Genomic DNA, 288,358 nt, shown 5'->3' with positions numbered 1-288,358 from the left:
AGCATGGAGCATCGGGAAGTTTTAGTGTATGCAGAACTAGCCCAGGAGCTTTGGACCAACAGAAGACAGAGGTTTTCAGGCTCGGAGTGCGTAATGGCGGCGGGAAGAGGTGGTGGAATGGAAACGTGAAAAGTTAAACGTTGACGGAGCAAGAAGTAAGAGGAGGAAGTAAATCTTGGACTGACATTTAGTTTTTGCCAAGAGCTTCGCTAAATGTAAGGCTGTAAGACAGACTCTCCTGCGGCCGGACTTGTTAAGCAATGTTAGCTGGTTGGCTATGTCTTGTGTTGCAGCACTTGATGTTAAGCTGTGTTAGCAGAGTTATCGACTGGCTATATTAACAAATGTGCATGCACAGCTGTCCATATTTACAACAATGTTTGAAAAGTGTATGGGTACCAAATTGCCCGAAAAACATAATGAATGTTGCCTTTATTTCTGTGCTGGAAGAACTTAACCATTTTTTTTAATTTTTACCTCAAAATCTAAAACCATTCAAAACGATCTCTGAAATTAATATGACTGAAAATGTGTCTCTTGAGGAACAGGGGGAAAAAATGTAGGCATGCAAAGAAGGCACATAGCGAAAAGGAAAACCTAAGAGATAGATGTTGGGGGCAGGGGGGGGTTGGGAGGAAAGAAGCTCATGTGGGGCGAGGATGCAGCCTCTCTGTGTGTGCGGGGGAGAGGAAGAGGAGGAGGGAGGAAGTGGTGTTCCCCCTGCAGCAGTCTGTCGGCTCGGCGTTCACGGTGGCTGAGCAGAGTGGAAGGCACAGCCGGCCCGCAGGGAGCACTTGGCACGCCATCAGCTCTGCACCGGGCACGCTCGCCGCCCAGCCAGCACAGCCCAAACACACAAGCATTGGCGATCAAAACAACGCCAAACAAACACACGCCGAACACACTGACAACATGTGGGGGGTGGGAGTGGAGGGAGAGGGGCAAAGACACAGCAGTGCAGCAGGGTAGTGTGTCTGCTGCTGGTGCCTCGTCCTGCTCCGCCATATTTACAGACGGAGGTGATAGGACCACTGAACTATACTGCTAAAGATTTACTCCGGTTTAAAGTGCATACATTACAATTCATACCAATTGCACCAATGCTGTACAGAATTTTAAATTAGTTTCCTAAAACATAAATTTATGTATGAAGCAATTAGAGCCCTGTATCGGAGGGAAACAAGATACAATCACATAGGAGGTATGCAGATATCTGTTGAGTGATATAAGTTAAATAAAGATAGAGAGTTAAACAAAAAAACATTAAGACACTAAGGATGTAACGGTATGAAAATTTCACACCGCGGTAATCGTGACCAAAATTATAACAGTTATCGGTATACCACGGTATTTTTTAAAATGTCTTCAAAATGTTGAAAAAACACTGATAAATTGAAATAATTTAATCAAGATTTATTTTTAAATATATTTATTATATATTAACATTGTCCAAATCCAAAACCTTAACAAAACACTGCAAAATCAACATTAAATGATTATAAAAGAATGTATCAAAACTGTGCAAAATAGGTCATTGGCTTTTTGTGATGAGGCAGCCTGTTTTTGAAACGTGTCCTTTAATGTCTGCGTTAGAGAGGTAGAATGAGATGTAGTGGCAATAGCACTCGATTGGCCAGCAGACCCTCTCTGTGAAAAAAATTAATGAAAATATCATTATTAATTATTACTGTCACTGTTACTTAATATTAAGGGTGCAACCAACAGATCACAAAACTCACAATTTAGATCATATCACTTTTGTGAGGAACAGGTTGGATGATTTTTTTTTAGATCAAAACAAAAAGGATTATTGTTGTTAAATGAATTATGAATACTCTATTTTGACTCTTATCTCTATCTAGACACTTGTTATATTCACTATTTTATATTATTCTTTATATACAGTCTATTCTACAAATAATCCACAAGTATTATATATTTCTGATATTACTTATATATATATTGGCTGTCTGCCTGCTCGTCTGTTGTCAATGGACTCTGTCAATCTGATTGGTCAAATGGCTGCTGAGCCACAGGTAGACGCTGCTCCAGTGAACGAAGCTGAGATGAAAGTCAGTCATCTCAGTCAGTTTGTGTTCACTAACTCAGTCCACCCAGTACGTGTTTGTGTCAAATCCTCCTCACTGCAGCTCTGCATCAATATTTGGGGAATTATCAGGTCGACTTTAAAAAGTGAAATCTACAGTTAATAAGCGGTTCAGATAACGAGCCAAATCACGGATCAACTTCGTTCCGTTATACCACTATCTGGTCAGTTTACATTAGTGACAACAGCAAATTAGACAGAGAAAACTCGACATGCACATACATCACGCAACCGAGCTTAAGGTTAGCTTACCTTGAATTCGCTGAACAGTTGCGGGTGATGGTCGTAAAGTGAAAGTAAGTATATTGGATGTGTTGCCGCCCCTCGCAACAACTTTGTTCTCGAAACTCCTGCAGACAGGGCTGCCATCCTCGACCAGCTGTCCCTGAGCATTCTTACAATAACCAAAATACGCCCAGACTGCAGATTTGGTTCTCTTTGAAAGGCGGAAAAATGCCGTGAGGGCCGCTACTATCATGTCCTCCCTCCGCCATGTCTTCTTCACTACATAACAAGCGCACGTTGCACGCTGCGCATGCGCCTCGAGTTTTCCACACCGTGGTTACCGACAGTGGCGGTTACCATGGTAATTAAAACTTAAACAGTAACCTTCACCGTCGGGAATTTTACCATGGTTTACCGTGACACCGGTAACCGTTACATCCCTAGACACTATACATTTAAGCTCTGGTCATGTAGTTGTGCCAAACTAGTTCACAAGCAAGAGTCTGGCACCAAAACATTTAGCCATAAGCTATTAGCAACGCGTGTTGATCTACAGCACAACCAGCTGATTGGCGTGTAAGCTAAATGTGATCTCACAGGATGGAAAAATAAATAGCTTGCCATTTAGTGTGTCTACGCATTTTAATCTCTTCACATGTCTTTTATCACCATACACACTTCATGCATCTTGGATGTGCAAGACAGGTGACCTCATTCGGGTGAACTTTGTTTCCATGGTAACAATAGTCAGGTGCCCCTTCAACACGATGGTAGCAATAATAAGTGTGTGGTTAACGTTATGAAACAGTCGCAGTGCGGTTAGATTAATGAAAAGTCCAGGGTTTGGGTTAAAATAAGTATATGATGTAAGCTCATTGTTATTTGATTCAGCTACTTTTATTCTATTAAATTTTCTGAGACTTGGTGGGCACAAATGAAATGCAACGGCATCAAGACCCGCCTGCCTCCTTTAGATAGGTTGTTTGAGGAAAATTTGAGTTCCAGGTCAGCTACCAGCAACAAAGAGAGAGTCGTGGATATGACCATTGTGGTGTGTCAGAGATTCTACACTGTTGCATGGTATGTGAATGGAAACACATTGAACATGCTAACTTTAGCGCAATATATGATTGTTTGGGTGTGACCCCTAAAATGGGGTATGAACCCAACCATGACTGTTTACTGTTACACCCCGATAATATAAATTGAACAATGTGAGCAAAGAGTTAAATATGAGAACTTTACCGCCACTACTTGAATCTACAAAAAAATATATATTTTAGGGGGAATTTATTGTTTATCATATAGACCAGGGGCGGACATAATGTCAGAATAACGTTTCAAATAACTTGCTACACAATTCAATAGTATTATATATAGGCTGCAGAAAAGTCACAAAGGGAACCAAAAACTGGACACTTAAAGCTTCCGAGAGGTCAAATTTATTTCAGATCTTTGGTATTGAATGTATTTTTTGCCAAGTGTACCTCATAAACAGTCAAATCATCATATACGGTTTTACTGATTTTAAGTTTCTTTATTTGCAGGGATCTTAAATGTCTACTTTTGTAATTTCTATATTGACTTTGAAGATATAACTAAGTAACTTTCTTTTGTGCATTTCATATCATATAACATTGTATTTCATTAACAGCAAAATCATAGAAATGAAATGGAAGTTTCACCAGACAAGAACCTTGATATTGGGAGATGGTGTTGATCGCGGGCTTTGTTTAATGACGATGTTTATTCTTAATGTCTGATGCAAATATTTATTTTTTACTTTGCTTTGTATGACATGGAAACTATGATATTGAAACAGTTAGGGAACATCCATGTTTACAGCAAAGAACATATAGTGAAGGTTTGGTTAGGTTTTGGCAGCTCAAACCCGAACAGGTATTGAAAGTTGTTCTGCCTCACTCTATACAGGAAGCACTTCTTCCTGCATTGGCACCATCTCTTGGCATTGGACGCAGACTGTAAAATGTTCAAATATAATTGCTCAGGATACTCTCCTGACATGTTTTATGTATTAATTTGAGGGCTCCTGCAGAGATAATACATGCATCTACCAGAGGTCTATATTTCTAAACATTACATCAGTTTCACATCCTGGAGAATATTTTCACATCCAGCGGTGAAGGATAAAGTATCTTTCTCCTTCCTGGCCGCCTCATAAAGAAAAGGGCGCAGCGTCCCTCCTTTCCCCTCGTTCTTTCTACTCGTTGCCAGTTGTCTATGTGCCAGTAAAGCCAAATAAAAAGAGACGCAAATGGCAGCACCATCTGGAGTGTGCCCTGCTGAAGAGTGAAGAGAGAGGTAGAGAGGGTTGATTTCCAGTTGATTTCAATCAGCCCCTTCACAGCACAGGAGCCACTCTATCAGAAGCCCCAAGGCAGCGGCTCTTAGAGATGCCGAAACATGCCAACACAAGTGCCAATGGGAATCAAGTCCCAGGTTTAAGGTTCCTCCCGGACCGCACTGACGATGGACAAAGCAGGGCTGTTTATTGCCCATGCTGCCTTGGGTCTGAGAACTGAAAAGAGCAGTTATTTTGAGCTCACTTTGCAGCCTGGAGTCGGAGGCACCTCAGCATGGGATGGGGATGACTCAAGTGGAGGAAAAAATGTGTGATGTAATGCAATTAGCAGCTTGGGTTTCTTTTAATTAGAAGTTTGAAAAAGACTGTTAGTGGCACTGGTTTGGAATCCAAGTGGTCACAGTTTCCAGCTTCCCGACTCAGTAACACATTCTGCCCGCTGAACGTGACACTCTGACTGCGAGTCTCAGTGCTCGGTTGTGCCCATTACATCGTGATGGCAGAACATAAAAAAGCGGTCAGTCATAATGCATTAGGTTGAAAGAGTTGTTGGTGTTGCCGGTTGCTAAGGGTTCCTTTTGTAACATATGCACTGTGAAAGAAAGAGTCCATTTTCAAAAGTCCTCATACCTGATTGCCTCCACTAGTCAGAAACCATTAAACGTCTGCAGAAGAATATAGAGCTTTTTTGCAGACCACGACTGAAAGAAACCCACTTTATCTACTTGAATGCTGACTATCAACTGTGGCTGAACTTGAACTAGAATGTGTTTTCACACAAAACATGACCTGTGAATTTGTCCCTCCAATCTTTCCAAAGCCTCCAAAGCCTTCAGCGCCAGCATGGAACGCAGCAGTCATTGCAGCGGCCGCTAGCTTTTTTTTTATCGGACATACAGGCAATCGCATTTGATTCTTCCTCAGATCTACTTTTTGAGAGTCATCAGGACAACATAAACGCCCTTGGAAGAGTCTCAGCACTCCTGAAGAAGGTTTTTTTCTACCTCAGGTCTTCACACAGCACCCACCAGCTCCGACCATGACGCATCCAAATCCCGGTCAACCATGATACACTAATTAATTAACAACTTCCCATTTAATCCCAATTAAACAGGTTGTCAGCACAGGAGTCCTACCCAGAGACTTTTCATCATTCACCTTTTCTTGGATCAACCCCCGCACAGTTTGACTTGTATATAATTAGACAGGTGTAGCCGTTTTGATTGCTTTTTCTCCACATTAATTAGCGGTGGATAATTAGTTAAGACGAACACTAATCCGGGTGCTACGGCTCTTTATCCTCGGGAGCTGAGAGAAGTCACGTAGTTGTGTGAGAAGTTCAAATGCTAGAGGTTTTTCATGGGTGTCAGCAGCACGGCCACCTTCTTTTGGATTAAACACTTTTGAATGTCAGTTTAGACCAAATCATTTGTGTCACCCAAGCAGATTGGATCATGGATTCTTTTTTTTTATATTTAAACGCATAATGCGATAAATGAAACACTGACAACTGTTAGTCTGCTCTCCAACTTTCCCATCAAATAGATTTGCAGTGCAATGGCAATAACATCGTGCACTATTTCAGCAGAGGTTCAAATACGGCCCCTACATATTCTGCTACTTTCATGCATTATGTCTCAAGTGTGTAATTGATGGAATTGCATCACACTGTGATGAGAATTTCCCGTGGGAGACGAGCTGACTCAGGTGGCGACGAGACCAGAGCAAATCAAATTTTACTTTCATTTTTCAAAGCAGCCAATTGATTTTGCAGTAGATATTAAAACTTGTTGAAGAAAAAACACATACACACACACACAAAAAAGGCACAGCGTGAAGAGACAGTTGCGCACAAAGTGTGTCTGACAGGCGGCATAAGTGATGAACTTCCTGATGAGCTTCTCCACCTTTACCCCTGGTTATATAATGGAGGAAAGTTAATTCGGGTGGGGGGGGGGGGGGGGGGGCAGTAGGGTGAGTGTGGAAGGAAAGATGAAGGGCACACCAAGGAGGAATAGAAAAGGGGGCTATACAGAGGACTTTAGTGGGTATAGAAAATATGAGGCAAAAGGACCTGTAAGAAAAGCAGTGATGCAGAGAGCAGGTAGGGAGGGAGGTTGGCTAGAGGACAAGATGAGAGGAGATGACGAAAGGGAGCAAAGTCAGGCTGGGAAACTGTGGAGGAGGAAGTGCGAGAGAGAGAAGGGAGGAGGAACAGAGGAGCTTTCCTGGCAAGTTTCACATGTTTCTCCAACATTAGCTAATGTCTCCACTTTCAAGAAGCCTTTCCAAGTCTATAACAGGTACTTGGAGAGTTTGACAGTTGCCCACACACCATTAACAACCTGAGATCCACAGTAATTGTAGCGGGCTAACTCTCACTCCTCCGGCAGCCGATCCCTCCTCTGAAAGACGAAAAAAACAAGGAAACTTTGTGTAGTAGCGGCATGTATTTCTTAAATGCTGGGTCATAATGAAGCATCATCAAGTCTGCATCACACAGCTGCTCTCGACAATGCAAAAAATGCCCACTGTATTAACTTATGAATTATATATTTCCTTGTTGGCTCTGGTGGAGAGTATTGGAGCAGTGAGGGCTGAATAGGAAAAGGCCTCTTCTCCTTCATTAATAAATCACTATCTGAACTTTCACACATGCACACACACAAGAACTGCACAATGATATCTACGCTGACTGGACAGCGCTACATGCCATAAGAACTTTTCAATTGGTGACCACATCCGGCCCAGAGGCGACCTCCACGTGGCCCAGTGCACATGTATATGACAAAATGTGGAATCCTAAATATATAGTATGAATGTCCACGTATGTCTAATACATATGCTCGTAGATGTGATCTATGTACATATAAGTTACCATATGCTGTACTCCTGTTGCTTTTGGTATTTACGTATTTGCATTTGTTTACGTCATTATCTGTTCACATGCACAAAACACAACATTTCTTGAGCTTCACGGCGAAACAGTGTTGCATCATTCTCCTATACAACTGAAGCAGACAGGGATTTATTTTAAAATGTCAAAAAAAACAACTGAAGAAAAACATAAAATCCAGCATAATCCAAGTTGCCAGAAGCCCGGAGATCCCAAATTAGATCCCAAAGTTGTTGCATGAGCTTCACCGTTAGTTGACGGTGTAAATATTGTCTGTTAAAATCGTTAAATGTATGACCTCAGGGCTTCCAGAGACTTGGCCAGACAAGCTCTGTGGTGCCATTGTATGGGTTTTTTTCTTTGTTTGTTTGTTTAGTTTAGTTTAGTTTATTAGTTTATTATATCGAAGACAATCCCAATTAATTAACTGCATCAACAACAGTAAAAAGGGCAGCTTTAGCCAACATGGCTAATATCCTGCTGTAGTCCCCGGCCAGATGACAATAGGCACCCTAAAAAACAAAACAAAAAAACAAAAAAAACAAAAACAATATATTACATCACACTGATTAAAAAGAGAGCATTAGGATAGCTAGGATACAAGATAAATCAATAATGATGATAAGATAAGATAAGATAAGAAAGGATAAGATAAGATAAGATAAGATAAGAGAAAACAGTGAAACATCAGTACAATCATGCAAAGACAACACATAATCAAAGCATACAGAAACAACACAAAATATAAGCACACATCAGCAAATACAATCACATTCAGGAGTGCAGACAGACATCACACACTGTAGACAGGCAGCATCCATGCTTGTTTGCTTGCTCCAGAAATGAACTGTGGACTTAGAAATTTCAACCAAATTTCCATCAGCACTAGGGTGAGTAGATAATGACAGGCTTTTCACTTTAGGTGAACTGTTCCTTTAGATATGCTGCTGAAAATGTCTGGCGCAGCTACATTTTGGTATTTTAAAATGCTGCCCACTTGAATTTGCAGTGACATACACCAGTTCTTGGCCACAGTCAGCCAAAAATGATTCATCAAAATGATTAATGTCAACTTTTTATGACATAAAATTAAGCTACTATATCAATTAGCCAGATATAATATGCAGCAGTTTTTCATAGTTTCTTGTGTAGCTGATGGTCACCTGCCATAGCCGAAGAGAATTTAATATTGTTTTATTGCCGTCAGCCTCCATTCCCCAGACCGCACTCTGCATGGAGTAAAAAATACGTCATATTTTTAGTGATGTATTGGATGCAGATATTTTATTATGTCTGAGTTTATGGTCAAATTTGAATCCAGTGAAGAATGGTGTCTAGATATACAACTTCGGAAATGTCAGTCTTTGTATCGGCCTTCAAACCCCACATCAATCAAATGGTATTTTCCAGCTCGGGCAGAAAATCCCAACATAGGGGAGGCTGTAATTAAATCAATTCATTGCCGCCTGCTCTGTGGAGGCACTGTAAATTGGACTGTCATTGGTAACCAATACGACATCAACTGAAATCTGCGTTTGTCACCCCAGTCAGACCCGGTCTGTCTGCATGGCAAAGAGCCTGGTTGCGGTGCGTGTTGTATATGGTGGAGGTTGTGCTGGGTGGCTGATGGGGGGAGGTGTGAGGGTTTCTGGCTGACACTTGAAACACATGTGAGACCTGGCAAACTATCCTCCAGTCTGGCATTCTTGCACTCCCTCTGTTGTGTTGGAATTGGTAAAATGATCACAGGGGAGATGACACACAGAGGTGGCTTATAAGTGATGATATTTCAGCGAATGCACGCCTTCCCCTTTGGTTTTTTTTCCACCCTTGAAAGTTTCCTGATTGAGTCCCGACCGTAGGAGTGTGATGGTTTCCATCTCCGGGCCTGCTGTCAGTGATCATGTGGACCGTAGTGAGCCATCAGTCAAAATTAACAGCCTCATCGAGCATTCAGGACGGGTATCAATTAAAACCAGTGGAGCTCAATATTGTTTTATGGTATATTTACATTTTAAAGCTTGATTTAATTATCCCGGGAGCAGAGAGCTTCCACAGTGGTCCTCCCTCGCTCGACGCCCACACACCACGTCCAGCCATTAAAATATAGATGGGACATAAAGGACGGAGTTAGTGCTGAGCCGGCCTTGCACGGGATGTGGAGCCCATGTAAAACCTTTAAGCAGCAAATTGGAAAAAGTATAATAATGCTGGGATTTTTTTTTCAGTTCTTTGTTTTGTTTCAGACCATATACTGACAAAAGTCCTGATGGATGAGGCTCAACACAGAGGAACAAAATGTGCAAACTCTGCCTGAGAGTTGCCTTCCAATACAATGGATAATCCTGCAACTGATAGAAAAAGGTTCTGATCTTAGTTTACTGTTATACATTATTGGATGCTGTTGCAATGATAAGCAGATCTTGAGTAAGAGTAGATTAGATTAGGGTTGGGTATCCTTGTAGATTGGGGGTAAAACAGCAACCCATTATCGGCAGAGGCTGAGATACAAGTCTGACCAGATCTCTCTGTTGTATCTTTCTTCCTCGTTTGGATCAGAAAAGAATATTAATGTTTTGCTTGTTTAGGCTTAACTTAATTAAAAAATATATTTTATTTGCAACTATGTCCTCAGTCATTGTAAAAATACATCAGATCAAAAAAGTTTTGAGAGAAAGAAGTAGCAGCAGCGCTACTGGTGTCTCTCAAACCAACGGAGATCATGGAAAGAAAAACTTTTGAAAGAAGTGAGGAATACTTATGACCCCCCCAAAAAAACATGGCATAAATGATCCAGGTCTATGATCATGATTAAATTTACTAATGATTATTAAAGACCATAGTGCATGGCTGCCTCTTGAATCACTGCTTCTCCTGATCAAATCAATTCAAAGGGGCTTTATTGAGATGGACATTTTAAGAACAATACTGTTGAAGCATGTACGAGAGACAACAAGTCAGTGGCATCCAAAATAATTATTAGCAAATGTAATCATAATGTTTAACTGACTGGTTTACAGCACTGTTGCCGTACCTAGCTGTTCAAGGCGGTGTACGCACTCACCGTGGTCCTCTTGTATGTAGTCTGCCATGTTGCTTCGCCATGTTTCGACAGTGGCCCAAAATAAAAACCCAAACACTGGCTCCAGAGGGTCTTCTGTGTTTTTAGTGGTCACATGATGGGAGGTAAGACAACGGGTATTTTGATTGTTGCAATGTACAACCTCACCAATAGATGCCACTAAAATCCTTTACACAGGGCATGGATGTTAAAGTACGTGATTTATTGTAATTGAGCCCACTGTGAGTCAATTTGTTTGAGAATGGTATTAAAAGTACCTTTATGGCCGAGTATGTGTGTATATCACCATGACTATTGCTGGACCTCAGGCTGATCCAGTGCCTGTTGTTCCTGTAGGAGGTGCTGACGGTGCTGCTTAATAAGCTTCCACCGGGCCCTGGCGCTGGCCGGTAGCTGTCCGTGGTGCTGAAGCAGCACTGCTGCATGTTTCCACAGTGCAGTGATTTTGTGCTGTTGGCTCACAGGTTTTCTTGTCCGGGTCATTAGATTGTTCTTTGTTCTCACTTAGGTAACTGGTGTTCCCTCTAAAGACCCAACCCTTGTTTAATGCTGCGTCAGGGTGTGACAGCAACATAGCAGTACTACCACGACACAGATGTTGCGATAACGCTATAAATGGATTATTGTAGTGAGATGGAAAGTTATTAGAAAGTCTCATGTAATCATCTCTTTGTCTTTAAACTGTTCCGCATCCTCTACAGTTTTCTATTTCCTGTTGAGATGATGCTTCTCAGCTTGTATGCGGTGAGTTTCTCCAGTGTTGAGTGGAATTTGAGAGATGTGGGAGTATCTCTCCAAAGGTCGACTCCTGACGCAATCCTGAGTCAACAGTGAAGAACGCCTCCCACTGTTCCCTGCGTCCTGTCCACATTCTAATGGAGGGATACACACTCTCTGAGTTCTCATGAGCACGAGCTGCATGTATGGGCTATCTAAAAGAGATATATAAGTGATATTACTAATCATTATCTTTTCAGCCCGTCACACTGTGTGTCTCAAAATGACAAGAAATGGCGCAACAAATCACAGACCTTATCCAGAAGATAATGCTGTCGGGAAAGTGTGATAGTGAGCATTTGTTTAAGGAGCTACTTAAAGTCTTGTCATGGTATCTTTTACTGGCACTACACACATCCCACTTTAAACAAGCTATAACTATAAGCCGCGGTTGCATCGCCCTGTGAATAAACTGGACGGCCCGCGAGAAGGCCGTCAATGAAAGCAAGGAGCTCAAAAAGCACATCCCTTCAGTTTTGTTCCTGTTCCATTCACACTAACCTCGCACTTTGTTGAGGCGTTAAAGTGACGAGAGGGTGTGTCATTCCATTTATTTTTTTTTCACATTTTTCAACGAGTGCTTTTTATACAAAATATAGAGCACCAAAAAAACAATATCGGGTCGTGTGTTGCTTGTGATAATCATCGTGCTGTCACCGTAGTGCAGCCCTTTTACAGCCTTTTACAGCCACCCATCAGAGGCTCATTTTATATCTATTTTCATGTCTTCTGTGTTCGCAGAGGTGTCTTTGTGCAACTGTGTCTGTTTGTACTTGCCTGCATGTTTTAATGGGCTTACATGTGCATGTACGTTTTTTAGAATTCGACTATAATGGGCCATCAGAGCTCCCCTCCAATGCAGACAAGTTCAAAAGCGACATTTAGGGAACCCTTTATATTTTTTTGGTTTTAGACGGAAATTAAGACTTGGAAGTGAAAGCGCCAGCTCTGGCAACGAAGTTCAAAATACTGAGGAACACTTAACTGAGTCTGGGATTTGTTTTTGTTTTTTTTTGTTTTAGAGCCATTAATCTGTCTCACGGTGGAAGAGGGAGGAGCTGGCACACACTGAAGGAACTACTGCGGGGAGAAAAACAAAGAAGGTGCGGGGGAAAAGAATGACAAAGGGGGGGAAGGATGATAGAAGAAGAGGCACTCAAAGTGGAGATGGATGGAGTGCATTAAAGGTGTGAGAACTGGGAGGATGGGGGGAGAAACGGCACAAAACTGAGAGGAAGGTATACGGAGAAAGGGATGAGGAGGTGGTTTTGAGATATGGGACGCTAAAGAACCATATAGGGAGGTATAGTAGGCTAAGCATACAGGAATCTACAGGTAGAAGTATACAGAGGTGAAGAGAAAGAAAGAGGGGGAGAGGCGGGTGTTGATGGACGAGGGAGGAAGGGTGAGGCAGAGGGGAAGCCATGTATTAAGTCAATGGGATAATGATGTGTCAAAGCGTGACCAAGCTGTGAAAATGGGAAAATGTCTTTCATCATCACTAAAGTGTCCTCTCTCTGACCCCTTCAGGTGAAAATTAAAATGGCGGGGACTCGATGGAAAAACTGTTTCAATTTACTTCTAAGTGGAGTAACATTGATTCTGGGTTGAAAGCGGGGCCCGGAGGCTTACAGACGCAGGAGGCCGGCCTCCCTCCCTCTCTATCTCTAACTCTCTCGCTCTCTCTGATAGAAATACAGATCATCACGACATCTATCCGTGTCTCCGTTTTGCCTAATTGATTTCCTGTATGTAATCACAAGAATTAACCTTAATTATTAAACCGTCCCTGATATGAAGTTTATTATAACATTCCTCTGTGAGTTCAGTTCCACAACTTTGTTTTTCCCGCATCTTTGCGATCGATATAAAAAAAAAGTGGGAACAATATGTAAAGGTTTAAAGCATCGTTGAAGAGAAGCAGTGTCTTGCATAGTCAGCTGCACTTTTTTTGCGCTTCACACTTCTGCAATTAATATGTCCCAGTTTTAACTAAACGAGCTTTAACCAGTCAATGCACACATTTACATTTCCTGTTCCGATCGCATATTTCCTCCGAGGAATGCTCCTCTTCAAAGGAAATTTCACATTTCCAGTTGGTTTGAAACACACACACACACACACAGGAAGTAAAAGACAAAACACACCAGTTACACCTATAGCCTGTTTATCCATAGGCGATCGGAGACAAAGAACGTCACAGCAGAGCTCCCCGTTTGTTTGAATAATGAATGATTCCTGGGAAGTGCCCTTCAGAAACACTGGCACCAAAAAAAAAATAAAAAATCAGACAGCATTCACAAAGATTACCATTTCATAGACTGAGAATCAATGATGAAAATAACAGGACTCACAAAGTCACACTCGCAGTTTTTTCTTTGGTTTTCCTCCTAATGACTTGGCGAGGCTCTATTTTATTTTCAAGTGCTGCCGGAGCCGTCAGTCACCGGTCTGTCATTAGTCTCCAAGTCTGAGCTCCGAACTAGAAAACAAAAGAAAAATTACAAAATCTCTTTGAAGAAAGTCTTCCATGCACAATCAAGCCTCATCTTTATCCATATTATATCAATTAGTATAAATGTGTTGTTTATGCAATGCTGGCTACCATCCTTTTAACACTCCCCATAGTTCGCCGATTGGTCTGACTAATATCTCGCCTGCTTTAATCACTTTTAAGTGGATGTTTTACGGACTAGAATCTAAAAATATAGGCTTTCCAGGCATAATGCACACTGGCTCTGAGGCTCTTGGGAGACTCACCTTGCTCCCAGAGCCCCATCGCGTCTTGTGTGTGCTGTAACCCAGCATGAAGGTCTAGCCTGTAGCCTGACCTGTGCCTTGAGAGCATGGTAGAAGAGGAGACAGCTCAGGGCACTCTCTCTCTTGCTCTCTCTTGCCCTCTCATGCACAGATTCACATGCCCACTCACATAACACACACAAGCTATGTATGACTGATACATAGTGATCAGCACATATATAAGTAAATGCATCAACACACAAGAGCTGTCCAGGAAAATACACCAATAAATGAAGACAGATATTTTTTTGTGAATAAAATATGCTTAATTCTGATGATAGACAGCATCTGCAGTGATGTGGAGAACAAAAACCAACAATGGTTTTCTTCTTCCGTGAAATAGGTCAAATTTATCAAGCAGGGTTCTTATGAATTATCAGTGAGAAGGCTACAGATTCAGCCCTGTCGCCAGAATAAAATGCTGGCAGTCAACGTGATACATTTGTACGCGTTATAGCCAATGACTGCAGCTCAAGACTGCGTTTCAAGGAAATGACTGGACTGCACTGTGAATTGAAAGATGAGTTTAAGTTTAAGTTAGTTAAAGCATTTACTTTGTGAAAATAGGTGGTGCGGTCAGGCTATTTGTAATCTCAGAGAAACAGAAAGCCTAAAATAACCTGGAAGGTATAAATATCTGGGAAGTCAAGAAACATTTCGTACTTCACGTGATGAAAATTGCCTGGTGGATGAATATCAAAGTATCGTTGATAACAGAAAGACATATTTGCGAAAATAGTATGTTAATCATCCATCTATATTAAATGTTACTGTTAATGCAGACTGATCAACCAAAGATTGTATATAGGCTAGGAACATTTTTGAGTAATGTTTTGACTCTCCTTTAATAACTTATCTTGTGCCGGGACTCTGTTTTGGTCCTATACTACTGTATTATGGTTTTGTTTGCATTTGTACTCCACTCCATGACGTAGTCAAGAGTAAATGAAAAAAAATTAATCTGACTCAAGTTTGTGGCCACCAAAATATATATTTTTAGCCAAAATATTATGTTTTCCTAAGACCTAAATAGATGTTTTTTTGTGCGTAAACCTAGCCAGAACAATGTGTTGTTACAAGAAATGTAACGTTTCAACATGTTTTGCAGAAACACACATTGCTAAGATTTATTCTGGTATTCTGAGTTGCCAGATTCCAACTAATAGCATTCTCTACAGTTGTCCTCATTCTATTATGCAATCAAAGTATAAGTTAAGTTTGAGCAGCTGAGTGTGCGACTAAATGAAAGGATGGGTTTTCTGCAGCTGAAGTATCGGTTTGAGTGGACAAATTGCATTCTTTATGGTCATTAAGTGTCTCAGAGCTTCAATGATACAGAATTCCATTGAAAAGTTAAACAGAACTGTAAAAATTCAGACTAATAATTTGCGGCCTTTTGAGATAAACACCAGCAAATTGGCCTCACTTTGGATGATTTTCCATCTATTCGCAAGAACAAGGCCTTTTTGATATTCTATTGGCTTCGGTTTGCTGCTGCTGGAAAGCATTCACACAGTCGCAGCCGCGCAACACATATGAATGCTTCCAGAGAAAAGGCACGGTGACACATATTGACTTATGCTGGGCTGGAGACAGTATTGATTTCCCAGTCAGAGATCCAGAGACAGAGGCACACAGCGGGGGAGAGAGAGGGAGAGAGAGAGGGCATATTAACTCACTGGCTGTGTTACAGGCCACATTACTGCCTCTACATACTTTCTAAAGCGGGTTAAACAACCATTCCTCCTGCAAAATAAAGATTTCAAACGTCAAGGAAACGACAAGGAGCTTTACATGATTCTGAAATGAATAGAAACATGTTTGTTTTTGTCTCGGCTGTGGTTTTACAAGCAGGAAAACACCTTTGTCCTTCGTGTGTGTGTTTGTGTGTGTGTGTGTGTGTGTGTGTGTGTGTCACTATAAAGGCACGCCTGAGTGGCGCTTGTGCGCATTGATGGCATGTTTGACATACGTTGCGCCGTGTAGTGTTCACCTTGGTCAAGCACAGCGAGGTTAATGGCGGCCGCATCAGCAGGTGACTTAAAAAGCGTTTAGCAGTCGTAATTGATGATGCAATTACCGTCTGGATAAAGCTGAAGTCTGTTTCCCCTCTAGCATTGCGCCCAAAGAGCTATACATCTTGGTGCGGGCCGGTGTCTCCTTCCTTGTTTTCTCCCATGTGCCATCTCCCCTTTTGGTGGGAATCATGTAATCACCAGAGGGGCTTTGGTTCAGATTGGTCCGTGTATGTCACTAACTTTTAGGTCATTATCGGTTAAAGGCTGAAGGAGTGGTGGACTGATAGCAACGAAGAGTATATACTTAATTACTACTACTTGTGCCCATTGCGCTTTTATCCGGCACCCAAAAAATGAAGACTTATGCAATTTCCTTACCTTGATGTCATATGAATATCTTGGCCCCAGTTTAATCTGATGCCTCAACATCCCATTCCATGTGGAGTGTAGATGTATGTGAAGTGTTGAACAAAGGGAGGAGGGTATGATTACAATCCCAATCTAAATTCCCAAAGTTTCTGACAGAAACAGGAATGTTTTGGCTAAAAATCATGATAAAATAAGAGTCTTATACGCAGTAATCTGTACCATTGTTGTATAATCTGTAATTCACGTTATATATTTAGATATTATTTATTTACACTAAGATTCAATATTCAGTCAAGTAAGTTATATATGGTCGAATGATGCACAGATTTTTGTTGTCACATTTTTCTTAATTTCTTTTTTGCTCTGTATTGTTACTTATTGTTAAGTTCATCATTTTTCTTGTATCCTTATTTTACGTTTTTTGCTCTGTTCTGTGTTAATATTTCGCCTTGTCATTTTTTCCTTTATGATGTTACTATTCTAGTCTTGGACGAGGCGATCGTCAAGTGACCCGACTTGCTCGTCGAGGATTAATGAATTGGCGAAAGTGATTTTAAGTTTGTGGAAGTGAAAATTATTAATTCACTTAATTCGACCTCAATGTCAGTGAACCAGTCATGAACATTAGCAAATGTATTTTTTCAGACATGGATGTATCAGTCATTTTATACCAGTCATGCTTACACTCACTCTATGGCTTTAACTCTCTAACTCTAACCCTGAAAATAGCATAATTGGTCTAAGAAACTGTTAACTAAATACCTTCCAAGGCTAACCAGTGTGGTACTGATCAATCAAAAAATCAACAAATAAATAAAATCCACATTAAAGCCAGGTCGTATTGACAGGTGAGCTCCTGACTTAGATTAAAGCTGATTTCCCTGTTTGACCTCACACTCTAGGTTAAATAATTACCATCGTCTCAGCTTCGCCCTCCAGCTGAACTAGTCCAATGATGGGTCAAGATGAAAACTCAAGTCAAGTCATCGGATGTGTTGATTTGGGTTTCGATTGCCCACCCTTCACCTAATTAGAGCCTTGTGAGACCCCCCGGGCGGCTGCTGGTGGTTACCCGCAATCTAAACACAGCCTGTCCGCGTGAGGAGTGTGTGTGAGTGGCACCGAGTTCATTTCGCACAGCAGGTGGGAACTTTTACTGTTATTACCTGAGGGCTGTTATGCAGACAGATGCCTTCTCAGCAGGAGACGTTCAAGCGAGCAACACACGCTTATAGATGCAAGGGATGCGCACTCACACCCACCGAGCTTCATTTGTATCTACTCACAAACACACGCATGGGAGGACCGATATTAGCTCTGGTGATACTGGCCTCGTTCTGCAGCTGTCATCAGGAGCTCAAAGGATGAACACTTTCAAGGTAATCAAGAATAAAAAACTAAGTTTGAGAGCCAAAATTGAGTACTCGGAATCAGTCGCAGTCCCATTTTATCTGCCGCAGCGTCCTAGGGTTTCAGAGAGCTCACGTCTGATGGAGTTGATGATACTCCCATCAGTCACAGCCAGATCCGGAGATGAAGAAGTGTGAGAAGTTGGGTGCTTGTTATTCCTGGCTGGCGCTGATTTGTGTTGGATTTGTTGATCAAACATGTTTGCAAAAAATGGATAGACAGTTGCTTCAATAACCCATCAATCACTGATGTCATTTTACAAGCATGAGCTCATTCATCTGCACTGACAACACAAATATTCTCAGATAAAGGCGCAGATGTTAATCTGAGACGTTTGGGTTTTTTGGACTGTTGACTGAGCTAAACTAGTGATTTGAGGACATTGACTTATAGCCATTTTTCACAATTTTCTGAAATGTTATAGACCAGACTATTCCGTTAATCTGGCTTGTCATTTGTCACAAACTCACTTTGCTCAAAACTTCTGCAGACTCTTGTGTTACACTGCAATTACAATAGCGAATCTAAATCTACTGTAAGTCACAGGTCGCAAAGTTTCCACTCACTTTTGTGTATTTCTCTGGGTGTATTTCAGTTCACACAGCTAGTAACTTGATCTCCATCTTCTCTTTGTTTGTCTTTTTTATTTCAGTTGGGGTTTAATTTTTATGTTAACAGCTACTACTGATACACACAATCTAATTGCGGAGGTTTTCAGTGAGGCTACCTGATATTTAACTTTGCTGTACACTGCAGGATAACTTTTTCCAGCACCAAACTGTAAAAGTGACATGCAACTTACCACAGGCTCCTGCAGAAGTGAAACACATCTTACTCCCCTTGCAGCTCTCTTCAGTTCATTAGCTCTCTGTATAAATGGCTCTCAGGGAATCAAAAATACCTGAAAACATAGGAGATGGGTGGTGATAATTAGTGTAGTACATTCTCTCCTTGTTACACACACTGTTTGTCAGGCTGTTCAAGTGGTCATTTTCCATCACAGTTTTTATTGCTGGTCCACTTGACAGTTTCTCTAGGGCTCCGTGTTTTTCAGACACACTGTAGGTAGTGGCAGGAAAGCAGACAGGGGCTTGTGCCTTAACAATTTACTAATTGGTACGCCTGTCAACCTGTGCCGCAGTGTCACTGACCTTGTCTTTGCTCTGGTATTTTTCTATGCAGAAAGTGCCAACATTATGGGCTTTGCATTCAACAGGAGCTTTTCACACTATGCTTTGGAATTGCCACTGTGCAAAACAATGTCACCAATGTCTTCATATGATAAATATAATAAAGCACTCCACTGGAGTCAGATCCAGTGTCAAAATGCCTGCTTTACAAATGTTGGAATGTTTCCCTTGCTTTGATTACCAATGGTGGCATAATATAGTATAGCATAGCATAGCATAGCATAGTAATGTATAGCATAGTATAGCATATTATAGTATAGCATAGCATAGTACAGCATATTATAGTATAGTATAGCATCACATAGCATAGCATAGTATAGTATAGCATAGCATAGCTGGGCATAATATAGCATTGTATAGCATAACATAACATAACATTGCATAGTATAGTATAGCATAGCATAGCATAGCACAGCATAGCATAGTGTAGCATAATATAGCATAGTATAGTATAGCATAGCATAGTATAGCAAAGCATAGCATAAAATAGTTAAGTATACTAAAGCATAACATAGCATGGCAAAGCATAGCATAGTGTACCCAATTTTACTGATATAGAGCAAAATCATAAATGCATTGTCTTAGTTGGCTTTAGTTTAATGCTGTATAGCATGGTATAGTAAAGTACAGTAGAGTATAGTGTAACATAGCATAGCATAGCATAGCACAGTATAGTATAGTATAGTATAGTGTTGTATAGTGTTGTATCTTAAAGTGCAGTACAGTGCAGTATGATAAGTAGTATAGCATAGCATAGCAATACAATTAATTTCAACATCACACACATTGTCTCAGTTGGCTTGCTATAGTATAATATATAGTACAGTATAGTTTAGTATAGTAGAGTATAGTTTAGTAGAGTACAGTATAGTTTAGAGCTGGGAAGTATAGTAAAGTGTAAAAGTTCTTGCTCTCTAGATATGTAATTCATCAACATATGTTGGTTTATTTTTAATCCTCATTTGAAACAACAAGCTGTTGTTCTCCACTGTAATGGCAGCGTCACTGCTCAGTCTGTGTGTTGAGCTGTGAAATCACCCCTGGCTGACAATATGTTTGTCTCTGAAACATCCTCATCTGTCAACAAGTGCCTGTAGAGCGTCGTCTGCTGCTCGGAGGGTTCAGCTATTCAGATGTATGTTGCATGTCTGTGTGTGCATTTACATCGTCGTGCGAGACAAACAAATGATGTAGAAAGGTGCAAATGAAGTGCAGGGTGGAGGCAGAGCCACTGCGACTTCATACTGTGAGTAAAGGGAGAAAGAGAGAGGGAGAGATGATTTCAGAACGGACTCATAAGACACATCTGAAAGCTGATTCTTGAACAGAGAAAAAGACTTTCTAAATACATGAGGAGGTCTCAAAACACTATTGATATGAAGAAACTGCAGCAATGTCATCCTTTCCCCCCAATCATTCACAGTGGATTAGGCTGCATTAACCTCAGTATGCATGTGAGACATCCCACTCTTTTATGCATCTCACTCACTCACTGAGGCCCAAGTAAATGCTATAGAACCAAGCTCACTACGTTACAATGTATTCTTATTTATCTTTATTACAATTTTTGTGCTAAGAGATCTCATAAGATTTCATGTTATTTTCCATAATTTAGATTGTTGTACCACCTTAACAACACTTATATCCAATAAATTGATAAATACATGCTGACATTGAAGGTAAACCAGGTTTTTTGCAGGACTGTTATAATATTCACGTACTTGAATAAATAAAAAGGTGCACAGACACACACAAAAAAAAAGAGGCAGTGATTTAACTGAAACAGACTGAATGGTGCCCTCTAGCAATGACATTCAAAACTTTTTGGTGCAATTATAGGAATCCTATGGCGTGAGCGGCGATGTCAAAGCCTGCTGCGAATGTTATGATGGATTCCCGCCTTCCGCGTGGCAAAAAAAATAATCAAGATGAAGCAAACGATTCCTCATATCAGAATGTCTGTCTTTTTTCTCCTGCCTCTCTCCCTCTCTCTTTCTCTCCGTCTTTATTTTTCGTCTTCCCTCTCTCATTACTCACATAATTCTGTTACCTAGCGCCAAGATGAGACATCAATTCCTCCGCCGCCGAGAATTGCAAATTAGCTCTGAGTTAGCTCTCGAGGAGATGGGAGGAGACAGGAGTGGGAGGCGGAGAAGAAGATAAGCTGATGAGTATGTTTGAATTAGCCCCCTCGCTCGCCGTGGGAAGAGAAACAATGCTCTTTTAGAAAAAAAATTTTAAAAAATGAGAGACTTTTTCTGTGACAAATTGTGGTGGTTTTTTTTTCCGTTTTTTTTTTCGTGTCACATGTGAGGATTTGCATGAGAGCGGCGTGCTGCTGCGCTGGCTCCCTTCCAGTGTGGTCGGGGGGTCGTACAGAGCAGGGAGAAATTAACATTGCCGCCGAGCTTCAGACTGGCATTTTTTGCAAGGTCAGTTGACCGGAAGATAATGAGGGAGGGAAATTAGACTACCCAGGTCGCTGAACTTACAGCAGAGATGTTATTATTGATCGCAAAAATGAGTGCCAGATTTTCAGCACATTAAAAAACACACACGCAAAAAAAAAACAAGAGCCACTCTCTGAAATCGAAATCCCTGCATTCTGTACATCAGACACTGAATGGGGAAACTCGCAAACGTGTTCAAACAAACGGAGCCTCGATTCAAAGCGCCCCGCGTCCCCTCTTGCATGTTTTCAGCCGAACGCCGCCTCCTTTTGATATTTTAGCGTTTCCCCCCTCGTTCTCTTCTACAAAGGCCAGACATGGGCAGATTAAATTTCAAGCATAAATAAATATTGTGAAAAGGTCACCTTTCCATCTGTTATTTGTGCAACCTCTAAAAGTAATTACATACAGAATGGTGTCGGCAAAGCTGTTTGTGTGCTCCCGTTGTCTAAACAGCGTATCTCCCCGAGCTCATTTCATATACACCTGAGGACGGTGCCGCGGTAAACACGTGAGGCCAACACAACTAGATAAATACTAGATCTGATTGCCTGCACGCCGATGCGTGGGCTCATTTGAAGGTATTAATTACTTACAATTTCGCTGACCTCTTGGGAATGCTTTCAAAAAATATGAGGCTGAGAGACTTTCTTTTTTCTCTCTTTCTTGAACCTGTATATAAAAATCACTTTCATTTCAGGCCGTCGTACAACCACGAAAAGCTTTAAGCACATATAGGTGCAGTATGTAAGAACGTGTGCCGTCTCAGCGCTGTAGAATTAGTCCTCATGAACTCATAGGCGATAACGCGATGCATTATGGATGACATAATAGGCCGCGCTCTTTCCCGCAGCACAGGATCGCGTGCTTGCCTCCTTTTAGGAGAGGCAACAGAAAGAGGTCAAACGTGACATCAGGGGAAGGCAAGTGATGGCACCGAAGCACCACACTGCACTTTAAGGAGAGGGAGCGAGCGAGCACGAGAAAGAGAGAGAGAGGGAGGGAGAGAGAGAGAAGGAGAGAGAGAACTTCCTCCTGGGACTGATTTTTAAAGGCCAGGTGGTTTGCTGTGTTGTCTAACTTTAGATTCAGGTTACATCGACTGTTCTCACCAGGAAAGTTTTCTTCTAGAATATAGAAATAGGAACCACTTCTGAATACAAATGAAAGCTGGCATTTGGTTACGTTACTGTACGAGCATACGTGATTCTATCCTACTTTATATCATTCAAATTGGGCCGGTCCTCTCCAGTACAGAGGATTCAGAACACCAGGTTTTTGCTCATACTTCTTGCTATTTGCTGGCGAAATCCCCAAAACTGAACCCTTTAATTTTTTTTTTTTTTTTTTTTTTTTTAAACATTCCTTCATGCATCCCTACTTCCTGCCCACTAAAATCAGCTGGATTTTAATACATGCTGTGTAAACTTGGCAAATGTGCGCAGTCATTTACGGAGTCCAGGTTGGGAGGGGGCGGGGTGCCCTTTTGCATTGTTTTGCCACTCAAATATCTCGTGTCCGCCACTGTTTGCAATGTATGTTGCTGCAAATGACAGATGTGTTGAAAATTAATCTCTTTATATCTTCAATTTTATGTTGTGACTACACGGTGCTGATGTTCGTGTAAGGTTTAGGCCAAAACCCATTAGTAAGGGTGAAGAATAGATTATGTTTTGTATTAAAATACCTGCTCTGGTTGCCAAAAACATGGCTGGGGATGTTCTGAGGGCTGGTTAAAAACACCTGCTTGAAATTGTCAGAAGGTTTCCTTAAAGATATCCAGAGGTGTCAGGATTACAAATGGTGAAACTAAATGTTTTTTGTTTACATATTTATACATTTATCAGATTATTTTTTTCTGAAGTCATTGAAATATTTCACTTAATCCAGATATTTTCAAGCCTCCTTTTTTTTCTTTTTTTTTTGTTACTGTTTATCCTGTACTTTCTTTGACCAAGGCTAAGCTGCTGCTTGTCCGAAAGCACTTTCTCAAATACCATTACTCTTTGCTTAAAGAAGGCTTCCCTTTTAAATGCTAAATTTGTTAGAGCTGATATCTGAAGATGTTAGCAACAACATCTGGCTGCCCAAATTGTGCCTCTCCTTACGTTGGGATAACTATTACGCTGACATTCAAAGCTGCTCAGACGGGTAAAGCCACTGAGGAGGACGTGAATAAAGTGGAGCGGCAGAAATGTCTGCTGCTCTCTCAAAGAATTCTGTTGGTCTCTGTACAGTCAGCCGCTTCAGGCTTTCTGTTTTCTGCTCCCACACAGTTCTCTCTGCTCACGCTCAGAGGAAACACGCATTCAGTTTGCTCCATCGCAAATGTGAAGAAAAAGCTGCCCCTTAACTACATTAAACAAGGCAAAGATAAAACCCAGATGTGAGCACGCCAGACGAAATGAACTGCAGTGAGGACACACTCGCCCCAGTCGCAAAAACATTTCAGCTCCAGCAATTGTTCTGCTTTTTATGGTTCCGACTGAATAATGTTAAAGATTGTTAGCTTCACCCTGTATCTAAAAAAGAAAAAAAATCACCAAAGTCAGTCCACACTCTAAGCAGAATCACATTTAACTCCCTCACCGCGCCGCCTACACATCTGGCTGAGGAGCCTTGCAACATTTAATTACACGTCACCCTGAAAAATGAATTCCTTATTAAAAAGGGCTGATAACTTTTAATGGTCTCCAGTGATCAAGAAATTACAGCAACTCTGACAGATCTGCCACCACTCCAGACTCTCTCCTTGTACTGTGTATACTCGTTTATCTGTGTATAAAGCAGCCTCAGGTGTCCGATTATATAAATATTTTTTCACGCTGGGCGAGAAAGCTTTCATCGGAGTGAATAAACACAATTTTGGAGCCTGCTATCTGGTCCCCTCACATTCATGATTTTCATTCATATTTGTTTCATTTCATGTCATTTTCATTCATGTATTCCCGCTTGCATCCTTAGGCCTGCAAGACATCGTCTTTATTCACAGCACTGTACAAGTTGACTTTTGTTTAAACAACTCAGGAAACATAGCCCCAGCAGACTACATGCATCGGTTTCCCTTTAAATGTTAGTAAAGTCACTTTTTTCGATTTTACTGCGTGCTAAACTTTCTGCAGGATTGCGTGGTAATGCCAGTTTATACCTTACATGTGTTAACGGAGCTCATCGTATTTGTACTTGCACCTTTGTTGTTCTTGAGTTTGATCCTTTCGAAAACATTCACTGTAAGTCATTTTGGAAGAATTCAATTAAAAAAAATGTCAGTTAAAAATGCTGTCTTAAACACATGAGTAAACTAAACTTTAATAGGTTCTGCAATATTCTTTAAAGTCTTATTTTTGTGGGAACCCAATTTTTTAGTCAACTGAACTTGAGCAAACCGGTTCAATAAACTTACGTTATCAAGTTGACTCAACAGCTGCTCCAGTATTTTTTAATTATATTTGTATTATCATTATTCATACAGTTACAGGGACAGGTACATTGCACGTTAATACAATCACAGTAAATGTGCCAGTTTAACCATCCTGGGTAATGTTCTCTGGGCAGGTGGAATAACAGTTACAATAGACGCATAAGATACATTAAAATGGAACAGCAACGCTTTAAAGCAAGGACAAGACAATAAACATACATCGAAACGGGACAAAAATACCAAATTCTCGAAAGCAAATAAAACAAAGCAAGGTGAAAAAATTGTACACACTGGATTGTCCTCCAGACGTGATTTTAAGTTGGTTTTAAATGAGCAATATGTGTCACAGTTTCATGATTTACATGATATTAACATGAGCTATCAATATTTCATTTTGTAATATCAAAATTATCTTCATTATTTGGTGTGTTGTAACAGCCACCATGATGTTTCTGTTTAAATGACTGATTGAACTCTACAGTAAATTAATTCAAGTCAACACACTTCAAGTTAGAACTCATGTTTCGGAAGTGGTCTGGAGCTAAAAACTTGACATTTTCAGTAGATTAACGTGAACTAAATTAAACTTGTATATTCATGTTAAGTTAACAAGAAAAGACTTGTTGATTAAGCCAAAGTCCTGTTTGATTTTTTACAGTGTGGAACACCTGTGATCATCTGAATGCAAAGACATTTATCTGCTTGTCAGAACACACACGATTGTCCGACAGAGAGCACATTACATTCTTATATTGATTAAATAAAATTATGGATATTGTGTTTCTTACAAAGACTGGCGTGCTGATTAACTGGCTTGTGTGCTTTCCATGTAGATAGAGAAAGTTCCGCTGCATTTTTAGCATGATAATAAGTATGAGGCGCAGTCCCGCCAGACGGAGATAATCACTCGGAGGAAGTTTTCAGTCTTGGATCTGTCGAAACTGGAGCCAGATTCTTTCACTGTTGAATTTAAATGGACCGTCTTGAAAGCGGTTGTTTCACAGTCATTTGCATGTGAGAAATGAGTCAGCGCTCCACTGAAATGACACAAAACACAAAGAGATCTCTCAATATTTGCTCGTGGTGTCGGTTCTACGAGATTGTCCTGAGACGATTAAGACATGAATAAAGCGTTTGGGTACACTCCCTGACAACTTTGAAATACCCACCGTGGGTTTGTGTGGAGGTGTTCTGACGCTGCACAATTGCAGTTTTAAAACCTGAGCCATCTGTGCCAAGGTCTAATGTGAAGCAGCTTGTCGTAAACTCTTTGTTGGCCTCACAGTCCAGGAACCGTGGGGCTAATAACATCACTGTTGTTAAAATTTACTGTGTTTCTACTCGCCAGAGTCAGATCCCCTCATTGATCAGAGTAAATCAACTCTCACCAAACCATAAAACATCACCTCGGAGTGATACTGCTAATGATCTGCCCCTAGCTGACAACACCCACTGTCTGAAGGGGAATGCTGGTGTATTAAAGCCATGCTGTCTGTCTCCTCTCCCCCCCATGGCCTCATCACACTTCATCTAATAATGAGAATTTACTGCACATTTTTTCCTTTTTTTTCTTTCTTGCTCGCTTGGTGAGATAAACAGGCGATTGATGAATCAGGCGTAATGCACAGGCTTACGGGCACAGACAGCACGCAGCCCACAGTAAATATGTGCAGACAGGATCGGATTTCGGCATTAGCTGCGGGTAGCTGCGGGGAGATGCATTTATTTGCCTCTCAGCCAGACTCATAACAGCACTGAGCTTCAATTACCACGTCTGAGAGGTGCAGATAATACATGCAAACGGCACCACTCGCAACCATTACCAGCACGCGTATACAGTTTTGCTTTTCACACTGTCTGTCTGAACTGCACTTCATTGAACCGTGTTTGTAATAATACAGTGGAGTGATTATCCTCTGAATGACGTGCGAGTGTCTTTGTGTGTGTGTGTGTGTGTGTGTGTGTGTGTGTGTGTGTGTTAAATGTGTTTGACCATGTGCACTCACATGTGCCAAGATGCCCAACAAAATCCTGGAGAAATACAAAGAACAGACGTCTCTTGCCTTCCGCTGGATAAATTCCTCTGATCACAGTTACATCGTTTATGATGAGTTTACTCCAGGCAGTAGTCAGTGTGTAATGAAGTAGCATGCTTGTTTCGTATTTGACTCATAGTGCGTTATATTGGCTAATAAGCTGCAGGCTAATACTGTAAGGAAGTAGGAGCTTTTAAAAAGATATACAATATTTTGGCCTAGACTTAGATTGTATTCTAAGATAATATGTTGAAATATTGACTCCCAATTTTTGAATGAAGACATGTGTTTCTACTCGAATTTTCTCTTAAACAATTTCGCTGAAGACTTGAGCATGACTCGAGATTAACTTGAGACCTGCTGTGACAGACGTGAGAAATGACTTGGACTTGTCATGAATGACTTGAAAGACCTCCTCTGAGAGACTTGACTTAGCTTGAGATGTGACCTAAGACCCGATCCGTCAGACTAAACACTTGACTCGTCCTTGGTGATGATGATTAGATGATGATTTCAGACTTCACTGATTGAGTCTTGGGATTTGACTCAGATTTGTTGCCGATGATTTCAAACTTGTCTCGAGACTTGCTTCAACACACCTTAGATTTCTTCGACTTGTCTGGAAGGATGTGATCGTAGACTTTAGACCTGACCTGGACTTGTCTCGATTGATTTGAGAGTTGACTTGACGCCTGATCTGAAAGACTTAGACTCATGAGTTGCCATGAAACTGTTAGAGGAGTGCTATTTGCTTTTTTAATGTCCTAGCCTATTTTTGAAAATAGTCGAGGTTACCAGTAACAAATGTGATAGCAGTTACATTTTCAAAATAAAGGCACCAAACGACTTGATCAGCAATCGGGTGCTGGACTTGCCAAGGGAGGGACGATCCAGTAGCAGGTAGTGCTAAATATGCATTACATTGCTTTAGTGACATGTAAAACTACCTGTCAAGAGTTGAGGCAGAGCAGCCGGCCGATATCAGAAAATACTTTCTCCATATTCTACAACTTAAAAAATCATGGCAGCCTGATAAAATTGGACAAAGTTGGATGCAGAAATGAGTGTACACCCACAAGTGCACGATGAGTCATCAAACTTTTTTTTATGTCTTTTTTTTATTTATTTTTTTAAACAGACTAAAACATTCAATGAAACTTCTTTTTTTTGTTGCCATTATTGCAAACAAAAACTGGACGGATTTATACATATGTCATAAAAACACATACATTGTGACACTGACTTCACTGGAACTTTAAATACAGCTCTGATTTTTTTTTGGTTTTTTTTTCACTTCTTGGACGCTCCTCGTCTTTCTGTGCTGAGCACCAGGAGAAAGGCCTCTACTAAGCCAGCAGCTTAGCCACAGCGCAGTGCCTGCAGCCTGGGTACGCTGTCAGCCCCCTCCTCTCTCCTCCGCCCAGTGGATGTCAGCCCTGAATTGTGTTTTGATGTTTCCTCAGACCTACAATTGAGCTCCATTCTCGGCAGCCAAAACAGACATTTGTCAATTCATATGCATCAGGGCACTTTTTTTTCCCCCCCTCTCCCTCCCATCCCGCCGCCACTTTCTCTCTCAGCCGTGCCTTACCCAGTTTTAACTCTACCGCTGCACTCAGTGGCGTCAATCCAGCATGAGGATACGAGTGGCCGCGAGCTCCCCTGCTGCGAGCGGTGTCACATGTGATTACCATTATTTATAAAACTCACTCAGGCTCGGTTGCGTAGTCGGCCTCTCCCGGCCCTTGGCCCCGCACACTACAGTCAATATTTGCACGCAATCCTGAACTGTTGAGAGTTTCCATGGTGGTGAGAGCCTCCATTACATGAAATATTCAGGGCGCGTGGAGACTCCTGTGAGGCCCAGCGCAGGGTTTTTACTCCGATTTGATTATACGACATGATTTTTTCATGAGCTATGACAGTCCTGTTGAATTAGAGTCAGCTCTGAATCCTTGTGATAGTCACGGAAGCTCAAGAGGAGGAGGAGCAGTCTGTCCTCTTCCCTTACTGTGTCTTTAACTCGCTCTGAGGGGAGAGCAAACCAGTAAGAAAGAGGGATCCCTTTTATGAAACACAAGTTATACATCACTCACGTGTCCATGCTGGGTACTATTACATCATATTATCATGCCATTGATAATAGACAATACCTGATGTCTTATCAATGTCTTTAGACTGACCAACAATTGGCTCTGATATCCATTTTTTCCCTCAGCATCACGTACTGTCTTAAAGAGCCTGTAGAGTGTGGCAGTAATACCAGTTGAGACTTTTGACATTTAAATCAATAATGACATTTCAGATTTTAAATTGTCATATTTTACATACTATATAAAACATGATCATTAATAGTTGTGTTATAACCAGTAGCTATGAATATTATGGGAAATTTAGGGTTTAAAGCGTCCCATTAGAAAGTCAGTCTAAACTACGATGGGTCTTATAGTAAATATGTTGTCAGACAAACTACGTCACATCCATTGATTATAGAAAATTGCTAAAATTTCACCATTTGTCAAAGCCAGCAAATTATTGTTAGATTTTCACATTTTCATCAGTTCTTGTATGAACCATGCTAACCACTAAAAACGCTTCCGAAAAGGAACAGATATAAGCTTACAATAGTGATATTAGATTTAAAAAATTACATCTCAAAGAAAGTCAAGTCATGATTTTCTTTTTGTCCTTCCATTTCCTATTTTTTTTTTTTCTTTTCTTTTTTTCCCACAATTTATGGCATTAGTACACAAGCCCTGAGGGGCAGGTGAAGATTTAGTTTATTTCTGGGGATTCATTTCTGATCTAAGCTCCTTATTTATTTATTTTTTTTCTACCATCTGTGAAAATGATTAATTGAAATTATTATTATTTTTCATGAATGAAACTAAGTAAAAACATTTTTCTTTTTAGATAAAGAAAAAAATAAGTGTAGAAAAAAACATTCTCCTGAAAAAAAGGTTTTTTTCACTTGGTTTCACATTTAATTTTTGTTTTGTTTTGTTTTTATTCATTTTTTTTTCTATTTAAAAAAAAAAAAAAAGTCTCACATATTAAAAGAATCACTCTGTTTCACGCATTAAATAAAAAAATTCTACTGAAAAAAATAGAAGATGAATTCCCAGATTTTTTTCTTCGAAATTATTATTCCATTTTGGAATCTTTTCAAGTCTTTAGGGATAAAAAAATGTAGGAGCATAAAAAGATTATCCTGACAAAATTATTTTTCTTATTTCTACTAGATCGCAATTCATAAACACAGGAGAAAATAATTTCAGATCAGACTTGAACATGGATCACCAGGAAAAAAAAAATCTCCCTTGCCCTTCAGGGCTTCTGTACAATATAATTGTCTCAAACTGCACACCAACAGCTTTGAGTTCTCGCCTGCTTCCTACATGATCATGCTGTTTCCATAGAATTGCAGGACGTTTATATCACCATGACAAACGAGTCCACAGTGACCAAAAATATAACCTAAGCAAAAAAATGCACAGAAACGTCCTGAAGTTGTGATTGTTCATTATCTGTAACTTTCTCATGACGTCTCACGGCTTTCATAAAGTCATCGAGCTCTAATTGACGTCAAACCATTTAAGACAACAGTAATTACAACTGAGCTGTGCAGGATATCAAGCACTAAGTGTTTGTTGAAATGGTCAGCCTTGAAAGCCTTGAGTACATGAATACATAAAGGAGTGTGAACGAGACAGCGAGAGAGAGAGAAGGAGAATAAAAGGGGGAATGCATAATGAAGTATTTGACGATAACAGTGGTGCCACGGACAGCTATGGTATTATGAGCGTAAAATGATCATTAGGGGCTTTCTAATGGCAAAATCAGTCATGCTACCACACACAGACACAGCCTGTGTTGAGGGAAGTAAACAATATCGTGTGCTGATTTTATGCCTCGTGGAAAATGTGATTTATTCTCTGTGATTGTTGGGAAGCAGAACCTGACAGGTTTTAACATCTGGCACTGGCTACTATGTCACAATAAATGTCATTAAACCTTTTTTTTCTGATGGGATTAAATATGTATTCACAGATGTATCAATAGAATTTTTCTAGTTACAGTTCACGCTGTACCATGTAGGATTCAAATCGTGCACCATGTGACAGGTTCGATACACACTGATTATACAGACCACACAAATCTTCGAAGAACCACATAATATAAAATATTGCCTGATTATTAAATGGTAAAAAGGAAAATCCTCTTTATAAGAACCACGCCTGGGATGGCTTTACCACTGAGGATTATAGATTTACAGCAAGATGCTGAATAACACAGTGCTGAATGAAGCTGAATCGATCAGCTGGATCACAGAAAACTTTCAGCTAATTTTAAACTCCATTAATTGTTGAAATAAGATTTCCACATAGCCAGTGGGAGAAAATCCATATTTTCATTGTTTATATCGTTTAAATTGAGCCATCTTTGGCTTTTGGACCGGTGCTCAACCAAACAGACCACATGAAGACATGGCCCCTAGTGTTTAAGAAATTGTTAGAAGTGTTTTTTGACTACTTTCTTGCATTTCATCAATGATACGTCTAATTGACAGATTTATTTATAGACGACAATTCGAAAGATGCATCCCTAACGACCAAAGTATGTCAATGTCAAGGTTTTGCCTCTCTTGATACAGAAAAGATGTTCAAAGAGAAGCATGGCATCACTTTGAAACCCGTTGGTTCCTCACAAAAGTGCATGAGATATCTTGAAGGACACATATTATGCTCGTTTTGAGATTCAGAATTGGATTTATTTATTATTTTATAGATTTGCATGCTTTAATGCTCAAAAAACACATCAGGCTACAGCACTGTATTCCCGCCTCTGTCTGAGATGCTCTGTTTTTACCCCCTTCCGAATACTCAGTCTCCTTTGATTGGTCGACACACGCATGCCTGACCCAGCGCTGCTAGCAACAACAGAGCAGCTGAGCCCAATCGATTATTACGTGCCAGCCATGAATTATTGCAAGTGTGTGACTCTGGGATGGAGTGTGATGTCACAACGTCACAGGATTAAAGGCGGGACTACTGACGGGGGAGTGTTTTCTGTAGGAGAGAAGAGCTTCTGCTGGTGTAGGCTTCCACCTTTTTAATTTTCGAGATCCTTTACATGCGCAAGAACTCACACAAAACACTGAAGGAAAGGAAAAACACTGTTAGTGGATCCTCTCACTAAGTGGCCTTCACTGAGCTGCCGTGCCACCGCTGCTGCCGCTGTTATCATCATGTCAGCGCTTGTTCGGAGAAGCTCCAGATGTGCCTGTCCCGTCCTTCAGCTACCACGTTCTTTCATTTGATTTCGGATAAAGGCGTGAAATGTGGTGAATGTTAGCAGGCAACAACAGCAAAAAAAAGACACTGTGTGAGTCTGCTCTTTACTAGGACAGCCAAGGTCATTCTCAACACCTGCCTTTGGTCCACTGCACCAGATGATTGTCAGCTGAGTCCAACACTGTCGATTTGGCCTTTTGATTCACACACACACACACACACACTCACGGACACACACACAGAGTGAGTGAGTGATTATTGGCTCGTGGCTCTCACAGTCTGAGAGTGCAGGCTTCTCCAAACACAGACCTGTTTATGTGTGCGTGACCTCCCTTGAAACAACATGATTGGTTCGCGGGCCCACCGACGTGTGCAGAATGACAGCAGTGAGAGCGCGTAGGTTTAAAACACACACACACATGCACACATACTGGACGGCAGTCAGATGGAAGGACGTCCATCTTTCATTTCCAGGCTAATTGCTTTCCTTTAGTTCCGTGCTACAGCGGAAAACAGCTTACAGTACTTTTCTAATGCAGCGTGCGTTAATGCAGGAGGGAGCTCAATTCTCCTCTCATGAAAGGAGGCCGTTAACTTGCGGCGATTGTGGTTTATTCTGCAGTCTGACTTTATTATGTGAAATGTCCTTTATTATCATAATTTTTGCATTACGAAAAAAAAAAAATAACAACGTTGCATTAAACAGCGTATAAGTGAGGTCATTTCCGACAGAAGTACTTCAGGCTGTTCTGAACTGAAGAGCCGGCTGACTTGTCGTAACCACGCTGTTATTTCCTTTCCTGATGTGTTTGGGTTCTCATGTGCTGCAGCCACTAAATATTTTTCAGAGAGATTGATGTTCATTCAGTTCAACCGCCTTTCTTTCTCTACCATGCATCGGGAATGTCAACACCCGTCACAATCCGGAGAGTCTTTGTTCAGTGATAGCTCACGTATATCTGTTTGACAAGAGCGCAGTTCTTCTAATTACCATCTTTACTGCAAGCATTTATAAGTGGAGTTTTTTCCTGCTGTAGTGGCCTACTATTAATGGTATTAATACAATTGCAGTGAGCTATAGCCTTTTTAGATATCGAATTATGTTTTGGCTAATTTCCTGTGTCAGATCATCAGCATTCACGTTAATTCCCAATCGTGGAAGAAAGATCTCTAATGAAGATTTAATATGACTCTCATATTTGTGAATTCTTTCTTTATTATATATTCATTTCAGTAAACATGTAATTGTTACGCCTTTATTAACCTGTGGCACCATCATTTTCATTGTTAATTTATTTATTAATTGTGTTTTCAATTCCGTTTGCTTTGTTTTTCAGCAGGACTGATTTTTCATGACACTTGGCAGAAGAGTGTAGCACAAGCCAGGGAATAAACTCTGAATTACAGGATGACACTTTGGAGCAGATCCAAATTGCGTAGCTGATACAAAAAATGTTTTTTCACTCTGGCTGAATAAGTGCCATACATCCAGTTGATGAAGATCAGTAGTGACGAACATTACTATTGTACAGATATGATGACTCCATATGATAATCCATGTTTACTTGTGCCAGTAATCTTTACGGGGAAGCCACATATATGCCGAAATTTAACATAGGAAACAGTGCTCGGGGGGCAGTGGTTTCATGGTAGAACTGGTGCAACTCTGACGCTTTTTCTGGTTTAGTTATGGAAAGATCAATACGCACATAACATTAAATTAATTGTGCTAATACAGTTGTTTTTATAATCAAATTGAAATTAGATCTGAGTAAAACTGTCTTCCTTGTGAACACATGTCGATACCAAGCTGCCATGTTCATTATGTTACTTCTGTCTATGCATCTGATAATTGTATGTAGATGATAATAATGTATTTATGGTTTCACAAATCTATGTCACATATAATAATTATTTCCAATTTCAAAGCACACAGCTGAGATGAAGAGGAGAAACAAACACATTCTGACATCAGGTCCAATAGAAGAGTGGAGTGTTGGCCTTGGCACTCTTTTGGTTATTCTTACAAATATTTTTTTATTTATGGTTCAAAATGTTCAAAAACACTTGTAAAACTGTATTCTGTTGTAGTAAAATATTGGTATTTTTTAATTGCAGACTCTTCATGAATGAATGTGCAAAAATGACACCGGGGTGCAGTGTGACTCATTGACATTGGCACCAGTTTTACTTGGGGGGACGAGTTTAGCAGCCAGACTGGAAAGTACATCAGCACACAGCTTCAGTCCATCAGGAGGCAAACTGTTTCCATCCAGGCTGCATTTATGGCTCAGCAAATTCAGATCTCCTCAAGAGGCCTGCGAAAAACCTGCAGACGGAGCAATTTAATAATCAGGTTAAGAAGTCTTCTTTACCCTAATCTTAACTACATCCATACTTTTACAAATGCAAACTCTTCATAGCAGCGACGATTCAAAACTGTAATTATTTTAATGTTATAAACCTCAGAATTGATCAGATATCATATGCCTGCAACAAAAGCAAATTTCCCCCATTAAATAGTAAATAAAAAGATAATTTTTCTTAATCACAGAAGTTGGATTATTTAAACTCACAATAATCTTATTTCGGATAGGTTTGAAATGTTTTATTGTGTGTCGTGTTGTTGCTGCCTGGAGCTGGGAAGACTAGCAATTTTTTTGGGGGGGGGGCCTATTTTTGCAGCATATTTTACGTAAATCTCCCATAAACACTTGCACACAGGATACACATTCTAATTAAATGTAGATTTTGACCAATTATTTATTTAAGAAAGAAAAAGAAAACGCCGGCCATCACAAATCTATGATTCTCCCTGGCTGCTCTCATCAAACCCATCCATGCAGACCTCCAATTAATCAATTGTGTCAGGCGCAAAGGTCAAGTTTGCATATTTGCTTTTCCGTAAGCAGCCGTTTATACCGTTTTATCTGGAGCTGAAGGGCTGAGAGGGGAAGCCTGCCGCTGTGGAACGAATCAAACCCCGGCTTTTCTGATAACTGCAGCGATCAGACTGAGAAACTGTGTCTGATTGTTTGACAACACTGTCGGTCCACGGTGTTCAGCGCCGCACAAGTGGAAGAATGACTTTCACAATGCCATTGTCTGCTCTCCCTTTCAGGACTTTACACATCCGGGAGTGGATAAATGCTACTCGAGAACCGAAACGATTGTAAAAAAAAAATAATAATAAAATTCCAGTTAAACCACTGAGAACTGTGCACGCAAAGCTGTGATAAAAGTGTGATAAAGTGTGAACATTTATAATGTTTTGAACCTCAGGAAATTCATGGCAAGAGCCACATTTCATAACATCCCGTGTAAATTATAAACAGTGGCCCGGAATGTGGTTTGAAAAGACTGCTTTTGTGTTATCACTGGTCTAATTGAAGTGGTAACAGCTTCATCACTGCAGCCGTGGGGTGTGAAGAAACGAAGACTACAGACCGTGGTTATCTATTATGCCACTAATTATAGGAATACGCCTCGGGCTCAGCAACTGTCCCTGGCACTACGCTATCTGTAATCTGTTCCAGAACTTGAGAGCGCTTCACAAGGTTAGAGATAGGGACGGGACAGACCGCACAGTTGGGTGGAGCTGATGTTTGTATCATCCGACCGAACAAAAACAACAAAATTAGCTTTGAAATTAAAAGAAAAAGTTTGATTGGGAGTATTGTTTGGTCGTACGCGCGATCGTGTGCGTATGTGTGTGTGTGTGCGAGCAGCTGGGCGAGGGTGATTATGGCGTGACAGCTGCTGACAGAGAGCTCGACTCGAGGCAAGTCAAGAGGTCTTAAATAAGGCAGTAGCTTTTTCGGAGTAGCTGCACTCGTCTCCGTACACTTTCCCCTGCCTCTCTGAAAGGCGGCAATTACCATGTCAGCTGCTATAATGCTAACATGAGGAAAATAGCTCCGGCTAATTATTCACTCTCTTGTTCAGTCAGTTTCGAAAGCGGGAGAAGCGAGAAGTATAGAAGCCGTGGAATGGACAAAGGCACGGTAATGAGTGAAAACTGATGACAGATTTAATATGCAATGTTGGTCCTCAGACGTTAACGTTCTGCCAGCTTTGGGAAAATACTATTATACCGCCGCCATCGACGGGAGAGAAACACCGGCTGCATTCAAGGGTCAGAACCTGATGCCCTCCCAGAACTCCTACTGCACCAGCTCACCGATTGGAGGACGCCACTGCTTGGAAAATTGAGTGGTTTGCAGTCATTTACCTGGTTGACCTGAAGCCAAATGTTCTTAGTCTGATAACAATTTCAAAACCACAGCAATAAATGGTATCAGTATCCTGCTCAAGGACACTTCAGCTAGGGGGAGCCGGGATTTAAACCAACAGCCTACTCTACCTCCCGAGCTATACCTGCCCCTGCTGAAGTGCGACAAAAGTACAAAACTCATATTGCACACATATTTACAGACAGAGGGTATATTCTGCCTATTAAACCTCTGTTCAAAAAAAAAAAAAATGTTTTATTGAAACTATGCATAAAAAAAAATAGAGTCCATAGTGTGTATGAGGTTACTGTGTAGTGTGACTATCATACATGTGTTGTGTTTATGTATATTGATCATCTGCCAGTGATGACCTCGACAAAGAGAGACCCATTGCTCCACTTCTCACATCGCAAATGTAATATTTTCTTCCAAAATAAAAAGTTTCGTCATCGGCCTCCACAGCTCAGGATCCCTTAGAAATAAACCCCGAGCTACCTTTGTCCTCGGCTGAGGCTGTTTTGTGAAGGGGCTAACTCTGCGGCGTCTTTGAAGTGTAAATAGTCTCCTCATAATAGAAAGTAGCCGTGCTGCGCGGGGTCCTACTTTTGTGGAGGAGCAGCTTTTTTGGTTGTGTTACCTCTGAACCCGTTCTTTCATAGTCTCTCCTGTATTTGCATTTTCTGCTGCGGAACTCGACTTACTTCCCCGCTCCTCAAAAAATCTAAGTGCATATAAATTTTCTTTTCTTTTCATGTTCCTTGTACAAAGTGAATAGATTATTTTCAAGTTTAGGACAAAACTTCAGAAATTCTGCCACTGCTCGCAATTACTGCCCCCCCCCCCCCCCGTGGTGAGGGGTGCGTTCGAGTGGCTTAAACGATTTCACGTGGTCTGATGTCCGTCTTCCTTCTCGAGGACTTTGTTTTCCTTGCGCGCGGTGCATTAGTCAGATGTGACGGCTCTTCGAGTGTGACTACTTCTCTCCATCCTCTGAAAATCAGCCCATCCATAAATTACCTCCACCGCGTGTGTGTGGCGCTTCGGTATCATGAACTGTGAGACGACTGTTCTCCGTGCAAAATGTGACAGCTTAAATAGCTTTATGGATGACAACAGTGTATTTTTAGATGCTAGGTTACGTTATCGCCCATGATTTTTCTGCCGAGCCCGGGGTGTGATTAGGTGATGACTTTATCTTTTTATCATAGTTGTTAGGGTTCGTGCTGTCCAGCGATGGAGGAAGAAGAGGAGGAGGTGGAGGAGGAGGCAGACACATTGATATTACATTATTTATCAGGCTGTAGCACTTAACATCAGCGAGGGCCTTTGACTTCACACACACACACACACACACACACACACACACACACCATGGGCACACACACAAACCTGCACCTGTCCATGGCTGACAGTGAATTTGCCTTGTCATTATTTATCTCCCTCGAAGCCATTGATTTAACTGGGTCGGATGGGTCTCTCTAATCCCTCCCGCTATTGGAATTCTGCTTTAAAAAAAAAAAGAAAAAAGGGAGGGGGGGGCTTATGGGAATGGAATGGGAAAGGAAACTCTCCCAGAATCCATCAGATGACGTGGAGGCGTTGATACCTGCCCCCCTCGTCTGGATGATTTTAATCCAACACGCAAAGACAAACCGATAGTATTTATCTGTCACACTTTACAGCAGCGTGACCGAGGTGTTTATTTACTCACTTCTATATTTTACTTGCCCAGAATCAAATCAGCTCCAGTGTGTCATTTTTCTAAATCGGGAGGTCACAGAGTGTTTACAAGAGGTGCTCCGATGATCGAGCGTGCAAATAGATTATGACAAACAAAGCTTTTCATTTGAACTAAATTATTTCATGATAGAGTCAACATTTAAACCTCTGGACACAAACTCATTTAATGGTCAGTATTCACTGTGTAAGCAACATTTCACCTTAACCCCAAAGTCGAACATCCTGTTTTTTTGTAAATATTGCTCAAACTTTCTTTCTGATCCCAACATCGGCGCCACAAACAATAACAAATTAAAGGTGGTACTTCAACTAATATGTTATTAATAAATGTGTATGGTTGATTTAACATTAGTTAGATAGTTATTTTACTGTTAAAGAATGAAATGCATTAAAAGCATAAAGGTTCATAAACATAAGTTGCAACTTAACAATAAACAATTGCTCTCAATTGACATGTTAGTACGTGTTTAATCGAAACACATACTATAATAGGCCCGTGGATCTTAAATGATTATAATTTAATAATTGTAGACAACTTCCTTCAGACTGTGGGTTTCAGTTTGTTTGTTTGTTTGTTTGTTTGTTTTAATCAAATTGTAATTTTCCAACATGCTATTTTTGGTGGAAGGAGCTTTTATTTTAGTTTATTTTTTATTTTTTTTATCTTTTTTCCCAGCCCTGCCTTGATATCTGGTGGGTTTTCCCACACACCCAAGAGATGTTGCCAAGCAGGGCAATAAAACCGGTCATATGTTTTATACCTGGACCCCGAGTCTGTCAATAAAGATAATATAATATAATATATATCTTGTGCTTGATTGTAGTCCAATTTCTGTCTGTGTCTATGAATTGACCAGCCACCGAGGCCCTCTGCGGGACTCCTGACATCAGTACTTCTAAAATCCTGGTTACAGCCGCGGTTTAGATGTTCAGCAAACTTCAGTTCTGTTCAGCATTGTTTGTAGCGGTTTTTCAATTAATTCACAGTCTCTGACATTTGAGAAAAGCGTCTTCTTTTAGCTGAATGAGTTCTTTCACGGCAGGAAAAAATAAAGACGAGCACTGCTGTATCCAGTTACACAGAGGTCATGGGAAGCAGCCTCTAAAAAGGCATGTCTGACAGAGTGCTGCTCTCTCACCCCATTTATCCCCTGTGATGGATGGCTCATTTTATACACCATTAATCCATCCATTTGTCAATTACTAATGGAAATTTTGGGGTTGAGGGCGGGATGGGTTCAGGGGCAGGAACTGTCAAGTCACTGTATGCCGTCTTGCATCGCTGCTGGCTGTAATTACAGAACCTGTCTGAAAAGTAACGGAAACACTCATCCTCCAAAAAAAAAAAAAAAAAAAGGTGCAGCGGGTGATAATGATGTTTATTGCACTTCGTGATCATTATCAACACCGTCATTTCCATTTTGGAATACATTTTGTGTTTGGACTGTGAGCATGATTGGCCGTGTACCATACATTGTTGTGTTGTATAATAAGCATTCACTGAGAGACAAGTGGCTTGCTGATGGCCCTCTGCTGAGTGAGCAAATTATACCTTGGTTTCTGTTATCTATTTATTTTTTTTTATTTTTTTTACCAGAGAACAACGCGTTTAGAAAGAAAGGAGAACCGACACGGATTTGTTCCCAGACACCTTTCAAAAACTCCTTTAATGAGAGAAAACATGTGGGAATTATGGAAGATTATGCAAATAAGGATTCGGTGATGTTCACGAGGGTTGGCTGTGTCGTTCCATCCCTTTTATCTGAAGTCGGGGAGTAGAGGAGTGCATTAAAAATGTCTTTTATTCTTTGCTTTAGAACGAACGCCATTCTACAGTTAGTTAGTTTAACACGGTAAAATATGTGTAAACATTAGACAAAGCATCTGTCATTCAGCGAAGTAATGTTGTTGATTACAATGAGGTGCTTGTACTTTACATAAGTCCTTTCTTTCCATGAAATATTGTATTTTATACTTCCTTATAATTATTGGAGAGTTTTATTAACTAGTTACTTTACAAATGAAGACTCAAAGATCTTATGAATTATCTTTTTTAAAGAATTTAAACTACTCAACAATAAAGACGAGTAAAGCTTAAACAATTCATCATTAATGCTTAAAATTAATTGAGTTGAAAATTGTTTTTCATGCAAAATAGAGATCCAACGTCAAGATTCCAACTTCACCAATGTACATATGGCTCGCTTCTTTCTTACTTTTTCAAATCATTTTTCAATCATTTTGATGGTTGGACCATACTGTAGGTGTCATTTACGCTGAGGACGCTGGGAACATGTTCCCGCCGCCGTTAAAGGTCCTATCTGTGCGAAAAGTTGATTTTTGAGTCTCATTCCAAGCTCGCCAAAAACTGACGCTTTGGTAGGTATAGCCCCTTTTAGAAATGTCCAATTTTGTCCCCATCACTTCAACAAAGCATAATTAGCCAAGAATGTACCATTTTGGAAGGTAAAAAAAAAAAAAAAAAAATCCCGCCACTTTTCAACACAAATAGACGACCTTGAGTATTGTGCTGGGTTACAACACCTATATGAATTATTGGCCCTCTATTTTTGCTCTTGAAAAATGCTTTATAAGTCCTTGAACAGCATCGTTTCAAAAGAGCACCGACCTTGCGTATATAAAAGCGTGACTTGCTGACATATTTTCTGTAGGTCGTCAATGACATCATCTGAGCTCTTATCTCCCCACTACTTCTCACACAAAGTGGCACCCTTGGCTTTGAATATACTTCAGTAATATATATCATATTATTATAATACTAGATTCAAAAATATACAAAATAATTGTTGCAAGTAAAATAATTATAGTTAAATGATATAATGAAAAAGATTATAACCATATGATTTAATCACCAAGATAGTCCTACACAGAATAGTGCAATCTTTGCAGCAACAACTAACTATAACAGTAAAATCCAGTAAAAAAAATAAATAAAATAGTACTTTTCATACATCAGGGACATATTTCTAATTCTATCTACATAGTTTTATTTAAGTAACAATTTCAATTTTCAATCCTTGTGTTGTAGTATTTTAGCGTGAAATACTTTGATTGATTCCTATCTAGTCAAATACTGATGGGTAGTAGGTCTGGCCAAAGCATCAGTATTTGACGAGGTGGGAACGAGACCCAAATATCACCTATCTCACAAATAAGACCTTTAAGTAAGGTATATTTACTTACAGTGTTGGGAAAGTTCACTTTCTACATGAACTAGTTCAAAGTTCAGTTCACAAATTTTAAAATGAACTAGTTCAGTTCATAGTTCATAATTCAAAATTTTGAACTAAGTTCACAGTTCCAAAAATGAACTAGTTCATAGTTCTTTTTTTTTTTCGATATGTTGATGCGAGCTATTATTTTTCAAAATGATTGCCACAGCCCATATAGAACCACAGACGGCTATTATTCTATCAGTTTTAAACACTGAAACTGCAGCTCTTCAACAATATTCTGCAAAACCAGGTTGTCTAGCTGCAGCTGGGAGATGAAGAGGATCTATTTTGGCTTGCCGTTGCCATGTCTTTTGATTTTTTATTCACTTGCACATACCTTGAAATGCTAGCCGGATGCTTAAGAGTTCAAATTAAAAATAAAATACATAAATAAGTAAATAAATAAATAATTTTTAAAAAAGAAGAAGAAAGGGAAAAATAAAATAATAAATAAATAGATAGTTCAGACAGTGGCTTCAGGGAAAAACTTTTCATGATGACTCAGTAAGGTATTGCTTTTTTTTAAATCAGAGATTTAAGCAAAGAGCTCAGTTCCAGGAGAAAAGGAGCCAATTTAGGTAGTGATTTTGCTAATTTTTGTTTGTGAATAAAACATTTTGCATAGGATAACAAAGTTCATCATGTGTTCAAGAGCATTATCTTCTGGGTTAACAGCAAATAACATGTTTAAGGGTAAGAGAATGGACAGAGAGCAGCATTAAAAAAATGAGATTCAACATCACTCCAAAACTTTTTAGATATATCACAATAAAAAAAACAGATGTGAAGCCTTCATTTGTTTTTGCCTCCATGCTTAGCACATTGATGACGCATGCGCGGTGCGACTCTGTGGTGGCTGGCGCTGCCAGTGTTCTGTCTGTTCAGGACGAATTCATCTGTGTTCGTTTGGTAATACCTCACTGCATGTTTGATATGCAGCTGTCTTTCTGTCTGAAATAGTTAAGTTTCGTTTTGATCGAAAGTAAAACGAGTTACACAAACCTCTCGTCCAGCGTCCTTTTTATACACAACAGCCAGATGGGGTGTTTTTCCGCTACATATTACTGTTCACAGTGTGTTTTAGCAGGTTTTCGCCTGGAAGGCTCGATGGAAATCTGGCACTGTCTTGAACGAAGTTAAACTGTAAGAATGCGCTGTTTACAAACGCCAGAATGAACGCGTTCACAATAACGTTCATCAGGCAGAAATACAGTACGTTCAGTTCACGTTCGCCCAAAACATGAACGAGTTCATGAACGATCGTTCATTGAACGCGTTCAGGCACAACACTGTTTACTTCCACCATCACAGCTATCACTTGAGGTACAAATGTATAACCACGATTACATATCTGGTTGTTCTATTCTCCCAAAAAATATTACAGTAAAGGGGAAATAAAAAAGTCATAAATCTAGTAAAAATAGGTTAAAATGGGAGATGGAGAAGACAAACAGAGCCTCTTGAATAGCTGAAGGAACATTTTTGAGGGTTGGAAATAAAATGTTTACGAGAACCTATCTGCTGTCAGTCCCTGGAAATTGTGCAGGCATCCCGTTTCCTTTGCCTCATCTCTGAACGATGGGCGGATGTCTCTTTAACAGCTGGGGTTACCGACACAGCGGCTCTCGGGCCTGATGAGCTGCTCTCTCTATTTGCTCTGCTCATTCTCCTGAGCACCGTGGCCATCCAGATTAGAGCCTATGGCCCATTAGGCAGCCAGGGAGGTGGGCAACCTCGGAGGTGTAGCAGCAAGTGTGTATGAGAGTATGCGTGTCTGTGTGCCCAGTAAGATAGACACTACAAGTCATTCTGGGGAGAAATTGGCCCGTAGGAGAGTTTGTGCGCTTGTACTTCTATTTTTTATGAGGACCAAATGTCCTAACAAGGACAGAAACCGGAGGAAAATAAACTTCACTGTGGACAGGAGATATTTTAACAAGTAGGACACGTATGGAAGTTCAATAAAGATCAGGCTGTGTGTTTACTCATTTCTGTGAGAGGACTAATTTGAGAAGAATGCACGATGGAAAATGTCATTGTGCCACATGAATTGAAGAAGTAACTTGTCAGTCGGGCTGCCCTTGACTGTGACATGCCGATTTTCTGTAAATTAAATTGGAGTTTCTGTAAGAAGGGCTCTTCTCTTTTCATCACTGCTCAAACTAACTGTACAGTTTATTGTCTTTTATTCAAAAGTGTTCCTGTTTTGTTGGTGTCATCTTCCCACTCAAGAAGTGAAAAATACAAAAACAGATTTCAATGGTTAATAGAAGTAAAACATTATAAAGGAGACACTTATTTTGCAAAATCGCATCAGTTTTCTCATAGTGTCCAGTGCGCTATGTTTTGGCTCCTGTCTCTTTAAGGTCCCCCTCCTCCTGAATACCCAATCTGCTCTGATTGGTCAGCTCACACACGCCTGAGTCACCATCGCTTACAACAACAGAGCAGCATTACTACATCGATTTTCTTGTGCCAAACAAAGGCGCTAGGCATAAATCATGCGAATGTGGTGGTGCAGTGTGATGTCATAAAATCACGGAATAGAAGGCGGGACTGCTGATGAGGCGTTTCAGGAGCAGTGTTTTCTTAGGGAGAGAGGAGCTTCTTCAAGTGCGAACATTGACCTTTCTAACTTTCAAGATCTTTTACATGCACAAGAACATATAAAGCACTCAAAGGAGAACTTCGGTCGATTTAAACATGAAGCTTCATTGCTCAAGCTACCCTTGACTTGCCAGTACCGAAGACGCGAACACATTTGGTCAAACCATTACAGAGCTCCGTGAACGCAGATTTAGCATTGAACGCTAACAGCATGGGGTCAGAACTTTACACTGTGTTTTAAGCGTCTTAACATGCTCCACATCTCACACCAAAAGTTATGCAACATCAGCAGACACCTTAGCACACAGCACTGTAGCGTGTATGACTCAAAATGAATAAAAAAGTAGTTAAAACAGTGTGTTTGTGCAAGCAGCTACTCACCTGTTTGTTGACATCCGCGTCTTCTGGTAGCTAGACCAAACTAGTCAATCCATTGAGCGTGCGCTTACTCCCTCACTGGCGGAGACGGAAACGTATTCCAGCATTTTCGTGTTTCTGTTCATAATGTACATGTCCATGTTACAGCCGGTCATGAGCCATGAGCCTTACAATAGCCTGTTAAGCCTGTTAAGTGCACACTCGGTGGATATGCTAGTTTGGTCTAGCTACCGGAAGACGCGGATGTCAACAAACAGGTAAGTAGCTGCTTGCACAGACACACTGTTTTAACTACTTTTTTATTCATTTTGAGTCATACACGCTACAGTGCTAAGTGCTAAGGTGTCTGCTGATGTTGCATAACTTTTGGTGTGAGATGTGGAGCATGTTAAGACGCTTAAAACACAGTGTAAAGTTCTGACCCCATGCTGTTAGCGTTCAATGCTAAGTCTCCGTTCACGGAGCTCTGTAATGGCTGGACCAAATGTTTTCGCGTCTTTGGTACTGGCAAGTCGAGGGTAGCTTGAGCAATGAAGCTGCATGTTTAAATCAACCAAAGTTCTCCTTTAAGGAAAGGAGAGAAAAATTAGAAAAACATAATAGGTTTCCTTTAATGTTTTTAAAGCCGACATGTCCTCAAGTTAGAATTTCCTTTATCCAAATGTGTATGTACATCTTGATCTCTGTATATAATAAAGCAAGTGTGAAAAATCACTTTGCATCACACTCTGTGTGCAGTGCTACTTTACAAAATCTACTGAACATCCCATTGGGAATGGTTAAAAAAAGCACAACATAAAGGCCTTCATGTTTAGTCTATCTGAAATGCTGCCATGATTTACAGACCTGGCTCAAGCTATAGATGAAATGAACTAGGACTGCTTCCAGCTTCGTGCTGCACGAAGACTCTCTGAAGGCATTTTTACCTTTTTTCACAAATTTTAACACACACACACATTGTTGCACCTAGACACAAGCTCATGAGTCAGAAATCACCGTCACACACACACGGTGGTGGGCACAGCAGGAGGCCGGGGTGCAACCAAAACATGCATATTTTAGTGCCTGTCACATTATGCTGGCATACAGTGCAGCGGGTCATCCCTCACCACTTGGAAATACATCTAACATATTCAAATATTCCAGGTTAGTGTTACGCTCAGGGTGTCATGTTAGCTTGAGTTAAGAAAAAGTTTATTTTATACAAAGTTGCACTGTTTGTAGAGGCTGGCCACCACCATCACACTGTCCTAACAGTTGCACATCCTACAAATTGTCTTTTTTCCAGGTTGGACCAAGATTCATGCTCACCGGTGAGACCACAGTTGACTACCTGACTGTGATTTCTCTCACTTTGTCCTTGTTGTCGAGGTGCACAGAGTCCACGCCAGACTCTCGGCGACCACAACAGCAAGTTTATATATTGAGCAAACTTTCTTTTTGTGAGCAGCTCCAGGTTGCAAGCCCTAACTTTCACCGTCCCTTCTGGAGTTTTTTTTTTTATCATGCGAGCTCCACTGTTAAAGTTCCCACAGAGGGCCTTCGGTTCTCTTAAAACTTTTGAAGACCAAGGAGCACGACAAATCTTAACACCAAGTAGTTAATGCTTTACTTGCACAGATCAGCTGCACAGAATATGTTATCATAGAGCCCTTGGCTGCAGCCTGCTGTTTGTATTTTGAAAGAGATTAATTTAAATCTCTTGCAATCAATACTTTTATACAATCTGACTTCATCAATCTGAATGCAAATAATTCTATACTCTCAAATGAGCAGATGGAAAAATAAATTATTACAGAAAGAGATTTAGTAAACAAATGTTTTGGTTAGCTTCAGGAAAAGTTGATGTTATGTAGCGTATTCATACTAAGTCATGTGTCTAAGTATAGACAAGCCATGGTTGACTTTTGGTCTAACGCAGGACATGAACACTGACCTCCCGGGTTGAAGTCCAGTGTCTTTTCAACCAATGCATCATCCCCGACCTCCAACCTACCTTGGCCAAGGCCAAGTCGTGATCAAAACTAGAGTGTATCAAGACTGAGACGAGACCAAGACCTTGAGGGGTTGAGACCAATTCAAGGAGAAGACCAAGTCAAGGCAAAGACTAGGGCAGGGCAAGAATGAGTCAAGACTATGACCAGTCCCACACTGCATGACACACTTGAGATAACATATTGAACATCCAAACCAGAGATACTCCATAAATTAATCTGAAAGATCCACATTTCACTAAAAACACCTACAGAAAACTAATGAATGTTATGTGTTATTCACCTCTTTTATTGTCATATACTGTATATTGTTTGTGCACACCTACAAATAAACCAAGTCTTTATAAAAATAGTCAGAAACAATGGCAAGAGTGGGATTTCATGTGTTGGAATTTCGTCAGTTTTCTGTGAAAAATCAAACACTGGGGAGCTGAAATCCACCTAACCATCTTCAATCAACACTCCTTTACCATGTTGTACAACAATCAGGTTTCGGGTGACTCTTGTCTTTTCTGCAGTTGCAGTCTTGATTGGTCTTGAAATAAAATCCTTTTTGTCTGAGGCCAAGACAAGCCAAGTAAAATTGCAGTTGATTCTAAGACGAGACCGAGGCCTTCGAAGAGTGGTCTTGAGACTGGCAGCAAGACCAAGACCGATCAGTTCTAGAGCACTACGTAAGTGTATCACGTCTTTTGAAAGTTTATGTAATCTACATGCAGAATGAAGTGACTGGGTTGTGTGAGAGTAACAAGGTATTACATTATAATGTGGAAACAATGAGACCATGTGAAAGGAATTATTGCCTGAATCTGCAGCCGCTCTCGTCTTTATAGAGCTTCATATTGAGTTTCAGCTGGTGCCATTTTTTGGTATCGGTTGGCAGCTGTGTTCAGTGGAAAGGCTCTAAATTCCCAGTGCACACCTGCTGAGTACCAAACTGCATACAGACACATTTTGCAACAAGCTGGTGAACAGAAGCATTTAGCAACTAATGAACCAGATATGTTTCCCCTCAGTTTTTGGTGGAGACCAAAATCTGGGCTAATAGAGCGATAATATTGGACTTCGTCAGGTCAGGTCTCCACAGACATGACTCCATACTGCTGATGTTATAAGCAACTGTTTGTTGACCCATTTGCCTTTTCAATATAAAGGTGCAGTATGTAGGAGTGTTCATTTAAAACATTGCAACATTAACAAAAATCACTAAAAGAATGTGGAGGAAACAGCAGTTTCGACATTATGTAAAAGAAATCTGATGAAGTTAGCGTGCTAACCAGCTAGCCCTCCCTCATCCTGTCATGTTATACCACCGGTATCTTTAAAGGGTAATGACATGTAGGCGTTTCCACCGCCCCCAAGAGGCAAATACAGCAAGTTAGTGCAGGTTTAAATAGGTTTACCCAAATGGCAGTGGAGCTATTGTCCATCTTGTTTGCTTAAATGCCCTTGTGACAGTAATAATTAAACCTCTGCTTTAGCTCTGTGTGCGGAAGAAGTCAATGACCAAGCCTGTACATGTCTAGGTTCGTGCTCTCCACTGTGCTCCCTCCCTCCGGGGCCTGTGTTTACAGAGCAGACAGCACCATGCAAACAGATGATGTAAATCAAAAAGCTGAGCTTGATTTTGGAAAAACAAATTGGTAGACAAGGCAGACTGTAAATTGCTGCATGCAATTTTGAAGCACTGTAATCACGGTCTGTTTTTGAAGAATTGTTTTTTTTCTCACTGTCAACGTTTTGCGTTATGCCGCTTGAGAATATTCAATGTCATCCTCGCCTTGGGCAACAAAATGAAGCTCTGCAAAGATAACCGAGTGTTCCTTCAGGGCCAATGCAACAATCAAGAGTATGGAAATTAGTTTACTGTTGCAGTGCAAACCCTCTGAGTCTGAAAAGTTTATTGAGGATGGATGAGACTGCAGTGTATCCATTACCACGGGAAGAAATATGCTAAAACTTCACTAAATCATTGCTGAGCGAGTGTCGAGTATATAATTCACACATCCAATCAGCAAAACTGACTCAATATTGTATTGTCTTTTTAAAAATGGTTACACTGGAGCAGCGAGTAACACAGAGATTCAGCTCAATCTTTAATTTGTCAACCCAGAACAACACTGTTTAACTGCTCCATAAGTCCTCTGACAGCGCAGCTTCACAGCCAGTTTAATTACTGTAACTTCATTTGGCTCGAACTCAACCAACAAGAGTTGGACTAAATTGAGCTTTAAAGGCTGGATACCAATACAGCTATTCAGCAAAGTTATTCACTCTTTTTGGATTTGACAATTTCTTTGACAGACTTGCATTCTTACCACAAGTAAGCAGCACTTAAAATGCTTAGACGCTTCGTTAAAAAAACATTGAATTCTTACGGTGCGTTGAGTATGACGCAGGTTTCATTGCAGATTTGAAGGACGCTGCTGAGATACATTTTCCCCTCACTTTATCCATTAGAGTTAAAGATGGATTTTTGTTTGGTTCTTTGCTTGACAACCAGGCCTTGTTTTGAAATTAATTTTGAAATTAAGACTCAAGTTAAATGTAATAAAACTTTTATGGATTTATATATGTATATATTTGTATAAGTATGATTGTGCCCTGAATGTAATAGACAGCTAGACAGCATCAACTTCAAACATGACGTTTCTCTTTAGCCTAGCTCTGGGATGTCCACTGTCTGCGGCTAAGAAGGCTCTAAGAATAGCCTTAGTCCTTGGTGCATAGCGAAAAGCCCTTTATAACCTTCTTAGCACAACACCGGGTCCTAGCTGCAAGCTTCAGCAGCACAATCAGCTTGGTTTCCTATTGGAGTGTCCTCGCTGGCCACGAGCGACACCTCACTGAAAGAAATAAGGTGCCAGCTGGATGGAGGAAAAAATGCCAGGGAGCTTAAAGTTTCTGATAAGAAAACACACCCTCTCTACCTGCTGTTGGCTATATCGTATGTCATTTTCTAGCCAAGGAATATCTCTCTTTATATCACAGTATATGTATGTTTTTTGATTATAAAGTACAAATAGAAAAAGAGGCTATTTTGAGCAAACTCAGCCATCTTTTAGTTGAGTGGTTAAGTCGTCAATCTGATCTCCAGCACATACCTCGCAGAATTCCTATTCAGAGACAGTGAGCCTCTTGGACACACGCGTGCAGTTTGGGCACGGTGTGAAGACAGCCCCGGGGTAAGAATATGCAGTGTAGGGTGGAAAGTATCGGGAGATAAGGAAAGGTTAGTGTCATAGGAACACATGTTCTGTAAGTCAGCGCCTTCAGGTTTTATTGATGCTAATGTATTCAAAGAAACTGTTTTTCTTCTTAATGTGTTGGATGAAAGTACAGTAGAATAAAAGGCACTGAAACATAGACTGTGACGTCATGCCATCAGTATTTTCATAGCATACAGAATCATAAGAGTCTACTTCGAGCTTCACGGCTCTGTTAGGCTGTGCTAAAGAACGCTGGTGCTTTGAGCCAAAACCAGAATGTTAACATGCTCACAGTCACAATGCTTAAAATGCAAATGTTGACATCTGAGGCTAATGGGAGTGTTATCGGTTTTACAGGCATTTGAACCGAAGTATTGGACGTGATGGACGGAGCTTAATGAAAAGTCAAGGGATCATCTGAGTTATTCATCCTGAGGAGAACATGGGTGTCCGCACTAAATGTCATGGCACAAGTTGTGAAATTGGTTTTGATTAAAACCGCAAACTTTCGACCACACGGCAGTGCTACAGGAAAAAGGCAGGGGGATTGCCGAAGCCATGAGGATTCATCGATTAGGAGCGTCGTAATAATGCCAATCCATCAAGTGGATGCTGAGATATTTCACTTGATAAGTGAAAACTTTTTACAACGGTGCACAACGAAAAGTCACGGGATCAGCATAGTCTTCTGAGCTCCGCTGATATCTGTACCACATTTCAAAGCAATCCATCCTATAAAAAACAAATGAAAAGGACAAGTGAACTTCATGGTAGCACTAGAGGAAAAGTCAGGGGTTTGCCAAAGTCATAGCATTCATCCTCCCGCTAACGTGAGTGTCAGTACTGACCAGCACTGACAAGTCCTAGTGTCATAAAAATACACCACCAAACAACACGCTCAAATGAGCCCAGACTAGATGGTGTAAAAGACATTTAGGATTACATTTTCCTGCAGGCCTGGGTTAACAGTTTGGATTCCCTCCACGTGTGGGGCAGTTCTGTATGAGCCGGTACTTGACTGTGAACAGGACATTAGCGAGGCCATTAGCACCATAAAGTCTCATTGTCTCTGTCAGTTGTGCTGATGCGGTCTCGTTCCAGCTCTTTGCTTGTGATGAGTTCAGATGGACGGAGCTTGTTCTCTCTGGACACGGGGAATCATAGCTCACAGTTAGGCCTCCTATACACTACAGTCACAGCTCATTGACCAACATTACAGCAAAGGAAACCAAATCATTGCGGGGGGGGGGGGGGGGGGGGGGCAGTAGAGGACCTCTTCTCAACACTTTGCCCTCTTTGATCATCCCTCTCAGTCAACACCCTCTCCGGGGATGGGAGATGATTTAAAGGGGAATTCTGGTCTTTTTTAACCTCAGTGACCCTGTGTTTACATACTTTGGTGGCTAATGAGTAGTAATAGGTACAGATAATGTTGGAATCTTAGTAGTGGATCGGAGTGACACGGGCTTTAATGGCGGCGATGTATAATCGATGTAGGAAACTTGGACCGTCAAAGGTTGTCCACTAAAAGTGCTTGTTTTTGACAAGCTCAGATGGTCATTCTAGGTGTCAGTAAAATCCCTTTTTGCTTAAACAGAAACTGCCACCATGTCACTCTTGCCCAGCCACCTTAAATTGCAAAAAAATTAATTTTATCTATAACTATCAATTAGTCAAACATTTTGGTTCATGTTTCCGCTGTGCCAAAATTAACTAACTCTGGCTAGGTCAAAATAAACCCTTAATTCACCCAAGGGCTCTTCCCTCACTTAACATAAAGGTCTGTCTCTGTTGGGATCCTTTCCATAATATTGTCAGACACTTAAAATGACAATCTCAGTCAGTGGCAAAACCAAAAACTTTCAATCTAACCATGTAGTTTTGGAGCCTAAACCTTACCAACTAGTTTTAGCGCAGACCCACGTCAGATTGAAAAGGTTCACATAACCAAAATCATAAAATGTTTTACTATGTGAACTGTTTGTTGGCAAGTTTGATTCTGAAAGTGTAACAGGACATACCGCGGAGACCTTCACATGCAAAACTCACACTAGAGGGGCAGGTAGCGCAACATAGTTTGGCTTTAAGGCCACTGACCAAGCTGCTGTAATTGATGGGTTGGTTGCTGTCGGTTGATAAAAATGTGTTGTCATCTCGTAACCATTGATGAAATCATGAAAATCAATATTAGCTGACTATTTCTCTTCAGGTAGAAAGGCATAAAGTAGTGGCAGGTGACATGAATATTTAATTCTGTGTCCCCATCAAGGACAAGTCTACCAAACACACACAGCTGCCAAAAGTCTAAAATTTCTGTAACCTCTACATTCTATGAAAAGCCGCAACATGTATCAATCTATTTATAGCTGTAATACATCTGCCCAGTGACGTTAATAGCTTGATCCATTTCTGTAGAGTACGCAGCCTCCCTCCACCGACAGGCAAACGTGGTCAAATATTCCGCTCTGCAGCCCTCCGTCCTCCAATGTGTTTGCACGTTGTGCCCGCACAAAGTCAGTAGTCAGTTGGCAGCTCGTCTGAATTGTTTGGTGATTGGCTGGGAGCTAAGTGGTGGTGACGGATTGTGATGTTGATGTATTTACCTCCTCGCTGCTGACAGGAAGCTGTTCCTGTGCCCTGATTGACTGGGCCTCATAACAGCAGCCGGCGTTGCTTTGTTTAACCCGGTCAGGATGGGGAGGGTTTTGCTTGCTCACTCGATGAGACGTCCATGAAGATGAGAGGAAGACCTTCCCTAATCTTGGCTGACATTGGCGGCTTGGCAAGCAGAGCAGCTCACTGTTGCACTGCAAATGGGTTGATATGAAGCCACACTTTCCTCTGAGAAGAAGTTTGTTGTACAGACGTGAGAAGAACATGAGATGGGTATCCCGCGCGTCTGGACAGTCGGCTGAATAGTTACTGTCTGTAGAATACAAATCTTTTTAAGGAACCAGTGTTGTTTTTAAAGTGTTGTAGGTTGTCAGATGTCAATACAATTATACTTGCTGGGGCTAATTACAACTTTCATTAGGCAATTCCAGCGATCGCAAAGTAAGTGTGATTAAATCTGTGTCCCTAAGCTATAAATCTGTTCATTATGACTTGATGTAAATCAAAAAATGTGCTCATATCCTCATAAATCACCAGGCTGTCTGTCTGTCTACTGATAAGTTTTACTGATTAATACTAAAGTGTATGGTGTGGTTTCCCTTTCAACTGCTGCTACAAGTGTTTGAAAGTACATTACTCAAAATATGTCAGAGATGTTAGGATATTTTAGGAGCTGAGCTGCATGTCGAAGTGTCCTTGAGCAAGATACTGAACCCCAAATTGCTCCTGATGTGCGGTTGACACCTTGCATGGTGGTCTCTGCCATCAGTGAGGGCCCTGCGATGAGCTGGCGACTTGTTGGGAGTACCCTGCTCTCACCCAGAGACAGCTGGGATTGGCTCCATCAAAAACCCCTGCGACCCCATAAAAGGGATAAAGCAATGTTGTAGACAATGGATGGATGGATATCCCTAACTCATTTTGAGTAGTGTATATTGCTGAAACGAGTTCAACCAAAAATGAAAATTCAGTCATCATCTGCTGACCCCCATGCCAATGGGAAGCTGAGTAAAGTTAGTTAGTTAACGAAACGTTTCCTGAGCTTCATGGGAGAACAGCGTTGCATCATTCTCCATGGCTCCATACAGCTCGTCGAGTTAGATCCAAGTTCACAAGAAGCCCTGAGACAGCAGTTTGATTTGAAAAGATGGTATTTATTCCCTCCGGGCACAGTCACGCTGATGCTTTCATTAAGGCTTTTAGCATAGCAGCTGCAGTAAAGATTTGGGCTTTAATGGGGCAATTTGTAAGAAAAGATTTTTGAGTCACATTCCCAACTAATCAAATAATGATGCCCCGGGTTCCCAAAATCTTCTAAAACTGAAATTTTCAGACGTAGGACGGGTCAGCCGCCGTCCCAAAGCATCAGTTTTTAACATGTTGGGAATGAGACAGTTTGAAAAAAAATCTAAATTTCGTACAAATAGCTCTTTAAAAAGGGTGTAATTATAATGTCTTTTCACATCAATTTGGGATCTCACATGTCATATGGAGCCATTTTCTGTTGACTGACTTTCCATCAGTGAGTATAGTGACTGAAATTAAATTTTGGGGTGAACTGTTCCTTTAAAGTTTCAACGTAGATCCAAATGCTGTTTGTCCTTCAGTGCAAAAAAGTGCATTTGAATATACACAGCAATGATTGCACATAAGGCATCAATTCAAATAGTCCAAAAAGACAGAATGCATCGTTTTGCTTTTTTTAAAAAAATACAAAAACTACGTTTTATTCTACATTGATTTCAAAGGGATCCAATTAGGATGAATAGATTTTTTTTTTTTTTTTTTTAAACTTGATCAGCTTCCTCTTTCTTACATGACGTAATGACAGATTAATATTCTGTTAGATGAGGCCAACCGGTTCAAAATGCTATCACGCAAGGCCACACGTCCATTTCCCCATTTCGGAGTCCTTGTGGGAAAAAAAATGGGAAGCCCTGCACTTGAACCAATTCAGATAACACACATACACACGCGCGCGCGCACGAACACACACACACACGCCATTGCCTTGTCAGCTAACCCCCTCTAGTGCCGAGCATCCTGCACAGATGCGCACAGTCCCTCACTGTAGCCGCCGCTTCACTTTCTCCTCCGCTGCATCCCAATCACTCCTCTGTTCGCCTTCCCCACCTCTCTGCTACTGCTGCTGCTGGTGGTGTTGCTGGTGCTGCAGCAGCGGACCGGGCTGGAGACAGCGGGCTGGTAGTCCGAGCCGAGCCGAACCGCGCACTGCTGTGCCAACACCGGGTCCGTCACGACTCCGTGCGCTACGGAGACGCACTAGGTTGAAAAGGACATTTTTTGTGTGTATTTAAAACAATGCAACACCGCCGACCGAAGTGCATGGGACGTCTTCAAAGTTGTTAGGAGCCAGATGTTTGATTCGGGTCAAACTGATTGTCTGGTTTCACTTTGAATATTTTGGCGACTTTTTTGTCCGAATCCTCTCCGTTCCGCGCCACCGCCGCCTCCGCTGCCCCCAGGTGAAGGGATGGATCTCCTCTTCCCCAGTCAGCCGGCATCTCTTTCCATCTGGGACCAAATGTAAGGACCAGGACCAGAACCAGGACCATTGGATCGGTTCTCGTTGGGGGATCCAGCCGCGCGTCTTTTTTTTTTTTTTTTTTCTTTACGCCTCTAACCACGTTACCTCAGATACAGCTCTAGATGTTTCCGCAGACATGAGTTTTGGACACAGATTTTTCCTCGTTGCACTCTTTCTTGGAATTGTCCCGAGTCGCTTCGGCCACTGCAACCAAGGTGAGTTTAATGAGGATTCCCGAATTTGACCATATATGTGCTGTTACAGTGCATTTTCTCAGCGGATCCATCGTTTCAAACGTTTTCACTTAATAACCGATAAAGTAGCAGGCATCGCATAAAGTAGTTACAGGGAACCGATAAAGTGATCAGAGCAGGTGATCTGCAAGAAAATAGTCCGACAGTCATGCAAAAACTGAGAAGTTTGATATCAGCCCTTTGCCCCCGTCTGTACCAATCCTCTTTGTTTTGGGGTGAAATTAAAGGTGACCCAGAGCATGGAGAAAACCTACTTCAATTAAAAAATATATATATATCAGAGCTGCATATTCTTGGGACTTAATATGTCCCTGACCTCACTCATTTTAGTCTCCATCATCTCGAATTAAGCTTTCTGTCTGCTTGGAAATGCACCCTGACAGAATCCACATTCAGATTGTTAAAGTTTACTATTTTACGAGTGGAGTTCAGTGGATGGCCTCATCTGATTTAGAATTTAAAAAAAAATGTTTTATCCAAACACTGAGTCAGATATTAAAATGAAATCAAGTTTTTATGGAAATCGGCTGCTGAAGCGACAACCCTGAGGCTGCTTTAATTACACATTTCTACATCACACACACACACACACAGCAGACAGTGGAGGAGCCACAGATTGAATCGTTAAGTGGGTGACAGTGTGAGAATGTGTACTGAGCGTCTGCTTGAGACTCGCATGTCTGCGTGCTGCAGGTGTTGCAGTCCATGTCAGACACACGCAGTAAAAGATTGCGGGCTGCTTTGTGTGAGTGTGAAAGGGCACACATCTGTTCTGTGTGTGTGTGTGTGTGTGTGTGTGTGTCCTGTGTGTGTGTGTGTGACACTGTTTACTCCTGCTTCCCTCTTTTGCATGAGCCTGCAGCCCACCTGTCTTTTCACATGATCCGTGAGCGTGCATGTGAGTGGGCACTGGCACTTTTGTGTGTGTTTCATGCACGCACACACACACGTACACACAAACACACACACAGCCGCAGCAGCAGCAGTGAGGTTTAAAATAGTCTTATTGATTGCGTGGGACACAGCTGGATCTGCCCCCCCAGGTTATATTTTATTGTTCTCTCAGTTCAATAAGAGCGATGCTACTCCCTGTTCTCCCAGACAGCTGCTACATAACTGCCTCACTCTGTGTTTTTCTCCGCCGCAGATTGAATGATTGAACTGATGTCTGCCTCCTATTGTACTTTAGTCTTTCATATTGACTGGTCTGGGACCTCAGCGGCACAATTGCAGTCGTCAGCCACCACAGCGCGGTGCAGCTCGGAATGGAGGGAACCGATAATGACTCGGACGGCAGTGAAAAGTGTCTCGTTAGGAGCCGAGGCGGGAATGTTTCTCACCTTGCCCACAATATGCTCATTTGTCAATGGATTACTTTCATATTTCCCCAAATTAATTTCCTGCTGTACACAATGGCCCCGGTGGCTTCACAGGCTTGATTGCCAGGGGACAATCCAGCGTAGGGTTTGCGTGACTATTGAGGAGACTCTAAATTGAATGCAAGGGTCCGTCTCGACCTTTTCCGCCGAATTCACGTTGAGGTCCAGCCAAAGGAAATCATTGTTTCCTGTCTCGCCGCTGTGTCCCGGGGACAAAAGCCAACATCATCGCACAGAGGTGTTGTTGTGTACTTCGACGCCTCTGACCGGTGGCAAACAGAACTCCCAAAACTGGGGATTTTGCGAACAAAATTGGCCGAGATGTCAGCTGTTAGGAGAACAATAAAAACCAATCACCTTTCGCGTCTCGCCTGCGTGCCTCCTCTCACAGCAACATATCACACAGTCCCTCGCATCAACCCAACTGGGAGTGCAGACAGTTATTAACAAAGCTCCACTCACTCACTGCCAGGTTTGAACAAGCCTGTTTCCTCCCCCATCAGTAGATCTCTTCCCATAATCTTTACTTTTCTTCTTTTTCTCTTTCCAATTTCCCTCCCCTGTGAAGTCGGCTGCGACGGCTGTATTTATCATAATGAACATTCACAAATCTCATTTGCTAACCTGATTTCTTGAGCCCTTGTAGAATATTCCACGAGCAAAAGACTGCTCGTACCCAGTAAATTGGGAAACGGTCTCTTTGTTCCACAGATTTATTTTTTTTTAATCTTACCTGACAGAGAGATTCAGGAATGAAAAATCACAAGCAAGCCCATCCCCGGGAAAGAAAACAAAAAAAACGGATTAGCACCACATGTGAAAGTTATTTTATGTTGGTCAGACGCCTCTCCATCTCTGAAAGTTCGAAGGCACAAGACTTAAAAGGATCCAGTTATGAAATCATAATCAAGATAACGCAACTCTTTGCATTTATTTATGTGGAGGGGCTGATTAAAGCTGTTGCCCTCGCTGCTGCCACCCGCGGAGTACCACTATCACCATCACCGCTGTAGACGAGGGAGATATTCACCAGCAGCGCGCTGTCAAGGAAAATCAATCAATCAGAGAGAGAGAGGGGGAGAGAGCGGCCGCAAAAAAAAAATGTTAAGTCTGCACCTTTGACTGGAAAAGCCACAGCGTGGGTTTTGTGTGCTGTGACCACGTGTGGATGTGAATTCTTAATACACGGGAGCAAGACATTGGGTTTATTCTGAAACACTTTGAAAACACTGTAGATGCATCTTATCCACAGTATAGAAAGTTGTATACATACTTTTAAGCTCTAGGTATGAAAAATGAATTTAAATCCATGTGAAAGCTCCCTCAATTTCTACCTTATTACTGTTAAGTGGAGCACACGCTGCTACATGTAATAAGAGGTCTCCCCACGAAGCTTCTCCCGCCCAGAGACACCGAGACGACTCCTCCAGGCTGGAGACTGTTAATTTACTAAGGGCTCGGCTTCCTCAAAGGCATTCCCGTATTAAGATAATGATTGTTGAGTTTTATTGTATGCGAGCTTTATGGCCACCTGGTGAACGAGATCCGCTTGGCACTCGAGGAAAAACAACTCCCGCCGAAGTCGTAAGCGGTCGAGCAAATGCGCCGCGGTGAATGCTGAGCAATATTTAAAATGTCAGTCATGTGAATTAGCTTTGGTATTAAATAAACCATGCTGCAAGTGTTGCATATCTCAGTCCATTAGCTGCCAGTTATACTTACACATGCGGCATGTTATCGGCGATGGTTGTGCAAAACCTACATCGGGTTCTCCGACCTTCGAGGCTGCAGAAACCTGAAGCTGGTTGGAGTTGAGCGTCTTCACACCCACACAGGTGTTTCCACTTGTTTCGTCTGATTAGACTCCATCTGAGTAGCTGTGGACATGAGCAGACTGAGCTTGAAGGACGTGGAGGGGTTTTTTGCCTTCCGTAGTCAGAAGAGCCAAAGATCCAGACTCGAAAGAAGGGAGAGAGAGGGAGAGGAAGCGACATGCAGCGAAGGATCACGGCATGGAATCAAAAAAAAAAAAAGGTTCAGTACATAGAGCACTTTTATGAGGCGGGCTTTGATTTTTAGCTTCGTGTCATTCTGTTTGTTGACTGCCGCCTACCTCCACACAACTTTGACCTGAGCCAGAGGTAGGAACTTCTGACAACTTTTGACTTTTACTCCCTACATTTAAACACACTTAAATGTACTTTCTACTCCTTACATTTTTTTTTTTTAAAACAGGCTTGTGACTTTAGTTTGAATGCATTTGAGGGGAAATTAATGATTATTTTCTTTATTTGCCGCCTTCACGAGACTGATTTCAAGACTCGAATGGGGAGGAAGGCGTGTAGTGATAAAGGCTCAGGCTCAGTTGGCTTTGCACAGAAATGGCCTGTAGAAAAAATGTCAGACAGATACCTTTTACTTTTATACCCTTTACTGTACGTGATTAGTATCTGTACGTAATTGAGTAAAGGATGAGTCTGCTCTCGCCACCTCTGACCGGAGCAGACGTCTAATTAGCCCAAATCATTGAAAATACCTGTGTAGGTGTGCAACACTAATGACACTGACATTTGGGGAAATTACCACCTGACACAGATATAACGACCCCCCCTCTACGTGTATTAAGGCATATACAGAAAAAGTGTAATGCAAGTCTTTACACAGTTTTAGCAGAACAAAGGATCACATTAGAGTGAGAACAGGCCTCTTGTGTCAAACGGAAGTTTTATTTGCTAAACTATAGCAAAGAAATACTCATTTTTTATTTTTGACTGAAAAGGCAGGATCTTGCTCACTCTTGTGCATTTATATTACTTTTTACATCCTTAGAGGCTAAGAGGCACCTTTAGACACGACAACGTGCTTGTACTCAGCATTAGCAGCCGTACTTGACCCCGTGCTGAATGGCTAAATCACATATTATTGGCAAGAATTCCCTTCACTAATCTCCCATTTAAAACACTTAGAGCCTATATCAGATCTAATCAAGCACATTTGGGGATTTGCTTTGCTGCCATTTATTCTGCGGCTGGATGTTTGATCTTGGTGTGAGTGTGGCGACGTGTCGAAAATCCTGTCATGCCTGTCAACTTGCCTCAGCTATGGATAGATTTCCATTTCACAGCATATCATCCCCTCATCTGTTGAGGGCCCTGTACCTTGTTTACGCCACTAAATAACAATGTGCAATCCTTAAAACCAAATTCTCACCAAAATCTTTTTTTTTTAAGTGTCTGTTCATCAAATGTCACTGTTTGGTGCCGTTTGTCAGAGTTGGAACGTACGAAGCTTGCAAATTGAAATTGTTTGGGTTTTTTTAGTTTGTAACTATGGCTTGCTTTGCTTTTTACACAATAGTTTGGGGAAAAACACTTCTACTGCATACAAAAAGATGTTTCATTAATCTTTTACAGCCAGTGTGTTGCCAGGAGCAACTTGGTCAGAAAGATTTACTGTTATAAGAAACTCAGATATCTCCAAATTGAACCATAGTAGCATGTTGTTGGCGTGCTATACTTGAATGAGGCACAGATGTACACAACTGTAGACAACCAGTAGCACATCCGTCTGAATACTCAAACTGCTCTCGATTCTCATTTACATTGAGTAACAGTGGAGGAGACTGCCTTTGGGTCTGTTGTTAGCGCCATAGTTATTTTGAGGTGTTTGTGTGGCCTACGAGGGTTGTAGGCCAGACAGGAGATGTCATCATTCTACTCGAGCTCCATATATTTATGAGCTGGCCGGCTCATGTTCTATTTATATCCGAGCAGCGGAAATCCCAAAGGACCCTCAGCTCCAGGCAGGGTCTGTGGGTGCCTCGCTAAAAGATAACTCTATAGAGGGGTAAAGAGAGAAACAGAGAGAGAGAGAGAGAGAGAGAGAGAGGGGGGGAGAGGATGGATGGATATGTACAAGCAGGCAGTAGTGTACACTGGCAGTTAGTGCACACCCTCACACCTAAACGACTGAACTGATGGTCACTGTTCCCAAAGCGACATGACTGTTGCAGCGTAACAGTGACATACGTACTCAAGTCTGTCACAGTTTGGCTGGGTTAAGCAGTAAATCTACATGTTTAGGTTTAGACACAACTACTCGGTTAAGTTAAGGCACAAAAACTACCTGATTGGGTTTAGGCACTATTCCTTGGTTATGTTTAGGCACTGAAACTACTTTTTTAGGTTTAGACGACAAAACTACCTGGTTAGGTTTAGGCAAGAAAACTAATTATGTTTAGTCATGGAAACTACTTTGGGTTTAGGTTAAAATAACTTTTTTTTTGCTTCTTTTAGAAACGCTATGCTTCACCCAGGTATTTTATGTTATGTACCAGATGTTATTTCATGTAAGTAAGTCAGAGCTCACTGTTGACATCTGGTTTTATACCAAACCCTAACAGTGATGTCCTAAAGAAAAGCCCTGTGCTTGTTTAACCTGACTTTTCATCCCGGACCCCCTCCCTCTACAGCCTTTTCAATTTTACTATACCATACTCATACTACTCCTCCTCACAAATACTCATAAGTTGCTTTTGTTTGTTTCGTTTCGTTTTTCTGATGAGGACATGCTTGGCTGTTAAGCTCTTAGTAGACCTAACCAGAATACACAGACAGGCAAGTAAAAGGGTCCTGCATTCAAATACATACAAACGTGCACATCGACACGTGCTTTTGTCTGTGGAAAACTGTGTAAATATGTTTTGTATTTTATTAAACAAAGCTGGTACAGAGTTGTCACACCAGAAGTGTTTAATTTTGAAGCGCGTTTGAAATGGTGCTTTTCTTTGTAGCTGATTCAAAAACCAAAAAAAACCCTAATAGAACCTCTTATAAAGTCAGAAAAAACAGCGCTTTGATCCAACTCTGAAATGTTCTCTACTGGATACTTCTCCACACTGGCACCAAATGTACATCGGCTGCTCTTTATTTATAGCAAAGTGAAGTGTGAAACGGCTCGCTGCAGTGAGCAACAAGGCCAACTTTCAATGATTAGGCTGTCCTCCAGAGCCTGTGCTACCTACCTGCCCACAGTAGTCTAATGGTGTCCATTAACACCATTTGCATTGCCAGCTTGTCCTCCAGCCTGGCACTGGCACTGACATGGTGCAGACCTGGCATAAGTGGGCAGAAAAAAAGTCACACAGAGACCCTGGAACAGATCCAAAACTGGCCAACATGAAGGAAATATTCAACTAAGCTAGTGCAGAAGAGAGAATAGGATCGCAAGAAGAGGAGTGAAAGGATCAGCATGATACCTTCCCTCGCTGTGCTGGGAACGATGGTCAGTCAATAATCTGCCACATTTGCATATAAATCAATGTGCGTTTTTCTCAAGCTTATTTCAGATTGATATAACAACAGCAGGATTTATTTAAAGGGTTTCAGTTGCCATTTTGAAAAGGTCACTGTTCATAATTTGCTGTAATGTTTTCATGTTGTCCCGGATAAAGAAAAGGAAAAACCAGGCAGGTAGCGTAATGCCACAATGGTCTGACAAGAGAAGAGACAGAGAAAAGCACCACCTATTGAAACTCATACTTTCTTAAAAAGGAGGTGGAAATGTTTTATGTATGTTTAGCTGATGGAGTTAGTAGAGAGTTCAGAAATTTCATGGTAGATTCTGCGGTTTAAACATTGTTTCAGAGGTCGACCCCCTGACCAATACCAATAATAAAAAAAAAAAAAAAAAAACATCCTAAAGATTGATGCATTTAAAACCACCAAATATTTTAACATAACATTGATCAGAAACCTTATGAAAAAATAATGGTATTGATTAAAAAGAAAACTTGTCAAGCTGTAGTAAAATGTCAATTACTGTGTGAACTTGGACTTGCCTGACTCTCTCTGACAGTATGGATTTTTACTGATGACATTTTTATAATGCCACTTCTTCAAATCTTAGGGGAAACATATTTCTCCCTCCTTAAAAACTTCACTTGTGATCCACATTTCAGATAGCACACATTGTGTTTTAGAATACATTCCGTAGCGCACCAGGACTTCCCACTCCATTAACGTGACCTCAGCACCTCATTGCTTTTATGTCTCCTTGCATATGTCAATGGATTTTTGGTCGGTGAGGCAACGAGACCAGAGTGCATAAAACAGTGTGTTTAAGTAGTAAAATTATGATTGACATTCAGTCAAAGTACTATACGAACATATACATATATACATATATACGAACACACACACACACACATACTAAGCTAAAGTAATCAATACTTCACATTAACAATGGCTCACATGACTGTGTGTAATATGGAATGGATCCATTGGAGATGGTTACCGGTACTATCTGACTCTGCAGGTCAACGCAGCTCTACAGACCAGTTTATCATCTATTAACCTATTGTTTTGGTTTTTGGACAATTTATGGAAATAGATGTAGATTTACCACCAGTTGTTACCTAACAAAGAAAACCACAAGGAGGATGAATCCTGGATTTAAAGTCCGTGTAAACCAAAATCAGCCATTTTCTTCTAAACACATTAAACAGGTCATAAATGTGTTTACTCAAAACATGTAAAAGCCATTCGGCCATGTAGAATTTAATTTTGGAGCTAGGCTCACAAACAGTTTTTCAACATTTCTGTGTTCAGGATTTAATGGGCGGGTCAGAAATCATGCAAATCATGGCCGCGTTACGTAACGCGGCCATATGATTTGCATAAACCCCGCCCTGCTGCGGAAGTGGTATAAATACGTTCAGCGCGTCAGCTTCAGCGGTTCTTCCACTCACTCTCCAGTCTCGGATAGCATTGCTTACAATAGTTTGCAGCTAGCTAACCAGTCAACCAGTCAGCTAACCAGTCATGTCTCCTCCACATCCTCTGCATCTTTCCTGGATGCCACAGTGTGCAGGGTGACGGCGCTGTTAGCTTATTTAAGTTTCCTTCGGATGACAACGTATGGAAACGGGGGATTCCGTTGACGCTGGTCAACTCCGTCCCCGGCTTGCATCCTCTCCTCCCGCCGACGAGGAGATGTGGCCGCTGCTGACCGCCACTGACACTCTCCGTCCCGCTGACGGCGGGTCCCACCGGCATGATGTGGCCGTGCCGCAGCCGGCCCTCCGTCCCGCTGACGGCGGGTCCCACCGGCTTGATGTGGCCGCGCCGCAGCCGGCCCTCCGTCCCGCTGACGGCGGGTCCCACCGGCTTGATGTGGCCGCGCCGCAGCCGGCCCTCCGTCCCGCTGACGGCGGGTCCCACCGGCATGATGTGACCGCGCCGCCGCTGACCCTCTCCGTCCCGCTGACGGCGGGTCCCACCGGCAGTATGTGGCGGTAGTATCAGGGTCGCATTATTGGTGAGCCGTCCCAGTGTGAACGGATAATCCGGAGGCGCGGAGCGAGGGCGTGTCAGTCTGACAGTCTGATAACTGCACAGGTCCTTCACTCAACTAAATACAGAGAAATGTCCCACAAAGCAACGTTACATGACCGAACAAAAGTAACGTAGTAACTATAACTGTCTTTACCAACTTATATGAGGAAAACAAATACCACAGCTGTATGTGGAGAAGCGTCTGTCCTCCTGTCCGTCCCCTCCCTGTCCTCCCGACTCTTCCTCACATTTCTGCTCACAAAACAACGTCTGTCACGCTTGTCACAAGAGTGTTTAACTCACCGAGTGTTTACGAAAATAAATCACCGCGACCGCCAGCCCTCCTGACCGAGACTACAGGAAACTGTCCCCCAGAAAACAGCCTCCGTCCCCGCGAGTGACAGAGTCAGACAGCGTCCTGTTTACTGATGGTGATTATGTATAATTATGTAATTTAGCGCGAAAAACTTAACTCCGTCACTTTCCAGGATGTTTAGTGGATCAGGATCTCAATCACTACATGTTATAACAGCATCTATATGATTATAAACTGTCCGCGGGTTTAGATAGACAAGGGGAACACCTGGGGAACACCTGGGGAGACACCGACGTCATTAACGTGACGTGTAGCCCCCGCCGCATGGGCGTGGTTCCAACGCCTCTAACTGACACGCCCCCAGCGTTTCACAGCAGAAAGAAGTGCTTGTTTTTCCATGATTTTGAGACCTAATTTTATATACTTAACAATTTTTTTAATCTTTCAAATTTGGCTCAGTGGTCAATGATACATGTTTCTTTGGTGTGACAAACTCATAACACAATTTTTTTGCCGCTTTACACGGACTTTAAACTGAGTAGGTGGCCAGAAACGCAACTCTGGATGTTGGGCAGGTTTGCCACACTAAGTGAAATGATGATAATATCCTAATATCCTGTGTTTACACTTTGTTTTGCGGCCGCCGTCATTTTATGGCATTCTTTGATTATCTGCGTCAGGCGTTGACCCGGTTAACCTCAGTATACATCAGCCCAATGTGTTTTAGCATTTTCACGATATTTCATATTTCTTCATCTCACCGGACTGTGTTGACAAGTCATGGGGTTTGCCTAATATTTTCTACAAATAACTTAACATGATTATTACTCAAAACCCAAAAAACATCATCCTCCAAGCGTGGCTTAAATGTGTCATAGCAGTAGCGTGGCTGCTTTTAGGAATAGGGCAGCACGCAGTGTGTGTGTGTGTGGTTGAGCGAGAGAGAGAGGGGGTGACAGCGGCTGTGCAGACTCCGAGGCACTAAATGTAAAGTGCAGGTTACCGTTTGCCCATTAATAAACTCTGCAGCTCCTCAATTACCAAGATGATGTTTTGAATCTCCCCTTCATTTCACTACTCTCATGCTGGTTCAAAACCCGCCACTGCAGTCCCATACCCACATGCTCCCAGACACTAATGAAGACATCATTTGATAGATTTTAAAGTTGCCGTGAGTTTCAACAAATCCCTATTTTGCTGTTGGACAAGTGGAACTTTGTTGTATCCTGCTGTGAGAAACATTTTTCTATTAGAATCATGGCAGAATAATGATGAGCCATTAAGAGTTGTTTTTTACAATGTAACAATCAAAGGGCTTATGTTATAGTAAAAATCAAGAGTTCCATTATAATTCTTTACAATTGCTGCTTAGGATGCTTTACAGATAAAGCAGCTGCGGTTCAGTTTAAAGGGGTTGTTCTAATGTCTGTCAATTCATAGCAAAACAGATATTATTAAATAGATTTGAAGAATGTTTTATACATCATCCAGCAGTATGTCAGAATATATATATATATATTCTTTTTTACTCTGTAGTTCAGAAGAATATAAATTGTTTTTTCTTTCTCCATAGTTTTTGAAAACATTTGTCTGCTGAACTAACCACAGTAGTGCTGCAGGCTTCAACCTGCATTTTCTTTTGCCTGTGCTGAATTTGTTAACTCTGACAACACTCCCACATCCTTGGACGCCTTTCTTAACTCTTGGATGATGCGACGTGGCCGCCTGGCTCGATTCAAAACAGGTGTTACATTGTGCCACTGCAGCGTGTCCCGTACCGGCTCTCTGGGAGATGAATGGAAAGGAGAGGAGCATTTAGTTGTGTATGACAGACACATACATGCACACACAATGAAAAGCTCAGTGAGCAGATGCTTGGACAATCTCTGTCAACCAGGCTCCATCAGCGGTGTACTGGCTCATAACTGGGGAACAGACAGACTCAGAAATTCCCTCCTTTCTGCTCGTCTTGATCCTGTCAGGGCACATTCACGGATACAAACATCACTTTTCTTTTGCCCTGACATGATGATATATGACAGGATTGCAACTATTACCTCATCTAATGTCAATTGAGTTCTAATAACAAGCTTTTCCAGAGCAATTATGCAAATGAAGATTTATTCAGGATATTTTGTCATTGATAGAGATTTGTGTAGGCGTAACCATCCCCCATGAGGACAGCTTACAGATCTGTAAATGGACAATTATAATAAACTGACTCTTACCTCAAAACTCAGCCTTTATCCAAGTAGAAAAGTACAGCATAAGTTGTCGCAAATCAGTGTCAGTAGTAAGCATGTGTGCTTCACGGTTTCACATTGAGGATCTGAGTCAATGGCCGCTCAAGGACAAGTATAGAGATGAGATTCTGATTGTTTGCGACTGCTGATGAGATTCGACGAGGATCGCTCGTAGCATGTGAGAAAGATGATTGACTTTAAACCAGCCTCTCGGGTCTAGTGTTGTTGTATTTTTTCTACGAGCTATCACTCTCACCCCTGAATACCAAGTGTTCTCCACACATAATTAGGACGTAACTGTACAGTCAAACACACTCATTGTGCGTTTGGTGACTGGATGGGCTCCATGTAATATTTATGGATTTTGACAAGGCAACAGGATCCGTGTCTACTATTCCCCAATGTTGTCACATGTAGGCATTTTTTTTTTAATTTAGTGATGTTATGATGGCCTCACACTGAAGGTAAATTCAGGAAGCCATATCTGCTCCTTTGCACTGTAAATCACTTGTCGCTGGGAGAGACGCTTTCCCCCTGAATTATTAAATCTACTGTCCTTGAGAGCTAGACAAAATATTGTCAAGGATGGCAATATTTTCCTGGGTAAAATTGTTTTGTTTTTTTTGTTTTTTTTTAACTCTACCTGGAAGGTTAGATTCAACTGACAAGGATATTATTACGCTGCACCGAGATTAATATCATTGCATATTGAGCTCCGGCAAAATGCAATACCAAAGCTCTAATTTCCATCCACAAAAAAGCGAGGTATTGATTAATATTTGGAGCAACAAAACACATATTCTTACAGAAGGGGATGAGAACAGATCTGTTCCTCGGTCATAGGTAGAAGAAGAGCACTTTGCTGTGTGTGAGATTGAACCAAAGCCAGGCAGGGAATGGACTGTTGACAGCAATCTGACTGCAATCCATCAGTCCCCAAATTGTGTCACGAGTAGCAAAAAAAAGGTTGCTCCCACTGTACACGCCGCCACGCTCATAAATATTCATCCGAGAAAGTCATTTCTGTTAATATGAAAAATGTCTAAATGAACATGTTTATGACTGATTTTTCAATTTCCGGTGCGAAAGTAGGACTTTTTGTGTGTTGACAGGTTGCTAATGGTTGTGTTTTTCCCCCATTTTCAGTTGTGCTGCTGGATACGACGTCTGTGCTCGGAGAGCTCGGGTGGAAGACGTATCCTATAAACGGGGTAAGGAGGTCAACTGATTTCTTTCCTTCAGTCTCACTGTCCGCGGCGCCTCGTTCAAGATGCATGGCCCGCGCTGCGTCGATGAGCTCGATTGTATTGATTCAAGCAGGTCAGGACGGGTAGCGGTGATCTGTTTCATATTCACATCCTTGTTTTGGTTCAGACGCCTCTCTCCACATGGGAAATACTGGAACTTGGAGACAGATAATGAAAAGAGGTCTCTAAGGAATCTCGCCTGATGCTGTTCAATCTTCTCCTGTCAATTCCTGTCCTGTTTGTGTCACCTTTGGGCCACAGGACTATTCTACTCTAAATGTTAGCCGAAGGGAGACACAGCCCCCATCAGTCAAGCCCAAGTTAACTGTAGCATTTAATATAGTTATTTTGTTTATATGTATATATATATATATATATATATATATATATATATATATATATATATATATATTTGCATATAATTAAAACTTGTTGAGACCTAAGTACAAAAATCACAGCATGGAAAATCCGACAAAACAAAACAATACTGCAAAAACTTAGTGTTAAGGACCAGTTGCCTCTCAGTTACTGGTAGCAACAACTACATGTATACTATGTTCCTTGTTTGTGTCGGTCAACTACCCAAAAGGGGGTATACCCATCTTGTTCCGGCTGTAAGTCCCTCCAGCTCCCCAGCAGTCTCTTGTCCAGCTGAAAATCAAAACAGCAGCGAGCGCCAAACTCAAGGTATCACCATCATAAAATATAGATGTGCTGACAATAAACTCTGACATGCTCAGATCAAAACCCTTTCCCCTCTCTGTGCTGTCAGTACCTGAAGGACTGATTGAAAACACCCTCTTGTCATATACAGAGTGAGCAACAAAGGCAAGAAGTGGCCGACTTCCACCTCTTTGTTCACCTCCATATCTCCGAATACAGCACGGCTCAATTACGAGATAGAGACAGAGGCTGTCCCGCTGAGTCCACGACACTCTGGCTGTGTTTAACTCCCCATTTTAAGGGGTTACCCATGCGTGGTTTATTGTCCTGAAAATGCCCGAGGTTTTAACCTTCTTTTATGTAGTCTCTCTCAAAATGTCAAGTATGAAGTGCTTGAGTTAAAGAGGTAACTGCCTGTGGTAGTCATTTTGATGTGTGTCATACCCAATCTGTTGTGGTCTCTTATTAGAGTACTTTTTCTTTTACATAACAGAGATGAATAAATGCGTTGTTAACCCGTTACATTCAGGCAGAAGTCTCTGAGGGTTGTTGAGGAGAAAGTTGTACTTATTTGTCAGGATTAAAAGTGATCTATTTTGCTGCTCTGCTGGGAGCTGATGAGCCACGATCTTTGGCGCAGATTCTCCCAAATGTAAATTTTGGTCTAATAAAACAAAAGCCAACTTTAATTTGTTACAACAGGGCTGAGGTGTAGCAAATAGCCAGTCACTAACTCTATGGCAAGACCACACTTTCTGCTTATATCACCTACTGCTGTCATTCCCAAACTTAAGAATGACACGGCCCACTTTGAAACTGGGAAATCTTCTGCAACCCACCTAACCCTTTTAATCACCACTCCGATCAACACACGAGACTAAGATGAGGTATTCCTAATAAAGACCCGTAGATGACTTAAACACAACACCAGATAAGAACAAGTCAGATGAATGAAGAATAAAATGTTATTTAACTCACCTTGTTTTATTAGTTCTGATTAAATATTTAACAATCATAGATATCGTATGGCAAGTTCAAACTTCATAACAAAATTGAAAATTAAAAACTTTTGTTATTAATTATGAATGACCTCTCACAGCCCACCTGCTGTACCTTTAGGGCTTGGGAATGCTTTGGGAATGACTGACCCACAGCATGATGGGTTCTGAAGTGCCAAAACTGTGGAGAGCAAAAAAGGAATACATTAAGTTCCACTTTGTAACAAAATCAATACTTTTTTATCATTATTTCCTGCTGGAGAACTGATGTTTCTCCCGTATTACCTAGAATTATATGAGCTGAGGGTGTGAAGTGTTATTTTATATATATATATATATATATATATATATATATATATATATATATATATATATATATATATATATATATATATATATATATATATATATATATATATATATACTAGCAGCTGCAAACAGAGCAAATACACATATATAGCATGAATGGAACTCGGTCGGACTTCTCCTCCGCCAAGGCCCAACAACAGTCCCATATTATTCTCACTCATAGATCCCATTTTGCCCCAGATTTTTTCATCAAGATCCACTTTGTATGATTCTCTTAGAAATTAAGAAAGTGAGAAAAAAACTTAAATTGAACAGAAAGTTAACAGGTTCTTTTGTGAGCGGTGACCCATCCTCCATCCAAGTTTTGTGCAAATCCATTCAGTTGTGGTTGTTTTCTGTAGTCCTTTTGACAAACCAACCAACAAACGGACAAACAACATCTATGGGTGTGGTAATTACTTTAGCTGACCTTAGTTTTCAAGTAAGATTGATCTTGAAGTGTGACATCATCATTGATCTAACAAAAAAAAAACATACTCCCAAGAATGGCATCTTCAAATCTCTGGAAATGTGATAATCACCAGGGTTTGATAAGTAGTAAGAACAAAGAAAAAGATCAATAACTTGTGATCTAGAGATGATAGATTAAAATAGAAGAGAGCACTGATGTCTGCAGTGTTTTTTGGTGGCTGCATGCAGACTGAACAGGGCAGAGCAGCAACACAGAATAGCTCTTACTCTATTTTTGAGGTTGTGTTTAAGTGTTTGAGAGCTGTGGTAGTAAATGGCAGAGCCCAAAAAAGGTCACTCCTTTCTTTTTGGAGCTATACGTTGACTTTTCCATCCTCCTCAATTCTTACGACTTCATAGTTACTCTCTGTGGGTTTTGACTTTAAATGATCCTCTGCTGGAAGCTCCCTAAGGTCCCTCCTCACCACCCCTTCTCTGTTCCTCTATCTCTGGCTGCAAGGCCCTCTGTGGCCCATATCAGGGTTATGGAGGTGATTACATCATGTAGGTCGTGGTGACAGCCGCCCACAGCGTTAGAGAAGAGGAGAGAGGGAGGCTGCTGCCGCCATGATTAAGCTGTCAGCCCTCTCCCCTCCTCACTCATCCACTATCCTCCGATTTACCATTAATATTTAAGGCATCGAGGTGAGAGGGCCTGAGGGAAGGTGTGAAGATCTGGGGAGGTAAAATAGTTTAAATCCCCCCCACACTACCTGGGAGCAAGCAAGAGAAAGTCAATCCCCACCATATTAGACACAGCCTGGTATCAGGCCAATACAGCAGCGCACCATGTAGCTGCCTATCAGAGCTGCACGCTGGTTCTAGTTCCGGATATAAACCACCGCACGTCAGTCCTGCCCAATGCGCATCTTAAAATAATTTCATATGCAGTAACTGCTCCAACATGATTAGCCGATGATGACTTTGCCAGGAATGTGGTTGGTTGTGTGACGTGAAATTGAAGGTGAAGTGGAAATTGAGGTGTATATTTATGGAGGAATTTTTTATCAGAAGCCGGTAAACAACTCTTGTTAAGAGAGGAAGGTGAGAGGGTTTTGTAGCAGAGGAAGGTTAACCATAAGCACACGGTGGTGGCACGACAGCATTACAACATGACACTGCGGCACTGTGCACAAACCCCGACAACAACAGTTTTGAAGTGTCGTTGAGCAAGGCACTTCAGCCCTTTAGCTGCTTAGTCACCATTGTGGGTAGGAGAATTAGACAAATACGAAAAAATGTAAATATATTTGTTCAGAGGATGGAAAGTCTTCAGGGCCGAAAGCGATAGAGAGACAACAGAGACAACTGTGAACTCTGCAGAGTGAAAATGTGAGCTTTTTTGTGTATATGTTGATGACTTCTTCTTGACGACCCCATCACCAGAATAAATGATGGCAAAATGAGTTTCTGCAAAACCACAAAAAAGTCAGAACCTTACGTTTCTTTATGTTGCAGGTTCAATTTTCCAATTTTCCAATTTTCCAAAAACCCTGCTTACACTCTGTTTAGGTTTAGGCACAAGCACCACTTGGTTAGGGTCAGCAAAACATCACATTTAGGCTTGAAAATGCCTGTATCAGGACGCCACAAACACATCTGGAAATGTCCCAAAGTCTCATAAAAAATATCTAATGGTTATATGTTTGCAGATATTGGAACGCAAACTTGAACTGCAGTCACAGCCTTAGCAACCGTATCTCCTGCAGTTCCACCTCAGGGTCCGGGTTGACATTAACTGTCAAAGTTTTACCCTGGCAACTGGGCTATTCTTGGAACTATAATTGCAATCGTTTTGAGGCTAAACAGGATGTATAAGGTTACCATGGAGTCAGTTAGTTAACTGCGGGCTGCAACTTGAGCCTCATTTTTTCCAAATATTTGTTTACAGCACCAGTAAAAGACAGCTGTCACTGGATTGATTTAATACACCTGAATTTGATGAGAAAATAAATTTTTTTTTTAAAAAGTGATTCTCAGGCGAATTCTGTAGTTAAAGAAATGGCATTTCTTCTATTATTTCTAAGCAGATTGACTGACTTGTAATTGCAATGGACAATAACAACAGCCCAAGGACGTGTGAGTCACACTGAATCTAAAAGTATCATGTTTGTGTTCATTTTCGAGTGAGTTATGATTCAGAGAGGATGTGAGATTTTTGAATCCAAATGGTGGCACTCTGGTGCGAGTGGGGTTTTAATGCCTCCATGAACTGTGTTTCACAGCTGCTGCAGCTCCAACCGCTGTCTGTGTTGGTGAACGGGCCCCACCGGGGGACCAGATTGTAATAACTACCCCCCCATTGTTTTTAGAGCAGCAGCATGCACCCGTCCTTTTCACCTCACTCGGTATCTTCGCCTCACTTCAGCACCTCCTCCTTCAACTCTCCTGCACCCCCCTGGGAGCGTACCTCACAGTTTGTTCTGCATACACAACCAAAAACATCAGCAATTTTTATTTGTGTGAAAAAACCCCACACTTGCCGGCTGTAACTCAAACCTGTGAGATATAGCTGTTTTCCCTCCAGCAGGCACGTTTAAAGCACAATACGATACTTCTTGAGAGCAGGTTGACACATAAAATTTTACAGCTCTCCTCCGCTCCCTTTACAGCACTTTACAAGAGAAGCTAATTCGTCATTTTCATGGACACATTTCAACTAATGCTACACCTTTTTGCCTCTCCACGCTCATCTTTTGCATTTTTAAAAGGCACTCTGGTTATGATAAAAGTTATAGTGTGGATTTAGCCGTCCGTCTGAGGAGTGTAAGAGTTCATTAGCGGCGCCGGACCGCGAACGCCTCGCCGCGGGCACGCTCGTGTGTGATTACAGAGCTGCCTGGGAATAGTTTTAATTAAAGTGAATATTACAGAGAAAGACTGAGACGCTTCAATCAATTAAGCGATTGTGTTTGGTCTCCCCCCCCTCCCTCGTCTCTGGAATGCATTTCCCTGTGGGTCCACGTCGTAAGCACACTGGAAGGCTGTAAACACAGATGTTTACACGCTGTAAACACGTTCATACATCTTGGTCATGCCCCGCCTTCAGTGCAAGGTGCCCTTTTATTATTGCTTACCTGCGTGGCTCGGAAAGTAAATAGACCTTTTTTTTTTCTTTTCAATTGGCCCGTGAGGGGAACAGTGCACGGTGGACTGTTGTTATGTTTGTTAATGACTTCAGCGAATGTGGGAATATCCTCCGAGTTAGAGAAACACACTCACCCCCCGACTCATTAGATTTGTGCATATTGAACAGCGATTGATCCATACCGTGCCTTTTCAAGGACTCTGACTCTGCAAACTTTTTCCCTCCAGTCGAAGTTAATAATAATTGTGTGCGTTTCACAAAAGACGCCGACGGCAAAGCAGAAACTCCGGTACAAAAGATGTTTTTGTAGATGTTTTTTCATGAGGCAAAGACGTGTGTGTGTGTCTCTATTCTCCTTCTTCTCCTCCATGTTCTGAAGTGCTGAATAGTGATGAAGAACAGGGGCGTCGGAGGGGCGAATGTGAGAGAGACAGAAAGAGGAGAAGGAAAAAGAGGGTTGATTTGGCGTCTGCATGCAGCCGCGATAAGCTCCACTCAGAATGGGCAGACACACTGCTGAAATATGCATGAGTCATTTCCCAGCGGTGGGTGGGGGGTAAGAGAGCGGAGCAGGGAGAGGAGCAGCTTATTTATTAAATTACATGAAACAGCTTTAAGGGATTAAGAATGCCTAATGTTGCCTTTTGTTTTCACTCATTGATATTATAATAGGGAAACGGAGCACAGGCAGGTCGGATGACAAAAGAGTGATGGTTGTCCATCATGAAAGGAGGGAATAATCCTATTTTTATCTATTGTCAGAGATCCCGAGGAGCCAATAAGTCAGATCTACCGGGGGCGTATAAACACTGCGTTACGTAAGGGAGGGGAGCACATTGGTTTACCGCTGCCAGAACGCCGCCTCGGTCAAATATTAGGCTGCGCACCCTCGATACCTCACAAGTGTTCTGCTCAGAGCAAGACATTTGTCTCCGAGTGTGTGTGTGTGTGTGTGTGTGTGCATGTACGTGTGTTTGGAGGCTGTTGTTCAATACAACAATGAAAAACATTTACTGTAACACAAGTCTGACGCAACAGCAGTTTTAATCCAGCGTGTTCCGAAAAGGTCATTTTAAGTGGCTTTAAATATTGACGTGTGTCCTCTGCTGATAAGTCGCCTCTCCTAAACATGCCTGTACGGCCCGTTCTCATTTAGTGTGTGTATCCCCTCGTGAAGGGATCTCCTTCCTGGCATCTACATAGAGATTTTAAGACCTGTTAATTGAATGTGTCTTACAAGATCATACAGTGAGAACAGAGTAATACTTTACTTGAAGGTGCAGAAAAGGCAAAGTCTGTGGTCAGTGGTAGTCAAGAGGTTGTCCGGTTCAAATCCCTAGGACTGGTGAGATGAACCTGGGGGGGTGGGTGAAAGGCAGCACTCGCTCCACCCTCAATACCACCACTGAAGTGCGCTCGAGCAAGGCACTTAACCCCCAACTGCTCCAGTGGAGCTGCTCAGTGGCCAACACATCAGACCGTGGCTGTACTGGGCAGCTTCCCGGTGTGAATGTGTAATCATGTGAATGTGATCAGGGCTTTCCTGAAAAACAGAGCAGTGCTCTCAGCAAATCCCCCCTGAATAAAAGAAGGTTTCAAAAGAAAGATAAGTCATTAGTAAGTAATGAGTCGACACTATTTTGTGCCTCTCAGCGGTAGTGTTGGTCAAGTTACTCAGCAAATTAGTCAATGAAAAAATAGTAATATTACCTCCCTTATTACTTGGTATCAAAGAAATTACTTATGTTACTCACTATAGTTCTGTATTTCTTTTAAAAAGGTTACTTACCAAGAGGAAAGCTTTTTTACATCTTGTTAGAACTGTGTCCTGTTTGATATCCAGTGTCTGTTGCTCAGAGTGCTGCTGCCTCACCGGCAGAAGACGCCTCGTTGTCAACACTGATAAGTTTTCACATCGCCATGCTGCTGTGTGAATTGTTCAGCAAATTACATATTAGATTTTTTCACAGTTGAAAGCGTTTTGCTGCTTGCACAAAGTTTGCAACAGATGACAATGTCCTTTCCGATTTTTGACTAAGACAAGCCCACAATAACGAAAAGCTGTTGAAACCTGCTTTCTCCATCATTTGGCTTTATGGCAAGTGATCAACCTGGCCTTCCTTGCAGCATGTGGTCCAACCTACCTTGGATTAAAAATCAAATGGCATTCTGGCAAGGCAATAATATAAATAATATAAATACTGATTTGGAAATTGTAATCCCTAGCACAACTCGATACTGGCGTAAGTTAAATAATACAGTAATGAGAAACTGAGTAACCTCTTACTACCCAACACTGCTCAGCAACTGGTTCATTAATTAATAATGAATCAGGAACAAATCATTAAGAAAGTGGTCAGCATGTCAATTCACAGACATTTGTGAACTAATCATTACCTATTGATTCATGAATGTAGCATCTCATTATCTGCTGTTTGAGCCTTCACTCACAGTCAATCAGGAATTACTCATTAACGATTCATTCATTATCAAGTCGTTCCTGATCCATTCTCCCTCGACGCCCCTTTTTTTGCTTAACTTATTGTAAAGTGTTACCAGTCGTGCTTGGAGTGAATAGTATTTGATTTTTCAGGTCCTATTTGTAACTTTTTTACCATCATAATATTTCGAAGGAAAGCCGTTAAAATTCGTCTTAGTTCCATTGACGTAAAAAGAAACTATAGTTAATGTTCAGGATGATGTGCTCCATCCACTGGCACTGTAGCACACATACATTGTGGTGCAACAAATATATTTACTTATATATTTGTGAATCCACCGCTGAAAGTAGTGCTAACTTGGCGGTGCTAAAATTTTCTCAGCAATTGTTTTTGTTTTTTTTACATTTTACGGACTAAACGATTTATTGATTAAATCTTGAAAATAGTTATTCGGCGGCAGTAAAACAGTGGCATCCCTAATTAGCTTCAGTCGGAAAGCATTCCCACCAGTCTTTAACATCCATCATGCAGGCTCCCGTTGTGTTACTGTGTGATGATGCACCACGATAATACCCAGCTTTTCTCTGTCGGCCTCCCAGTACAACACGAGTAAGCTCAAGCAGCCGCTAGTCGACATAAAGTCCTCTGAGCAAATCGGCCTGTCAGGTTTTTGGGAAACGTTTTCAGAGGATTGTCATCAGATTCAGGCTTTGTGGAGGGGAGACAGTGTAGAGAAGAGAGAGAGAACAGATACAGAGGATAGGAGGAAGACAGGAGGCCTTGTCTGGGAGTGATTGGATATAACTCGCGAGAGCAGAAATAAGTAAGATGACTAACACACCGAGCAGAAGTGCTTACACTCTCACGCAGGCATTTGCACGCCCTTCGAAGCCTATTTGCTTTCCCCCGCAATACTAATCCGTAATCTTTTTATTGCAATATTTAACCACAGTAATTGATTGCAACTACGCGACCTAAGCCTTATCTCAAAGCACTTCCTCCGTGCCTAATACTATTAGCCTTGAGAGTGAGACGGAATAACAGAGAGGAGGAGGGAGAGGAAAATCTGTATGTCAGTGTCCTTCATAGCCCAGATAAACTTCTTTGAGGCGTGCTGCTGAGTGATGGCCGGCAGCGCTGCGAGGGAGAAAAAAAAAATTGAGGGAATAATCCAGAATCACTCCACTTCTCCCCATGGAGGCTCTAATATAAAAAAGGTATGATGATTTAGCACACCAGTGTTCGTCTCGGGGACCTCTGCCATAACCGGGCTTAAGCAGTGCCGGGGGATCCCTTAATTGGCTTGTTTCTTGTCAGGGACACACCGAGGCCGATATCTAATGCGCTCCCACACGGCATCTCGCTGACAGCAGAACATATTCTGACAGCTTTTCGGGGCTAACCCTGACCGTGTGAGGAATACAACGGAGCCGAGTTAGAGGAAAGAGAGAAGGGAGGGGGGGATGGAGGGACCGGGTGGATGCAAATGGTTAGAAGAGGAGAAAAAAGAGAGAGGGAAGAGTGAGGAGGTTATTAGCGCCTTGCTGAATGCAGGAGCTGAATACATGAATACTGTAAGCTGTGGCAGCCGAGGAGAGAGAAATAGAATGTGTGGTTGCTGTAGGACAGGAAGAGTTTAGACGGACAGACTTGTGTTCCGTCTGAAGTGTGAAAGCTTTATAGAGCAGTCAAATACGAAGTATGGTAACAGTTTAGTTCAAATAAAGAATGCTTTAAAGTGATTGATTAACATGAATAAACAGTGGCACATGAAAACACTGGTCCAGACCTACTTTTGGAAACTACTCGATGTCTAAATACAACACGGATTCCCAAAATTAAATTCTTTTTTAATATATACTCAACTGAAAACAGTACAAAGATGATGTATTTAATATCGTGGTTCAACTTCACAGATTTTGTAAATATATCCTCATTCTGAAGTCGACTGTCAGCAGCATGTTTCAAAGTAGTGGGGGCAACAAAACAGACAGGGGAAGCTGTTGAATGAGCCAGTCTGGAACATTCATTAGGTAAACAGGTTCATTGGTAGTAAAAGTAAAGATGTATATATTTATATAGAGATGGAAATTAATTTGGATGCTTTTGTGCTAAACATACAGAACAAAAAGTCATGTTATATTTATTTTTCAATAAAAAATAAAATGTTATGCCCTCAGTGTTGTGTTGATTTTTTTCCCCCTTAATCACTATTATTATTTAGATTATATGAAGTTATTGTATAAAAGTAAAACAAACAGATATATACCATGTATAACAACACCCAGGGACTACAACAGTGTACTGTAGAGCCTCACATCAGGATAACAATATAATATCAGTGTATTGCCCAGCCTGAAGCAAAACACGATTGTATGAAGGAGTTTACAGCATGGGCTTGGGAACACTTCCCAAAACTATTTTATTTGTTGTCAAGACAGTGTGTTTGCAAATGATTGCACTGCATTTTATTTGTTTTGCACAGCAGTCCCATCTTCTTTTGAATCAGCTCGTACAATACTCACTTGAAATATGCTCAGAGAGAGTTGCTGGTTATGGAAAAAATTCTCGTGTCCGTACCTACGATCAAACAAACCCTTTATAACACGACCACCACAGAATCTGCCTTCCTTATTCTCATTCAGATGTTAATGTGGTACAATTTTATTCTAAAAAAGACTGGAGCGTTTGTTGTGTGATCTTCAGCTGAACTTTAGAATACATTTGAAATGTCTCTGAAGCATTATTACAAAATGGAAATACTTATGCACCAATCAGACGAGTAGCAGGTTGCTCATTCTCGCTGGCACAGAATTTCACTTTTGCTGATTGAAATGACAAATGGTGCTGGGGGCAGATCATGTCAGCTGTATCTAATTGGCATTATTGCCGTAAATTACCCAAAGGCCAAAGTGAAACTTAGCTGAAGTAGTCCGTCTGCTCTGCACAGACTGGCGCTGCAGTTGCGTGTTTGGAATCAAGCTCCTGTACACATTCTATCAATATTTAAAGCCCAGCCGACAAGTGGATCTGAATCAGGGCCTCGAGTGTATAAATCAAGCAGGTGATAGAAGTCACATGTAAAGAAAGTTGGTCACACCTCTTTCAATGTGGCAGAATACACCTTTAATCAACATTTGATATCTAATGCTGCTTATCTCATCTTCAGTTTTGTAGCGACAGGTTGTGAATATTAATCGAGCCGCCACTCAAACCCCCAGAAGTGCTCCTGCCTTCTTAGCCAACAAATTAAGATCTAAGAAAAAAATCTAAGATCTAAGATCAGCCTTTGAGGGTTAACTTGCTCCAAGCTGAATCTGATTAGATCCAATAAAGGAATTTGATTGGATCAAGGGATACAACTTGGATTTGACTGAATGAAAGGCCGGGCAATGTACAGTATCCATATTTTATCATGAAAGTGATATTGGACATTGTTTTTCGAATTTGGATATGGTATATTGTGTTATGGCAGTTTTCCTGGTTTTAAAGGCTGTGTTACAGTGAAGTGATGTCATTTTCTGAACTCACCAACTGTTCTACTTGTTCTAATACTCATTCCTTATGATTATTGATCCACAATCTCTAAAGTCATCCTAACAATTTTGTCGCAATATCCATTTTGAGTTGTTGGAGACAAATATTGTCACGTTTGATTTTGTCGCTTTTGAAGAGATCAAAATATTGAGATATATATATATATATGATTTATCACAATAAGAATAACAAGATATTATAGGCCATAATGAATCTTCAGTTGATGTTTTTTACATCGTCTTGAAGTGATTCAAAGGTATAAACTGGTGTTGCTTTGGAAAAGTGTTACTTAACGGCAGCTTTGAATTGTGTTTTGACAGATGAAAAAACTGGCAAAACCAAATTCATAGCCAAAGCGGAGACAGACAGCGTGAAAGAGGGAGACAGTGAGAGAGACGCAGCGGGGAAGGTGTTCATTTTTTATAGGTAGTTAGACAAGCAGTTACACAGCAATGCCGGCGTTCAGGCAGTAAATCACACATTAGCAGAGACGGGCAGATAATCAGAAGTTATATATATTCAGACAGCGGTGCGGCCATTAAGACAGACAGTCACAGTCAGTCATATACATTCAGAAAGACAGAAATTGCTCCCCGCTTACATCATAGTATCTGTAGCTGTAGGGAACAGTCTCTTAAAGGTTTTAACATTCAGCAGAACCCCTAAATAAATAAAATAAATAAATAGATATAAATAAGTTCAAACTGGTTTATTATGATCCTTTAACTTCACTTTCTTTTCATTAAACAATGATGGAGTCACTAATTATTAAATGGTTATAGATTGTTCTAAGGAAAGCAGGGAGTGGAAGCTCAAGTTAAAACTACTCAAATTACTGTAATTAAGTGTTTTTTGGGGGTACTTGTACGTTCATGAGTCTGTAAGTACCACCATGCTACAGTATGTGTTACACTATGTCATTTACATTGTCTGTTACTGCAGTTTTTAAATTGTAATTGAGTACTCAGTACAATTTGAATTAGTATCTAAACTGTTCATCTGCATTTTTGTAGCCAATAAGTCTGTGTGATCACAAACAGACCAATGAAAACACTGACATACAGATAGAGACAGAGTGATTTAGACTGAAGGATTTGACAATGTGTTCTTTTCATCAATTAATTAATTATGCATTAAACAGCAATGGTTTGGAAGTAACTAATACCCTTTTAGAAGTAGAATTCTTTGTACTTTTACAAGTAGTTTTACTTGAAATTGAGTATTATTTCAGAAATGTTACTGTACTCATACTACAGATTTTCTGTACTCCTTCCATCACCGTTCAGTGGCTCCAAGCTCTAAGTTCTAAGTTTGATGTTGTGCAAGAAAGTCCGATCAGGTAGTGTCCGACTCATTTCTGAAGAATCTGCTTGGATGAGAAGGTGAAACATCTTCAAGGAACTGAAACAAGTTCATTTGCCTACGATAATAACATTTAGTATTACCATGTGACCTGGATGACTGAGAACCATCATCAACAAACGTGAATGACGCAAGTGATGTTTCTCTTTTGCCTATACACCGAACTAAGTAGGTTATTTTCCCTAAACTGTGACCTGGAAATCTTACAACATTCCAATATACTTAATATATCGAACTGTTTGACAGTTTCGGAGTGAGAACATGTTGTAAAAAAAAAAAGGGAGTAAATCCAAGTGAACTTTTCTGTTTCTGGTACGACACTCAGTCAGTTAGGAACACTTGGACTCCCCTCCTCTGGGAACAGACTCAGGACACTGTAATAAGAAGACAGCCTGCTGAGACACACACACACAGACACACACACACACACACACACACAGACACACACACACACACACACACAAAAAAACACACACACACACACACACACACACGCACACACACACACACACACACACACACACACACACACACACACACGAGTGCACAGACTAATATCTGCACATTGTCACCTCTCTGTCTTCCTTACTCCACGCGTTCAGGTGCACGGGGGGTTCTCACACATCAACAGTCAAATTCTGTGTCTCTATCTCTGTGCACAGTACGTGCACACGCACACACGTGTTGCGCACACTCTCACGCACACATGCACACACTCATACTCATGAAGGAGTGGCGAGGTGGCCCAGTTAGAAAGAAAACCTGCCCAAGGTCACAGTGCTTTATCTCTAGTAGGCTGTTTACTCCTGTCTGTTTCACTTGACTTGCATCAGAAAAATATATTACAGTGACACTGACGAATGTCTTCTGTATTCCAAACCTGAACCTCGACTCTGCACTTTCTTCCAGCAGCGAGTTTACTGCAGTGCCAGCAGGCTGAGCCAAAAAAAAAACAAACACATTACATATCAGTCACGGCGGACAGACATGTGGCTCACCTGTGAAACATGGAAGATTTTCAAAAACATAATTTAATCACAGAGCTGGCGGTGGTGTACGTCACACACAAGTTTGATTGTGACGTCAGCGGCTTTCTTTCACATTATTTTTTTTTTACCTTGTGTTAAAAGCAATTTAAAAATCCGCCTTTTGTGACAAAATATTTTAATGCCTTTAAGCCCTGACAAGCTTCACACACATAATCCTGCTAAATGACACGCTGCCTTTATAATATCTCTGACATTTGAAATGTCTGAGCAGGGAAATTATTTCACCGCCGTGTGTTATTAATATTAGAAGTGCCAGAAGTCTACACGGGTACTCACTTTAGCAGCGGCCTTTGAGAATTGTATTTGTTTGAATTTAATTGAAAAATATTAGGCTTGTGTGGCTCTATGTGAGTGTTTTAATATAAAGTTACAGTTCCTGGGAGAGCGGTGAACAAAGGGATTGTATTTTGGGACATAGGAAAATAAAAGTTTCTAAAGATTACCGAAGGAAAGTTTATGGCTAGCTCTGTTTGATGATGTCAGTCTTCAAAACGTGGTACATCAAGATCAGCTTTTGCTTTTCTGAGTTGCGAACCACAAATGACCCTCAAATAATTATTCGCCGTCACTGGAGATGCTCTACGTGTGTGTATCCTAGATAACAATTTCTGTATTCAACTTTTTCAAGATGCTAACGTATTGTAGTAAAAAAAAGAATCTTCCTTGAGGACGAGAGACTCCTTCCATCAACAGCTGGACATCTTTCTTTGTCTCCTCGATTATGTGCGCTTGATTGAAACAGGATTTTTCTTTGGGGCTGTCTATATAGTCTTGTAATAGCTTTGTGCCTAGCAGAGCAATCGCAGTGCTCCATCAAGCTCTGACACATCCATTTGTCACACTCTCTGTGGTCAGATAGGAAAGCAAGGGGAAGACGCACACATAGACACACACTCACAGGCACACGTACACACACTGAGATGTAACTCCAGGAGATGTGTCCCAGTCTGTAGTGCATACGGATTTATTGTATTTTGATGTTAAAAAAGAACAAAAATGAATCTTCACCGGCTGTATTGTTTGGACACGGACAAATGTGTTGACACGTCTGTGAACTGCTGAAAGAGCAACTGAAGAAACCCAAGATGACACTTTGAAAGGCAATGAAAATGTTCCAAACAGGATTTGATCCCTAGTCTGATTGAGAGCGAGCGAGGGCGGAAAATGCATCATCAGCACACTACAAGAAAAGAATGTTGTTTATCAATCAACGATTTTCCTTTAATGTCTTAAGTCATATGATAGGCAAGCAATATTGGAGAACACCAGATACTCAATTACAATGAAATCCGACTTGTGGTCGCAGTCAAGATGACTGTACGTTTGCACTGGCTCTCAGTTTGCAGAGAGACTTGCAGTAAGTAGGAGCTGGAAAATATGTTACTTAGGCTTAGTTCCAACGTCCGGCTGGATGTAGTGAATCCTCACAGACTCCAGCTGATGTCACCTGTGCGTAGGACAGAGGATGAGCGCTCCAATCACTGTGCGGGAAATGGGACACTACAGTGTGAAATCGCAATACAGATGGAGACATTAAGCTGGAGAGTAAAGTAATGATCACATTACATATGTAATTAAAGACCCGAAGTGTAGAGTTCAGCATCTAGTGGTGGGGTTGCAGATTGCAACCAACTGAGTGCCTCTGTCTTCAGTGGCTGTTTAAAAAAACGCAAAAAAAGGCTCTTTCTTGAACCAGTGTTTAATTTGTCCATTATGGGACACTGTTGAAACATGATGGTGCAACATGGAAGAGGACCCACTCCCTCTGTAGATACAGTATACTGTATAAGGCTCATTCTGAGGTACCAAAACAACTTTTATTTCCAACTGTTAAGACATGATTACAAAAGATATCCTGCATCCTTTACACTGGGTCTATGAATAAATTGAATGAAAATAGTGCCATTAGTCACCATCGTGCCTCAGTAAAACAAACACACATAGGTCTGACTAGCCTGGAATTTATCTTGATCATCTTGATATTGTTTTGCCTATTTTATGCCTTCATTAGATAGCAGATAGAGGAGAGGTGATGGGAAATGAGGAAATGATAAAACTGGGGGAATTATTTTCAACAAAGTTGTGAACCAGCAGGGACACTTTTGGTCCGTGCCCTCAAGGTCCAGTGAGAAGATCTGCTGGCAGGAATGTAATGTAATATTAATAATTATGTTTTCATTATTTCATTTCCTGAAAGATCTTTGGAGTTTTTGTTACCTTAGAATAAGTCTTTTCTATCGACAGCGGAAGCTCCTCTACCATGTTGTACTGCCGTGTTTCAACAGTAGCGCCTGAACGGACAATATCCACTAAGTCCTGCACTTGTTCTTTAACCCCGAAACCATTAGAGCCCTCTTTATCACTATTCCTCACAGCCCAGTGCATTGTGGGTTATTATCGTGGGCAAAGTCTGCAGTATTGTGGGCTTTGATGCATTAACTCTCAGCCAGAGAGGGGAAACAGTGGAACTAGCTTGGACGTAGTTTGATGCTATTTTCCCATCTGGTTCAGTTCTGCTTAACACAAAAACCTCCTAATATTCAACTGCAAAAAAAAACAGGTTTATCTCACTGCCAAATGAATGACATGTTTGCTAAATTTGACTGAATATTTGTCATATATCGTACCTATGACTGCGCGATCAAGCCACTGAACAAGGCTCAAGATCATGATTCCGATTCTGTCCGATCCAGGAGAAGCTCTGGATCGCCCTATGTTTACCACTAACCACCTGTTATCACGCGCATAGACAGGCAGCATAGAGTATCATTTTTCATCTATTACATCCTCATAATCTCTAAGTGTGTGACATTTCCCTCCCCCTACACTCCTCCATCACTCTCCATCACCGTCAGTCTTTACAATATACAGGAGGAGGACCACTGCTCATCTCTCGTACACATGGAAAACACCTTTAACAGCTACTGATGCTGCTGGTGAAGGTCTGCGTTCCAAGGGGGTTCAAAGAATATGCACCGAGTTTGTGTCCACCCCCAGTCCCACGAACACAGACGAGAGAGGAATGAGCCAGTTTGCGTGGTCTCGGATTGAAGAATAAGAGCCTATTTCTCTTGGTAGCCGAGTATAGTTTGCATGTTTCCATGTAAAAAGTGCTGGTGGGGCATAAATAAAACCTTCCATTTCAGCTCGCTCACCGCTCGCCTCCACATCCCCTCGATTCCAAGGTGTGGATAGATGGTGTTTCTGCTGCATGTTGTAACAAAACGCTGGGTTAGAAGATTGATCACAGCACCGCAGGACAAAACCTCCCCTCCCCTCCCCTCCCCTCCCTTTCATACTAGGTATCAATTTACAAAACCCTCAACGCTGGCGACGTTCCCGCATCTAATATCATTTGTCTTCGAAAAACCCACTTATGAACTGCATGTCTGGGGAGAAAGTGGAGCGAAGACGAATCGCAGCCAAATATATTACTAGACAGTGATCTGTTGTCTGGCCGGTGTGGTGAATTATTGGATGAAGTCACCAAAAGTGTCTTTTTACCGTACGCTCTACTGATGTGGAGTTTGAAATCTGCAATGTGTGACTGTGCATCACTATGAGCTTTACTATAGAATTGTTAAGTATAGCTGTTTTATTTATGGATTGTTTATAATTTACCATTCCCTGCGTGTGTTTGGTGTCATTATCATTCTCCTTCTTCTTCAGTGAAACAGAACTAGAGAGGCAAGGTCACTTGGCTGAGATTCACCCCCCGAAGCTCCGATGTTTATCCTCTCTGTCTCCTTTACAAGCAGAGACAGAAGGATCGAGAGAGAGAAACATCTTGTTTTCTTCTCAGCGTCTGATCTCAGATCCCTGCATGGGGAAGGTGGGGCGCTTTGGGTCAGAAGATGGCTCCTATTAGAGGGATACGGTTTCACTGGAGATTAATGTTTTGTCTGGCAAGCTCTCCAAAATGCACTTAACATTTTATACAAATTCTGAGGACGCTGAAAGCCGGGGCCCTCACCGCATGCATTCTCTGTCTATCTCCTCGCTGCTCTCTCGGCCTAATTGATCGAGCAGGTCAGACAATCCCGTCTTGTCTGCGCTCATTTCCAGTCAGGCTTGTTTAAGCGTTACAGACTGGAGTCAGATGGCTCTGCTAAGGGAAGATGTCTCCTAGTGTTACCAGAAAAGACAGGCAGACAGACAGACTCACACCCGCTTAAAACCCAGAAGGCCGACCTAAGGCGATGTTGTGCATCCTGGAAGTGGATCTGCAGCGTTACAGAGTCCTAATGGATGTTTGGGCTAACGCACCTTCATTTAGCTATCAAAATAACGTTTTATGTTTTTTTTTGCGCGTCACATTTTATTCAGTGAGGGTTGGCTAAATAACAGAAAAACCTCTCTGTGTAATGCATTATAGGTCATAAGCAGCACATACATCCTCCAAAATGATCATAAAGTTGAATCAATACGGCTCTAAAAGTGTTTTAACACGAGCTGAATGTTATAACCTTCGTGAATGGAGGGTTTATTGCAGGGCTGTTGTGTTAGAAGGCCATTTTAGCGAGGTGTAGCGAATAAACTGGCAAGTAAGCGTAAGATTGAAATCATCTCTTACCTAATCTGACTGCCTGTGATCTATCATCAGCGGATTGGCAACGTTTTTTTAACCCGAGGAATCCCATAAGCACCACACTACTACTCTTGTGTATTGATAGGAAAGCCAATCAAATGCATGACACACCGGCAGTGTTGGGGGTGTATTCAGATTATTTTGTTGTTGTAGTAAGAAGAGTACAGAGTTACAGATTATGGGCTGTAGAATAAAATAGTCGGTAGAGTTAATACTTTTTAAGGAAGACTTGTATCCTCTGGACAATCTAAGGAATCACAAAGTAGTTTTCATTCTTGGTCACACTAAAGTACTCTAACAAGTTATTTTTCTTAGTAGGCAACACTGTACATTAATTCGTTCTTTTTAATGCCATGTATAAAAGTTACTTTTAAAAGTCACGCTACCCAACTCTCTGCACATCAATCCAAAGGATCGTATTGTACAGAAAGTCAACAGTTCATTATAGAGAACTAGTAACTTAAGTTTAAAACCCTGTGTGGAGTTTCCATGTTTTCTCCGTCTCTGATGATCTCCAAGACCATTTGTGTCTCAGACAGTAACAGATTTTTTGGCCATTTAACTCAAGCGCAAAATAGTTTCACATTACTGCCAACTGCACCTGTACGGTCCCTTCTGCTCGTGTCTGAAGTAGTTAGTGGCCCTCTCCTGAACAACAGATCAGCCCACAGCACACTGCACCTCTCAGGTTCTAGTTTGAGCCATCATTTTGCTTAGAAACTACATATTTGGTCTTGAAACACTTTGAACATTCATCCGTCCACCACAACTTCCTTTCCGAGACTTTCTGCTATGGCCTAAAAACGTCACACTTCTGTGTGCTTTAATGCTGACTGCTATGTAAATGTGGATTAAAGCTCTTTGCAGAAGCAACGTAACGTTCTAGTTCTTCTGAAGTGAACAGTCACACAAAGATCGGTCATCAAGAAAATGCATGAAAAATAAATCTTTCCGGTTATCCATCTGACACCATAATTACAGTCAAAACATCCAGAGGGCCTCTTAATCTTTTCAGAGTGGTCATTGTGTGGAATATTTTGGACTGTCTCTGCTGCCTTTGAATGACCTTTTTCCCCACACTAATCCTCATTCTCACGTTCAATCTTTCTCCTTAAGCATCCCTCGAGTACTCGAACACACACATACAAACATCATCTTCACACACCTTTACCTACAGCTCATTGTTCGCCTCCCTCTCTCTACCTCCACCCGGTCTTACGGTCTCGTGACTCTGTTTATTTCCCCCCTTCGCCATCCTCTTGATATCTTTCTCCCATTTCTCCACTTCCACTTCCTCTCTCTCTCTCTCTCTCTCTCGCCCCCCACTCTCTGTCTCTCTGACAGCCTCTTCTAACAGAGCGCAGCAGACTGTGAAAACAGGCGAGAGGCGACGTGTCGTGGGTGTGTTTGTGTGTGTTTCATCCGGTGTGTCTGCAGAGGGAGGACAGTATAATTAACTGTGTGAAACATTATAATTTAAGTGATATTTATTATGTTACTCCAGATAGCGGCTTATTTCATTATTTCTGTTAAGTCATTGCTTGTCTCTTCAACGGTAAAGCTGCCTTCGGGCGCACTCTGAGGCATTTATTCAAGAGTTTTTAGTCGGAAATGGTGATCAAACAGACGCAGAAGTAAGGCTTATTTTTTGGCTTGTCATGCCTGTGCGTTATTTATAATGTGTATGTGTTTTATTATGTGTTTTATTTTGTTAGGAAAGGGTGAAAATCATTGTTTCACAAAGCCCCAGATGACTTCCTTGAATGTCTTCCATTCGAGGCTCCCATCAGATTTTAAGAAGAAAGAAATTAACTCAAACATGAATTGATAATCAAAAAAGTCTAATTTGACTGCCATCACTTACACAATGTAAAAAGAGTTAAAGGTGCAATATGGAGATGTAGTAGGGGCACTATGTGGTTTTGGAGACAAAATTAAAACTCAGAATTGTAATATTTACACTATTAATGAGGTGATAATACAAATTCAGGTTGCGATGAATAACAATTTCGATATCTAAAACAGCTATGTGTTGTATAGCAGAGATACCGGGTGAAGTTAGCATGCTAACCAGCTAGCAAGAGGTGATAGTCTGATAGTTACAACACTTCTCAGCTCCCAGTTCAGGCAGACTCAGCTAGTACGACTGCTAGCTGTTCGGTTAACTGAGCATACAAGCTAACAGTTAGCAGCAGTTTGTAGGTGTTTTGGGAGAGTGAACTGCCCCTTTAAAAGATGTGTAGAATAAGAACTTCCACGTAATAAACAACACAACCTTTACAGTGTATTGTTATAGAATCCATTCTCTTTGCCACGAGGATCACTTTTTATTGACTTTCTGGCTCCCTCATACGTCTCCAGTGATACCTGATGACAGAACAATATTACTCCACCTCAATCAATACAATATTGTTTTCAGCCACACAGGTTACTTGTGTGTTAGACCAATAAAGCAGATACAAATTTAATTGAATCGGCACTGAGAGGAAGAGATAAAAGAGAACGAGATAGCGGTGACCTTTTCTTCAGCTCCAAATGCCAGAGTTGTCTTTATCATCGACTCCGGTGTTTGGCTTAAGTTGACACCAGTCAGGTGCTTGCTTTTGACTCATCGGTTTAGAGTGCTGATCTGAAGATATATCCCCCCTGAAAAGAATAGTTTCTTGGAGAAACCTCTTAATCTCTAAGGCCTCATAGAGTTAAACGTTCGCGATACTCCCTTGAACCCTTTTTGGGAGCCAGGTTGAACCAATTTTGTATAAAAAAGTAAAGGCAAAGCAAGGACAGCTCAGACTTTGAGCTAATGCTCTTGGCAGACTCTCTTTTTGTGTCCGTGCAGCATGCTTTCCTCTACCTGGGTGACCTGGTCTTATCTTAGCTGTGTCTACGGTTGCACCCTGCTACCTCACCCACCGGCAAAGTCTGTGTGTGTGTGTGTTCGTTGCACCGCTGAGATCACTGTCACTGTGATCTCACATCAGTCAGAGGCTGCTGAGCCACACATTGACATTCCAGACTGCCTGCCTGTCTGCCTCTTCTGCAAAAATAGATATGTAAAACGACAAGCCCCCCCCCCCCCCGCCCCCCCCCTGCCCCTGTTTTTCCCACGCATAGTTTGTCTGAGCCGGTGGAGGGATAAAAAAAAAAAAAGAGAGGTCTCTGGTCTGTGTCAGCTCGGATGAGAAAGAGCCAGCTTGTGTGGAGGGGAGTGACATATCACCGTTTAGGCAAATGAGATGGAGGAAGAAGAGGTCCAGAGGAGACGAGGTTCATGCCCTAAACCAGCGTTGATCCTGCAGGTAGACGGGGGGTTTTACTGGTGTGTGGGTTTTGAAGCTGCTGATAAATGATGTTTTTTTGCAAGCAAGGAAGATACCCTGTTTTTTTATTGTTATTTTGTGATGGAATTTCAATGTGCAAAATCCAGGGAGAACCAGGGGCTTGAGATTTGAATTGAAGATAACAGCTTGTTTCAGACACTGGATAGCACTCTTATCTGATATTGTGAGTCTGTTTGTTGCATTTAATTAGTTAAACTGAGCATTTTTTGTTTCTCAAAACACATTTTCTTTTGTCACAAACAAATACAGATGTACTTAGAGCCATGCTAGTGGCACAATATGAGCTAATTTCAATATTCTCACTGAAGGTAAAAATTAAGGAAACAGCATAATGATGAAGTGCTGTGGTGGTGCAAAGACCTAAACATCTTGTGCTCTAGATGTATGAAAACATGCATTTTCATACAAATGTCACATCATCATCATTTTTCTTTTTCTTTTTCCACCATTGGTCAAAAATGTCACAATTAATTAATGATTATGTCGTGCAGCCCTTCTAAGCAGGTATTTTGTTTCCACCATCTTAGTACAGCTGAGGCTGATGCAAATGTAAGTTTTGTAAGTGTTCGGTCAAAAAACTAAATATTGCACAAATTTAAACTTTACCAAATCCCAACAGGGACAAGAATGAGTGTTATGAAATCACAAATGCGTTTCACTCAAAACTTTAACATCAGTATGCTGGTGGTGCTACAGGAAACTTCTTGGATCACAGAAGTCATTGGACTCTTTCGAATGTCGGCACAAATTTAAATGGCAATCCATAATTATGTTTTAATCTGAACCAGAACGGTGGACCGATCGGCCAGCGGACCAACATTGCCATCCCTAAATCCATGTCGCTAGAGTGTTTCAAAACTGTGACATCTCTGAACTCACATCTTTCTTTTAGAGTTTGATGTGGATTGAATATTCAGAGGTATGACTGAAATGAAAAGCAGATATCAGCCTCTTTAATTCTAACATGCTTAAAGAGAGAGAGAGAGAGAGACAGTGTCCTGTAATCAACATTAAACTAATGTAAATTCACCCGTTATGTTATTATATAGTATAGTAGTTTAAAATGTAGTTTAAAAATGATACTACCTAGCAATAAAGAAGCAAATATAATACTGTTAAATAATATCAGCGGATGTCCCAAAGAATACTGTGGATATAAGATCCCACCCACCCAACCCCAGCCACAGGCAGCTCAGCTGCCATCTGGCGAAAGATACAGAAGTATCCGCCACTGTACCACCACACTACGGAGCAGCTTTGTTCATCGGGCTGTGAGACTCCTCAGTTCATTATCAACACTCGCAGATAGTTTGGGGTTTTTATTTCTCTGACTGTAGCAGAAAAGGACTCATACTTTTGTGTTGTGTTGTAAAAATGCTAAATAAACATACCTTTACCTTGAACCTTGATGGGGACTGTGATTGTGGTTCTGAATTCTATTAAACTGATGCTCGTCTAACCCTTAAGCGACCACTGACTAATGATGATAATCATGTCCTGCTTGCAATTCTGAGGATTTCTTTATCAAGAACATTGCAATGATAGGTCAGAGGTCAGGTTCAGCGGCAGAATAGAAGCAGCAGATGTGTTAGGGCACTGCAGCAGGGCGGATGTTTCTGTTATACAGAGCTCTCATTTCTTCAGCAGCCTCTATGAATCTTCCACTTGTCAAAATACCAATGTGCGTTTTTTTCATCCAGTAAAAAGAGTACAGGTAAATCTTTGCATCCATTAATGCCATCCTTGATTGATTTAACACAGCGGCGGGGAACAGCGATCTATGGCAGCCACAAATGCGTGATAGATTGGGACCCTCTCCAGAGGCCATCACTGTAATGGACATTACGCTGTGCTAAATGACATAAATGCATTACTACAACAGCTAGTGCCAAATTAAATGAATTACAGAGCGCAGACGTAAGGTTGTGACAGAGCCAAACATGTTGAATGTCTGAGCGTGCTTCTTTAGCTGTAACGTTTTAGATCCATGAAAAGGTGACACTATTATTTTATTATTTTTCATTGTAACTTTGACATTTATCATCATCTGCTTCACTGTCTTTAAAAGGGAAAAGATATATGTGACTTTACAAGGCCAATTCATTTTGCATAGATGAGTTCTGTTATGTGGGGGATCAATAAAGTCTTGACTGATGGCCCTGATCATTGCACCGGGCTGGCGGAGGAGATGTCACGTACTGCAGCAGGCTCGGTCTCAACGGTGTTTCGTCTTCTTTTCCCCGTTGTCTCATCTGTTGGGCTCGAGGCTGAGAAAAACTGGCAGTTTTAATACCTTAAGAAAAGTCAAACTATTATTTCCCCTTTCATCTGCCTCGACATGACACCCTTATCTTAAGAAACAAAGTGTATACAAGCCTGAGTCACCGAGGGCAAAAAAGTGTAATAACCTGAGCTGCACACTTTGAGGAGTGAGCTGTTTTGTTTGCCTTGGACTGTCTGCTCTCAGATCCAAACCCTGTGATCCTTTGCTTTGTGTGCAGCCAGAAGTATCTCTTGTCCAAACAAGAGTTGAGTTCAAATGGGGTTTTCTGAAAAAAAGTGTAGAAACACCTTGTATAGTGAATGAATGGGCTAATATTTAACCTTTAAATCAGCAAGCGGTTAATAATGATAGAGGCTCCTCACTGACCACAGTTGGTGGTGTAGATGGCTAAATTATGATGGTGTCAAGGAAATCATTCCAGTGTAGTGGGAGGTTTTTACTCAACAGTCTGTTAAACCTGCAATCAAATGTGCCTCAAGGGAACAGCAAACACTTAACAGCATTTTATTAGTCCTACTCTTGCTGGCTGTCATTAATTTTCAGGTTGCGGGAGGTTTTCAACACCATGACCGGAATACAATTCTCGGGGCAAAAACGTAATCTGCGTGATTTAAATGGTCAATATACACCCAGTGTGAGCTCCAGACGTCAGCTTGTCACACAGTATGAACTCGACTGTTCCTCGGCTATCTTTTCGGGAGAAGACTGAGGCTGTGACCAACAGTGTGTCACTTTGTGAGAGCGCCTCGGGGATGACGGATGGGTGCACCGGCCCCGCCCTGCTGGCTACCAGTCCGCCGTGATTGATGCAGGAATAAGAAGAGCGCGTGGTCTTTGGATTTCATTTGCTCACCGCTGTTCACTTGTACCTATTGATTTAGGGGGTGTGCTGGTGACGGGCAGTGGGAAACTCTCTCCTTCTCTCTCTCTCTCTCTGCATGTGTGTGTGAGTGTGTGTAACGTGGATTGTTTCGTACTTGTTCTTAATTGAATCGATTCTTAAAGAACAGTGACAGACAACCAGATATCTGAGAACAACTTCATCAAAAAGCATCCAACCCAGACATCAAATGCAAGTAGAAGTCTGTGGTACAACAGAATCATCCAATAAATGACTATAGAAACTATGTTCATCAATAAGAAGAGTGTGTGCATACACACACACACACACGTTCTGGTGCTGAGGGCTCTGTAGTCCAACGTAGCAGTAATACCTGACATGCAACACCTAGTTAGACTTTCAAATAAAGGCTCTGGGGTCAAGTTAGAAATAATATGTTTAATACAAAGTCACAGATACTATAATGGCATGTTATGACTTTTTGGACTGTCACTGCTCCAACACTACTCGGTCAGGTTTAGAAAATGATCATACTTTAGGTTAAAAACACTACCTTTAGTCTCATAACTTCAGTAACAAAAGTGACATGACTGATCTGGGTAGGTGATGTACTTAAATGATGTACAAAAGTGACATACAAAGGTGGTGTATGTAGGTGACATCACTTAAGTCAATTACGCCAGTTAGGTAGGTACATTATTTACGTAACTTATGTCACTTAAGATACATGAGTTACATGATTTCCTCAAAGAGCCTCAGTTCAATCTCGTCAAATACTGTCACTTGGGATGCCAGCCAACTTGCCAGCCACTAATCTACTTTTAAGAAATTGAACCTTTAAGTAACATAACTTAAAAAGCAAATCACTCATGACCCGCAGTCACAAATGGAGAGAGAATGTCCAGAGTACAACCTCCTGATTTGAACTTTTCGTGCTCTCTATACTACATTTACATTTTAGGGCATTTATCTATTTGGACTCTTCTGTCCAAAGCGACTTACAGTAATTCATACATACATTCACACACTGAAGGGCGGTGGCTTCCATGCAATGTGCCGACCAGCACATCAGGAGCAGTTTGAGGTTGAGTATCTTGCCCAAGGACACTTTGACATGCAGACCAGGGGAACTGAACCCGTGACCTTCTGATAACAACACGGTGGCTCTACCCCTGAGCCACAGACACCCCGGCCACTGAACTGAAGGGGCACTTCAAGCAGTGACATTATAGGGGTGACTGCAGCTTCACGTAGAAGCAGAAGACCACTGACCTCGCTTGCTGTATTTTATGCGTTGGAGTGCGAATGTGCTGATCATTCAGAACCGCCCTGTTTTGGCACTTTATTGCCCTCAGCTTGTCAACAATGCACAGTTCAGTACAGGTTAGCAGAATCACAGCTTGACTTCAGCATGAAGTGAAAAACACTCAGCTTTCGTTCCACAACCCCTGGTGCTGTAAAATGACTAATGGATAAATCTGTAACCTTTAAGGTCAAATGCTGGGCAAAATTGGCATGACCCACTGCTCCAGTTTCTCATGAATGAAGATTGAGTTTTGTCACCTCAGCAGGAATCCACCCATCAGCATTTAAACACCTGCATTTTATTTCATTGTGCGTTACAAACGGCAATAAACTGAGAAATGCCTTTCTGTAATATTGCTGAGGTGTGAAAGCAGTTTAGTCAGTACATCAAGAAATTGACCATTTCAGGGAAATGGCTCTGCTCTCAGAACTCTGAGGGGTGCTCTCAAGTAGCAACAGGGTTATAATGGCTGCTTTGTACACTTGCGTGAATACGACCGGATGTTACTAATCAGCTGATCCCCACGCAGCCGTGAATAAACCAGCGATTGTGGAGCATGAATGGGGCAGACGACGCCGTCAGCCAAACCTCAGTGCCGTGTCTGAACTACACTTTTCTCCAGCTGGCACTCAGGGTATGGCTCTGAATGATAACTATAGATTAATTTCAAATTAGAGTCTAGCCTGATCCCCTTGAGTTCAAGCATTTCTCAGGAAAAAAAATGAATGCTCCATTTCCTGAGGTTTTTTTAAAGGTGTTTCATTGAGCAGATGTCTGATTTTCCCTCGCTGGGAGTTTTGCTTAAATTAAAGTCATCTTATTGCAAAATCCTCCCTCTGTTTTTATTTCTGCAGCAAAGCCACAAAATGATGTATTGTGCTCATATTTAGATAGAAGATTAAATAATTTAGTCTAATTTTCTTTCAAAGAGAACAGAGTAAGTGTGTGCGTGCACTGTATGAATGCCTGTGTGCGTAGAATGACCTCAGTGATGATGCTGAGCTGACTGGGGAAAATAACACGGCCTACTCCTGGATTTGTGTAATGGGAAACAGATTAACGGGCTTCGGGGTGCTACTTATCCTGCACAGAACATTGTGTGTAATTCCCCTGAATATGTATAAATTACCGCAGAGCTTTTGAAATTTTAATATCAAGAGAATAATGTCAAAATAATGATCAAGTTCATGACCCCACAAGCACACATCCCCATCCCCTCTTTGGCATTATAAAATAGTCAGAAATTGTGTTTACTATCCCTGCTCTGTGTTTCTGTGTAAAGTGCACTCTGTGATTTTTACCATTACTGGGAAATTATATAAAATTATCCTAAATAGCCTTTCCAAGTCTCACCCCAAAGTTCAAAGCTGTTTAACCATTCAGAGTTCAGTCATGTTTTGGTCTTTTTTGAAAGTGTGTAAGATTATTTTTTTTAACAAGCTGTTGAAAACGCTTAAGTGCTTCTGGCATTAATTTTTTAGTTTGAACACACTGGGAAAAAAATGGTTGAAGTTAAAATTAAATAAAAACATTACTAAAAATGGACACTTAACTTGTGTTTTTCTAAGGAAATATTCAGGTACCTGGCAAAAAAAAGCAAATTTTGTGACCTCAACATACACCTGCTTGAGAGTAACAGCTGCAAACACTCATTATAGTTCATTATTGTTTTATTTACACTGAGTTTTTGCATATCAATTAGTCAAAAACTCATTGCAAAATCACTCATTGGCTGTTGTCAGCTCTAGGGTGGGCATATAAGCTCATATGTGCTCAAATGAGCTGTCAATCAAATGGCTGCCATCTCAGGATCTCCGGTGTGGAGGGATAATGGCGTTTGCTGTGAAGTGAGAGGAGTCCTTTTACAGATAAAAGTGTGAAAAAGCATCCATAATCACTATTTCTTTGCCATTTTGTCACCAGTTAAACCATTAATAGATACCCCAACCAATGTGTCAGTACAACTTTAAAAGAAATTGTCTGAAGGCAACAGCACATCCCTCTCAAGTATTTGTACATCAAACACACTCCACACTTGGTGTTCCATCTAAACATTATCATCACTGGCCATGATGAATAGTTCCACCACCAGGCTGTCATAATGATAACAGTGATGTGTTACCTCCATTTTGCGAGGGTGTCAATATTAAAGATTTCCTGACGTCTTTCGGCGTTGTAATGCAGGTCCTGTCCGGTGTCAAACCCCGCCAGCGTTCGTCATTGGAGCACCAGCCGTAATTGAATTGGAAGGCCTAAAGTACACAGTGGAAATCCATTTCCATAATTCTCCAATCAAAGTATTGATCGTGTCGTTGGCACTCAGTTAAACACAGTGACTCAGCAGAGGTTGCCAGATATTGACACAATCCCTCAGGTTAAGCCCCACTTGTCCCTAATGAGCCCTCTATAGACCAACTAGTGACACACACACACACACACACACACACACACACACACACACACACACACACTTTTGTGATGAACTACACACACAAGAGCAAAGATTTGGGGTTATATGGGGTGGTTTTTACAGCAGATGGACATTTAGATTTGATTGAAGTTAAGTTTTTCCTTGTCTTTCTATAATGTGACAGTGGAGTGAAACACTTTTTTCAAATTCAAATGTATAAATTTTTCTAACAAAAAACTTGTTTGTGTCTTGATTGTAGGATTTAAGCACATCACTTTCATATCAAACACTTAACATTGGTGCAAAAAAAATCAAGGTTAATATATACCATATTTATGGCTTTATTTAGTATTTGTAGATATTTTCATTGACTGATTGACTCACAGACTTTGGAGTTAATGAGGTGCTTTACCATAGTCTCTGAGACCAAAGTCTTATTAAATGTGGGGTGAAGAGGTGCAGGGGGGGTTATTTACTCCTCTTACAGTCATAATTTCCAGCCAGCAATCATTAATATTCATAAGTCATAAAAAATGCCGGAAGACCTCATTTAATTTTGGCTCTCTCACTTTATTCTTCTCTCTCTTTCTCTCACTTAGTTTTAGTTGTTTTACTTTCTTCTCATTGTTTGTTCTTTTCTCATAAAGTCAAAGAGCTGACATTAAGTCCCCTAGTGAGCACAGGCTCTTCATCCATCTCCCTAATACCTATTACTACGGTGTGTGTGTGTGTGTGTGTGTGTGTGTGTGTGTGTGTGTGTGTGTGTGTGTGTGTGTGTGTGTGTGTGTGTGTGTGACTGCGGGAGGCGGGGTGGAGGTTTTTTCATCCATCACAGGGGGAGGCTCTGGGATTAAATAAAAATCTCTCAATCCCAGTGACAGTGGCATCGCACATGGACACACACTCCCGATTCAACAAGGTGTGTGTGTGTGTGTGTGTGTGTGTGTGTGTGCGTGTGGTGTGTGTGTGTGTGTGTGTGTGTGTGTGTGTGTGTGTGTGTGTGTGTGGAGGAGACAATGTGTACGGGGTAGATAGAGAGAGAGAGGGGGCATAAAGTACAGAACGACACAAACAGAGGAGTGATGTGGGAATAAGGGCTGGAAAGGGGGAGGAAAAATGAGAGATAGATTAGATAGAGAGAAAGAAAGACACAGAGGTGAAGACAATAAAGACGAATGATAAAACAGAGAGGAAGAGAGTTTTAGTAAACTTGGGGGGAGGGGGGCGCATTATAGTAATTATTTTATTTAGTATTAAAAAAAACACCATTCAATCAATTTTCTTAAAGGGGCACTACGTACTTTGGAGAACAAATTCAACTTCTCGAAATTAAATATTTGCAATATATATAATGCTAATTCAGAAGAAAAAAAATCAATAACTGTATAAACAAGCGGTTCTCAGAGGAAAATAAGGTCCCCAGAACACTGTTTGAAGCTAGAAAGGTGGCAGGGTCCGCCACATATAAACAAAGTACTACAGTATGAAACTGTGTTGTCCTTTAAGGTCAGTTTGTATCAGTTATGAAGACAAAGAAAGTTTGTTTATTCAGCCTTAAGATGTCAGTCAAAAAACACAAAAAACTTAAATGGACATGTCAGTCCCTTTAAATCAAGTGATCACTTTCTGACGCTCAGGAACAAGTGTGTAATGTCTAAATTGTTTTAACAGCACCAGTGTAACGCAGATAAAAAAAGGGTGTAACGTCTTTCAAGTTAAATTTAGTTTAGAGATTCACTACTTGGATGTCATGTGACTTATATGTAATCACTCGTCTGATGATTCCAAATAAAAGCACAGAAGTGATAAATGATCCAAGATGTGTGAGTACCATTTTTGGAGACGGTCTCAAGTGTCACACGGGCATTTAAATCACTGCAGGTTTTTGTTTTCCTGCTTGGTGCAGCTCTGAACGTGTCAGAAATGGCAAAAGAAAACAGCCAATTCAATCTTCCTGTGTGTTTGTTTTTGCATAGAAAGGTTGTTTTCGCAGGAGAGAGAAAGAAAAGACACAATCAGAACGATAGCTAGAAGGAATTATTAAAAGAAAGAAGGCTTGCTGGCTGGCAGTGGGTGTTTACGCTGGCCAGTTGTTTTCCTGTCCCCGGTCTTCATCTTCGCCTTAATTGAGCAAAGAAGTATCAAGAGACAGAGGAAAACACACCTGCTCCCAACTCCACTGACACGGTGTGTGTGTGTGTGTGTGTGTGTGTGTGTGTGTGTGTGTGTGTGTGTGTGTGTGTGTGTGTGTGTGTGCGTGTGTGCGTGTGTAAAAAAAAGGAAGTGTCATGTCTGGTTCTAAGTAAAGCAGGTGAGGCTACAGGACACTTTGTACAGTCCTGACCTCCTCGGCCATGACAAAAGAGAAACGTATCATACACATTTATTCTGATCTAGTTTCTCGTGGCCTAAATTAACATCTGTCAGCTGAGGGGTCCTGTACATATGTGGTTACTACTTAAACACACAATTTGCTCATGTATATCTGAAGAACATTCGGTTATCTTGTGTTTGATCATTTCCACACTTTTTTTCCACACTATTTTTAATTGTCGTGAATTGATGTGCAGAAATCCGGTGTACAGTTGTGTGGGTGGGTGTGCGAAGAAGGAAGGAGATCTGTGTGTGTTTGTGACATTGTGTTCGGTTGTTTGTGCATCAGTGAATTTGGGGATTTTGTGTCACATGCATAGACACACAGGCTCAAGAACGGAACAGCTGCCAAACTTACTCCGCAGGATGGTTAACATTCATTCGCAGACGATGGGCTGTGTTTAAAAGTCGCACATAATTATTACCATTGCAACCAGTCTGTTCTTGCAAAAACACGATAGCATGGATTTGGGTTAGCATCAACAGTAGCATGCATTTTAGCATTGCTTTTAGCGAGATAGTGGTAGCTGTCACTATAACACAAGATCTCCCCAGGTATTAAGGAGCTACAGTGTTTCATCACGGTGAAACTGTAACCTGTTCTGTACATTTATGGCCACTAGTCAACTTCACTGCTAAACTTTCCCTCCATTCGAATCTTCTAACCCATAAGCCAAGCGTGGAGGGTGATGCATGACTCCGAGATCATTCCAGAACCAGCTTAACTTTCGAAAGTTAAGGAAAAATTTATGGGTTTAGTTATGTTTGTCAAAAAAAAAAAAAAAACAGCTCCTCAACATAACCCTGAAAGGAAAGATAGATATGAAATACCCTAAAAATAACCCTATTCAGTGTATCACCTGCAGTAGTTGACCATCAGCTCTCCCCAGTGTAGAGATGCAGCGCATAGTATCCAAAAATGTACAAAAATTGAATTTACCTGGATTTTGGTGTCTATGTTAGATATACATTCACATATAGTGATGTCCAGGTTCACTTCAGGTTCGATCATGTTGACTGACATGGTGCTTTTATGTCCCTTTTGTTAAAATATGGTGTACAAATGAATAAGTCAAGTCTAAAGACAAACTAAATGACAGTGACAAACACAAACTCTGCACTTTTGTGTGTGCGTATGCCTGCGTGTGTGTCCGCGTTAGTCCGATCTGTAAAACTTTAAAACAGTGAGCACATATCTACTGCCCGTCCCATCATAAACCTTTTAAAGCCCCGCTCCTTACCCTGCCCCACTGGTTCCTGTCAGTAATATAATTATTAAGTAATTCTTTTATAGTAGGTCATAACACACTCTCATTCACACAGTGGGACATTTGACTTTTAAATTGTGTTTAATTCTTTTCTTTTTTTTTTTTCTTTTTTTACAACCTCAGACCCAACCAAGTGGCTGGACCGTTTAGGATCTCTAAATGTTTAATTTCGATGGAGGACGACTGGAGTGGGTTATGACACTATAGTTAAAAGTGCTGTTCTCAGTAGGGCTCCGGGTTTCACAGCTTTAATAGGAGGAGCTCACCTCTGGGCAAGTGGCCAGTAAAATGACTGGCTCTCTTTCATGTGAAAAAGAGATGGGGCTATAAGGTCCTTGGTCTCAGGCTGCAATCAATCACCACATTTTCTGACCGTTTTTCAATTATGCATGTTAAGGCTGGACGGCCAGGTAGCGAGGTGGCCAGGCCAGGCTTCACTTAAAGTTTTCCACTTTGAAAAAAGAACCAGGTTCACGTTCAGATTACAAATGAGCCCCACACACGGACAATTGAGTGGCTACAGTCTTATCAGATTGGTGACTTCCAGGGGAATACTGACTGAAATGTTCCTTTTATTTTGACATCAATTGAGAGGAAATGAATGTCATTGCTTGTGAGACAATTTAGAAAAAAAACGAATTCCCAGCTCTTGTAAATGCAAAGGCTATTTAAAAGTGCTGCCACCACTCAGCTGCTTGACATTATCAGCGAGCTGACACGTTGCGACAGTCTTGGAGGATGTTGAATCAGCTGCGAATGGTGTTTAGTCGGGGATTCGAGCAGCACTGTGCTCCCATCACCACGGATTGTTTTTCCCTCCTTTGGGACAGATCACAGTGATATCTCTGCCTCTATCCATCCATCTCTGGCCACAGTTTATCTACAGTGGCATTGCAGCTCATTTCATCGTCTCCTACTTTACTAATTCTCGTGCAGTTCCTGATAAAAACACACTTATCTCCTCTTGTCTCCTCCTTTCTGTGTCTCTCATATATATTCACCCAGTACTTATTAACGAACGTAATGTTGCCAGTTTTATTCTGAGATATTAGATCCATAATCCCCTCAGTACAGAAACAGCCTTGACGCACTATAAAAATGTCTCAGGTAGGGAGGCTGAGGGCTATGTCTGACCTTGCTGTATGTGTTCGGCTCTCTTCGTGCAGAGCTCACAGTTATACAGTCACATACATACACACCGGAGCTGCTCACTACTGTAACAGTCAGTCGCTGTGAATATGTGATTGACAGGTGTTCGGTGGCTTCCTCGGCTGCCCTTTCGCAAGCTCTGTAGGAACATAAAGTCATATTTCGACACGTAACAACACTTCGCACTTTCACAACAGTGAAGCACTGACGTGAGGCTTAACTGGACAATTCCTTTGCTTCTGTCTCCGGTGTGGAACCATTTATTTTTTAGGCAATGCAAGATATTTTCCTCTAAACCGAATTTCTTCTTTAACTCTCCTAAACTGTAGAGCTTGGCATTGTTGAAGAAAAAGCCTTTGAGCTCCAAGGCACTGATGCATCTTTCCTCCTACAAACACCCCTGCAGGTCAACAGCTGACTAAGTGTTAAAATCAGACTTGGAAAGGTTTGAAGGGCAGATTGAATCAGCGCGTTTAAACACCTGTGCCATGTAGCCTGCCTCAGCCAAGTTGAGCGTCTGTGTGATAAAAGCAACTGAAAACAAAAAAAGATGAAGAAAAAAAAAAGATCTGCAGTTAGTAAAGAAAGTCAAACAAAATCAGCATGTTAGGAGAATGTACGTATTGTATATAAAATTATGTGTACACCCAAGATTTCAAACTGGGTGGTGGTTTATGCATTTTGATATCTAAATGTAGGGGTTGGCAGATGGCAGGCGTTATGATAATGTGTTAAGTGGGTGTTATTACCATTAATATCTTTATTCCAGTAGGTTTTCATTCTGTTGTTAAACTGTGATCAACACCCCAAGAAAAGACTTCATTTTACTTTTCACAAATGTTTGGGGTTGGTGAGAGTGAGTTTTTGATTTGTACACCTTTAAAGCTGTCGACACTAGCCTCTTTCACACTGACTTTTCGTTCTGCGTCTGATCCGCCAGAGGAGGTAGCAACAGAGTCGCAACAGAGACGAAATGACATCTGTGTAGAAATGTAGGCCTGCAGCGCGGGACCTTCGGTGTTCACAGTCTGACAACTTAACAGATCCTTCACTGGATTTTGCTCAGAATAAAAGAGAAATGTCTCACACTTCAACCCACAAAGCAAAGTTACAGGACTGTCCGTCTTAACTCACAATGTCCTCTAGTATTTTGTTGTTGTAGTAACTGTCTTTGGCCACTTATATAGAAAAATAACCAAATTTACAGAGGAAAAGTCACCTCGACCTGGTCAGCCCTCCTGCCGAGCCTTTGGAGAACCCCCACCCAGAAAACAGCATTCCTCTCTGTGGGTGAGAGCCACACAAGGACACCAATTTACTGATTGTGATTATGTGATGCAATTTAGAGCAAACAACATATCTTTGTTACTTTCCACGATGCATGGTGGGTCAGGATCTCAATCACGTTAAGTAGAGTGACGGCCTCAAATCCTCCTATAACTGATGATAGCATCCCTTGTCTTGAATTTATGGTTGTTGTGGCACTGAGCTTTTACAGTTCAACTGCAGGCAACCTGTCAAAAAAATACACATAATTGGTCATAATTGATGCATTTTGGTAAATGAAATGGTGAACATCCCTTCCGAGAGTTAGATTCAGTGGATTTTGTTCCCCTCTGGACAGTCAGGCTAACGTTCCCTGTGTTTCCAGTCTTCAACAGTCTGTGATTAGCTAAGCTAAGCTGCTGCTGCTGCTGGTAGCCAAATTAAAATTGACTGTAGCAAAGTGACAGTGGTTTTGATCTTCATCATATTTTCCATAATGTCACAGTAGATGTTATTGTTGTCAAGCAAAAAATTCCAGTCACACATTGTTAGTGTGTTAGTTGTTCAACAAAGCTGAACAAAATGGATGGACAAGTTTTTTATCCTGTCTCTTGTTAGCTGTGAGGTTGATAGAGTGCTATCTCTCTCATCTCAAGATGGTGGATTTTCTGGCTTAAATAATTACACACTGACTGTATTTAACTTTCCCAACGGAATGCATTGTGCATAGCCACACACGGGAGATGGGCAGTATCACATCTAATCAAAATCAATTTGTTTGACTGTAATGCTACAATTACACCTTGAGGCACGAGCAGATTAAAGCCTGTCGTCTTTCGATGATTGAATTAGAACATGTTATTAAAAAGGATAATGAGTATATGAATGCAAACATTAGGCTTTGATTACTACTCTCATCAAGAGGTAATATTTAGCTAAGTGCAAAACAGCTTATTAAATGCGCAAGCTTATCAGGCAAATAGTAATAGGTAAATCAACCAGCGGCTCTATCTCAACTCTCTCGACTGTGTTTGCCTATAAAGGAGTTGTTTTCCAACCATTAATTAGAATGGGGATCTCTCCTCCCAGACCTGAGAGTGGGAACGAGCATGTCGGTGTGTTTTTGTGTGATGTCCTCAGTTCACTATAAATATAGAATTATAATTACATGAATGTGTTGGTTAGTAATTAATAGCTTTTTCCTTGGCCTTCCTCACCTCGCCTCCCAAATGCATCCCTTGCTTGTTCCTGTGAAAACTGTTTTGATTACTGTCTTTGGCTCATGAAAGGAGACAGTATTGGGTGTGCAAAACTGCAGTTCAGCGGTCGGCATACGCACGATTTCATTGCTCATACTCATCCACAATTCTTGTGAGTCACCGGGGCTGAAAATAAAATTGAAGGGTTAATGTGAGTTCATATTCTACATTTTTTGACCTAACAATTTTTTTCAAATAATTCCCATAAATTAATGTTTTCCACAGGAAGTTACATTTAAGCAATAGTAGTAGTGGCAATAGTTTAAAAAAAATCATACCCCAGCGATATACAGTATGAGCCAAATGGTTTCTGTGTGCTAAAAATAAAGCACATGCACACAGGCAGCCTGTGAAGGGTCCAGTGCTGCATTGTAAGCGAAGTGATTTGAGAGCCCTTTTTTCCCAGGCAGGTAATTTGATTCTTGGAGGTCGATGTAGGGTGGTTTTGGGGTCGCCCATGTAGCCAGTCCCCACTCTAATAAAACCAGAGAGCTGTGCAGGACCGGGAGGCTAAAAACCCCCATTAACTTCTCTCCCATCAACATGGGGACAGGTAACCTCATGACCCAGCAATGCTGCCATGCGCCCTGATCATGTGACCTGGGAGTTGCAGAGCTGATGATGAGGCAGCTGGAGTCAGACATCATTCTAAGAGAAAACCTGCTTAGAAAGACCTGGAGGAATAAGAGGAAACAAGATTGTTTGTTTCTGTTTTCCGTGTTAAGGTTAATAGTCAGTCTGTCTCATCATCAGCTTGGTCACAAACAGAATGTCAACTAACTCTATGATTGTAATGATTTTAATTAGTTGTGATTCATGGCTTGAAATGGAAAGCTGATGTTTTGTTTTTTATCACTAAATGATGACAAGGGGTTCACGACCTGTTCGTGACGAGGGTCAACAGTGTTTTGTTTTGAGGTTGTGCTATGTAAGTAAGATAATGCACGTGATTGGCGTAATTTACGTCTCTGTAAGTTACGAGACTGAACATAGTTATTTTAACCAAAAGTACCAAAGTAGATATATATATATATATATATATATATATATATATATATATATATATATATATATATATATATATATATATATATATATATATATATATATATATATATATATAAATATATATTGATGAGCTGCGAGTGAGACCAAGTGTTGTAGTCACGACCACCTTTACCGAGACAAGTCATGACCCAGACCAGAGTGTATCGAGAGCAAGAAAAGACCAAGACTGTGAGAGGTTGAGAGCAAGTCAAGACGACAGCAGGGTGAGAACTGAGATAAGACCAAGAGGAGTGCGAGTACTTTCCTGGAGATGGAGTTTACTGATCACACACGGCCACTTGGCTTATCCTTAAGTGCCACAATCAAGAAATTTGATTGGGATTTTTGACAATGAACAACTGGTAAAAACACCATTGTGTCCTTCATTCTGTTTATAGCGTACATTGTTGCCTGCTAGAGCAGCCAAGACACTTACGAACTTTCATGGACTCATGATTTCTTTGCTTTTCCCTCTTCTTTCCTCTTCTACCCCTTATCCCCTCCTTTTTTTTCTGTTTAGTGGGATGCCATCACGGAGATGGATGAGCACAACCGTCCCATCCACACTTTCCAGGTTTGCAACGTGATGGAGCCCAACCAGAACAACTGGCTTCGCTCCAACTGGATCTCCAGACAAGCTGCCCAAAAGATCTACGTGGAGCTTCGCTTCACCCTGCGAGACTGCAACTCCATCCCTTGGGTGTCTGGCACCTGCAAGGAGACCTTCAACCTCTTCTACCATGAGACCGATGAGGCTCACGGTGTAAAATTCAAGCCCCCGCAGTACACCAAGATCGACACCATCGCTGCAGATGAGAGCTTCACTCAGATGGATCTCGGAGATCGCATCCTCAAGCTCAACACGGAGGTGCGTGAGGTGGGACCCATGACCAGGAAGGGCTTCTATCTGGCATTCCAGGACATTGGTGCCTGCATCGCCCTGGTTTCAGTGAGGGTTTACTATAAGAAATGTCCGTTCACGCTGAGGAATCTGGCCTCATTTCCGGACACGGTGCCTCGTGTGGACTCTTCTTCACTGGTGGAGGTGAGAGGGGCATGTATTGACCATGCTGAAGAAAGAGACACGCCCAAACTGTTCTGTGGAGCTGATGGAGACTGGCTGGTTCCCTTGGGAAAATGCGTCTGCAGCGTTGGGTATGAGGAGATCGATGGCTCATGTAGTGGTGAGTTTTCCGACCTTTCTGTCATTAAGATTGCTTTTCTTTCATCAATGTAGCCTCTCCTGAGACTCAAGGAAGTCCTGCAATACTGGGTAAAAACCCGTGTTAGTGAAACTGTCTCTGGTTTAGAGATTGGACCTTCTCAGATCCAGTGAATCGGTGTAGAATACCAAATGCTGACTGACCCATGACTCAATGTGTTATTTATTTGAAGCTGTCGAGATATTATTGGATTTTTTTTGCCAGCATTGGCAGATGATCACATTTTTCCCACCTAAAACGTGTGTTTCATGTGAGCCAACCAAACCTTCAAGTCGATGTTTTGCACTCTGGCAGGGACTTGTATTAATCTTTCCAATACTTCCTACACAAGTTTTCTTGCGGTCAGGATTTTTCACCTAAAATCATGTATGAACTGTGTTTTATTTCAGTGTTAACCACCTGTTAACTGTCATGAAGGGTATTCTTGGAGCAAATTTTTTGCACTTAGTATTCTTATTTTTTACTCTTCTCAATCATATTTACTTAATATAAGTCAAGTAATGAAAGATGAATCAGCCAGTCAGATAGTGGTCAATCTCATGTCTGCACGGCTTAGCTCCACTTATTTTTGGCTTTTAAAGATGCATACAAAAAAAAAACAACACAAGATAAATGTTACGTTAGTGGCTGAACATCTTTCTATGAGCCCCATTATTCCTTAGGCAACATGTCTAAGCTCATTCTTCTGCTGTGCTCTCTTGCATCAAAGATTTACAAAAGCAAGTTTATACACTCCCTCTTCATTCCCTCCTGCTGCTCACACTGTCTCCTTCATTTCCCTCCGCTCTCTCTGTTATTGCTAGCTGCTAACTCTCTGGAGAATAAAATGAGATCTAATTCAACGGGATTAGACTCTTCAGGATTTGTTAGGGTGATGGCAAAGAGCCTATCTGATTCTCTCTAAGGCTTTATTAGTGCGTGCATGCACAAATTCATATTTTTGTCATTTAGAACATCTTGTCCCGGGTCTTTCAGTTACAGTGAGGCACCAATACTTTGAGTTTTTCAAATACATTGTATTCTAGGCATTTTGGATATCACAGGGATTCCAAAGAGATCATTTTTGCAAGACTCAGATGCACTCAGCAGTAACTCTGGCTATAGTACATGCAAGATGAGTGAAAGGGGCAGCCGTGATAACAGAAATCCCAAACAATGTTATCAAGATGTATAAGAAAGGTGAATGCTTGAATGGCTGCTTTGTGGTTGTGGGTTGTTGTTGATCATGGATTTGTGTTAAAACGCAATGTTTGTGTGTGTCATGTGATTTATATATACAGAAGAACAGAGTGTGTGTATGTGATTTGTATGCGTGTTGGTATGTTGTTGTGTGTGGTGTTCCACCGCCTGCCGTCCCAGGGGCTACCTCGGTGCGACAGATTACCTCAGCTGGCTGGGTAGCAGTTTGATCCTCGACTCTCTGATATGAGCTTTGGGTTATCGCCGGTCGCACCACTCACTGGGAATGTTATAGTGCCAAAATGCCTTCATGAAGATCCAACACATCTTCTTTTCAAGCCATGTATAGGCCTGATGTAAGGTCAACCGGTACCCGTGTCTGTGATCTACAGTAGATAAATCTACAATCTACAAGGTATCCAGTGTGCTCCCAGAGAAACAGGCCACTTGCAGCAAACAGTGGTCCATTCATTGACTGTGATTCTGTCAACCTGACAAGTATAAATATATCCTAGGTGTTAGCTGAAAAACGCTGGTTTTAACACCTGCAAGTGTTTAAAATTCACTGTTAAAGGTTTGACAGGTGGAATGCGAACCCAATCTGCATCAGACTGACTTTGTTAGAATTAATTAAAGAGAATAAATCCGTCCTTTGCTTTTATCAGAATCAACAATAGATGGAACTATTGACACATAATGGATGACATCCAATCCGTCCATCTATCAACCAAAAACTACAGCCTTACTCAGTGCTCTTTTGAAAAATGCTTTCATGACTACTCATTGCTCTTCTCCCACCATCCACAACCAGATGTCCTCGAACAGTTGATTGCAATTCATCTTGTGACATGGGTCGGCGAGGTTTCCCAGCTGCACTCGCAGCTGCATCGCAATCAACGGGCCAGGGGTTAAACTGCAGCTGTGATTAGAGCCGGACTGTTACAAAATGGCTATTCCATTCATGTCTGACACTTTATTATTATTCTCCCTGTCTTTTTATACACGTTAATTGTTGTGTGACCGTCCAAGCTTCATTAAGTTCGATAAACTCACTTTTGAGGACTTGCAGAAAAACAGACTGCAAAGTGAGTTTGCATTTGAGACAGGTTAAAATGTATTTGCAGGCATGTTCTTTGTCTTAAAGATGCTTCATTGGTGTAGGACATCTCATCGCATAATACCACAAAACCAAAGAGATCCTAAATAATATACAGTGTACTCTAAATGTATGTTATACTTAGTAGCATTTAAAAAGGAAGAACTAGTTTTAAATTAAAGGTTCAGTTAGGGTTTGGGTTGATGCGTTTTCATTACCTAAAAATGCACCTTGTACATAGCCAGAGGGAGCGGGTTCAGTAGCGAGATCAGTACCATATTTATACCGTATTTACTGGCTATAGAGATGCTTTTTTTTTGTTTTTTTAGCAGCCCCAGTAATCTCAAACATGCTTGGAAGAGGAGGGTCAAGAAAGGGTTATTCAGCAACTAACAGTTAGATGCCACTGAATCCTACACACTGGTCTTTTAAATCTGTCTTGGATGTGTTTGCTATCTATTTTCAGAGCCGTCCGTCATGCTTTTAAGAGGCAAAGGGAAGCTATAATTGAAGCCAAAGTGGGAAAACAGTCATTTCTGCTCTTTGCTATTTACAACATTAAGCAACAACAACACTATATTCACCTATCAGCATCCCTGTTGGGCCTATGAACCGCGATAATTTGTCTCCCCTCTCTCCTCTCCCTTCTATCCTTCACCCCTCGCTCTCCATGAAGCAGATTTCACAGTTGGGTTAAGTTCAGCCCTTTGGGCAATGTGATGGCATTTTACTGCAATGTCAGCCCTGAAATGCAGCCCTTGCTCATTGTTCCAGGATTCAAACAAGCGTCGTTATTAAAAGCCTCCGCACAAGGTACCACTGGAGCGCCTTGGGCATCGAAGGAGAAAGGCTGAGGTGACTGGCTAAGCTAATGCTTCAATCCCCAGTTTACAACCGATTGGTGCTTTAAATACTCTGGCTGCTTGGGCATAGGCTGGAGAGAAATGACAGGTTTAAATGATCTGTGATTTCAGTTAAATACCATCGTTGATAGGTGTTTTACAAGCGCAGCACTGACCTTTGTGCTCTTCATCTCTGGTTGATTATATGTTTCACGATGAAATATGATGCTGTAGGTCACCCCGAACCAGACCACCAGATATAGCCTGTAATGTAACTGATAAATTGATGTTAATTAGAAGAATCGATTGCTGAATCCTGAAAGTGACGAGAAAAAGAGGATACATATTTTCTTTCTTAAATGCAACTGAGTCCTTTGCTTTGGTATGAGCAGACGTTTAGATCAGGGTTCTCCATATTACATTACATTCTTCTCACAAAGAGGTACTGCTGTTTAGTTTTTAATGTCTTTTCCTTAGAAAACCTCTAACACAAACTGAGCCACAGATATGGCACTAGCAGTACACTCCAGTTCCGACTTGCAAACCTTTATTTATCCTAGAGAAAAGATAAGTTGTATGAAGTCTGAATAAAGGGGCTGTAGCTCCATTGAGGTTGGAAAAAAGGACATGCCTGCCGCTCAGCCGAAGCCAAACAGTATTTCTCTCTGATTCAAACCCAGTGCTTTTGGTCACAAATAGCACTCAGTGAGGCTGGAGTTAATCAAATGTAGCTGCTAACAATAACCCTAAAATGGTATGCTCGTCAAAATATTAAGACTCAGGCTGACATTTTACTGTTTCACTGGAGGATTTCATAGGCTTTAATCTACAATGACAAATGTTGTTATGAGACCATAATGTCAAACTTTGTGTTGTGATCGCAGAAGTTGGTATACAGAAGAACTATGCCTGGGCTTTGTGGAACAGAAGTTAAATGTATACCCTGTGGAGTTTGTGTGGGGTACCAATGTTCTTGGCTATTGTGTTCTTGTACAATCATTTTGTTGAATGACATTTTTTGCAAAACATGTCATGAAATTCACATTGCATGTTTACTGCCTGACTTGTTAGTGGAGTTACAGGCTTCAAGGTGATTGTAACTGTGGAAACCTCTGCATGTTTTTGGTGAGGGACCATGGCTGTTTAGCATAAATAAGCAGAACTTTCTTTACTTCTCTGTGATTTTACAGAAAGGTACTATGCCAACATTTATTCTGGCATTTAAGTTGCTACAACACCTGTCCCGCTCCTGTTCAACAGATGACGATGTCACCATGTTAGTTTGACACTGGGAATTGCACGTTTCCACTATAAATAGGCAACAGAGGCGGAGAGAGGGGGGCAGATTCTTCCACAATTCATCACTGTTGAGTATTTTCATCTGCATTTGGGAGTATTCTTGTGTTGGGCATTGTTCTTTTCAGTTTAAAACTAGTATCTTGTGTTTAACTACAGTCATAGAAGTGGACATTATGTGGTGCTGTTTCTCCAAAATGCTGGATGTTGCTTTCTTTTATTCCTGTGTCATCTGTTTCTTGATGACGATGTCAAAGGTCGATCCCTCTAGGTCTTAATCTTTATCCTCAGTCTCTTGCTCACACTCGGGAATCTGGTTTTCTAATGAGCTAGAAAGAAAGATAATTTGTGCCAATGAGCTGAACGTCTGAGCAACTTGTAATCATAACGGGCCAAACTGTGAAAAGAATTAAGTCGTTAAACCCAAGCAACTTTTTTGTGGCTTTCCCTGTGAGCAAAGTCACCGACTCCCTGGCTGAGGTGTCATTGTGGGGACACATTTTGGGTTTGGTTTAACCCGGCACAACGATTAAGCCCCAGTTTTTCTTTTCCCCCACTGAACCCGCACCTCAGTCGCCTCCCTGCCGCCCCTCCCTCACTTGACAGCGAGGGTCGTCATCACAGGGTCAGGACGGGATCGTGCCTCTGTTCTTCTTGCGTGTGTGTTTATGTGTGAGTGCATGCCTGTGACATATGCGCATAGACACCTCCACTTCCTCCTCGGCAACCCTCCTGGCTATAGCAGCTGCCCGCCAATCGTCTCACATACCTATGTCTAAATATAGGCCTGAACACACACACACATGCACACACACACACACACACACAGACCAAAACACCAATAAGTGCAAACTTTGGTGTTAATGGGAGATGACGCCTAAATGATTGACATGCACATGTATCATCCCTCTCTCTCTCCCTCCCACTCACCGTAAGACAATCCAACCAATGCCGTTATGGCTCAGTGTTGTACAGCGAGTCTTGTGTGTGTCAGGCTCTGTGTAAGAGCTCTCTGCAGTGCTATGAATAATGTAATCACAGTGTGTTTGCGAGTGTTTATTTATACGTGTGTGTGTGTGTGTGTGTGCCGCGCCGGCGTGTTTGTAGCCGGGCGCTGTTTGTTATTTGCTGAACTAAAGTGCTTCTCCCCCCTGTGCTGGGCCGGAGCAGCAAGTAAGAGCAATCTATTTACATTTTAAACTAATGCGGTGCCAAACAAGTCGAGAATTACGGCGCACCCCCTCGTATTCAAAGAGTGATGAATACCCCCGAGGAATGAAAATAACACAATTTGCCATGACATTTTGTTACATGAGTTGCACTATTTTAAAGTCCATTCAATTTTGAAAAACAAAAGACAAAGTGTTCCACAGTACTGGATTGTTCTGTTGTTTAAGTAAGTGGAACCAGTCAGAGCTGTAACCTTCCAACCTTCTCTTGAGGTTTTCACAATTTAAAGTTTGAAGTTTAGAATCCTCAAAAACAACCTTAAATGTAATTTTTTTTAAATGTGTGTGACTGAATGGGATAGTGTTTTCCATTAAATCAGCTTTCCTAAATTAATATAAATGAACGGATATGACAATTCATTTGAAATGATGACGTCTTGTTGGAGGGCCAGGTGTCAAAGGAGTCTTTGCTATTTGGTTGAACTTAAGTCAGAGCTTCAAAGGGAAACAGGCTTTTCAAATCTTGTGTGTTTCTGTGTAAAATTATCATCAACTTTAAGCAGCGACGGTTGAAGGGACAGCCATGGCTCCACAGTGTTCGTGCGCGATTCTGTCGCGACACTTCCTGACGTTGCAGCACAACAGTCTCCGGTTTGCCGCACACAGGAGTACATCAGAAAATGTGACAAGGTAGTGCCGTAGCTGTCCCTCTACCATCACTGCATCAAGTCCCTAATGTTTGCACTGCTGCAGCCCTATATGGCCTGGCTACTGTCAAAGCAAAACAAACATAAGAATCCTAATGTCACCTTGAAGTCCTGATCTCTGTGCTACTGTTTAAAAAGCCGTGTCAAACACAGTTGGCAGGTGTTGTAACTTATTGATCTTGTAAGAAAAATGGTTTGAATTTTCTGTAGTCTTGATTGTGAGGTGGAACATATATTAGCTTGGATCAGAATTTGACACCGGCGCTGTCCAACAAGTGATTGCCTGTCTGTTCACTCTTGTTAAACTGAGGTTTCAATCACTCTCCCTCTTCGTCTTCTTTTGCCTCCTCCATCAGCGGGTTGTTTCACCATCACCTGGGGGCAGTGACTGGTGAAAGCTATGCCTCTCCTGTTTTGGTTGCACAATGGCAGAGTCGCTTCCTTTGCAGCATCATTCAACCTTCTTCTATTGCTGTAAAAATCCCGCCAAACAGCACAGTAAAAGTCATTACACTGTGCAATCATTATTTACTTAAAAAAAAAAAAAAAAGATTGTATTGCCAGTTTAAATTGATTTTTTTTTGTTATTGTGGTTTTGTCTATGTCATTTTTTGGTGCTGGTAAATCGCTGCAAGCCGAGGCCTCCCCATTAATACAGGTGTGTGCCTCTGTTTGTGTGCTGCAGGCAGGAGAAAAACAGTTTATTATCTTATTAAATAAAAAAAATTTGGAAATTGTTCCATCTCCGCGCTTTTAAAAAAGTCAGTTTTTTGTGAAATGCTTGGATCTCACAAGTCTGTAATAAAATCTGGCACAGCCACAGCTGGAAACATGTTAGTTTAGCCATATAATCTTTACATCCAACTGTGTTTAAGCTAGTAGACATTTAGAAAAAAAAAAAACTAGAATTTTGAATGAAACATTAAGATTAAAGTGTATATATATAGTATAGATATCTCAAGATCAAAAATTAATTACCTAATAATTATAGGTTCAAACCATTTCTTAGATGATCTAAATGTATCTCTACGTGTTCAAACTAAACATTGTGCTGACAAATGTTGATTTTGCCCGTAATGCAGAGCTGCCACTTTCCGCACACCCGCATGGCCACATGGCTACACATCAGGTGTCTAAAGGTGGACTACACACAGGTAATTGGGCGGCTAACAGGAACAGCTGCGTTAATGTTAATTGGCATGCCGGCATAAACATCCTGAAAGAAAGTTTCACTTATAAGACATTTTCAATTACGGAATGAAGACAGTCAGACAACAATTACAGCACATATCCTTCAAGCTGTCAGCCAGCCAAATGAGATGTCACACACACACATGCAACAAGAGAGAGAGAGAGAGAGGACGCCTGGGCGAAGACACACATAGTGAATCACTCACACACACACACCGAGGCGAAGACACAACAGAGCGCACTGCGTGCCAAACCACCTGGCATCATGGTCAACACAACAAACACACACACACACACAGACACACAAAAGCTCTAGAAATGCACTCAAGCATCCACAACTGAGTGTTAATGCAAGAGACAACATTTTGCTCTCACAAAACATGCTCCAACAAACACAGACGAGGAGACGCACCAGGGGGCTCAGGCTGGCATCAGCAACAGAGCTGTTTACAGATGGGCCACGCTGCAGGGAGACACTGTGACATTTCAGAAAAGGATGGTTTTGGTTTAACAAGCATGGTCCTTCAGGCTTAATTGGGAGAGTCTGGAGAGAGAGAGAGAGAGAGAGAGAGAGAGAGAGAGAGAGAGAGAGAGAGAGGGAGAAAGAGAGAGTGTGTTCAGTGCACGCTGAAAGTGGATCGTAGATCGTCGGGAAAATTTAACCCCACTTCATTCAGCATCAGCAGACAGACGCTCACAGCGTTTTAATAAAAGAACGCATCGAGCTAAAGTATGTCACAGATGGGGTCTCGAGTTTCTCCTTAGTCTCCTGAAGACGACTTTATTCAATTTTATTTATCCTATTACGTATCAGTCGTTCCCTGTGATTGATTTCTCATCAGACCTGTCAGCGGTTATGAATCTGCCATTTCCATGTACTTTCTGCTTACACATGCAAACCATACAGTGTGGTTTAACTCGAGTGGACTGCTTTTTGTTTGTTGTTGGCGCAGTCATTGTATTAGCATTTGCTTTTGTAGCTATCACAAGGAATATAATTGAAAGCCCTTTGAAAGCTGACGGTATGCTAATGCTTATTTCCCCTGAGTTGTCATTAAGCTCAGCACACCACTGAAAGGCATGGAGTTTCCCCCCGCCAAAGGCTCACTGTGGCCTGAATTATGTCCAGCGTAAATAGCTGCTGTCATCCCACAGCTCTTTTGTCTGTCACCACATGCCATCAACATGCACGCTAAATAACCACTGGAAATGAAAATGATTGATGAACGATTCAAATCAGAAAAATTTGAACATGACCTATGAGTAATTATATGATGTATATGAAGAAAAATACAGCAGAACGGATACATATGATAAACAATGAAACTCTTACTCCTACTTATAGGACGTACTTTGACTTCCATTGAGATGAAGTCGGACTAGTGGGATGTCATGAGTGTGCAGTCTGACACTGTCATGTCAAGGACCGACCTAAAAATGCGAGCATTCGATTTTTACAGGAATTTATGTTTTTGACTTGAGAAATCATCGAGACAAATGCAGATAAACTTGAAACCCAGCAACGAGTTGTTTAAGTTATAAACTGTAGATGGTTTCATAGGTTTTAAAGGCTGAGGTGCCCATTGTGAGCACTCAATGGTCTTGGAAATTAAATTCTAATTAAAATGAACAAAAACAAGCCTGATTGCCTTTAGTGACTGTTTGAAAAGGCAAATATCGACCTTTAATTTAACTGCTGTTGTTTTTTCCACTTAGTATAGTTATTCACATCCATATTATACACAATGCAATGTCCAGTCGTCCACTGACAAATTATGATATTTGTTGATATATATTATACAATATTTATTAAATTTTTTGTTAGATGCCGACCTCTAGTGGCCATGATAGGGAATAAGGCAGCAATGGAGGAAGTCAGGCAAAGTAGTATAGAGAGAGACCAAGTCTGCATAGGGAGGAGGTCAAGATTGGATGGTTGGGTTGAACAAACAGAGGACTGTTCACCAGGATAGCACTGTTCCTGTCAAGCGTGAAAGCAAAGTAAAAGTAAAATGAGGTTTTCTTGTAGTTTAGTTACATGACAAAAATGACATATCTGAAGTTGATGTAATGTAGAAACGTTTGTAAATGAAGATACAAAATGACGTAGTTTTGTTTTCCAAAACCTAACCAAGTAGTTTTCTTGCCTAAACCTAACCAAACTGTGAGTGTCCAATGAAGGTTGGGTGCTCCTGTCGCTGGTCAGTTGAAGGGCCATGCTGTTATATATGTTGTTTGAAGGTCTCTGGTCAGTTGTTTTGAGGATATGTTGTCATTAGAATAGGTTAAAAAAATATTAAAATACCTTTTGCAAATGCCAGTCCAACTCTAATTTAAACTGACAAATAAGTGCTTCTATAAGACTATGTGGTCTCCCAATCCCGTAGGCCTCAACTGCATTCTCGACACGTGGAGCTCCTTTGTCCCACTGATAGATGTTGACCATGCAGTAGGGATCAATGGCCTCAGTCGGCTTGGCATAGTGAAAAATGGGGCGCCATCTGGAGCAGGCCAGGAGGGTCATTGAGTGGGTTGCAGTGAGGGGAGGGTGGTCATCCTCCTACTCGTGGCACAGCTTGATCTTTCAGCTACCTGCCACTGACTCATTCACAGACGCTTGGCTGTTGTGGAGGGTTTTCTTTCCTAGTGACTTGGGACAGGCAGTAAACGTGGTGGGAGCTCAGCATCGCTGAGATGGCTTTAAAGAAGTAGCAATGTTTATTAGATAGCAAAATGGAGTTGACCGTGACACTTGTAATCTGACTTCATCATCCATCAGTGGTTCGTTCTTGCAACAGAAGCTGGCCCAAAGTCACAGCCATTGTAATCATGCAGTATCCTCAGATAGCTAACATTTAGTAAATGCAACAGGAAATAAGGCTGCGATCTTTAAATTCTCTCTGCATGACCAAAAAGCCTTGCTGTGACTAATTTTTTCATGTGAACCTTGGTCTGAGTGGAGCAGCTCTATGGTCTACTCCGTTCTCTGTGACCCGATGACATTCAATCCAGAGCATCTGCTGGTTGAAGGAGTCGTGTGTCAGTGAGTCAACTGTCTTTGTGGGATCAACTTATTGTTATTTTGGGGAGTATAGCAACTTATCACAGTGAGTAAGGCAAAGTTAGAGATTAAACTACAGTGGCTGGAGATGATAGAGCTGAAGTTGGGCCAAGGTCAAACACACAGTACGTGATTTCTGCCACTACGGTTCTCTAAATCAAAACAAGCACAAAAGGGTAGTTTGATGACGTTGTAGTGTGCATCATTGTTAAACAACGGGCAGAAATGTGTTATTCACGTTACCTGCTGCCGACTCTCTTTTTTGACAGTTACATCTAATGTTCCACAAGAAGTTATAGCAACAGGTGACCAGTTAAAGCGCGATTTCTCTATCAGAAAAGATCTGGGATAGTGAACAACTCAACAACAAAAAAAAAATATATAAGTGTAGATTTTTTTAGTACAATTTAAAAGTGCTCATGTAACATCATATGTTTTAAGGTCATGATTAGTGTTCGCTGTCAATATGAAATGTAGAACATTGTAATTTTTGGCTTAATTTCAGAGTATAAATATAGTTTTTAATATTTGTTGCTGACAGATATTGCTATGTATTTGTGTTTGTCTTGAAGATCTGCTTTGTGTCATTGGTATTTAATTTGAAGAGACAATTGCCAGGGTCTGAAAAACTCTCAAACCAGCAGAAATCCACTGTAAAAAGAATGAATGCAGACAACATCAAACCATATCGGCACAATGAGACACGCAGAGAAGTAAAAAACTGTCTAGGAACACTGTGTCTCGTCTGAATGAAATATGTTGCACTGATGGCGCAGGTGAGGAGGGATGCATGTTTGCTCATTTAAAAATCCAATATCAATTCCATTCCTCTTAATTGCCGCTGCTACCTTCCACTGTCTCCCTTTAAATCTGTCACTTGATGAGCATTAGAGGCTCTCATGTCGTCGCTGCTCAAGCTGTAATTGAGAACAAATGTGAAGAGGGAGAGTGTTTAATTGGGGTTGTCAAGCCGAGGGGCGGGTTTGTTGGGCACCTAGAGATCTCCTCATCTCTTTGCATTCTAACAGTTTAAAGAATAAATTATGCAGATTGCAGTTTTTTTTTTTTTTTGCGTTAGTCCTAGTTGAGATGTGAACTTGCCGTGACTTCTGCTCGGCTCCCCCCCTCCGCCACCCCTTTGCCGAGAGTTACTTCAAAGCGGAGAAGTGATCAAAGACAGTTGAAAAAAATAAAATTCCCCAACGTACCGGCACCCTGCATACATACATACAGCTCCTGCCTGTCTCAACGCCGCGCTCTCTCTCACTCAGAAAACAAAAGCGAGCGACGCCGTCTGATGTTTCCCTTCCTTTTTCTCTCGTCTCCTCCTCGAGCACAGTCCTGTCAGACATTGCAACATTTCAATTGATTTCCCTTTTTTCCCCCTCATATGTGTGTGTTCTATTTTAGTGCGTAAGCCAAGAGACTGAATTAGTCATTAAAGGGTATGTATAGCACGACATGGCCCAGATAAGACATCACAGGCTCGGATTGAAGAGCAGACTTGTCATAAATGAAAGCACATTTTAGGAGCTGGAGACAGCCTCCTCCCCAGATCACAAAAAAAAAGAAGAGAGAGAGAGAAAAAAAAACAGGGGTTATTGGGGGTTCAGCGTCGATGATGACTGTGTTCCGTCTCACTCGGAGGTTTGTTTATCCCACAGACATAAAGTAAAAGAGTTAATCCTCTTGTGTCTAATAATTAAAACATATACATCTATCAGCTGCCATGTAAAATAAATGAATCATTTATAAAGAGCAGCCCTCGTTAGTGAGAAGGGTGGAGAACGGATTTTGAAAGTTGCTCTAATTAAGATATCTCTATCACTAGCCAGATTTTTCATGCATACAGCAGCTCAGTGAGCCAGACCTCCTCGAATCACAGCCTCTTTAGCACAATTACCCAACTAATGTTCATGTTCTACGTCCGTCTTCAGACATCATTGCCCTTGTTAAGTCTTGGTACCAACCTGATCATCCCTTTTTCATTCCTTAAGGCAATGATTTTGTTATTTTGACACACGCAGTGTCTGACTTTCACTTTTGTTGGCTTTGAAGTAACTTCTGCTAAATACAAGTGAAACATTTTAAAATCAGACGTTTGTTTATGAAACCTCACACATCACTGTCAGATTTTGACGTTGAGAGATTGACGCATTTGTTACATCGCGGCCCAGAAAGAGCTTTCGTTCCCCTTACCCTACCCTCAATCCCCCTTTCATGCCAGCACATATCAGAGAAGAGAAGCGATGCCACTTTTTTTTTATGCTTATGTATATCTTTGCACCTGCACATGTTTTTCTGGCTCCAAGTGGACCTACTTGCGCCAAGGTGGGTGGAGCGACACAGATGAGGTGGTGTTTGTGCAGAGCAGACAGCAGAGAGTCATTCTGGCATGAAAAATGTCCTTGCGTTTTGCACCTGCTCAGAACGCCTTCTAATCAAATCGGCGTGCGTAATTGGCCATTTCAATGGCTGGATTTTAGCAAGCAAACGTGTCTCAGAACAATCACAGAACATCATTAATGTTTGCAATTTAAATCTTTCAACACGGTGCCAGGATTTATCAGGCTCTGGCTTGGGGAGAAGAAGCGGTCGTCTATAAATCAGAAGGTCGGTGTTTCAAGTTCGCAGTCCACAAGTCAAAGTGTCCTTGGCCGAGATACTGAACCCCAAATTGCTCCTGGTGGATGCTTCATTAGTGTGGAATGTGCGTATGAATGTTTAATGCTCCTGATGAGGACGTGGTGCTTTGCGAGGTAGCCTCTGCAACCAGTATGAATGTGTGTGTGAATGGGTGAATGTTGACTTGTGTTGTAAGGCCCCTTTTAGTGGCTGAAAAGACTACAAAGGCACATCATAAATGCAGACCATTTACCATTCAGCCAAGTCAGGATAAAATGTTGGCGCTTAATGTTTCCTTAAACCACTAATAAGTTCACATTTGTATGTGTCATATAACGTTCATATTACATGTTTATGATCTAACTTCCATGTCAGTGGAGAGGATGTTAGTGGAGTTACAGGTGGGTGACGCAGTTGGAGACAGCATTTCATCATTTGTAAGTGTGACACCTCTGTGGGTTTCATGCCGACAATTTTTATTGGGATGTAGGAGTTTATAACGAGTCCTCAAGACAATTTCAAGCCATGTTTGTTGTCACTTATATTGAGCCAAAATATGTGAAACCACTTGAACCGCCTGTATTGTATTTTTTTTACGTAACCCCTGACCTTAACCCTCACCTTCACCAGGTGTAAGAGTGACACCGCAGTATTTCTACCAACACCTGAGGAGAACTCCAGTCGTGTTTAGGGCAACAAAACTGGTTAATCTAACGAGACATCTAGACAGCTGCAGCCATTTGAGGTGACCAAAATAAGTATCAAATTCCAAAACATATTTTCCTAACCCTAACCAAGTGACTGTTGTGCCTAGACCTTATCAAATCATAGGCTTATCATTTTCACAACATGAAATTGAAAATTGAAGCGAAAAGTTGCAAAATAAAGAAATGTTAAAGGAGAACTTCGGTCGATTTAAACATGCAGCTTCATTGCTCAAGCTACCCTTGACTTGCCAGTACCGAAGACGCGAACAAATTTGGTCCAGCCATTACAGAGCTCTGTGAACGGAGACTTCGCATTGAACGCTAACAGCATGGGGTCAGAACTTTACACTGTGTTTTAAGCGTCTTAACATGCTCCACATCTCACACCAAAAGTTATGCAACATCAGCAGACACCTTAGCACACAGCACTGTAGCGTGTATGACTCAAACTGAATAAAAAAGTAGTTAAAACAATGTGTTTGTGCAAGGAGCTACTTACCTGTTTGTTGACATCAGCGTCTTCCGGTAGCTAGACTAAACTAGCTGATCCGTCGAGCGTGCATTTACTCCCTCACTGGCGGAGACGGAAACGTAATCCAGCCTTTTCCTGTTTATGTTCATAATGTACATGTCCATGTTACAGCCTGTCATGAGCCATGAGCCTTACAATAGCCTGTTAAGCCTGTTAAGTGCACACTCGATGGATATGCTAGTTTGGTCTAGCTACCGGAACACACGGATGTCAACAAACAGGTAAGTAGCTCCTTGCACAAACACACTATTTTAACTACTTTTTTATTCATTTTGAGTCATACACGCTACAGTGCTGTGTGCTAAGGTGTCTGCTGATGTTGCATAACTTTTGGTGTGAGATGTGGAGCATGTTAAGACGCTTAAAACACAGTGTAAAGTCCTGACCCCATGCTGTTAGCGTTCAATGCGAAGTCTCCGTTCACGGAGCTCTGTAATGGCTGGACCAAATTTGTTCGCGTCTTCGGTACTGGCAAGTCAAGGGTAGCTTGAGCAATGAAGCTGCATGTTTAAATCGACCGAAGTTCTCCTTTAAGTTTCAGTGTATGTATATGGTTTCCAACATTTACTGTATTTTGGCAATGGGGGTGTTTTTTCTCCTTGCACGCAATTGTGTCTCACAGTATTTGCATTAATGGCATTGTTGTGAACCAAAGGTATGTGAAGACTAAGAAAGTGTTTCCTCAATAAACTCAGCAGCTCAAAAGGAGCCACTGAGAGCACTGTGGCGGTAGATTTTTCATTGTCTGAACCCACAAATTTAAAGAAATAATAGTGATCGGATGAGATGCTTTGCTTTACATATCATATATATGTATCTGTTTTACCTATTTAAAAAAAATTTAAGCCCAGTGACAGCACGTTCACCTCAATGACACTCTCCCTCACCCCGTCCCCTCTATCTCCTCATATATGAGCAGCACCCGCGCAAGAAGTGAGCCGATGACCCCGGGGTACGAACGGCTTTAACTAGCAGTAGGTGTCTCTCAATCTGCCGGACTGCAACAGCCAAGCTTGTTAGTCACACTGGTGGAATTGCACACACGCACGCTCTCTCGCTCGCTCACACGCACACACACACACACAAACACACATGCACGCACGCACGCACCAGTGTCCCGTGGATAGACTTAATCCAGCCATTGAGTGCGGCAAGCAGAGATAGCAGAAGTGGGTCAGTTCTCGAGAAGACTGTGGTGTGAAACCGTTACCCTCGGGGTGGATTGAGGTCTGAACTCTGGCTGACCCCCCCCCCCAACAAGTACATGCGCACAATGAAACCTCAGAATTTGCCGGATGGAATCTGCTTGAATTAATGCTGACAACTTCATTGATCAGGCTAAAACTTGGGCTTAAGCCATGGGAAGAGTATTTGGGACATGGATAAAATAGAGTAGCTGTAATTGGGTTTTTCTTCATGCTGAGATTAGCCGGAGAGGAGAAGGTTTAAAGCTGAGGAGCTGGGAACGATGTTGACTCACCCCCTTTCGTGGTTTGCACTTCACATAGAACGTTTCGGGAATTACAACTGCAGGTGGAAATGTTAAGATTTGATTCAGAAAGCCATGTTTTAGGTCTGTTTCTTACATGAGTCTTTTGTGAAAACGCTTAAATGGTCTTTTTGAGAAAGTACCGTATTTCCAGGTTAAAAATTCTCTGTCTTCCTGTATGGCAGATGATTGACAGGGGGCAAAGAATGTAATGTAATATGCAAATGACTGATGCATACTTGAAACTTTTATTCCAAAATCAATCGTACAGGTGCCTTGAGTTACAGGGGACAGATATAAATGAGAGAATAAATGCTTGAGGTGATAATTACTCCAGACTTTATGAACAGTCAGTCCTTCATCTGCATGATTTCTATGATTTCCACCCATATTTAAGATGCATGATATCATAATGTCCTCCGCAATGTGACTGAACAGAACAACGTTGGGTTAGATGATAATGAAAATGTTAATAATATGGCTTAAAGACTGTTAGCATCGCCTTCTCTTAACCATTTTGAAAATATATTGGCTCTAAAGATTTTGATTATTACAGATTAAATCATCTATTAATGCCCAAAAGATATGGTCGTTGTGTTTGAAATATTCAAGAAAACCACTGTGCTGCAGGAACACCCACCAAATATATATATATATATATATATATATATATATATATGTATGTATGTATATGTATGTATATATATATATATATATATATATATATATATATATATATATATGTATGTATATATGTATATATATATATATATATATATATATATGAAAGATGAGTTTAACACGCCTCAACCTGCTTCCCATGGAGCTGAAAGGCTCCTATCACCATCACAAATATGACTGGGACAGCAGATGCCTGAATCTAACATGTTTATATGCTAAACTGTCAGTCAACACAAACCACCACACCATTAAATGAGGCCTGAATGCTGTCAGCCAATATTTGCACGTTTGTCTGTTCATCTTGCGAGGTAAGTATAAATAACGGCAGTACTGCCATGATATGTATACAGCTAACATCATTGGGTTAGACAGCTCTATTTGTGGGACGATTAAGTCATCACATTTATTGGAAGAGTCTAAATGTGTTCACATGTGTGGCTCCACCTTTGCAATCCATGGAATTTAGAGGTTTCATTTGTAAGAAGGTTGATTTTTGAGTCTCATTCCCAACTCATCAAATACTTCAATATACTCATCAAAAACGCTTTGGGATGGTGCTGGACCCGACCTACAATTATAAAGGGTCTGTTTTGTATAAGCTTAGAGACCCAAAGAGACCCAAACTCAAAAAATCTTTCTTACTGAGTTGACCTTTAATGGATCACTTACCATTGCTCCAGTGCCTGACACAACAACACAACCCCAGAGGTCCAGCGAGGTCATACCTTAAAAAATTAATTGTCAAGTCTGATCCACATTGTGGCCTCAATAGGTCGGGCTTACTCTGGAACGTCCAATGGATGGTTTATCAGATTGGGATCGAAGGTGGTTGAGTTGTTTGCACGTGATTGTCAAAGTTAAAAAAACACAAAAGAATACTAATGCATGAGTCTAAAACGGGTCTTTGATTGAAAAAAAAGGTTCAAGGATCAAACATACCAGTCAACAGGAACCTGGTAAGCTGAGGCACAAAGACAATCAGGCAGGGACTAGATGGAGATAGTACTGTAATACAAGAGAGTTAATGAGACAGTAGGAGACAGATGAGTGAAGATGGTGAGCAGTTGCAGTGATTCTATTGGCTCAAGGGCTGGAAGGGTCTGAAATGACAGCAGGGTGAGATTAACTGAGAACAAAAATCAATACTCCTGAGAAGTTTTGCGTTGGAGCAGGGTGCGTTCACGTGCTGCAGGGGCGTAACCATCAGATACTCTGTCTACAGCTGTGTTTGGGTGGGTGGTCCATGTCAGGCAACGTCAACATAAGTGTTAGGACCCTCGGTTTCCCAGCGGAACATTACTTTGTAGCAAAATGATCAATTTTATTACCTCACCTGTCAGCAGCTTTAATGTTGTGGCCGATCGGTGCATATTGACATTTCTATATACACTCTGACTTCCCGAGTTCTGGTTCCATCCCGTGTACAGTTTGAGTTTGCAGTTTAAGTGACATCGCTTGGCCACAAATCTGCAGAACGTTTGATTTTCGCCTTTAGTGGAGCCATTTCAAACCGTCATCACTCTTTGTAATGGTAACACTCGGCACCATTAGGCTTCAGCAACTAGTCAAAAGGATGGTTCATCTGAAATTCGTACAATCCCCCAAAAATACAAAGTGGCTTTTTAGACCACAGTAAAGGCCAACAGTTACAGAGACAAAAGAGCACTTTGCAGTGTTATATATTTATTATGCATGTGTGGGAGCAGTTGTGTAGGTATGTATGGGTAGTCTACGAGCGTCTTTCTGTAGACCGTGCGTGCGTTTGTTTGCCTCAGATTGTGTGCGAGATTTTGTCTTTTCTGAATCTCATCTACATGCGTTTGCATGCGTGATGCTTCACGTGTGTCTCTTGCTCACACTCTACTTCCTGTGTATGTACTTATGCGGCTGTGCGTCCTTATTATCTATCACCAGCTGCAGCTAGTAGGCAGCTCATCCCACTCAGGCTGATGTATGCTTATTGAGCAGCCAGCGGCAGAGACCGGAGACCTGATTTATAAACCAATACAGCTTGTTTTATAGGGGATTGATCTGCCTGTGTCTCCATCGGTGAAGCATTCTCCTCGTCTTTATTCAGAGTGACAGCAGGTAATAAAGGAACGGCTGTGAAAGAGAACAACGAGAGTGTTTACAATTATACTGTTTAGTGCCGTCACCTTTTCTGACATTCGTATATTACGCCGCATTCCAGACATGTTGAAAAAGTTGAAAACTTTTTTGAACGGGGAAAACACAATAAGGCGAGACGCACACTGGAGGCGTACACTGAATCACTGCACTGTAAGATTATTTGTAACCGAGTTATAATAAAATTTAATACGATCACACAACAGTTGAGAAATGCAACTCGAGATATGACATTTCCCATTTCCATGATAGCTGTAGGTAAATCTGAGCCTGTGATATGTGATATTACAAAACAGTCAGCTATATCCCTAAAATACCAAAACATCAAATTAAAAACAATAAATAAATCGTATTCTGTCTGCACTGCCCAGATTATACATTATGCATTGCATTATGCTGAGGAAATACACTAAAGTAAGGTTGATTCAGTAACTTCTCTGGAGATTTTAATCATATTACATGATATTCATCAAGGCGAGGAACCAGTGATCATGGACTTCAATGTGTTCAATTATGAGAACTTTAAGCAATTATTTAATTCATCCATGTTGGCTTTAAAAACTTACATTCAAAGTTTATTTCTTAAGTGTGGAGACAAGGTCAAGGTCACTGCGGGGCGCACACACACACACACACACACACACACACACACACACAGCATGAAAAAAGGCTGAGCCTACACCTCAAACTCAGATTGTAAGATAAGGTCACAGTACTGCTGCCGGCGCCACACCACATGAGAATAATTCAAACTTTATGGCTGGTTAGTATATAGATATCATAGCATTATCGTAAAATGGCACATCCGTTGTCTTGTCCTTGTTTTAAAGGCTGATGCAGGGTGGACAGGAGGTCGTGTGGCTCAGGCACCACTTGGTGATGCCTCATCCTGCTCAGTCGTCTCCTGGATCCACTCAGTTTAAATATCATTTGTATCAAACATTCTGTTAATGTAACTTGTAAACTGTGATTTGGTGCTCTTTTCTGTACACGCAACATCTATTGCATGTCTGTCCATCCTGGAAGAGGGATCCCTCCTCTGTGGCTCTTCCTGATGTTTCTTCTATGGTTTTTTTTTGTTTGTTTTACCCTGTTAAAAGGGTCTTTGTTTCCATCAACATGGCAAGGTTTTCCTCGCTCGAATCGAGGGTCTAAGGACAGAGTATGTCGTTCACTGTACAGATTGTAAAGCCGATTTGATTTGATTTGATGTACAGGAAAGTGACTCATTATCATGAAAATATCTGGACATATATCAGTGATTATTTCTGATATTGTTTTACAGCCATAAGGCCCTGCCCTACTATGTTTTCGCACATTTATAATTTTTTAATAGATACTCTTTTTTCACTATATACTCTTATAACTTATAACTTATAGATGTTAACCTGTCATGCAGCACATCCTCATCATCCTAAACAACTGAACAGATTGTTTGTAGTGTTGATATGACAGTCCATTCCAGGTCCAGTTACTGGACAGTCATCATACAGTTAGATAAGAATAAATTATGATTTGGATTCAAATCACTGCATTACTTTTTATGTTAGTTACTTTTTACTTATGTATGTTAGTTAAACCTCACTACATTAGTCAACCCAAATCAGGATAAATGTTAGCAAAGTACGTTTCTGCAAAACCACAGATGAGTTAAAACTTAATGTTACGTAATGTTGCAACTTGACATCAGCGTTGGTTAGGGTTAGGAAAACACAATGGTTATGCTGAAAATACCTGTTACTGTATCCACAAAAAGATCTGGAGATGGTGTGACTTCCTGTAGAAAAAATAGCTGGTTTGGATTGCCACAAAAACGGCTAGGAAATTGTCCCCACAGACTGGAGTTCAAGTCACCTGTTTGCCAGCTTCGTGGCTTATTATAGTAACACTGTCGATAGCGAGCTAATAAGTATATTTTGAATGACTATGATATGCGATTGATGGTCAAATGTTAACTGCTGACATTATTTTCTGGGGACTGGGCTGTGTTAGGAAGTCTAAGTAACTCACCATTCACCACTCCCAATTTTAAATTTTTTTGTTTTGTTTGTTGTTGGTTTTTTTTTGGGGGGGGGGGAACAAATGAGTCTTGAATCTTTTGCGGAAGATGGAGAGTGATTCCGCTGTCCTGACATTGGTCGGGAGTTTGTTCCACCACTGAGGTGCCAAAACAGCACCATTGACTTTTGGTTTCACAGTGGACATGAACAGTGGGCTCCTGAATCAAAGTCATGTCCTTGTTTTATCGATCCACCCTCCCCCTCCTTCTACAGGGTCATTCACTTCCTCCTCTACAGCTGTAATAACTACTGCAGCCGTTAGAGGTCGCCACCTGACAGCAAAAGTCGATATGGGTCATTTTTCTAGCATAAGAGGCTAAATATGCAGTATTCTGATGTTTCTAGGTGTGAAGTGACTGAGCCCACTATAGCCTGTTCACACGGCATCATGAATGCATTCATCAATCTTTTCAGCAATTCTCTGTTTGACACCCTCCTCTGGGCTCCATCACACTCAGGATGACACAGTCACAGCGGATAGCATATTGTTTTTTGATGGATGCAAATATATGTTCGTGAAAGCACCCAATTTATTCTTTTGTGGGTAATACATGATGTATCCTGCGTCTGGCCCCAGGTCTTAGTATGAGTATGACCATGCGGCTTAGAATACGTTTGTTAAAGGAGCCCCGTCCTCCTGAGTGTTAACTGCAGCAGGACAGGATCATGGACAGTGATTAACATTATGTGGGTGTCAGGGCACCAGAAGACCTCAGGGGTGCCAGAGCAAAACCTCTGCACCTGACTGCCGTCTGTTGGCTGTCTCAAACACACACATAAAATACACACACGCATACACACACACACCAGCACACAGAATCAATGCAGGGCCCATTTACTGGCCACCTGGTTTTTCTGTCTCGCTCTTTCTCTTTCTTTGTCTCCTTTCAATCAGCCAGACTTCAACCAGACAGGAGAAACGCTACTGTAAGTGAAAAATACCTGCAGCTGCTGTGGTTTTTTCAAAGCGCCAGACAACGGAACAAACACACACACACATGCACGCACACGGTACTCAGTGGCAGCGTTATAGAAGTAACCAGGGTCCAGTTTATGTGTGGGAATATGAAAGGGCTAATTTTGTTTCATGTTGGGTGTGTGTGTGTGTGTGTGTGTGTGTGTGTGTGTGTGTGTGTGCGGGTGTGTGTGTGTGTGTGTGTGTGTGTGTGTGTCTGCGTGGATGTGATACTGATCTGTGATGGACAGTCGTACCAGGCAGCAATTCAATCATTTATTATCTCTTTTTCAAATTTTGTTTTTGTTGACACTTGGATGTCCATATTTTTCTCATCAGGGCTGACAACAAAAAGAGCTCTCAGTTAAAAATCGTATGATTAAGGAATGAACATCGATCCGTTATATTTTACGCCACCACCTCATGTGATTACTAAACAGCAGTTTCATTATGGCATTTAGGAGATAAATATGACACACAGAAAGGTGCAATTAGCTTCCTTCCAGAGACAACATCAAAGATCAGAAGCTGGCTCCAATCGCCAGCAAATGGAGCAGGTAGATCGACACTAACAACACTGCAAGGTGAGCGTCCGACATACAGTTCCAGTGTGAGGTTTGAAAGTATGGTTGTCTCGGCACTGCATGTCCATAACTGAGTTGTGTTCAGTCTCTCAGGCTTGAGACGAAGTTAGCCAGCTAGGTACACTGAGGAAGCTGCGCCAAGGAACGCTGTCACAATTGTAACCGAGCATTTTGAGGTCACATTGGTGAGAGCTGTGTTTGTTTTTAGCTTCCTTAGTATAGTGATCCAGTTAACTTTGTTTTAAGCTTTATAGACTGAACACAACTCAGTTATGGACATGCAGTGCCAAGACAAAGACTCTTAAACTCGGGACGTATGATGCTAGCCCGGGATGGATGTGAAGGGAGCTTGAGTTTGGTCATCATGGTGAGATAGCTGGAGGTTGGTCTCAGAGAAGGAAGCGGCGATGACTCCTTGGTGAGCTCATAAACAAATCCCTGCTACGGCAACTCTGAAAGGACACACACAACCTGGAAAACTACTGGCAAGACATTTGAGAAAGTGATTGGGAGTTTTCAGTCACAATGTTAGGATGGTAGAGGGCTCAGTGGTCACTGATTGTCAGCCATCTGCAATGTTCGATGGCATTGGCCCAATCCTGTGCAAGCGGACTGATCTGGAATAAGGTGAAGTGCATGTTTTTGTTTTATAGCGCTTCAAAACATCTGTTCTGAAGTGAAACATTGTCAAACTGTATCCAGGTGTTGTACATCCCAGTCTCTCCCTCCAACTACTTATCCTTATTTTACCTGCTTTGGTTGTCACGTTGAGTAGTCCATTGTTTTCAGCGCAGCAGCATATATTCCCACCAAAGACCTTGCAGCAGATGGTATGATAATAACTTTACTTTCCTAATGGTATGATTAGTCATTTGAAACTAGACTAAACAGCAGCAGCACTACACAGGCAAGGCCTAATGCTTTACTTAGATTTATAGAGCTTTAAACACCTTGCTTTTTGTTCTTTTCGGTGAGGGAAAAAAAAGAGACCTTGGTGATGTTTCACTTGAAAAAATGTGCAGCGCCTACAACCTCACTGAATATTGTCTTATGCACACCAGGCAGACAGGTGTGTCGGGTAATTTAGTGGACTTCTGCACACTAACTTTATCATCGTAAAAAATAAAGTAAGTCTGACAAAATGCATCACCAGTAGAATTTGGGGTTTTAATAAACATACTGCTGAGGAGTTCATTACCTTCATTTGCAAGTCCACAAGTGAACACAGTTTATCCTTCTTATGACAGGCTGGTTCAAACCTAGAAACTACTTTTTGTAATGCAGGAACAAGGCAGCTAAGAGGGCTCCATGTGGACATAGTAAGGGGGCTGGAAACAGGTTAAAACTACTTGATGCTGCTGCCTTTAGTTAAACATGGAAGCAGTTTGATTTGTTGATGGGGTCAGTAACAATATGTAATCTAACCTGCCAGAATTTTTGGACCGGCCCTCGGGACAATTTCTAGCTGTGTTTGCGGCAACAAAAGTGGTGCTTTGAATGAGACATTGGGACGTCTCTGGTGACAAAAATCAGGTAGTAAGTCAAAACAAAAACAATCCTGACCTAGTTATATTTGTGAATTAATCTAACCAGAGCATAAATACAGTATTGTCACAACATAAATTTGGAAAATGAACCTAAAGAAACATAAAGTTGTAACTTAAAGAAATGTAAAGTTTCAACATATCTGTAGACTGTACCAGCATATATTCTTGGGTTGTACGCACGTATTTTGGTATTTTTATTTGGAGTGTCTAAGTCAGAGACAGTCAGGACAACCTGTCAGAATCCAGACTCCAATGTTTCCAGATATAACTGATACAAAGATGAGTTTTACAGAAGAACAGGAGACAGGAAAAGAGCAGAAACCTTCAGAAAAAAAAAATGGTGTATTGGTTTGTCTGAACATATCGAAATGTGTGTTCATTCATGTGTCCGTCTCAAGGTGGGAACATAGCCAGGTATTGTTCATTTATTCTGTGCTTTGTTCTGGGTGTTGGCACAGGCTCAAAGTAAAGTGCAGGATTTTAATTAAAGTGGAATATGGAAATATTGTCAGTCACTCGCTGTTTTGTCATTAAGACTGATCATTTTAATGGAGGTGCATGCAAATATTTCATTAGTGTTTCTGTCTAATCTGAACATAAAGGGTTGAGCTAACGTCAAGTGTAGCAAACAGTTTTCATTTGCATATACAGTAAGGTTGTGTAATGTAGTGTATTTGTAATGCTGTTTCTGTATGCCCAGTTGTCTTACATGATGGCTTACTTTTTCCACCAGTGTAGTGGTTCAAAGCTTATAGTTTCCAGAGAGAGTTCTTTGACTGTGACCTCAGTTCTGACAGCAAAACACAAAGAGAGAGAGACACAGAGTGTGTGCGGTCCTTTGCACTTTGGTCAGTTTTTATGCACACAGTTTCCTCCCGTCTGCAATTCACTCTGCAGGGTGGAGGAGGAGAGGCTTTCTGTCACAGGCCGGAGGAGACAGAAGGGAGCACAGGTCTCTCCCGTCTCTGTGGGTTGTACTCAGGGAGGTCACTCTGCAGTGCAGGAGGGGGTAGACTTCAGCCTCTTCTGGAAAATCCAGCAGGTGAGAGGTGAGAAGACAGAGGAAAAAGAGGGGAGGCAGGGAACAATGGCTGCAGATGTCAGGTTTAAACTAAAAACGGACTCAAACACAAGACAAACAGGAAGGCAGGTAACTGAACAAAAAGCAAGCTTTATTAACATAAAAGTCCACAATTAAAAAGTAAAAATGCACAAAACACAGAGGCAGACTGCAGACAAACACAAGAAGCAAGCAGGCGCAAATCTGAGAAACTAGAGAACAACAAAAAAAAAATACAAAAGCTGAACAATGTACAAACCGGAGAAGCACTGGGAACGCAGGCAGGAACCACAGACGACACGAGGCTGACGTGGGGAAACAGAAGCGAAAAGCACAGGTTAAAATAGAGAGGGACTAATTAACAAATGAAACACAGGTGAACAGGAAAAAGTGAAAAGCAAAACATGACACATGAGGATAGAACTTAGAAAATCAGACATGTAATTACTAAAGCCTCAAACTCACATCATGGCATTTTAATATGAAATGCAGTGTAAGCAAATACCCTGAACAGTCAACACCTGCGTACAGACCCTACCTGAACATGCACCTGTACAGCTCTGGCTTTGTATTCCATTCCAACATGATGTCCAGTGCACGTTTTCCGGGGAACTTCCACATTTTTCCATCTCACATCCACTCTTTTCTGTTTTTTTTGTTTAGTACTGCGTCCACATTTCAGCTCATCTCCAACAAAACGGTCTTCAGTGAGTATTGCAGAACCTCAATCTGCCTTTTCTCTCTCGCTTCTGAGCAATCACGCAGATGTCTGGCCGTCCAGAGCCTGCCATGTTGAAGGCTGAACGGCCCACACACACACATGCACACACACACACACGTATGCGCACACACGTTGTTCTGATTTGTCTGTCTGATAGCGCTGTCAGTGAGACTGGATGTCAGAGAGAAGGAATCTATTACAGGATCGATTTGGCCATGCAATTAGGTGGCAATGGGAATTTCTCATTTCACTTTTCTCTCTGTAACGGTCGTCTCTCAGGAGCTTTGAAGGAGGGATAAAGTGATATACTGTGATGGCTGGCAGAGGAATAGAAAGAGGCAGGATTATCAGAAGTGTAGAAAAAGTGTGTGTGTGAGTGTGTGTGTTGTGCTTCTCTGACGGATGTGCGCTTCTTTAGAAGCACATAAAGAAAGTAGAGATGCATTCGAGCAAGATGCGCACATATTATATGACTTATTTACTCATCCTCTTCTGCCGACTGCTCTTCATCCTTTTGCTGTTCTGCTTATGTGCACATCTCTGTTTCACTATATAGGAACTGCTCCCTAATTGGCCGTCCTGAAAAAACTTAGTATGAGCAACGTTTCTCTTACATTTGGCTTTTCAATTGGCATTGCTGCCAAAAAAAAAAATGAATAGATAACTTAGATAACGCCAGATGTCCGAGTTTGGAAAGCAGCCGAAAGCTTTACATCACAGGCATTTGACACGTTTGATGTAGTGTGTGTGCATGTCTGTGTGTGTGTGTGACTGTGTGTGAGTGTGTGTGGCACAGCCTGCTCACAACATCCATTCCAGACGCACATTCATGTTGTTGGCGATCACTCAGGAGGCGCAACGTCAGTAGTGCTAAAATAACTAGTTTCTGAAGAGTTGAGCTGGTCTTTCGCCAACTTCCTGTTTGAAGATTTGAATGCTGACTATCCCTGTTGCCATATGAGTGCTGTTTGTTGAGGCAATGAATCATTTATCAATCCATTTATCATAAGTAGTTCTTGGGCCTCGGGTCTTTTTTTGTGTATTTTGCCTTTTTGTGGCTATATTAGACAGGACAGCTTAGAGAGATGGCAGGAAACTGGATGAGAGTGAGAGGATAACGTGCAGCAAAGGGACAAAGGTCAAATTCAAACTCTGGGACAAAGCCTCACTCAACAAATGAGCAACCAGGACGCTCCCCTTGTGCCAAATCTCTCTCCAAATCCCGCGTTTATAGATATATGAAAAGGTTGCTGCTTAAGCGATTTCAGCCTCCATTGGCTATCATCTGACGATGATTTAGCCTGTGGGGATAAAAGCCACTGTTTCAGGACTTCTGGTGAAGTCAACGGATATCTGATAAATGTATAATCGTTATTGTGTTTTATTTTGAAATTCTGTCCTCATGTGTCATGTTTTGCTTTTTATTTCCTCTCCTTGTCTGTTTTCCTGTCCCTTTCACTTCTCACCTGTGTTCTAATAGTTAATCAGCCCTTGTGTATTCAAGTGCTCGTCTTCTGTGTTTGTAAAAACCCTGCCATGTGCTCCTGGCTTTTGGTTCTTAATTTCTCGTTTTATTTCTGGTTTGCACTTTGCTTGTTTGGTTTGTATATTGTTTTGTGGACTTTGGCAAACAGCTATTTGATAAAGCTCGCCTGTTGTTCGGTTACCTGCCTGCTTATGTGTCTTGCGTTTGGGTCCCCTTTGTTTAACCCTGACACCTCCTCCATGCATCATTTATCTATGAACAGATATCTCCACATGAATTCTGCTCAAATTTGGAAATGCTAATTAAGGCTGAAAGACAATGGAGAATAGCCGGTGGATTTGAAATTACGTTTCAGCCGATACATAATGCCTCCTTGAATCCCTGATGGACTGTTTACCTGCATGCAACCAAATCCAACTCAAACCCGATTGATCGATACTACTCGGTCCACAAACTGATGACGAACAGAAAACAGAACACTTCCAGTGCTGAAATCTTGTCGCATGCCAACAGATTCTCAATTCATATACAGATTTCTTTACAAAGATCATAGCACACGCCCGTTCCCATAAACTCCAGTCCTTCCCCACTTCTTTCTCCCCCTTTATCTCCCTCTTCACCACCTCAATCAGTCCAATAAAGGCGAAAACGCCAAATAAACGTTAATAAAATAATTTAGAACTCTAATCTCAAATATGTGTGGAATTTCATCAGATATGGCCCATTTCATCCACGTTAACATACATGTAAAGGTGAAGCAGATAAAGCTGAGGAAACAAAGTAAGAGCAGAATATGATGAAAATTGAAAAGGTCAGTGCAAAAGCAGTGCAAAAAAGGCGCTGTTCGGTATTAAGGGAATCCCAGTAATGTGTTTGTACTGTTGCACAATCTAAGTGTAAATCTAACATCCAACGTCATGTAAGAGATTAAATCGGAATGGAAAGTGTATCTCAGGCTTCCCAGAATATTTCTTCTTATGTCCACTGGAAGCAGAGATGAAGTTTTGAGCAGCTAATCAGGGATAAAAAAATGCCCACATATTGTGCGCCGCTAACGAACACGACTCAATCGGCGCCATTGACAGTCCATGGATTTACTCCCCCATATGCCAAGAAAATTGCCAAGCCATCAGCGGTGTCAAGCTGAGCGGGAGGATTTATCTGATTTCCTCTTGTCGCTACGTAGACCCACCTAATGGTGGCGAGGGTTTTGCATCAGGACAGCGCCTAGCAGGACAGAAGAGGCCGGCGGAGAGATTTAATGAAGCTTCCTCCGCCACCTAATTAAAATCTTCCTCTCCCCCGCTCTGTCATTAAGCATTGTTTCAACAGGAAGAGAAGATAGCCTAGGAGTTTTCATTGTGCAGCTCCAGGTATCTGTGTGTGGGCGGTGGGTAGAGGGTACAGTGTGCACGCTGCATGTATGTCAGTGTCAACGTAAAGGTTTCCATTTTATTCTGCGTTGTTCTGTTTGCATTGGACCGAAGGGGTTGATTCTGAAAAAAGAATACACATGCACACTTGCAGCCAAAGTGTTTCGTGATAAAGTCTTACCCGATATTAAATCTTCTCCTTACTCTCTATGTGCCTGTGGATAGGCTAATGGGCTGCGGCATCATCCTCTGACATGAGGCATTTTTCTAATATGTTGGAACTGCTGGAGGACTCCGCTGGGGTTTAATTGCAAGGGAAACGCACAGATATGTACTTAATTAAATCCCTTTACCGAGCCATGTTGTCTTAGATTTGCATTTTACTTAGAGGAGGAGCTGCTAACTGCACTGTGATTTACAGAAAACGCTCCTCAGTTTTATATCACAGAGCGTTCAGTTTTTTATCTCTGTTTTTTTTCCCTGTCGCAGAGACAGGGGCAGGCTCAGGGGAGCTCTTCGGCTTAGGTATATTGTTGTGAAGCTGTGCATTCAACAACTTTTTAAATGATTTCATTATACTTATTTTGATATACTGTATGACTGCGAGATGGGAGCGCTTAGCCCTTGAGCATTGCGACTGTATTACATTTTATTATGCAGCCTTTGTTGCAGCATGTTGGCAAATACGCTAAACTCAGAGTGAATAGAAAGCAGCGCCCTGCAGTGTGAAGCTAAAATATCGAGGTAATAAACTATTTGGGGGGGGGCGCCCACATTTGGCACTCGACTCACTTCGGTTGTGTAGTTTTAAAACACTCTTCTGTCTGTCTCAGTTTAGCAGCTGTATTGTGACTTGGGTTGTACTCCCTCCAAGGCCCTTTGTTCTCCCCACTGCTCTCACATATTGTTAATTTTTTGGGGGCTTGCCTTTATTTGACAGGATAGCTGCAGATTTGATAGGAAAGGGGATGACATGCAGCAGAGGGCAACAGGTCAACTTGAGCCCTTCTCTTCCGTATTTTTCGGCAAACAACTTCTTTGAAAAATATTCACTAAATGATCCATCTATAGCAGGGGTTCAAATATGCACCTGCCTATAGCCTTGTTCACTTTCTCCATGTCTTTGGGATCATGTAGCACCTACTTGATGCCATAGACATCAACAGTTGAGTGAAAATAGTATGATACTGGTTTTCAACATAATTTAAAACTCAATGTGAATACGAAACAGGGTTGATTCTTTGTAATCATATATCTTGGATATCTATTATTCCACATAAAACCTGTTTGTTAAACATCATTTTCACCTCGAGTCTCCAACTCCGTCTGAAACCGTGAGGGGATCTGATCTTTAATGATATGAAAACTACAAATGCCTAATATTTCAGTCATAGAAAAAAAATTTTTTTGTTTGGTTGGTTGGTTTTTGTGTTTGTTTTTTTTGTTTATGTATTCATTTATTCTTTTCTTTGTTTGTATCTGCTTTGTAGCAGTTTTCAAGGATTTAGTGTTCAAGGAACTTCTTCTTGAGAATAAGTCAAACCCTCCAGGAAGCTGCAATGCTGAGTTCGCTAACCCACAGGAATTCTTCACAACCTTGCAATTTTGGCCAAACACTGCATCATTAAGATAAGAGAAGATAAGATGAGATAACATAAAAATGTATTGATCATTCACTGAGGAAAGTCACTTGTTACAGCAGCGGCTGAATAAAAGATTAAGAAAATTGCACAGAGTAACTTCACCCATAAATATGATACAGACATGGTGTGTAGTAATAAGGGTTGGTGCATAGGAAGCACAGTTGAACAGTTAGAATATGAAGGATGCACGGTTTACATATATGTATACAGTATATCATGTTGTTTAGTCAAATTTGAAGTAGAGTTGCAGTGATTGGGCAAATAATTAATGGTTGACAACTATTGACCGAGATTGGCAATCGCAGCATCCCAACATCCTGGAGGGATTGTCCAGACAGGAAAAATGCATCATCAGCATCCAAAGATAAGTAAGTGTGCAAACCATTATTAAAAAAGTTTTCAGACCGAACCAGTCAACATGTTTCTCACTGTATCTCTCAAACAGCCATTGTTCTTCATTCACTCAGTAAAATAAGAAAAACAACAGCAGACACTAAAATCCTGCTTGACAATCCATCATGGTAAACATTTAGTTGTCTTTTTATGTTATTGTGAGTTAAACTGTTGTTTCGTGTTAATGTTATGGATGGTGGGGACTGAGAACTCCATTTCACTGAAGGGCTTGTGGGAAAATGCATTATAAAAAAACAGGGTGCTTCTCCTAATTGTTTCTCTCCCTTTGTATATGATGCAGTGGTAGTGAAAGGGCTGTAAATCGGCATCCGTGATTTTTTAAAGGTTACGTAATGTGAATGTGTTTGATAGTAAACTGTATTGCTGAAACCGTGTGCAGTAGTGTGTATCCAAAATCACTTGCCTTCCTTGTAAACGTCATGTAAATTATATTTTTAAATCCTCGTGCATTCTTTTAGTATTTAGATTTATGGTAGAATACAATAGCCATAGCTACTACTTTAATATGCTTCTACAATGTGTTTTTGTTTTGTTTTTTATTATATTTAATACCTTTCACTGTTTGAAACAGGTACTTAGAGCCCTGAAGGCACACTAACACATCATTACAAGAGGAGCAAGAGAAAATGTACCTTTAAGATATAATTTTAGAGGGCCTCACATGGCAGCAATATCTGTAGATGGTCTACGATAGGAACGGCCCCTCGTCGCGGATCCATTTAACCATTGGAAGCCGCATTGCTCAGACCATGGGCGTCCGACAGCGGCAGTGACAGCTTTAATTTGGGAGCCGACGGTCAACATGATTAGCGAACTGCGGGAGGTTTTTACAAAGTGGACCAACTGCCTCAGCCACCAACAGTGAGGGAGGGGAGGAGGACAGGAGGAGCAATGAGAAGATTGTTAAGGCAGATCTGGCGAGACTGTGAGGACAATGCTCTGTACAGGTCTTATTTCAGGACCGAGGAAATCTGTTTTGTGGTAATGCATATAGAATATATAGGATGCGCTAGCCTCGTATTCGTTGGACAAGATGTACGACAAGTGCAGTATTCATACATTACGCACTGAGCAATGTATTCCACATGCTCACACACCTTTGTTTCATGTGCGAGCAGAAGCCTAGCCACGGCTTCATTTTCCAGTTGGCGGGGAGTTGATGTGTTCAGATGTGATTTATTGATCATGTTGAGCTTGTTGGTTTACCCACTGCGCTCAGTTAAAAAGCAATAACACATTTTACACCCTCTGTTCCATGTGAATGCAATAACACTAAGCTAATTACGCAAACTGGGGACAGCGGTGTCATTTGTAAAAAGCCCGTGCTGCATGTGTGCCGGCGCCGATCATTGAGAACCCGAGAATATTGGAAGTAATACACAGGGATCTGATTAATTCATGCACACTATATCTTTCTCCGTTCACTGATTCATATGGAAAGTGAGCCATAAGGTAGAGACAGTGTTTACATGCTGCGGCATCCCAGCTACTAATGGCTATTGTCTTGGCTATTATTCAGTTTCCCAGGGCCTGCTCATATTTTATCGTTGTCACAGAAACACAGTTTCAGTGTAGGCTCAGATATCATACCCAAAGAAATTAATCCTGGGTGAAATAGTGACACAAATTAATCTCACAACAGCAACCGAAGCTTTTAAGTCACATTTTCTAGATGCTTAAGATCAGACATTTCATACAGAAGCACAACTTTTATAAATATCCTGCTGATATGCAACTGTATGTCTCCAGGCTGGATTCCCAGACCTCTAGGAGCCCTTAGAAGCCCAAAACCATGGATTATAACCCCATCCCAGTTGAAAGAATAAATGTTGGCTGTTTAAATTCAAATTTCCATATTTTTTTTGTAATACCACTGTGCCAGTAATCTGGTTGGGTTTAGGGAACAGACACCACTCAGTAAGGCTTTAAATACCAGTTGCTCTTGCGTCAAAGACGGCTGGAAATAGTCGAGAGGCATAAAAATGTCCAGTGGTTTCACGCTAAGAAATGTTGAAACGCGGTCTTGAACTGTGCTCACCGGCTTGCAGTCTGCTCTCCTGTACCGTGACTCCACCACCATCCCCTCCAACTGCTAATATGGCAGTCAGGTCATGAATATGTAAAGTGAACGTGATGTGACATGTTTTGTAGAAATGTCAATGTTGTGTGTAGCCCAAGACAGGTACAAATGCAACCGTGCCTTTGGTTTGTTGCCAACATTTCATCCTGGCTTTAAACCTTTTGTATTTTAATTCATATTATGTTCCCTCGTGTATTTTTCAGAATAAAGTTGTGTTTCATCCACAAACTGACACAGAAATACAATGAAGCTGTGCTGTGTGCGCTGCTTGGTTTAACTGGGTCCCAAAACAGGTTAAATCTGAACATGGACACGCGGCACACCACAGGATGTGCCCCAGCTTTTTATCTTGTGAAATTGCTGAAAGAACAAGGGAATAAAGTAAAGAAAGTCTTGGCTCCTTGCCTCTTGAAACTACAGATTGAGTTGTAAAATTTGGTATCATGGTTGTTGTGACTTATCAAAGGGTAGTACAGAAATGATAACAATAACCTCCTGCAGAAACATAGCAAAAATATGGGGATTTTTTTCCAAAGCCACAGTGGCAGTCTTTTCAAACCTGTACAACAGATGATTATAATGGTCTTTCTCAAAAGACTGCTACAGCCACAGTTTTGACAGAGACTTAAAAAGAGAGCTTATTACTTCTTTCTTCAGAACACTACATTGGCTTCAAGTACTTAATAGAATTGGCTTTTAAGATTCTTGCTTTGAATGGCCTTGTTCCACAATGTTAGACATGCTGAAAAGCCAGGAACCACCCACACCTCTCAAGTCATTTGGCTCTGGCCCCTCTCATTGTCCAAACTGTTAACGTTGGTGAACTCTACTGAAGCTGCTTTAAGGGTTTAAACTGATAGTTTTCTTCAGTCATTAGTGCGTCTTTGTAACAGTTTGCTTTTGCTTTTGTAACACAGTTGTTTTTATGTGTTTGTGCTGAGAAGCAAATCATTCCAATATATAAGAAATGTTTAATTTCATCTTATTTTTCTTTTATATAAAGCATATTGACATTTTCCTGTATTTGAAATGTATTGTAAGTCAATTTTTCCATGTTTTGCCTTTTGCCTCATATTGGAAAGCATTATCTCATGAGGAAAGGCAAGGCAAGTTTATTTGTATAGCACAATTCAGACACAATGCAACTCAAAGTGCTTTACAGGCACACACAAATTACATTAAAGAAATAAACATTTCATTTAAAAGACATTAAAAATTGCATTAAAAAAAAGAATTTCAATGCATTTCATTGAGGTCAAGTTGTGAAATTTTGCTATTTTTCCTGACCAATTTAATGGAATTTACACCTAAAAACCCAGAAGAAGTTTCCCCTGAATCCTCCTTGCACACATATTTAACTGTCAACTCCAATTCAGCTGTTTGCTCCTGTCCACACACATCATGCTTGCACACACATTCATGTCCACAGATTTTGTGAGGGCTCTGCGTTCTTGCCTCCTCGTCTCATATTAGTCCAATCAGAATTAATTTTTCCTCATCATACGCTGTTATCGCTCTGCAATAAAAATACATATTAAACTCAAATGAAAAGAATAGCGAAAGGATTTGAGGAAATGTAGCATCCATCAGCTTTTCCTGCTCTCTCCCATCAGTGGTAATTGATAGTTGAGGCCTCGTTTTGCGCCCCGGCCTCCTTTTTCTTGAAATGAGCTTTCGGAGCGCATGGAAAACAGCTGAGGCGGTGGAAATGGAATTGGTTGTGTGTCGGTGCATGAGAGAGTGGGATTATCCCAGAGTAATGTCAGCCTTATTAAACACTATTACAGTGTATAAATCAGAGAGGGATCTGAGGAGGATATAGTGACTGCTCATCTGTGTGTGGAAGTGTGTGTAAATTAGGATTATATGCCCAGAAATGAGAGCTTTTTATTCAACACCGGATATGATCCAGCTAATATGATCCACATCTGATTCAATGTGGTATGTCTGAAGTTTCATGAAAGTATATTTATAAAAGTGACAGCACCGCTGTGTCTTATCTGTGCTGAAGTTATTGTAAGTTACCTGAGCAGCTGGAGTCAATTAATGTGCAGTATGTAGAGAGTCCAGAACAACTGGGCCAACAACTGCATGTGCAACTGTGGTTATTCTGTCTTGCGAACAAGCAAAATGATCCACAAGATACACTCTGATTCAGTGGTTCCTAACCATTTTCCCTAAATGGACCCCTGCCTGAGTGACAGGCAGATATTTCTTATATTCAATGCATAAAAATAACAGCACAGAACACAAACGATTTTGAAATGAGTTTTCCTGATATTTTTATGATCTTTTTATTTATTTCTCTTGCCTCTTTTCCAGTCATACATACTTCATTGGCTTCTTCTTCTTTTGACAAATTCAGTGTCATTGTTCTTTTAGGTTTTTGGTATTTTCTCACTGTGTTCAATTACACAGAATAAGGCTGTTAAAGGCTCTGTGTGTACAGCTTAAGTTCAGATCTTCAGGTTAGTTTGTGTCTTTAATTTCTTTACAGAAATGAAACAAATGCTTATAAAATGAGATATATAAGCCTCCTGAAGTCCAAGAAGACCTCACTATGCTCCGACAGATGGTCTGGGCCCCTTGGCTTGGAAATAATCTAATGTACTGTATGGTTGGACCTTATTGTCTGTCAATATCAATCTAATATTATCATTACCTGACCATTCACGTTTTTGTAAAGTCATAGTTTATTTACTTGAGGAAAAGACTGGAATAATACACGCAAGGGAGGAGTTCATCTTTTAAACCCGTGTTTCACATTGTAAAAGGGTCTATCGTAAGTCAAAGCATGTTTTCCTAAACCTAACCATGTACTTTAAGGTCAAGTTCACACATATGCAAAATTAATATTCGCCTCCTAAACACTTCTGTGAGAGTGAAGGGCCTCCCTCAAAAAAATGTGCATTCAGCTGCAAAATCAAACTGCACCTTCGCCTTGTGTGAGTTTGACTTGACGTGAACTCTGACTGGCAAAATTGCAGCGACAACCAAGAGCAAAGATGTGTGTGTGGTTGATCCCTTAAATGGACCACAAACCAGCTAACTGGGTTATGTGGGTTTCACATCCTTCTTTGCCGAAATTCAACACTGACGTTTGTGTATGTGTGACCGCGACCTAAACCAAAGCACTTTAGTCCCATAAACCAAAAAGCAACAGAACACTGAAAGAAATAGACAATAATAAGTGAACAGTAATAACATGTTCTAAATGGGATACAAACACCATTCTTCTGAGGACTCAAAGCTTATTATCCAGATTTGATTTCACTTTGATTTTTTTGATTTGCTTTTATGTAAGAAATTGTTGGCAGCATTGGTCAACAGTATAATTTAAGGTAAATTATGTGTAGTTGGTCTCTGCCAGCACCATGTGCCGCATCAAAGTCTCTGTATGTTTTTCGCTGCTTTATCCAAAGAGTTTGAGAGATGAGCTCCTCTTCAATCCTGCACATTAATAATGATTATTCATCAAAAAAAGGAGAAATCTAGTGAATCAATATCAATCAGAAACTGACGGAAAACATCTGGCGTATAGTAGTATTGATATTATAAAGCACATTATTCACGGTTTGCTGTAATTTTCTCAGATCTTGTGGAATTAGAACCACGGATGATTGTCACCCACACCTGAAAAAAACAAAAAAAAAAGATTTCAGTTAAACCCTGCTCACCAACATGCAGCCTCATTGCATGGCCCTCTCCCATGAGTCCTAGCAGGAACACACAAGGTGATAAGAAGGTTTACTTATCCAAGCCAAACGACATAACACACACATCAGCACTCACGGTTTCAGACATCTCGCCATTATGTTGTTTGCGCGAAAATTGGGCCGATATGCCTTTGGAGAATCATTTCAGAGGAGTGCAAGCACAACAGCCAAAATGTGTTACATTACATGCCAGGCAGCTGAGCCTGAAGGAAAGTTCAACTCTCAACTCTCAGCATTTGGCTCTCGGAGCAGCAGGAGGAGGCTGTTATTTGCTATAGGCTTTTCTTTTTTAAACATTTTTCTGGCAAAAGAAAATAGGCACTGACAAATACAAAAGCACACACAGAAAATCCTGTGTTCTCACAGACAGTTCCTCATACATGCATGTGCCTCCGTACTCCTGAAAGCAGATATTTACCAACCCTGTCTCCAAGAAATTCTACTGATTCAGACCAGCAGATCTGGTTCGAGATCAGAGGATGCTGCCCCATCTTTTCTCAACAAAATGTAAAACGTATTGTTAATAAACATATCTGCCAAAACATTACATTAAATTGACATCTTCTAAATCCTCACCAACATCATCAATGTCATTTGCTTACATCACATAATAATCAACTTGTAGCAACGATTTAAACATGATTAAACTCTGTTTTGTTATGATTAGGCCCTGACAGCACAACGTTTAGGTGACAGAAATGTTGCAGTCCTTTAAAAGTGGACACTGGTGAGACAACAGCAAGCATACTTCTGAAATATGTAACGTAACCTAACCTTAAAAGTGCTTAAGGTGTCTATACTTAACTGCAGATGCAACTTAATCAATCAGGAGTAAACATTTTTTATAGTTTGACTGACCAAACATGCTTATTATGAGCTGCAGGCATTCTGAGGGGAGGGGACAAGGAGGGAAGCCATGCCCCTTGTTAGCATTAGAACAGCATCCAGACGCCACCCTTTCCAAACCTGCACCTATATCCGATACGGTAATGAGAGTTTTTACACTTGTCAGAATGTTAATATATTAATGGTTGCAGCCAGCAGCCCAGGAAACTCAAGGACCAATTGCTTTCATCACTTGCGTGCCGCTTCTCAGCTAATGGAATCTTTGTGATTCAAGTCAGACGGATACACTCGCAGGGAAGAGAGACAAGATGAGAGACAGCGTTCAGAGAGAATAGACAGCAAGAACTGAGCTCGGGGTTTGATAAGTAATTGGGTTCTAAAATGAACAGATCGCCTCCTGATTACAATTCGGCAAAAATAGCTACGACGTAATTAAATAACCATAGTAAATACATGACCAGCCCTCGTTTATACTGTATGAGATTGAGAAAATAAGTGAAACAAGTTAAGCATACCGCCAGCTGCATCCTCCTGAAGCTGCTGTAAGTACAACAGATGCGATCCCAGTGTACCCATCTTCTAAAACTGTAGACATAGAAAAGCGGCTTGCAAACACTTAACCTAGGAACATTGTCAGCCTCCCACATGTGCACTGACTCCAACCTCTCGTACGCACATATTCGCTTCCCATAATTGCGAACAAGGCTCACACGCACTTACACACACTCACTGTTTTCTCACCACCACTTTTGAGCACAGCAGCAAAGCTAATCTTTTATCCTCCATGGGTCTGATTAGCAAACTTTTCCCTCTACAGCAACACTTCAACAAAACAAACTCATAATACAAAATTGCCTATAAACCTCACCGATTAATACACAATTAAGGATCTGAATAGCGCCGTGATGTTGCAACAGCAAATCGTGCCATATGGTAGCGGTCTGATATGTCTTTGCCAGACTGAGAGGACTTAAACCAGAGAAACACAAACAATCTATTAGGCACAGCACAATGATTATTGGCAGGTGAGATCCCCACCCCCAACCCTATTCACTGTGCTTGGATTCCTTCCCTCATCTGCTGCAGACAGAAGGCAGGTAAGAGGAAAGCAGAGTAAATCCTGAACAAAAAATCTGGAATGTTGTTGAAGTTATTATTTTCTCACAGCTTAGCGCCACCTACTCATCTTTTCTTTGGTAGATATGTGATTTTTGTGTTGAGTACAGGGAAATGAATGCTGCGCAAATGTTCCGTGCTTGCTTTGGTCCATTGACTGGCACATTCAAAAGAGAGAAGATTCAAATCTACTCTATCCGTCAGACATCACTTGATGTAACTGCATCTGCTATGTGCAAACAGAGCCGGGACGACACACAAACTAAGACTTTTGTAATATGAACAAGTTTGGAAATGCGTGTGTTTGTTATGTGAGTCAGTGTGCAGGGAGATTGTGTTGTCCTCAGATCATTAACAAGAGAAGCTCGCGCTCCAATTGTGCTCATTCTCCCCCTAATTACTGGCAAATGCTTCCCGCTAGTCCCATGAAGGCACACTCCATCATCCCAGATGACTGCGCTTGGAGTGCTTTCTGTCCTCTGCTAAGCGAGTTCTCTCAAGTCACAAACTCCAGCTGGACCACAAAGGCTTACAGCAAACAGTAGCACTAACTATTAGCTGAAGAGAGTGCATTCTCTCTGTGGGCCTGATGACCTTTGGTCCAGCTACATTATATTTAGCTGTGAATATAGCATAATGTCATTTTTTGGGTGTTTTTGGTATATTTCATCACACTTAATGTTAACGCACAATATGAATTTGAGTATTTTTAAACCGGGGCTTTATATTTACATGTTCATGTATGTAATCCTTTGGGGCAACTCCAACCATGAAAGTTACCTCCACTTAGAAAGCATGTTTTTGCCAGTGAAGGGCACCATTAGCTGACAAGTCTGTGTCTTCTTACTTGTTTGGCTGCCAAAACAGAAGAACATGCTTCTCCCAGATTTCACTGCTAGACTTAATAATGTAATCACACAAAGATGGTTCCTTTTTTTTACCCCTATTTTGGCAGTCAGGGTGGCACTTTCTCAGGTTTTTGCAAAGTTGTTCAGCACTACATATGACGTCTCCACACTCGCGGGACGACAGCAAAATGTTGTCATTTCTCACTAACTATGCTACAAGTGCTGACGTGCCAACAGCTGCTACTCAGGAATATAATTTGACACTTTTTAACCAACACCTGTTATCTGTCACGTCACGGTATCACAACATCATTATTTATTTAACTTTTTTTTTTTGTTTTCTGGACCCTAAAGTGGCTCGTTTTGGAATATATTACGATGACTGTGAGAGCGCACTTAAACAAGTTTTTTTTAAAGCCTCTCAGGCACCTTTTGAGATTTTTGTTCTGCCACCCCCATCATTTTTCTCAACAGCTTCTCTCTTAGTGCTGCATGCCCATGAGAGATGCTCAACATCCCCACTTGTCTCGAAGAAAATAAAAGGCTTGCAATCCAAACCATATATTCACAGTTACATGTCTTGATAGCTCATGGTATGCAGTGTTTGTACTACACTTCTTTGTCTTTGTCAGTATTTCTCTTTTATGTGTACACTTTATTGGATTTGAACCTGTTTGTGTCAGAGTGAGATTTAGAAAGGTAAAGGGAAACAAATGGAGAGAGAGACGGAGTGACAGACAGAAGAAGGGGAAGCGAGCGAGAGAGGGGGAGCATCACCAAAAGGCATTTAAATTGACTGATCCATTTTAATTTCACTCCAGCTCCATTATGCTGTTGTTGGTGTTACTAAAGGGGGCTGCCATGTCATTATCTCCCTCTTTTGTTTGTGCTGTTTTGGAGAAGCTATTGCCGTTGTTTATTTTCCACAAGAAGGCCTTTATGCTAATGCGACCTCTGCTAAAGACGATTTGCTGTCGATTTAACAGCGTGTTAAAACCACAATCAGCATCAATCATGCGGAAGGGAAGGCAGGGAGTGAGGGGGAAAAGTTTTGGGGGGCTAAGTCATGCTAATCTTCATAACACCTTATAATAAATTCATTAGGCCTCAGTGCGCACACGCGTCGACACGCATTCTCTCTTTTTCGAGAGGCATATAGCCTTGCATTTTTCTAATTAAACTCTGCGAAAAAGTGCGGGATGAATATGAATTGAAGCCATTTTAGAGGCAGTGAATCAGGGGTTGCACTATTAGGATTCAATCTGCTTTTCAATAAACTGACATTGACATAGAGGAGCACAACAGAGCGAGAGGAGCAACATAAACACAAGTGAGGAACAGTAGCAGTAAGCATAAAACACATAGGTAATAAAATGGGAAAAGGTTGGCACAGTAGCTCAAATATTAGTTATGCCACACTTACTCTACATTCTGACATATTTTTGTCTTTATTGTTGGGAAATTATACGAAAGTTTCTATTTTATATCAGTGTCTCCTAAATCAGCTGACATGTAGCTTTTTGTAGATCCATCACCCCGAGCACAAGATCACCGAGCACAACTCTCTGGCTCTCTTTCTTGGGGAAATGTAAGTTCACAGCACTTCCCACAGAAATCTGTTACTTCATCTGTTCTGTCAGCACAAAGACAAATACTAACCTGATGAAGGATCAGCTGTCACCAGACTCTTCACGTGGGGCACATCAGCAGGGTTGTGGGTTCACATGATCAGATTACAAAACATGTGTAACTATAATCAGCCCAGATTATGTTTGAAAAAAAGTGTGATTATATTTACATTATCAAGGGATACTCAGTAGATCACTACCTCCGCCAAGGCCCAACAGTTCAGATCTGTTCAGTAGTGATAATAACCTCCCACCAATGTGTGCTGCTCACAATAAAGTCCTGCTTCCTGTTTTCTGTGGGGATAATCTGATTTGACACAGTGTGAATGTTAGAAATGCAAAAGGGATTTTATTTATAATACAAAAGTATTCAGATTAGATTGTTACAAAAATGTACACATCATTTGTATTCAGTAACTGATTCCATTTCAAAGTAATTTGACCTGACTCTTGAGCATTAAAATACGTATCAATTTGGCCGGTGAGTTAACGAGACGGAGGCAACAACCAAACAGTCGCACCATCCGCCAATTACACCGTGTGGCAGAGCAACAAGTGTCACATTCCACTAGTAGCTGATGGGGTCAGCGCACACTCGCCAACAATAAGCACCTTCACAGATTTACTGTTGCGATCATGCATTCAGCGCTGTCTCGGAGCCAGTGAGGACATTTTCTCAGCAGACAAGCTCGCGCCATAAAACCACTGTTTTACTGTCTATCCCGAAGGTTCAACCATCCACCGCTTTGTCTCCAATGTAAGATTTAGAGAGGAACGCCACTCTCTCGCAGACTTAACGGATGTCTTTAGGAAGTTTACTGCTCCGTTTGTTCATTTGGCAAAAGACTCTTACGTTGAAGCTATAAACATTGCCATAAAGGGATCAGAGAGGCTGACCTCTGTTGAGCCCTTAAAAAGATCTCTGTCTCTGATAATGTCACTGATACATAAGCGATGGGCTGCCCCTGAATCAGCTCATCCAGCAGTGAAAACTGACTCTTTCTCCCTTGCCTTTTTTGGTGTTTTCATCATTATCAAAATGTCTGATTGTGAAAAAGCTCTTTCTCTGTGTGGCTTCACCTAAAAACATCAACATCCAGTGTGCCAAAACATTTTACAGAGCTGGCTGCCAACATTGCAGCTTTAATGTTTGATTGAATAGAGCCGGTCATGCAGGGAAAAACACTTTTCTTCCCGTAGTGTAGAAATGTACGCGACTATTCATGTTAGACAACAATGGAAACAATGTGCGCTTGAGTCTGGTACACCAAATTGTCGAGTACTCTATATGATTAGGGAAGACACATGCTGTTAAATGGGCTGTTTTTCCCTTAAAATACACAATAAATTATGACTCATGGTAAAGGTTTGGGGCGGCTGTAGCTCAGGAGCTAGAGTGGGATGTCCAGTAATCGGAAGGTCGCTGTTTCAAATCCTTGGCTCCCCCGGCTGCATGTCAAAGTATCTTTGAGCAAGATACTGAGCCCCAAATCACTCCTGATGAGAAGTTGGCACCTTGCATGGCAGCCTCCGCCATCAATGTGTGGATGTAAAAAGTGTTGTGAAGCACTTTGAGCAGTCAGTAGACTGGAAAAGTCCATTTAACGTTGTTGTTCACAGCAGCCTTGCAGTTGTGTTGGATTTTAACCAACACTTTTCCATCCACTTTTCTTTAATACAAAGAAAAGGTAAATCGAAGGTATTGCAGTATGTGGAGTTTTTGGCCACTAGTAGCAATAATTTTGTGAGCGGAGCAGAGTTTGGTTTGTCACATTCAGGCATGACACACTATGAAAATAACATGTCATTGTTATCCTGGCCATAATAATTGCAGCTGACACTATTATCCAGATGATCGTGAAAATATGCTCAAAACTCTTTAAAAGCTCTGAAACGTACTGTGATTACTTTACCTGACATACAACAGATCGATCACTCAACACAAACAATCTTAAATCAAAAGGCCTCCCTGGATTGATAAAGAATAAATGAAGGGTAAGCACCTCCCTGTCCTTCTTCTGGTTTGGAGTCCACAGTATTTCAACACATCTGATTAAACTTTTATTCGCAGGGGATGAAATGGTTGAGCTGAGCCTTCAGTCATGGAGACAGGTTTAGGATTTTGAAATAACCGGAAAGATGCTGGCTCCCCCTCGGGCTGATTCAAAATAAATCGAGAAATGGATGGGTTAGGGTTGGACAGCGTTTTCAAGTCACTCATGGGAGAATATTCACCATAAACCCTATTCTAGCTTGTTCTGATAACAAGAGTTTGTGTAAGTGTTTTTATCGTGATCTGCATTAAACACACATTATAAGTACTAACTAAGTAGTAACAAAAAGTTGATTTCATACATTTCATATTTAGTTTATTTTGCTTATTTCACTTTAGTAAAATAGTTATAAAATACACTTTCACCCACTATACACACATGCCACATACACATTTCATTATCAAAACAAGAGCAGGAGGAAGAATATTATCTGCCACTTGTCCTAATGACAACACAAGTTACTATAAATAAAGATAGTTTATGTTTACCTCTCTCTTTTCACAAATCCCAAAAGAGTCAGCAATATACACTTGGATACAATCAAAAACAGTCATCGTAACGTAGATATTATTCAATATCTTTATAATGTCCCATGTTTTCATTCTTTTAAATTGAAAAATATTTGAGCGTTTTTAGTCGTTGTCCAGAGAATTCCCCAGGTTCACTCCATACACTAAAATACATGTCTGCTTTAATGCAGCCAGTGCATACAAACTTTTAGAATTGAATTTCCTTCTATAATGCTTTTCATTCAATCTTGATATAAACAATAAACAACCTCAGTAAATATTCCAGCCTTAGCCTTTGGCCGCACACATGACTAATGTTCGTTCAGATCAACTAAATCTTTAAATATCACATGTGACTTGATGAACAAAAGTCAACTGAAAGAAGCAAACTCAACAGGTTACCTTTACTATGATAACAAGGGATCAGTGCAGCTTGATGAGGGAATGAGGAATACATAAGGTGAATAGTGGAGATCAGGGATGAGACATTCTGGGAAGTAACCATTAAAAAAAAGGGCCTGGACAAGCAAGAGAGTCTGGAGAGGGAAAAAGGACAGACGTTACTATGACAGACAAAACTATTGTCCTTGTGATGCTTTAGAGCGGTGCTTTTCAATCCTGTTCCTTTGGCCCCTTGTCCTCCATGTTTGCGATGTTTCACGTCTCTAACACATTTGATTCAAATGATCAGCTCATCATCAAGCTCTGCTGATGCCCGATAATGAGCCATTCATTTGAATCCGGTGTGTTGGAGCAGGAACAGAATTGCAGAAACACTCCCTTAATGCTCTTAAGTGTAAGTGATTCAAATCATTTATAAAGACTCCAACACCCCCCAGTCTGCGTGTTGTCATTGGCAGAGATAGTTATCTCTGATTGCTCTTGTTAATAGTATTTTTTTCCACCAACACAAATGGCATGCATTAAAAGAGCTTATTAACTCTATTACCTGTGAATCACCAACCAATAATGAATCTCCAGTAATTGTATCTTATCAGAGCCTGATCCAGTGCAATAAAGCTTCATGCCACAAAATACCAGTCTAATTAAACAGAAAAAAAAATCAATGCAACAGATGAAGTTCGAATAATTGTGGCACAGGGGTACATAACGGAGCAAATTAAGCAGTGAACTCGTGAATGATTTTCATTATTGAATTTTATTCAAAGAGGGGAATAACATATAAATGAAATAGTTTGGTTGTAGTGAGGGACTCAGTGCCTTCTCTAAATGCCATGTTGAGATACAAATCAGGGAGCAAGCAGGAGACGGTGAATACGAGAAGGTGAGAACCACACAGCATGTACAACAGTGGTGAGGCCATGTACACGTGTGCACGTGTTGTCAGTTTCTTCAAGATCATTTCAAATTGAAGGTGCAATATGTAAGAAATTACCTCCTGTTGAATTTGTACTCCAAACTAATAGGGGGAGCATATAGGGCAGCATATCACCAGAGTAACTGCTATTAACTGAAGCTGCTGTTCACTAGTTAGCTCAGTTAGCGGTGCAGCTAGCGGTGCAGACTAGGGGCTCTGATCACTGATTAATTTGTGTTTACACTTCCAGCACAGGAGCTTTGGGCCAGGATGGAGAGGATCTGACTGGTTACCATGCTAACCTCAGTAGATACCCCATCATGTTTTACATTCCGTTGATCATTTTAGTTAATTTTAGAATATTTTGAACTAAATTCCGTTTTCTTTTTCCGCTCAATCCGTGAGGGTCGCGGGATGTTGCCGCTTTTTCCCCCCTAAGGGGTTGCGGGGCTTTTTTGTTTCATCTATGGGCGTAGGCCAGGGTTCACCCTGGATGAGTCGCCAGTTCATCGCAGGACCCTTACTGATGGCAGTGGCTGCCTTCACACAAGGTGCCAACTGCACATCAGGAGCAACTTTGGGGTTCAGTATCTTGCTCAAGGATACTTCGACATGTAGCTCAGTCCCGCCCTGGGGAGCCGGGATTCGAACCAGTGATCTTCTGATCACCAGTCAACCAGCTCTACCCACTGAGCTACAGCCGCTAAATTTCATACGTATTGCACTTTTAAGATAAATCTTTAATAACACAGACTCGATGAATCTTATATGATACAGTATGGGGAAAACATACATATGGGATGAATATAAAACTTCTAATATAGCAGGTGAAATGTGATATAAATAAGAATATCATATTGTAAAAAAGAAGGAAAGTCGCTCGGCAAAGCTCTGACGAGAGCCTTTAAGATGAAATTAGTGATTGCTTTATTCTGTCACACCAGGAAGCCGGCTTTCCCCTTTTTCACCCTCTGTCACTAATTGAGCAAACACCATTCTCTACACTTCAGCAGAGATGTGTTGGAGAGACCCACTAATCCTCAAGTGCAAATCAGAGATAGCGCTCACGGCTCTCAGCTAATGAAGAGAGGGGAGGACGGCTGATGAGCGAGACAGACATATGGGGCTGACAGAGCAGAGAGGACGGCTCTTCATGTCGAGTGTTTGAGAGTTTGTTACTGTTTGTGCAGTGGAAGAGGTGTGACTTCTCGTCTTCTATCATGTTACTAGGTACCGTATATTTAATTGCAGCTTAAGGCGGTGTACTTGTATATGAGAACACAGTCTAGTGTCGCTGGCTCACGGCGTAAGAGAACTCAACACTGTTCATCTCAGTCATATTGGCGGGCGTTAAGTTTTGTTCGATAGCGAACCCTATCACATAGCAGGAGCATGGAAAATGTGTTTGTAATTTGAATATATTATGTATGTACAGAAGAAGAGAAGGGACATGGTATTACGATTGTGCTAATATACACAGCATGTGTGGACGTGAGATGTGTACTGTGTCTGCACAGGGAAAAGCAATAAGGCTTTTATTGTTTTATAAGTTCCATAGAAGGGACACTGAGGTGGGTAATATATGTGTGGAATGAAACAGGAAATAGTCTGCTTCCATTTTTTTATTTCTTTTTTCCATATGCAATAAGTTTCAGGCTACAGCTCACCTATAACGCCACCATCTCTGCAATGATCTCTCATCCTTTGCATCGCCGCCTTACCACGCTGCCTTTGATTTCAAGAGCTGAACTATTCTGCAACATTTGTTGATGTGGTTCTGCAAGTAAATGCTGCAGAATTGTGCTCCTCTTGGAATTGTTCTTCTTCGCTGAACCACCGCGGGAGGAAAACCCACCATCACCGACTATTCACCGCAAAGAGCCAAAGAGGGACACCTGCACATGTACACAAAACTAAACAAATGCATATAAGCAGATACAAGTAGGGGGTTATAATGCATATTGTTTGTATATATTTGTATATGCCAAAATCGGCAAATGACACAAATTCTCATGCAATTCATCGTGTTGCTTTAAGTTGATTCAGCTGTTTCCAGAGCAACTGCCACATCAGTCATTGCACAGTGAGAGGTTAGGATTAGGTCAAAGATATTAAGTGTTGATGCATGAATGAATGAGAAATTCACTGTTTGTTGTGCAGCTCAATTTAAATAATGCTTAGGTCATTAATGTTTGCTATATAACAAGACATGGAGGCCATCACTGGAGAATTCTGCAAAACCTCAGGTTCAATGCCATTGTCTTCTTTCCTACAATACCGGTACATGACAACTGCGGTACACAGATAGTGAATGATTGTGCGTATGGCAGATTACAAGTATGGTTTGAGTCAGGCAATTAAAACACATGATTAAAGGGAAAAGATTGTGTTCAGAGTTAGAAAAACGCCTGCTGTACATAAAAGGCACACTACTTTCTACGCTTCCCCTTGAACGTTTGGCATTGGTCACAAATCATCACATGTGTCATTGTCCGCTGTGGATGTAATTCTTTGGCATACTGGGCTGACAGTTCTCCACAGAAGGTCGATCGAATGTGGTCGGCACCTGTGCTGGAGCGAGGGTGAGGGATATTTCACATAGGCTATACATACTGTTACTTCAGAATCTATGCTCAAGTATGCTCATCTGCTTACCAAACCAACATGTTTAGCTATCCAACTAGACAGGCAGCAGAAGTTCCAGCAGATGGTCACACAGTACAGTACAGACAGCGGAGAGACAGGCAGAGGCAGAGCGACGGGTCTACTTCACCACACATGGCCTGTCTGCCTGTTGCTCTGGTGCTGTTCAGGTCCAGTGAGTATGACGCAGCGGGCCTCACCCAACCAGTGCTGCTGCTGCCTCCGGGTCTCAGGGCTCGGCTCGGCTCAGAGATGTTCTGGATGACTTCCAGATCTCATTAACCTTGGGCTGAGGGCCTCCAGTTTGATCAGAGCCCCAAAGGCCAGTGGGTCAGGATGCTATTCTCTCATCCCTTGCTTGGCTTTCGTCTGCTGGCCTCGGAGGTGTCTGCAGTGTTCAATCACATCCTCACTCTTCACTGTCAGGTGTCTCCACCCAGCAGAGAGGTTCAAGATTGTTGGTGTCTATCTCTCTATCTTTCTGAACTATAAATATAATGGATTACATTTATACCTAATGTGTTGTAATATTTGCTGAATACATTTTAAAGGGACACTTCAAAAATCCCCAATCCCCAAAATCAAAAATACATGTTTCCTCTTAGCTGAAGTGGAATCTATCCAGCTGTTTGTTTCAGTGAGGGTTGCAGTGTTTTGGGAATATCTGCAGTGAAGATGTCTGTCTTCTCTAAAATATATGGCACACAGCTGGCACACTTGTGGTGTCCAAAGCGCCCCAAAAATGCATTTGAAACACTCAGCAGTTTCATGTAGGAACTATTTTCTTTCTACCTTTTCTACACCGTATCGCTGCACAGAAAGGAATGTGCATCTACTCACCGACTAGAGGCTCGTGCTCGCATTGGATGCAAATATTAATGGCGTGCTCTTCGGCTGAGCAGCAACATCAGCCAGCCTGGTTAGCTTAGTTAGCTAGCCTCTCGTCCTTGATGAAGAAAATAGTTCCCACATGAAACTGGGGGTGATGATTTATGGAAAAACACATTGCTGTTCAGTTTTTCAAATGTTGTTTGAAACCTACCTAACCCCTGAAGGGACACGGGAAAAAAAAACTTAAACGTTGCTCATGCACACAGGAAAACTTTCCGGTGTGCACGAGAAAAGTTTATAATCAGACTGACTGCTTCACGTGCCCAAAAAAGAAAAAAAAGTTTCTTGTGCTCACAAGAAGGTATGTCAGATGAACGGCTTCAAAAGTCGGCTCAGCAGCTGTGGTTTCCTCTGCGCTCCCACATGTTTACTGTCATGCGCTCTGGTGTCAGGATCAACAAACAGATGGTCCCATCATACATCTGTCTGACAGGAAAACATACCTTACAGTATGTTCTCTCAGAGTCAACGCAGGCCAGGTACACTGGATGCAGACGGAAGCTCTCTCTTTGTTATTGTTTTCAATTTTTTAAACAGGTTTAACAATTATGTTAATTGTTTTTGTCCCTGATTGTGATTATAATCCATAGAATATCCACGTGTATTGATACAGCTGCTTTTATTAGACATCTGCATAACGGAGGTTCATAACAGCTTTGTTTCGTGACTTATGTGCTTTCATTCCAGATATTACCTTTACAGAGAATGTGAACCTCAACTTTATTAATTTTTAACGTGCTGTGAGATTCCTGTGAGCTCACACACATCAACAATTGTCCTGCTGCCTCCTTCCATTGTGCTTTTTTTTTGTTTTGGCTCTCATTGGTCACCAGCAGCCCAACGTGCAAACTCCATCCAGTGCTAATCTTGTACATCTGTACGGATTAGACATCATGAGGAAATGATAAAGGTTTATGGCAACAGCTGCAGCAGAAGTTATATAGTACATATAACTGCTCGCCTGCTCTTTATATAAGGAGAAAAATCCTTGTCCTTCATGAATCAGCGGTGAATACTCTTTTCCAGTCAAAATCTCCAGGCTTCATTCATGTTTGACAGGCTGTCAAGTTCAGTTCAATGTGCTGTTTGTCACCGCTGCATGTGTGTGTATGAGTTTGTGCGTATGCCACCGTGTGCGTGCGCGCGCGCGTGCGTGTGTGTGTGTGTATGTGTGTGTGTGTGTGTGTGTGTGTGTGTGTGTGTGTGTCCATCCTCGGGTGATGCATGGTCAGCCATTGAACAGCTCCACCGTGGCCTTGGAACAGAGCCTGGCCAGACAGATTGCAGCGGGGTGCCACAAAGGTTCGAAAAGGAACATCCCCCTCAGTTCAGCGAAGGTCGGACGGAGGCATCATTAGGTTGACAGAGTCTAAAACAGGGTCCAGCGGGGGTGGGAGGGGGGGAGTTGACTGACGGTTTTTAACTCAAGGACACGGCAGTATCAGAGGTTAATGACGGAGGCAGCCTTGGTACGCCATAGGGGGTGCCACTTATCATGCTGATACAGATAGCCTGTGTGCTGCGGCATGTGTGTACGTCAACGCCAATATCAGTTTGAATATTCTTAGGTCAAAGTCATCGATGGTCGATATTTAGGATTTAGACATTCTGACGATGTCTGACTCGACTGTCAAATATTGGTCGTCAATACATAAAAAAATGTGATTTAACAAAAAAATCCTCATAGAGATAAACGAGAAGTCACTCAATTCGGGCTCACATGCCATGTGTGCGTGTGTGTGTTCCGGTGTGTGCAAGCGTGTGTGTCTTAACCTCTTTGCCTCCGTCCTAATTGTCCCCATTTGATCAGAGCAGTCGTGCTTTAGGGCGCTTCCTTGTCCTCCCTACAGCTCCATTTATCACAGGCAGCAATGGAGACACACAAAGGCGCTCGGTGCTTCAAGGTGAATCCCTTCAAATGGCTCAGCTTGTGTTACCTTGTTAAATCGATGTGCTCAGTGACAACCGGCAGCAACGGAAATCTCGCCAGGCCGGATGATTGTTCGCACATCTCTTCGACACAGACGTGCTGAAGAGGTTGAGGAAATGCTAATAAATGTCCGTTAGGAGTGTCGTGTCTTTGTGAACTCTTGTAGACACACAGGTTTTTTATATATATATATATATTTATGTTGTTTATTTCGGGCATGTCAATTCATAAACATCACATTTCATCATTGTTCAAATAATAAATTACACATGGCCGAAAGGGAAAAGCGGGAGAAGCCAAAGCTTATCAAGTCCCGCCCCCATTACCCACAGGATAAAATCTTCATCCTGATCTTTTCTTGTCTTTTGCATTTTACATTTTCTTTTTTCTTTTTTTTTTTTACCTAACAACTTCTTTTGTTATGACCTTTGACAAAACATATTACAGCAGTAGCATACAGAGCTGAATTCAAGCTCTAGACAGTACATACAGATTACATGTGTGTCTGCACATGTGTCCATATTAGTCCATCATGAGTGAACAACAGTCTCATCTTATAGCCTCATCTTATAGCCAGGCTTGCCACAAGGTCAGAATGTCCAATCGACAGAGAGCAAAAGTCCGGTGTATTTATTATTTGTTGAGATGGTGTTGGGATGGTGTAAGAGCCCTTTAATGCATTTTTATGTTATTCATCAGTCTCCTCTGCAGCTTTCATCGCTGTTAGCTTCGCCATGTCCTCCCGATTGGTGGCTACATCAACTCGCATCTGTATCACGAACTCGCGAATTGCTGAGATGTCAGAGCGTATCTCGACCACAGCACTCCGAGTAGTGGCGTTGTCCGCCCTCGCACTGGTCTGCTCAGTAGCAATCTTTCTCATTTTCCGATATTGCATAAAGATTCCAAATCCCAAAGCGATCGTTCCAATTGTCATGAACGTGAACATGTACACGTCCTCGACATCCTCCACATCCAGTGCGGCAAGGCAGATGACTCTCCACTTTCCCCAACCATCCATAACGTAGCCGGACATGAAGGTCCCGTCCGGGCATGTCGGTTCACCAGAACCCGCACGCCGTGTTGAGAACACTCTGTCGATGGCATTCATTGACCAGCTCAGCAACTCCATCGTGGATTGATCGATTGGTTGATTGGTTAAGAACGTTGTTGTACAATATTAGACGAATCTCAATCGAATGACTGTTGTGTGCCGATTTACAGGGCTAGTTGAGTTCTTCACAGCTATATATATATATTAAAGAAGCTGTTCATGCCTGAGTCTGTTTGAAGTTTTTTAAACAAGTCATAATTTATCAATCACGCCCACACTGAAGGAGACACTCCCGTCTTCTATCTCCCTCAGCCAAAGCAGACGTTACACATTTTCATGCTATGGCAGTGCGAAATTCACGACGCACGCATTCTTGGCCTACGTTTCCTCCTCATTCTGTGAATTTTAATACACAGAACTTGGAATTGATGGCAGTATGTGTGTTTTTGTGTGAATTTGAATCCGACAGCAAGCCTCTTCATTACACGCTTTCATACGCACAGCTCCTGGAATAAGTTCAGCAGTCGGCGCTGGATTAGAACAAAACAGACTCATTCTGGCAACATTTTCCATGCACCAAGACCGACGTGTTTAAAAAACTCTCTCTCTCTCTCTTAGGAAAGAATGCAGAGATTTACAGCGTCAGACATATTCTTTCTGAAATTATAGAACATTTCCTCTCACTTTAAATGTGATGATAATCTTTGTAAATTGATGTATTCCTCTCACAGCTGACACTTTGACTTGTCACAGTGTGAAACTCACAGCAGTGACAAGTATCTTCACACGTTTGCTTTGTTAAAAATGTCTTCTTTGAAAAAGACGTGATAAACGTATGTTTAGTAATTTGGCCTCAGGTTAAACAAAGTGACATTCAGTGGAAATATCAAATGATAAAAGACAAAACTTCTATTTAAAAGTAGAGAGAAACAAAAGTATGAATGAATGAAAAACTGGTCAGAGCTGTATTTTCTTCCCCTTATAGGCCAGCCAGTCTTTGTTTAAAAAGAATATAGCCTTATAATGCCTTGTGTGCATACGTGTCTGTTTGTCTCATGCAGTCTCTACAGGTGCAGAGAGTATTTGCATTCCCATTTCAATGTGTTTTATATTGAGCTACTTGTTTATACAGGGCAGATTTGGCACATGGCACTCGTACACAGGTGTTTCCACTGTTACTGATCAGGCATCTCGTCTTGACCGCGGGCAGATTTCGTTCACAGCGTCACACATCTCGCCAGATCCTATTTGCATTACAATCTTGCAGTTGTATCTTTTTTTAAGGCTTTGTTACAGCAGGAAAAGCACAGGTGGTACTAATAACATTAACAATCATTATGTTGAAGTGTCCCAGTAAGGCAGCTATTAAGCCATCTTTTATCTTATCATTTAAACCTATAGTGACATTTAAAATCTCTTCTGGTGAAGAAGGTTAATAATACACTGTGCGTTTGGTGAGTATATTAACCTAAATGTCCCCATTTACATCTCCATAAAGTGTTTCTGACACACATTATACAGTGGTATATTTGCATAGTTGTTTCTTTCTCTGCAATTTCTCGGATATCTCTGATGCCATGATGTTTGTCTATTAAAGCAACAGTGTCCTGTAATAGGGTAAATGGTGAGACTCGCGCTGCAGAACCAAAAAGAGGCGTGACGGTACACATCATGACGTTGACATCCGTGTGTTTTTTCTCAAGGTTTTTCCACCGATGTCTCTTGTTAATCCAAACATGTATCGGACGGCTGTTTATAATCATATGGATGCTGTTACAATGTGTTGTGATTGAGATCGTGACCCATGATGCATCCCCGGACAATTACTAAGTAAAATGTTTTTGCTCTAGTTTACATAAGTACATAATTGCCATCAGTAAACAGCGATATGTCACTTGTTTCTACACTATGTAACGCCAGTGAGAGGGTAAGACCGCAGCGTCACATACTTGTTTACTTCAACATAAAAGTTTTCAACACATGACAAAATCAGTTTTTTTTGTTACATTCAGAAACTCTGATGCCAATTTCTACATAATGTTCCTGAATGTTTTAAAGGCCTTTTATCACAGAGTTGTTATAGAAGGAAAAACTACTGAACTATCATTTAAGCAAGTATTTTTCCCACCGCAACATTTAAAATGTCCTCTGAGAAAAAAGCTGATTTAATTTTTGCGTGTGTTCGTCCAAGTTCTTTGAGCACTGTTGTTTCTTTTGAAGCAGAATTCTCTGACGCCATGATTTTTTCTACTGAAGCATTTGAAGACTGGAAACCCAAAATAGAAATTAAAAAAAGATATATTTTTTTTTTAATCTACTCATGTTCTCTTTTCAAATGAAACTCTGTGAACTTATTAAATAGTTTAAAATGTACTTTTATGAATAAACCATTGAACCACAGTTAAGATCCAACAGTCTAGAAAACTACAATAAATACATAAATGCAAAACCCTTCATTACATTACCCCTCAGCTTTGATTATTCATTAAGAGATACACCTCAGCAATAAATGTGAATTAGGCATTATCAGTATCTTCAGGATTAACCGTGAAAAATGTGTGATGCATTGTGTTTCGATTCCACTTGAGGAAAAAAAAGAATGAACCCCTTCATAAAGAACGCATTCACGAGTGAGGTCATGAATATACAGCGTGTGTCTTTGTGTGTCCGTCAAGCTCTAAATCGTACTTCTGAATACTTTGAGGAAAAGTTCTCGGCAGAGCAGATGGTCTCATTATATTTGAGTGAACCTTGCTGCATCTATTTCCATATTTGAAAGAAAACCTGATTTTAATGAACGTGTTAAAAGTCGTTAATGCTCTGAGATATGAATTTCTGATAAACACTAGACATAGTTAGCATAACTGATGATGCTGAATTCATGAATATTGTTGGCAGGCGACCCGAGCGCCTCCTGTTGATTGCCGTTATGGCGGCGGTGAATGTTTCGCCTGCGTCCTCGTGTACATTATGTGTATGTGTTTTCAGTGTGATATTTTTACCTGTGCACCGGTTTCTCATACCCTGTCACACTGTCTCTCTGTCATCCCCAGCGTGCCACCCAGGTTTCTACAAGGCGTACGCTGGAAACATCAAGTGCTCAAAGTGCCCTCCGCATAGCTTCAGCTACGGAGAAGGAGCCGCTATCTGCCGCTGTGAGAAGGGCTTCTTCAGGGCCGAGAAGGATCCTCCCACCATGGCTTGTACACGTGAGTATGGGAGCAAACAAGGCTCACTCATTAACCACATAGATGTACACGGCCTTCACCCAATGTGGGTGAGTTATTGCTTTATCTCTGGAGCCGGCGGATTACTTCAGCCGTCTCTCAGAATCCGCCACGACTTTAAACCCCGTCTCGTCTCGAGGACTTATCTGGTGCGAAACTGTACATTAGAGAGCCTCTGGATGAATTACACGGCTTTTGTTCAGCTGCCTCGTCCTCATTGATGATTCACCGACTGTCATTACGACTTCATATTTGCATTAAATTACAGTTTAACCGGACTAATTCTCCTTTAATTAAAAAGCCATTTAGCTGTCAGTGAGATAGACGGGGGCCACGACTGAGAGCTCTACAGGGCGGAAGAGTGTATTTGTCTTTTATGGCAAGACAGAGCCAAGTCGCGGTGGAGAGGCTGTGGGGTTTACAGTTGGCTGCAGGATGCAGTGTTTGCAGAGGAAATCTTCAGAAGTCTCTTCATACAAGGTTTTCATCTCCAAATGTACACTCGCGTGATGCAACGCCCGCTCATTGAAATCCACACTTTTAAATCTACAGTCTCTCCAGTGGAATAGTCGTCTCTTACGGTTGGATAGCTACTGGAGCAGTTAATCCATTAATGTACAGGTTAATAGCAGTGGTGGTTCGATTCCAACCTGTGGCCTCTTGCTGCCCGTCATCCCCTCTCTGTCGTTCACCTATTTCCTGAAATCTAGAAAAAAAAGGTTTCGATATGTTAACCACAAAAGACAACCACAAGATCTATAGCTCCTTAAGCTCCTATAAACCTCTTGATATTAAGAAAAAGGATACCAGACCAATAAACAGGACAAAGTATATCTCAGTATATTGCATTGTGAGGATTGCTCTGAAGTAAGATGTGGAAAAAAAAGGACACTAGCCTCAAAACACAACCTTTTTTTAAGATGCATTAATGGAGAAATGTACTTGATTGTTGAGTTTTACAATACTTATACTTTTGGCTGGGCTGGCCACCAACCATTAGCATCACTAGTTGACTCATCAATCAGGTGTCTTACATGTTGCACCTTTAATGTCTTGTTCAAGGGGCTTCTCAAAACACGTTCAAAGGTCACGTTTCCTCCCTGTACAAGCATGCAATGTGTATAAATGTTTGTGTGGGTGTTACAACTCAGCTCAGCTAGGAGGGGTACACTACATGGGTGCCTGGTTATGCGTTAAAATGCAGGAGCAACCTCGGGAACATTATTAATTGGCAAGGCCGACCGGGCGTCCCACAACAGAAAAAAAGTTGCAATTTAAAACAAATTCACGAAGCAGCCACCAGCAGTATCCTGGATTAGTTAGACTGAAGGCGCTCTGAAAAAACAAGAATGTATAATGAACACTGTAGAGTATAACTTGGTGGATCAGGACAGGAAATGACACAAGGAGAGGAACGACAACAATCACAGAGGGAGAGACGTAGTGGGGCGGTAAATCCTATGTTGCATGTGAACACAAGCAGAATTATGCTTATGCATGTGTGTTTACCCTCCACTGCATCCCAACAAATTAAAGTCGGTAATGCAAATGCCAATGTTGAATAGCTACGTTAGACTTATAAGACTCAGCAGGATTCTGCTCCTTTGCAAATGACCCGCCTCGATAATCAAATCATGTTAGAAATACATAAATGATATTCTCTACTAGAACTTGTATAACAGAATTAAATGGAAATGTTATATGTATTTGAGGCCGCAACTGATGGCTTTTTAAAATAGATTTGGGATCTTGGAGCCTCTGTAGACTCTTACAGAGCCACACTTTTCTTATGTAAAATTTTTCAGCCCGCATCGCCGTTCAGCTAAGTGGCATGTCTCTCACCTTCATAAACAGTTATCTGGAAACACACTCCTGTGTGGATCGACAGATTGTGATTAACAGCCACAGAATGCTGCGGCAAGCGATTGGTGACGGGTTTGACAGAAGCAACTCGGCGGGAAGTCAGAAAAATGTGTGACTTTTTTAATTGCTTGTTTTTGTCGGTCGCTGAAAGAAGTCGAATACCACTGTTATAGGCTGCTGAAATATAATCACCTGTCTGCAGGGACTGTGAGGTGATCAGTTCACTTTTAATAAGACATAAAGTGGGGTAACAAAAACGCAGCATCACTCCCCCCTAACTGAATAATGGCGATGCGTTTGCTCCACTTGTGCGCCTGTGTAGACTATCACATCTATCCTAACAAGCTGTGAGCTCTGTTTACCCACATAATGCATTTTAATCAGGAGCTCGTAGGCCAGAGCATAAACTATTTGCCTGATGTCTAAGTAAAAAAGAAAAAAGAAAAAGTGGAGATTAAAGACTTGAGGCCTTAGAGGAAGACTAGAAAGAGGGGATGTCACAGGAGGAGAGATAAAGGTGGAGAGGGAAGGTGTAAAGACTGGATGGAGGAGACAGTGAAGAGAGAAAGGAGGAGGGCGCAGATACCAATCTCCCCCTAGAGGAGAATAGAGGCTGATTGATGGCAGTGGGGTTGCTCCGCGGGAGGGGAGGTGGGTGGATTCTCCTCGATGGAGAGAATAGAGGAGGTGAGATAATGGCCGATAGAGGCAGGAGGAGATAAAGAGGGAGAGAATGGACATACGCTGACAGGAGTGGAGGATGAGGTGGAGGAGGAGGAGCTTCTGTGTCTGTGGAGATTTTTTTTTAGCAAAGGAATGGTGGGAGCGGGATGGAGGGATGGTGAGGGAGAGGGGAAACATCCCATTGTCTAGGCAGACAGTGAGCTTGGCAGGACGGGAGTGTTCAAATCCCTCAGGCCTTTTAACTCCACCCTGTTGACAGCTGGCTGCCTGCTACAGCACAACAAACACACCATCCAGAAAGCACAAAAGTGAAATTTAAGGGAGGTGAAATAACTGTGCTAGCAAGGAATATGTTATGGTGAAGTTATGTGGAACAGCGGTAATGTGTGATATTTAAAAGTTTTTCGGGGTGTGAATTTCTATGGAATAACAACACCGTCCGCATTCACGTCTCCAATATAGACCAAAGTAGTGAATAAACTCGAAGTTGTCACTCTGTTGTGGAAAGCAATTTGGTTTTTCTTTGTGGCACCAAGAACAACACTACCTGGAAAAGTATGGGTGCACTATGTAGTTTTGAGGAGATGAGAAGAAAATCTTCACTGATTCATTGTCATGACAAAATCAACTGGGTAAACAAACTTTCCTCAAAGGACATAACAATTTCATACTGTTTTTCTTTGTTTTTCTTTGCTGGACCCTTCTCAGTAGCCACCTTCTTAGCTTCAAACAGCACTCTGGGGATCTTATTCCCCTCTGAGTACGGCTTGTTTATTCAGTTATTGAAATACATCAAATAACTCTCTCTGAGTCTGAATGATGACCTAATTAATATTGTTATTTAAAACTTTCTGAGTTTTAAGAATTGCTTAGTGTGCTTTGACATAACAAATTGCAATTAACTGTGTAAGACTCAGTTATAAATTCTTTCACTATAGATCAACAGACTTTGGAAAGTGCCCTTCTTGGATGCCCTTATGGATAAAGTGTGGTGATTGATGAAAACTTAGGTAGGCTTGGTGCTACTGGGGAGCAGGGAGGTTCTACAAAAGTAGGTCTGGAAGATGGGATGCCAGAATTTAAATTTTAAATTGAGAATTTTGTGTCTGCACTTTTAAAGCATTGAAAAAGCAGAACATTTAAAGGTGAGGATATATCAGTGTAGAGCTATAAATAGAGGCAGATTGTGAAAGAAAACAATTTCCTAATTTGTCTAACTTCGGGTCTGTAGGAAAAGACGACCCCTGCTGTCTTTAGAATCCATTTAAAGATTGTGCTGATTACCACTGAGTTAATGATAAATGGATAAGCGTCAAATTCCAAGTCTGTAAACGTAACACATGTATCTTCTCTTCATGAAGAAAGCTAAAAGTTACAAAATGATTTATATATTCATTCATTTCAGGCCCTCCATCTCCTCCCCGCAACCCGATGTTCAACCTGAACGACACCTGTCTGATGCTGGAGTGGTTGCCACCCAGCGACACCGGAGGCCGCCGTGATCTCACCTACAACGTCCAGTGCAAGCGCTGCGGCCCCGAGCCCAACCACTGCCAGCTCTGCGAGGAGGATCTCCGTTTCCTGCCACGACCTCTGGGCCTGACCAACGCCACCGTCACCGTCATGGAGTTCTCGGCGCACGCCAACTACACTTTTGAGATCGAGTCCCTAAACGGAGTGTCTGACATGAGCTCCTTTCCTCGCCAGGTGGCCATCATCACCGTCAGCACCGATCAGGGTGGTGAGTGTGTATTATTTGAATTTTACTTGATGTTTACAGATACTTAGAGTGCAACACTGCAATCTTTATAAGATTGATCCTTCCTGTTATGCACTTTAAGGTCAGGTGAGGTAAGTCTAAGTTCTTTTACCTTTTATAATCTTTTCCAGCTCTTTCACACCACCATCTTAATTGCATATGTATCAGCATGCCACATCTGTACATATGGGAAAGGATGTTGTTGGATTCATGCAGACAGTCCTGTACAGTCCGTCATAATGCCGCCGCTGAGTGATGAACACAAACACATCGCCACCTCTCCATCGCCATGTGCCGGCAGAATAACTGAAATGCTAAACAGATTTTTAGTGAAGACTGATGGAAGTTAGGCCAAGAGCCAGCGAGCACCTCATTATTTTTGGCAGGAACAGCGCTACCATATGGCAAGAGCATTTCATGTTTGATTTCATGACTCATGAACCCTGAAGGATAATTAATTGTTTCCCTGGATCTGTAGCACAGATTACAGAACTGTTAAGGAACCATTGCAGATTTTTAAAAGGTACCCTGGGGAGTTTTTAACCACTATCAGCAGTGTGGAGCAATGTTTGTGTGAGGGGGTGAATGATTGTTTGGCCCAGAATAGATCCCATTAATTTTTGATCTAGATAAAGGGACAGCATGACTCCAGTGAAATGTTCCACACTTTAATCCTTGGACCCCCTATTTCAAGTCAGTGATTATTCTCTAAAATTCTTAATCATAATCTAATCATCTTGTCTTTCACTTTATAGTCCTTTTGTAAAGGGATAGTTTGCGTTTTTTGCTAACTACACGATCGTTCCTGTCGTCGTGGTATGTACCCTGCGATGCAGCAGAGAACGACAGGGCCTGTATTTGTGTCAGAATAACATTACCGTTAATATTCCTCTGGTGCCTTCTTTGTTTAACTTAACTGCAGCTCTAAGTCAAGGAGAGAGGTTCTCTCTACCTACCTATCTGTTCCGAATAAGGTTTTTTTTTTTATGCTGAAAGGCCCAGTATTTCCTCCGGGATGTGGTTTGATGCGAAGAGCGTTTATGCTTTTAATTTGTGATTTGCAAACACTGTGCTTTCTGTTTTTCTACCTCCTCCCTCTCCTAACGTCCCCTGACTCTTCCCTCTCTTTTTTCTATTCATTGTTTGTCCTTCTCTCTCTCTCTCTCTCTTTCTCTCTCTCCTCTTTCCAAACATTTTTCTTTCTTCTTCCTTCTCTCCTCCCTTCTTCCCCTCCATCCCCGTGTTGCTGTGGGAGTCTGGGAGAAATACATTTTCTCATACAGCCAAACCACATTAAATGCATTATTCTCTGTCACTGGGGACAGCTCAAGCCTTTACAGGTAACTCAATGGTACACGCAGCCTTTTTATTTCATTAGGATGCCCAGTTTAGCACATAGTCATGGCAGGTCCCCGAGCTGTACACAAGACCCATTTCATCACTAATACACCCAGCTGCAGCTCTTTAAAATGCTCAAGGGGGGAAGGAAATTCCTGGCCATCAGCCAGCCATAAACAGCCTGATGATGTATTTCACCAATATCACCTTGACAGAAACCAGAGTTTGGTTAGTGTCATTCAGGTGCCATTCGATCAAGGGTTATCGATCACATACCTGGTTGTTAATTTACATGGCTAGTGGTGGTTTTAGATCCTTTTCTTTAGTGTAAGTATAAATACCATGATTAATAATAGACATGCTTTTTGTTTCAACATGTCATCATGAAGAAAATGCTTTAACTCCAAAATAATGACACCACCGGCGTTCAGATAAACCTCGCTTTCATTTTGCAATCCCGATTGCCGACTGTGACAAAATCTTCCGGGAAAATGAAGGCTGACTGGCGATGTAGTTAGGCTGGCAGCTTGGCACCATTTCTATCTGCTTTCAAGTCTCATCGTCGACTAAATGAAACAATAAACTCACACTTTGTCCCCTGTTGTTGGTATTACAGAAACAATCCAGTTGCCAATAGCAATACCTCTTGGGAATGGTACAAAAGTAAGCTCTTTCAGCTCTTCATATGTTTTGAATGTGAAATCTTAATCAGAGAAGTTATTAGCAACTAAAGCTTTAAATATGTTTTTTCTGAAATGCAGTGAGGTAGAAGTATAAAAATCACATACAATCACTGCAGGTAGTTGTTAATGTTAGCAAATAATGACCAAACAAATCCTTCTTGAACCAGTTCAACACTATCACACATGTGAAGATACGGTAGATCTGATTTTATTATGTGAAGTCATATGTAAAAAAATAAAAAAACGTTTCACATGGTCTGTTTCCACATGTTGAATTTCTAATCCACACAAAGCCAATCACTTGTGACTGTATGACATTAACATGTGAAAATGCAAATTTTCCATCCTTCATACGTGAGAAAAGCCAATCACTGTGACATTATTTACTTTCTTTCACATAAAAAAAATATTTTACATGTGAAAAGAGCCAATTGCATGAGAACATACTCCGTTTACACTTTAAATTGTGATTTTAACAGGTGAACAGGCATGTTTGACATTTTGTAAGGGAAGCCCTTCACCTTCTCAGTTTTTGTATGTTACAAAACAAACTGGATGTGGAACCATCGCACCCCTGAACTCAGTGACTCAATCTCCCTCTATTGTGAAGAAGTGCAGCTTTGCCCCAGAGTGCTCGTTGCTGAGATCATTAAGAACCACTGACGAGCCGAACGCTCGACTCACCTCGGGCTACGGTTCCTGTACATCCTCGACACTTCCTCTGCATACAGAACTGCTTCCCGTATGCAGAATTGTTCTTGCCCTCGTGTCAAACATTCCGTCCTTGTTGTTTTTGGCCAGATGATGTGTTACAGTTTTGTCGACTACATGTGCCTGTTCATGTTTTGTTGTGTTGGTACAAATTCTTTCATCTCCAATTCATTCTTATTGCTGCTTTTTTTTAATGATACAGTGTATTGAGTCTTCACATTTCCAACCTTGTTTCTTTGTGTAAGAATGTTACACACCGTACAGTCTAACTTCTTACTTTCACACCTCAGCTAGGAACTAATTTCAAAGGATTTGGGACTGAGGTGGAGATTAACATATAAGACCTGCTGTTTCTGTTGTGGATGGAGGCGGATGATGCATGCATACAGATTGCCCAAACAGCACCAATTACTCCACTTGAAAGTCATTGTTTCTAGCTTTTAATATATTTATATATATTTACCATATTGCACTTTTTTCCCCATATATTTTATGATTATTATTATTATTATTATTATTATTGTTATGTTAATTTTCAGGAAGTGCCACTGTTAAATCATTTTTGACCGTCTCTCTTTGGTCAGATCTTGAGTTAGCCAATGGATAGAGATTGTTTGCTGTGTGGAGAAGTTACAAGAAAGGGAGAAACCAAAATGTTAATCTTGCAACAAAATCTCAAAGCTGTGCTTTACAAGAATACTATATGGATTAAAGTATTATAATACTATCAACACCAGTGGAACTGTATAGGCATATGGAAAGGGCAGTGATGAGCTTAGTCTTATACCGCAAATCCTAAATTAGACACCTTCCTACGGCACTGTTTCAGCTAGAGAAAGAATTCAGCCACCTCCCCTGTCTGAGCTCCTTCGATTCAGAGGAACCGGCTTGTTGCTGCACAGTCGCTGGTATGAACGCCAGCATTTTAGGGGGGGAAATGAACCAGACCAGTGAATCAAACTGGACAAATACATGTGATGTAAAAACAGACACACAGCTGCTCAAATGTAGACATAACAGTCCAGTGAAACCTGCTCATAACAAAGACAACTTTCCCAGTCTGTCACCCAAACTGCTAAAACGTCCACAGTGTACCTGTAAATGGAAGCACCTTTGTTTTTTTCCATCTTAATCATTCTCTGCAATTCATGTAAAAAATATTTATTCAAACAAAACTGTTGCTGTAAAACTCAAAACTCACACTTGAGTTAAAGTAAAGCTATTACTAAATCATCCATATACTTGAGGAAAAAGTCTTGCACTGATTGATATTAAATGTACTTAAGTATCAAAAGTACAAGTAAAAGTAAATACACTGTACATATACATATACATATACATACAATTGAGTAAATGTACATATAATGTAGTTCAATTCTATAATGCTCCATACTTTCACTCCACTACATTTTCCAGGAAAATACTACACTTTCACTACACTATATTTATTCAGTTACTTCAGTTACTAGTTACTTTACAGATCAAATGCAGAGCCAAAGCAACACAGATGCTGATGATCAGAAATATGTTGAATCTGACAACTCAGTATACTGTAGTATACAGTGTAAACATACATGTAAGTATATGTATATTTTTACTTATACTTTTGATACCTAAGAACATTTAATATCGGATACTTTAAGACTTTTATTCAGATACTATATGTACGGTTGACTTTTGATATCTTTAGTTTTACTCAAGTATGACTGCTGATTTTAACAACACTGTTAAAGTCCTGCACACGCCAGCAGCTGTGAGATGACACTGGATGCAGGATGAAGTCATTAAACCTTTTCTAAAAAACACATTAAAGTGTTCATGAGGTCAGCATATTCACTCAACTCACAGATAATCATGCAACCCCTCTCAGGAAAAGCAAAACTTGCACACCGCAGTGATCGGTTTTCCTGCGACTGCAGTGATATGCATACATACAAACTCCACTGCACATACGCATCCCGAGACACATCGACGTAAACCTCTCTCGGTGATTGGACCGTCTGGGGAGGAAGCACAGGAAATTCGTACGCCATTAGCATAGCGTCGCCATCAGCAGAAACGACAGAGCCATGTGAATTTTTCTGTGTGTTGTGAGGAATTTTTTGAGTCCCCTGTATTAATGGACGCTCGCCATAGATAGATTAGACTTTGTCATTAAAATGCAGATGGCCGTTTTGGTAAATGCTTTGTGCCGGTGAGGTTAATATGTGATTTGTTGTGCCTATGATGGGCTGGCTTGGGAACACAGGCACACACACACACACACACACACACACACACACACGAACAGCACTGTACACATGCACGGGTGGAGTAGAAAAGCTAAGGCCTATGATAATTTCCTGTCAGGCGTAACCTTTTCAATATTTTGTGATTCATACAGTGAAGCTCATCTGATGTATGCACGAGCATCAATCTTCCGAACGCACACACACACACACACATGCACACACAGACTGAGACTCTGTGTGTGTAGAATTATGAAGAATAAGGATTAACAGCAGGGGAGTGTCTTGGCCTGGAGTAAATCCCCTCATATTTGGAGAAATGGGAAGGAAAGAGTCAGGGGAAATTATGTGTGCGTTTGCGGTCGCCGGAGTCGGCACCAGGAACGTGGCGCTGGCGTGATCTGGCAGACTTAGAAGTTAACTGTGAGCTTTAGTGGCGGGAAGGTTCACATTCACCAGAGGGGTCTTAATAGAAACTGTGAAGTCCATCAACAGTCTGCTGAAATGGGATCTGATGATTTCTGGATTTCTGAAATCACATCCTCCCACAAGCTGAACCTAATCTACCGCATATTCACTCTTCTCCCAAACATCTCACAAAAGGCGTAATTGCCCAAGTGCTGCCTTGCTCAAGGGAGACTTGGGTGCCACCCCCAAAGTAGGTGACTGGGTCAGAAAGGAGAGAAAAGAGCCGGAGGCAGCTGGAGGACAAGTAGCAGCTGGATGAGGATGTGGAAGGTTAAGTGAACAGAAGAGAAGTGAAATGAGGGAGTAAGCCTGAGAGGTTAATAGACAGACAGACAGAGAGAGAGAGAGAGAGAGAGAGAGAGAGAGAGAGAGAGAGAGAGAGAGAGAGAGAGAGAGAGAGAGAGAGAGAGAGAGAGAGAGAGAGAGAGAGAGAGAGAGAGAGAGAGAGAGAGAGAGAGAGAGAGAGAGAGAGAGAGAGAGAAGTGCTGTGAATGTGGAGAGCAGAGAGAAGAGCCGGACAGAGACGAATGAAGTGACGGAGGAAAAGAAGAGGGTGAGAGAACAGAGAAAATGAGAAGCGCAGTACGAGAAGATGATTGAGTGAGAAGGGGATCGAGAGAGCACAGAAGTGGGTGACAGGATGAAAAAGAGGGTAAATTAGCCGACAAGAAATGTGGGCAGAGGATAAAGAGAGAGCGTGGGGAAGAGACGCAGACACACAGGCAGCTGGGCACTTGTGTGTGAACACTGTAAAAACTAAAAAAAACCTGAAATCGTTCGCCTCGATGGGATGTTTGATTCAAGTGACCGTCCCAACCACAGCAAGTTATTAACTTCAACTATTGATATTCAATAAGAATGTACTCATACCGAAAGAAGTACACAGACTCCAGACTCTTTCTGTCACCTTTGCCTTGTGGGTCCTTCTCCCTGCATTGCTTGAAAAGTAGAACCATACTTCAGCGTGATGCAGGTCATGACAGCACCGCCGCACAGATTCATCAACACCTCTTTGAAAGAAACAGAATGAATATTGTTTCAAATGTACCTTACATCTCATTCTACCGTGAGGGGTCTCGTTTTCTGATCGCTGATTGTCTTTGTTAAGAAGAAGAAGAAATACTTCTAGTTTATTATAACACCAAAAAGCATGCATTGCATCAAAAAAAATACCTAGAATCCTTTTTTCTAAATGAAAGTTACATGAACTAGAACTGTGACTACTAATACATATACCTTGGAGACCAGGCATAAAGGATGAATTCACCTAAAAATTAAAATTAGGTCATTATTTACTCACCCTCTTGTTGATGCAAAGTCAGGTGAAGTTTTGTAGTCCACAAAACATTTCTGGACCTTCAAAGATAAACATAACTGAGGATGTCTTGGTGAAATCTCCCAAAGCCCCAACATCCCAAATCGATTTAAAAAAAAAAAACAACTTTATTTCAACCTCTTACACATGAGTTGCTAAAGATGTACTTTAGACAGAGGTGCATGCTAATGCTCTTAGCTTTGCAGCTACAGTTAAGAGTTCAACTTTAAAAAAGGTTTTGATTTTTAAGACTGATGATAGATTGAATGTAACTGTCACAATACAGCAAATCTGTACTACATTTTTGGTCTCTAAACAACTTTTGGTCTTTGAGTTCCCTCAACAGTAGGAAATATAGGCTCATTGGTTTCTGCATCCTACATATTCTGGTTTCGTGTAGTTGGTAGGCTGACAGTTTACCTTATTTGGAGATGATCTTGGAGCACATTAAAAACAAAAAGTTTGAAATCCATTCATCACTTTTTTATTTACCATATGTGAGCAGATTGTAGCAGAGGTGAAAAATGAGACCTCTCCCATCCCTCTTGATTTCCTGTAAAAGCCTGTGGAGGTATCATTGTAGTTGTTTAACGCTGCTGAGCTGTGGATTTCTTTAGGAAGGACTCGAGTCGGATTTTCCACAACGGTCCAAAGGATGTGATTTTATGCACCTCTCCGCCAACGGAGAGTAAGGGCAGCTAACCTTAAAGTATCAACCGGCTTCCAGTTTGACGGAGCCTCTTTAAGTTGACTGAAAAGTTCAAGTTAGCTCCCTTTTGTTCATTCAGTGTGTGTGTGTGTGTGTTTGTGTGTGTGTGTTTGCTATACATGTGTACTTCTGCAAATGAAACCAAACATGCATTAGGATGAAAGCAATGTTGCGCTTACAGCATACGGACAGGGCAGTTTCAGAAATGATCGCCCGATTTCATAATGCAATCTCGGAAATAAGCGGTGAGAGGGGGTGGACAGGTGGATGAGTACAGAAAGGGGAAAAAAGGAGGAGAAGGAAGAGGATAAAGAGGAGGAGGAGGAGGAGGAGGAGAGGAAATGGCCTAGAAACAGGAGAGTTGCTTTAATCACAGGAAGCAGCTGGGTAATTGTGTATGTCACTGAAAGCAATCAGAGACAGATCGGCTCCTCGGTTGCGGGCGACACATCAGAAACATTCTCGCAGCAAACTTGAGAGACTCTAATCAGACAGTCTTTTGTAGATGAAAAGCCGGTGGGTTAAAACTAACAATCTCAGATCTGCATGATGATACGGAACAACGTGGGAGGAGTGCTGCTCATTGACTTGGCATTGACTGCAAGTGTCCAGATCAGTTTCATGTGTTTCACTCACCTGGAGGGGGGATGTGGAAACTGTGCAGCCTGAGATGCATCAACAAAACCGGAGTTTGTCTGAGAGCGAGCTCATAACTTCAGGGTTAATGTGATTATTGTAATACAACTGAATGAAAGCACACGATCAAGCCTGTACATAACTGCCGTACTGCTTTGCCTTGGCTTTAACCATCAGTGCCCTTGTCATCTTCGTCCGTCGTCTACTGTAGACCCGCTAACGGTGCAAACCACGCGGATATGCCGACAAAAAAGACTTCGACAAAATCTAAATTGATTTGAGAATGTGCTTACCCGGCAATGCGAGCTTGCCACACCTTGCACACACAGAGTTTTGGAGTTAATGGTGTGCAGATCAGCGTGAGGTAATGAGGGATTAATGAAAGTGATGATTCGGTGATAAACCTGAAGATGTCGGTGCAAAAGGCGCAGGCATGTGTCCCATTACAACAAACCTTATCCACACTGTGTGGCTCATATTGTATTTATCAGTATCGTCTGCAGTATTATGGACATGTTATTTAGTGTCATGGCAACACTGATCACTGTGACATACTGTACCATGAAATACAACAAAGTTTTCACAAAGATTATTAAACACATATGAGTCAAAAACTTGTCCGGTCAAAAGTATATTTAAAAACATCTTAAAATGAATTCATGTGATTTATTGAGCCTTGACTGATCTCCTGCATTCTTTAATGAATATGGGTTTGCTAATATTAAAAAAAATGATCTTTTCACAACCCTCACCAAGTGTTTTTTGTGCCTAAACCTAACCAGATCACAAGCGAAGCGCTGTCACAAGATCGAAATGAAAATTTTGCCTAAAGAAACAACACATTCGTAGTTTGAACATTTATTCTCTCAAGATGGAATATGTTCAGATAGATTAGTTTTTATGGATTTGTTTTTAAAAAGTTGACCTTTATATAGTTCAACAGATGGGCACATTTTTTAAAACAGACAAATAATGAAATCTAAAAGTCATGCCATAGAATCTTATTTTGAAATAAATGGTTATTGTCACTGACTGTCACACACCAATATATGTCAAACCTTGATAAAATCAAGTATGCGAAATTGTCCAAGTCACATTGTGTACAGGAGAACCTCTGGCCCACCTTGATCTGCGATGGCCCTCTGCCGCGCCGGGGGCCAGCACCAGCATGATTATGCAGCAGCGGCTATAAATGAATAGTGTGTGTTAAACTTCTGGCCTTTCTCAGCCACCGTACCCCTCCCAGGCAGCCCTCTCCCGGCATCGCGCCACGCTCTAACTAACTATGACAAATTAGCCCCACACTTAATTACTAGCCTGGGAAAATCACAATGATGTTTATTAGGCGCGGCATCACCAAGCGGTGTGTCCGTGCCCCGAGACCAAAGCATCATGCCGGAGAAACACTAATAATAACAACAGCCATACAAATTGGCTGAGTGGAATGACCGGGGGCCCGAGGCACCGGCCGGGATGGAGCGAGAGGGAGGGAAGGTGACTTTCTGCGGATGAATCAATACCGTTCTCCAACGCGCTGCTGTGCCGAGCTCCGGCTACCATTGTGGATATGCCTGGAATCTACTCGGTGTGTGCGAGTGTGTGTGTGTTTATGTCAGCGGGTTAGATTTAGCTGCGGCCCTTACTCCATTATGGGTTAATAGGAAAAAGGAGCGGCTGATGAAAAATGCTGAATATATCACATTAGGAGAAGTTTTTTTCCTCCCTTGACATACAGTTTTATGGGCATGTGTATCTTGGGGGTCTTCTGTCTGATAAAGATTAAGTACGTATGTATATATATGTGTGTGTGTGTGTGTGTGTGTGTGTGTGTGTGTGTGTGTGTGTGTGTGAGACCACAGCTGGGCTGGTGGCACGGCCTTGTGGAGAGAGCACTCGTAAATAGATCCTCCATCCTCCATCGCTGGCTTATTAACACTTGATTTATCCGCCTCTCTGTAAGGAATGTGCGCCCTTGGTACCCGAGCCCAGAGATCGCCCCCAGGGGGCCCCAATTACCCGGTGCCGTGTGTGCACTCGAAGGTGTGTGTCAAGGCGGTAGTTTGCATCGGGTGTCGCGCGTGTGTGTGTTGCCATATACATCAATGGAACTATTCAGTATCAGGGTCATCTTCATCATCACTCACATACACTCACACACACTCGCACTGTTTCTGTGCCACCTGTGGAGGGAGATACAGGCGGGAAACAAAAGGGTGGGATAAATTTATTGGACAGCTTTCTGCCTCTCAGTGATTTATCAGAGTGTTTATCCTGCTGATGTGCCTTTATCTTTCCTTCTCCTCTCTTTCCCCCGTCTCTCCCTCATCTTTCTCTCCCTCCCGTACTTTTACATTAAGGCGATGTGTATGTGCGTATCTGAATTGAGCGTGTTCATCATAATAAGCACCGACACTACACGGCATTATATTTTCCTGCATTAAGGCAGCTGCGTGGCATTGATTTACCGACGTTTAAAGGCTTTATCTCATTTTAGTCATAATGTTTGGCTTTTCTTCCCTCGCGCCTTTCAAGGATATGTTTCCTCTATAATCTTATCTATAAAACGTCATGTTGATCAGATGTGTGGTTTTATCTCCCCCCCCCGTCTGATCTTTTTTGTCTTGTGAAAGGAGTGCTGCAATATTTCATATATTTCTCGCTATCTTATTCATCTTTTTTTCATCATCTTGTCATCATGTCAACCCAGTTTGATTATTTAGTGCAGTAAAGTGTGAAGAAAGTGAGTGAGGCGATTGACGTTTCTTCAAACCACAGATATGTTCAAACTTTACATTTCTTTATGATGGAACCTCACATTTTATGAAGTTAAATCACTGATGTGATCTGGACAGATTTAGGCAAAAAAATGACTTGGTAAACATTTGAAAATGATCATGTTTTGGCTCAGAATAACTGTTTAGGTCGCACCAAACACGGCTTGAGATGTTCCGATTTCTCATTAGAAATATCAGATTTCTGTTACCATCAACACAGCTGGAAATTGTCCTAAGATCTCCCGGCTTACAAATGGTGAGAAGCATTTTCAAACTACAGTCATCAGTTTGGCAGCCCTCTTACCTGTATCCCTGCCATCATCCTCTCCCCCTCCTGACAGTCAGGTCAAAAACATGTCATTTTGTACAAATGTCCATTTTGTACTTAGGCAATGTCATGTACAAATGTAAACAGTGGTTTGCAGAAACATTAATTAACCTTTTTCCCTGGGAACTGGGTTGAAAGATGTGTGTTTGGTTTTTTTTTTTATGTAATGTTCCGGTTTTGTTCTTGTCTTGCTTGGGGACATGTTCCATTTAAAGGTGCAATATGTAAAAATTGGCCACCTGTCAGATTCTTACCCCGACAAACAAGGGTCAACGTATCACCAGAGTAACTGCCCGCTATACGGCTAACTGGACCTACTTGATAACGGCTGCTACAGTTAACAGCAGCTAGTGGCCATATTAGCTGACTCTGACTTATCCAGTAGCTCTGAGTAGCTACCAGAAGAGCACTGGTGTAGTTCACTGGCAGGCTGTCACCTCCTGAGGTACAAACTGGATAAGGACAAACAGGTTAACATGCTAACTTAAAGAGATATCTCTGCAACACATCACGTTTGATCACATTAAATTTTTTAGGGAGTCTTGTTGTGTTGCGTTGTATGTGTTAATCTCAGCTCCACACGTGGTCTGTAAGGCAGAACTTAAAGTGATCAGTGAAGTCAAGTGCAGGATTAAAAACTGGCGATACTCCATGAAAGTGTTACCTGATAGAAAATAAGTGCACTTTGCAGCATCAAGAGTTTGTGCCGAAACATGTAAACATGGAACTAAATTTTCTGTTATAACATGGAGGATTTTAGAGAATGTGATGAACAATGATTAGAAATCTGGTACCGTATGCTCTTCTTGTACAGCATGAGAGATTACACCTCTGCACTGTTGCTGCTCAAAGGCAACATCGACAAGCGGCTGCACACCTCCCACTCGCTTCAGGTTCAACCTCACTCTGAAGCATCCACATGTATTTGATCATTAATATAAATTCAAGCGATATTACCTCAATTAATTCATATTAAATTTCAGCTCCGGTCCAGTGTTGTGAAGAATTGTCATTCCGGAACAAAAAACAGCCGATTCGATAATTACGTGTGAAGCTATCATCACTCTAGTTTCTCAGCAGCTAAAAAACTTGTTAATTTGTGTCGTGTTCTTGATGATCCTTTGGGAAATGATGGAGAAATGACATCTGCTCTAGTTTGCATCACCTTCGCATTCTGAACCTGCCTGCTCCCGCTGCACAGTGGAAGGTCCCGCACTCCTAACTGCATTGACCAGACACTTCATCTTTGCTCAATTGACAAACGCTCATTATAGAGAAAATACTTACTTTCCTATTGCACCAATTCTGATTTAGTTGTTTAGTTAGTTTTAATTGTTATTATGTCTGCTTATTATGTCAATGTCTGCTAATGCTTACTTATAATAAACTGTGACAGTGACCACACAATAAGCAGGTCTAATTGGCAGTCTACTTTTGAAAATAGCACTAAGAAATGTACGTTTTATATTCACTGATCTCTGTTTTTGGTCTACACCAACTCCAGAGAAAAGTACCTGGCTCTTCAGCTGCTTTTTGTATACTAGGCGATACTATACTTCTGCTATAGCTGCATTTCCACCTCAGTTTGTTTCTTAATGCCAGATCTGCTTTGCGTTTCCACTGCTAACATTACTATAAAGAAGGCAGGGTTGTTACTGGACAGCGTCTTTTCCATTTACTGGAAAACACCAGGGGAGATTTGACGTAATAACTGACAGACTGACCTAAAAAAAAATGTTTAACTCCACCTTTTTAGTTTCGGATAAGTGTGCTTGGTACCTCAGCAGCAGGGTAACGAAAAAACAGGACAGCAACGAACATTTCTTTTGGTGCTATCATCACTGTTCAACCATGGAAATGCACAAACAACTGTTCTAATGTGTAAGGAACAAAACAGAAGCTGACTGTTTGGTAGAAACGATGCTTGTGCTATCAGCTGTATGCTAACCACACTGCAGGCCACAAAACCAAAACAATGAGCTGAAAGAGCCTAAACGAGCTCTAGTGGAATAGTAGAGCTGGGTGATGATTTCCAGTGAGGTTGTTACATTTAACACACAAGTATCTGTGGTTAATGGGAGAATACTGATTATAGATGTCTTACTATTAGATGCTGTCAAAAGAATATTATTAATACAATAAATTATTGATGGATCAAGTTGAGTCTAGGACCTGATATGTTGAACTTTCTTCATTGCTCCTCAAGTTTTAAATCTAATCTGATAAACCTTTATTTTCCCAGATCCGTTTTTCCAACAGAAGAGCGATTTGCATGCTGTGGAAGTGTTAAGTGTTTGGCGTAACAACCCTCTAACTCCAGTGTTGTGGTTTCCGTGTGGTCTTTTTCCGCCCTATCCACCCCCACGTGAGCGGCTTCAGCACCCAGGGGTGACTGATCCCATCGCACACCCACCCACCACTTCCCTACGCTGGCCTCCCAGCAGTCCTCATCTCTCCATCTTCACGCTCATTCTATTCTCTCAAACACTGATGATGAATACAGAAGCAGAGCAGAACAGGCTTCAACTGAGTTATTGGAAATAACGACGTGTTTAGCTGTTGTCGCTTTGTTCTCAAATTCATCTCAACATAAAGTACACAGAGGATGTTCCTCCTCTGTAGTCAACCCTGTGTGTGTACAGTTTGCGTTACAGACTCGGTCTTTGAAGCGATGATTAAAAGACTAATCACTCTGGAACAGTGAGCTGCGTTGTCAGATGAAAGGGAGATGTACACAACTTATGGATGGTTAAATCTTTTATGATGTGAGTGTGTGTTTGGGATGTATTCAAGCTTGTAGGCATTTGAGGTCATGCGTAGACAAGTTTACTGCAACACTCCAGCAGTGTAGACTCAGGCACACTATAAAACACATTGGTGATATCAGTTTCCAACAAACTAATTGTGTTTAACTTCAACATTTGTTCTTAACCTCATGATAATGGTTTGACAAAAAAAAAAAACAGCTCAAGTTTAACCCATTACCTCTCTGAGAAGCTTTTAAACTAATCACAGTTAATGTTATCGGGAGGTCGCTGGTTTGATATCCCTCATATGCATGTCAAAGTCTCCTTGGGCAAGATACTGAACCCCAAACTGCTCCTGATGTTCTGGTCGGCACCTTGCATGACAGCCACAGCCATCAAGTCTATGAATATATGTATGTGAATAACTGTAAGTCACTTTGGACAAAAGCATCTGCTTAATGCCCTAGAATTTTAAAATATATAAAAAAATTAATTTATTAACATGCAAGCTCAGTAGTTACTACGTTTTAAACCTGCATTATCTGAGTTTGTTTCTTGTTTCGGAAAAGTAAAAATTAAAAAAATGAGCAGAAAGACACTAAAAAGGCTGCTGAAGATAACAGCAGAGTAATGGTAATGTATTAGATTTGTATTCATTATTTAAGGTTTGGTGACAGTCTCAGTGTTGGGCAAGTTACTTCCAAAATTTAAGTATTATACATAACTAGAAAGTAATGTGTTACTCTACAATATTACAGTGTGTGTAGAGTAATGTATTACTGATTACTTTTTTCTTTCAGTATTTTTTTGGCCTTTATTGAGAGTTCAGCCGAAGAGACGACAGGAAACAGGATGAGAGAGAGGGAGAGTGACAGGCAGCAAAGGGCTCCAGGCCGGGATGTGAACCTGGGGCCGCTGCAGCAAGACAGAGCCTCAGTACACGGGATGCTCGCCCTACCAACTGAGCAAAACGGCGCCCCAGCTTTACTGATTACTTTTGCATTAATTTTACCAAAGTAACTCCAGAAGTACGACTTGGCTTTATGAAATAGAATAATGGTTAATTTTTCTTGACATCAGGTAGTCGATGCATGGAAGCTTGAGTTTAACGCAGTACTACAGCTGTGAGCAGAGCCCAAAGCTTCTGAAGGAATAAACATCTAGAGATGAGGAGAACATAGAGTTTATGTTTTAAACTTTATTATCTTAACTCTCGCTTTTCAAACTGCTTGAGTAACAGTCCGTCAAGGTGCCAAAATCCTTTTTTTACCCCCAACACTGGTGTCACACTTCCTGATCTGATGTAACCTGGATGTTATAGCGAAAGTGATATATGAATACACTAACACTGAAATTATGGATTTCTCTGGGTTTGAAAATCATTCAAACCATTTAGGATACTCTCTGTACACAACTTACTGAAATATATGACAAAGGCTGAGTTGATTTTAGACATTTTACTGTGTAAATGTTTCATATTGCATCTTGAAGCCAACATGGATAAGAGGTCCTTGAAATACAACAGATCAGATCAGCATCTGCATTAGGCCTCATCATATTTTCTCACCTTTCTACTGATGTGTGTAGACACAAATGTTATCACAACATCCCTGGATTTATCCCAGCTCGGGACACTTGTATATGTATTCATGTATTCATGTATATACAGTACAGTGCATGTCATCCTCACGAGACACAGAACATGTAATCAGGATGCCTCCAGGCACATATATATGTACTGTATTTCATGCAGCTCAGTTGACATTTCCTGGATATTTTTTTTTTTTTGTTCATTGATTTACATTTCATTATCAGAGCACACGAATGACCATTTGACAGCAAACCCACACACATTTTACTGCACCCACACACTCTGCTTTTTAACAAGGAGGAGGATAAAAAAGCTATAGTGCATATTTTATAGAATATTTAAAGCTGGGGGTGATCGGATCAACTCCAAGGATATTGAAACCCACTCACGCTGCGCCATGTCTCCTACTTATCTTGTTCCAATGGAATGACATGACGATACTTCCTCAAACTTAGCAGATGGATGTTACTACTTACTTATTATCCATCTCATTTTAAACTTTAAAATGTGGTTGATTCCAGTTCAATATTTCTTACAGTCTGCAGCTCTTAGATTATTAAACTCATCGTCTGAATTCAAAACTTGATCACACATATTTCCATCACTGTAGTTGTTGGCATGCTCACTGTGCATACAATTCTGATCTTATTGCTAAACTGTATTAAAATCAGCTTCATCTTTCTGTGAGATGTTCTGCAGTAGTGGGTAAATTGATCAGCTGGGACCAACGATGACAACCATGACTCAGTGTAGTTAACTGGATGCCAGTGAATCAAAGGGGCTCTCGAGCTTTGGAGTAGAAATATGCTTCTTTGAAGGTGTTCACCCTCGGTGCACCTCTGCCCTCTGACTGGACCTCGCCTCCTCTCCTCCCCTCTGTGTCCGTCTGTCTACTGTATAACTACAGTATCTCTGTCTGCTCCCCAGCCCGTAATCACGAGAGCCACCTTTGAAGTGGGACGCAAATAGATGAAAGGGAATAGGAATAAAGGAAGACGGTTTTCAGCAAAGGTGTGGGCGGTGGAGGCAGAGGAAAAGGAGATGACTCTCCATCACCTTTGTGGTGTCTGAGGAGAGTTCATTTAGAATACAAATGTTGCCCCTTGAAACACAACACAATTGACACATTTCTGCAAGCCACAGCTTTGTTGAAACTTCATGTTGCTTCTTCATGTCAGTTTTAATTTCCTATTCAGTGTTGCGACAACGTTGCTGATGACCTGGTTATGTTTAGTGAAAAAAACACTTGGTTAGGGTTCAGAAAACATCATATTTCAGCTTACAATACATGGTTTTGTTGCCACAAACACAGTTGGAGATTAATATTATACTATATATTATTTATATTATAGCTGTTATAAAAAATAATAGAACATGTTTTATAGCAAAACATTTACAGCCATTTAAAGTGATTTGTACTGAATTAATTAGTATTTCAAGAACAGTCCTCAAGAACATCGAGGACACACACAATGGACCCAGACTGTTTTCAAGACGTATTATTAAATTCCACAAAGAAACTGTGTGTCCATGAACCTGTTGATTGAAGACCGCATTAAGCTCCTCTGTTTAATCATGTTGTTCAAGTTTGAACGAAGAACCAAAATCAGTCAAGAAAGTAAGATATCAAAACATTAATTAGCAAAAGTGGTGCTTGACCCTATTCCCATTACTACCCATTTATCTAACAGAAGCTTTTATAATCCACAGATGAGTTTATACCACAGAAATTATTTCTGATATCTTATTTAGTTTTTAAACACATTGCTGTGATGTTTAGGGGGGGGGGGGGGGGGGGGGGGGGTGGGGGGGGGGGGGGGGCAGATATTTCACTTCACTGTTGAAGGGGACAATAAACTACAGTACAAATGTGTCCACTTTTCCGGCAACAAAACCGGTAACTCTGTTTTCTAACCCTGACCAAGTTCCTTTTGTGCTTGGACCTAAAACAGAGCTTCAGCAAAACTTTGTTTAAAGAAAAACAATGCATCTTTTGCTTAAAGTTTTGCAAAGTAGCCACTTAATATGATCAGCCAGCCCTACGACTCCTCCACAGTCAGACTACAGGGTTGATTGGCATGACCAAAACACTGTGGGGCATGTAGAGCAGGGACTTAATCAATCAAAGCATTTCAGTTCAAGCTATTATTTAATTCAAAATGATGTGTTTTCAATGATATAGGTTATTGAGGGTGGATTTCCAACTACAGTTTAGAGATACAAACTTTTCGTGATGTACTGTCTGTCTATTGGACTGACTTTATGATGATAAGACATCAGGTCCTCTCACATCTTATATAAGTCAAGTTCTATCAGCACTGATTCCATTATACTGTACAAACATGCCGTGTATCAACTAGGGAACCAGACAATTCAGACCAAATTAACTATTGCTGCCATGGTGATCATTTTGATTAAAAAAAACTAGGGCTGTCAAACGATTAATTTTTTTAATCGCGATTAATCGCGTTTTGTCCATAGTTAACTCGCGATTAATCGCAAATTAATCGCAATTTTTTTGGCACATTTTTTTCTGTTCTAAATGTACCTTGATGTATTTTTTAATGTTCTCAATACTTCTAACAACATAAGAAAGGGCAAATATGCTTGCATTATGAACATTTTTGGCGGGGGGGGGGGGCTCTCTGCATCTGCCCTGTGTTTGGCTTGCAAGTGATATTTGAGACTCAATGTACTTCGATGGTAAGTCATTTCATGTCGATAGTACATGCAGATAACTTTTGTCCTATCGACCGAACCATCTGGCAGTGTTTCGAAAGTAGTTTGCCGTTCATACCGTAAATGACCAAATAATATACGGGGTTCAATTATCCACAGGGTCCCTTTAAACGCCGGTGCAGATGTATATTTTGGTAAATAACCGCCGGTTCCAAATAAATGTCGGGTCTAATTTTTTATTTTTTAAAAAATTAAGGAAGAAGAGGTGTCCACTGACACTGCACGTTTTTCTTCTTCGCCTTTTTCACGCAGTGTGCTGCTTTCTGTCAGTCAGTATCACACTGATGATCACCATGGCTCCGGTGCAGCAAAACAATAAAAAGTACCACTTGAAATTCAAACTTTCTGTTAAAATATGCAGAGGAAAACTCGGGAGAAGCAGCCGCTAGATGTTTCTCTGTCGACCAGAAGAGAGTGAGAGAAACGGAGCTTGAGCGTCTGTCTGAGGAGGACAGCAACAGGACCAGGCTGCCTGCTGGAGGGAGGAAGAAGGCTAGCGAGGAGCCTGAGATAAACATGCGGGGATGAGTTATCAGCAAACGGCCACGCCACGAGAGAGTGTCCCGCAGAATGATCAGGACGATGGAGAAACAAATGTCCGCCACCGTGAGAGACAGCAGAGATGAGGAGTTTGCAGCGAGTGCTGGTTGGCTATATCGTTTCCTCCGCCGCAACAACTTCACTTACAGGAGGATGCCAGAGAATTCACCGAGAAGCTGGAGAAGTTTGTAATGTTTTCAGCCAGGATTATTGTGAGGAAGGAATTAAACGCCTGTCCCAAATTGCCTTTTGGTCTGTTAAGTGATTGAAACAACTAAACCCCCCGGCTATTATTTGGTATTTTACGGTAAGTCCTTTCTCAATTTCCTCACTTTTCAGTCCACCGTGTTTTTCCCGAACCGCCAACCCTGCTGCTTCTTCTTCTGATTCCCTTTCTGCCACCCTCTGGATCAAGACTACAGGTGCCACTGACGGCCGTAAATCTTTCAATGCGCGTTTTGTTTTTTGTTTTTTATACCGAGCGTTAATCGCGCGTTAAAAAAATTAACAGCGTTAAGAGGATGTTGCGTTAACGCGTTATTAACGCGTTAACGCGTTATTAACGCGTTAACTTTGACAGCCCTAAAAAAAACATTATGTGCTATTCTCAAGATAACATCTGAGCTGTGAGAATATCATCGTTCTGTACATTAGGTTTAGCCACTGAAGTAGATTCTGTAGCTGCAGCTCTTGTTTTGTAGCTATAAAATAGTTTTATTTTAATTAATTCTGGTATTGTCACGGATAGAAAAAACATCACATGTTCTTTCAAAACTTTAATTGAATTAACCCGAACCCAAATATAAGTATCCTGGTAACTCGTCAACTTTTTCCAGAAAAGCTTATGTATGTAAGCCCACAATTTTTGTCTGCGCCAGTTGAATAATGCTGTATTTGTAAAAAATTAGCATGATTGAGTGCTCTTGTCAGGAGAGACCGCTCTATGTATTAGGAGAGCGGAGTGCTGTGTTTGCAATTGTGCAAATAGCACGGTACACACACACACATACACACACATGCAGACACACACATGCATAAACAAGCACACAACAGAAGGAAGGCTGTGCGAACAAAACCCTGCACCTGTAATGGAGTGATAATGCTGAGTAAGACAGACACACACTTTTTCCACACATGCACACAAACACGCAGACATAATGACTACAGCTCCATCAAACTGGCTTGGGCTGTAGAGTAGTGACCTAAATGGGTTGGGATTGCAGCATCATTGGTGATTACCATTGAAAGCCTTGTGATGTATAGCACCTATAAACAGTCTAATTCACAGTGGAGCACAGAGGTCTGTGAAGGTATATGAGACAAATACTGTATATCCATCATTAAGAGACATGCCTGTGCACTCAGATACACAAAATAACGTCAACAAATCTTAAACTAGTAGCAATTTATATTAAAGTAGAGGATATAAGTATATCACCATGGTAATAATTGCTACAAAAGTGACTCATTTTAAATTTAGGCTGCCAATCTGTCATCTGCGTCCGATTTCAGCCCTACTGGTCAGTTTCCAAATCAGTTGCAGTTTTTTCACAAATAACATCATTTTGCACTATTTGCACGATTTAGTCCCTCTTGAGATCAATAAATTGACTCAGATTGCTTAGAAAACACACACAAGGAACTTTTATTTAGTACAGTATAGTAACGTAAATGCGGAGAAACACTGCTCATTGGTATTCAACAAAATAAGATTCACATTTGTTGGATGGGGATACCAGGCTGGTGTATTTGTGGGCATGGTGTGAAACACATGGATATAAAGTACATAAAAAAGGACAAGAAGTATTTGCATTCATGGGTTGAAACTGTGAACTGACTGAAAAATTGACTAAACCAATTAGCTCAAAAATATCAAGTGAACTAATATTTTAGCAACAATAGTTGTTAAAACTTTTTTGAGGTGAAGTAAACTCCTAAAATTTAAAGGGTGCTCTGATAAATTTACTGAGCTTTTGTTAAGATGTTGTTAATAAAAAGGACACATTTCCTCAATGCAATTATCATATTCATCTAGTAATACTGATGGATATGTTTTGTGTATCACAAATACATTATGATAACTTTTTTTCATGGTATGTATATTGTTAATAACGCAGTGTATTTGGAAAACTATAACAAAATTGATAACATTCTAAACAAACGAAAGTGAAGAAGTCTCTGTGCTTGTGAATAAAAAACACTGGTAAACTGTTAATAAACAAAAAGTAATTGTTATGTGTATTGTTTTAAGATGTTTAAGGCTGTTGAATGAAAGGGGACCGAGGGTTGAGCCTTGGGGTGCTCCACATGTGATTTTGGTTCTCTGACTTTACTATAGAGTTTTGCCTTATCAGAAATAGTGCTACTACTATTTCTACTACACAGCTAAAATACTTTTTACATTCTTCTCCAGATTCTGTGCTATTTAAGAAAAGATGTATATGAGGGGTTGCTACACTTAGCCTTTAGCTTCTTGCTGCAGAACATCACTACGAATACCATGTTTAAGCATAACCTTATTACGGTACAGGAGAGTTTTTTTGGAGAGTTTAGCACTCAATTTAAGATGAATTTTGAAGACAGAGATTCCGCTATAAGATCCTCTAGCTTTCAGAATAAGAATTTGTTTACTGGTTTGTCTAAGTTATGGAGAAGCTTATTTAAAATGACCCTTAGACATGTGCGTTTATTTCATGAGGCCTCATGCATTATTGATTCTCACACTGTTAACACATTAGAGCCTGCTTATGTCCAGGTATCTGAATATATTTCTCCAAGTCTCACGGAGGAAGCACATCTATTAGGTCTTGTATGTGTGTGTGTGGACATTAAATGCCCATCTATTAGGCTATTTACCACGTGGTCGCCAGGTGTGTGTGTGTGTGTGTGTGCGCGTGTGCGTGTGCCCAACAGAACCACAGATGGATGACACACATAACTCACACACACATGCTCTGCTGGCAGTAAATCCCCACAGACTACAGAGTCCTGTTACCAGAAGGTTTTCCTGTCAAAGTGTCCTTGAGTAAGACAGTCAACCTCTGCCTGGTCACTCATCACAAGTCAGATAAGAAACCTCTGCAAGATTAATAAAAAGAATTATGTGAGTATTCTTGTAAATAGCTGCGTAAAAGCAGCACATGTAGTGCTGTCAAGTCATTTTATCTCCTCTTCAGGTTGCTCAGAGAGAGACAGGAATTTTCTACTGAGTTGTTCACCTCTATCGTACATTTCTCTCTCAAGCACAGAGGCCCGATTAGAAAATGTTGCAGCAGTAATCAGTTATCACACCACACACAGAAGATGATTCTTTGTTCAACCTTTGATTTTTGATTTCATGTCAAATTTTAGGATTATCTTATTTATGTATCTTAATACAATTATAATTTTACATCCTCAAAAATATTTTTGACTGTCCCATCCTGTAGGCTTTAATATTATTTTTTCCCTTCAGTTCTCTTAGTTGATCCTTGTGGGAGAATTTTCTCGAGGCTATCTTTTGAAGGTTTCAACTAAATGAGCTTCGAGGAAGCGCCGCACAACTCTGAAACGAAACGTGTCCAATCCAGCTGTCTAGGAATATCTTGAGGGTTTTATCCACCAATAGCCAAGGGACAGAGAGATGTGTTGAGGGGGTTGATGGACAGAAGAAAAAAAAACATGACATTTGTGAAAAGAGAGACAGGAGTAAAAGGACGAGTGAGGATGACAGTCCCTTGTGTGATTAGAGCCCCGGGAGAGATGAAGAGATGGAGACAGGAGATGGGAGGGTTACAGGGAACAAAGCTGGTCTCCTTTTTGTCATGCTTGTATAAAATTCTTTGGATGCCAATTAAGTTGTGCTATTGTCTGAAATACATGAAAACCTGTTACATAATAATGTTTTTTTTCCTGACAGTTTTTTTTGTTTTTTTGTTTTTTTGCAGAGACTCCAAGGATGTGATGAATACTGTCACGATCTGGGTCTCTGCTAAGCTGTTTTTTATCTTTTATTTTGTAGATTACACTTTTTACTCCGCACTTCCTGTCTTTGTCTTTGTCTTTTTCCCGCCTTTTTTTCTGTGTACACCTTTTGTTTTTTAGACTCTTAAAGTCTGCATTTTGAGAAAGTAAGTTATCTATTTCAGGCTGTTTGTTTGCTTGCGTGTAACACTTGACTTACTGACACAATCAGAATCATGCAGCCCAAAGACAGTACAAAAAATTATAGGATCTGTTTTTAACAAAAGTAGTGTATCAACCCAGTAAATTACACAAAGCCTTGCAGCGAGATAGAATGAGTAAACAGAACAAAGTTCCACCTTCCCAAACACATATATGTACACACACACACACACACACACACACACACACACACACACACACACACCCCAAACAATTTCTCTTCCTTGCGTCCTATTATTGTTACGACTGTAATGTATTTTTGCCACTGCAACAAGCCAATTCCCTCCAAGGGAATCATTAAATTTTCATCTTATAAAGAAGAAGATTGCAAAGATTGGGGTCGTAGAGATGAGTCATGCATACATACACCGTGAAGAAGTCAGGTAGAGAGACCCAGACAAAAACAGGGAGAGAGAGAGAGAGAGAGAGAGATAGTGTTTTAGATTCAGCGGTGCGTAGCGGCTACCAGCCCATGTTGTCATTGACAGGAAGTGAAGGGTACATGCCTTCCTCAAACCAGCTTATCCTGCTGACCTCGTGGGGGACAGTGTGTGTGTGTGTGTGTGTGTGTGTGTGTGTGTGTGTGTGTGTGTGTGTGTGTTAGAGGAGGAAGAGACAGAGAAATCCTGACTTTTCACAGTCTACCTCACCCTCCAGGGTCTGGAATGAATGATGCTCCCAGTGGCTTGGTTTCACCCCTGCGAACACACACACTGAGCTAATGGGACTAGACCAGCGTGTGTGTGTCTGGTGTGTCTACTCTTGACAGTACTCAAAAGAGGGTGCACTAAATAAGCTACTCATGTGCCTGTACTGTATCCATCAACATTCACTAGGATATATATTTTGTAACCATATGTCCAGAATCATAAAAAAAATCTGTGCTTCAAACAAACATACCTCGCTTTGCTTTACGAAGGGTGCAAAACTTCTCCAGACTTTTACGGCCTCGTTGTCTCTCTGATATCAGCGTTGCTAGTTGAACCTCACACGGATGCACGTGCTAACTAGCTTGGCAGCCTTCTCGTCTGTAACTCCACCACCACCCCCTTCAACTCCCGACATGACAGTGAGGTCATTAACATGCAATGTGAACGTGATATGACACATTAGAAATGTCAATGTGGTATAGACATATAAGACGTACAAATGTGAACATATCCGTGGTTTGCAGAAACGTTTAATGCCAACATTTTGTCCCAGTATCAATTTCACTTTTCTACAGGCTACGTTAAACTTTCCTTAACCTTTCGATTGATTCTAATCAGAATAATGAAAAGGATCAGTTTAATCAGAGCAGGTAAGACAACAAATGTAATCTGTGATCAGTCATACAATAAAATGTATTAAAAACCAGCTGAAACAGATTCATCTTATGAGAAGCAGCTGGACTTGACTGGACCAGATTAGATATGTGTTTAAAGAAGAAGATTAGAATAAGAGATCTGTGTAACTCAAGCGTGTACAGTAGAAGAGAAATTCTTGTGTTGTTTCGGAACATTTCCAGATCATTTGAATACACTGAGAAGAAAAATCTTGTAAACTCAAACTCATACAGAGGTAAATCAAACAAGAGATTATTTGTCGCTGTAGATGAATTGGCCATTATTTTGTCCTGACCACGTCTTATCTGTCCCCCTCCATGGAGGCAGATGGACGCAGTAAGCCAGAGAACAACGGGCAATCCACTTAAAGCCCGGTATGTGAATATGTTTGACCCAGTGTGTGATTTCCAATGCAGCTGCTGCTCTCTCCACTGTCACAGAAGACTGCGGGGAATCGGCGCAGTGGTGGCATCTCTAAATGATCAACTCCCTGCAGACTGTTTCACCTTTTCGATCCACTCCCCGCCGAGAAACAAAGTTCTGGATCCCACATTTTGCAGTTTTGGACTCACATGAATATATTTCAAACCAACTGCAGAAAGCCCTTTGTTTAATTACCTCATCTCATCTCAGTCCTCTGACTTGAATTGTTCTTGTAGAATGAAACAAACCTTTCACCCTCACTTCTCCAGCCTTCAATCCAAGTTCATTGGATTTGCCAAAATGATCCTTTTTTTTCCTCCATCACATTACAGCACTTTGGATTGAGCCCTATAAGAAGTTGGTACTACTTAGTCAAAGTATAACCTGTGAGAAATGTATTTTAAACCATATTTTTGGGCAAAATCACCTTTTTAAGTTGTTTTTATCAGGTTTGATTGCTGATATTGTGCATAGAGTTTCTGTCTGATAACCAAGAAAGCTCTCTACCCCTTCGCCCATGTCCTGCTAACCTGAAATAACTGCCAAGCCTGCCTAGTTGCAAGACTTGCCTAAAAGGACTTTGGTTTTGCTGACAACACCTTAAAGCTAGGGTCTACAATCCTGGAGAGCTAACAAGAGAGCTAGCAAGATTTGAAAGTGGCACCTCCTCTAAGTTCCACCCCCCCTCCCAATCCCGTCAGTGCTCCGTCCAAATCCACGCCCCCACGAACTTGACACGGATCCGTGCTATCCAGGCCGGATAGCACGGATTGGTCAGCTTTTTCTCAGTCCTGCAGCTGCCACAGAGGTCCGATTATTTTCGTTCCTTTTTCTGATCATTTCACCCAGTATAACAAAATGTGTTTCTGAACAACATTACAGACCCTAGCTTTAAACTAACCAACCAACAAATGAAGTATGAGGGGAAAACACAGGTTTAAATACACAGGAATAACTATAAAATAAAACCAATGAAAGGTAGACACAGAAAAAAAGGAAAGACAGGTAGTGGAAGTTAAAGGTATAACCTAGAGAAAAAAGAAAACAGTTTAGCAGAAACCTAGCTTTTGACAGTATGTACTGTAAATATTGATATAATCAGAGGACAACAACACGGGCGTCAGTGGTGACAGTACCAACTGTGACACCTTCAATGTGCATAGTGTCCACTTCTCTACATCACTCATGTGGGTAGTAGTGTGTCAACCAGAAACACTACAGCTAGCATACCACAGTTTATGTAGACCAAAAATCCTCCATTCCAGTGTTTAACAGGAGCTGGATTAAACAGGAAAACATTCATGGCAATCGACAACTCTGTTCACGATGTAATTCTCTCATAAAATCTTTATTGGCTGGCTCCTTGCCATGCCTGAGACCTCTATTATGGGAACAAAATAGTGCAACATCCAATTATTGTGGAATAATTAGACGGTATGATCTCAATTATTTTCTATAAATACTTCCAAACAACACCTGCGCAATTAATTTTGACGAACGCTTTCGGAAAAAGACACTCGCACTAGCGGTAGGAGTCTTATTCGCCCTACAACTTCACGGATGTAGGACAAGGACACAGTAAATAGGGCATGCAGTAGGTTACAGGCTGATGCAACTCGCTGAACAATGCAGAAAGTAAGACCCAAAGCATCGAAGACAGCATATAACAAGTAACACACAGCCTCGTACCGACTGTCCTCGGCACAGTATACCTAAAGGATAATAGGGGGGACTTGTTGTGAGAATAGGGAAATAAAGAATGAAGCACCAATAAAGTACCATTCTGTCTTCTCTGTAGCCGCTTGTGTTTACGTATGAGTTATTGTATTTTTTTTTATGAACAGCACCTGTGTGTATTGACTAATTAGATTTTCTCTTTTCATACTGTAATCCATGCTAGAAGGCAAATCAAACCTGCGCCGTTACCTGTGAGGATTTGGGTGGGGAGTTTGGCTGCGATATTGCGCCTTGAAGATATGCTTTTACTTGCCTGGATGTTAAAATATGAGAGTTAAAGCTCAGCTTATTGATCTGGGAGTTTGGGCTGGAGTGCGCGTAGCTGTAACTGCATTCCCTTACATTTTCACTTCATCCCGGTACCTTTCTGTGCTCCGACGAGGTGTTGCAGGGCTGGAAAGCGGTCTTGCATCACATTCTTACACATGCTGATGCGCGTCATTATTATATACGAACGCACATATGTACGACGAAGCTGAAAGCACACACACACACACAGATAAATATAAGAATAACAGTTCGTTTCAGATATAGAACTGCTCCTCTTTGTTGTTCAATCATTGCCGTCCACCCACACATGCATGCACACACATTCGTAGGGAGTCTTTGTACAGAGAGCGGAGGCAATGATGCGTAGTCGAGAACTATGATATAGATCCAGAGAGAGAGGAAGAAAGTCGGCGAGTGTGTGTGTTTTTCGACGCGCGCTCCGTCCGTGCGTGCATCAGTATGACAGCTTTCAGAGCAGCACTTCTTGGCCAGCTGATTCTCTCCCATCTGAGATCCTGAGTGAGGATTATAAAACCAATCAGCAGACGGTGATTGCTGCAGCCAGCCTGTGATTGGATCACAACCCAAGCCGCTGCCATCAGCTCTGCAAAGAGAAAGGGAGAGCGAGGAAGAGAGGAGAGGAGAATCGAGACGGCGAGAAAAAGAAAGAAAGGAAGAGAGTCGTCAGAGAGGGAGCCGAGTGGAGGAGAAACAGAGAAGACGAGGCGGAGAGAGAAACTTAAGATCAAGATCGTGTTTTCCCATCAGTCCTTGCTCTCCAAGTCATATTTACTACCGCAAGCGCACAACAGATTTACTGTGTTGTTATTTTCCAATCGTTTTGGGCCGCTTTTAATCTCTTTGCTCCCCTCTTAAGCTAAAAAATGACCCACTTCGCCCAGATAGTTCAGTGACTTGTGCAGTGGTTCAACATTATACTGCATGTGCTTGTTTTCCTTACATGCTAAATAAAAAGACTCAAAGGAAAATAAGCCACACATCAAACACCCCAGTCTGACATCTGTCTTTAGTCTCATTAGGGTGTTGAAAGTTATGTCTTTTAATTAATGTCTTTTTCCTTATGTAAGGCTGATCTAATGCAGGGATGGTAGGCTACTTGGTCGTTGGGGCTCCTGCCTTACAGCCACAAGGTCTTCGGTTTTAATCCCACGTCCTTTCGTTAAGACATTTGCATGTTCTTTCTGTGTTCACTCCTCAGGGATTCAAAAACAGTACACTGTAGATCAGGTGATCACTGCAAATTAGTACCAAGAGGGAATATTCCTCCACCGCGTTACTCTGTTTAGGGTCCTGTGATAAACTGGAGACCTGGTTGAATTAGATGTGCTTTACTGTAGTTCTGACCTCCCACTGTCTTCTAAGAAAGTGAAGGGGAATGTTATGAACACTACAATAAGTTGGTCCTGAAAAGATCAACACATTATCACGCTCTTCAGCTGCACAGTGTCTTTACAGAAGGGAGCAGTAACAACATAATTATATGAACCGGTCCAACCTTGGTGGTGATACAGGTAACTGGAGAGAGAGAGAACATTGTTTTGGAAAAATAGCTTTCAGTAGCAAACCACTGCACATTGTGTGGTCAATTTTAGGGTGTTTTCATTCCTTTATAGTTTGTTGGCTGTGAACCAGATCTTGTAAATTTGGAGTGTTTTCCCGTTTGTCTGGTTTATTACCACACTGTTCTCACACAGCAAATAAGAACAATGGCTATGCTTATTGGTCAGATGTGTCTTGGGCATGTGTTTTGGACTGGTGCAAAGTCTGTGAGAAACAGATTGCTAAGCAACTTTAAATGGAGCACAGTTGTCATTTGATGATAATGCTTTGTAATTAAATATGTAATATCAGCCCCTTCTCACTCCCAAAGCATTAAATAAAGCAGCTGTGTCAGTGGCTATATGCCTCTAAGTTTGACTCTGTTGACTCTCACTTTAGCATAATAGTATAAAGAGCAAATGAGATCCATCCATGTCCCGATATGTGAAATACGAGGCAAGTAGTTTTTGTGCTTCACTTGACTGCAGGGAACTTCGCATGCAAAACTGAAGCTGGAGGAGTAAGTAGAGTAACACAGTTTAAAGTTGAAGGCCACTGAGCACCATGTTTTGACGAGTTGGGAGTGAGAACTTGTCGGCCGTGTACCGAGCAAAATTATACCAGCAGAATGCCCAATGAAGGTAGAGAAAAAAGTCTGGAAATATTGTTACTCCTACACACTACTCTGCCGCATCCTAGAATGCAAAGCACACCTGCGGCAACAGGAGCCGCTAGCTCAAATTTGCAGAGTTTCCCCCAGGAGGTTGGGTCAGATTGAGGTCAGATCGCGACACACCATTGAACTGACTCCAGTGTTATTTTTGACCGGGCCTAGTCCACCCCTTTAAACAGCCTCTGTGTGTTTTTTTGGTCGGCTCCCAAGTGTGATTACCGAACCAGTTTCCAATTGAACTGGACAAAAAATGCAGATGTGAAAACTATCTTTGCCGCTCCAACCCTTTTCTGGATTGATGTATGAATTGGCCAGTATGGGAGACTGGAGGCTCGCCTTTTCCTGATAATTAGTGTTTTACACTTAAAGCCATAAACATCCTTTCATTTAGTCCAATAATCAATGCATTTAAATGAGATATCCAGTCGTCTCTGCTCAAAATGTTTTTCAAATTTTAATGAACATGTACTTTCCCATGTAACAGACTATTAGTTCAATATACTATTTTCTGCAGTTGTATAATGATATGCATTGTGTGTGTGTGTGTGTGTGTGTGTGTGTGTGTGTGTGTGTGTGTGTGTGTGTGTGTGTGTGTGTGTGTGTAGATGTAATGAATGTGAGCAACTGCTACATAATGTTAGCAGGTGTTCGCTCGCTGTGTCTGTTGGCAGGTTTGTTTAGCTGGCTTCCCATGGGGCTTGATGTGACCTGGGGCATCTGTTGCCCCCTGCCCATTTTCTGCCCTTCAACACCCTCTTTTATCTGTGTCCATGACCTGCTGCTGCCACACAGACGCACACACACACACACATACATACACACACATATACGTACCTACATAAGCTCAAACTGCTTCAGCTTGGAGAAAAACAACAGATGTGGAGGTTATTATTATGTCTTAGGTGCACCAGAAATACTAAATGTCTGAACTTTGGCCTATCTGCATTTTGTATTCATATAGAAATGGTGGAAGGAGACTCAAAACATAACGTTCATGCTGTCACAGATCGGACGGAGTTGGAGTCAGGGTACACTTTTGCTGAGGGCAACGAGAGCGAGAGAGGCCAAAAGGGCTAGAAGAAGTGAAAATGAGGTGAAAAGGGGAATATTAGCACAGCTGGGCCCAGTAGGGACATCTGTACCAATGCTGGCCTCATATCTGTTTATTTGTATTCAGGTTACAGCATACAAATACCCCCCTGTTTAATATGGGTGACATGAGATAGGGTGGGCCAGGGACAAAGTCACACAGTTAACACAAACTTTAGGGACATACATAATAGATAGTGGGAATTACTTGAGAGATCGGTGTGAACGCTAGAGTAATTGATATGCTTTAATGCAACTAAAAATTGCCCCGAGGTAATCTCGTTTTTCATCTTTTATCATAGCTGTGCAGGTCCTGACACAAGTGACAAGAATAATTCAAAAATCTGTACATTGTTCAGAGGCAGAGATGTGTTTTTTTTAAGGAGTTTGGATACAATTCCGTTTAATAAATAAGCTGCTCTTCTTGAGATGAAGGTGTCGGGGCGACAAGAGGCAGAGCAGGTCGTCCACTAATTGGAAGGTCGTGGTTGGGAAGTATCCTTGGGAATGATACTGAACCCCAAATTGTTCCAATGGGGACTCTTCAGTTAGGAAGCACTAACTGAATTGCTTTATCGCTCCTGATGAGCAGGTCGGCCCCTCGCACGGCGACCTCTACCATCAGTGTGCAAATGTGCGCATCAAAGGGTGAATGTTGCAAAGTGCTTTTTAGTACTCGATAGACCAGAAATACGCTGTGTAAATGTCTGTTTAACATCTACCAAGCACTGACATGCTAACAATGTTAATTCTAGCATGCTTTACCACAGTGGCTGACTCAGGGTGTTTGAGGGGCAGGGGCGAAAAAGATTAAAAAGGCACCAGCTGTATGCGGTGGGGCACCAGCACGCAGAAGGGCACCCTAGAGTGCATTTTATCATGTTTTATCTACGGCACCATAGGGCCGAATCCAAGAGGGAAGTGTGTTTGTGTTTGTGTTGGTGATCAAACTTGATGCATATGCAGAAAAAATTGCGGTTGTTGCACCTTTGTTTAAAACTTCCCAGAGCTCCCAAGGGGATAAACAGGATATCATTACAAATGTGCTTGATAACTCTGTCGGCATCTGGACAGCGGCTTGGTTGGTTGTTGGATTTTCGAAGAGATCTTCATGCCTTTCTGCTCTAAGTTTTTCAAGGCCGTCATCAAGCCGCCCAGCGGGTCCAGTGTTGCACGTATGGCCATATAGTGTACATCTCTGGCCAGGCTCCTGTGAGTCCTCCAGACATACAGTAAGGCACCTATTCACCAGTCAGTGTTAAGAATAGCTATTCCCCAGGATCGCTATTCAGCAGTGTTCAGAGCAGGTGGGGAGTTTGAAGGAAAAGAGATTAGCTATTTCTACTCCACAAAATGATTTATGCCCAGACTTTTATCAGGAAGCTCCCCCCCCAACCCCCCCGCAAAGATCATTTCCCCTGACTTCACCTCACAACGGGAACTATTTTAAGCTTTGGCTCATTAATACGGACTGATTGGATTCATTGTTCTGCAATCCTGATGGATGTTCTCTGAAGTTTCCTCTCTCTCAACTCCCACCTCAATCCCCTCTTCAATCTTCGGGTTGAATTTCCTCCCGAAGAATGAAGCCCCATTGTCTTCTGAGCGTTAGATAAATCAGTTGCCAATGCCTTTTGTGGCTCCAGTTCATTTAACTGAAATTGCATTAGCCTCGCTCCATCAAACAATTCATAATGACAGCGGTTTCTTCCTTAAATCTCTGTAGACCTTTATACCTTTTAACAGCCATTGACGACACAGCTTAAGGCCTCGCAGTTTATAGTCGGTGCATTCAGATATATCCAGAGTGAGACATCAAATGCATCGACAGGTTTTCTTTTATCGAGCCACTTTCTTTTTTTAAACACATCACGCGCATTGCTACATGAGTGACGTTAGCCTTTTAGCGTTCTGTCCTCATTCTTCACTCCTTGAGTAATAGTTTGTTAATATCGATTATTTTCCTTCTCTTAAGTATCAGTTTGTCCCACTTTTTGCAGGCTGCTCGGCGGAGGTAGAAAATGATGTGTAGTTGAGTTTAGCAAAGTCCCTCCCTAACACAAGATAAAGATTAACAGGGAGTGAGAACATCTCTATAAAACAGCATTTTCTTTGTTCCATAGAGAACATGAAACTGTGACCTTTTACACATTTGTAGATGTTGCAAGTGAAACAAGGGACTGCATTAATCTTCACCATATTTACTGTCACCTTGTGCATTATGAGTGTTTTTAAGGTGCATGCTGTCTTCTATATACAGGCGAACTTTCATAACCCGTCTATGCAACATTGTATCAACCCAACAGGCTATTTTAACTCCGGGGTGGTTGACTTTGACAGCAGGGTTGTGTATAGATGGCACTGCTTGAAATGAGCTCTATAGGAAAGAGCGTATTGCCACTCTGCCTGCTGTGTGTTCTGCTGCAGTGAGCCTGCTCTGGGTGCTATAGGAGGGTCGACTGCTATTTATACTGTACCTCCACTGCAGTGGCACTCCTCTCCCTCTGCACCCCTATTCAGGGAGGAGACGAGACGAGAGGAGATTTCTGAAGCTACAAAAAAGTTTTTATTCTGCTCTGACGTGCAGTGCTGTCCCTGGTTATGTGTAACAAGTCAAAGTATTTTTTCTTTCTCGCCACAGTTTTGGGTTTCTGTATGTGAAGGAACCCACAGGAACAGTGTTTAGAATATGCATAGATGAAATGTGTCCACTGAAAGCCATAATCATAATCATTCAAATCATCACTGTCATTGCCATCGCCATCATAATCTCTGTGAAATGTCAATGTTTTAGTAGACTTAATTGAAGTCATAGACATTTGGTATGTTTTAGGGCTGGAAAAATCAATTTGGAAATAGTTTTAACAAATATTTTTATGCAGAAATATGTTTCCAGGTTTTCTGTATGTCTGTTCCATTGTTATGAACAAGATATTTCAGAGACACATCAAGGGGAATTTCCTCAAACTTAAGAGAAATGTCCACTCGGACTCAAGGATAAACGGATCATGGTCAAAGGTCAAGGTGACCACACAAAAACACATTTTGTCAAATTCTCAACAATTGATATGATTACTGCAACAGTATTTCACACAAACATCTAATAGGATCAAATGATGAGGTGAAGACCTTTTCCAAAAGGTCAAAGGTCACCTTCACTGTCACATTAAAATGTTCTGTCCATTCTTCAATGCTGGCAGAAACTCGGCTGTTGTGCAGAGGCTGTAATTTCAGTTCCATTACGTTTCTGTATGACAGTTGCAATTTTAGAGAGCAAGAGACTTACTGGGACCACATTTTTTTCAGTCGATGATGTTGAATTGAATCATTGGTTAAGCATTACTGATGGACATGCGTTGGGTGAGATAGACAGAGCATATAAGGAACTTAAGGCAAAGCATGTTTCACTTTTGAATTTTTCAAAAAAAGAGGAGCTGTGTGGTTCTATTGTACAATAACATGTTAAACAAGGATTTGGTCAACTAATTACAAAGTGTGGATAGCCAGTACATGGATAAACATAATTACAATCTAACCATATATTATATACTTTATTTATAACCTCCATTTTAAGTAAGCCAACCCAGTAAACAGGATAAAATGTTGGCATTGAATCTTTCTGCTGTTATATCACGTTGACATAACATGTTTATGACCTGGCTGTCATATCGATAGGTAGAAGGGGTGCTGGAGGAGTTACAGGCGAGATGGCTGCCAAGCCAGTGACAGTGGTTTGAGACTGTATTTCAACATGTGTAGGTACATTATTGATGAGAAGAACTCCATATTTTTTCCTTTATAAACGTCGGAAAAAAACTGCAAGAGTGTTACATCTGACTACACCGGACTAGTGAGGATGACACCTCGTCTTCTAGGTTTTCATTCTCAGACAAGTGAGAACATTATGCGCATCGACATCTGTGTCTGCCCATATCTGTGTCACTTTCCAATACTGAATGCTTGGTTTCAGCCATAATGAAGCTTTTAAGTAGCAGCATGAGAAGCGGACAGGGTGTTAAGGACAGGGACCGGCAGGGAAATCAACTGTCAGCGGCCAAATACTTCCGTTCTTTTCATTAATTACTTTTGGGGGAAAAGGAGGTGGAGGCCAAATGAGTATTGATCGTGGTGGGCAAGTATAGGGTCCAGTTTCACTGGCCTTTCCCACACGTCATTGCTTCTCCACATCCCCATTAAGTGGGAACAAGAGGGATCGGTGGCAAGCTGGGACCCTATTAAAGACGGGACCTCAAGAGTGTCAGACAGGCTAGCTAGCACACAATCCTCCTCTGCAAGACAGCAGACAACACTTCTTCTTTTCACTTTGTCTGTCTTTTAAAAAGAAGACAAAGGTTTAAATGTTATAGACTCTTTGCAAGTCAAAGTCCGTCCAAAGTCAGACTTTGTGTCCCTGGGTTCCTTTGATTTGGATCTCTCTCTCTTGTATTCTGTTTTTCTGGTAGTTGCCCGACTCCTATTTTTCTCCACTCTCCTACCACAACTCAAAGCAACAGAAAACAGCTAGAAATAACTCACAGAAAGGTCTCTTTCCTTTTCTCTTTTCCTCTCTGCCTCTCTGATCCTCGCTTTTGTTGCGTGACTGATGATTTTAATTACCTCTTAACTCCCTGTACTCAGCAGATACACATGATAAATGGTGCAGGTGACGGTTGTAGCCACCATCTGGATGGGGCAAAGGAGTCTAAGTAGCTTTTCTCCACTGTCATACTAGAGACAGCCACCACAGCAGGAGGGGATTGCAGGTGTACCAAGGGAGAACAAGAAACTGTCCCAGTTTAGATCCAGTTGACAGCTATTTAGTGTCACAGGGGTCACATCCATTTTTCCTTTCTGAGACAGCAGGCGGCAACAATACGCCTCGAGAAAGAAAAAAAGAGCCCATAGCACCACAGTGGGATGAGCGATTGCTGTAGATGATTGGCCGGCAAATTGCAGCACTTTATATGGAAATTGTAGTGGAGGAGATGGAGGATGGAATGTAAAACTACTGTAGGTACACAGTGGAATAGAGTCAAAATCAGGCATCATGTATCCATGCACAGGTGCTATGCAATGACAGGTATCATCTTTGAAGAAGTTTCCAAAGGTTCTCCGAGCCAACAAGCTACGAAAGTTTAATCTTTGCAGAAACAGATGAAGGAAAACGATATGTGAAAGACCAAAAGCACTCCCCAATTCATACCAATAGCAAATTGTTATACTGATTTCATGCATTTTTTTTATGTAGGGAGTATTTTAGTTTGGTTGGAATAGAGGTTTTCTTTATTACTGTCCTGTGCTCAGGTGATACTGTGCTAAAAGGGGACATACAGTGGCACTAATTATCTTTCAGCAATCCGACATGGTGGAAGAAGTTGTTTTTTGTTTAGGTTAAGTAGCTGCATGACATAGCCAATTAAAGAAGCAGTAACATTTTATTTCAGTCTTGTTTCCCGCGTTGTATCTCATTTGTAAAGCTATGAGTTGTTGGTTTGGAGGGTGTAACTGTTTCTCTGCATTACTTTCATGCAGCTTCTCAGTGGGTTGCCAGGCAACCTCCAGGGAATTGTTCCCCAAGGAGGCAGGTAACTTCCTGTAGAACCACAAGATGCCACATGTCAATTAGTGGGAGGAACTGTCAGCATTTTTTTTTCTTTTTCTTTTTATCTGGACAGAACCAGACAAGCTGTTTTCCCGTGCTTCCAGTAAGCATGCTAAGCTAAGCTAATTACCTCATGTCTGTTGCTTATGTAAATACCATAGACAGTAAAAATAACGGACAGAGCTTCAGGGGTCTGAAAAGTGAAGCGAATGCGGAGGTACATTAAACTGGTTGCAAAAAGAAGTCTATAAGTTGCTTATGAGAAAATGACCCTACTTCTCACTTGATTTACAACTTCAGTGAAGACTTTCCCCATGAGTTTATGTTCTCAATCCCTAGTTTCAAGTCTGCTTCAATATAGCATGATGTTTATTTAGTAAAATATGGTGCCATCTAGAGTAAAATAGATAATAAAGCAGGGCATGCCATAGGGCGTGACTACCTTGTGATTGACAAGTTGCTACCACGTCACCTCCTCAGGTTCTTAGTTACCCCTTTGACCAAGTCAGTCCAGGTTTGTAAGAACTAGCTCTTGACCAGGACCGTTTACGTCAGGAGCTGAGGACGGGACTATTGTGACTAAGGACCAACTGCAACCTGAGGACCAACCTAGCAATGCTGGGCAATTGTGACTAAGTGATGTGACTCTACAGCGGTGCTCATGCCAGTTGGGAAGCAAACCGGTTCTTGAAAGGTGTGCAGGTTTAATCAACTCTGAACCAGCACTAGCACCAGCCCAGAACCAGCACTTGCTCTGAAAATGGGCAGCTCCACCCTCTTGGTCATTTCTGGCTTCAAAAAAACAAGATGGTGACTGCTGTCATGCCAAGTATGAGGCTTGTATGGATGTCCACAAACCAGTAGTTGGCAGAGGTATCACTCTTCTCTTCTAACTCAGAGCAAGAAGGCTAAAAATGTCAAACTGTTCGTGCAGTATCATAGTTCAACAAACAGACACACATTGAGATCTGGTTCTCAGGTGGATAACACAGAGGACTGCTAATGAGGTAACAATTTTAATTACACTTGAATGAACTGCGTAGATCAATCACTTATTTAAGCTGGATATCAACACTCTTTAATTGGGGGTCTCTGGGGTTTGGTCTGTGTGTTAACACTTGGAGTTCATGGAAGAGAGCAGATGACCCACAGTGTAATGGGAATAACCTCCAGCATTAATGAAGGGTAATGATGATAGTCCCCATAGCAGACCCCATGTCACTTCAGTTTTGTCCCACTGTTTGTAAAAGCGGCACAAAAAGAAAACCACAGTTACGCTCACGCACAAATGTTTACCTGCAGATTCGACAAATATTACATTGCTCCAACTGATTACTTGAGGTCCCAGTGTGGTACATTGGAGACACCTTCAGTTTATTCATCCATTCCCTGAAGCAGCTATGAAGTATGCCATGTACTTGTCAGTCGCTGGCAGCGCTTTGAATGGAGTCGAATGGTATTGAATTGAACTAATTTAAATCAAATCCAGGTTGAATCAGGAATTTGCATGTTGGTACAGCGTGTGTGCAAGTGTGTGTGTTTGTTCCCCTCGAATCTTTTGATTCTATTCACCCATGAAGATGCCTGCTGAAAGACCAATTTGGGTCGGCCGCAGGACAAACACAACCAGACACCTGGAAAGAGACGGACGTGTCAATATGACAGTTGTAAACAAGAGCGCCTGTATTGTGTATGTGTGTGTGTGTGTTTCTCTCACTCCGTCTCGCTATCGGCAGTGAATCAGTGGTGTTAGGACATCGTTTAAGCTCTCGCACAGCATCAATACTGGCTCTATTGATTTTTCAAACAGTTAATGGAAGCCTTTAGGGCAGGAAAGCTAATTAAAATCATATGCAGGTCAAGCTCATTTAAAGACTCCCCATTAGTTTATGTTGAGCCTAACCACGCTTGACTGGAAAATCCATCCATTGGGCATCGTAATTGACTGGTGTTTCTAATGGCTTTCCAATGCTGCTGCATCTCAGAGAAAGAGAGCAAGTTCCTCTGGCAGATTTCATGCTGAATCTCTAATAACCCAAGCACAGAATCATTAACGGCGGTTGCTGTGTCCTGCGTCCTCGAAGTTTCTTGCCAGTGCCTGGAGACAGTGATGTGTTTCATATTCCACCCCTTGAGGAATAAACAATATGCACTCACTGAGCACGCCGAGGCAGACTCAAAAAACAATGTGATGTCTAGTGTGCTTCAACTTAAATCAAGTCAACTGAAATGTTTTCCAAGTGGAATAAGTGTGATGTAGCCAGACCGTGGATGTCCATGGAGTCCATGCAGATGGGTTTCCACTGTAGAATATGGTCTAAGAATTTATCTTTTACAATCAGTTCAGTTTCAGGGCTTCTCATCCTCAAACTTTAATTATATAAATGTCTATCTTTTTAATGTACAATGTATTCAACACTAATTCTAGTCTTAAAAGCCCATTACAGTCTTTTTTTTCTTTAAAAGGATCCCCATTAGCTTCCACAGAGTAGCTGCTAGTAATTATAGGCTCTTTTTAATCGCAATAACTACAAGAAATGAAATAATAGAGTCAACCAATATTGGTGGGACAGGAACATGCAATATAAGCCAAACATAAAGATAGAAAAATTAAGAAAGAACAAAAACAAACAAAACAAAAATATTTCACGAAGATGTAGCAGGAAAAAAGATGGAACTTAAACAGCAACAACACAATAACATATATGTTTCCTACTTTTTTACAACCATAGATTCCTATTAAACAATTGTGTAAAGCAACCCAGAGTGTTTCTAGACCACATGAGATTACAGTCACAGTGTTCAGCAATACCAGCCAGAGTTTAAATTATGGAGAATTAAACCTGAGATCTTGATCAGGTGAACATGTGCAAATATCAAATCAAAGGTTTGTGTGTGACATAGATTTTCTTTTCAGACAAATGGCTCAATTGGAGTAACTGTGGCTTCTGTATGATCACTTTTACTCGTGGTAAAGAATCTCAGAGTGTTGTGTCGGGATCAGTTCTGTCTTGACATTTAAGCCGAGCTGTCACATTTCTACTGGCTATTATTTTCTGCCAGCCAGACAGCGGTCATGCCTCTCCAGAAATATGTGTTTTTTTACACATGTCTGCTCTCAACTGTTTGTGTGTGCACACAAGTCTTGTGTGCACTTTCTTCCTGCAGTTCTGTGTTCCCTTGTCTGTTTGCACAACTTGTGCAAGTGTGCATTTTGCAGTACCTTGCAGTGGGAGGCTGATTTTAATCTGTGAGTCAGAGGGAGATTGAATTTAGGCTGTGTTTATTGTTCCCTATCAGGGGCCAATATGCTAACAGCATATGCCAACCATCTTGCTGTGTCTTAGTTTGATGCCTCTGCTGCATGACTACAGCCGCAAACCACACAGCCCTGCCGCCACCATTGTACCCAGCTGGCATTAGCGGCGCAGGAAACCCTGCAACGTCGCAGCTTCAGCAGAGTGGTTCATTAGACAGTGTTAGATCAGATAAAATCCCCCTGAGATGAATTTTCTCTGCCACTGAGGACTGACGGCGCAGAGGATATGAGCGCGCTGAGAGTAAAATGCTCATATGAGAGGTTACGTGTAATAATATCGTCTAATAAGATGTCAGTTGGCTTATGTGTTGCCAGGGAAAAAAAGAGGGTTTATTTTCTCCTCCAGTTGCTCCATATTCTCTGTTTAAGACAAAAACATGTGCACACACACATACACACACACACACGTATACATGTATGTGCACACACACCATGCCCTTTGCGCTCGCTGATTATGCTAATATTTTCACTCACGCATGATATTGTGTTGTTCTATCCCTGCTAACATTTCAGGCAACCTACCAAATTTTAAATGGCTATTAAGTTTGAGGTTATTAAGGAGAAGCCAAGCATTAAAATGAATTTAGAGGAAAGGGGACTTTTGCTAGATGCTGCACAAAACACCTGAACCCTCCAGCACATGTTTCATCGGTCACCATGATTTGATCCAGTCAAAACTATTAACATAAGTTTCTGGCCGCTTGATTAACTGCTTGTTTTAGCCATTTGTAATCAGCTGGGCGCATGAATAATGGTCGACATATGTGTTTCTACAATGTGAGCAATGGCGCTCTTTGCAAATAGACTTTTCACCAAAAAAATCAAGAGTTAATTCATTTTTTCATGAATGGTTAACTCATATGAATCAGTTATTTGACCGCTAAAATCACCAAAATATTTCTCTTTTGCATTTGTTTCAAATGAAATACTATATTTTTTATTACATGTAATGAAATCAGTTTAGCAATTTAACCTCGAGTGGATCATTGAAACATGTCAATGACGTTCCCAATGTCTTTGTGTCTGGTATATCCCCCTTTTGCTTTAATGATAGCATGAACTCGAGCTAGCATGGGTTGGCATTTGGAAAAACTACAACGTCCGGTGTTGCAATGAATTATGGATGATTAAATCGGTAAAGTCCGGTGAAGTCTGCATCCCAAGTAGATTCTCTGGAATTCTACGAACGGTCTGCTGCTTTAGGCCCCTTGTGGACTGAATGATTTGTGGATTCGGACAGCCCACGAAGCCAGTGAGTCTGCAAGAAACGGGAAAGTGAAGACTTTTGAATGGGGCTTCTCATCTAGACAGAAAAGTTATAGGTTCTGGGTTATAGTTATACTTAAATCTCTGTCTCTCACATTCCCTTCCAGCCAAGTCTGGACTCCTTTTTTGAGTTCCTGCTCCCTGTTATACTGATAATGAATTTCTTCCATCTCTGAGTGAGTGGCGGTTGGGGGGGGGGGGGGGGGGGGGGGGATTTGGTAATGCGCTGGAGGGACTTTTAAAAAAAGGACATTTAAAAAACTATGTGTAAGGGTATGAAGACATAGAGCCAACAACAGATGGAGAGCGAATGAACAAAAAGGAGCAGGTGGTGAGGAAAAAGGAGACGCAAGTAAGAGAGGGGATGAAAAGGACAGAGCTGTTCACTTTCCGCTCCTTCTGTCAGATAAGTAGCAGTAGGTCTCCGGCTAACAAGCTCAAACCCCTACAGTCCTCATCTTATCTAGCCTCCAAACCCTGACCCCCAAGACTCTGCTCCACAACCCCCAAACCCTTACACCCCCATCCCCAATCCCCTCATGCTTCCCCTGAACCCAAAGCTTCCCCTAATACCCGGCCACAGACAGAATAAGGACCATATACAGCTTCTCCAGACTTAATACGGTAGAATAATTGAAAAAAAAAATAGTGTCAGTGTCATCATTTCACTTTGAATACACATGAGAGAAGCAGGCCTACATTTTTATACCCACATAATGAGTCAGCTCTGTAACATTAGATGGTATAATATATAATAATGACTCTCAGGGCACTTGCATTTGCTGACCTCTCTTGGGAGCTCGGCACAATTATTTACCCAGCAGAAATTCATAGAGCAAAGCTAATGTAATTCTGTCAAAGAGAAGAAGATGTAGCTTCCTCCACTTCTTTTCAATTAAAACAAGATGATCGTACGGGCGAAGGCAAAAGCTGTGTGAATTTTTTATTTTTTTTATTTTCAGTGTCACGTCACTGAAAAAAATAGGAAAACAGCTTTTCCCTTCGCCTGTACGATCATCTTGTTTAGGCCAAAGACTATTTTGAACTCTGCTATAGTGTGAGCATTGGTGTGTGATGATAATTGCTAACATAGTAGACAGGTGTTAATCTAGTATCTGTTTATTTAACATTTGTATAGTCGGTTATTCTGTGCTCGGTGGCTCTAATATCTGTAAAATCATTTAGCCCTCTGTACGATGCATGATAAATGATGGCAAAAAAGCCATAACGTAAGATAATTTGACTTTTTTTGTTTAATTGATGATCAGGATAGAGAGACATGGATCCACTTGATGAACATGATTTGCGAGCACGGCTGTCGTTCTCCTCCACACTGACCTGAGGCGACTTGGAAATGGAGCTTGAACTTTCTATGTTGTGTTCAAGTCAAGCTGCTTTTAAAGCACCAATTTATATTAAATACATGTTCTGTAAAGTTACAAATTTACACCTGTCTGGGTGTGACTTATGACTGATCATTTTCCCCTCAAAACAATCAGAACCAAGCCTCTGGTAGTTTAACATTTCCCATCTGGCGACACTGCTGGTCTGAGGAGATGGATGTGTGAATTAACTGAAATAATTCAACACACATTCTTCAATGTGAATCAAAAAAGTAAAAAAGTTTTTGTTTTTCTTAAGTTTGTTTAAAGGTTATTTAGCATAAAGTTACAAGCAGATATATTGAGCTATTTATTTTTAGCTGAGTTGTTGGTTAGGTTCAAATAGAATAATTAGACATTTGTGTAAATTTGGAATTACTGCCATTGTTGATATCAGCTGTTTAACATAAATGACTGTTTCATAAAGACTATGCTCCACTACTACAGCCACGCTCTTATTTTAGTCTCATAATCACTTCCTGCTGGGATCATTTGGTTCTCCCTAGATCAAATGGTAACAATCAAAACATTAGCATGCTGGAGTTTTGTCATTATCTAGCTTAGCGTATTAGCTAAGCTAGATAATGCTATTACCTCATCGCCTTATTGGCCTCTTAACTTGTCATTTTCTGTGATGTCCTTTTGTTTCTTCTTATGTATCTTTAATTTTAGATAAACTTTGACATTGACAGATGTTCTTCTGCTTGTTTCAGTGATCTTAAACAGTCTCGTGCTCACATTGCTCTCATCAAATTAAAAAAACTTCTCTCTTTCTTATCATGTTTTGGCTATATAGATATATTCATGATTTTCCTTTCATGATTGCACGCAATCGCATGAATGCAATTTAAGAGTAAAATTCTTCTTCAGCTGAATAAATCTTGTAAACAATATATACAGCTGATTAAATTCAAGTAAATCTAAGAAAGCTTTCCGAGTGACCTTGGGATATACAGAGCTATAACAAGCACACAGATTTTGCAGATGAATGGAGGTATAAAGTCTTCACCATGAACCATGTAGTTATTATTTCTCTCTTCAAGTGTCTTTTGAAAAGAAGTTAGAAGGGCAGAATGATGAGAGTGGAATCTTGTGTTGATGAACAGTGAATCTTCAGTTATCTTTTGAATTTAAAGTCTGTTCTGCAGTTCACTGCTGTTTATATCTGTAACACATTGACCTTATTAAGTTTACTCACTTTATTCATCTGGATACTCACCAGGATGGCCGAACTCATTAAATTCTTGCGACTCCACTAATGGCGGTGAAACTGATGTCTGTTTGTTTTGTGTTCAAACCAGGTCCGTCTCTAATTGGCGCTCTGAAGAAGGACTGGGCCTCCCCGAACAGTATCGCTCTCTCTTGGCAGCAACCAGAACAAACAACGCTCCCCATCCTTGACTACGAGATCAAATATTATGAGAAGGTACAGTTCCTTCGGCTTGTGTCCAGATCGATTCTCAAATTGCAGGGCAGACCCACATTTTGGCACAAAAATCAACAGATATTTCCAGGTTTTTATTTTTAAAAGAAAATCTTCATGGCCCTTAACATCCTGGCACAGCAGTACAGTCCGCTGATTAACCAGTCACATACAAAACTGTTAACCTGGGATTATATCCTGCTAAAACGTCCACAATGTTGAAAGAAAGAGGTGCATAAAAATTAAACTAATCTTCAGTAGAGATTGTAGTAATTACACGCATATTGTCAGTGTAAACTCAGAGTAGATGCAGCACAAATTTTCATCGTCCAGTGGGTAAATCTAGCCGTCAGCGATTGGACACCTTTTGGTGTATACCATTTCTGCATTGCTGAGATTGTTTTGATCATCCTCCACTCCCTCCCACAGGAACACGAGCAGCTGAGCTACTCGTCGACGCGCACCAGAGCTCCCAGTGTGATCATCTCAGGTCTGAAACCAGCGACCTGGTACGTCTTCAGCGTACGCACCCGCTCGCCAGCTGGATACAGTTCCTACTCCCATAAATATGAATACGAAACCACAGGAGACTGTAAGTACCCCCGAACCATCTGCAGCACTTGTTTCTGTGGACGGATACATCTGTCTCTGTCTCAGACCTCATATTACCGTGCTGTCCATCAGTTTGCACCTGGCATTAACATGTTTTCGATATGCGGTGCAGGTGACCGCTTGTGGTCGGTTCTCAAACGCCTCCTCGCCGCATTCCCACCTGTATTTTGAGCTGTCTCCTTTGTGATGATATCACTCAGGGCTGATGGTAAAAGCAGGTCGGAACAATGACTTTATCTTAAGTTGTGTATTTCTGCTGATGACAGTCTTGTAGCAGCAAAAGGAAAAGATAAAGAAGATCATCAAAGGTGTTTTGCAGCTGTACATCTAACCCCTTCAAATGACTGAGGTCAAGACCATAATTGGTATTAGGTTTGTGTAAGATTAAAGGCTAAAAGTTTTTCTGAATATAAAGCAGGTAAAGTAATGGAAGCAAACAAAAAACATCCCACTTTGGTGTCTGTTTGGGACGAGACTGCTGAAAGGGGTCATAAATCCATTATGAGTCCACTTTACATGAAAAGACTCAGAATCCATGTATTAGATTATGCGCTGTATCAAGGCCAGTGAAGACGTTTCTTTCCTTTGCTGAAAATGATTGATTTTGTAGCTTAGATCACTAAAAAAGAAAAAGTGAGTTAAAATCTTACAGACTTAAAGCGTAAAATGTCCCAAACATCGTTAAAATGCAGTGTTTTAATGTCTGAGTGTTCTCATCTTCGTGACAGTAAAGTCACATGTAGAGGATGCTCGCTACATGCTGCAGTTCAGGGTCAGATGAAGTTCAAGTAGCCTGGAGCAGCACTCAGGGCCACCGGCACCAAGGGGAGCACAACAGCAGCTGATCAGGTTGACTGTGAGCCCACCAACAGGAAAATCCCTGCAACTTGCAATTTTTTATACAATCCTGGACATTGCACCAAGTCACAGAGTCTCAAACACTACAACATCACATTTACATATACAGAGCAACATTATGTAAATTGCAGCAGATCATTGTCCAACCATCATCCATCCTTTAGTCCCTTTTTGTTCATACCCTCTGGACTATCTTTGTTTTCCATTACCATCATTAAAATCAACTCATGCTTATTGTGTATCATGGGAAAGTTAATTTAGGACCAAGGAGAGATTATACAATAAACTAGTTTGTTAAAAGAGTTAAAGTTTGCACAACAATATTTGATATTTGACTGCTCAACAGCCGTTCCGCACAATAGTCTTTCCACAGTTCCCATGCTTTGCTTGTACTGTTTACTTCTGGGTCGGATTTTCTCAGAATGTAGTTGAGAATTGCAATGTTGAAGAAGACTGAAATATTTTTAGATTTCTAAAAAAAAAAAAAAGAAAATGTGTGAAAATAGCAGCATCGTCCTATGTTTTTGCATCTTACTCTTTTGTTTTGACATTACCAGTTAATTCAAAATAAAAATAAACCATCATTTTGTCCCATTATTATAATTTTGTATATGTTTTAGTCCATTTAGTCCTCTACCTTTTCACTGTTAACTATTCGGACACATTGAGTATGTATTTGTCTAAAATGTCCAACCAAAGGAAGAAACTATACTCCATCCTTTCAAATCACAAACACTACCGGCACCGTGGTCCGATTTTGCTTGTGGGTGATCCGTCCGTCTCTTGAATTGGTGATTGAAAAAACTGAATACAATCAACAAGGGAGCCTGATAATACCTCCTTGATGTTCGGTGTATTTTCAATGATTTCGTGTGTCTGAGCAGTAGCTTTATTGCAAGTCTACTCGTGGAATACAAAGGTCCAGCTGCCCTTTTATGTTGGGTCAGGTATTGTTGAGGGGTGATTTGGCTTCACAGTGGCCCTCTGCCTTCCAAAGCTGCAGAGCTTTGCTTTATCTGCGGATCAGACGGTGCTTGGCCGGGCCTTTGTACCGGCTGGCCTTTTATCTGAAAGAGAAAGCAGATTTAGACCCTGTCGCTCTATCCCCTCCCTGTCAGTCTGTCTCTCCGCCTGTCAGTCACCATCTCATGCGCTCGTTTTCCCATCCCGTCCGTGTGTTTGTCTGTCACTTCCGCCTCCCTCTCTCTCCCTCCCTCTCTCTCTCTCTCTCTCTCTCTTGTTTGTTTTTATCTCTCGTCTGTCATCCCTCAACTCGCATCTTTCATCCTGTCCTCTCTTGCCCTTCTCTCTCTCTCTCTCTCCATACACTCACACTCACATACACACACACACCTCATTACAGCGGCATCAGTCCAACACATCTGCTTAGTTAGTGATGTGAAGAGTGTGTGAGGCCGACAGCCGGGGGAGAATTGTCTCGTGTGATCTGGCCACCGCCACTTTCACTCTCCCTCCCTCTGAGTAGTCTGTAATTACTTTTATCCAGCACACGCATTCTTGACACCCGGCGCCCACACATACACACACACACACACCTGAATACTGTATAAACCCCCTCAGAGCCTCCACTCGCTGGGCTGGCCGACCACGCACCCCGATCTCCAATTCATATTCATTAAGCGTGAAATATTATAGAAATAAGTTTGGTAATAGCAATCATCTTTCAATTATCTTGGATTCGTTAGCCTTGTGACAAGACACAGAAAAGGGGAAAATCATGAATATCAAATGGGGCCAATTTAACCAAATGATCATAGACTAAATCACAATTTCATGAATGAATAATATTAATTAAACAGCAGCAGGCCTATGAATCATTCCAGTACGAAGGCTGACGGAGGGGTTTTTTGCATCACAAAGAGCCGATCAGATGTCCCTCCGTAATATCTGCCTGTCAAGAGAGCGTGCATGGTGTACGTATCTATGGTGCGTTGATGGAGGGGAGAATTTACGATAACGTGGGATGAAAATGTTGCTCTTTTTTCACTCTCTTTTTATCCTGCCTCCCATCTATCCCGTTCCCTGCGTTTGTTATCCTCACCTGCTTATATTTGTCTTCTTCCCATTTCCTTCGTCTGTTCTCCCATTTCCCTGCAATCCACTGAACCTTCTTTTTCTGACTCTCTCCTCCTTCTTCAACACCTTTAGCGTCGGACATCGCTTCCGATCAAGGCCAGGTGTTGGTCATCGTCACAGCAGCGGTCGGTGGCTTCACCCTCCTCGTCATCCTCACCCTCTTCCTCCTGATCACTGGCAGGTAAGAGCACATCACGATCTTCACTTATTTGACTGATTGGATCCCCTCTCAGGACTGTGTGGGTGCACAGACCATTTCCTCGTTGACATTTCCCTTCAGTAGTTTAAGTTTTGTTGCACTTGTCAATGTAGACAACTTTACAAACTAATTGCATTTTAAATCATCCTATGTGATGCTACTCAGCCGATCGTATCTGTGTATCTGGGTGAGGTGTTGGGGGCTGTAGCTTTCCCGCTGTTAAAAATCAACAAATCGCTTACTGCTTATTACTGTATGGAGTTTTGCCGGCCTCAGGTAATTATCAGGGTAGCCTCGTTTATCTTTCGAGGTCTAATAAACCAACATAATTAGCACCTTTGTAATTGTATAGAGCCTTTCTCTGATAAAATTTCTTTAAGACCATAATTCTCAGAACACATAATGTATTTTCCGCTGAGGCACATTTTCAGAAGCAGAAAAAAGTTTTTGGTTTGTTTTTGCCTTTTGAAGGGTGCATCTGTGTATTGTGTTTTGTGTTTTGGAAGTTCAGGAGGCCTTAATGGGAGCAGACATTTAGAAAAGCAATTTTATGAACCATGGCTGCGATCTGTTACTGTAAGCCTTGTACAGTATCTCTTATAAATTAAAATGATAACACTTTGGTTTGCCTGCACAGTCATATGAGGATTTCTGCTGTTTTAAAGGATTGTTTGTTTGTGGTTGATGTTCCTTTGTGTACGTACACAACTGTACAGGCTTCATATTTCTCAGCTTACAGTAGGTGTTCAGTATCCACTCCAGGGAAGCTGCTGAACAAACTATACAGAAGACTGCATTACATTCTGCTCTAACAACTGCCTTTGGACTTTGACAAAGTCATCTATCTATCTGATGTGTAGGCTGGTATAGTGTCTGCACAGGTCTGTCATGCTGTGCTCAGATTACCGATCACAAAGCAACAGGATGTGAGAAATCTCAATGGAGGCTGACAATGTGGAACTCTGACACCCGACACTTGTAGCTGCATGACAGGCGTGGCGCGCCGCAGATCAACTTTGATTTGTAGCGCATCAACTTCCAACAGTCACTCAGCGACAATGTACTGTACCCACGCTTGGCTGTTTTGTGAGTTTGTCACTCGTACTGTTAACAAAACATTAGTCAGATCTGTGTGTGAGCTTACTTACTCAGATGTTGAGTACATATGTGTGTGTGTGTGAAGGTGTTTGGTCACATGGTTTCATTTTTTGTGTGTAGTCGTCAACCCTACTGCCAGACCAGAGTCACTTTTGGAGCACCTAGACTAGATTATTAGATCTGATAATAAAATACCATTGTACTTGATTGATTTCTTTTGGCCTATCCAGCCCCAACAAGACAATTATGCACAAACATACCCACTGTGTATGATGTGTTTTTATTTCACACTGTTTTACAGCAACCATGTTTAAATGAGAGACAAAGTTACGCCCTTTCCAGTGGACATCATGGGCCTTATTACAGAAAAAATAAGGCAGTGAAAGGAGAAAGACAAAAAACTTTTTGATCCTGTTTGAGTCGCGCCATGAACTACACATTTGTTGTTTGTTCATTTAAAAAATCATTTTCCAAGTCAAGAAAGTGACAGTTTGTCTTAAGTAAAGAAAAATACCATCTAGTTTGGTGTGAAACCGCTCAATGAACTGCATCGTATCCCTCAACACATGTCACCAGTACAAACATAGCCACCAACTCAGCACAGAAAACACTTTTACATCGACAAACATCATATGTGTATACACATGGCACAGGATTAGATAGTCATTGATTACTGTACACATTTTTTCCCAACAATGAGGTCCCATGAGGTCCACCGGAAGAGGTGTGACTTCTGCACTCCATAATGCCCCTGTTAATAATACTCCGGATAACACATTGAAACAGATATACTCATTATATTCAAAAACATATATTGACAATTGAGCTCATATTTAGATTTGAATATGGTACAGTTAACTACTGTAAATCACCAACTGCGCTAGATGAAAATGGATCCATATAAACTGCAATAACTCATCGCTGAACATTCAGGTGATAATCAGGTTTCATCTCTACAAGCAGCTCCTTTCACATCGTCACATTGTTTTCACATTGTCATTCAAAGACTTATGCTGTGAAGATAGCTGCGATAAACGCTTTAAAGATATACGGTGATGCTGTGTCTGGTCCCCCGTTAAGTGCATATAAATGCAATCAACAATAGATCAACCTCTCTGTCAACGCTGCAAGTACTTCTTTTTGATGAAACAAGATTGAGAAGAATATGCTTCACGTGATTAATATGACATGTTTGATAGCTTAGAGAGTGTAGCCCTGGGAGAGAAGAGCCGGGATGAGCAAGTGGTAAACAGCAGCGTGCGATAGTGCGTCCAGTCCTTTCAAAGCCATTCCTGTCAGTAACACACACATTATTACACACTTTGAGTAACCGTGTGATATTTATCGAACATGCGCTGTGACATACATCGGCAGTGAGCTCATTATGCATTTGATTTGAAGGAGCACTGCACAAAAAGAAGGGGCAGATGTGATAATTGCAGCTGATTGCACATTCTGCTGAAATTACCGGGGGTTCAAATGTTTGCGAGGGTCAGATTTGCATAATAGTCTCAGCCTCTGAGGACGTGTGAAAATAATGTGATTGTGATTCAAAGGATAGTTGTGGTGGGAGAAAGCACCTCAAATTAACCTTTATTCCACAGAAACAGAGCTGTCTGAAAACTATTATGTTAACCAAGGGGGCCAGACCTTTTTTCAATTGGGAAGCCATAACTATAATTTTATGAATGAACTTCAATGTGATCAACGTAGTGTGAACAACAGTGTTGATGCAATGTCAATCATGTCTATTTGCCTTGAAGCAGAGATTACTACTGAAGTTAGCATGCTAACACGCTAGCCTCGACTCCTCCTGTCTCCTAATGACACTTTGAATCCCAAGACGTAAACAAAATAAACCCATAAAATGTCAACGTTATTTTACAAAACAGAAGTAAGACAAACTTAATTGCCTCGTCAACTCATCGTCAAACACGCATTGACATAAGATTAAACAAAAAAAAACCTGGTTCGTCTTTCCAAAATCACGAAATAAATCCTCAAGTTACAGAGTAAGATGTAAAAAATATTTTACGTTTTTACACGTTCTACAAGTCATAGTCCTGGTCAGAGCTGTTAGCACTGTCTTCTTACTTGCATCTGTCAGCTTCAGAGGCTGTGTTCAGTCCCAGTCAGGTGTCCAGCTGTGATCACTGGGAGGCAGTTGGGACCGGTTCACTTAACCCGGTTGACAATGGTCCATTCATCTAAGATTGCAAAGCAGGTTAGTGCATATAGCTCCAAGGCTACCTGAGCTACCAGCTAATGGTGGCTGTTCACTACAGCAAAGAGTAGAATGAGCAGCAGAAAGCAGTTATGCTGCCCCCTTGTAGTTTTGGAACAACTTTTTAATTCTGGCTATTTTTTTTACAAATAATACCTTTAATCTTTGGCCAGACGTTCCCTTAACTGCATGCCTTCCCGCTCAAAGTGCCACCTAAACTCATTCTAACTTTGGAGAAGCTAGCCTTGTATTTGCTGAAGAGTGAAAACTCATGTTGTACATGATAGACGTAACATGCTTTTTTTTAACTACAGCCTTGGCATCACTATATAAATAAGTTTTTTATGAACTTAGTGATCACAGACAAATGCCTTATTGTGATCACCAGAAGGATAATAATACATACTGCGCAACTCAGTCATAAATTCGACTCTCAGTCTGTCTAATCAGAGCCAAAATTTAGCGCACGTTAGAAGAATTTTCCTAAATGAGCGGTGAACTTCACAGATATGAGATCAGTTTGTGCACTACGTCCCAGTGAAGTAATAAATTGTTAGCATGAGTCAAACGTCACAGGGATTTTTAGTCCATCGCCTTTTAATCAATAAATACATTTTCAGCATTCTTTATTATACTCATGATGTGATCAGTGTGTGTAGGACGGTTGGTGCTCCAAGATTTTCATTTAAAAATCTCACACACACTCACTCGTTGCGAGTGCTAAGGCAAGAGCCCTTTTAGACATTTTGCTTTTTTTTTTTCAGCTGTAGTTGGAGTGAATATCTGCGATCCCTTTGCCCCGTGTAGGAGGGAATTTCACTCTCTTTCAGTTTCGAAAAAAAGGTCTGAATGTACTCGAGCTGCTTGAGAAAGATGAGAGCTTTCAGTCACACTCACTGATGTAAGGTTTTATAAGTAAAGGACCCGCCGCATGAGGAGTTTGAACACCCGGCTGCCCTGAGTGTTTACGTGTGTTTGTGTGTGCTCGTCCAAAGCTGTCGTGTTTGTACAGATGTAGCCTCGCTGAGGAGTTTTACTTTACATGTTGCTCCGTATCCTTGAATTCTCGGTCAGTTTCTGCAATTCTTTTATAATTTTCTTCAAAGTTACTATTACTTTCTTCTGTGCCCTCTGTCGCCTCCGCCGCGAGAGATGAGGTGACTGTGAGGGGTGTTCGGGCAAGAGAGGAGCAGTTTGAATTACACTGATGCTTTGATTAAGGCTCTCTGCAAGGTTGTTCTCTGTTTCGCGTGGGCGTGTAAAGCGGCTTGTGAATATGTACTGTAACAATGACCAGAGAGCGGCGGAAAGAAGCCGAAACGTCTTTGTGTGTGTCGGTGTCAGTGTGTGTGGCCTCTTTTCAACATGAAAGCCGGCGAGACAGAGGGATAGGCGGATAAAGGGGATCAGAGGATAGGACTGGAAAAGGCTGATAAAGGCACATGCCACCATTTCTTTAATGAACAGCTTGACCCCATCAGCAGAGGTCAACAGTAGCTTTCTAAATCCCCCTTCTTGTCCTCTCTGCCAGTGTCACCCGCCATGTTATCTGCTCTGTCTATCAGTGTCCGTGATCCCACAGACTTCACTTAGCTGCGGCCCAATCTGGCAACCTGCGGCTCGTAGCCCTCTGACACCGGCTCTAATCTGGCATCCCGGATTATGTTAAGTCTTCAAAGAGGAGGCGGCTCACATGTGATCACATGAACCCACACACACAAACACCCAAACAAGAAGGCGCTCACACGCGAGTATGGTGTGGGCATTTTCTCACCTAACTTGTTCAGATGCGGCCTGCATTATCTCATACTTTGTTTTGCCAGAAGTATTGTCTATTAGTCCAATTCTGAGACAGAGGAAATAAATTGATAAAGAAAATCTCCTCAAACGTGGAGAGAAGGCAGCTAACTCTAAGGAGACCTATTACGCTTTTATAGTCTTCTCCTTTCGGTCAATGTTCTTGTGCTTTTCAAAAAACTTTACAAATTTAAAAAGGTCAAAGTCAACACCAACAGAAGCGCCTCTCTCCCACAGAAAGCACTGCTCCTGAAACATCTCGCCAGAAGTCCCGCCTTTAATTCTGTGACTTTGTGACATCACACTACATCACAGAGTTATTATTTGCATGATTTATGCCTAGCAGAAAGTCTGGCATGGAGGAATTGATTTAGCACAGCTGCTCTGTTGTTGCTGATGGTGCTGTGTCAGGCATGTGTTAGCTGACCAACCAGAGCAGACTGGGTATTCAGGAGGGGGGGGACTTAAAGAGACAGGAGCTATATAAGGGTGTTTCAGGCAAAGGGGAAAAACTGATTAGATTTTGTGATCTTTGAAGCGTGTACACCTATTCTAGTCATAATAAAAAATAGAATTATGAATCTGAGTGTTTCCCTTAAAACATAATGGTATTATTCAAAGACCTGGAGTGAAGGATTTTGGGGAATCTAAAGGCATCGATAGAATATGATGGTCATATTATGTTTTCATTAGTGTACAATCACCTTTATAAAAGAATCAGGTTTTTCGTTACCTTAGTATGAGCCTTTTATATCTACAGAGGGTGCAGCTCTTCCTCCAGTCTGCCATGTTGCAACACAGTGTCTCTAGAAATCTTTTTTATTGCAATATCTACTTTATTTAGTCGCTGTATCCGAAGTTAGAGAAAACGCATCCATCCAAAACAGATCATTAACAACAGCACATTAACTTAAATGAGGTCTCTCTACACTCGGGCTATCCTACACAGACACAAGGGTTCCCCCAAACCCCACAAATACAAGTAAACAATTGAAGCTGCACACAGTGAAAAAACTAATACACCAACAATCCAACAAAATGTGGAGACCGAAAACAAGGTACAGTATATTAACAGTTCCACAGTACTGATAAGCTCACGGCCACTTAACATTAACCCAAATATGTGTGTAACCAAATTCGATACAACTGAAATTAAAAGAAAATGAAAACACTGTATGGTGTCGGCCGTCACACAGACCCACACCAGCAGTGAAATATGCCAGCACCATAACATCCGGTGGGACTCGGGCCAAGATGCAGACGTCTTGTCCCTCAGCTCCGCCAGCGTCATCTCCAGGAGGGAGATAGCATCTCTCCTGTGGACCACAGTGGTGTGGAGGCGCAGGGCTGGGGGAGAGGTGGACCTGTCTGCAGCAGTGACAGTGAAGAGAGGACTGCTCTGAAGTGACAGTGTGGACGTGAGAGATCTCTGTCTCCGTCTCTGTGGGGGGTTCGGGTCAGGTCTCCGGGCTCTGCTCTGCTTCTCGCTGCAACTCCTTTAAAGTTTCTATCAGGCACGCGCTATCGGACTTTAAACGTCTGCCTCTTAATTGAATAAACACTCTCAAATGAGACACGTTTCAGCAAAAGACATGATGCCAATTTCCGATACCACTAAATTCTGGATTAAATGTTGCCGCAGAAGCATGAGTGTATACAAACAATCATATTAATAGTTCTGTTTCACATTCCTAAGAGCATAACAGTAAATTGATCGCTAAATTACCAGATTTGACGCACAGAAAATCTTTTTAATGTACGACAAAATAATGTGGATGATGGGTGAATTTTTTAGGGCACATTTATGACTTTATAATCTGGGAGGATGTTTGAGGTTTTCTCTCGTAAATCTGGAAAATTTACTACTTTAATCTCAGAAAATATCTAAGTTATTTATCATAAATTTACAACTTTAATCTTCTCAGAGGTTTCTCTCTGAATATTAGCCCCTTACCACAGCTCTGAAAGATGTATTTTCATAGATTGAGGTACTTTTAAGAGGTTGAGAAGGTTCTTTACATGTCCAATCAGTCTAAACTAATGTGTTTTAAAATGTTTTTTCTTTGTTTGTTTCCCAATAGAGGGGGGAAAGCCTGTCAGCCGTCCAAAATCATCAGCTTTCATGCATGCCAGCGCTGCCAACAGCATTATTATCCACAACAAAATTTACAGCTGCGGCAGCTTGTGAGCAAACGGGTCACAACCTCCAGTTTTATCATTTTTAAGCATCTTCACGCCTGCAGTGGGACTGATTAGGAGACAAGCAGCGGCGTTCTAGATTCTATCTGAGAAATGATGAAATGCGGGTAAATCTACGAGGGGATCTACTCGTGAGAAGTGAGAGCGAGCGCCCCACGTGCTCACAGTGATTAATATACCTCCTCTGCAAAATCATCTTTAAAAGTAATCAGCGAAGCAGCCTGTGAGGGAACCCAGAGCGTCTCTCCCCCCTTCGTATTTTTATTTTCCGTCTCGCTGCTCCTCTCCAGCCATCCCACCTCGTGAGCGTTATAGGTCCATTTCGTAACAGTCATGTTTGAGTGAAGCCACTACCGAGCATTTAGGTGTCAGCATGACAGAAAAAAAAAACAATTACTTTCACTCCAGGCTGGATGTTTGTCTTAAAGGGTCAGATCACCCAAATTATTGTATGGATTTATGTCTGCATTCAATCATGAATGTTGGTGAGATCTGGATTCTCTGAGGATTCACTCTCGTCGGAGTTAGAGCAGAATTAAAAACTTTGATTAAGCCGCGCCTCGGTGTTCGTCCTGTGTGGAACTGTGAAGACGTCAATTTGAAATCGTTGGAAGGTTTCTGTCTTGTTTTGAGTTTCTTGACCCCCCAAAATGTGCCTCAATATTAACCACAGTATTCTGATGTCACCGAGCAATTAGAGCTGTGAAAATAACAGAGCACAGGTCTAATTTATTATTTATCTGATGCTTTAATGACTGTCCTGTTGTGGTTCTTGTTGTTGTTGTTGTTGTCTTTAAAGCTTTATGCTTCTGAAATAATTTGAATAAGCAAGGTCTGCTAATGGAAAACAGCTAAAACAAAGAGATGTAAATTTAGAGAAGCAAATATTCAGTCAGTAGAAACTTCATTGAAAGTAGTTCAGACGGTCCTGACACGGGATTAAATCTGAGAGTTTTATGTCACTTTAATAATAAACAACAATAAAGTTGAATCAACGGACCAGGCAGTTTTACTTTAATAACAACTAAACTTTCTCGTTTGGCTGGATTGTATATATTTTTCCTTTCTGGTGGCGATATTTATAATAATATATGATATGCAGTTTATAGTCCCTTTATATTGTATTTTAGAGCATGACAACATTGGTTCACTCACTCACAGTGACTCATGTCTAACACTATTCTGAGCTCTCGAAGTAGCACGAGGCTCCGTTACTGATGTATCAGTTTCTTTGACAGAGGACAACACATGTGGGCGTTGTTACCTCTGATTAGAATACAACTTATGCAGTGTATATTTGCAGTCCTTGTCCCTGGTTAGGCTACTGAGGAATAAAACAGGTGATGCAACACTCTGAGATAGAATCAAACAGACACCGATACTGGCTATAACATTGACAGGGAACAACAATAAAGAACACTGACTGAAACTAATGACTGAGAACAGACAAAAGGAAAACAAAAAGGTATGTAAGAAAACAAAGAGTCGGCGCTGGTCTGTTTCAGCTATCACAGTGACAGTGTGAGCGCTTACACCTGGAGTTTCTTTTTGAATCATTGTGTGGAGGAGTGAGGCCAAGTTTGAAGAAAATTGGCGCAATATTGGAAGCGGAGTAGGACGTGCATGAAATATTAATTACTATTAAATAGTAATGAATGAATAACGACAGGACTCGACATGATGAGTGTCTCTGTAGTAAAGGGGTTATTAATACAGGGCGGTTCTCTACGATGTGGTTCCAGGATTTCCAGAAATAAACTGAGATGCTTCAACTATATATTATGTATCACATGCACTGTTTATTGTATGTGCTTTGGCTGATGTGTGACTCTGACAGGGTGCTGTGTGTGTGTGTGTGTGTGTGTGTGTGTGTGTGTGTGTGTGTGTGTGTGTGTGTGTGTGTTCTCTCCACTTTTTTATTCCGCGGTAACATCCTGGCATCTATTTGGATAAAATTCTTCTGTGGTCTTTTTGCAGATGCTGTCATCTAATCTCTCCGCTTTTCAGACTTTCCTGGCAGCGGCTTTTTTTTTATCAGTCGTCGGCTGTCTCTCGGTCTCTCAGAGCCCAGATAAACTCTCTCACAAACACACACACACACACACACACACACACACACACACACAAGAGAGGACGAGGGAGACTTTTGCATTAGTGGATGCGGGTTAACTTCTCTCTCTCTTTAGAAGGGTGTTTTTTGTCTCTGTGTGAAAGTGCGTCTGAGCTGAGTTGAGCCAATCAAGTCACCTCCGTCTTCATTACTTTATTTCTTCCGAGGCTTCCTTCCGATCAACCTTGCAGTATTGTTTTGTTCTATTCTGTGTCGTGGTTTGGGATTTCTGCATCTTTCCACACCCCTCACCGACCTCTCATACTAAACCACTGAGACACATTTTTTTTTAATTGCTATCACATTCAGGTGTGAAAGCTAGTTGCCTTCATTTCTTCAATTTAGGGTGATTTTAGTGTGAGGTTGCCAAAGTACCACATTTTATCAGCAGGGGTGTTTGTGAAAGTGTTTCTGCGCGGCACAATAGTGTGAAATAAATGTTTTCTGTGAACATGTTTTACATCTTCACTGCAAAAGACATACAAATTAAGTTCTTTATTTAACCTGCTTTTCCTATAGGAGATAGGATTCTGGAATTTGGGGCCACTGGGTGATAAATGACTGGATAGAGGTCGTCTTAACTGGACAAGGATTTAACATTTTCTGAATATTCTTTAATTACAAATAATTTAATGGGAAGATGTTTATCACAGCCTGATCCCAACTTAAAGTTGTGATTATTGGGGTAATTAACTGTTAGCTGTTTATAGCGCTCTGAAGCAAAGAATCGTCCGCTGTAGGCACTGTGGGAACAAACTAAACATAAACTTTCTCCCTCCATCAAATAAAAAAAAAAAACTTAATTCATTATACTCTGGAGTTTACACTGAAAATTGTTTATTAAATGTTATTGAAACATGTTTTTTTTTGTTTTTTTTACCAATGAGAGTTGTTTCTATACTTTATGAGATATAAGACACTTCATTTTTCATTGCACTGCAAAATTACTGTAACTGTAAATTTAACAAGATTAAATAAACTAGACAAAAATAACCAAGCTACTGTACATACTTCCCACAGTGTGCCTGTGTCAGGTGGTGGTGGTGGTGGTGGGTGTTTTTGACGACCTGAGAACGAGCCTCAGACATCAAGTATCTCTTTCAGAATCGCTGACATAGTGTGACTTTAGTTGTCCACCTTAAAACGCACACACTGGCCTGCCAAGCCATTCTGTTTTCTCTCTCCCAGTATGTGCCTGCTCTCATGACTGTCTTCATCTGTGGTATGTTAGGTAATGTACGTTTTGAACACGCCTTGCATTTTGGATTTTTTTTTTTTTTTTTTCAGCCGCGTTTCCGTTTTCACGACAGCAAGTGAGCAGCGTGTGGAGGAAACTTGTCATTAATTATGTAACCGATCGAATCAATTGAATCCAGCGTGTTACTGAACAACGCTGCATTAGCCAAGTGCCCTTACAAAGACGGTCTACATTAAACATCACAGTCAGAAGCGACGTAGCAGGGATAAGACAATGTTTGACGCTGTTTCAACATTGATCGATCTAGGAGGGGTAACTGTGCAGAAAGAGAGACGTGTTGAATGTTTAATAATTATGAATATGTATGTGTTATGTTTAATACGAGTCATTAAGTAGAGTTTTTTAAAGTATATAGCATTTTTGTTGAGGGTTTTTCTTGAGGGCCCCCTCAGTCTCCGGGTCCAGGATGATGTCACCATGACACCCCATGCAAAAAAAGTAATATAATTACACATTTGAGGTAAAAACCCTGTGACCCGTTCTGTCAATGTGTGTTTCCAGGTGTCAGTGGTACTTCAAAGCCAAGATGACCTCAGAAGAGAAAAGGAGGACCAATTATCAGAACGGACACGGTAAATCTATCTTCTTATTTGTTGTTGTTTTTTTATTATTTTTCTCTCACTCTGACCCTAATTTTTGTATTTTTCAGTCAAGAATAATTAAATCCCTAATATATGGTAATGACGGCAGAGGGGGGAGTCTGCGCAAGACAAAATCGGATATTTTGATAAACATGTGAAATCTGTTTGGCACGTTGCACAGTGTTAATGTTGGAAGATTTACTCTTTTTTTGCCAGAGCATCCAACCATTTAGTGAGAAAGCGCCAGGTTTTTTATTTTGTGGCGCTTCTTTTGCCAACAAAGCAGGGAGGGAAGCGAGGAGAGAGAGACTGCACGAGCCACCGTTAGCAGCTAGCAGGCCGCTCTCCTCTTTTTTTGCATTCAGCTTGCGCAGTGCGCTGCTGTACGGATCATTTCCCATGTGTTTCTGTGCTTATGTATATTTGAATTTTGCACAGGGATGACGCTCCTCACCACAGGCTTCAACAGAATGCAAAAAAAAACATTGATTTTCTATTTTTCAAGAATGTTCGCAAGAAAAGAAAAAGCCAATGTGGTATTATTAGATTCTGGAATTGAGACGTCAAACAAGTCAACAGTTTAGAATTCTTTCATCCAACGTCCTCCTTCATCTCTCCGTCTCTTCCTCCTCACATCAAGAACTCCTCTTCACCTCCTCTCAGGTTTCGTTTCATGTTCTCTGTGTGATTTTTTTTGTTTTTTTCTTTCTATTAATCTGGTTGTTGCGTCCCTGAGCTGTCTGCCTCTGCACCTCTGTACCTTCCGTCTTGTTTGCCAGCCTTTTGTCTTTTAATTCCCAACTTTTCATTCCTGATACCAAAAAAAGAAACTAAAATTGAAACGAGAGCTGGAAAGCGCAAAAAAAAAAAAAAGAGCGAGCAGAAAGAAGAAGATTGGGGCAAGACAAGGGGAAACTGCAGAGAGGAGGAGCAGAGACGAAAGAGAGAAACGAGGATGAGGGCAACGAGGTTGAGAGGCGAGGAATGGAGGCGAGGACAAAGAGAAATTAGGCGGCTTTGAGAGAAAAGTTGCTGGATTAGAGCTCAGAAGCCAGAAACAGATAGCGGAAAAGTAAGTGAAGAAACAGACATCAAATTAGTGTTTGAAGGTTTGCTAACAAGCTGTCACAAAGTTCTGAATTTCAATGTTAAACACACACTTTGTGAGGAAGTGTGTGTGTATGTTTGTGGTTGTGTGGTTGTGTGTGTGTGTGTGTGTGTGTGTGTGTGTGTGTGTGCCTACCCTCCTCAAGCTTCATCTCCTGTGTCGTGTCTCAGGTTTCAGCCTTGAGTGAGGAGTTTAGCAGAAGCTTTTCAGCGGCAGAACAGCCTCCTCAGGGTTTTACTGGTGTCAGCTCCGACGCCCGAGACAACTGATTTGTTGTTTTTTTTTTGTTTTGTGGCACCGTATCGATCCCTGAAGGAGAAACACGGCTTTTGTCAATAGGCCTCCCTCCGCTGGGAGGTCAGGGTCAAGAGCCAGACAAGCAGCAGTCTGTTAAAGGATTCACTGACTTGCTCAAGGACACTTCGACAGGGCGGATGCTCGCTTAAAGCGAGGGCAAAAAGACCTCGCCCTGGTTTTAAGGCCGGCTCAGTGTGAGACCCTGCTGCTTCTCAGGAAAAGACAGAGGAGAAACACGCTATGTTTGTGTGTGTTGCTCGTGTGCTTTGAGAGCAGATAATGAAGATCAGACAGGGTAACACTAACTGCCTCCCAGCTCATGATCAATAGCGGCAGGGAACTGTTTCTCCATTTGTCTAAGGAGTGACCAAATCTGCACAATGATTGTTGATACAGTATGAAAAGAAATACACGTTCTCAATCCCAGCGTCACCAATGTATTGTCTTATATGTTTGATTACATATTTTTGAGGCAAAAAGACAACATATTGGCATGCATTGAAAGATATGTGTGGACTCCTGTCATGTATTTAAATTTATTTGTAATGTACTACATTATCTTTTTCAGTATATATAAATATATGTCTGTTCCATAAGGGGAAGTTGGAAGTTTCTTTGGTTATATTGATGATAAATATACCAAAGATCAGCCTTTTGTTCCTGTATCGGTTCATTTTCCACCTAAACTGAAATGTATCAATGTATTTTGTAATCAAATCATGATTTTGTTTTATTTTAAAATCCATCAGTGTTCCACGTACCCTCTGGTAGCAGCAGATGTAACCCACTGGGTAAAAATACACGTGGTTAGGTAGTATTTGTTGCACCAGCAGTAGTGGAAATAGTAATGGTGGCGGTAAAAGCAGTAGCAATAAAAAAGTCTTACACAGTGTTGAAATTGAATTTACAAAATTATGGAAGGCTTCAGGCTAGTTTGGTCTTCCAGCCTCATCAAAATATACATATGTATATATATATATATATATATTAATAAGAAACATAATCATTGTTCATTGTCTCTGCATCCCTCTCTCTGCCCCCAACAGTCCCTTTCCCAGGAATAAAGACCTACGTGGATCCTGATACGTATGAAGACCCAACACAGGCCGTCCACGAGTTCACCAAGGAGATCGACCCGTCCAGGATCCGCATCGAGAGGGTGATCGGAGCAGGTATACACACACACACACACACACACACACACACACACAGGCCTGCACACACACTCATCCACGTGTGCCTCCCTGATTTGTGGGCGGAGCAGGATCATCTCATGTTGGTTGGGATAACAATACCTTTAAATGTGCTGTAGGAGATTATCTATTTTCAGTTCACACAATTGCCGTGAACCCCCTCGTCTCCATTGTACATGCTAAAGAGGACGCCCATTTCCATTTCCTGGTCTCTCACTGTCATTTTCTCCACTCAGGCTGTGGGAATATTAAAGCCTTAACAGGTTTAGAGAACAAAAGAACAAGTAAGAATAGATTCAAGGCTTTTTATAGACAGTGAAAGAGAGAATTTCAACTTTAACTAATCAGAGAGGAGACACTAATGCTGTAGTTGAGATGGGAACTGCAACACTGCCCCCAGGTGGAACAGCAGCCGCTTGCTGATGTCTGATGATAAACTACTTACTCGTTTGTGTGTGTGTGTGTGTGTGTGTGTGTGTGTGTGTGTGTGTGTGTGTGTGTGTGTGTGTGTGTGTGTGATTTAGGCGAGTTTGGCGAGGTCTGTAGCGGCCGCCTGAGAACGCCGGGGAAGAAAGAGATCGCCGTGGCAATAAAGACACTGAAAGGCGGATATGTGGAGCGACAGAGGCGGGACTTCCTGCGTGAGGCGTCGATCATGGGCCAGTTTGACCACCCCAACATAATCAGGCTAGAGGGCGTGGTCACCAAAAGTAAGTAGGATTGTGGCGTTATAGATTATTTTGTGTTAACTCTGTGTTTATGGCTATGGTTAGGTTTGAGCACAAAAATCACGTGGTTGGGGTTAGGAAAAGATCATGTTTTGGCTAGAAATATGAGTTTTGATCACCACAAACACAGCTGGAGATGTCCGAGGGTCTCGTCACAAACACCCAGTTGTGTCCCCTCAAACGTAGTTGGCAATGTTCCCACTTCCTGTCAAAAATATCCAGTTATTGTCCTAAGATCTTCTTAAAAGTGTCCATTGGATTCACTCTTGAAACGCAGTCTCGAACAGCTTGGGAGCCTTCTGGCCTGTACCACTTTTCCTAATTTGGGTGACCCGTTCTCAACAGACCAAATGTGGTTCAATAAGTATATAAATGTGGGATAATGTGGGAGGAATTTTGATATTATATCTAATTAACTTTAAAAAAAAAAAAAAAAAAAACATTCTATTCCACTCTTTTGCTTCTAACACACTTTTTCTTCTTCTCTTTGAGTCAGTAGCATGCTGCCTTCGAACAAGCGCATGACATGTTTTTCTCTAAAGTCTGGAAAGATGTCCCTGCCAGCTTACTACCACAGCCCGCTGACTTGTATGATTGAGAGTGCTGCACAGTGTGGTAAATGGTAGTTATTTAAGCTGCTGTTAGGAGACTTTGTTGAAGCTGCTTGTCCTTTTTTTGGGGGGGGTAATTTCTATCATAGTCAGTTTCAGTCCTGTCACAAGTTAACCTGCATTCTACTTTCCCTGCACTTTAAGTGTGCTCAGTTTGATTGACAGCAGGCACAACACTGTGACGAGAGACTTCCCTGAGACGCAGACAAGAACAATGTGCCTCGTGCAGCAACATTCTCATAAATGTCTCTTGTATTCGACTTTTTTGTCAAGAGGAAAACTAAGAAAACATTGTTGAGTCCCAGAAATCGACGGGTGCTAACAAAATAAGAGAAAATCGTGGATACAAAAGAAATTTTAAGAGAAAATGTGTTTGTATTTCGCTACTTGCACGAGGCCCATTGTGTCTTGTAAACATGCACAAGTCAGTCGCTATCTTTCATCAGAATGCTCCCTTCAGTGTTGCTGTCTGGGGGCGACTCGCCGCCGCACTCGCACCGAGAGCTCGGCTTAAAAGCACAATCAGATGAAACAAGAGCATTTGAAACTGCCATCTCTTTACCCATCACTCTGTTTACCACCGTCTGATGGATAAATGTGCGCCTTCGGTTGTTTGAATAGTAAATTGCAGCTCTTTAAGGTCTCAGCCGTCTCATTTTCAGGTGCGGATTAACTGCGAGCTATGTGTTTTTCTTGGTATTTACAAGATGAGTGAACTGACTCTTTTCTGTTTATACGCATAGTCTTATTACCTTGCATCTAGTCTCAGTTTTTCCTCCACATATACCCGAGTGTGTTTGCATGTGCATGATTATATTGCGTGTGAGTGGCCTGCATGCAGAAGTTCCAATGGCCTGTTTCTTGTGCAGGGATATGCTTTATCTACAAAAGATGTGTGTGTTAGTGTGTGTTAGTGTGTGTACGGACACGGTAACGAGCTCTGTTTTACGGGACTCACCCGGCGCAACATATGGTTGTTTTTACAGGGGGTGTATAAACTGAGACATCGCTGTGAATATAAATGTGTCCCCCTGAAGACTTTACTCTCCCCCCGCCTGAATGCTGATAAAGGACACTCCTCGGCTTTGACCCTGCTGACAAGGATCCAGCTGACAAGGGTCTTTAAAAGGCCGATACTGCCATTATTGCATTAAAGCTGCCGGTTGCTGATATCTTGCACCGATAGAATTAACCGTAGTTTGAAGCTATTGAGTGAAAAAATCCTCCCACGTGACACAGAGATTATTTTGTTTCCTGTAAGACATCAGATGAGGACAAAAAATGAAAAACAGTCAGAGTCGCCGTGGCTGGGAACGACTACGATGGCCGGCTGCACTGAATAGACACTCAGAGCGCTGATATTTCTGAATGACAGCTCTTTCGCAGCCGTCGATACACAGATACATTATTATCACCGTGTCATGATTGTTTGATAGCATGCGGCTCAGTTCCAGGGCAAACTGGCATCTTAAACCATTACAACAAGACACAAAAGGGAGCGTATGAATGTGAGAATAGTTATAATGGGTATATATGATGTGTGCAGTTCGATTTCCAAGCATTTCAAGGAACCCCGACGGGTAGAAAATACATGAATGATGTTCCAATTAAAAAGTCCTGTTGACACACAGCCTCAAGGTGAGACAACGGGGGCCAGTTCTGCTGCTGCAGGAAAGGAGCTGTTTATGAATCCAGTGGTCTTGGCAGCGTTGTAAAACGTACCCAAAAGTCTAATTTATGTAAAAGTAAAGATATTGTGATAAAATATTACTGTGGTAAAAGAAAAGGTCAACCATTCAATTAGTCTTAAAGTCTGATCTGATATCTGACATTAATGGTACTTAAATAAATGCATTGACTACAGTTATGTTAAGTATCTGAGCTAAGTTCAAGATATTAGTATAAGTGGTCAACATTGACTTTTGGTTTTATATAGGAGACAAAAAAACATCTCCTGGGTAAAAGTTTGGGTGTATTTGATCAGTTCATCGACCTCAATGTCCATATACGGACTTTATTGTTCTTTATACCATCACCTTCATCCCTCTTTTGCTCCCGTCATAATTGCTATGGCCACTTGAGGTCACCACTTAGCCATGAACGTAAATATGTGTTATAATAAGATAACTTGTTGCTGTTTTTCTGGTGAGGACAGGCTGCTTCAATTAGATACATTGACAACTCTGGAAAAAGTCCAGTTGGAGGTTTTTTTGTCCACCTTCTTAAAACAAGCATCTCACATTGTTGGTTACAGCATATCAATGTCTATCAAAGGCAGAAAATATAGAGCCACTGTATCATTATGGAGATACTAATTAGAACATTGTCTTTTTGTACTTGATATCACATTGAAATTTAAAAGCATGAAGACCTGAAATATATATTCTTTGAAATCGAATCAGATTAAACATAAAAAAAAAATCCACAGTTTTACCGTGCTCTTACTCATCTGTGTTTTATAAGAGAGGAAGTTATCAGAGCAAACCATTTCCCACGACTGCCTCTCAAACGGAACATGCACATGCACGCACAAACACAAAACAACACGCAATCGAAATCCTTTTGTGCTCAGCATCACATATAGACGGACATAAATTCTGAGCATCCCTCTTCTGTCTGCCTGCCTGCCTGTCGCTCTGCTCGCCTTCCCTGCCATCGTTCGCTCCCTACATCTGTTGTTGTTCTTCGGAGACTAATTACGGAGAGTATTGTGCTGTGACTGACTGCTATACCTGCTCTGCTATAACAGGTGACGCATTAGACTCTGTTAACAGGTGCGTTTGTTTTTGTTCAGGCGCCGCGCTGCATAACCATATATTGTTTCCAGACCTTTGCTAATTAGCTCGGGAAAGCCAAGCTTGATCGAATAATTTCCTGTCTATCCCTGTTGAATTGGTGTAGCGGGGGGAAAACGCATCTGCAGATTTAAGGGTGTGATGATAAGATCTTGCAGCTTAAAAAAAAAAAAAGGTAAAAATATGTTGTGTGCCTATGTGGTATAAAGGCTCTGATCGTTCATCCATCCAAATAACCACTGTGCCTCGTTCTCCCTTGCGACAGGAGTGTGGGTTTAGAATCAATGTACCCTCGGTATTAATTTGCTCGGCGTTGATTATTTCAAATGTTAAAGCATTCAGGCTGTTTAAAAATGAATGTTAACATTCAGTATTTCACATTCGTGGCTGACTTGTGTCGATTGTAAGTTGCTGCAACACTTTCTGAATGCCACAGACTTTTTCATTATACTGTATTTGTCCTAAATAACCTCATTACCCACAATGCCCTTCCAAAAAGCTCTCTTCCAAACATAAAAACAATCACAAAGCCATGCAAACCAGCATTTATGAAGGTGCACAACCAGACAAGTCGCCAGAATAAAGTTTGCAGGTAATGTTTCTGCAAACTACTGATATGTTAACATTGATGCGTTCCATCGGCTATGTATCATATTAAAGTCTCACATTGCGTTTAGATTACATGTTTATGACCTGGTTTTCATGTCTGTAAGCAGACGGGCTGGTGGTGGAGATAAACTAGAGGGCCGAAAAACTAGTGAGCACAGTTCGACAATGCGTTTCAGCATTTTCAAGAGGGGAAACTGCTGGATATTTCTGACGAGGAACCTCGACCTCAACATCTGTCAGCGTGACACAACTTGATCTTTCACACACAACATAAAATTAAAAATTAAATCTAAAGAAATGTAAATTTCCAACATAAAAAAATTTAAAGTTTCAACACATCTGTGGATTGCAGAAACGTACATTACCAACATTTGTCCTGAGGGTTGTGCACAGCTCAAAATGTCTGTGCTTTCTTGGGGATGTTTTCACCTGTGAATGATATAGTATTGGTTGTGAATTTGCAGTAAGTGTTTTTTTTGGCAACCAAGTGGCACAGTTGGATTTTGGGACAGTCCCTATTTCCCAAAACACATCTGAAAACAACAAAATTGGTTTTGAAACACTCTTTATGTGGTGGTGCAGCAGGTAACCAATCGTCCATTTATCCAAACCAACATCTTAGTATCTCAACCTCATAGCCTGCCTGGGGACACTGTTTTTTTTATTTAATTGTTTGTTTTCAAGTTCAGGCATAATGCTCTTATTGTGGCCCCCTGTCGCCGTCCAAATGAGAAAGAGGAGGTGAATGCGCCGAACGTACTTGGATAAGCACCAGAAAGGTCTAATTGATGCTTAATCTGAAGTGTTTTCATGATTTTCTTTGACAAGAGAAAATGATTTCACAGTAACAACTAAGTGCATCTGGTTAAATTCCAAACCTCCGATGAAGAGAAGCATGAAGCACTCAACTTTTCATTAGTAAGCATCTGGGGCTTTCCCCTGTTCAGTGAATGAGTCAACACCAAATGTCCTTAACATCACCTTGTGCTGTATTTTTAATTAAAAAAAGGAAATGAATAGTTTCTTAATTTATAGTTCCAGTTGCTCATTTAGCTGAAAACACACAACATAACACTGACAGAAGCCTCGCAGGCATCAGTCAGTCTCACCTGCTGTCTCCTGTCTCCCTGATGAGATGTTCAGTCCCTTATAACACTGAAATATCTTTTTGAGTCTGATTCGTCTTTAATTCCAGTGATGTAGAGCAGGTGCATAATGTTACTCATGTATAAAGTGAAACAGCTATTTGGCATCGCTGTGTCCCACGATGATACAGAAAGCATCCGACATCCTGATGCTATGTCTTCCACCATGTGACGCATTCCCACGGGAGACAAAAGAAATCTGCTTGTATCTGAAGTGTGATATCACAGTGTTACTTCACCATAGTAACACTTTTATTTCTTTTTCCAGCAGTACAGAACGGTTTACAGCTCCTGGACAACTGCCTCCCAGCTGTAAACCAGTCAATCTGTGGCACCGTAGGGATCCTCCGCAGGCAGACAATAACATTTGGAAAGAGAACTTGCACTCGCACCTGTTTTCTGACTAATGTTTTATGCCGCACGTGGTCTGAATACCGAGCAGGTCCCGTTTGGCAGGTCGGACACGTTGAGAGGGGAAAAAGTTTTATGAGTTGAGCTTCTTGACTCGATGCATCAATCAACTGCTGATGGGGTTTTTTTTTTGCAGCCCTCCCTTTTCCTTTCCTGGGTTTCTGACTGACACACGTACACGGTGTGATTTTTGTCAGCCAATGTTTACCAGAACCAATGATGTGTCATCTGCACAACTTCAAATATAATCTTTCAAAACATCAGTATGCATTCGCACGTTTAGCGCTTAGTTTTGGATATAAATTGCCAAAAATGTGTCTAAACGCTGTGAATCTGACAAAAGCCCGAGTTTATTTCTGAGGAGCGTGAGTGGATTGTTCACACATGCAATTATTAATGCGTTTCAATATCACAGTTGTTTATGTGTTGGTAGTAACAAGTAATTTAAGGTTTGATTAAGAAACAAGCATGTTAACTGTGATGGTCAAATTTAAATGTATTCATAAGTTGATTTTGACACAAATCAATACCTACTAGCATCCCTAATCGTAACATATCTACCTTATTTACCTTTTAAATGCTTCTCTAGTTCACCAACAATACAAGCAAAGCCAAGCAAATTTATTAAATGCATCTATAGTTATGCCAAACATCATTAGAAAGCTTAGTTTCACCTTATTCTATTCCTGAAAAGCATTTCAGGAATAAACTGCAACAGAAGGATGCAATCAACAAACAAACAGGCTAACAAACTAGCATCTAACCAAAGTTTTGACTCTTCATGAATAAAGTGTGAATGAATTTACTAGTAGTTAGTGTTTTGCTCTTTGACTGTGCTGTTTTCCACCTCAGCACTTGTTTTTGACTATTTGATAAATAGTAGATAAATATTTATAACGAGTTGTTGCCCCTGATACTCTTAAGTGAGATTATATCGAGGTCACAACTGACCAATGTGTTCATTTTCAGTGATATTGTTATCTAATCTAAACTATGGCCATGTAAGGCTGTACGATGTGGACCCACAGTGTTTTCCAGCTAATAGGAGAAGTAACCGGTCATCTTGCTGGCTTATTTTTTGCATTAAAAAACATAGGCGAAAAAAAATAAGCGTTCAATGTGCTCCTATATACTAATGCCAGAAGCACTTACACTGCTCCTGACAGCTTGGGGAAAAAAAATCCGCTCATACCCTTTTCAAAAGAGCCCAGAGCCATGACTGCACTCCAAATGGTTCAACAACAGCTTTGGATTTACTTCTGGCTGACTGGGACATGTGTTTAGGATAATATAACATACATTTTCAGGATTAAGATGAGGTTAAAGAGCAGAAAGATACACTTTTACCAGCTTATGAACCTCGCAGTCCCAATTCAGTGAATGGACATTGCTCAGGTATGTCAGAATCAGAAATAAATAAAACATACAACCAGCCATTTGTTTAATCCTGCTAGAAGAAGAATAGCTTGGCTTTGTTCTTGTGTATTTTGTTCACAGATGATTCTACAATGTAATAAATGCAATCTGACTTTATATGCATTGGTTTACGTGGCTTGCTTGTGAGTCTTTGTCCACCGCAGACTGTCCTCATTCCCGTAGAAGTAATGGCGTAGTCTATGGAGAGGTAAAGAGTGTGTGTGTCGTGTTTTGTGTGTTTGCAGGCAGGCCTGTGATGATCGTGGTGGAGTACATGGAAAACGGATCGCTGGACTCGTTTCTGAGGGTGAGCGTTGAGACGATCAGAGAGACTCAAGTATGTTTATGTCTGTTTGTCTCGCTTCAGGTGATATTCTTGTGGGAAATAAACACGACAACAGCGCTGTTGAACAAGACATTTCCACAGTGGGGCCTTTGTCTGTAAAAACAAGAGGCTATAATGGGAGCCATATTTCACATCTGTAGCATATTGTTCTGTCAATAAACTGTCGCTAAAATCCTGAGCAAACTTTACTGCTGCTCTATAGATACTGTTATGTTTCCTTTGTCTATTGTTTGTGCCATCCATTCTTATCGACCCTCCTTTTCTCTCTGGTTGTCTTTGCTATCTTCGTTTTTGCGCAGTGGCTCGTCTGTGTCAGCTCATTCTTCTCTGTCTCCCTCTTTCCCCCTGTCAGCAACATGACGGTCACTTCACCGTCATCCAGCTGGTTGGCATGCTGCGTGGCATCGCCTCGGGCATGAAGTATCTGTCAGACATGGGCTACGTTCACCGAGACCTGGCAGCTCGAAACATCCTGGTCAACAGCAATCTGGTGTGCAAAGTGTCAGACTTCGGCCTGTCCCGAGTCCTGGAGGACGACCCGGAGGCTGCTTACACCACGACGGTACGCCTGACACCGCCCTCTTAAACCAAGCAGCTGCCACTGATTTATTACAAAGCTGAGTTAATCTTAATGAAATACACCCTCATAGTGCATTCTCCAAACCAGGGTTTAATCCATTCATTAATTTGATGTAACATGGGGCGTTTTGAGTGAGAAATTATGGACATAATACCATCAGCTGTCTATAATATATTTCTTTGATTAAATAGAATAAAATATGAATATTAATTAAAATGGGAACTGTAGTAATATTACACTTAAAGGACCTATTTGTGAGAAAAAAGGATTTTTTTAGCGTCAGTGGGACAAATGGGACCTTTAAGCCGTCAACCTGGATTGATGGAGACGTTCAATTTTAGTTACATAAAAGTTCTGTGAGTAAAAACTAAAATGTTACTCTCAAGGAATTAAAATGGTCACATATTAACAATTGGTATCAGCAATTTGGTAAAGGCCTCAAAAACCAATAGATACCTCTGTTTCATTATCATTTACAACACCACAGGAGTAATAAGAAGGATACTGTCATGTTCACTACCAGTCTTCCACTGGTGCCTTCCTGGATTTGTGAGAGATCCTCATTAGAAGTTGAGTTGGAAGTCTTGAGCTATGAAAGTCAGGAAAGTAGATAAACCGTAAACAGCAACTCAATTACAGGAATGTACTCAGAGTTTACGAGACTCTCCCTGCCAGCTGTTGTGTGGCTGATCCTTCCTTATCACCACATAACAAAAAAAAACAAAACACAGAATCCTGAAAATCTCTTTGTTTTTTATCAACTCACCAGTACTTACCCAGGAGATTATGCTCTTATATACTTACCTTAACCTTATTTCCTGCCAATGTACCTGTTTTTGTTGTATTTTGTCATTTTTGTTCTCAAATTGCCTGGAAATCTTGTAAAATGAGGAGAGGGGCATTTAGCGTGTGGGAACACTTACATTTCCTTTCAAAGATTTCATTTCCAGACTGATGCTGTTTATGTAAGCTTGCGAAATCGCCCAACTGATGCATCGCTCCACTCCTCCTTGATTAGGCTGATGACATTTCTACTGAGGCCAGCGGAAGATGGAGTTGCTGTAGACAGCAAAAAGGGGAAAAAAAATCTTTTGTGCTGAAAAGACGCTGTCCTGTAAATCTGTCTGAGCCCACGGTGACCTCCATTCCCTGGTTTGTATTGAGGTTACCGTGTGAAGGAAACGCTGTGTTTATGGTTCCAAGTTTAGCTTTCCTGCTCATAACGGGGTCGAAATCCACAGAAGTCCCAACTCTGCTGGACAGTAATGTTTTCAGGTCGAGGGGCTCTGAGAGAGTTGAGATGTACTTGATTGAATGACTGATTTATCAGTGGTACATACAGTAAGAAAGAACATTTCAATCAGTAGATGTCTCCAAGGAAGGTTTACCTGTCAGTTCTCAGGATGTGCTGATATTCTCATGACTGTGCGAGTCAGAATTATTATCATAAACTGAAAATAAAACATTGTAGAAATGTGTCTCCCTTTAAAAACATGATATATCAGAATTCCTTATTAAGATGCCCAAAACCGACCTTTGTTATATATATTTTTTCGAGTTGTGTTCTTTACTTTCACTTTGTTTCTTTATCCTTAATGTTGCGAACCCAGAGAAATGATTTCATTTGGTGGCCCGTCACTACTTCCAAGAAAAAGGAAGTCGACAACGAGGCAAAACTCAACATAAAGTAAACTTTGCGCTTGAGTCACGTTAGATAGAAGAGGTGGAGGTTTAATCATGTACTCACGACCAGCACAGCGAGTAAGCTTGCAGGCAACAACACACACCAACGGTATGTGTGTGTGTCTGTGTGATGAAATTCGGGTCAATTCTCAATGAATTCAGCACTCAACAGAGACTCCACTTTTCTTCTTTTCTGTAATGGTGTCCGTGTAGTAAGAGTTCATTACCCCTCCAGCTCCTGTCAGCAAATAGGTGCAGATCATGCTGCAGTCAGGTTGATAAACGGGAGTGAAGATAGACACATGTTTTGAATCCAAAAGTTTAAAAAGATCATCATTTGGATAAACAGCTCCAGATCAGAGCAGAGTCCATTGTGACTCCAGGCGTTTATTCCTCCAGAAGCTCTGAGCAGCTGCAGTGGCTCTGCGACACAAGTGAAAGTTAAAACCCCTTAATGCTACACTGTAATGTGAGATTTACACATATTTTAAGTAAAGGAAAAAGATCTAAAAGTGTTTTGTTTGTAAAGTAGCACATTATACCTGGTCATAAAAAAAATGAAATACTGTAAAACAAAAAACAAATACATTTTACTCAAATTCCAATTGCTAAAAACTGAAAATGAATTGAAACTAGCCAAACACACCTTAAAACAATTGAAAACTAAACAAAAATGAAAATCGAATTAATGAATTTAAAACTATTGGAACATTGATGTGATTCTATCCAGAAGTCTTTAGTTTGCACTTTGTGTGTCAACAGGGTGGTAAGATCCCCATCCGATGGACCGCTCCTGAGGCCATCTCATACCGGAAGTTCTCCTCAGCCAGTGACGCGTGGAGTTATGGCATCGTCATGTGGGAAGTGATGTCATACGGCGAGCGGCCATACTGGGAGATGTCCAACCAGGATGTGAGTACTGTAGTCCTCAGCATTGTTGAATTGTCCTATGGGACAAAAGTGACCCGGTGAGGATAAAGAATGATGAAATAACTCCACCTCATCATTTTCTACTCACTCTCCCTCCTCGATCAAAAAGCTCTTCTGTCTCACCGTCTTAATCCGACAAGCTTGTGCTGCCAAGTCTTAAATACAATTTACTGCATATCTAAGACAATTACAGCCAGATTTGACAGAAATTGACTCTGACATGAAGTAGCTTTTTTGGCGACTTCGAGAAAGAAGTGGTAGAGCTGCTGTCGGGGGAGAGGAGAGGAGAGAATACATCAGATTGGTGACTGACATCTTGATTAGTTTTTTGTTTGTTTAGATTCCTGGAATTTGTGTTTTATTCCAAAGCACAGCAAGAGAATAAATTGCACCTAAACCTACTCCGTATGAGATATTGTAAACATGTTTCAGTCAATTTCGGAAAATTGACTTTCGGCGTAGTACAAATCTCTCAACCTCCATACCAGGGCATTTTCTTGGGGCCCCTTCCTGCATTCCCAGTTGTTCATTCTGTCAGGTCCGAACTGGAATTTTTTTTTGTAGCCCAATAGAAATCAAGCACAGAAACAGAAGCTAGTGCATAGTGAAAATCAGTTAATGTCCTAGCGGTGTAAACACCACCACTAGCTGCACGGCTAAGTGAGCTAACTAGCTGATATCAACTGCAGTCGGCAGCAGTTAGCGGTTAATCTGATGATAAACCTATTTGTTTTTAAGTATAAATTCAACTGGTGGCCAGTTCTTACATGTTGAATACTTCAGGGTAAAACATATTTGTTCAACTGTTTGCATTCTGCCACTTCCTAGCTTATATTACTGTTATTGGATCCAGCCTGTTTCACTTCCAGGCTTGAATAAATGTGCCCAAGATGTGCGTTGATATTTTAGAATAATTTTACTTCTTTCCTGTCATAAAAACACAATCAGAAAGTGATCTTGGCTAGGACGAGGTTTGAAGCTAATTGGTTATCAAAATGTTGAAATGTGGCCTGATGTCGCTGCTGGTTTGTACTGTCCACTGTCTGTTCAGTTGCTGATCAATCAGGAGGCAGTGATGTGATAACAATAGATTCCCTACATTTACGTAAATACAATTGAGGGAGCTAGCGACCTCTGATATCAGTCCCCGCTCTTTTTTCTCGCTCCCTTAGCTATCCGAAGATTAAAAAAATGCTTAGAAAAAAAAGAAGTACTGAGGTCATCACGAGTCATGCTTATGTGGAGATTGTACATCCAATCGTTGTCATCTGTGAGCAGTGATGTGCACAAGGGGGGGGCAGGCGAGGCAGTCGCCCCCCCTCATGGCCCAATTGTTGAAAAACGCGTGCTAAAGTGCCCTATTGGGAGCCAAAACACACGCTAAAGTGTCCTCTTGGGAGCCAAAACGTGCGCTAAAGTACCTTCTTGGTTGGCAAAACACACTAAACTGCCACCTTGGCTGGTTAAAACATGATAAAGTACCCTCTTGGGAGCCAAAACACGTGCTAAAGTGTTCTCTTGGGAGCCAAAACGCGCTAAAGTGCGCTAATGGGAGCCAAAACACACGCTAAAGTGTCCTCTTGGGAGCCAAAACCTGCGCTAAAGTGCCTTCTTGGTTGGCAAAACACACTAAACTGCCACCTTGGCTGGTTAAAACATGATAAAGTACCCTCTTGGGAGCCAAAATGCATGCTAAAGTGCCCTCTTGGGAGCCAAAATGCGCTAAAGTGCCCTCTTGGGAGCCAAAACACATGCTAAAGTGCCCTCTTGGGAGCACAAACCTGCGCTAAAGTGCCCTTATTTTCGCCCCTGCCCTTCAAAAAGTCTGTGCACGCCACTGTCTGTGAGAAAAACTGACTCTGACACAGGGTGGACTTTATTTGGATAAACAAATCCATTATCCTGCACAAGTTCAAGGAATGAATATAAAAACAAGCGTATTTTCACTTTTAAATGAACCGCTCCTTGAAGCAAGTGTTTGGGAATTCATCTGAGCAATCGTTCTCAGGGAATAGAAGAGACTCGTTCGTGTGTCTTGCCTTCACAACCCCGTTCCCTCACCTCAACTCCACAACACACTTTAATATTGACTTCTTAAATTGATGTCCTGCTCCACAGGGTAAATTTTGAGTTTGTTTTCCATTATATCTGTTCAAACGGTCGGCCTTTGTCCTGCTCCCTGGCTGTTTTCTCACAACAAAAGCATACCTGAGACAGATTGGAGGGTCGGAAGGGACCAAATAAAAAAAAAGCTGGCGAAATTCAACAAAAAGGAAGAGAATTCTGTGAGATGGGAAAGGAAAAGAGCAGAAAAGGTCAGAGGTTTTGGAGGACTTTGGTCCGGTAGAGGGGGGAGTTTAAAGCTGTGGATTCAGTGTGGCTGAGCAACCCGCTGATCCCTGGGCTGTGTTCAGGGATTGGAGGGGGCCACGGAGGAAGCAGATCCATCCCTCTGTCCGCTGAGTGTGAAAGCTCCACCGTAATCCCCTCAACCCCTTTACACACAGACTCACATGCATCCATACACGGTCAACCACACACACACACACACACACATTCACTGAGGTCACAGGGTTTGGGGAGGATTTGTGCTGTTAGGGAATTGCTTAGAAGTGCTTTCCAAGGCAAAGGGCCAGCCAAAGCCACAAAACCAGCCAAACGCTATCTTGTCCTGGTCAGCCACTTACCACAGCTCCCTGCAACGAGACAGGGATCTATCCTTCCCCATAGACTCGCAGATGCAGCGGGTAGATCTACTGCAGTGACCGGTTCAGATGAAAAATGGAGTTTGAAACTTATACTCATATTTACAGAAGGCATTTCCTATGATGGCACTCACATTTCTTACCTGAATTTCACCAATTATTTGTCTTATTCATGGTGAAGGTTCGAGTGAGTCTCTCTCTCTCTCTCTTACAATTAGACAGGCAGAGTTATTAATAATTTATCTTAAGGTGGCTAACCAATTTTTCTTACAATAACAATATATTAAATGAGAGTTTGTACTGTCATGTGTGAAATGGGTAATGTCAGAGAATAATTACCTCTGCTGTACGAAGCTTTATAGAGAGTTTAAGCTCAATGTTTAGCCGTCTGGCCCCGTTTTGGTTAAGTCTTTTTGCTGTCATAGTGTCGTTTTGGCTGCACAGAAACCCACTTTACACTAACTGCTCGGCAAAAACAGTAGACAGGCAGAGCGAGCGACTAATTGGCAAACATGGTGAAGAATTTAGCAGCTAAAGCAGCAGATATTTCCCTCAGGAGTTAAAAAAGAGACCTGAACTGAGCTGAAAGAGAGAGAATATCAACACAACTCCAGAGGAATGGTAATGTTGCTTCATAACTGATGTGTAAATAAGCAACCGTTTGCTAACAAGTTTGCCTTATAAAAGATGGTGGCATGTCAGACTCGTGTTAACAACCTATTTCACCCAGTCACCAGAATAAATGTTGGCAGTGGTCAAAGCTGCAAACCACAAATATGTTGAAACTTTACTTTTCAAAACAGTTTTCTAAAGGTCATGTTTGGGCTCAGAGTATCTACTTTAGTCGACACAATCTCGGCTCAGCTGGAGATGCACCGAGCTCTCTCTAAAAATATTCAGTGGCTTCTCGCTCACAAATGTTGAGATGCAGTTTCACACTGAGGTCACGATCTTGGCAGCCTCCTCGCCTATAACTCAGCATTCCAGCATTATCATTGTGCGCATGCTGCCATGCTGACATTTAGCTCTTAGCAGCGCTGCGCATGTGTACTCAGAGAGCCGCTTGCCTGACTGTAGACTTTTTGTCTGGTGACACTCAAATCTGCACATAAACAATGTGAATCCAATGTGGGAAAGGTAAAGACAGAAAGGTGCATTCAAATGTTCAATAAATGCAAATCAAAATGCCACACAACATTATTCAGTTAGCTGTATTGTGTTTGTTTGGTCGGCTGCACAGAGAGACAGCAGTGAACTGGTTACATGACACCCAGCTGAAGAATCTAACTTTTCCTTTCACGCTGAATAAATTCCAGTTCAGCAGCCGTCTTTCACATTTACACTTCATCCTTCATCGCACCCGACTGTGTCTCCAGGTGATTCTGTCGATCGAAGAGGGCTACCGACTGCCTGCACCCATGGGCTGCCCCGTGGCCCTGCACCAACTGATGCTGCACTGCTGGCAGAAGGAGAGGAGTCATCGGCCAAAATTCACCGATGTCGTTTCCTTCTTGGATAAACTGATCCGCAACCCCAGCAGCCTGCTGCCGCTGGTAGAGGATATTCAGAGGTACGTTACTGAGGTGTTTCATATTCAGAGAAAAATGCACTTTCATCTCAGAGCAGAACTTGAGCTATCTGAGTGACAACAAACAGTAAGCTACGCTAGAATATCTCTCCTACATAAATGTTAATACTTTTACACCTACACCAGCAGGACCAAGTGTGTCACTCTGACAACTTTAGGCCACTTGTCCAACTTTGATGTTCTTTAGGAATACTGGCAGGATTTGATTTGATTTTATTTGATTTTTTTTGTTTTTCATTACAGTCTACCAGAATCTCCAGGCGAGGAAATGGACTACCCAATGTTCATCTCCATCGGCGACTGGCTGGACTCCATTAAGATGAGTCAGTACAAAAGCAATTTCATGGCGGCGGGCTACGACACATTGGATTCTGTGGCGAGGATGAGCATTGAGTGAGTGGAAGAGTCTGAACACAACCTCTATGTAGCAGAAGTAGTGATTCAAATCTGCACTCCAGCAAGTTCGTTGTACTCATTATGACTACTACTCATACTCTTAATGTCTCCTGTGGCTCTAAGAAGGAGCTGTCAATAGTCTGAGTAATAACCCTGATGATGTCATAGTGACGTCATCGGGGTTATTGTAGTTTCAGCTTGGAGCTTTAAACTTCAACATTCTGGCTTTCATTGAACACATCCCCAGCAAAACAAGATGGTGAGCTTTCATTTTTGGGGAAGTGATCTCGGGTTTTTTGGGACCAAACGCAGCGCTGAGGAACTTTAACATTTCTCAGGGTTTTTTTGTAATTTGGCTACATTGACATCTACGGGCTATAATAATACAGATTAGACGACTGAACAACCAACAGCTGCTAGATGAATGCTGACAGGGTGATCAAGACCCCAAAGGGGGAGCCAGCGAGAGTCATTTCCTGTATACAGACAGCCTTTGATAAAAAAAATAATTGCTTTTTATCGCGCAATTGTGGGTCTGATGAGCGTTGCTATCAAGTTGCATGATGGGAAGTGTAGGATCCACCTTTTTTGGCAGTGCTTGTCTTATACAAGCGGCTTAAATCATGATATTTCGGTCTCTGGTGCTTCAAATATAACCATTCTTTTTCTCACAAGGTCCCCAACTTTATGTATTAAATGCATGAATTAATTAATTCGGTATAAATTCCCACTCCAGTTAAAGTGTGTTGTGTGTCTCTGTGTTGCCCTTGTGTTTCCGCTCTCGGCCTAGAGATGTGAGGAACCTTGGCGTGGAGCTCATCGGCCACCAGCGGCGGATCATCAGCAGCGTACAGACCCTCCGCCTCCAGCTGCTGCACGAACAGGAGAAGGGTTTCCATGTATGAGGACGCCCTTTAACACAACCTGGGACGGACAGATCGATGGAGCAGAAGGAAGCGAAGTCTAGACCGATGGACAGACAGTCTTCAGCCTGTGCCTGAGTCATAACCCCTCATGCAGGAGGTCACTGGACAGACTACCACAGCAGACTGCCCCCCTCCCCGGTCTTCCTCAAATCCAGTAGTAACAGACTCCTTCCTACTATACACCCCTTACCCAGTATACCTGGTTCTGCCAGACTATTACAGACTTTAAAGACTGGCCCAGGCCCTCACTTAGGGGAATGTAATGCCTTGTTGCAGCAGCAGTACTTTGTGTGTGGAGCAACAATATGTAGAGATGTAGATTTGCAGATGTAATCTACTGACTCTTTTTTTTTTTCGGTCGTTCTTCTTTTTTCTCGCTCCGAATTATGTGCTCATGTAGCTGCTATCGGGTGTGCAATCGAAAAAAAAACAAAACATTTTGTCTTTTAAAAAAAAAGTATTCTCAATATTTTTAATTTTCGGGGGGGGGGGTTTAATGATTTATCACAAAGGTTTTTATTTGCATTGCTTCAGTTTACCCTCTCTCCAGAGAATCTGGTACGCTAAACAATACTTGAAGAAAGAAGTGAGAAGCAGCAAAAGCTACGGAGATGAATGTTTCAAAGTGTATAGACAATTAATCGATAATTATTATCATAACCTAATATCTATATATGTGCAGTCCTGTATGTGAAAAGCCCTAGTAAATCTGGATCTAATTTTGAGATGTTTTATTTATTTGAAAGATTTTTATCCAAATCAGCAATACAGTATTATGCAGTCACCTCAGTATCTCAGAGAGAGATCAAGAATCGTGCAATGAGAGACCTCGCTGTTTGACGACGCGAGGCTCACACCACAAACACCTGTCACCCTGTTTTTTATCGCCGCGTGCTAAGCTTGCAGGTGTGGATCCGTTGCCTTTCATATGAACAACCATACAAGTCTATCCTGACAGTGTTCTCACAGTTATGCGATAAGCCTAATGATTTTTCTTTTTGCTTTTGGATTGTGAATGTTTTACATTGCCTGAGAAGTACACAACCTCCACTGTCTTAACATATGAATGTTCACAGGAGTCAGATATAAATAGGAGATGTCTGGAAAGTTCACATGGGCTTATATGGTTCTTCAGAATTTGCTTCCATTTTGCGCTCATTGTTTTCTTTTGGCCTGCGCACACACACACACACACACACACACGAATACAGGCAGCGGTTACAAGCGGGATGATTGATCGGATGGTGCAAAGCTACCGGACGTAGCGACATCGTGGTCGTGTAAAGGTCGTGGCAGCCAGACAGTGTGTGGCAATACGGAGAACCAGTGTACATAAACGTAGTCTGAAATGAAACATGTTGGATCTGAAATAGATGATGTCAAGTTTGTTGGGTGTTTGCCATTGAAATCAACATTTTTCTTCATTGTCTAAGTAAGTGATGAATAGGCAGCGCTGCAGAATAGAAACTAGTAGTCGAGCTGGAAGCAGCAGAAGTAGCTCAAATCTGGTTTCGTGGAAACCAGTAAGAAAAGGAAGTAGTCTTGCTTTAGTGCGATCAGGACAGAGTGGAAGTCCCGAGGCACGTGAGAAAAAGACCTGGTGATTCTCAAAGTCTGATATCTGACATGTTTATTCATTTAAAGCTGGTGAAAAGAAAAGCTTTGCCAGGATAATCATAAATCTCTTTTATCCATGAAATCGTGGAAAACAAAAGTTTTGGCATTAGAAATAATTGTCAGGATCATTTCAAAGGTTTTTTTTTATCTTTGAAAAAGATGAATTAATACTTTTTGGCAGGTGTTTTTTCTTCCTCCATGCCAGGTTGTCCATCATGATATCTCAAAAAACACCTCGAAGGAATTTCTTCAAAGCAAAACGTGTGCATATTTTTTTCTTTTTCTTTTCACAGAGTCACTTTGCTATGAAATAACAGCAACGCGGTTGGTCAAAAGGTCATTGTAACTTCACTAAAGATATTTTTGACCATTACTCAACAGTTCATATGATAATTCTGACAAAATTCTACACATTGAATAGAATAACATGATGACATGAATAACATCTTGTAATCTAATAATCTGTATTACCAATTTCTTGCAGGAAAAAAAAAACATACATGAACTAATTTAACCGTGAAAAGTGTTCGAATCTACAGTTTTTCTTGGTACAGAGCTTTTAATCTCAGCTCCCGAGCTTTCTCCAGGTGACCAGATAGTCTAAATGTTTTCATGTGGAAGTAACCATCTTAACCTTCGTGCAGTCTCCATCAAGGACTCTCACTTTCGTTCAGGACACCAGGAGTTCTAGTCCATTACAAACATATCATTATACTGTTTACGTTTAAACTTTACGCTAATTTCACTCATTTTTTCTGTTTGGTTAGGTTTAGGCAATAAAAAAATACTCGGTAAGGTTTAGGAGAACATGGTTTGAGTTTGAATAGACTCTTAAACATTTGTTTGGAAGGATAACTTCTCTTATGTGCAGTCACATGGCGACATCTGATGCTGTATGAGAGGCAGAGGAGGGCACGTCCTACCAAGACAAGCAGTCAGATCCGTAAATCACCTGTTTTCAAATATGAAAAAGTAACAAGATGATCCTCGCAAAACTTTTTTTTAAGCAAAACAATTCAGATCAGCCTTATAAAATGGATCACAAGAAGTTTTTTTCTTCCTCACTTGCCTCTCAGGTCCTCCTGAAGGACAGAGCTGTCGGGTAGAGGGAGGGAAATGACTGTCAGGAAGGCGGAGACAGAACGAACACAAACAGCATCATAACTCATCGTGTGTGATTCCAACATCAACAGTAACAAAACACAAACACACACACACACATGTGCGCACACACACACTGACATCCACACGCAGAATGCCTTACAGTCCGCTTACAATGCAACACAGGAACACTTTAGAGTAGTTCATGAGTTTCCGTGCAGTCACAGGACCTAGCTACTAGTTTGACTTGTATTCCATATTCAAGAGAGCGGCCTGCCCCTCTGCAGCTCTGGTTTTTATTACAAACTGGGGCTCGGTGATTTATGTGGAAGGCAGACTGGATCTAGGTGTCTGTGCCTTTCGGTCACAGCGTAATTATGCATCCAGGCCTTCCAGAGCGGGAAAGATGCATCCAAACACACTTACTGCACACACATATTTGCGCACACACATACACGCTCACAAACACGCTCACAGTCACCACCCCCTCTACAGAATATGGAGAATATCAGATGCTGTTTGTTTAGCATGTTCTACTGCTGAGCAATGTTAGGACGTTCTTTTGTACAAAGTACAAGTATACTTATAATTCTTGTATTTTATTTTTCTATAATTTCCAAAGAGATGTTGTAGATCTTGCACACTGTAAGAGGCAGTTACAGCGAATATTTATTTGCAAATAAAGAAGAACAGTTCTGGTGGTCGACTGCTCATTTAATTTTGTTTCGATTTTTTTCAGTGAAGGGGAGTGAAAACGGAATTGATTCAGAGGGAGGAGTGTAATCATATGTCTTTCAGGCTGTGACGCGTCACCGTTTTCAGAGCTTAATGAAGAAACCCCGCCGGGGCTTGTCCCTCTCTGTGGATACGTCTTCATTTAACAAATCTCCAATGTCAAAGTGTCAAAAGTCCACACAGTCTTTACTCATATAAAAGTAAGAAATTACAGGCTCTGAAGTGTTAAAGTAAAAAGTATCCCTCGTGAACTGAACCTCACATCACGTTAACATAATTCAAAGAATATTAAACTTAAAGGTGTAATCAGTAGAATTTCTCCAAGAAGTATAGTTGATTGTTGACTCTCATTCCCAGGATGTCAAATACCGATGTTTTGGGTTGGTACAGCGTTCCGACCAGCAAAAAAATTAGAAAATAAGAAACATTCACACGCCTTTTCTCTCTTTTTTCATCTTGCTGTGTCTGCCATGCATGATATGCACTAACACGCTGAAATCAATTTAGTGAAGTAACATAAAAAATAATTGATCATTCCCCTCAAATGCATTCAAACTAAAGAAACAAGCCTGTTTTGTAAATTTAAGGAGTGGAAGTTATAGATATTCAGGTTAAAATGTAAAAAAGGACAAATACCTGAAAAATAAAGTAACAAGGTATTTATACTTTGTTACCTACCGCCTCTGCAATCCTCACTGAGTCACTCTTTAATCTGCTTTTAATGAATTATTCAAGTCAGATATATCAGACAGCTGGCACCTCTGTAACCAGGCAACTGTCATCAAGCCACACAGCTGACTGGTGACCAAGAGGTGGTGCTGTGGGACCACTGACCGGCTCCAGACCTGCTGCGAGGGGCTCAAATCAAACTCGGGCTATTTTTCTAAATAAGAATGTATAATCTTAGATATATATTATTTGCATTATTTTTTTAAACACATATGTTAACATTAAAGTTAAAAATCCAGAGCTTATAACATGTTTGTGTACATGTATGAGTCCACTGTGACCAAATTTGACCTGAAGGACCTCTTTGTCCAGTTTCCCCTGACAGACCAGGGGTGGAAACAAGACTGAACATCTTTACTCAAGAACAAAGATGAGGACTTTTAAAATTGCCGCCCCCCCCCAAAAAAAAAGTGACTTGATTACAGTCACTTCATTAGCTGTGATTAGTTACATCCACCCCTGAAACACAGTAGCTGAATCACACAACAGAGGGACAGTGGCCAAGACTAAAGTACTGTAAGGTAAGACTGGAGGGGGGCCTGAAAAGCTCCATACTCCACGATCAGGTCACCGGGTGTTTCACAGAGCTTAATTCGCTCTAATAGGATTACCTGACACAAGCTGGGATACCCAGGCGGCATCTCAGCTGTGACACCACACACAGCTAGAACCGAGAACACACCGCTCACGGCTATGTTTGTCATCATTGTTTGAGAATTTGCTCATTCGGTGTATTTAATTTTCCACCGCTTAAAACCATCTATGGGGTGATGTGTTAGCTTTTAAATGGTGTAGTGTTTAATCGGGCGCAATGGGGCTGCTGGATAAACTGTCGGGCTGGCTCGGCCTGAGGAAGAAAGAGGTCAACGTTTTGTGTTTGGGACTGGACAACAGCGGCAAGACGACCATCATCAACCAACTGAAACCTGCCAATGTAAGCACACGAAGCCGGGCCCTGCTGTGAGCTCTGCTAGAGACACGATTGTGGTTATTTAGAGGCCTGTGTGTACTGTGTGTACATTAATCTGCTAGATGTTGTGAGAAGGCCTGTCGAGATCTCCCTTTATTTCACTGCAATCATTCACTGATTGCTTGTTTTCAGCACTCGAATCATTTAGGCCCATTCTCAGAAGAGTGGAAACATGTTAGTCAGGTAAAGCCCGAAATCATACCTTTTTTCCTCATTCCGTTTCCTTGTTGACATACTTTTGCCGTTACTTGTCTGTTTCTTTTGTGTGTTTGTGTCCGTGTGTGTGTGTGTGTGTGTGTGTGGATATAGACGCAGACACAAGAAATAGTCCCAACGATTGGCTTCAACATTGAGAAGTTCAAGAATTCAAGGTAGAATCTCAAGAGTGTATTTACTACTTGTGAGATTAAAACGGTAAATGCAGCAGTAAGCATCACTCTAAGCTGTTTGTTTTTCAGCCTGTCTTTTACGGTCTTTGACATGTCGGGGCAGAGCAGATATAGGAACCTATGGGAGCATTACTACAAGTACGACGCACATTTTCCTTTTTATTATCGAAACACGTCACAGTAACGCGACTGTAAGTCAATGATGACTTCTTCTCTCTTCCTCCTCAGAGCAAGCCATGCCATCATTTTTGTCATCGACAGCGGTGACAAACTGCGGATGGTTGTTGCCAAAGAGGAGCTGGAAATTCTCCTCAACCATGAAGGTACCAAACACCCGCAGTACTGCTTTACTAATGTTGTATAAAGGCACAGTACAGATGCTTTTTGTAGCCTTTCCAGCAGCACATTTCTTTTTGCATATATTATTAGGATAGACTAATTAACAGACTTTGAAGATTTTTCAGGCATTTTTGGCAAACAAAAAAAATCAAACCATTTCTGCTTCCAGCTTCTTAAATGTAATGATTTGCTGGTGTTCTTTGAAACGTATGATGGTAAATCATCACTTTGAGTATTGGACCATTGGTTGGGAAAAAAAAAAGCAATTTCAAGCGATCACTTTAGGTTCTTGGAGACCGTTTGACATTTTAAAACCCAAACGATTGAATGACCCATCTTGAACACAACATTTAAAGTCTTCAGTTGCAGCCCTCCCTTCTCGGCTGACGATTTACGGGTCTTCGTGTTTGTCCGTCCTATCATCCAGATATCCGCTGCAAAAGGGTTCCAGTATTGTTCTTCGCCAACAAGATGGATCTGGACAGCGCCATGTCTTCTGTCAAAGTCTCGCAGATGTTGAGTTTGGAGAACATCAAAGACAAACCCTGGCACATCTGGTAAAATATCTGTCAAAACACGCCAGCACACTGTAGTAGTTCATTTGTCTTCTGTTTCCGTGACTACATTATGGTTAAATATTCACCCTGATGAAGGGTAGAAGGTCAGGGTTGTGTAGTTTGCTACAGGTGGAGGTTGTAACAGAACGGCGTTATAAAGGAAGTGCACTTGGATTTAACTGTGTGATCTGAGCCAAGCGCTTTCACATCTCAATCTGCAACATTTTGTGCTTCCCGAGACAGAGCTTAAAGTCTTAAACAGAGACTGACCAGGTTTCTGCGCTTCCTGGGTCTGTTTCCGCAGTCTGTTCACTTTGTCCTCCTTCAAGGCTCAGGTTAAACATTACGAGGAGGCGCAGCAACAACAGGCAGTTTTCAGACACATCTGTGTTCCACCCTGTTTACTCATTAAACAGATGGAAGCCAGGTGGATTAAGAGCTAGACAGCTTCTGAACATCCAGGATCGGAGAAAAGTCATGAGAAAGTGAATGTGTGCCACGAGGAGATTAACCCCTGCGCATCTCCTTGTTTATCCCGTTTAGTGCCAGCAATGCCATCAAAGGAGAGGGCCTGCAGGAGGGGCTGGAGTGGCTGCAAGGTAACCTCTCCGTTCAGGACATTTAACATCAAAATGTTAACTAGAAAGGAAAATGCTGTGTTAAATTGTGCTCAAATCAATGCGTGACCCCTGTCAACTACCTGTATTAAGACAAGTTGTTTGTTTTCATACCCACAGAACAAATCAGACAGTAAGTATCATTATAATGTATTAAGTCACATGTGAAGTGATTGTGGTGGTTGATTGTTTCTCAGTGACTCTTTGGATGGGATTCAAGTCAGTGTGAGGTTAAGTGAGCAATACCAATAATAGTTATCTGTGTGACATCACCCAGTGAGGAAAGCTATGTTTTAACCACTCACCCACAGAAATAAATCCCATCCACATGAGGCTTTTGTGCTGTTTACACTGTAATTCTTAGTTAATAAGGCCCTTATAAGCTCTCACAAGATGCTTATTAACATTAATAAGACAATGATTTTTACATTGAGCTCATAAAAACAGTTATACACATTCAAAAGAATCGTATCTTGATTATAAAGGATAGATAGAATAATACCCCTTATTTATAGAGTAGTTATCCAACAAAAATACAAAATGCTTTACATCAAGAGAAATGCATGTAAAATATCAAAACGATGTACAGGAAGAGTAGATTCAAAATCTAGAATAAAGAGCACGACAAAAAAAATGTAAACAAATGAAATAAGCAGGCACGTTAGACAATATTGTGGCATGCTTATCGATAAAAGTACGTTTTAATTGGAGACTTAAGCAAACGCCAACTCAGACAGCCTCATTTCCTTCAGCAGGTCTGATGGCAAAAGCTCTGTCACCTTTAATTTTCATTCTAGGTTCATAAGGGATTAAAAGGTCTGAATAATATTATTCTTAAAATAAATTCGTAAACACACAGGCAGCCAGTGTAAAGAGTTTAAAACAGGTGTGATGTGTACTGATAAGTTCTTGTTAAAAAAGCTTAGCGGCCGAGTTCTGTGCAGTCAGTAGTCACTTCAAAGTTTTTGGATTAAGACACGAAAAGAGGCTGTTGCAATATGTCGTGGAAAATCTCCTTTGAGTAGAGAGTGCTAAATCTCCGAAGAATTTCAGATCTCAGCGTATGAATCAGATGTCATTTAATACACGCAGCGTGGAGAGAAGGCAAAAGCATTCTCTGACAAACTCTAAATTGTTACCCCTTAAGTACAGAACAGAGAGGAGGTTACCTTCATTTACAAACAGTCATAAAACATCTTCTTTACAGATAAAGGACTCTTTGATATTTTGATGTGTCCTGTCTTCCCAGGACAGTGACCCTTTGATCTAACAGAGGGGACAGTAAATGTCATCTTATCTAAACTTGTGTATCTTTCCTTGTGGGGATGTGCCCCCTTCTGTGGCTCATGTGACACCTCAGGCAGTGTGACAATCTCTCTCTCTCCTTCCTGTCCTTACAATACATTTGATAAACCAAAGGAATTCTATGTAAATTTCTCACATTCCTCCCTTTTGACACAAAAGTGTCAACACAACATTTTGAGAAATTACATTGAAAGTTTTCAAAAATAGGAAAAGAAAAGTTTTTAAAACGCTACAAAATGTTTACAGCTATCAGTTTCTACTGTGAATAACAAAAACAAAAACAAAATACAAACACACAAACAAATTCATTCAAACCATTAGTATTAAAGAACAGAATTATATCAACTCATCATTTGAATCATATGGGTTTCCTGGAGCCCATTCCATCCAAGAGTTCATCAGCATCAAAAACCCAGGGCTTCCACTCATTTTCTTTCTCAAAACAGTTCGCTTCTTCTCCTGATCACCTGCTCTGTGTCAAGTTTTAGTTTTATGTCCTTTCAGGATTGTTTGATCCTGCATCGGTTCTTCTGTGTCTTCTTCTGCTCTTGCAACCAGTCCATTTTTACCCTTCTGTAAGAGATGGGGTGTCTGAGTATCAATATGGATGATTTTAGTGTGTTCGATGACTGTAGGTGAATCAGTTGGTGGTTTGAAAGTTTTTCTCCGTTGAAAAACAGGATAGGATAATGGCCATTGTGGTGACCAAAAACAAGGATGAGAACCACAGTCATACTCGTCCAATGGCGTCCTCTCTCAGCACTCTGCAGGTTAGGTCGTTGTCCGTCCTTCAGTGGCATGGCTTCGGAAAAGGCTTGCACTACGATCCATGTATGCAGGTGTCCCTCTCAGCTATCCGGACAGCAGTGGGCAGGTGTGGTCCTGTCCACCGTGGTTGACTCCAGTGCTTCCTCCTCAGGTTCTTTTAACACTGTCCAGTCTTCAGGCTGGTTATTGTGGAGTTTGCACCATAGTAGGCTCCAGAAGGACTGCTTTCACCTATAGAAGATTATCTTCAAAAAACATGGTTAAATGCACAACACTATCTTAAAACTATCAGCATCCAATTTGGTGAGGGTTAACCTGTTTTGAGGAAACGGGGTGTTAATTATTTTCAAAGGACAGCCAGTGATTATCTCGTAAGGAGACAGTCTAGTCATCTTATGTGACATATCTGTTTCTGCTATCAATTTAGTCAATTTTGTTTTTAAGGTCTGGTTAGCGTGTGCCACTGCACCTCCACTAGCTAACACAATGTGATTTTTAGGTTTATGTGCAGGTTTTTTGAGATGTTTTGAATAAAAAAAATTATTTACTTTTATGTATTATTTTGTATTTTTACTCATTATTATTATTATTATTATTATTATTATTATTATTATTATTATTATTATTATTATTATTAATAATAATTATTTGTAAGTGTGACTCATTATTAATTGTTTATTTCTTATTCACTTATTTATTTATTTATTTAGGGGAGAAATCTACAGGCAATTATTTCCCTCAGCAATTATTTAGCGATTTAGATCGCTGTTACATATTTACGTGGAAATCATTCAATCCCTTTTGACAAAATGTTTTCACAATAATGTAATAATATTTATACCTACTACATGGAGTGAGTTGAATAAAATCCATTATTTAATGCTCAAAAAAGATCTTAATGTTCAGGATGGGATGACAGAGGCTATGCCTCTGCCGACATTTTAAATTTAACAAATCACACAATTTTTTAACAAAGTGTTTAACAAAAAGTTGAAAAAAATCCTGCCGTATGCCATAATCTACTTACAATATTCTACATCCTCCCTTTTGATACATGGTCAAGACCATGTGTCAAACTTTGCAAAGAAGGAAGTATGGCTTTTGGCAGTACTGGGAGGCCATTTACACCAACCCAGAGTTCAGATGGGAGTTCAATAAACTTTTTTCCTACTTCCATAGAATTTTTACTACATCATCAGCTCCTGTTTGAAGCAGATAGACTTTATTAAAAGACAGATAAAAGCATTTGTAGAGTGGGGTATACAGGTGAAAAAGTAGCAGGAAGTCATGCTTGCCTGTGGTCATTAAAACTGTACCACTCCTTGCCTTGATGATTGGACTCATATGGTTATTTATAGAAACAGACAAACAAATGTTAATTACTTATTCTCATTTTTATTTATAAACGCTAACCATTTCATTGTATATTGTATATATGCTCAGATTGTCTACTTTATTACCATACTATTTTATTGTATATTTTATCTAATTTCATTTTATAGTGTATTTTACTGTTTTATTCACCCCTTATCTTAGCACTTGTTTCCACTCATGCTGTATTTATATTTTACTTTACACGGAGTATCTGAAAACAACAACCTTTATTTATTTATTTATTTATTTATTTATTTTTTTAAATACAGTATTCTGATTTAGATTCTGATGAGCTGTCTTAGCAGCTTCATTTCCCAGTGACACTGGGTCATTAGCACTTGTATGAGCTTTATATTTGCATAGGTAGAAGTAATGCAGACAAAAGGTTAATGATTTTGACTTCTAGGAGCATTAGATGTTCCTGTAGAAGTAAGAAATTTTGATTTCCTATAATGTGTGAAATCATGACATATTAAATGCATACTGAGAGTCAGTATGTACAGTGATATTATTCCCGGTCCTAAAAATGGAAAAGAAAAAACAGCTGCCAGAGCAGACAGGTTATTTAGAATATGAGTACGTTCAAACTATATCATAGTTAGTACATATTTCATATGACACACAAGGGGATCCATCTGTTGGATTTCTCACAGCAGAATCATCTACAAAGAAAAAACAGAGTTAAGGTTAATGAGGGAAGTGTCACAGAGTGCATCTGTTGGTTTTGACACCGTGACGACCACTTTCAGACAGGGGTGTAATTCTCCATCTTGAGCTGTCAGGACCAAAATTTATGGGTTAAAAGACAGAACTTTTTTATAAAGTTGCGTGAGTCATTGTCAGAAACACATTTTGCTAGTGTAGCAGTTTAGCTGGGTTAAGGTAGGCGGTTTTCCTGTAAATAAAGGAAGTTACAGCATGTGGGGCACGTACATTAAAGATGGCACATAACAAAAATATCAATTGTGGCCAGCACTGCTTCAGTAGCAGCTGCTACAGCCTTGTGGTATGCAACCCATATCTCACTGTGTTGTGGACATTCTTTTTGAATAGTATCCCACAGGTTGGTATTCACCATGTGACTGAGTTAGAATTTTCTTTCACAAAAACTCATTACATTCAGAAAAACAAAAAGATTTAAAAAATTTGAGAGTGTCTGGTAGTTGTCGGCAGAGGGAACTCGATAAAGCTTGTTTTAAGTCAGTAAAATCTTTCTCTGCGTCAGGAGTCCAAGTCAAAAAGTCAGTCATGGCCAAATGTCTACCCCCATATGTGATTATATAGGGGTTGGGAGATCTCCACAATTTTATCAAATCCATGGACAACAATAGCCTGCTAAATTCAATAAGGCAATCATTTTTTGTTTTTATTATTTTCATTCGCAGATATTTAGAAACAGCCAAGATTGTGGATGTAGTCGGTACCCAATTCACGAGCTTCCGGAGTAAAATAACGCATTTCATTTTAACAGAGAATTTGCAACAAAAATTTTGGATCATTTTCTGCCAGAAAACTAAAAATTGGAAAACACTGTCTCAGTTTGACAATGCTCCTGCATAGGAAAACATATGCACAAACATTGTCAACTACTGAACAAGTGTATTAACACACAATGGCCGCTAATGATAAGTTTCAGCTCTACTGCAATCCAAAGTGAAAATTGGAGAAGAAAACCCTATGGCATCTGCATCCAAGTATAACATTTTACCATTGATAGTGAAAGCAACCCAGAACTGTGAGTCAGGATGAACAGGAATGCTAGAATATGCATTTATTAAATCGATAACTGAAAAACCCAATCTGATAGAATGTTTAACATTAGTGTTAGAAAACATCTGCTGGATGCTGACCAGCTTCATTTATGACCCAAAGGTGTTTTAATGATCTCCACCCCCCATTTGTTTTCCTTTCAGGCAAGATGGGGGAGGTACATGGTGAGATTTAGGAAGTCAACAATGGCACCTTAATTTATGGTAGGCTGAATGACATAATACTGACTTCAACAGTTTTAGGGAATTTTGCATCTTTTATCCCCAGAAATTTAACTTGCTTACAGCCTCAAGCTATTAATAGTGTTAGAAGCAATTTTTTTAGTCTTTATCAGTCAAATCAGTGTTTCTGTGTGTGTGTGTGTGTGTGTGTGTGTGTGTGTGTGTCATCAGTACTTGTGTCTAATTGTGCTCATGTCTACGTGCTTGTTCAAATTCTCTAACCTTCCTCCACTGTCTCCTCTGGTTGTGTCCTGGTGAATGAGCAGACACCTTCATGTGGTCAGGATTCTTCTGGATCTCGCCTTTCTTGCCGATTAAACTCAGGGCTCCCATCAGCTTCCCTTTGTATCATCAGTTTTCTTCCAGTGTTGTTACATTCCCATTGATGGATGTGGATTCAGTCTTCGTCTCCTCTTGCTTTTTGTTATTAGACTGTAATCTCTGTCCAGGATTCTGTGGCAGACCAAAACTCCAGTCTTTGTCAGGTGCCTCCTCTGCAACCTCCTTCATTTCATTCAGTTGGTATGGCCTGTATACAAACACTTCTGGATCTCAATGACAGTCTGCTTTCCTGTTTGCCTCGGCATGGAATTAGGGAAACATCATCCTTCTGTGATCTTCACTCCGCACCCAGCAGTCAGCAGAATCTGCTACTGGAGAAAAGTCTTTCTTGGAGAATCGGGTTAATTTGTCGCTGTTTAGGAGATAGGAAGATGGCTGAAAAGTCAGGGTGTATTTGTTTCTCCCCTTCTTTCTTGAAGTCATCTTGGGGTGTTTGACCACATGTGGAGAAGGTGTCGCTGAAAGGATGTAGGTGTGGAGACAGCAGGGAGGAGGTCCATTTCATAAATTCTAGCCCTACATTCTTTTCTCTCTTTCTTTTTCTTACTCAAACCCTCTTTTCACATTTCTTTCAATCATGCTACTGATTTTTGAAAAAACAATTTATCAGTCCATCTGTTTCTTCCCTACTTTCATTTTACCTTTTCTTTCAACATACTCTACACCATCTCAAAACATTCTGTGCTTAATTTGCCTTTTAATGGAAAACCTCAAAGGTGATAAAATGCCAAAGTTGAAATCCTGAACCACATTTTCCCCATTTGTCTGCTCTTAATTCAGCAGAGCCTGTAAAAGGGTCAGATATATTTATTAATTTCCCCATTTTGTTCCTCATATTTTTTAGTGACTCACTGGGACAGATTTGCTTAAACTTTCAATGGGCTTATCATTCACACAAAACTTCACAATCACACTGATCTTTCCATACAGTGTATGGTTGGATCTCATCAAATCACACACTAACTTTGAGCAACTTATTCAGCCAGGTGGTTTGTATGACACATTCGTTCCGAGCAACGCACCCTTTTATAGCATACAATCTGTATACTATCGTCACTGAATGTCACAACAAAGTTTATTCTTTATACTTATTTCGTATATTTATATCACTCATACGCCCATTTTATCATAGTGGGGCCTCATATAATGGTATACTGCGTCATATCATTATTACAGTATCTCACATAAGATCATATTATTATATTATATTCTATTATATTCTTATTTGACCTGTTATCAGGTTTTCGGTCGACCACTATTTAATATCTACTCATCAGTAAGTAGCATCTGAAAATCTACAATCCCTTGAAATTTTCTTCACACCGTAGGTATATAATAATCAATTAATTCGCCTGTTGTACTCGTTAAGTGCTAACAGCCTTGCGCTGCGTTTCAGTTTTGTTTTTTGTTTTTCTCCTCTCTCTCTTTTTTTTTTTCTCGTTTTCTACCCAAAACCACACAGGTATTACATGGGAAATAAAAAGGCGCTCCTCATTGAGCCCTTTACCTCAAAACTTTCCATAAACACACAGCTTTATATGGAAAGACGCCTCTGGACGCGGACGTTTTAAAACTCACACAGTCAATACCTCTTTTTCAGGATTTACATGGAAATTTAGGCCTCTATAACGCGGACCTGTTATAACTTGCTTTCTACCACACAGGATTTACATTACGAAAGTCAAACCTAGGCTTTTAGATTTGAGCAAATGATTCAAACGCTGTACTCACTTATATGTGGAGCGTCCGCTGTCCACGTCTGCGCCCGAATTTCAGGTGGAATCCAATCCTCCGTTTGTCGGAGTGGAACTTTTCCTGCCGGCAGTTTCCTTCAGTTCAGGCGCAGGCGGCAGTCAGCGAAGCGTCCATCCCATCACCTCGTCGCCAAAATGTCGTGGAAAATCTCCTTTGAGTAGAGAGTGCTAAATCTCCGAAGAATTTCAGATCTCAGCGTATGAATCAGATGTCATTTAATACACGCAGCGTGGAGAGAAGGCAAAAGCATTCTCTGACAAACTCTAAATTGTTACCCCTTAAGTACAGAACAGAGAGGAGGTTACCTTCATTTACAAACAGTCATAAAACATCTTCTTTACAGATAAAGGACTCTTTGATATTTTGATGTGTCCTGTCTTCCCAGGACAGTGACCCTTTGATCTAACAGAGGGGACAGTAAATGTCATCTTATCTAAACTTGTGTATCTTTCCTTGTGGGGATGTGCCCCCTTCTGTGGCTCATGTGACACCTCAGGCAGTGTGACAATCTCTCTCTCTCCTTCCTGTCCTTACAATACATTTGATAAACCAAAGGAATTCTATGTAAATTTCTCACAAATAATAAAGGTGCGATGAGATGAAAGCATGTTGAAGACACACAAGATTGAGACATACTTCGTCAAGCATTAATTAGCAGTTAGCTTTGCTTTCGTGCAGCTGCCGGATCTAAAGCAAGAACAGTGTGTTGTTCGGATGAAAAGATAGTGAAGACATGATTTATGCAGTTCCTAACACTTACATAATCAAATTACCACTATCAACTAATTATGACAACTTGTAAGAAATGTGTTACCTGAGATTACCAAAGACATTAATATATAGTGTTGCCAAGTTTAAATGTAAAGCTAATGTGAACATGTCCACATGTTAGCATCCAGGGTATCCAGATTCCATAAAATATGTATATATATGTATATATAATTCTGTTTTTTCTCCTGCCAGATCATATCAAAACAATGAACAAATGACTGACTGAGTGTGACCATGGACACAATGTGAATATGGTAACTGGATCTCATCCTTCATCACACTCGATGTTGTAGGCCTTAAACTTCAATGTCAAATAGCCTAGTACTTCCTGTGCGTGCTACGACTTTGACACCATGTTTTGTTGAAAAAAAAAAAATTTAAAAAAATCCTGCAAATAATATAAATGATATATGATACTCTGTAAAGTGATTATTTAGAGGAGCCTATAATAGATAATGACCTATGTTAAACATTGTTATAACACATATGGGTTAGGGTTTCAACAAACAACATACTGTATTAAAAATACCCTCAATTTTTATTTCTGTAACATTTCAACCTTTTTATTTTGAAGCTGCTTCTTTTGTATTCCGTGACACATGCTTTCATTAATTGTATCAACTGAACTTTTTGTTGAAAATGCTGTCAGTGCAGAATATTGAACAACCTGGGGGAAAAATAAAAGCTTGTTTCTTGCTGAGTGCGTGCTGTGTGTTTCTGTTTTCACAAGAGAGCAGCTATATATGTAAATGAAGACAAATTGACAAAATTGAAAATACCCTTTTAATAACAGTGTAATGGATTTACTAACAGAGAGGTTCAATGTGAATAAATAATAGTTACAATAAATACTGTTACTCGTAACAAATAAATATTAAATACAGTTTACAAAAGTTAACAAGATGTTTAAGAACAAGATTTAAAAACCTACAGAGAAATACAAATGTGTATATAACCATGTGGTTTGGCAGAAAGTCATTAAACAGCCAACCAATGCAGTGTTGTTCGCAGCAAATAGTGAACTGTCAACCAGACAATAATTCCCATGTTTGAGTCTGTCTGCACCTCCTATCTGATCTCACATTGTTATTAAGGTTCACTGTCTTACTTACTCCTCTCCCCTTCATTATTGGTGTCTGTTCTCTTCCGACTCCTCCTCATACCTTCCACATACTGTCAGTTTTTGCCTGCATCATTGCTATTGGAGGAACATATGGAGGAATCTGGTGTGGAAGCGAGCGCTGGCGTCCAGGAGGACACACAAGCTCTGGAAAGTCTCCCTATCATCAAAATGGTTCCCTGGGAACAGATGATAGAATGAATTACTAATTATTATTATTAGGGTAAGTAATATGATAATCAAGATACAGTTGCATTTCTACCTCATGTCTGTTTTTCTCAGATCAAGCTCAGTTGAATAAAACAACAGGGTTCTTTCCCTCTTCCACAGTCAAAATCAAGCAACATTTCTAAGTAGCAGACAAAGTAATTTGGTATGAAATCCCACATTTTGAATTAAGCAACATTTTTATCATAAACACTGCCCATGTTCGAGCACTTTATCCAAAACCAGGCAGTTTTCGTTTACCTCAAAAACGCCAAATTAAAATTTGAGTGTTTTCAAGGATTTCCAACACTCGTACAAACCCTGAAATAATCTGAGAAGGAAACATTACTCTTTGGTTGAGCTGCTAATAGACTCAAGCAGCCGAATGACAGGATGGAAAATTGCCTTAAAGTGCTCATAAGGCAAAATGTTGAGAACCATACAGAGAATGAAAATGTCTTGTATGTAAGTGAGCTGAGTGGCATGAATTTCAATCACCACTCACGCAGTCTGAAATCACTCCACTACTTTGATGTCAATTCATTGTTATTTGCCACTCAGGCTGAGAGAAAACCTGTTTTGTTTGTTCTAAAACATGCTGCTTTTTCATAAATTCACATTAGCAGAGAATTAAACAGTGGAAGGAATGCAGCACTCCAGGTGTATTATTGACCATTAGCACTGGGTGAAGATAAAAGAGGCTCAAAATTAAAGAGGGAACGTTAATCAGAGGCAAACAAAGGAGGGTTCGCTCCAGGTGAAGAAAACACATCCACTCGAGGTAAAAACAATTTCAATAAAAGAAAATAAAGGATTTCCTGGTAGATTCCGTCTGTGTGAGCTGCCTCACGCACACATCCACCCGTCAACACACACATTCATTGTTCATTATTGTACCTTTCCCCACTATCTCAACGCTGCGGCTATTGTTTCTTCATACTTTGAATGCAATATCACCATATTACAGTATCATATGACTTGATGTCATATCTTCATGTAATATGTTCGGACGTCAAAATTTAATTTTGCTGTGAAGACGAAAAGACCTTCACTAAATGAAATTCACACCCCAAAAAAGTTGACCCACCTGTTATGGAAAACTCAAAAATCTCCCTGGTGACCTCTGAAAACATGTTCTCCAGGTGCTGGATGAACAGAAACCTCTCAGTTGCCGTGCTGAACACCTTGCAGATCTGCTGCACCAACTTCACCGCCCATGACATGTGATAGCCGTCCTTCTCACACACCTGAGGACGAAGCCATGCAAAACTTTAAACAGGCCTTTTGAACTCACAAATGTTGTCATAGCCTTAATTACTGAAATAGTTTTAATAAACCAGGATCATTTTAATGAGGTGGGTCAGTTCCAAGGCTCTGGTATAGTAGATGCATTACCTGATTAGTGAAAAAGAGAATATGTAACCAAAGTCAGCACCATGGACAGCACCAAGGTTATTATAGTTATCTAAAACTAAACTAAAAAACTACAACAAAAACATTTCTGAAAAAAGATTGTGCACTTACAAAAATAGTAAACGTGAAGAATAATAGAGGAAATGTCCTAAGTTTTAGTCTCTTTAGTCTAATTTTTCTCACCAGTATGATGTACACGATGAGTCTAGAGATCTCAAGAAGTCGTCCGTTCACAGCCTTGCTGGCCAAAAAGGTGTAGCAGAGACTGTTGCCACACAGGACCAAGAGACGGGCCACATTCTCCATATGCCACGGCAGAGGAATGACTGGAGATGATGAGGAAGAGCAGGATAGCCAATCAATTCAGGGGGCCTTAAACTAAGATGTGTTTATCTGCAGGTGTGTGATATTAAAGCATTTGAGACTTTGAGAGCCACTGAGGTACGATACCAAAAAGCTCCTCCAAGATTGTCAGCATCGACGTGGTGGTCCAGTCTTTGACTTCCAGTTTGCCAAACAGCAGGAGGATGGCCCGGGCCAGGTCCCACAACGCGCTGTGAGGCAGCCCCCTCTCTACCAGATCCTGCCAACCGAGGGTGCCTGCATGATGGAGGACAGCACCTCACTTATTAACTAATTCATACTATGGCGTATCACAAGCTAATATAAAAAGCGCTGTTTTCCAACACCAGGTCTCTTCCACCAGAATATGACACTATTGGTCATTTATTTAGGTCTCATTATACAACTACTTTCTGTACTTCTGCACAGTTTTAACTCCTGAACAGAGTTCAAATTTACATTTACATTCAAAATTCATCAAAATTTCAGTCCAAACATGAATTATTAACCACAGTCAAGGGACAGCACTCATCACTGGTGAGAAATAAACTACAGAAAGCAAATCATTTTAGGATAAAATATGTTGCCTAGCTGAGGATTACAGTCTGGTCATGTTTTCAGAGTTGCAGTGTAAACAAATTGGGAGATGTCATTCTCAACAAATTAAATCTCATCCTAAATCAATATGTTCTCCTAGAGTCAAATAAACACGATCCCCACAACATGATTGCTTTCATTAACTGTGAGTGTTGAAGTTATCTTACCCTCCGGCAGCAGAGGTCCATAGAGAATGAACAGTAAGTGAGCCTGGCTGACCATGGGCCAAGGCTTCAAAAGGAGAGCTAACCAGAACTGGCAATCGGGCTGGTTCGGCCACGGGTCCAACAGAACCTGACGGCAGAACAGACGGAGCTGCAGCTCCTGGTGCCACCGCACGCCTGGGGACGGAGCAACGAGTAAACAAACCTGTTTTTTTCGTATCACGCCACAGGGTCGACAGTAAAAGGCCACTGATCCCACTCCTGTTGGTTCTTGTTTTTAAAACTCAGCTATATTACCAAATCCAAATGTGCACAGAGGTTACTGGCCAACCTGTGGCACACTTCTTTCTAGCGTTATTTTGTTGCTGAAAATAAAAGATGAGATTTGTTCTGCAACCTTGAGAGTTTTGTTCATTATCGATTGCTGCCACTTCCGTGCAACCTCAAATATATTTTTCAAGCTTTGGAGAAGTGCAGGCTGCTGTTCTGCCACACTTCTTTCAAGCAACTCACAGCGAGAGCAGGCTCATACTTGCAAACAACATCTCCTCTGACTTCTTGCATGTTTTGAACAGAACACTTCTGCCCTCCAACAGTCTGAAGAATTATTTGATACATCAGTCTATCCCGTTGCTGCTAACTGAGCTCTGAAAATGAATCTCAGTATAAAACTGACAATAAAGTTGTATCATATCATACCGTATCATATTGTATAAAAACACACCTGGTTTTCCTGTGATGACTGCCTCGATTTTTTGCAGCAGATTTGTGAGGTCACACAGGAAGTTGAACACCCTGTGGCACTCCAGCTCATCCCAGCCTGCGATCAGTGTCTGTAGAGTATCCAACACAACATATCGAGACACTTTCACATAAAAGATTCCTATTTCTCTGCTGAGGTGATGTCATATTACACAGTATGTGTGCTATGTTGTGAGACCTAAAGTCCAGTAGAGATGAGATGTAAGGAAAGTTTGTAAATGCAGAAAACATCTCAGTTTCAGGCTTTTGTTATAGTAACAGAGTACATTTTTGTCATGACACTTTAGTAAACTCTTACTACAGGATGGGACTGTTTGGGACTGGTTTGTTATTTACATCAGAGTTTTAATTTTCCGATCTTTAAATGAGGGCCTCACCTGCAGGAAGACTCCATAAGTAGGGAAGCCGATGCAGTCTGCTGTTAAGCACTGCTCCAACATGAAGCAGTGAATCTGAAACAGATCAGAGGGAGAGCTGTATTTATTTTCCTCATCATTAGCAGAGGCGATGATCAACAGATATTTTGGCTGAGTAACATATCGTTCAGAAACAACTCCGCAGCAGTCAAAAGGATGTAAGATAATGAGGCATATTAGACAGCAAACCATTCATCACTTTCATGACTGATCATCTAATCCACCCAATAAGTTACACCATTTAGCCTGTGTAATTACACTTTTGTTAGCCTGTGTAATTACACTTTTGTTGTTGATGAGACTGATTTCTTTGAGAACGCTAACAAACATCTAGTGTGGATTTTTTTCGCTTAAAATTAAATGAGTGAATACAAAGAAAGACATGTTCAAAAGCCTACAAAGCCGGCTGCGTGATGTAGCAGTTAACTTTTCTTGCCTGTGAAAACCTGCTGAAGACAAACTTCAGCCTGTCCTTTGTTGGCAGCAACAAGGTGGATCTCTTGAACAACAAACCTGAGACATGGAACATAAAAATGTATTAAATACAGGATAGTTATGAATACACAATGCAACACAAAGCTGAACTTAAACTGCCACTCACCCAGGTCTCTGTAGTGTCCAATAGTCAACCTCTCTTCAAGGCAGGTGTTGTGGTGAAAGTTTTCAGTTATCATTTTATTCCTCCAGGCCAGAGTGGAGATGTAGTCCACAATGTATGTATTGATTTCCTTGGACACCATGCTGAACACACTGATCTCAAACACTTAAAAACACAATTTCCATTTATTTTTCTGCAATTTTATACTTCAACTCTACTTCACTATAATGGCAAATATTGTACTTTCGACTGAATACATTTATTTAAAAAAAATTGACTTGACTTTAGTTACTAGCTACAGACTAGATCAGACTAAATAAAACCCTGATTCCAATAACCAGAAAAATGCTTAATATTTGATCCATTAATCGTCCAGGTCAATAATCGGCCGGCCCCTAGTATACAGTTTAAATGTGCATGTAAGTATATGCAATTTACTTTATCTTAATCTTTTGATCATTGCAAGAAAATCACTTCTGACATTGAAGTTCAAATACTTAATTTACTCAAGTACTTTTTGTACAGGACACTTTAACTTTTGCCAAAGTAACATCAATGGTTTTAACATGAAATATTTAAGTTACTTTTACTCAGAGTATGACTTTTGGGTACTTTATACAACACTGTCAACTACTATGTATACTAATATGACAGTTTCTATACAAGACAAGTCTTTATATTTGATGTATTGTTCATTCTGTATGTAGCATATGTAACGTTAGCTCATCATGCCAATGGCCTTTTAACCTTTTAAACAACTATCTTAAAGGCTTTTAGCTAATCTTACTTTTCATTGGGCAAGTTTATGTGAATTTATCAGTTTATAGTATTTAATCTGTTGAATGCAGTTTCAGTAAACCTTTTTAAGAGCACGACATTATATGACGAAGCCAACCAGTTCACCTACCAGACAGTTTGTCCAGGATCATGCGGAACACCTCTGCCGGGAGCTTGTGGAAGTAGCTGCCGCTGATGTTGCTCTGGCTGCGGGTCACGATGGTTCTGGCCGGGTGGGGCCGGTGATAGCTCCGCTTGAGTTGCTTGGTCTTGCGTGTCAGCGTGAACTTCCCAACATTTCTGGAGGCTTTCCTCGCCATCACCGCCACCTGTGAATTGGCTGTGTTCCGAAAGATAGGGCAAATTTGACTTGAGAATAAAAGAAACTCTGACGCTAACCAGACGTCGGCGTTAGCTAAAAATCAAACAGAGGGAGCTAAGTCACCATAACTAGCTAGCTTAGCTACATTAGCCTTGCTAGCTAACCTGAACTACTGACGGACTACATTGGTTATGACTTGATTAACTTTTAGGTTTAGTAGTGACAGACACAGACATATAATTTAAAGGAATACAAGCTGACACCAAAGCAATAGAGTATCTTACCAATATTATGGATATTGGATAGGCAGCTAATGTAAGCTAACTAGCTCTAAAGTTATAAAAGTGGAGTCAGCTGCTAGCGTGGCTGTCAGTCCGCGACGGCGCGAAAATAATGACTTTAATGATGCTTTACGTGGCTGACAGTGACCTGAGGCGCGTCTATTTCGTAAGTATCCACAAAAGACATGATTCCAAGTAGGGCAGGATAAACCAGCAATTTAAAAATGTCACTAATGTAACGCTTAAAGGGCGAATAAGTATGAGCAGTGGCTTTTATTCAGTAACTTAGAAAAAGAAAAAGGAGATAATCACATATTTAAGTGGAAAAGATTAAGTGTGTTCAGTTTTTGATGTGTAGTTTTTGCATTATAGAAATGAAAGTAGGCACTGTTCATTTTAGCCGTCGATTCGTCTGTTGGAATTAGTTAGGCTATTTGGTTTAGAAAAATAGGCTAGCAGATAATGGTGAAAAAAATGCCTCAAATGTCGATTTTATATATATTTATTTGTCTGGTACCGAAAGATGGTGAGTTTACCGTCATAGAGAAGTAAATGAACCAGAAAATAATCATATAAATAGCAGGAATTAGAGAATTGTGTCTTTTCTAGGCCTCACTAGGTCACTTATTCCCAATAATACAGTTGGGTAGATTGATAAACTGATATATAAATGTAGAAGCCAAAAAAATGTTTTGACCATAATAAACTGTATTATATATTAATGAAAGGGCAGACACCCCAGCTTTTTCTTCACAAAGTGGCTTTTTTTACTAAATTATTAAAATCTAAAAAAAAAAAAAAAAAGGGTCAAAAAGATCATCTTGATCTTAAAATCTGTTCAAAAAGGGCACATGTTGGCCTGCACGGGCTTTTCAGTAAACCTGACACAACATCACGGTTGTGTTGCCCTCCAGCGCTGTGCACGACGAACCAGCGATCCTCAGCTGCTAATCACAGGATTACTCTGCTTAACTAAGACTATTAAGCGTTCCACATTCAAATGGCGTCTCCCACAGGCAGACCTTGGAGAGGATCATCCCCGTCAACAGAGAGCTCTTGGAGAGAACTGAATGCTGCACAAGCGACCAGAGGGAAGGGCTGGTAAAAAAAATTAAATTAAAAAAACCTTGTGTACCAACAGGATGTCATGGTATGTTACACTCAGGGGCACGAATGGATCAACTAGATGGACCTCAGAAGAACCTGGAGATGAATGACCTCACCTGAGAGCTGTATGTACCACACAAAGATAAACTCAGCTTTGCAGTGTTAATTGAGTATCGTAGTCATTTTCCTCTTGATTAATTGCAGTTCATTTCTACCAGCTATAAGCTGATACGCAGGCTAATTTGCACAGTCCCAGTCATTGTTTCCTTTTTATTGTCTATTATTCTTTCCCACAGATGTAGAGACGCAGAGAGAAGAATTATTGAGACAAAAACAGCACATCCGCTGAGGACAATATCTCTTCTGTCCGCCTCTTCCCTGGCAACACCGCTCTTTGCCCTCCGGAGCGACGTTTTGACATCGGCCCTGTTTATCTGTCTTGAGCAACACGCTGGCACCGGGACTGTCTCTCATGTCCTCTCTGACATGATGCCCCTGACAGGGATAATGCTGCTGCTGCTGATGATGATGAGATCTAACACTGGCCAGTCACATATCTGACAAAATACAGCAGCACGGGCGCACATTCCTTGTTTGTTCAGGCAGCAGCAGATACAGAAGGAACTGGAATCGATGCCAATCAAACTATTTATCTGGAGGTGCACCGTCTGGACTCCCAAGGCTGTGTAATCCTTGTGTAACCTTGTTGGTGAGTATTCAAATGTGGTGTTTTTTCTTGATATCAAAATGTCAAAGCTTAGTGTTCCATGTTTAATAGATTGAAAAATGAGTAAACGTCATGAATATCACATTGGATGTTGGATAACTTGTGTGCAAACCAATAGGAAATAAGATGCTCTTAACAGCCTCGCCTTTGTTGCTGCTGCTCACTTGTTATGCCTTCAGTGTAGTCAATCATTAGGTAAACACAATGAGGCTTCTATCTCCGGTATTTTAAGGGGCGCCCCAACAGTGCGAGGTCCAACACTGAACAATAATCAAACCTGTTGTTCTCTGAGAGAACAATGGCTCCGTATGAACACAGTTCGGTTTCTATGGTTTCACATTTTAAATCTTCTCAGTATTCAGGATGTTTATTTGTGTTTATTTCTCACCTAGAGAACATTTCGTTCGAAACAGTAGGAAGGAACAAAAGTAAATGCTTAACTACCCACAAGTCTCACATGCTCTTTGGTTTTTACTTGTGGCCTAGAGCCTCCTGGACAGTTTTCGTGTGACTAAGGATACTGTTGGGGACAAATTTCAGACTCAGTTAGTTAATTGGAGGCCACTGGTGCAATTTGTGACAAAAGAAGTGTCCCCCTCTTGGAAAAACAGCAGATTTTTTGGGTCAGAGTTTAAGATTAGGGTTACCTAAAGTTCATGCTTAAGGTTATGCAAGTGTTGGTTAGGATTAGGGTTATGGTAAATCTCCAGGAAGTGAAATTAAGGCTATTAAATGTCCCCTAAAGTACCATGTGAGAGGGTGTAAATGTAGAACTGAGTGTCAAGTGATCTTAGAATTTGGCCAGTTATTACTGCATAAATTGCCACAATCTCTCTGGGTTTGCGGCCCATCTGGTAGAAATGCCCTGTCATCATCAGCCCCTCTTCTCTGAAATATCCCGCAGAGCCGTGAAAAATGTTCAAAGTTAGTGGTTTATAACAGTTGCTCTCAGCTCGGGTGGTTTCTGTAAATGTTTAATTTCCTCTCTCGCTCTCCTTTCCTGAGGGGCGGTGCGCAGCTTAACAAATAGACTGCTGTGCTTTGCCCTCCAGAGGAGAGCGTCAAACAGGTGAAGCTGAACACTGCTCTCATTAGTTACAGATGCAGTCACCTGCCACTCACCAGAGACTGATGCCAGAAAAGTTTCCACAGCTTTTTCTGCCCGCAGACACTTGAGGAATGGCTCAGACGTAAGCTCGGTGGAATTTACTGTACTGCTGGGGACCATGCAGATAACGGGAGGAATCCAGCCTCATCTGTAGTTTTGAGTGGTTCTTTTGTATGTGGTGATTTGTTGCTTCTGTGTGTTGATTTTCCTTCTCACTTATCCATGGATCCATTTGTGAGTGAAAGATGTTGCATCCAGGTCCCTTATTTCAAACTGTAAACTTTGTACTTTGCAGTTTGAGCGTCTGTCCGAGGGGAGTGAATCATGGCCAGCATGGCGGTTCAGCTCCTGGGCTTCTTCTTGGGGCTGCTGGGGTTTGCGGGAACTGTCGTTGCGACTCTGCTCCCCCACTGGCGCAGCACAGCCTACGTGGGCTCCAACATCATCACGGCCACCTCCTACATGAAAGGCCTGTGGATGGAGTGTGTGTGGCACAGCACCGGCATTTACCAGTGTGAGGTGTACAGATCTCTGCTGGCACTGCCGCGTGACCTGCAGGTAAAACACATTCAGCTTCCAGTTTTTCTGACTGTGGGACATTTTGATTGGACTGTTTTTTTTTTGCTTTTTTCTTGCATTTTATAGACGAAACAGTCAGGTTGAGCAAGTACTCATCTAGTATCCATACTTACTGGGTAGCTAACTGAAGTTTATCCATAAAAGTTTATATTTTGAATCACGGGGAAGTCGTGCTAACAGCAACAGTCACATGCAGGAAGACGACTACAGTTGATTTGCATTGCAGAGATTCGTATGTGAAATAGGCCAGCGTTATTGTTATTTCTGATGATGTATGGTTAAGCTGACTGATAGTTTGCCAAGTAAGTAATACAGCACAGCATGCTTGTTTATTCTCCTCCACATTAGGCTGCCCGGGCGCTCATGGTGCTCTCCTGCGTCACCTCGGTCCTGGCGTGTGTGGTGTCCGTGATGGGGATGAAGTGTACCCGCTTCGCCCGAGGCTCGCTGGTAAAGTCCCCGCTGGCCTTAAGTGGGGCGATTGGTTTCCTCTGTGCCGGCCTGCTCTGCCTGGTCACCGTGTCCTGGACCACTAACGACGTTATTATGGATTTCTACGACCCCTTCCTCCCCAGCGGGCTGAAGTATGAGATTGGCCTGGCAGTGTATCTCGGTTACGCCTCGGCCTGCCTCAGCCTGACCGGAGGCCTGGTGCTGTGCTGGAGCAGCGGCGTCGACAGGTCCCGGAGCCCCCTTCATCTGCCGAGGAATCAGCCATCATCACCTCCCCCTGCCTTCAACCACATTTACCCTCCTGCTCCTCTCTACAAGCCCCCCGATGCCCTGAGGGATAATCGTGCTCCATCTCTCTGCTCCCTCGCCAGCAGTGGCTACAGGCTCAATAACTACGTCTAAGACTGCACAGGGAATGTTTGAACAGAAAATAGACTGCAATTTTTTTTTTATATCTGTACAGGATCTTTTGCATCTTCCAAACCCATAAAATAAGTTTTAAAAAAAGGGAAATGGAGAACTATATTGTATAATGTATTTTACATTATTATAAGTAACTCTGAACTGTGTGTGTGGGAGAACTGAGGACACGTTGACCTGCTGCTGTGTACCTGTAGGACCAGAAGGTGGCGGTATTTTACAGCAGAAGAGATGACATAAATCACATTCGGCATGCTGTGCTGCAACACTCATGTTAATGGATAATTGCAATTGCTCTGTCACTTGTTATTGTAGCCGATTTTCTTGTTGGGATTAACACTTTATTGTTTTGAAAGCCAGTTCAGTTGTAAAGGTGTTTTTGTTTTTTTAAAGAAATGGATGATAGTGTTGCAGTATGTCATGCCAAAGAACATAAAAAGCAGTGAATGTCAGTTTCTAATAATTCACACATAAATAACTTTTTTTTAAATGCTTTTTTTATTGTTTTGATTAGAAAAATACAGCATTAATAATAACAATTACTGCTGTGGCAACTGAAAAGGTCTTTGTGACAAAGGCCTGCAGGAGGTGACAATGTGACACTTGTTGGTTCGTATGTTGACAGTAATGGCATACAACCAAGTACATGTGATCATCAAGTGCTGTATTTAAGTGTACTACAAGGAACTTTAAACTGGCTATGAAATGTTCTCGATTTAACACTGATGCCTCTATTTGACGTACAAAAGCAATCAGGACCATCAGGGAGAATATTGACCATTTCTGTATAATTACTATAATTATTTGTAATGCTCGCTCACTTTCACTTTTGTCCAAATGGGCCAACAGATCAAACAATAAAAGTTCCTTGTAGTAGCTTTTAGTACAATCTTGAGGTACTTTTACTAACATTTTCTCCTACATTGTACCTTCGCTCCACTACATTCTGAGGGCGGGTACTGTGGTGCTTTTACTCACCACATTTATTTGATAACTTTAGTTTCTCGTTACATTGCAAATTGCAAGTTGCATCCAAAGCAGAGCCTTTTCTAAATTAATTAATTTTATCAGCAATATCAGTAGAGTGCTTAATATCCAATCTCATAATTTTCCAGGCTGATAATCAGGCAACCCAACGTATACAGTATATAATTACATGTAAATAAAAGTATAATTTTACTCATTATTACTCATATTTGAGAACCTTTAAGTATTGGATGCATTAAGGATTTTCCCCACCTACTACTAAGCCTTGCTTTTATCAAAGTTATATTTTAAGACAATATCTTTACTTTTTCAAACAGTAATTGTCGATTTTTTTTTTTACTTCTAAAAGCAACACACATTCAAAAATGCAAAAAAAAAAACAAAAACAAGGTACTCTTCTGGCATAAAGGTTAAAGAGCCTTAACTTAGAATTCAAATCAATGACAATGCACATTCAGCTCATTTTCAACACACATTTTATAAGAATTCTAGTCAGAAATATCTGCCTGCCAGAAGAGAAACTTGGATTTTTTTCTTATTTAAAGTTTAAAAATGTTTTTGTTCTTGATTCCGTATTACTAAAACTTCCTCATAGAGATTTGAGTAATTCTTAAGACATCCACTGGATGGAGACAACGATCTTTAGCACAGACAGCCTAAAGCCTTCAGGTGGAGCCTCTTCTTATTCAATTAAACCAAATCATCTGGTAGATATGATGTAGGCTACCAGCTGATGAATGCTGATGACTTTTTTTATAGATGGCACTAACAAAGAGTCAGGGACATCAGCCGTAAGTGTCACATGGAGACTCATTAGTAGATGATGAATAAGATGACTGTGACTCTTCTCTTGTGGCGTTCCAGGCCGCCTGTCTGAAACTACCTTACACTGTGGCCGTGTTTCTGAGGTGTTATTTGTTGGAAAAACCTTCCAATTAGAGCTGCCCTCCGTCTGGCAGCCTGTCAGACACACACACCATAAATTAAGAGGACGTGTTGCAACTCAGGCGAGGCGCTTCTCTTATTTCCAGCAGTTAGACCGGTCAACATCTTTGTTTACATCGAGCAGCTAATTTATGTTGCTGGTAAAGCCCAAACTGTGAATTCTAACCCTCGGAAGATTATTTTAATATGATTGCTAATGGAATCAATGGAAATGAACAATACTAAATTGTGAGTATGTTCATTTAAATACTTTTTTTTTAAGAACACTACAGAAATATCACATGAAAACAGTTATTAAATTTGGAGGAATAATGAGACAGAAGGCTTCACAATGACAAATTACAAGAAATGTGAACTGTTCCTGTTGTGGGCACTGTCACATTTCAGCACCATGGACAGCGGTCTGAATGCTCCAAGGAAACATCCCTCGGTAACACACTTCGTGCTGGGTTGAAGGCAGACTATAATATAATAGATCTTCATCATCTGTGTAATATATAATGAGTATTTTAAACTGGAATAGAAGAAGAAATATTTTATTGTCCCTTTTTTCCATGCAAGAAAATACAGAAAAGTATCTTTACTTACATTTGTAAAAAAGGTTCATTAAAAAACACAGTATATCACATTTAAAACATTGAAAATAAAAAACATTAAGATGGAAACACAATAGGAGCAAGGTACTTGCTGAAAAGAAGGAAGTAAAGTGCTGGTCGATAAAACAAGGTGTGTAACGATACATCGATCCAGATCCATATGTCAACTCAATAATTAACGACCCAATAGCATCGATGCAAAGTGAAAGCATCGATTCATATCGCCACCATCGTTAAGATCCGCCTTTATTTCTGAAATCCCCATGGCACGTCTGTGTCACCGTTTCCATCCACTCTTTTCTAAACAATGCTTTCTTTTTGTTAAAAAATAATAGATTGTTGTCCATTGAAATGCCTGGAACCAGTGGTAGAATCATATCTCCACTGAAGAATTAAATTATATTTTAGTTGCTTTATGTGAGTTGATGAAATCACCTCAAATCGATTGCAGGCCCCATATCGTATCGTATCATATTGAATCGTATTGTGGCAGACTTTGTGATATCGGTAAATATCGTTCGTATCGTAAGTATCGTTGTCCAAAGAATCGGTACAATATCTCATTGTGATGAAACTTGCAATTGACACCCCTGATGGAAACGGTGATGGAGTAAGAGAGAAGGAGCTATGACTTGAATGCATCACAGTGATGGTGCCCTTTTTATATTTCCTCTCCCCTCAGACACCCTGAATCCACAGCTGCGCCTTCCTTCCTGACTTACAGTATCATATAAGTTGTTCTTGAAGTTTTGACGTTTAAAAGCAGACAACTTCTGAATGGACTAAAGTTTCTTTCGTGCGTAAGGTGGCTCATAAAAATTAAAACGTAATCCATACAACGTCAACATCACCATCATACAGCCAGAACCAACGTGACGCTTGAATCTGGGGACCTGCGCAGGATCGTAAATCAGCCCTGAGATGTGACCTGGCGGCGCACCGGTTTCATCCATTCATTGCCAATACCATATTATGATATTGGAAAGCTTTTCCGGAGAGGTTGTGCGTCACGCCACTCTCTATTAGACGCTATTTTCGTCCCAGCCCTGGAAGACATTCATCCACCATCTACCCACCCTGACAGCACCCAATAAACCCACCACTCCCATTCATCTCCACCCCTCCACCCACCCAACTCCACCCTCGCTCATTCCCTCTCCGTCTCTCTCCCTCTCTCTCTTTCTGAGGAGCACTGGTGATTCACAAAAACAACACAGGAGAATTGTGTTTGCTCGTCCAAGAGGATTACTTTGTGGCACCTCAACATTTTCCAAACAAAAATCGTCTTTGACACTTTTTTTTTTTTTTAAATCTTCTTGTGGAGGTCCCCGCTCCTGTCATCCGTTCAGACCTGTTTCCTCAAAGGAGAGGTAAGACAAGCTCCAATTCGGACTTTTCATTATTTTACTAATATGTGTTGGCCGCCTCTTGACCGTGTTTGACCAAAGTGACAGATGTTGATTTAAAGAGAGATCAATAACGCAATACCGGCCTGCTGGAGCCATGGCGTCAGCGCATCTGGGAGCTGAAGCCCGCAGGTTTGATCCTTGTGATGCAGCACATCGGACACAAAACCTAAATGTTTCTGCGTGAGTCTCTTTTAGTTGACGGCTGGATCGCAGCTTTTAGACGGTGCGTTAAGGACGCATTAATGGACTTTTACGCACGAAAGCGCGACAGGAAACCATGCCGGTCCACATTTGTTCAATCATGCCAGGCTACAGAGCAGCGTTTACACTTTTCACAAGTATAATTTAAAAAATCAAAAGACATCCTGATAGTTAACTGGCAATTTCATTTGTATGACCGTCTAATATCTGACGTGTAACCCGTGCGTAAAACATCCTCAACTGTCCTTAACGCAACCATTACAATTTGCGAGCACCACAGTTCTTTTTAATTATTTTGGTTTTGATTGGATGACACATGGTGGAGCGCCGGGTGTTCCTTCTTCCTCTGTTGTGTGCGTCAGTCGGACAAGGTAAGGTTTGGAAAGTCTTCATCGCACTAGTTTAAACATCATTTTCAAAGTGGGACGACGGCAGGATGAGATTCATGATTTTAAATCAAATCAAATCATCAGCTGGTCGTTTGTCTGATAATTAATTTTTGTTTGGATGTATCAGATGCTGGGACTTTATCACACTTCGGTAAATTTGGCACCTCTGAGTGGAGTCTTAAAACAAAACACCTACTAAAAAACTGCAGTTTTTCAGCCTGACATGTTTTAAAATTCATGTTGTTGTTTTTTATTTAACTGTAATTTGCAGGAAAATTAGAAAGAGATATTTCTCTTCTGGTGATCCCACCCTTCGAGGCTGAGGGAAACAGGGGATTTTACATCTCTCGCAGCTGGATATTTGCAGTAAGCGTGAAGATGATCGGTGCGTAAAAAACATGAAATTTAAATCAGTTTGCATTCTCTACCTGGAAACTGTCAGTTTGTAACATGTAGGTGTGGTCACTGAACATCTTAAGCGGAGAACAAATTAAATCTTGTAGCTTTTAAGACGTGTCTTACCTCAAAAAATGTTTGGATAGCAGGGTTTTAAAGTTTCATCAGGTCATGCTCCACTTGGTGCGCATGGAAGCGGTGGTAATGAATTGGAATTACGCGCTGTGTTTGTGCTGATAATAGACAGGGGAAAAAAAGTCAAGCGGTAAGATATTCATTCCAGATCCAAGTCACACGTAGTCCACAGAAACGTGTCTCTACCTTTTTCTCTTCAAAGTTCTCTCCATGAAATTCCAGTCCTCGGCGCGCAGTAGCACTTGATCTCGGCGGGAGGAAGCGGACTAAAGGAAGATGACCATCCACGCCGAGGGTCTCGTGGCTATCGTGATCTTCTACCTCCTGATTCTGTTCGTGGGGATCTGGGCCGCATGGAAGAACAAGAACTCCGGCGTTGGCGAAAGCGGAGACCGGAGCGAGAGCATCATGGTCGGGGGGAGAGACATCGGGTTGTTCGTTGGTGGATTCACAATGACCGGTGCGTTGATTAAAACATTTGGGAGTTTTAAAAAAAATGTTTTTTAATAAGTGTTCAGCATGATTCTGTCACATTTAGGTATCACGTGGTGGTATAAAACTCGATAAATCCACCGATTTCTTCTTTTACGCACGGACGGCACCGCGGCCATAACTATCATTTATCAATAAAAGTTTCAACATTACATTCAGTAAATTTAGAGCAATTTAAGATGCGACGACTGATGGATGAAACGTTTTAAATATGAGCCATAACTCCTAAATATCACTTGAGAGTCTGATGTCAGATTGGAATAATTTCCCAAATGGATTCAGTTTGATTCTAACTGCAGACTGAGTTTTATTGAATTACTTTCCATCCAAGACGGACAACCAATACTTATAGGATTTTTGTTATTAGAATAAAGTTGTGCGCCAAAAGTGTTTTGTTTCTTGCTTTCAGCTACCTGGGTGGGTGGAGGCTACATCAACGGCACAGCAGAGTACGTCTACCTGCCAGACTACGGCCTGGCTTGGGCACAGGCACCCTTCGGTTACGCTCTCAGCCTGGTAGTGGGTAAGCGCCAGCGTCTTTGTGTAGCTCCTTTCTTTAATTGTGCAAGGTGTGTGTTGAGCGTGAGATTGCACCAGTGATTGTGCATGTGTAAGGCCATTGTATTTTAGGTAATCTATCACAGTGATCATCACTTCTGCTTTTATTCTTGTTAATCTAAATCCTTGGCTCATTCTGCATGTATGCTTGCAACTGTAATACCGCACAATAATAGCACAACTGTGACAATAAGTTGGTATTTATTGCAATTTCAAGTCTCTGCTGTTTTTTTTAACATTACCCTAAAATAAATTCTTAACTGCCCTCTAGGGCTTTAGTGGGTATAATGTGATATAAAAGTGCAGTAAAAACACATGTAAAAACACTGGTGTTGTCCTCTTACAAATACAGTATATCTGACATTTAAAGCAACATTATGTAGAAATCGCCCCTCCACAGCTTGTGAGCGCAAACCAACTGACGTAAACACAAATCCTCAGACGTGGGTGCCAACCCCAAACAAAACTCATAAAGTCATAACAATGTTGTAAACGCACATGTTGCAGTTAACATGTGTAACGCTGTGGTCCTACACTCTCACTGAAGTGCAGAAACAAGTGATGGGGGGGGGGGGGGAGTGGAGACACCACTCACCCTGTTACAAACACACTGTACCATCAGCAAGGTAAAAAAGTTACGTATTGTCGCTTTAATGTCCGACATCATTCAGGCGGCCTTTTCTTTGCCAAGCCCATGCGCTCCCGTGGATACGTCACCATGCTGGATCCCTTCCAGCAGCTGTATGGAAAAAGGATGGGCGGCCTGCTCTTCATCCCCGCGCTCATGGGGGAAATCTTCTGGTCTGCAGCCATTCTATCTGCCCTGGGTAGGTGATAGTTGTTAGAGTCTAAACTCATTACGAGCACCGCATTAAGTTAACTGTAACGTCCATTCAGTTTTCTCCTTCTCTCTAACTGATGACTGTGTCTCCTGGGCTGAATGCGTCGTCCCGCAGGAGCCACTCTGAGTGTGATCGTGGACATAAACATCAACATGTCGGTGGTGATCTCAGCCCTGATCGCAATCTTCTACACGCTTGTTGGAGGACTTTACTCAGTGGCGTACACTGATGTAGTCCAGCTCTTCTGCATCTTTGTGGGATTGGTGAGTCTCCCTGTTAAAATCTGCTCAGCTCGGGACAACAGAGATTATAGTACATACTAGTATTGGACTGATTTCAGTACAATTAAATAGGGTTTTACCAGTATAGTCTGGAAGCCAAAGTTATTATGTCCTGTATGTTTGAGCTCAAAATGTGAAGCTCTCATTAGCAAATATTTTATATCAATCTTTGAGGTAAAAACAAACAACCTTTAAAGATACCAGACGTCAAATCTTTGATCTCGTGTGTTTGTCAATTTAAAAAAGAGTCTGATGAAGACACAGATCAAAGTGCATTCATTAGGAAAAAAACTAATATTCTTTAGATCCAGCCGAGTCGCCAGGAAAATATTTTTGACAATAACAGACTGCTGCTACGGCAGTGACTGTGTTTCAACTTTTTTAAGGGTGAACCACTGGACTGGACCTTGGGTGAAATTTCCAACTGTATTTGTCGCAACACAAACATAATATTTTTGACGTGGTCATCTCTAGCCATGTTTCTGGCGATCAAAACAGGTATTTCAAGACTAAACATGATCTTTTCCTAAACCTAACCAAGTAGTTTTTGTGCCTAAACCAAACCAGAGCATTAGCACGGCGTTGTCAAAACATGAAATAGAGAATTTAACCTAAAGAAACATAAAGTTTCAACATATCCAGGCCTGGCAGAAATGTACATTGCCAACATTTAATTCTGGGTATGCTTCAGGGCTGTGAAAAAAGTGAAACACAGTTAAAGTGACTCCTTGGATGACTCCTATTTTAGAATATTGGACATAAAAGTGGCCCAACATTGTTTGGGTGTGTTTTACTATGAAGGCATCACGACTGTCACTGCATACAGTTGCTGTTTTTTTTTTATTCTTTCCACCCCTGCCCCTCTGACAGCTTGAGTCAGCAAATTTATGAAAAAGTAGAATCTGGGTCTAGTGTCTTTCAACAGCTTTGACAGTAGAAACATTAAAAAGACTGAATGCCTCTTCAACAGTAATAATATCTGCATCCTGATCCCTTTCTCTCCATCAGTGGATCAGCGTGCCTTTTGCCCTGTCCAATCCTGCCGTGACGGACATCAGCATTTCAGCCAAGGAGGCAATCTACCAGTCACCCTGGCTGGGGAAGATTGAGCCTGAAGACAAATGGCTCTGGGCGGACAACTTCTGCTTGCTGGTGAGCCATTTTTTAATCCGAAAAAAGTCATCAAGAGACAGTAAATTACTGTAAAGAATATGCGCATACACATTTTTGATTCTGCAGTAAAGTGTTGCAGGCAGGGGGGTTGAGGTGAAGAAGCTAAGGCAGGCAAACAGGGTTTGTTTCTTTGAGGTTTACTCTAAAGATGAACGTGTAGGACTCAGATGAAGTTTCAGAGCTGTTCTGCATTGGTTTGGTGTCTGTATTTACTACGGTGTTTCTGTTTCTAGATGTTGGGGGGGATTCCCTGGCAGGTCTATTTTCAACGGGTTCTTTCTGCCTCTTCAGCTACCTACGCCCAGGTCCTCTCCTTCCTCGCCGCCTTCGGCTGCCTGGTCATGGCCGTCCCCTCTGTCCTCATAGGAGCTATAGGGGCTTCCACCGGTAAATACTCATACACACAGCTTATCTTCATTTGTCTTAAAAACAGTTAAACTGTCACCTATTTATTTTGCAACACATTTCTATAGTCTGATGCTATTAACATCTGGATTAGAAGCCTAAAAATAACATAAAAATGACCAAACTGCCAGTCTCACACACAAATAGTTAAATCACAGATTAACATATCCGACACTGATCCGTAAATGATATGCGCAGACATATTGATTAAGCGGTTAATGAAACATCAAAAGACAATCGTCACATCCAGGAATCTGATCCTTTATTTAAACAGGAAAGTGTGATCAAAGGAAACACAATGCAGCCTCCCTGGGTTGTTTACACCCCCAGCAGCATTTTTGTTGTCAGATGTGTAGATGCATACAGTATCTGGAGGGTAAACAACATCAGACGGATCCTGTCACGACGGGCTGAAGGAGAGAGAGCCATCGGACCGTGCCGATTTAGTGAATATTACATCTGAAGAGGAGCTAATTAATGTCGTCCGTCTGAAGCTGTTTCATGTGTAACAGACGCTAATCAACCGCTGCTTGTGAATATTCGGAGGAGGGAGAGTATGTATACCTCAGGAGGATGAAGAGGAGGATGAAACAAGTGGCAGAAAGATAGAAAGATGTCAGCTTGAGGGTTGAGAAATAGGGGAGTAACATGCTGTCCTGCTGAATAGAAGGATGGGACAGCAGTGGAGTGGAGCATGTGGGGTGGATGGTTCCAGCTTCTTAATTGTGAAGATTTGCTGCTTTTCTCTGTGATCGATGATGGTAAATGACGAGTCTTTGGATTACAACACTTTGGCCTGTTTCTTTATATATATTTTTCTATATTTTACAGGCTAAAAAGTAATCAGTTAATCATTAAAATAACCAGGAGATTTATAAATAACAAATACAATCATTACCATGAAATTTGGTACACACATTCAATTCAATTTAATTTTGTAGTTTTATAATTTCGGTTTAAGAACGTATAAACTTCCCATCAGCCTCAGCTGAACGTTGTGTTAAGTGCTTACTGACTAATGTTAGCATGCTAACATGCTAAACCATAATGGTTAACATTGTCGACATTATGCACCACATAAAGCACTGTCACTGTGAGCACATTAGCATGCTGGTGTTAGCATCTAACTCAGAGCAGTGTGTGCAGTGCAGCCTGACAGAGCCATTAGTATAGCTGTAGACTTATTTTAAGCTGTTGTAATGATGTCATAGTTTTAGCTAACTTCCGGTCTGTTTTGCAGTTAGAAATCCCCTCATAGCCGCCAACAGAAGGACCCCGCTCTCTGCATGTTCCAGCAGATAGGACCGCCTCTTTATGGAGTTCTCTGAACCAATTGGATAAAGTGGGCAGGGATACCAGAAAAGTTATTATCTCTATTACTGCAGTGAAAGGAGGGACCAAACTCTCTATAACAGTGATTACTGGTGGAATATAGAGCTATTTAACACGCTATTTTTTTAAATCATATACAGCCGCTTTTTTATTTTGACAATCACACATATTCATTGTTTCTCCGTGAAAAATAACAGCCTACATCCATGCAAACTTCTGTATTTAATCAGCTTGAAGTGTCTCATTAGAATCAGATGCTTCAGAAACCCTCATTAATCATTATTAATATGATTATTAATCTAATTTACAATTCAAATCTAATTAAACTACATGATGCATTCCTCGATGCTGGCTCATATTTCAAAACCAATGGTTCAGTAGGCAGTCTTTTCAGTCTGAATCCATTATATCTGGGATCATCTTACTACTGTGGCTTCTTACCTGTATTCTGGCCAAGAGCACACCATTCCATTGATAATCTTTGTTGGATTTTAGCATGCAGACATGTGAGGCACTCGTGTTTCTCGGCAACAAAAACAAGTGTATCCACAAGGAGCATTATAATAAAGTCTCAAAGTCACAGGATCAAGTACAGTCCGTGTTTAGTTATCTTGTGTTATTTCCTCACACAAGTTGCTGAATTACTTCAAGATAATCATGACACTTGGATGCAGAAAATATGACTGAAAACAATACATTTGTGACTATGGCTCCCGCTTCTTCTTCTTCCAGACTGGAACCAGACCTCTTATGGGTACCTCCCACCGAAGGATAGGGATCAATCAGACATGATCCTCCCCATAGTGCTTCAGCACCTCTGCCCGCCCTACGTCTCCTTCTTTGGTCTGGGGGCAGTGTCCGCTGCCGTCATGTCGTCAGCAGACTCATCAATTCTCTCAGCCAGCTCCATGTTTGCCAGGAACATCTATCAGCTTGCCTTCCGACAGTCGGTAAGAGTGCCGACAATAATACACATCTGCACAGTTTGAGACACTGGTTGCAAGCATCAGTCATATAATCAATAAATCAATTCGAGTTCCATCCCAGTGGTTTGCAAATGTGTCAGATCTTGCCGGTTGTGCCCGCTGAACATACAAAACCAGACCCCAAACCTTCAGACAAAACATGTCTGGCTCAACAGAACTAAGAAGGTCAAAATTGTAATTAGTCCAATAATTCCTCTCCACTCTGTTATCTCTTTCTTCTCTCTTCCAGGCCTCAGACTGGGAGATTGTTTGGGTGATGCGCCTTACAATTTTTGTATTTGGGGCCCTTGCCACGGCTATGGCGTTACTGACAGGATCAGTGTATGGCCTGTGGTACCTGAGCTCCGACTTGGTCTACGTCATCATCTTTCCCCAACTCCTCAGTGTGTTATTCGTCAAGGGCACTAATACCTACGGCTCTGTGGCTGCCTATGTCGTTGGTCTTTTGCTACGCATCGGTGGAGGGGAACCCTACCTCAAACTTCCTCCTTTCATCTACTACCCCGGTTGGGTGACCCAGGAGAGAGTCCACCACCTTACTGGGGATGTGGAGCACTTTGTTCAGCAGAGGTTCCCATTTAAGACTATGTCCATGGTGGCGTCCTTCTTGGCAAATGTGGCAGTCTCTTACCTGACAAAGTACCTGTTTGAAAGCGGTATGTGGTCACACAAGTACGACTTCCTGGACGCCGTGGTGTCCAAGCATAGCAAGGAGATCATGGACAAAGCCACGCTTGTGAGCAACCACGATAACATCATTCTTTCAGAGATGGCACCCGTCAAGCAAGTCCTGGGTGCGTCACTCGCTGGGACATTCACCAACACTGAGATCCTCAGTGATGACGGGGCGTCTAGTCCAGAGGCTTTTCACAATGAAGACTAGGCAACAAAGGCACAAAGAAAACTAGAACCAAGGAATTTGAAGAAGAAGGAATAATCAAAGAGGCAACGACATTCTTCAGGAAACTTGCTACTGCCACACTGGAAGCTGTATCAGCAGACATCTGCTGTGGCTTCCGAGTGACTCCACAGGTTTGTTTTATGCTGATGACGTGGTGCCTCCTTCTTTTTTAAGATCCCTTGCCTAGAACCAGGAGGTTGACTGTCAATCAGCTGTGTCAAGCGTACCATAACTCATTCTTGTGTTTTTTGTTTCTTTTTATCATGACTCTATGAATCTACAACCACTACAACCTGTTTAATTTAGGTGCTGCTACAGTGATCAGAGGGACTTTCAGGGGGAAACAAGGAAAGACTACAGAAGAGATGGAGTATGTGATGACATCTACAAGGGTCCGCTGTGGGTAAAGAGATTGTGCAATATCTAACCAAGGCACTGTGTCAATGTCTACATAGCAGTGTGTGTGTTGATGTACATGCACATGTGTACACTTGGCATCCTGGATTTTAAGTTTTAAATTTGCGTAGAGTATATTTATTAATAGAGCAATAATATTTTTAGGATCTCTGTTGTATAGATAGATACATTGTGCTGGAATTGCAAGTTTCTGCCATTGTTTTTAAATCAAGAGACCAATACTTTTTACTTATTTATGTATTTGATTTAGCTTATTTTTACATTGTGTGTTCACCTCGCTCTTAATCCTCCTGTTGTTCTCGCTTGTTCCGCACACAGTAAGTGTCAAGTTACAAACCCTGTACCACCAACACATTACCAATCCCCTTGGCTCACAAACAGAGAATTGATATCGGATGATTCTACAAGACCCCAGGTCACGTTCAGTCAAGTTAGAGTTTAATGCCAACATTTCTAGAGTACATTTTTCCAGTAGTCCAATATTCACCCTCCTTATAGCTCTGTTTTGTTCTCCATCAACTTCTGAGGCGAGAGTATGCATGGGCTGTCACCGAAAGTTTTACGGGCATGATCCATGTAACATTAGCTAGTAAATTAGCCAAACAAGCTTGATAGCTAGCTACCTCTTAATATGAACCTAACAGGGGATAAGTGAGTTTGCTTGAGGCGATAAACACGTTCCGGTTATGTTTTTCAGCCTATGCGGATGCTGGTAAAATGTATTTGTTTGAAGGTATCTGTCGCAGAAATAAGTAAGTAAATAATTTAGTATAATAAGATCAATTATTTAAAATCAAATAATTACAACCTCCCCCTTTTAGCTTTAAAATATTCCACCATTTTCTGCCTCCTGTCGCTGGAAACAAGGTTCGCATGAGCTGTATGAGCATCATAAAGTGGGGCGGAAAATCAAAAAAATAAGTAACAATAACAATAAAAAAATTATAAGAACGGCTTAAAGTGGCAACAGATAACTTACCCGCATAGTGTTTAAAAATGGTATTATCGTTGGCACCACTGTGGCAAAGACAAGTGGATCAGAGTCACAAATAACAACAGCACAGGACAAAGCATTACAGTTAATTGTATTATTCAGTCTATAATAGAAATGGATTGACAGTGTACCTAAGTGACCATGTGCCCGCTGGCAGGCAAAATTGTATAGTCATAGCAAGGTTTACAGGGAACCAAAATGGTTTCAGACAGTGGTTTCATTATTCCATATCCATTACACTGTGCAATCCACATTTTCTTCATGATGATGGATCGAAGCAGACAATGTATCTATTGCCAGTTAAGGAAAAGATAATGGTCATAGTTAATCATAAAAAAGTAATCATTCATAGCTTTTTATAAGATGGGACAGAAACTGAGCTCTCTGTCGCCAATGTCAAACACATAAAACATCCCCCCCAGTTTTGACACTACAACTTTGGCACTGAATGTCAAGTTTGTACTGCAGAATCATCTTGAACGATATGAATGTAATCCCATACACCATCCTGATATACTCAGTGTCAAGCATTCAGCATGAACTTACATAGGATCTGGAAAATGTCTTTCCTGCGTTCACTCCAGGCAGCCATTGGCTTCCATTCACCGTCATGCAATCAATTTGCAATCTTTGTTTTTGTCAAACTTGTGATTCTGTAGAGCGTCTTTGAATAAGTGTGCATTTACAGGTGACAACAATAAAAGCACATATGATGATCGGTTTACAAGTTCACATACAAACAAATGGAAGCCAATGGTATCTCAGAAGGCATGAACATCTAACAACACTACAGACGGCTTTGATTGGCATTAATGTACACGGAAAATGATCTCACAGAAGATATTTTTAAATGAGTGTGTATGTGTGGTGGTTTCTGTGCTCATAGTAAACCTGTATTGACTGGCCAGCCACAGCAGGTTAGTGGAGCCAGGAAATGATTGTTCCTCCCGGGATGGTGTCAGTGGCACCGGTCATTATTGATCCAGTCCCCAGTTGATTAGCCCTCAGGACATTTGATTAATGCTGCAGAGAGGTTGGAAACTACAGTTTGTCAAGGTTTGTTTCACAGTGTGTTATACTCAGTGATGAAAGGTTAGATGTTCCTGATTGAGCACCCTCACACAAATAGTAAATTACCCAACATCAGCCCTTATATTTTCCGGATCTGGCTGTTTCAGACTTTTCACACTGCTGTTCTGTATAAAGAGTATCAAGTACAGGAGTTGTCACTTTATACAGTGATTTTTGGCATTGTTAAGTGTTACTATTGTCCTGTTGACTTCTCTGTGTCTTCTCTCCTCTCAGAATTGTTGTGGTTTGTTAGTGTCCTTTTGAATCAATGGATTCGCCTTAAAAACGTCTGAGTTTGGAACGATAGTAAAAAGCGACCACTTTTATAGGATAAAGGATACAGTTAGCGATATTCTATATTCAATTCATTGTCAGCAATTAAGACCAAAATCATCACACAGTTGGCTGAAAAAATGTTGGCAATGTATGTCTCTGCAAACCACGCATATGATTCCTTAGGTTAAATTTTCAATTTCATGTTGTGACAACAGTGTGCTTATGCTTTGGTTAAGTTTAGGCCTAAAACCACTTGGTTAAGGTTAGGAAAATATTAATGTCTTGGCCTTAAATACTTGTTCTGGTCACCACAAACAGAGCTTAAATTGTCCCCAAGTCTCGTAAACAATATTCTGTGCTTTCACACTTACAAATGTTGAAGCACAGTCTTGAACTGCAGTCAATGGCTTGGCAGCTCCCCTCCACCTACTGATATGAAAGTCAGGTCATAAACATGAACATGATATGATACGTATTGTAGAAATGTCAATAGTGTGCGTAGCCTACGACATGTACACATGTGAGCGAGTTAGTGGTTTGCAGAAATGTTAACCGCCAACATTTCATTCTGCTGACCTGGCTGTCAGTCCTGACTAATGACTTTATTTAGTATATTAAGAAAAATCCAGACAGAATTCTTTTATCAGTTCAAGCTGGAAACACAAACTGTGTAAACTGTCAAGACAAGGGCAGAACAATTGTGAACATTTGCAGAAATTAGGGACTTTTTCATGTGAAGATTAATACACATTATGTGTTTAGTGGAATGTGTATGTGGTACTGTCTCAAATTAAAACATAATGTTTTTATTAATCTTACTCAAGGAATATGTTGTCAAGTGAGTAGGTCTGGCTCACTGATGTGTCCTATAGCAGAGAGAAATTAGCTTGTCAGACTTCACTGACAATACATGTTAGTAGAATTGATTCATTGTTGATTTTGGTCTTTTCAAGGGATTTGGTGATAATGAAAGAAATCTAGTATAACACCAGCCTTATCCTTTAAGGTGGCAAGATGGCCTTGATTTTAGTCTATAGCGTGAAGGGGACTTGATCCCTGTATGCAGCCATATCTGCTGAGGTTTAGATAAGTAAGACAGACTCAATCCCAACCTGATCCCGTCCAGTCTCTGACAATAAATTGTGGGATTTATGATTTTGCCACCAAGATGACATCAGCTTCAAAACGAGCGGGACTACTGCTGGTCTGATGCTATGCAAAGTGTCAGGCGGTCCCGCTGGACTTAAATGTGAATGTAAACTCTCCTCTTCGTCAGATAAGCCTCATGATCAGTGTGTCGTAGCTTAGGTTCACTCACAAACCTAAACACACACGGAAAAGAATCCATGTCAGCTGTCCAACTGGCACATTTGTGGCTAAATGTTGTAAATTGCAATGATGCTGTATTTTTGTGTGATAAATGTATATACCAAAAAAAAAAAAGAAAAAAAAAAAGCGTTGGAACAAATTAGTCACTTTTAAACGCAGCATTTAAAAAATGTTGTTTGTTGACGGTGAAATAACAGCTATTTATTTATTCATGCAGTGTCTATAAGAGTATAGATGTAAACATGTGAGGTCAGTTGAATAAATTATATGATTTAGCACAGTCATGATTTGTTTTTTTCTCTCTTCATATGTTCATGTTTTCCACGTAACTCTTTCTGTGTGTGTGTGTGTGTGTGTGTGTGTGTGTGTGTGTGTGCGTGTGTGTGCGTGTGTGTGTTTACAAAGTCTGGACTGACTGGTGGAGGGTTTAATCTCAGGGTTGCCGCCTGCTTGGACGCATCAATCAAAACACCCACCTCAGAATCTTATAACTGCCAAAACTGTCAGTGCTGTCAATCAGTCTCTTTAACACACACACACACACACACACACACACTTACTCACTTCTCAGAGCATGTGTACAGCAGTCTGACCTTTGGTTGATAAAATAAGAAAACCTTCTTCATCTTTTTTTTTGTGATTGAAACAATAATATATATTCAATCAATACAGGTGAGGGATATCTGAGGAAGAAGATTTTTGTTATTATTATTATTATTACTATTATTATTATTATTATTATCATTATTGTCATTATTATTATTGTTGTTGTTGTTGTTGTTGTTGTTATTTTGAGTATCAATCATTTTGGGGTTTTATTGTTTTTTTTATACTCTATACTTTTTTAAACTCGGGCAACATCCATTAAACCCAACGTTATTGACATAAACACAGAAAACCTCACTGCAGTATAACAACACCCAAAGTGAAACAATTGGCTTTTCATTTTTCATCACCATTGACTTTATCTGATGTTAACATTATGAAATGTGCTGTAAGAATAACTTAGTAGTTGCCATTTTAATTTCCGCCAACTTCAACTGTTTTCCACACTTTGTGCTCAAGATGAAGATGCAAGAACAATAAGAAAAAAGTGGATGTTGGTGTTGAGGAGACATACCGTGTGTTAACTGTTATTAGTCGCAATAAATGTATCCAATCAAACATGATGCAGAGGGATGAGCTAACTCACCCATGATATAATACATATACAGTGATGTGCACAAGGGGGGGGGGACATGCCCAATTGTTGAAAAACGCACACTAAAGTGCCCTCCTGGGAATCAAAACGTGAGCTAAAGTGCCCTCTTGGGAGCCAAAAAAGCATGCCAAAGTGCCCTCTTGGTTGGCAAAACACACTAAACTGCCCCCTTGGCTGGTTAAAACATGATAAACTGCTCTCTTGGGAGCAAAAACACGTGCTAAAGTGCCCTCTTGGGAGCCAAAACGCGTGCTAAAGTGCCCTCTTGGGAGCCAAAACGTGCGCTAAAGTGCCCTTCTTTTCACCCCTGCCCTTCAAAAAGTCTGTGCACGCCACTGTACATATATATAGAAAGTTTACAATATAAAGGTCCATTTTGTAGTTTTCAGATTGAAACCAACAAAAGAACCCTCTCCTCACCCTCCCCAACAGTGGCTGCTACAACTGCAATAGAGCCGGTTTTTGGTGGGAACCAGGCGTTGCAACATGGTGGACCTGTTCCATCTGTGATGTAAAAGGTTCATTCTGAGGCAACGATAAATCAATGATTCTTCATTTCATTATACAGTAATGAAAACAGAATTATAAATTTCATATTCCATTTCTACCAATAGGTCCTCCTGAATCCTTCAAGCAACGTGACATGTTGCAGGAAAAAGACAACAACACTAAGTTTCTTTGCATTCTATCTGGTATTTGCTTTTACCTCAGAAGTTGATTGAGGTTTAAATAATATTGTGTTCACTGCAACAGCCTGGTTCCAATCTCTAAAACTGGTGTAAGGGATTTTAAACTGAGTTGAAGCGAGCGTAGATGTTACAGCCCTCGTCGTCACTGCCTCATCTTGTGGGAATCACGTATGCAGCTTCCACACCTAACAGTACGACAGAGGCATGTGAGCACTGTGTAGTAGTCATTAGTGTAACTGCCAATGAAACCTGCCGCAGCTTGGGATGATTTGCCTGCAGGTGACAGTCCTGCGACAGGGCTGATAATGTCAAATCGGAAATGTGAGTGAAAACACTCACTGGAAAATAGTCGAAGACGTACCGCTGACATTAGGGTCCTGTGTGATCATATTGTCCTTGAATCCTAAGAGCAGTTTATCAGTTATTGGTAATCTAGAGTAGATATCTAATCTAGTGCAGGTTAAAAAGATAAATTTTCTCTTGATATGGACTGATTTTTTGGCAGTCATGATCATGAGAAGAGTAACAGTTGTGTATATATAAATACTACGAAAAAGTAAAACCAGGTGTAAAACAGAAAACATTCAGCTTGAGTCTGCTGAGATAAATTTAATATTCATATTCTGACTTATTTTACCTTTTGATGACAATAATGTAGAAAGATGCTGCCATTACACCCTATCTCGCAGTTATTGTCTCGCAAATAAGATGCACCCAATCAGAACCATGATTAGAAGATCCGCATAAGAGTGTGAACATCGCTTTATAAGATTTAAATGAACAAATCACAGGTCTTATTCTTCCCGAGTGGAGCTGCTTGAAGGCCTCTACACAATCCATAGAAAAACACACAACCTCTGATGTTCTGCGTGTGTTTGTCACCACAATCCTCTGACTGAACTGGTTTTGTGTTTGAATCTCTCTCTATGTTTCCACGTATGTATCTTTCTCGACCCTGCAGCCTGGCCGCCGGCTTCACGACTCAAGCGTTGTCCTCGCTGACGCTTCCTCTGTGTTTTAAAAAAAAAGCGACAGAGAATTCCCCGAACGTCATCGGTGGCATGTAGCTCACACATAACACTGAGAAAGACACATACATTCAGCCCTGCAGCACAGCTCATGACTTATTCTCAGTAAAACGACGAAAAAAAGAGGCTGGGAAGGCGGCTGGAAATGCTGATGAAAAGAGAAAACACTATACTCTTTGACACTCCTTATATCTTTTATCTATCCATTACATAATATTCTGCATTTTAATTGCTTTAAGGTTGTAACAGCAACTATGGTTTCATACCTAATAATAGATGCTT

At 41.1% G+C, this 288,358-nt stretch overlaps 5 protein-coding genes across 14 annotated transcripts; 4 read left to right on the top strand and 1 right to left on the bottom strand.

Annotated features, from left to right (window-relative positions):
• The first annotated feature begins 54,441 nt into the window (after window positions 1-54,441).
• On the top strand, window positions 54,442-245,708 carry epha6 (eph receptor A6). Its single transcript, XM_030428095.1, has 17 exons — window positions 54,442-55,169; window positions 67,627-67,691; window positions 105,337-106,000; window positions 160,271-160,426; window positions 164,397-164,732; window positions 207,669-207,793; window positions 208,220-208,382; window positions 211,430-211,538; window positions 222,744-222,814; window positions 225,275-225,400; window positions 225,946-226,131; window positions 233,382-233,443; window positions 233,835-234,044; window positions 236,508-236,657; window positions 240,757-240,950; window positions 241,212-241,361; window positions 242,155-245,708. The coding sequence occupies exons 1-17, from the start codon at window positions 55,091-55,093 to the stop codon at window positions 242,267-242,269; spliced, it is 2,961 nt and encodes a 986-aa protein (XP_030283955.1). The 5' UTR covers window positions 54,442-55,090; the 3' UTR covers window positions 242,270-245,708.
• Window positions 245,709-245,821: 113 nt separating this feature from the next.
• LOC115587950 (ADP-ribosylation factor-like protein 6) lies at window positions 245,822-258,350 on the top strand. 2 transcript variants are annotated; one of them, XM_030428100.1, is made up of 9 exons: window positions 245,822-247,406; window positions 247,575-247,625; window positions 247,752-247,813; window positions 247,901-247,969; window positions 248,060-248,154; window positions 248,598-248,727; window positions 249,271-249,326; window positions 249,465-249,477; window positions 257,843-258,350. In XM_030428100.1, the coding sequence occupies exons 1-9, from the start codon at window positions 247,284-247,286 to the stop codon at window positions 257,874-257,876; spliced, it is 633 nt and encodes a 210-aa protein (XP_030283960.1). In that variant the 5' UTR covers window positions 245,822-247,283; the 3' UTR covers window positions 257,877-258,350. The 2 variants fall into 2 exon arrangements, with proteins under 2 accessions (XP_030283960.1, XP_030283961.1); XM_030428101.1 differs by lacking the exon at window positions 247,575-247,625.
• A 65-nt stretch (window positions 258,351-258,415) lies between these two features.
• On the bottom strand, window positions 258,416-264,799 carry LOC115587947 (F-box only protein 47). The gene is made up of 11 exons (XM_030428096.1): window positions 264,653-264,799; window positions 264,177-264,386; window positions 263,273-263,434; window positions 263,108-263,184; window positions 262,633-262,707; window positions 262,218-262,326; window positions 261,497-261,670; window positions 260,841-260,990; window positions 260,574-260,716; window positions 260,065-260,224; window positions 258,416-258,949 (listed from the first exon to the last, which is right to left on the bottom strand). Exons 2-11 carry the CDS (start codon window positions 264,364-264,366, stop codon window positions 258,849-258,851), a joined length of 1,341 nt encoding a protein of 446 aa, XP_030283956.1. The 5' UTR covers window positions 264,367-264,386; window positions 264,653-264,799; the 3' UTR covers window positions 258,416-258,848.
• Window positions 264,319-270,163, top strand: LOC115587949 (claudin-14). Of its 3 annotated transcripts, none has more exons than XM_030428098.1 (6): window positions 264,319-264,815; window positions 265,791-265,881; window positions 266,053-266,465; window positions 267,579-267,762; window positions 267,887-268,149; window positions 268,519-270,163. In XM_030428098.1, the coding sequence occupies exons 5-6, from the start codon at window positions 267,916-267,918 to the stop codon at window positions 269,023-269,025; spliced, it is 741 nt and encodes a 246-aa protein (XP_030283958.1). In that variant the 5' UTR covers window positions 264,319-264,815; window positions 265,791-265,881; window positions 266,053-266,465; window positions 267,579-267,762; window positions 267,887-267,915; the 3' UTR covers window positions 269,026-270,163. The 3 variants fall into 3 exon arrangements, with proteins under 3 accessions (XP_030283958.1, XP_030283957.1, XP_030283959.1); XM_030428097.1 differs by having other exon boundaries at window positions 265,670-265,881; XM_030428099.1 differs by lacking the exons at window positions 264,319-264,815; window positions 267,579-267,762 and having other exon boundaries at window positions 265,578-265,881.
• A 2,372-nt stretch (window positions 270,164-272,535) lies between these two features.
• On the top strand, window positions 272,536-285,442 carry LOC115588686 (high-affinity choline transporter 1-like). Of its 7 annotated transcripts, none has more exons than XM_030429435.1 (9): window positions 272,536-272,941; window positions 274,324-274,561; window positions 275,003-275,116; window positions 275,823-275,978; window positions 276,108-276,256; window positions 277,283-277,426; window positions 277,681-277,834; window positions 279,917-280,134; window positions 280,400-285,442. In XM_030429435.1, the coding sequence occupies exons 2-9, from the start codon at window positions 274,378-274,380 to the stop codon at window positions 281,051-281,053; spliced, it is 1,773 nt and encodes a 590-aa protein (XP_030285295.1). In that variant the 5' UTR covers window positions 272,536-272,941; window positions 274,324-274,377; the 3' UTR covers window positions 281,054-285,442. The 7 variants fall into 7 exon arrangements, with proteins under 7 accessions (XP_030285295.1, XP_030285289.1, XP_030285294.1 ...); XM_030429429.1 differs by having other exon boundaries at window positions 274,304-274,561; XM_030429434.1 differs by lacking the exon at window positions 272,536-272,941 and adding an exon at window positions 272,949-273,160 and having other exon boundaries at window positions 274,304-274,561.
• Window positions 285,443-288,358: the final 2,916 nt, after the last annotated feature.

Source organism: Sparus aurata, chromosome 9 (assembly GCF_900880675.1).
Source record: "Sparus aurata chromosome 9, fSpaAur1.1, whole genome shotgun sequence".
NCBI lineage: Eukaryota > Metazoa > Chordata > Actinopteri > Spariformes > Sparidae > Sparus > Sparus aurata.
This window is presented reverse-complemented; position numbering and strand designations above follow the sequence as displayed.

Excerpts from the sequence above, each read along its gene's own strand:
- epha6 (XM_030428095.1), top strand. The coding sequence starts at position 55,091 with ATGAGTTTTGGACACAGATTTTTCCTCGTTGCACTCTTTCTTGGAATT. Across the intron at positions 55,170-67,626 it reads CTTCGGCCACTGCAACCAAG|TTGTGCTGCTGGATACGACG; the intron begins GTGAGTTTAATG and ends CCCCATTTTCAG. Across the intron at positions 67,692-105,336 it reads AGACGTATCCTATAAACGGG|TGGGATGCCATCACGGAGAT; the intron begins GTAAGGAGGTCA and ends TTTTCTGTTTAG.
- LOC115587949 (XM_030428098.1), top strand. The coding sequence starts at position 267,916 with ATGGCCAGCATGGCGGTTCAGCTCCTGGGCTTCTTCTTGGGGCTGCTG. Across the intron at positions 268,150-268,518 it reads CACTGCCGCGTGACCTGCAG|GCTGCCCGGGCGCTCATGGT; the intron begins GTAAAACACATT and ends CCTCCACATTAG.
- LOC115588686 (XM_030429435.1), top strand. The coding sequence starts at position 274,378 with ATGACCATCCACGCCGAGGGTCTCGTGGCTATCGTGATCTTCTACCTC. Across the intron at positions 274,562-275,002 it reads TGGTGGATTCACAATGACCG|CTACCTGGGTGGGTGGAGGC; the intron begins GTGCGTTGATTA and ends TCTTGCTTTCAG. Across the intron at positions 277,835-279,916 it reads AGCTATAGGGGCTTCCACCG|ACTGGAACCAGACCTCTTAT; the intron begins GTAAATACTCAT and ends TTCTTCTTCCAG.
- LOC115587947 (XM_030428096.1), bottom strand. The coding sequence starts at position 264,366 with ATGGCGAGGAAAGCCTCCAGAAATGTTGGGAAGTTCACGCTGACACGC. Across the intron at positions 263,435-264,176 it reads GATCCTGGACAAACTGTCTG|TGTTTGAGATCAGTGTGTTC; the intron begins GTAGGTGAACTG and ends TGTGTTTTTAAG. Across the intron at positions 260,717-260,840 it reads AATCTTGGAGGAGCTTTTTG|TCATTCCTCTGCCGTGGCAT; the intron begins GTATCGTACCTC and ends CATCATCTCCAG.
- LOC115587950 (XM_030428100.1), top strand. The coding sequence starts at position 247,284 with ATGGGGCTGCTGGATAAACTGTCGGGCTGGCTCGGCCTGAGGAAGAAA. Across the intron at positions 247,407-247,574 it reads ACCAACTGAAACCTGCCAAT|CACTCGAATCATTTAGGCCC; the intron begins GTAAGCACACGA and ends GCTTGTTTTCAG. Across the intron at positions 248,155-248,597 it reads AATTCTCCTCAACCATGAAG|ATATCCGCTGCAAAAGGGTT; the intron begins GTACCAAACACC and ends CCTATCATCCAG.